At 37.7% G+C, this 288,358-nt stretch overlaps 15 protein-coding genes across 21 annotated transcripts; 8 read left to right on the forward strand and 7 right to left on the reverse strand.

Annotated features, from left to right (window-relative positions):
* Positions 1–3,606: 3,606 nt before the first annotated feature.
* Positions 3,607–8,121, reverse strand: tapbp.1 (TAP binding protein (tapasin), tandem duplicate 1). Its single transcript, XM_079258235.1, has 8 exons — positions 7,790–8,121; positions 6,558–6,746; positions 5,975–6,223; positions 5,518–5,877; positions 5,074–5,397; positions 4,616–4,717; positions 4,380–4,408; positions 3,607–4,251 (listed from the first exon to the last, which is right to left on the reverse strand). The coding sequence occupies exons 1-8, from the start codon at positions 7,848–7,850 to the stop codon at positions 4,240–4,242; spliced, it is 1,326 nt and encodes a 441-aa protein (XP_079114361.1). The 5' UTR covers positions 7,851–8,121; the 3' UTR covers positions 3,607–4,239.
* A 2,959-nt stretch (positions 8,122–11,080) lies between these two features.
* Positions 11,081–27,065, forward strand: LOC306769883 (major histocompatibility complex class I-related gene protein-like). 2 transcript variants are annotated; one of them, XM_079258639.1, is made up of 8 exons: positions 19,600–19,858; positions 22,471–22,731; positions 23,558–23,836; positions 24,156–24,449; positions 25,179–25,265; positions 25,436–25,453; positions 25,557–25,621; positions 26,100–27,065. In XM_079258639.1, exons 1-8 carry the CDS (start codon positions 19,807–19,809, stop codon positions 26,127–26,129), a joined length of 1,086 nt encoding a protein of 361 aa, XP_079114765.1. In that variant the 5' UTR covers positions 19,600–19,806; the 3' UTR covers positions 26,130–27,065. The 2 variants fall into 2 exon arrangements, with proteins under 2 accessions (XP_079114766.1, XP_079114765.1); XM_079258640.1 differs by lacking the exons at positions 19,600–19,858; positions 22,471–22,731; positions 23,558–23,836 and adding exons at positions 11,081–11,334; positions 11,481–11,759.
* LOC306770407 (major histocompatibility complex class I-related gene protein-like) lies at positions 26,150–40,284 on the forward strand (the record flags this gene model as incomplete). The annotated part of the gene is made up of 7 exons (XM_079259267.1): positions 26,150–26,240; positions 31,380–31,640; positions 32,972–33,241; positions 38,016–38,306; positions 39,561–39,656; positions 40,045–40,079; positions 40,258–40,284. The coding sequence occupies 7 exons, from the start codon at positions 26,150–26,152 to the stop codon at positions 40,282–40,284; spliced, it is 1,071 nt and encodes a 356-aa protein (XP_079115393.1).
* Positions 40,285–48,000: 7,716 nt separating this feature from the next.
* On the reverse strand, positions 48,001–52,072 carry LOC306770408 (DLA class I histocompatibility antigen, A9/A9 alpha chain-like; the record flags this gene model as incomplete). The annotated part of the gene is given in 7 exon segments (XM_079259268.1): positions 48,001–48,245; positions 48,248–48,319; positions 48,654–48,790; positions 48,792–48,927; positions 49,034–49,142; positions 49,147–49,295; positions 52,024–52,072. Coding segments are annotated over 7 exon segments (897 nt in total).
* Positions 52,073–53,618: 1,546 nt separating this feature from the next.
* Positions 53,619–68,958, forward strand: LOC306769881 (major histocompatibility complex class I-related gene protein-like). Its single transcript, XM_079258635.1, has 8 exons — positions 53,619–53,759; positions 53,858–54,118; positions 62,277–62,555; positions 62,789–63,073; positions 66,430–66,528; positions 66,772–66,789; positions 66,927–66,973; positions 67,162–68,958. The coding sequence occupies exons 1-8, from the start codon at positions 53,702–53,704 to the stop codon at positions 67,198–67,200; spliced, it is 1,086 nt and encodes a 361-aa protein (XP_079114761.1). The 5' UTR covers positions 53,619–53,701; the 3' UTR covers positions 67,201–68,958.
* A 1,787-nt stretch (positions 68,959–70,745) lies between these two features.
* Positions 70,746–74,706, reverse strand: psmb8a (proteasome 20S subunit beta 8A). Its single transcript, XM_079258641.1, has 6 exons — positions 74,460–74,706; positions 74,072–74,213; positions 72,910–73,021; positions 71,967–72,096; positions 71,177–71,381; positions 70,746–71,013 (listed from the first exon to the last, which is right to left on the reverse strand). The coding sequence occupies exons 1-6, from the start codon at positions 74,607–74,609 to the stop codon at positions 70,925–70,927; spliced, it is 828 nt and encodes a 275-aa protein (XP_079114767.1). The 5' UTR covers positions 74,610–74,706; the 3' UTR covers positions 70,746–70,924.
* Positions 74,707–75,497: 791 nt separating this feature from the next.
* LOC306769888 (proteasome subunit beta type-7-like) lies at positions 75,498–78,998 on the reverse strand (the record flags this gene model as incomplete). Its single annotated transcript, XM_079258645.1, has 8 exons — positions 75,498–75,655; positions 76,491–76,642; positions 76,872–76,930; positions 77,140–77,255; positions 77,361–77,501; positions 77,930–78,027; positions 78,575–78,662; positions 78,937–78,998. The coding sequence occupies 8 exons, from the start codon at positions 78,996–78,998 to the stop codon at positions 75,544–75,546; spliced, it is 828 nt and encodes a 275-aa protein (XP_079114771.1). The 3' UTR covers positions 75,498–75,543.
* Positions 78,999–79,096: 98 nt separating this feature from the next.
* Positions 79,097–83,614, forward strand: psmb12 (proteasome 20S subunit beta 12). Its single transcript, XM_079258643.1, has 6 exons — positions 79,097–79,151; positions 79,546–79,616; positions 82,261–82,392; positions 82,603–82,732; positions 82,825–82,969; positions 83,462–83,614. The coding sequence occupies exons 1-6, from the start codon at positions 79,104–79,106 to the stop codon at positions 83,587–83,589; spliced, it is 654 nt and encodes a 217-aa protein (XP_079114769.1). The 5' UTR covers positions 79,097–79,103; the 3' UTR covers positions 83,590–83,614.
* A 968-nt stretch (positions 83,615–84,582) lies between these two features.
* On the forward strand, positions 84,583–92,384 carry psmb9a (proteasome 20S subunit beta 9a). The gene is made up of 6 exons (XM_079258644.1): positions 84,583–84,831; positions 84,974–85,041; positions 85,234–85,365; positions 87,583–87,712; positions 87,854–87,995; positions 92,177–92,384. The coding sequence occupies exons 1-6, from the start codon at positions 84,781–84,783 to the stop codon at positions 92,302–92,304; spliced, it is 651 nt and encodes a 216-aa protein (XP_079114770.1). The 5' UTR covers positions 84,583–84,780; the 3' UTR covers positions 92,305–92,384.
* Positions 92,385–93,312: 928 nt separating this feature from the next.
* Positions 93,313–98,782, forward strand: tap2a (transporter associated with antigen processing, subunit type a; the record flags this gene model as incomplete). Its single annotated transcript, XM_079259269.1, has 11 exons — positions 93,313–93,817; positions 94,014–94,128; positions 94,216–94,346; positions 94,441–94,646; positions 95,449–95,646; positions 95,765–95,893; positions 96,035–96,223; positions 96,364–96,537; positions 96,845–97,004; positions 97,282–97,418; positions 98,579–98,782. The coding sequence occupies 11 exons, from the start codon at positions 93,313–93,315 to the stop codon at positions 98,780–98,782; spliced, it is 2,148 nt and encodes a 715-aa protein (XP_079115395.1).
* Positions 98,783–114,761: 15,979 nt separating this feature from the next.
* brd2a (bromodomain containing 2a) lies at positions 114,762–124,428 on the forward strand. Of its 2 annotated transcripts, none has more exons than XM_079258628.1 (12): positions 114,762–116,816; positions 119,138–119,435; positions 119,589–119,726; positions 119,850–120,000; positions 120,103–120,302; positions 120,392–120,904; positions 121,005–121,133; positions 121,245–121,433; positions 121,522–121,784; positions 121,881–122,200; positions 122,396–122,524; positions 122,656–124,428. In XM_079258628.1, the coding sequence occupies exons 1-12, from the start codon at positions 116,785–116,787 to the stop codon at positions 122,781–122,783; spliced, it is 2,490 nt and encodes an 829-aa protein (XP_079114754.1). In that variant the 5' UTR covers positions 114,762–116,784; the 3' UTR covers positions 122,784–124,428. The 2 variants fall into 2 exon arrangements, with proteins under 2 accessions (XP_079114754.1, XP_079114755.1); XM_079258629.1 differs by having other exon boundaries at positions 121,881–122,188.
* Positions 124,429–125,492: 1,064 nt separating this feature from the next.
* hsd17b8 (hydroxysteroid (17-beta) dehydrogenase 8) lies at positions 125,493–129,612 on the forward strand. Its single transcript, XM_079258642.1, has 9 exons — positions 125,493–125,550; positions 126,394–126,596; positions 126,688–126,804; positions 127,072–127,167; positions 127,526–127,611; positions 127,699–127,783; positions 128,678–128,720; positions 128,852–128,926; positions 129,041–129,612. Exons 1-9 carry the CDS (start codon positions 125,505–125,507, stop codon positions 129,058–129,060), a joined length of 771 nt encoding a protein of 256 aa, XP_079114768.1. The 5' UTR covers positions 125,493–125,504; the 3' UTR covers positions 129,061–129,612.
* Positions 129,613–134,664: 5,052 nt separating this feature from the next.
* On the reverse strand, positions 134,665–158,026 carry col11a2 (collagen, type XI, alpha 2; the record flags this gene model as incomplete). The annotated part of the gene is made up of 60 exons (XM_079258627.1): positions 157,986–158,026; positions 156,531–156,650; positions 154,950–155,165; positions 153,892–153,945; positions 153,021–153,062; positions 152,654–152,716; positions 152,433–152,507; positions 152,124–152,210; positions 151,681–151,737; positions 151,466–151,519; positions 151,269–151,322; positions 150,897–150,950; positions 150,614–150,667; positions 150,427–150,480; positions 150,304–150,348; positions 150,138–150,191; positions 149,484–149,528; positions 149,316–149,369; positions 148,270–148,314; positions 145,720–145,773; positions 145,560–145,604; positions 145,299–145,352; positions 145,127–145,171; positions 144,933–144,986; positions 144,690–144,797; positions 144,176–144,229; positions 143,991–144,044; positions 143,861–143,905; positions 143,541–143,594; positions 143,066–143,110; positions 142,901–142,954; positions 142,650–142,703; positions 141,700–141,753; positions 141,319–141,516; positions 140,630–140,683; positions 140,411–140,518; positions 140,189–140,296; positions 139,927–139,980; positions 139,771–139,824; positions 139,529–139,636; positions 139,316–139,369; positions 139,171–139,224; positions 138,922–138,975; positions 138,753–138,806; positions 138,525–138,632; positions 138,399–138,452; positions 138,101–138,154; positions 137,971–138,024; positions 137,719–137,772; positions 137,302–137,409; positions 137,130–137,183; positions 136,851–137,012; positions 136,718–136,771; positions 136,575–136,610; positions 136,422–136,475; positions 136,040–136,325; positions 135,687–135,796; positions 135,334–135,402; positions 134,911–135,147; positions 134,665–134,811 (listed from the first exon to the last, which is right to left on the reverse strand). The coding sequence occupies exons 2-60, from the start codon at positions 156,582–156,584 to the stop codon at positions 134,665–134,667; spliced, it is 4,476 nt and encodes a 1,491-aa protein (XP_079114753.1). The 5' UTR covers positions 156,585–156,650; positions 157,986–158,026.
* Positions 158,027–201,028: 43,002 nt separating this feature from the next.
* Positions 201,029–227,431, reverse strand: rxrba (retinoid x receptor, beta a; the record flags this gene model as incomplete). 5 transcript variants are annotated; one of them, XM_079258630.1, is made up of 13 exons in its annotated part: positions 227,361–227,431; positions 226,440–226,588; positions 223,935–224,167; positions 223,454–223,601; positions 223,127–223,306; positions 220,004–220,024; positions 218,262–218,422; positions 217,385–217,514; positions 215,241–215,373; positions 211,981–212,016; positions 209,080–209,171; positions 208,802–208,907; positions 201,029–206,805 (listed from the first exon to the last, which is right to left on the reverse strand). In XM_079258630.1, the coding sequence occupies exons 2-13, from the start codon at positions 226,453–226,455 to the stop codon at positions 206,658–206,660; spliced, it is 1,404 nt and encodes a 467-aa protein (XP_079114756.1). In that variant the 5' UTR covers positions 226,456–226,588; positions 227,361–227,431. The 5 variants fall into 5 exon arrangements, with proteins under 5 accessions (XP_079114756.1, XP_079114757.1, XP_079114758.1 ...); XM_079258631.1 differs by lacking the exon at positions 220,004–220,024; XM_079258632.1 differs by lacking the exon at positions 211,981–212,016.
* On the reverse strand, positions 226,513–287,439 carry LOC306770412 (major histocompatibility complex class I-related gene protein-like; the record flags this gene model as incomplete). The annotated part of the gene is made up of 11 exons (XM_079259272.1): positions 226,513–226,588; positions 233,292–233,404; positions 267,666–267,769; positions 268,183–268,284; positions 268,737–268,780; positions 270,013–270,133; positions 282,057–282,359; positions 282,426–282,704; positions 283,837–284,103; positions 287,250–287,301; positions 287,431–287,439. The coding sequence occupies 11 exons, from the start codon at positions 287,437–287,439 to the stop codon at positions 226,513–226,515; spliced, it is 1,470 nt and encodes a 489-aa protein (XP_079115398.1).
* Positions 287,440–288,358: the final 919 nt, after the last annotated feature.

The following is a 288,358-nucleotide window of genomic DNA, read 5'->3' on the forward strand; positions in this document are numbered from 1 at the left end:
GAAATATTAGTTTATGAGTGATGTAATATGTAATAAATGATCTTATTTGTTTGCTTTTTAAAAAAATATTTCCCATTGAACCACAATTAGAAAATAATGTAATGATTTTCATTCACTTTCAATTTATTATTACTTTAGACAATTTCAGCTTATTTCACAGGCAGCTGTTTTTTTCCTTCTTTAATGAAAGCGTATGAACAATATGAGCACAACTGTGTTTCAATAAATGTAAGTGTTCATTCATAAACTGAATTTACATTTAGATTTACACCAATTCATTTCTCCCAAAATCCTACATTCCGACGTGAACCCCACACGTAACAAGACAAATCACATCCGTCAGTCACTGTTGCCTTGACAACGCACACAACGGAGTCCTGGTTGAAGCGTAGTAGAGATGTGCAAAACAGTTGCATTTTTTTTTGTTTTGCATGGTTAAAGTTTAACAAAACAAACACAAATGAAAATGTGCTTTATTTAATGTTTTTTCTTATATTTATATGTATATTTATATTTTTTATACTTATATGTATTTTTCTCCAAAAATACTTAGCATAAATTAGGGGGTACTTGGCTGAAAAAACATTTTTACAAGGGGTACTGTGTTGAAAAAAGGTTGAGCACCGCTTACCTAACTGACCCTACAAATATCTTTACCTCATGCAGGCTTTGTACAGGTCTATTACTTCTCTTCTCTGGGTGTTAATTATTTCAATGTTTTTTTCAACATATACAGGAACAGTCATTGGACATTTTATTCTATTTGATTGCACAAACAGTTAATCAGATGATCCCTTGTTGGTAAATGTTGATGAACTACCAGTAACATTTGACAGTAGCAGTACTGTTCGTTAACTGTCTGACAGGATGTTAACTGTCAGAATGAGGAGCATAAGAGAGACCTCTGTTCTATGTACAATGAAGCTGTAGCTGCCCTGTTTGATAGTGGTAAACATTTTTACACACATAAGTGTAACAGGAAACACAACATTAGACCTGGTTGAAACGAGCATGCTTTGTATCATGCTTAAGCACATGAAGCTTATTGACTCTGGGCCTTGGCTGGAAGACAGATATTAGACCCAGAGCTTGAGCATAAAAAACTTACCAATGGCAGATTTAAGTATGCTGTTCGATTTATATCCAAACATCAACACTGGATTTTGGAAAAAGATGAAGGCCCTTAACTGTAGTCGACCCTGTAGTCGATGACAGCATTATGGCTCCCTGTTTAACTGTATAAAAAGGGATCCATATGTGGAAGAGTGTTTGAACGATGAATGAATATGCACAAAGACACATGAGGTACATGATGCTATACAGAAACTGCCTAACAGCAAGGCCTGTGGTATGGATTTAATTACTGCTGAGCATTTAAAATATGTTTGTTTCAGACTCGCACCTTGTTTTATTGTTTTTTTACTCATGGTGTATTACCAGACTCAATAATGTCCATTTTGATTGTCTCAGTTATAAAGGACAAAACTGGAAAAGTTAGTTTCCTGGATAATTACAGGCCCATAGCATGAGCTAGCGTCTTAGCTAAGGTTATTGAACGAATCCTGCTTGATAAAGTGAGTGGGTATATTACTTCCCTTGATAATCAGTCTGGGTTTAAACCAAAGCATGGCACTGATATGTGTATATGCTCTAAAAGAAAGAATTAATCAATACAATGTTAAAAACTCATCTATACTCTTGTGTTTTATTGTTGCTTCTAAAGCATTTGATTGAGTAAATCATAGAAAGGTGTTTATAAGGTTAAAACAACAGGGGGTGCCTAGGTATATATGAAGGTTCTTGCTTGCTGCTTTGCCCACCAGAAAATGTATGGGAGATGGGGGGTAGTATTTCTGCCCCATTTAGAGTGTCCAACGGCGTTAGGCAGGGTGGAATCTTGTCCCTCCCCCCCCCCGTTATTTAACTCGTACATGAATGAGCTTTCTATGCGACTAACGGCATGTAACACTGGCTGTTTGATGGTGAACCATCTTCTGTATGCGGATGACCTTGTTGCATTCAGTCCCAGTAGTGCTGGACTGCAGCAGCTCCTTAATACATGTGCTGAATATGGTGTTGAATATGATATAAAGTATAATGCCAGTCAGAGTGCTGTGTTAATATGTAGAACCAAGCAGGGCAAATGGCTTAAGTTCCCAGTGTTTAAACTTGTTGATACACAACTTGAGGTCTGCCAAAAGGTTAAATACCTTGGGCATTTTACAAGAGTGATGACAATGATATGTATAGGCAAGGTTATAAATCATATTTATTTCCTTCATTTAACCAGAAAAGTCCCACTGAGATTAAAAACCTTTTTCATGGGAGTCCAAGCCAAGAGGCAGCAAAAAGTATCCATCCATTACAGCTAAGTCACAATTATAATTACTTACATATTAAGGACAGCATTTACAGGTTAAGGAGGCTGTCTCTCAATCTGGATTTAAAGTCATTAATATATATGCACAAGCAAACACCACCGCACATAAATTTGGTTTTTGATTGACTAAAGTTAAAGTTAGCTTGTTTAAAGCTTATTGCACTCCACTTTATACAGCTCATTTGTGGTCTTCTTATAAAAAAATCAGCCATGCAAAAGTTACAAGTTGCATATAAAGATGATATAAGAATAATTTTGAGAGTTAAAAGGAAGAAAACCTCCAGCAGAACCCGGCTCAGGGAGGGCAGCCACCTGCCTCGACTGGTTGGGGTGGAGACGACAGGAAACAACATGTACAACTGCACTTATTCAGGAAGACCTGCGGAAAAAAGGAGAAATAAGTTAGAGATGGCAATGTTGTCATATATTTATATATTAGAGAAATGGAGCAAAGTACATCAGGAGACGTCCCCATTGCTACATAAGTAAAGGTTGGCTAGACTACCCATAACTATAAGAGCAAAGAGCATAACCTGGACAGTTGGGTCCCGTACATGCAGACTCCAACTCAGGAGATGCTCATATCCTAACTATAACAATCATGGAAAAGGAAGGTTTTCAGCTTGATCTTAAAGGTGTGGAGGGAGTCTGCCTCCTGAAAACACATTGGGAGTGGGACTTAATCTAGTTCCATGCAGGAGAATGACACCTATTCAAAGTGAGCAATAAAACAGCCATTTTAGATACGCTACTTCTGTCACATTTATTGTTTCCCCATAAATTATTTTAGCATAAATTCAAGTGACATTTTCAGGTTATTCTATCTAATGTTAGAGTATTATTTTAAAATATGTTGTAAAGCTTCAAATAATGTCTAAAAACAAACTAACCCCTGAGAATTTTCTGAAAACTTTTGGAGAAATAAAAAAAATACACTTCAGATGAAACCATCAGCTTATTATTGTAAATTATTGACTTGTTTATCAATACATAAACAAACAATTGTTTGTGTGTCAAATAATAATGGAAAAAGAAACCAGTGCATGTTTTGCATCTGATCTAAGCAATCTGCATGATTAACCAACTTTTTAAAGTGGTTTTGATAAGAAAGAGGCAGTTGTTCCAAGAAATGTTTTTATTCTGCTTAACATAAAGAACACAGTGAATTCTGATGCAGCTTTTGAAAACTTCCCTGCACCCCAACAATATGCTCTGCTTGTACCATTTCCTTCACATTAATTTATTTCAGTACAATGCTGTTAATGCAGACTGACACACTGTAGACAAACACAGTTATGAACAATGTGAACAGTCCAAGCTGTATCCATCAGGCCATCTGTATTTACAAAAAGTGAAATTAGTTCATGAGTTTTGACAGTTTAGTATAACCAACTCTACTGTCCTCATTAAAACAATGTTTTCTTCTAAATTCAAACAGATTTCTCTCTGATTCATTGAGAAGTAAAAGTTATGTTGATACTTTCTACCACCTGAAGCTGATATTTCAACATATTATTTCAAATTTCCTCTACATTTCTGGCACTTTCCCAGTGTTTCTGACTAAACAGATTAATAAAGAGGGAACCACTTTACAGATATACAAATCAAAACATGTTTTTACCTAATTCCATCTGAAGCGCAGCACATCTAAATGACAAAACAGTAAAAACACTAACTGACTCAGAATTTAGCAACTTCAGAGAAAAAACTGGTTGCTTATCCAGAAACACCAGCCATAAGAAGAAATATAAATATCAGCATGAAAAGATGGAAAACAGCTGCTGGAATTCCATCGAAGACATCAAATGGTCAGTGGTTTGATAGAAAAAACTCTCCAATCATCCGGCTTTTATTCATCTTTACTTGTCTTTCTGTGAGAAGGACAAAAAGGAGAAAAATACCAGAGTAAATACAAAGTAGCATCTTAGAAGTAAACAAAAAGTAGACATAGATTTTGTAAATGCAATGTGTCCGTCATGTGAAAGGAGAATGAAATTACCTTATCTTGTTTACCAGCCTCATCTGAGCCTAAATGAATGAAAACGAAAACACAAACATGCAAAAATTTGCATTAATTTTTCTTTCTTCATTTATTTTTTTTCTTAAAATCTAAAAACAGATGAAACTTTCTTTTCTTGGACTAATTAAACATCTGCACAACATAATTAATCTAAATGATCATTGTCATCTATAGAAAGAAAATTGTAATTTTTCTTATTTAATTGTATTTTCTACCTGAGCCAGTAAAGATCAATGAGACAAACTTGATGAGTCCATAGAGCACCAACGCCACGCCGACCATCGCCATTGAATCCTCGATGGAGGGACCACTAAATCCTGTAAAGAGAAAACAAAACAAAATTCAAAGTTTTATTTACTGTAATTTAATAATTTTGCATTTTTATATGTTGTCTCATACCACAGAATATCCAGCAATAACCACAAACCCTAAAAAGTATAGGATGATATTTTGTCAGAGGAAAGCGATGATTTTATCTAAAATTTAACAGTCTGCAGGTAGAAATCTACGTGTCACTGAAACTTTGCCGTGTAATCATTAAATTATGTCTTTAAACTCTAAAACTGACATGTGACAGCGAGTCCTAATAACCGAAAACTAAGTTTGTGTCTCTTTATTGATTAAATTCAGTCATAATTCATCCAGATGCTGAGTTAAGGTTTTTCTTTGTTACCGATAATGTTGAGGTTCACGCTGGCTCGCCGTGTGCCTCCGGGATGGACCGCCACGCAGGTGACCTCGCCTCCTCTTCCCAGGTCCAGTCTAGACGTGTCCAGCTCCAGCCGAGCGCTCTGGCTGTAGGTGCCGTCCCAGGCCTGCCTGTGGCCAGACATGCTACCTGTTCCCAGAGACCGGGACTTCCCATCAGCACCTTTAAACTCCCAGCTCAGCTCCAGAGAGAGGGGGGCGAAGCCGGATGCTTCACACTGGATGGTCAAAGTCTGACCTGGAACAGCGAGGGGGAGAGGGGAGGGGTGGATGGAGAGGGATGGGGGTTCTGGGGGAAGAAGAGAAAAAACGGTCAATGATGGTACGATGAATATTACAGACCTTAAAACATTTATTTTAATAACACAAATATCTGAGAAATGCTGCAAAATGTGGATGTTTTTCTCACCTACAATCTCCAGCTCCATCACCACCTGAGCCAGCATGTAAGGCAGATACACCGTGCAGATATACATCCCAGTATGATGCACTTTGGCCTCCTGCAGAGTCAGGGATGCATTTCCTCTCTCATGCAAACCCTCAAAGTCCATCGTGGCTCCCTCTTCTTGTGTGTCAGCCAAACGGTCTGCCTTGCCATCGTAAGCCAGGATAAGTCGTCCATTACCTCTGAACTGGTAGCGCCACTCAACCGCAAAGCCGGATGTGGACAGAGGCGAGGAGGGGTCGGCCCAGAAGCTACAGTCCAGTGTCACCGGTACTCCGAGTCTGGACTTGACAGACATGGTTTTACTGGTCACGCTCAGGATCACTGAGGAAACAGTCAGACAGTCACATATGATTCAGATAAAAGAAACCTTTTCAACTAACAAACAGCAATTTAACTACAACTGTCTGTAAATGAATACCATTGTGCTCCTTGGTTCCTGTGGGAGCTCTTGTTATGGTTGAAATGCCCAGCTGATCATCCAGGCCCTGAAAGGAAGCTGAAAACCATTCAGCTTGCAGGTAAATGGGGCTGAGAGCGGATTCTGTCAGCGAAGCGACCCATTTGAGAGTTGAGGGGTGCGGGAGGAAAGGGTTGATCTCACACTGGGGCTTCTTCACTGACCCTCTGGGAGGGTTGAGTGCTTGCTGGCACAGAGAGGCAGATGCATCTGAGGACAGAGTAGATGTCAAGTTAACCTGGTCATGCCTTGATCTTTGATCTTGTTTTGCTTTTAAGTTAAACATATAAAAATATGCAAATAAAATGGCTTGATCCTTAGGAAGTGATACAGAGATCAATACTTTGCCTGCAGAAGAAATAGAGGTAAATTAGGAAAGTAAGATAAGAACAGGGGGAACTGTGGGAAAAGGAATATAGTAAAAATGTATAAAATGAGAATAAATTAGCAAATTTGTCACACTATCTGTATAAATTCACACAGAAGAACCATACAGACGCATGCATATTGCTTCATGCATCCTGTTTGGTCATGTTAAACTCACCTGTAAGAGAGTAAACTCTATCAGGGTTTATGTCAGATGGAGCCTTCAGGGACTCTCCAGAACTTTCCCTTTCTTTTCTGATGTAAAGCAGGGATTTTTCCTGTGTTGTAGCTCCAGTTAAACCTCCACCTCGACCTGCCTTCTCCTGCACGAACCAGCACTCCAACACTGGACAGCTGCAGCTGCAAGCTTCAAGCCAAGGATTCAACAAGACACTGAGAATGAGTAAAGGACACTGCAAAACAGCAGAACAGGACTGTTCAAAGCAGTCACGGTCTTGCAGGTTTGCACTGTTTTCCTGCTCTAACACACCTGACTCTAATGAGTTGTTGTGCAGAACTTTATAGGCTGTTGGATTCATTTACTTTGAGTCAGGTCTGTTGGAGCAGCGACACATTGAAAAACCTACAGGACTCTGACCCTTATAGAGGAGAGTTGAATAACCCTGCAATAGAATAATAATATGATTACATTATATTACAATGCATTGTAATCCATACTATTACATTTGTGTCCCTCTGATACTTAAAAAAAGACGACTCTACTTGTTTGTATTGTTTTCTTCTAAAACTTTGAAGTATTAAGCTCATACTACAACACTGAATTGGGGCGATTCAAGAAATAAGTTAACATGGACAAATAAAGTATCTTTTATTAATCCATAATCTATCACTGGCTGTAACAAACAACATCAAGCTGACAGCAATAAACACTGATCCTAAAAATGAAAAGTAAAAGTGCATCTCTACATACAATCAATAAAATTTTAACCTTTATATGCGGTTTTCAGATTAGGTCGGCCTGGTTTCAAATTATGAATAATTTATACTTTTATTAATTTAATATTTTTTCAGTTATTTGACAAAATTTCTTACACTCACGTGAACGCATCACCATATGGGAACAGTTGGATATGATAATGACGCAACTGAACGCTTCCCACCAAACTCCGTTTAAACATTTAGTAATTTAAGAACAACCACATTATAACTGAATACACATAGACTTAAAACATATTTAACAACAATTTACTTTGTTCTACAACCTTATGCTAAATTCGGCACATACGTAGATCTAAAAACAGTTATTGAAATAGTTTAATAGCTATATTTTACACAGTTTATCTTACTATAAACATATTTACTATTACTGTACGTGTACAGTAATAGTACATAGTAGTACATGTACTATTGTGTCAAGGCAGCAAAGCTGGAATTAGCATATTAGCTTACCTTGGATGAAGAAGGTAACAGCAACCAGGGACAGTTTATAAATTGTAGAAAAGTTCGTCATTGTTGTTGGATGTATTTTCTCTGCTCTGAAGTCGCCTCTTTACTATCAACACACGCACTGAAGTGTGTTTGAATGGCTGGTTTTCCCCTGCAAAAATCCTGCTGCATTTTAGTTTCACTTTCTCCTGCACTAAACCACAGAAAACAAGGGAAACATGTCAGGGCACGATTTCAAGATTAAATGATAATAAATAACCATTTTTAAAATATTTATTTTGCACATAAAATATAAAGTTAACAATAAACTAGCACATTTTTTTTTTTCAAATCAAAACCAGCAACAGTATCTTATGCATAAACACATAATCAGATTCCACCACTAGATGGCGCCATGTGACAAACTAGTGCAGCAGCACGAGCTCAGGACACGTTCCTGATCTATTTCTGTGTCCTTTATGTGCTTTCTAGAGCTGCTTTTCGACTAAAAATGCCCTGAAACGGGAATTTATACTACATAGAGTTGGTTATAGTGTGTAGATGACATGTATTTTCATTAAAGCACTCTTCATCGTGAAAAGAGAGAATAAATTTATGAGGAAGTGGACATGAAGGTTGCAAGGTGTCAAGAATAGAAAGCTGCCTGTGAGCACAGAGGTGAAATGAGGACAAGAGAAATCAAAAGAAGAAAAAAAAGAAGTGTATTACAGTAACCCAGGTTACAGCTTTTGTTTTTATGGTCTAAACACAGCTATTATATTCATATACAAATATGTTTAAGTGTCATATAGATGCGTTTTTCTTGATCAATTAGTGTAAATCCAGCACTTTCTATCAAATGGGAACCTTTACCTCTTTTATATGAGGTTGTTTTAAAAGATCTAAAATCATCTTACCTTTAAGATATTAGTTGTTTGTTTGCTTGTTTGTTTTTTTTTTTTTATCTTAAATGGATAAGGTTTGACTCATGCTTTGAAAAATTCTTTCTTATTTTTCTTATCACCAAACACGTTAAAACTAGGAGGACAAGAGTCTTGTGTGTCATGGTAAAGAGAAATAAAATAACAGCCATCATTTGTCTGTGTTCCTGGTTTGTTTGCCAAAATTTGCATGTCATGCCAGACCTGGGTGCCATATACACAAAGACGAAACTTAACTCACCATCACGTGATTTCTCAGAAAGGAGCTCAGAGGGAAGAGCTGTTTCAGCCCAGTGGTGGAGCTCTAACTCTGTTTCTGGCTAATAGCAAACTTGTCAGTACTACTGGGGTGGATCTCCATGACTGTATTTACCTCAAGTTTAGTTAGAGATCATTCTATTACATCCAGACATGTGTAGAAGCAGGAAAGACTTTGTCCTGTCAAATTGAGCTCCAACATATTTTAAAAAAAAGTCTTGATATAACAAACTATTTATCAATTATAATTCATATTAATGTCAAACTCAAGGCCGTTGGAGAGGCAGGGCATCAAAGTTGAAAAGGGGCACAAATCTGAAACAACAACAACTGCAATTCAACAACTTGCAGTGGTTGAATTGCAGCAACCATATTCATAAACGTGTAGCATGAAATGACAACAGGCTAAATCATTGTCCACACCTCATATTTTTGTCAGAGGGCAGTGCAATGTGAAACCTCACGCAGGTCCTTTTGCTTTAGTTTTAACCTTCTCTTCTTGTGAGTAAGCTCTGCTGAATGCTATATGATTAATAAACTAGACTCTGATGCACATAACACACACACACATAACGCAGGTAAGGTACACACCTAAAAAAGTTGGTCATCTCCCATCTATCTAGAGATTCTATATTTGTCGATAGATAGATAGATAGATAGATAGATAAATAGATAGATAGATATTTTCTTAGCTCCTGATATCTGGAAGAAACTACCAGAACAGAATTTAGACTGAAAAATGCAAAAATATGCAAATATGCATGTAATTTTTCCATAGTTTAAATGAAATAACTAAGACAAACCTTATTGCCCCCAGAAACAGAAAACAACATGGCAATTCACTCTAAAATGATGCATCAAAACTGTACTTTGGGCATCAAGGAGCAAAGGGGCTGAAGCTCCAGCACTTTATTCGCATTTATCGATAAATTAGTTAGTTATGACACTACTGTATCGTTTGTTTATTGCAAAATAGAAAACATCTGAATGTCCTTAACTCTACATGCTCATGTTTCGGTAAAGAAGCCACTTCTGCTTTCAGAGTTAACCTAGATCTTAATGATGGTTGTTTCTGTCTAAATTTGTATTGGCTCTCAGTCAGGAAAACGTTTCATTTCATGTCGACTTTTACCAGGATAACAGAACTGAATACTTAAATGTAAATTCAAGTTTTACACTTGTATTTACATTTAAGTTTTTTTTTTATACTCATATAAAGCTTGTATTTATTTAAATCTACACATTTACACATATAAGCAGTTTATCAAAGAGACAGATCTATTAAGAAAAAATTAATTTTTTTTTGTCCTGCATGTTCTCGTTGCAGTTCACAAGGCGGCGGTTGGTGAGTTAAAGTTTCAGGAAGTTATTTTTTATGTGCAACAACAAAAACAGACAATTGTCTGTAGGTCTTTTGTGTTTATCAAATGTTTCCTTTGTTGATAAAAGTTAAATACTGAAAACGGTCCTATCTTGCAATGAGAAAGAAACCTTCACAACATTCCTGAATCTAGATGGTGATCCGGATCATTGCCAAAATCTAATCGAACTAAAGGTTCCAAAAACAGAAACGATGTGTTAATGAGTCAAAACGCTGTGCAGAATAATTTAGTGTAGATTTGAAGAGTTTAACTGTTGATGGTTTTTAACAACTTGAGACAGCAGTGGAATCACCCTTTATAGAATCATTTGTAAATCTTAAAACAAATAGGTATTTTTATTTTATTATAACTAGAAAGAATATCTAGAATATCTATTCATATTATAATTTAAAATCTGTGATTTTTTGCCAAATCTTATGTTAATTTTAGTGTTTTGTACATATAAAGTTACATTTGTTTGGAATACAAGGGTGGTTCAATATTTTTTCCATAACTGTAGTTTGTGTATGGTGTATGGCATTGCAATTTAAATAGGACTTACTAATAAATAGATATTTCAGCAGCAAATAAATCATGACATCACTTTAACAAAGTCACTTTGTAATATCTGTGTTGTACTTTACCTGATTGTGTTACTGGAACCAAAGTGAATTATGTTATGACATGTTGCTGAATCCCTCAAATTAAACTATTATTAAAAATGATAACTGTGTTTTCTTTTCCACAGAGACACATTCGCTGCATTACTTCTACACAGCATCATCAGGAATAAAAGGTTTTCCAGAGTTTGTGACTGTGGGGATGGTTGACGAGCAGCCATTTTATTACTACGACAGTGTCTTGAAAAAAGCAACTCCCAGACAGGACTGGGTGGCCAGGAATGAAGGTCCAGAGTACTGGCAGAGAGAGACTCAGACATCCATTGGTACTGAGCAGAGTTTCAAAGCTAACATTGAAATAGCCAAGCAGCGCTTCAACCAGACTGGAGGTGGGTGAAAAACAGAAACACGTTTTATTTTGAAACTTTTAAACATCAAATTGCTCGATAATCCTGAACTCTTACTAAAAAGTTACAGAATATGGACAGTTTTTGTGTTTTGATCCATGATTCACAGAAGACTGTGTTTTTCTCAGGTGTTCATGTTTTCCAGAGAATGTATGGCTGTGAATGGGATGACGAGACTGGTGTAACTAAAGGTTATAATCAGTATGGTTATGATGGAGAAGATTTCCTTGCACTGGACCTGAAGACAGAATCATGGATTGCTTCAAAACAACAAGCAGTTTTAACCAAATACAAGTGGGAACGCGACAGAGTTTATATGGAAAAAATGAAATACTACTTCTCTCAGGAGTGTCCTGAGTGGCTGAAGAAGTATCTGAACTATAGGAAGAATTCTCTGATGAGAACAGGTAGAGTCATATAAACTGATTCAGTGGCATAAAGTCTTTTCATGTGTCAATATATGCTCTGAAATTATTATGAACATCCTTCTCCATCTCATTTTATTGTTTATCCGCCTTCTTTTCACAACAGTGTCTCCTTGTTGCCTTGTTTTTTTTGTCTATTCTTCTCTTACATATTTATCAATCTGTCACCATGTCTTCTGCCCAGTTTGAACATGCATCGGTTTTTATTTTACTTGTTTTCCTCACATAATTGCATCATATTCTTACATAACAAATGTAACAAAAACATACAAACTATATTACACCATGTCGGAATTGTGTTGTATTGATATTTTTGATAATGAAATGATAAACTATTATTCCCAGACCTTCCCACAGTGTCTTTCCTCCAGAAGACTCCTTCTTCTCCAGTCACCTGCCACGCTACAGGTTTCTACCCTGACAGAGCGGTTCTCTTCTGGAGGAAAAATGGAGAGGAGGTTTATGATGGTGTGGATGAAGGAGAAATCCTGCCCAACAATGATGGAACCTTTCAGATGAGTGTCGACATAGATCTTTCATCTGTTGGAATTGAAGACTGGACAGAGTATGAATGTCTGTTTCAGCTTTTCGGGAAACAAGACATCGTCCGCCGACTGGAGAAACCAAAAACCAATACCAAATACCGTAAGTCACAAGTTAAAAAGTCCAAAAACAGCTCCATTTTGTACAATAAACCTTCAGTTTATGTACTTTTACATAAACTGAAGGTTTATTTTTATATTTTTTCCTTCAACATGTATGTCCATAGTGATATATACATTCTACACAAAAATTTGTTTGTCATGATTTAAAGCTGAAACTTTATAGAATCTAAAGCAGGTATTGCTGTCCTGCTATAATTTAATGCTGCTACTTATTTACCTTTGATTTAATATCAACATTATCAGTTTTTTTTTCTGTTTAATTGTTTTAGTCTGAGTTTCTTTCAGACTGTGACCACAGCTAAACATTTGCAGCTGCAGTGGAAATTGTTACAAAATGACTGGAGGGAATTTAAAGTAAACTGATCAATTTGTTTGTAGCATTTTCTAAAACAGAATCATGTTTATTGGTCAACTATGCAGACAGAGAGAATAAAATTGCAGCTTTCATTGTGCTTATTTTCAACAAAAATATTTTCATCTCAGCTAAAAAAAAAATCCCAAATTCAAACAAACTCAAATTTACATGGACAGAAATAAAAACTAGCGACATAAAAAAATACATAAATACTAATCAGATTGTGATTTACTGTGTTTAATTTAATTTGTGTTTCAGCAAATTCAAACATATTCATCCGCATCATTGTAACGGTGGTGGTTCTCGTCGTTAGTGCTGTGACTGGATTCATTCTTTACAAAAAGAAGAACGGTGAGAGACTCATTGATTTTTATCATTTTTTTGGTATTTTGTTTGAAAATTTTTCTTGAATAACAATAAAAAAGAAAGAAATGAATTTCCTAGAACAATAAAACCCAACAAAAATGTGAATGTTGGGTGATGATGTAGGAAGAAGGGTTAGGGGATTGTTTTTCAAACATAAGATGTTTAATGTTGTTTTACTTTTTCATTTCAGCCATGCGCCTTCCATCACGTAAGTAATACACTACTTTTCTTAACTGCAGAATATGTTTGTGTTATGTATTAAAGAACATTTTGAGAGTTATATCTCATAGATGTTTGCTTGAGCTACATTTCAGAGCAGGATGTCATCTTGCGGTGTTTCTGATGTTACAGCTGATGACAATGCAGAAGTCAGTGAGCAAATGATCCTACAAGCCTGAACGACAAACAATCCTACACAGTGAGTGGCTTTATTTGTAAAGCAAATCCATTAAAATTAATATCTTTAATTAATTGCAATACCACTTTGATTAACTGTAACAGTAAAACAGAAATGAGCCTAAGTTTTAATATTACAGATTTTAAACAAACTGATAAAAAGTGAGATTATATAGAAAAATGAACAAATGCTTTGGGAAATATTTATATTTGCTGGTCACACTGACTGTAATATTATCCTTCAGAAACAAATTAAAACATTTTTGCATAAATTTTTTTTTGGCAAATAAATCAAATGTAAATTCTAAAACATAAATAGAATACTTTTTATTTTGTGTAATGTTTTATCTTTCTGTCTTCTCAGGTTGATGGATAAAGTTTTCTAAAAAAAAAAAAAAAAAAAAAAAAAAATTAAAAAAAAAAGCATCTTATATGATCAAATGAATTATTGTAATGTGTAAATTTTAGATTTTCAGATATCAGTCCATGTAACTGGTTAAGCTGTGTTATATCTGGGGATAAATTGGGTGATGGGCTGGATTTTTAATTTAAAATTTTTTTTTAATAATGACGAGTTTTGTCTCTCAGTTATGACTATTTTGATTTGTCAGTAAATACAAGAGAATAGGCCCTATATAACTTCCCAGTTAATGTTGTATCTAAAGTCAGATTATTTTACCAGTTTGTACATTTTATGCTTTCATATTTCTGTTTCTGGTGATGATCAATATTTAGTTTTAAGCTTTTTTCTCCCTGATGTAATAATTTAGTAATTCTTAACCTTTTCATGCAGTCTCTAGAACCCTATTTACAAGGCGTGTTCTAGTATATTAAGAAAACACACACACATATACATATATATTTACAATCCCTTAAAAATTGGCTTTGTAAAATACTTCTCTTCAGCTATTGCCACACTTTACAAAACAGTAATGACTATTTAATTGGCTGGTGGCTCCTTTATTTAGATTTAGTTTATCAAGAGGCATTGGGCAAGGCTGTCCTGCCTCTCCATAACTTTTCCTGTTAGTTGCTCAACTCTTATCAGATCAAATTCAATCTCAACTTGGCAGAGAATTAATTACACATTTATTAATTCCTGATGACACTTTTTTTGATTACTTTTTTTTTTACAAAATGAAAGTCAAATCCCTGTTGCTTTTGATGTTATCAGTATTTTTTCAAAGGCGTCCGACCTTTGCCTGAATATAAATAAATGTGAGCTTATGGCAAACAATGTACTACTTCTGTATTGTAAGACATTCCTGTCAAAACTGAGGTGCAATATTTAGGTATGTTATGGTCCAAAGACCAACATTTAGGATGTTCCCATTGTTTTGTTCCCCTTATAGACAAAAAAATAAACAAAACAAAAAAACCCCAATCAGTGGTTCATGAGGGACAGGAAGAACCCTACTCACTAAGGCAGTGGACATCTATTATTTTTGCCTTGCATGTAGACGATAAATTACTGAAGGAGATTGATGAAATGCTTTATTTTATCTGGAAAAACAGAACACATGAAAGAAAATTGTTATGAACTCCTTTGAAAAATGGTCTTAATTTCCTTGACTTCTATTCTTTGAACAATACAGTCAAGATAAATGGCTGAAATCTCTTTAAAATCCCAACTCAATCTGGAATACCATTCCTCTGCACATTTGATCACAATTTGGTGGCGTTAGCTTTCTTTATGTGTAATTATGTGCATAAGATCCCCATCAAACTGTCAGATTTTTATCTCCAAGCCTTCTTGTCATGGACACTTACACAACTTTTCACCTCACACATATCTGGAATAATAAAGACATTTAATATAAACACAAATCACTTGATAGAAAAAAATGGTTTCATAACATTATACTTGTAACCAGCTGTTCAACAGCGACCTTCTCTTAACATACAGGAATATTAAATTTAAGAAATTTGGGATTACACCTGTGGATTATGCCAAAGTGTTTGGAGCTATCCCCTCTGGAGTATGTATGCTCTTTCAATTCAGCTTTATTCCTATAGTGCCACTTCAAAACAATGCTGTCTCAGAACACTTTACAGGCACATTTCAAGCAAACTCATAAATAGCTTAATAGAAACCAACTGATTGCACTGAATCTTGACTTCAATCCAATTCCCCCATTTTGAGCATGGGCAAGACAGCAGGAAGAAACCAGAACCTGGCTGAAGGAGGGCAGCCATCTGCCTGGGGTGGAGAGGACAGGAAAGACAGAACATGTACAACTGCACTTATTCAGGAAGACCTGCAGGGGAAAAAAAAAAAAAAAAAAAAAAAGGGGGGGGGGGGATATGTTTAAGATGGCAATATTGTTACGGTTTAGTAAGCCAGAACTCAAAGTTCAGCCAACAAGGAAGTTTAAACAGATTAATTGAAATAATGATGGTGTTGAAGGTGGTCTCACTTAGTCTGATCGTCAGGAACACAAAAACAGAGGTGAACCAAAAACAGGGGTGAGATAATACTGAAGAGGCAAGAAATGAATGGGGAAATAGTCAGCCTCAGAGTAGTCCTCCAGAGCAGGGAAAACAATCTCCACAATCCAGAATCATAAGGTCCAAAGTCAGTCCAGGATCCACACCAAAAGACACAAGTAGAAGAAATCCAAGGAGCAAGCAACAAGCAGGGTCTGAATCAGGCAGAGTTCAGCAACAGATCAGTTCATACCAATAAGGGCGTGGCGAAGACGGCGGTCAGGGACTGGCAGGGTCAAAGCAGGTTTTCTCTCAGAGTCAGGTACAAGAACAAGGCTTGACAGCTGTGGAAAGGACAGACAATCTCACACTGAGCTGGTGTTTAAGCAGAGGGCAGAACAGGTGAGGATAATCAGTAATCAGGCCAGGGAAGAGTGCAGCTCATTAAGGGCAGAGCAGAAACCATGACACATATATTTATACATTCGAAAAAAGAAGCAAGGTACTAAGTGCATCAGGTGACGTCCCCATTGCTGCATAAGTAATGGATGGATAGGCTACCCTACATGCAGACTCCAACTCAGGAGAAGCTCATATCCTAACTATAAAATTCATTAAAAAAGAAGTTTTCATCTTCATCTTGAAGGTAGAGAGGGAGTCTCCCTCCTGAACCCACAGTAGGAGCTGGTTCCATAAGAGAGGAGCCTGTCTTTAAACATCAACAGAGGATTGGCATCCAGAATACACCTCTGCAGGTAAACCCTACAACCTTTCTTAATACCCCTGTTGGGAAAGTCTGTCTGTCCAGTTATTCCAGAAACAATAATAGATCTATCAGAGCTTTATTTCTAATGGATATTGTATCACAACCGTGTGCTATTCCTCGCTGGAACATGTTTGTAGATGTCCCATGGAAAAGGGTGTGGCTACTCCCAAATATATTTCTGATCACTAATAAAATGAAAGAAATCTCCTTTAGGCTTCTCCAAAGAGTTTACTCAGCTAAAGTGTGCATTCATAACAGATTTAAATTAAATATTAATACTTTCTGTAGTTTCTGTATGAGGGATGTACTGGTCTCATAGCGAATGATTCTCATAACAATTCAATGTGTCTAATGTGTCTGATAAATCCCGTTGTTATCATGGCTTAATCTCATATCCAGAACTGTAAATTCACAGATAAAAACATGTTTCTTTGCTTTTGTGGGTGAGTTCAAACTGTACATCACCTCTATCCTTCATTCTAAAAAGCATAAGAGCAGTTAAAACTGTTTCTGTCTGTAATATGTTTGAGCTGTACAAAAGCGTATTGCATTCACTTAAAAAAAAAGCTCTATTTTTCTTAATTAATGAGAAGTTTTACAAAAACAAACAAACAAACAAAAACCTTTTTTTTTTATGAACAAACATAATTTAATATGCATCAGCTTATATCCATGGAGCATACCGTATCTAACCTATGGCATCTAACTAACTCTGTTTTTCTCACTTCCGGTCCTCAGCCCCCCCTGCCTTGCATGTTTTAGACATGATCCTCCTCCAGATCACCTGAGTCAGAGTATTGAGTGTGTTTGAATGGCTGGTTTTCCCCTGCAAAAATCCTGCTGCATTTTAGTTTCACTTTCTCCTGCACTGAACCACAGAAAACAAGGGAAACGTGTAAGGGCACAGTTCCAGGATTAAATTATAATAAATAACCTCTTTTAAATATTTATTTTTAACCAAAACCAGCAACAGTGATCTTATGATTGAACACGTAATCAGATTCCACCACTAGATGGCGCCACGTGCAGCAGCACGAGCTCAGGACACGTTCCTGATCTATTTCTGTGTGTCCTTCATGTGCTTTATAGAGCTGCTTTTCGACTAAATATGCCATGAAACGGGAATTAATACTGCCTAGAGTTGGTTATAGTGTGCAGATGGCATGTAGTTTCATTAAAACACTCTTAATCCTGAAAAGAAAGAATAAATTTATAAGGAAGTGGACATGAAGGTTGCAAGGTGTCAAGAATATCTTTACTATCTACCGTTAAGATAATAGTTTTTATTTTTTATTTTTTTTATCTTAAATGGATAAGGTTTGACTCATGCTTTGAAAAATTCTTTCTTATTTTTCTTATCACCAAACATGTTGTAAAACTAGGAGGACAAGAGTCTTGTGTGTCATGGTAAAGAGAAATAAAATAACAGCCATCATTTGTCTGTGTTCCTGGTTTGTTTGCCAAAATTTGCATGTCATGCCAGACCTGGGTGCCATATACACAAAGACGAAACTTAACTCACCATCACGTGATTTCTCAGAAAGGAGCTCAGAGGGAAGAGCTGTTTCAGCCCAGTGGTGGAGCTCTAACTCTGTTTCTGGCTAATAGCAAACTTGTCAGTACTACTGGGGTGGATCTCCATGACTGTATTTACCTCAAGTTTAGTTAGAGATCATTCTATTACATCCAGACATGTGTAGAAGCAGGAAAGACTTTGTCCTGTCAAATTGAGCTCCAACATATTTTTTAAAAAAGTCTTGATATAACAAACTATTTATCAATCATACTTCATATTAATGTCAAAGTCAAGGCCGTTGGAGAGGCAGGGCATCAAAGTTGAAAAGGGGCACAAATTTGAAACAACAAATAGACACTGAACTTGCAGTGGTTGAATTGCAGCAACCATATTCATAAACGTGTAACATGAAATGACAACAGGTTAAATCATTGTCCACACCTCATATTTTTGTCAGAGGGCAGTGCAATGTGAAACCTCACGCAGGTCCTTTTGCTTTAATTTTAACCTCCTCTACTTGTGAGGAAGCTCTGCTGAATGATATATGATTAATAAACTAGACTCTGATGCACATAACACACACACACATAACGCAGGTAAGGTACACACCTAAAAAAGGTCATCTCCCATCTATATAGAGATTCTATATTTGTCGATAGATAGATAGATAGATAGATTTTTTCTTAGCTCCTGATATCTGTAAGAAACTACCAGAACAGAATTTAGACTGAAAAATGCAAAAATATAGACTGAAATATGCAAAAAAGATAGATAGATAGATAGATAGATTATAATACATGTTATAGTATTTAGATTGAAAAGTGCAAAAATATGCATGTAATTTTTCCATAGTTTAAATGAAATAACTAGGACAAACCTTATTGCCCCCAGAAACAGAAATCAACACGGCAATTCACTGTAAAATGATGCATCAAAACTGTATTTTGGGCATCAAGGAGCAGAGAGGCTGAAGCGCCAGCACTTTATTCGCCTTTATCTATAAATTTTAGTTATGACACTACTGTATAGTTTAGTTATTGCAAAATAGAAAACCACTGAATGTCCTGAACTTTACATGCTCATGTTTTATATTTGATCTCGTTTACTTTCAGTTTCCTTGATAACCTATGAAGACAGAGTTAACCTAGATTTTAGTGACGTTTCTTTCTGTCTAAATTCCTATTGGCTCTGAGTCAGGAAACCGTCTGAACAAAGTGAGTTCATTTCATTTCGACTCTCGACAGGAAAACTACACAGCTGAGCGCTTAAATGCAAATACAAGTTTTATTCTAGTATAATGTATATAAATGTAAAACTTGTATAATGTAAATACAAGTTAAATGTAAATACAAGTTTTATACTAGTATAATGTATATAAATGTAAAACTTGTATAATATAAATACAAGTTAAATGTAAATACAAGTTTTATACTAGTATAAAACTTGTATTAACTATCTAGATTTAAGTTTTATACTAGTATAAAACTCGTATTTACATTTAAAAGCAGTTTATCAAAGGGATTGACGATCAAGACAAAATGACCGTATTTGTTCTTCTCTTGATTCTGGGAATAAACAGCGCTTCGGCTGGTGAGTTGAACTTTTAGGACATTTTTTATGAATAAGAACAAAACAGGTTATTATCTGAAGGGCTGTTTGTGTTTGTCGAAGGTTTTCTACGTTGATAAAGGCTGAATGAGTCTGGAGATGTAACTATCTTTTATAGAACTAATTATTATTCGGCGCGTTTATCATCGTCAGTAGACTCAAATCGTGGGAACAAATGGCAGCAAGTAGTTGCGCACTAGTTGCCACTGGCAAAACAACAGACATACAAAGTTATCTCCATAGAATAAAAATATTTAATCACGTTTAGAGGTGATGCTGGATATAGAACTCCCTCATCCTCCTCCCATAACTTATTTGACACATTTTATTCATTATTACATTTTTTTTATCATAAACACAGCAAGTCTGTGTTTATGAAATGAACAACATTATGTAACATCTACTTTACATCTACTTCCCTAAACTCCCTGTTAAATCTGTGTCCAACAGCAGCTGCTGCTGAAACGTAAACATCTGATTAGTTAAAGAAATTTATAAGAAACAATATTTCCACAAATTATGTTAACATTAATAAACATTTTAGGTTTAAAACATAACTTTGTCGGTGCAAAACAATCTAAATTTAAATCTTAAAAGTACAGCACATTTTACATTTTCTTCTTCCCACTTTTATTTTCCTCTGTTTTCTACCTGCTCTATTTTCATCTCCCTCCTTCTCTGTGTTGTCAGCCAACAGTGAAACATACAAACTAGTACATTTATAATATCAGATTATAAATTGATCTGGATGTAAGCTATATCATAAATTTAACTAAATATAAGGTTGTTTAGGTCAATTTAACACCACTATTTTACACCTGAAATGATCAGTTTACTTTGGAAAACCAGCATAATAGAAGTTGACTGGTCAGATTTCACCCATCTTTAGTTGTTTTTGAAGAAAAGTAGGAACATAGGGTGTTGTTGGTAATGTGTTGGAAAAATTGTGTTGGAATTTACCTTCCAGTAAATATTTGTAGAGTTATGATTTGTATTGAACCTCCTGACTTACTGTGAACTTCTACTTTGTCTCCTATAACATGCAGGCTGAGCATCTTTCTAATAGTGGTACTTCCTGAGAACATTTTTTATTTATTTATATTTTTACTTCCTTTGCATTTGGGTCAGTTTGACCAGTTGTTAATCAATGAACCCCTGTTGCTATGTTAAACCTGATAACAGAACTAATTTTTCAGAGGGTAACGCATGTGGGTGTGTGAGTGGGTGTTTTAAAATCCACATCCCCCATGTGAGGATGTCTCAACTGGGTTAAAAGGTGTATTGAACTAATGAGAATGGCAAAGACATCCTTTGTTTGCATATGATTGTGAGATGGACTTGGTTCGGTAATGCAGCTGAGGCATCACTGATATCTTGTAAAACCTGTTGGGAACTTCTCCTGGATTTTCTCATGTGGAGTTTTATGCAGATATATGGAAAATGAGAAAGAATCCTTAATAAAAATTCCTGGATTCACGTGGTCATCTGGATAATTTACAAAGTTTAAAATTTAATTGGATATCAGTTCGACCAAGACCATTCTCAGAAAAATAAAATCACAAAAATACACCCAGTAGATTTTGCGTGAAGTTGCTGACAGACAGACAACACAAACACATGAATCCTTTTGATTATTGCTCTGTAAATAGGCTGCATTCAGTTCAGAGAACCTGTGCAGCAGTGAACTAAACCATTTTGCACCCTTTTCAAGGTGTGAGGGGTGCTTCAGACAACATCCATAATTATTGTTAATGGAAAATTCAGAAATGTAGACTGGAATTAACTGGACTGCACTACTTTTTGTTGACTGTTCACATTAGTCTAGTTTCTGTTAACAAAATATAAACTTTTTTCATGGATTTATATTTTCTGTGAAATAATTTGGTCCAGGACCTGGTAAAAAAAAACAACTGCATAAATTAAAGTTATTTTCCTTTAAACAAATAGAACAAGACCTGATCTAATGTGATCAATGTCTCCAACATAGCAGTGGAATTGACGTTTATGGATTCATTTGCAAATCTTAAAATGAAAATACCTTTTTATTTCTGTCATTACAACTTGTGAGTTCTTGCAATAAAAATTTGCTGTAGGAGGAATGGCACATTGCCTGGAGCGCTTTTGTTTGGGTTCTTAAAATTAATTTTATCAGTACAGTTGTGGAGAAAAAAGATTAGACCATCCTTGTTTAACAAAATTTCATGTTACTTTTTAGAGTTGCAATTTAAATATATTTAGTTGATAAATAGATATTGCAGCAGTAGGACGACTACTACCATGATACTTGGCTCCTCACAGTGCTTGTTACATGTCGTTGTGTTGTACGAGAGGGTGGGAAGTAAAAACAGCTACATAGCCAAATATACAATACACAAAAATACACAGGTATTTGTGGCCTGTATTGGAAGTGGAATTTTATTTTCTGAAACTATATTCATCATGACATCACTTTAACAAAGTTACTTTGTAATTTCTGTGTTGTACTTTAACTGATTGCATTACTATAAAGCAAGTACATTATGTTATAATGTTTTGCTAAATCCTTCATTATAAAGTATAATTATGAATTAGTATTGTGTTTTCTTGTTCCACAGTGACACATTCTCTGCATTACTTTTACACGGCGTCTTCCGGAATAAAAGGTTTCCCAGAGTTTGTGACTGTGGGGATGGTTGATGGGCAGACATTTTATTACTACGACAGTGTCTTGAAGAAAGCAGTTCCCAAACAGGACTGGATGGCCAGGAATGAAGGTCCAGAGTACTGGGAGAGAGAGACTCTCACATCCCTTGGTACTGAGCAGACCTTCAAAGCTAACATTGAAATAGCCAAGCAGCGCTTCAACCAAACTGGAGGTGAGTGATAAATAGTTTGTCAGAAACATTTTTTATTTTGAAACTTTAAAACATCAAATTGCTTGATATTCCTGAACTCTTTCAGTTTCTTTCTAAAAAGTAGCATCTGCCACACTCCTGTTCTGTTTTGCTGCTGTTTCAATTTTTTCCAGAAATGATGTCACGTAATCCCCATGTGGTGTATGCATGCACAGAAACAGACACTACAAAAATAATTGGAATGAGTGGTCATTTTATCTCATATCATTTATATATTTTATATATCATTATATCTATATTATATATTTTGTAAATATAATGTATAGTTAACAAATAGCTATATGATATATATATATATATATATATATATATATATATATATATATATATATATATATATATATATATATATATATATATATATATATATATATATATATATATTAAACATCTTTTATATATATAATATATATATATATATAATATATATATATATATATATATATATATATATATATATATATAATGTGTGTATATATATATATATATATATATATATATATAAAAATAATAATAAAAATATAATTAATTCATAATTACAATTATATAATCAGAATTTATAATATATTCTGATTGGAGGTTTGATCGGATTAAAAATGCTCCATGTAAATGCCACCACAAAGTCTCCGGAGTTTTAAGCTTTCTAATTTTAACACTCACTCAGGTCACTGAGAGCAGAATATTGACAGTTTTTGTGTGAAGGTCTGTGGATTGATGTATTTATGTTAATATGATGTATAGTTACTGTGTTTGATCCATGATTCACAGAAGACTGTGTTTTTCTCAGGTGTTCATGTTTTCCAGAGAATGTATGGCTGTGAATGGGATGACGAGATAGGTGTAACTAAAGCTTATTATCAGCATGGTTATGATGGAGAAGACTTCCTAGTACTGGACCTGAAAACAGAATCATGGATTGCCCCAAAACAACAAGCGTTTCCAACCAAACTCAAGTGGGACCGCGACAGAGATTATAAGACAGTTGAAAAAAACTACTTCTATCAGGAGTGTCCTGAGTGGCTGAAGAAGTATCTGGACTATGGGAGGAATTCTCTGATGAGAACAGGTAGAGTCATATAAACTGATTGAGTGGAATAAAGTTCTTTCACTTATTAATGTCACATTATAAAGATTGACCTACTCAATCTCATTTTATTGTTTATTCACCTTCTTTTCACAACAGTGTTTCTCTGTATTTACCACTCATTTACCGTGTCTTCTGCCTAGTTTGAACATGCATCGGTTTTTACTTGTTTTAAGTTTCTCACATTATTGCATCATATTCTTACATCTCTTCAAATTAGATTCTTTTTACCAAAACATGTAGGAACTTTATCGATAGTTGATATTTTTAATACTAAACAAAAAACAACTTTTATTCCCAGAGCTTCCCTCAGTGTCTTTCCTCCAGAAGACTCCTTCCTCTCCAGTCACCTGCCACGCTACAGGTTTCTATCCTGACAGAGCTGAAATCTTCTGGAGGAAAGATGGAGTGGAGATTCATGAGGATGTGGACAAAGGAGAAATCCTCCCCAACAATGATGGAACCTTCCAGATGAGTGTCAACATAAGTCTTCCATCTACTGAAGACTGGACACAGTATGAATGTGTGTTTCAGCTTTCTGGAGAACAAGACGTCGTCCACCAACTGGAGAAAAGAAATATCCTGACCAATAACCGTAAGTCAGAAGTTAAAAAGTCTAGAAACAGCTCCGTTTTGTACAATAAACCTTCAGTTTATTTACTTTTAGAAGTTGAATGCAAAATTGTATTTTCATTTATTTATGCCATATTTTCTTCGATCTGTAAGTAAAATGATATGTAAATTTACACAAATATTTGTTTTGTAATGTTTTAAAGCTGAAACTTTATAGAGCCTTAAGCAACTATTACCATTCTGCTATATTTTTATTCTGCATATTATTTACCTTTGATTTAATATCAACAATATGATTACTTATTTTACTTACATAAATTACATTTTTTATGTTTAATGGCTTTAGGAGGCAAAATTATAAGTTTCTTTTAGACTGTGATCCTGTTGTAACCACAGTTAAATGTTTACAGACACGGCAGAAAGCTCTATAGGTTTGTGTCACTTCATCAAACAGCCTCTTGTTTATTGATCTGCTACACAGAGTATTTAAATGTAAAACAGAAGCTCCTGTTGTGCTTATATTCAGTGTAAAAATGTATTTTAGAGACAGAAACTTGAACTAAAACAGCTCAGACAAAAAAAAAAAAAAACGCCCCAACAAACAACCAAACAAACATATTTACAGGGACAGAAATATAAATTAATAACATAATAAATACAGTCTTTTATGACTTGTTATCGAGTCAAAGTGCAAATGTTTGTTGACTGGTCAGATTGTGATTTACAGTGTTTACTTTAATTTGTGTTACAGCAAATTCAAACATCGTGATCATCCCCATCATTGTAGCAGTGGTTGTTCTCGCTGCTATTGGATTCATTCTTTACAAAAATAAAAATGGTGAGAGACTCATTTGTTTTTATCTTTTTTTCATTTTATACTTTTTGCAGAATTGAAAATAAAAAAATTTTATTGTAAGGATGTGAATGTTGGGTGAAGATGTAAGAGGCTTAAATTAATTGTTTTTTTAACTGTAAGACGTTTCATGTTGTTTTTATTTTTTATTTCAGCCAAGCGCCCTCCGTCACGTAAGTAATACACGACTTTTCTTATTTGTGGGTTTTGTTCGTGTTTTATGTTAAAGGACATTTTGAGAATTAGGATGTAAACTTGCTGTTTCTGATGTTACAGCTGTTGATAATGCTGAAGTCCAAGAGCAAATGATCTCAAACCTGAATTACAAACAATCCTGCAAAGTGAGTTACTTTACATGTATGTGCCTTTATTAGTAAATCTGTTTGGAAACTATTAATAGAATAATTGTGTGAAAGTCTTTTAATTAATTGTAACACATCTGTCATACTTTGTAAATGTAAAACACATATAAGAGGAAGTCTAAATTTTCAAAAGCAGATTTTAAACAAACTGAAAAATTGAGATCATTTTAAAAAATGTATAAATGCTTTGGGAAATATTGACGCCTGCAGGTTACATTGACTAAGATTATCCATCAGAAAAAAATTAAAACAAATATTTTTGCTTCAAAACATTCTTGGCAAATACATCTCTGATAAGATTTTTTCAGGTTTAAACACCATAAATAAGTTGTTGCACTAAATGGAACTCCTCAAGCAGTACTGTAATTCTTTATATTCTCTGTATTATCATATGTTTTCACCCAATTCTGATTGATGATTCAATAATGTTGTTTCCTTTCGGCTTGTCCCTCTGAAGGGGTACTACAGCAAATCATCACTCGGGTGAATTGGCCCGTTTTACGCCGGATGCCCTTCCTGACGCAACCATCTACATTTATCCGGGACCGGCCTTCAGAAAACAATCCTCCTCGAGGTAGCAGCAGCGTAGAGGAGTCAAGTCAGAAGACAAGCAGCTCTTCCTGAGCCACTGTCACCCATGGTGTATTCATTATACATAGATAAAGAAATACATAGATGCAAAAACACATGCATTGGTCTTGTCAAAAATAATAATTTAATCATCTGATATTGTCGGAATCATTAAGATCTTAAAGAATGATGTTTAAAGTTTAGACTTTCAGAAATCATTTATTGTAACTGTTAAACTTTGTTATATCTGGGGATAAACTGGGTGATGGGCTGGACTTTTATTATCTGCATGTTCCAGTGGAATAATGTGGAATTTTGTCTCATGATATGACTATCTTGATTAATTAGTAGGGAATATATAACTGCCTGGTTAATGTTGCATCTAAAGTCAGATTATTTTACCAGTTTGCACATTTTATGCTGTCATATTTCTGTTTCTGTTCAGTTTTGAGCTTGTTTTTTCCTGCTGTAATGATAATTTAGTAAGTCTTAACCTTTTCACGCAGTCTGGTTTTCATGAAGGTTTTCAGGAAACATTACATACTAAAAAAATAACATAAAAAAGCCAATAAATTGAAATAAATTGAAGTTTGATCAACTTTGATTTTATTGAGGGACGTGCGTCAGCTAGAATGCGTTATTTATGTTAACAAGTAGCAAATGAAAACATAAAGCCAAACATGGATGATTTTAGGGCAGCATCCAGTCTCTACTTAAAGTTGTTTGTATATTCCAGTACATTAAGGTGTAAATATGTATGTGTGTGTTTTTTTTTTTTTTATTAATGATTCAGTCTTTTCTGTCAAATGGTTACCTTTACGTCTTTAACACACACATGTACTTTCTCAGATGTGTACACTGCATACCAGTGGATGGATAAATGAGTTGTAATGGTTACCTTTTGTATCTCTTTTGTATACCTTTTTTATTTGTTTACATGAACCAGGATTTCTGGAGCCTGTAAACACTAACGTCTGAAATCCCAAAAGTGAATAAATGAGGATCATCAAAATATGATCCACAGCAATACTTTCATACATTACATACTAAAAAATAACATAAAAAAGCCAATAAATTGAAATAAATTGAAATTTGATAAACTTTTTATTTTATTGAGGGCCGTGCGTCAGCTAGAATGCGTCATTTATGTTAACAAGCAGCAAATGAAAACATAAAGCCAAACATTGACGATTTTAGGGCAGCATCCAGCTAGTTTTTTGCGTAGATGTCAGTGTAAACTTACTATGCACTTAAACATAGTGCTAGAAGTAAAGTTAGTGCGCTAATTGAGACACACCCCATGGCTTTTTGATAATTACATGAAGGCTCACCAAGAAAAATCGGTTGGAAACAACTGCTTTAAATGACATTACCCTCATCAACATGCTTGTTATCATCAGGCATCTGGATGGATGATTATTTAAGAAGCAACATCAGCTTCTTCTGTAGAACCATCATTTAATTAGATATTTGTATGATGATTTCATAAAAGCTTCTAAAAATGGTCTTATAAGTTCTTGTAAACTGAAATTCACATTAAATATGTTTAAAATACATAATTATGACTATCTGCATTTGCTAGTACTTAATAGAATATTAAACAGCCACTGTCGATCTCCATTGCATCTAAATTCAGATGATTTTTTTCTGATTTCATGATAATTTAGCAAGTCTTGACTCTTTAATGTAGTGCAGGGTTGTCAGAATCCAGTCCTCGAGGGCCAGAATCCGGCAGGTCTTTGTTGTTTGTTTGTTTATTTACCTCCACCAATACAGCTGATTCAAACCAAATGGATCCAGCAGCTTCTTGTCAGCCTGTTTGAGTGTCGGTCAGGTGTGTGTTGGAGCATGAAGACAACAAAAACCTGCAGGATACTGGCCCTCCAGGACTGCAGTTTGACACCCCTGATGTAGTGTCTACTGTGTCTCTATTCATAGAGAAATAGAAACATTTATTTGAAGTAACACATTGTGACTCACTGCTTTTGCCTGTTACAGATTATTTTGAGCATTGTAGCAGCTTCATACAACAGTTATTCAAATAAATTAGAAATTTCTATAAAAAAGTTAATTTTACAAAATCTTTTTTTTTTTTGGACAGAAAATTTGCATTTATTTTGTAAAAACATTGTGAAGCTAAAAAAAGTAGAAGATTACAGGCTGGACTACAACACAACATAAAATTTGAACACTACAATTTACATAGATAGACTAAGATTAAAAAAAAAAAAATCAATGAACACATTTCATTCTGTTTAATGTGTGCTCATTCTTATGTGCATGCTTGTAAAGTCATTTTGTGTAGGTTTAATCCCAACAGCAATAGTTGTTCATGGTGTTGGTATCCATGTTTTTCTTAGTCTTACTTGATATTGGTGCTCCTTATGTTTGCCTACTTTCGTTTTCATCCGGTTGTCAAGGGTCACAGTCCTGCAGTGTTTCACTGCTGCAGCACACCTGACACACATCAGACTTTATTAGTAGACTTCTGGACAGCTTGACATTAAACTCTGAATAATAAAAAAAATAGAAACAAGAGCACAACTGAATGTCCTCAACTCTATATGATCACATTTTCTAAATGACCCATTTGATCACATCTACCTTCAGTTTCATTCATAGCCTGTGTGGACAGATTTAACCTAGATGTTAATGATGTTTGCCTCTGCCTAAATTCCTGTCAGCAAGTCTGAGACAATACATTTCCGTCTCAACTAGTGCCATTTGATAAGAGAGTCACGACACTCCTTTACTCTTTCCAAACACGCCAGCTGTGGAAGATGACATTCAGTTTGTCGTGCTTAAAGAAGCACAGGATGGAAAAGACTGGAAAACTGCAGCAGCTCCACCAGGCAGAGGAATCCTGTTCCTACACCAATGGAGTGTCACCAGGCACTGACATCAGCTGAAAAATATTAAATAGTTATTCATTTTTTAAAATCAAATCTTTTGATCCTCCTCTTTCTTTCTAAAAACTAATAACTCCCACATTTATCCAGCAGGACCAGGCTGTCTTTCCATTAATGCTGCTGCTACTGAGTCTTTGTCTCTTCCGGCATCTATAAATCCAACTAGATTAACTTATCAGTCTTAAAAAAAAGGCTAAATATGTAGTAATATTATCATGTATAGTTTACAACAATAAAGTAAAACCAGGCTTATAAATACAGCTATCACTCTACTAATCACTACAATCAGTACATGAGAACAAAAACTGCTAATAATTACAATAAATAAATGCAGTCTTACTGGCATTGTCTACAGAGACTGGAGTCTGGCTCCTGTTAGCTAACCACGGTTTAAACTACCACTAGCTTGTTAATTACACAACTAATTAACTAAAACTGGGTGAATGAAATAATACAGTTCACTTTATTTGTTGCAGAATATCCAGCTAATGACTAACAACGTCAACAAATGTCGTCATTTCAGCCACTTATCAAAGAAAATGCTTCCAAAGCACCGAGAATGAACAATGTGTGAACATTTGGATCCATCGACGGCTCCATGAACCACGTGACTTCCGAAAGTAGTGTCACCACTCTCATTATAGCACTCTGGTCTCAGCTCTCCACACGATATAGACGCAGCTACCAGAAAACCTAAATGAAACAACCGTTTATACCCTTTAACACTTATATTTACATTTTAAAAGCAGTTTAAAGTAGATAAATTTGGACTAAATGAAGTTCTGTTTTGTTCTGCTTGTGGTTCTTGCCAGAATCCACAGCGCAGCTGCTGGTGAGTTGAACTTCCACATTATTTTCTCTTTTAAAAACGAAACAGATTATTATCTGTCGGTCTATTTGTGTTTTATCAAAGGTTTACTTTGTTGATGAAGAAATAATGAATTTGAAGATGTAACTATCTTTTATAAAGCCAAGTATTATTCCACGGATTACTTTGCAACCGAGCAACGGGGTTATCTAACTTAATAGTGTGAAACTAAATGTTGGACCTGACTCTCTTATAACATCAAGCCTGAACAATTTTTAACAAACCTTCCTTTGGTTCGACTTCTGGTTAAAAAAAAAAGTTTCTTAAAAAGACATAAAATGAAACCAGAACATTTCTGTCAGACTGTAACACGTGTGTGTGTGAGAGGGGGTGTTTTTTAAATCCGAGGGGTAGCAGGTGTATCTTACTAATGAGAATAGTAAAGATCACTCATGTTTGAATATGATCATATGACAGCCCACAACCTAACATTACAGAGGCACCAGGACAGCACAAGGGTAGAATTAAGTAATTATTTGGCTAATTCTTAAAAGCTAGACCTTTTTCAAGATCATATAGTACTTATAAAGACAAATCATCCCAAATGCATCAACAGTAATCATGATAATCAGACTTTGTCTTATTTATAATTCATTATGGCCTCCAAGATGAATTATTCTCCTCTTTTTTTTTATTTTTATTTTTATTTTTTTATTAGAATAACTATTTTTCTTTGCAACATGAAGGTAGCTCATTTTGCTATCAGGTCCATGTTGCGATCACCATTTTTTTCAAAAGTAGAGTCTAAATGTGTTGTTAATGTGTTTCATTTTACTAAAGCCTCAATATTAGCCCCAAGAAGTAAAATTAAAAAAAAAAAAGAAAAAGAAAAACAACCAAAAGATAAATACTTGTCACTCTTCAAAACTGAAATCGCATGTAATTTGTTTCGGTGAAAAAAAAAGAAAAAAGGGAATCACATTAAAACTGAAAAATAAACTTCATTGGAACAGTGTTAGGAAAAACATGTTGCCCTTCAGAGATGTAAATAACTTAAAAGGAGACAACTCAAACTAGACAGAGGAAGCAAATAATAGACCTTATTGAAGGAATAGTCGCTCATTTATTGAACTCAGAAAGTTTACCTTTCCTGTGTAGACAAAGGGTGTCAGTTGTCAAAGAAAGTTGGTAAGAAAAGGCTTATCAGAAATATTTTACCCATTTAATATCCAACTTTATACTGGACACACATTCTAGACATAATTGTTGGAAATATTCAAGAATTTCATGAACATAGGTTTTTTTAATACAAGAATTTGTCTTTATTTTAGTTTAGAATACAGAAGATATGATCGTGATCAATTCATTTCTGCTGTTGTTTAACAATAATGCAATAAGAATTATGAAATTCTGAACACAGAAATCACACATCTATCTATTTGTTTTACAGTGACTCACTCTCTGAAGTATTTTGAGACTGCATCCTCACAAGTTTCAAACTTCCCAGAGTTTGTGGTTGTTGGGCTGGTTGATGATGTTCAGATGATTCATTATGACAGCAACACCAGGAAAACGGTGCCAAAACAGGACTGGGTGAATGAGGTAGCAGATCCACAGTACTGGGAGAGAAACACTGGATACTTTCTGAGTAACCAGCAGACCTTCAAAGCTGACATTGAAATTCTAAAGCAACTCTTCAATCAAACTGAAGGTTTGTTTCCGTTTCACTGTTTATTGGCAATGTTTGTTTTGTACAATAGTTTGTTACAAAGTGCGACATATCCCCCATCACACAGGCACACACACAAATATATCACATTACAATAAAGTTGTTTAGTTGTTTTACCGGTGAAGATTATTTTACTAGTTAAAACACAATCTGACTCTGCCCATAATTTACTGCACGGTTATAATGTTTTGTAGTTTTCAGCAACTAACATTATTAATAATAAATAATATATATTTATATATATATATATGTATGTATGTATGTATGTATGTATGTATGTATGTATGTATGTATGTATGTATATATGCCTGCCCCAAGGCCAGTCAAGGAGCCAGATTCAGATAACAGCTTTGTTTTGGGTCAAGCTAAGCTCCATTTGGCTCAGCTTTGAGTCCTGAATGGTCTCAGTCAGACTGCGAAATAGCCAAAATGGGGAGTGAATTTCCACCAAACCAAGCATCAGCTTCTCCCACCCACAGAAGAGCTCCAGAACCTCAACCAGCCTGCCAGTTCGGGCCAGACTGTCACCCAGTTCACGGTCCAGCTCTGTCACCGTATGAGTTTGAGTGCTGCTAGTTGCTCAGCATAGTCCATCACAGATATTCCAGAATTTGCAACACACCAGGAAACCACACAAACCAAACAGCAGAAACCCAGTTATCATAAATTAAATTGTGTAGAAATCCTCCACAGAAAGAAGCAGCAGACACATGACCTTCTTCACGTGTCCAGTCGCGTGGACTCCGTCAGGACCCGCGGGCTCCACTTCCCCTGTTATTCAGGAAAAAGCGATTTGATAAATATCCTTGAGAGACCAGCTGACCAGATCCATGACTTAAATTCGGAAAGAAATGGAGAAAGAGGCTCAGATAGATAGATTGACAAAATAAAGAAACAGCAGGGCAGAGTGGGAACTGGAGGGAGAGAAAAAGCCCACTGTGGATCAGTGGTCCGTTAACTCCAGCTGCTGCTATGAGTCACATCATGATAACATGAAATAATTTGAGAAGCTTACTATTTCTGTCATGGTTCTGTGTGTGTGCGCGCGTGTGTGCATGTTACTGAAGCTCACATAAAGATTATGTCCCCTTTAGTTGTTTAATAAACTGTATTTATGTAGCTACAGTGTTTCTGTGATGAAGGACTGTCAGGTTATTGTTTACATTTGGCTTTGAACTTTACCTAAACTTCCTGGAATATGAGCTCTTTTTATCTTAATCACACCTTCCTTTTGGAAAAATAAGAAAACAAATACATAACTAAGCTCGATATTAAAATGGTTTTCTGAAGTGCCCTCTATTTTTCTCTCTCAGGTGTTCACATTCTTCAGCGGATGGTTGGCTGTGAGTGGGATGATGAGACAGGAGAAGTTAAAGGATTATTTCAGCATGGTTATGATGGTGAAGACTTCATAACCTTTAACTGGCAGACACAGACATGGATTATACCAAAAAAACAAGGCGTCCATACCAAACACAAGTTGGACAGAAACATTGACTTCTGGGTAAATTACCATGCTGAGATTTGTCCTGTCTGGCTGAAGAAGTATGTGAACTATGGGAAGAGCTCTCTACTCCGAACAGGTAAAATCACGTAATCTGTTTCAGTTTAATGGACTCAGTGTTCATGTGTCTCTTCAATAAACCATACTCAGCCTGTTAGCGACGCTCCACTCTCCTCTGCTAAACTTTCTCTTTCCTTTTCTGTTCACTTTAACTACACTTGGAGTGATGTTGTATCTAATAACATTTAACCACAGAGCAAAGGTTCATAGTAAAAAAAAATATATGAAACTAAAATCGTGCTTTTATTAACGTGACGGCAACATTTTACATATCAGCAAGTAATGTAAAATTACTGAAGTATAATGCAAAAAAAACTGAAGATATCACTGAAGTTAGTGAAAAAACTGGTCATTTTTATGTGGCAAAAACTTGGATGAATTTTTCATGGATAAGTGAGAGGCGTGATGTGAGTTTTAGGGTGATCTGGTGGCGATTTAAAGGAACACTTTAGATTTTATGTACTGCTCAGTACTGTGCAGCTTATTGAAATGATGTAGAACTTTGGTTTTATTATTATATGACAGTTATGGTGAGTGGATGGCACACCATAATTTTATGAACACCGCCATTGTGTGGTGAATAAAGCACCAAAGTGTCTCTGAATGTGTCTCTTTCCGACAGAGAACACAGCAGCAGCACGTTCAAGCAGCTAGCAGACGTGCAGCGTTCTTTCCAGGCTGAAAAAGTGTGAAGGAAATCCAAAGAAAAAATGTTAAAATGGTGAAAACTGTGCAGAGAGAATTCTTTAAAGTTTATAAAGAAGCAGTAAAGTGTATTGCACAAATTTATTAGGTTTAACTCTAAACCCATATCCTTCTGAGCCACAGTCCTGCGTTGTAACCACGAGGCCGACTCCTCTTACACATGTGTTTGAGTGGAAGGAAATACAGAAAACTCTTCCATTGAGAAGTTGATGCATTTTACAATCTGTATGGCTACATGATGTTTTTTAATTCTTAATTAAATTATTCCTAATAACAGCATTCTACTGTGCCTTCACATAGAAATGATAATTTTGAATTGAAGTTTACATGAAAACACATTCTTACTTAATTCTGGTTTAGATTGGTGGATTGGGAAGGGTTCAGATTGGACAGGTGGACGTGATGTATTGAAATCTACCGGAAATAAACAAAGTTCACTTCCTGCTTCTCGTCTTTTTGGTCGTAACATGCAAAATTACGTAACAAGCAACAGTTTTGCCGCTATTTTGGTTATAATTTTGAAGTCGCAGCTCGATACTACCGTATTTTCATGACCATAAGGCGCACCGTACTAAAAGGCGCAGTCTCAGTTATGTGCTGCCTTTCTGTATTTAACACATACATAAGGCGCACCTGACCATAGGGCGCAGGTTTTATATACCGGCACAATCCACACTTCCCCCTTTAACATTCTCAATGCACACAAGCATACAAGTATGCCTTTTTAAAAATAGAGCGGGAGCAAAACCGAGTTTGGTTGTGCTTTATGTAAGTATTGATTACAAAGTACTAACATTTTTTAATCATCAATCAATCATCAATAGGCGCGGGCATGGTAAAACACACGGATAAAACGAGCACACAAGTGTGCGTATTTAAAAATAGACCGGGACCAAAACTGAGCTTGGTACTCACATTTTTCTTTACCGGTGATCGTCATCAGTCAAACCCATCAAAGTCCTCATCCTCTGTTTCTGAATTGGAACAGCTGCGCTAAATCTCCAGCAAACATGCGAGGTTCACTTTTTTCACTGTCAGACTCAGTTTCCGTGCCGTGCGGCTCCTCTGAAATGATGCCGGCTTTTGCGAAAGCGCGGACAACAGTGCCAGCAGACACGTTAGCCCAAGCGTCTGTCCTCCAACTCGGGCCACCTTGCCTTATGTCCACGGAAACTCAGCTGCGTCTTCTTTACCTGTCGGAGCTCGTTTTCTATCTTCCTCCACTTGCGAACCATCGATTCATTAATCTGAAATTCTCTCTCAGCTGCTCGATTTCCACGTTGCTTGGCGTAGTTGATGGCCTTCAGTTTAAACTGTGCTTCATAAGTGTGTCTTTTTGCCATTTTCAAGGTTGTTAGAAAAAGGTGTTCTGCATGACGCACATACCTGTTCTTTTATATGCGAGCAACGCCCACACTTCACCCTTTAACGTTCTCATGGTGTTCTTTACTACGTCCGATTACAACAACAACAACAACACGCACACAAAGGGCGCGCCACACATTTTTAAGAAAATCTAAGACTTTTATGTGCGCCTTATGGTCGTGAAAATACGGTACTTCACTTTTCATCCAACAGCTGAGGAGGAGAGGGAAGGTAGATTACTGAAGATGGTGGCAAAATAACGCAAGAAATATGTGCGTCATCGGTACGGTACAAGGTAACGAGCATGCGCAGAACGAGAGGAATTAACTTAGAGCGGAATTAACATTTACATGACAGAGGAATGAATCACTTTGGATTTAAAATGTTAATAAAGGAGCCACTTGCTTTGGAATTAAGTTTCATTCTGAATTGTCTTTTTAATTCAGAATTAGGTGTTTACATGGCCATTTTTCATCAGTTTAAAGCAGATTTAGCTTTTTATATGTTAATGTTAATCACTAGCCCCAGTACGTAACATCGCTTGTCTTACAGTACGTACGACTGACTCCCTTACACGCTCCGTCCTTGAGAATCGCAGTAGCTCACAGTACGTACGAATCGCTGTGTTAGCTGACAGTCTGTAGCTTGGCTCGACTCACCGTGGCTCTCTCTGCAGTCACTCCAGCTTTCTGACCGCTGGGAGAGCCGCTTCCTCACCTGAACTGCTGTTTTTTGTTGTTTTACTGGTTTGAACTAAGTTCTGTTGGTTTCGTTCGGCAGTCTGAGTGACGCCACTGGAAATGAAACAGTCTGCAGGGTGTTTGTCTTGAAAATAAAAAAAAAAATGATTCAGTTTCTCCGCAGTTTATTCTGAAGACAAACTACTACTTTAGTTACTTTCTGAGTGGAAGTTAATACAAACTAGTCAGAATCACATTAATAATTGAGATTATAAAATTTGTTTTATATATTTTTGCCTTATTGGGGAATAAATCTCAATGTCAAAAAATGAAAACTGTTGTTTTTTCTATTGCCAGAACTCAACTTTTATGTTTAATGTAACAATGTTACATTTAAAGTTGCATTTATCTTATATTTTATGTGTGAGCTAATGAGAAAAAAAGGATCAATTTTACCCCTTTGATATCTGACATGTTACGCTTTGATCTGTCGTCCTTTATTTTATCATGGATTATGTTCTTGCATCCATTTAAACTGGATTAATCAGTCAAAAATGGGAGCAGGTGAAGCTTGTTTGTGTGTATTTAGATTTTTGTGCACAATTTGTGTAACTGACTCACTGACTCAAATGAGTTAAAAGCTCAATTCACCTTGTTGAGTGACACCACTGTGTTTAGGAGGACCAGCATGGGCACATGCAGGCTATGAGACAACTCCCACAGTGATCCAGAGTGATGGTTGGTAGTATTAGTCGGACACTGCATACTGGTGCAGCCAGGTAAAGCAGTTTGGAGCTCAAGTCATTTTGCATAATGAGCTCAATACTGTTGGTGTTTTGCACAAACAACTCTTAATTTATTTTACATTGTGATGAACTTTAGGTATTACTTACATTTAGAAGGCAACTAAGTGAGGTGTTCTGTTCACAAAGTTCTGCAAAGTTCTAGCAGTCTCACTCATGGTTCAAAAGAATCAGCAATGCAACAACAGAATCAGCAATGCATGCTGGGTAGCTCCATCCACCAGTGCCAACAGACTACAATACATTAGTAAGTTTATATGCAATTTTGTCAATAATTTATTAATTGCATTGCAATAAATATGTTGTGTATAGTTCTAATGAAAATAAACAAATGATTGAAAGGTGCCCTAAGCTGCTTGTTTAAAATGGCAAAATAGAGGTACTGAGTTGCCTTGATTAACTAACGTTTGCAGATTGCAGTTATTTAATCGCTACTTTTTAGCACATTATTTTGAAGTCCTACGTATTTTATGTATTTCTATTATTGTTGCTCTTATTTCTTCTTACTGTTTCTTCAAGTTATCTAACTTCTGTTTTTTAAACTCCAGTGTTTTCCTTATGAGGATCCTGCACGCTGGGGGTCCTGCCTGTTTGGTCTGGGGGCTGTTGCCATGGCGACTGCTCATGTTTGGGTGGCCTGGGGTCCAGCACTGCAGCTTTACGGCTGTGGGTCTGGGCCCTTGGCTGCCTGGGAGTTGGGCAGTTGCTGTGGCGGTGCCCCTTATGATCATGCAGGGACTGGCTCCTGGTGTGGATGGATCCCTAGGTATCATTTCCTCACATCAGCATCAAGTCAGACGTTTATCACTTAATTTAATGTTTTATCTGTTTTATTACTTATACCTGTGTTCAGTTAAAGAGACAGTATTCAGGGAATGATGTTATTTGGCGAATGTGGGGGTGTGGGGTGTGGTTGCTGTCTGTCTTTGTGTGTGTATGAGTGTGTGGAAAGAGCTTGTGTCTTTATTGTTTTTAAATGTCTTAATATTTACTGTTTGTTTTAATCCTTTTGACTTGGTTTTATCTTGTAAAGCACTTTGTGTTGCCTGAGGCATGAAAAGTCCTCAAGAAATAAAGTTTAATTTGATTTTATTTGATTTAAAGAGGAGTTAAGTGCTGAAATTTGGCGGAATAATAAAAACAAAGAAGAAAGAGAAACAGGAACGCAGTGATGAATCACATTCACACTGAATATAGTTCATTATGATAAATAACTAAAAGGATTATTTTTATTCTTCAGAGCTTCCTTCAGTATGTGTCCTGCAGAAACCTTCCTCCTCTGTGATCAGATGTCACGCTACAGGTTTCTACCCCAACAGAGCTGAAATATTCTGGAGGAAAGATGGAGTGGAGATTCATGAGGGGGTGGACAAAGGAGAGATCCTCCCCAACAATGATGGAACCTTCCAGATGAGTGTTGATGTGGATCTTTCATCAGAGACACCTGAAGACTGGACGAGGTACGAGTGTGTGTTTCAGCTCTCTGGAGTCAAAGAAGATCTCATCACCAACCTGGTGAAGCCGAGTGATGGTAAGAATACAGGATAATGAAGTAAAACTATAAAATGTAAAAACCTTTTTTACTCTCTTCATTTATTTAGTATTTTGCTGTTACATGTTATTTTTTCTATGTTGTTACTTTAGTTTGGGTGTTTTCTGATTAAAGCTGGGGCAGAAAATGTGGAGTTAGCAAGGTTTAAAAGTGGTGCCCTATCTTAATTCCCCCCCCCCGGCTTTGCTCCTTGCTTACCTCTGCCAAGGAAGTTAGATGTTTGTCTTTAGATAACTCAAAAAGTTATGGATGGATTTTAATTAAATTTTCAGGAGTTGTTTGAAATATGAAAATGAAGAACTGATTTAATTTTGGTGGTGATCCAGATCACTGTTTGGATCCAAGAACTTTTTAAAGGCCTTGGAGGAGGTTTGCGCTCTCCAAGTGCTTTTCTAGTTCGCAGCTTTTTCCACCAACGATTTTCTCTTTCTCGGCTGTTTAGCAGGAGGAGGGAAATAAACCGAGCCAGAAATCCTTCCTGCATTTTCTCAGCCATGTTTGCCTTCTGAGTTTCTTCTTCACTACTTTGTATTTTCATCCTAACACGCTATTTATATTCAGGGTGTGGCTATCAGGTATGCACTGCTGGAGGGGGAGGAGGGGAGCCGCGAGAAGAAGCTTACGAAATATAAGAAATGGATAACTTCAATTCGGTCTGAACGTTTGGATTGGTCAGAGTTTTTACAGATTTACAGTAAACTGAGGCGTCTAACTATATTTCTTATTGTTCATGATTACAAACTGTACAGACTGCTATCAGGACGAGGAACCACTTCACCCAGAGTAAAATGTCTCTGAGCAAGGTTACCTACCCCAGCTTTAGCTGCCTCTGTGTTTGTTGTAATTTAAACCAGTGTGATCTTGAGCTGATCTTGGATTTGAAATTTATATTTATACCTTTACATAAGAATATAAAACAGCATAATCTGTTTTTCCTCCATACAGACTGTAATAAACTTCCCAACAGACAGTAATAATGTACATTATTATAACTGTCTTCAGAAAAACAGTAGTTATAATGTTTATGTCAAACAGTGATGTTTCACTATGTTTCTGTTAAAGTTAAGATTTTAAATTTATTATTAATCGAAAGTTTTCTCAGCATCTTCCTTATTTTTATCTTATGCCTGAAATTTTTTCTCAAACACTCAGATGTCTAGAATGGCATTGATAAACATGATTTAATCATGCAGAGATTTAACAGAGTGAATACTTTTGTTTCTGATTCTCCAGGTTTCCCCACTGGTCCTGTCATCGGAGGTGTTTTGGTTCTGCTTGTCCTGGTTGTCGGTGTTGTTGGAGTTCTGTACTGGAGGAGAAAAAATAATGGTGAGAAACAAAATTATTGTTGTTTTTTTTTTTTTTTTCCAGAAAACTTGTTTTACTTGTATATAACGTCCTATTGGAGAAAATGCTGTTATGATTTATTCAATAAGTGGTGCTTTTGATAATTCACAGTCAATAGAATATTTATAGTTCTATGGACATTATTCTGTTGACAAACAATATTTTGCAAATAGTTCTAAAAGTTTTCCAGGATTTGAAAAAGCGCAACATGAATATTTTGACAATTTAAATAGTCAGTTTTTATCTGTTCTTGTGACATTTATGTTATTTCAAGTTTTTAGTATCGTTTTATCTAAATAAGACATGAAAATGGTTAGAAATAAAGACGTTATTACCCTTTTTTTAACATGAAAGGTTTTTTTGTTTGCAGCTTTCGACCCTTCTTCCACTTCTGATGATTCAGATGTGAGTACATTATTACATTATAATCTACCAAAACTGTTCATGTTGTTTCAGGGGAATTTACATGTAGTCATGTTGTTATCTGATGTTTTAGATTGAAAAAGTTATTTTCTTGAGGAAGAATGAAGTGAATCTCAGAAAATAACTGTTCAAATATTTCTGTTTTCAATTTTCTCAACAGGGGACCAACACACAGCTGATGAACTAGAACAGTGGGGGGCAACTCCGGTCCTGGAGGGACCAATCCTTAAAGTGTTCGGAGTTTTTCTTCTGCAACACACCCGACACGCATCAGACTTAATAAGCATGCACATGTCTGCTAATTACCCATTGACATGAATCAGGTGTGTTGCAGCAGGAAAACTGAACACTTGCAGCAGGACTACAAATGACTCAGACTGCAACTCATCAAGCACTGGAGTTGGTCATACCTGCTGCTCCCTACGAAGGAGTGAAAGTACCGTAGTTGTTTGTGATGGTTTAGCCTTGTGATGGCCACTCAAAATGTTTTTCTAAAACACAATATAAGCTTTATGACTAGCGATCTGTCCATAGTGTACCTGTCTCTGGCCTGATGATCGCTGGGACAAACTCCAGCCCCCCAAACTTTTTAAATGCCAATTTGCCTCATTGATAAATGGAAAAAGACAATGAACCAGCTTTAAGCAGCACGGTACTTCTCTGTAGAGATGCAGGCGTTTGTGAAGAATGTATGTGAACAAAATGTGACACTTTGTCATTCATGTATCAGAGGGTTTAAGCTGGAATATAATTATGATTTTTTTTCTGAACTTGAGAGAAAAAAGTTGGAAAATTGTAGAAGAGAGTTAAACTTGGAGACATGATGGAACTTCATGTTAGGTAGTTTCAGGATTCCTTCCATTCCAGCTTACCTGTAAGAATAAAGAAGACAGAATTTTTAATCTTAAAGTTTTACTCATTCTTTACTCAAATTTAAAAAAATAAAATTTGTCATGTATAGCCTACTGGCCAAATTCTTAAAAACTAGGAAGATAAAGAGTCTTTGGTGTCATCATGTGGAGAAACAACCATGTTGTTTTTTTTCTTCCTGGTCTGTTTGCCAAAATGTGCAAGTCATGTCAGAGCTGGATGCCAAATACACAAAGAAGAAACTTAACTCACCATCACGTGATTTTCTCAGAAATGAGCTCAGAGGGAGGAGCTGTTTCAGCCCAGTGGTGGAGCTCTAACTCTGCTTCTGACTGAATAGAAACTGTACGTTCGCTCTGCTGAACTGTTGTTACCTCGTGTTTATTCAGTTCCATTGCAAACCAGAAAAGCAGCTTCTGGGTTAGACAGAGAAACAGAAAATGTTATTCATTTAAAGTTAACACAGTGTGAATCACTACTTCTGCGTGTTCCAGGTCATTTTCAGGATTGTAGCAGCATCATAGATTAATAATCTGAAAGATTACATTGGTATATTTATTCCTCTTTAGATAATCTGCCTGGATGGTGTCTGTTGTCCGTAGTGAGCCACCATACCAGGGCGTAACAACACTGTTGGCAGATTATTATGGGATGTCATTGTCCTCCTGGCCAGCATGTTTTCCTGTTAAAAGGAGTTTACAGCTGCAGCTCAACCTGTTGTCGTCCTCCTTCCTTACCATGACAAAGTACCTATACTCTCCATTCTGAAACATTTTCTACCATATCCATTTGTCACCTTTTACCTCTATCGTTTATTCTGATGAGTTAAACAAACCTAACTATACTAATAATAAATCTCAATATAATAGACTATTTATCACTCGTACTTCATATTAATATGTAAAAATACTACAATGTCAGTGTTCTAGAAAATCTTTGACAATATAAAGATGAAACAGATCTATAACTGATATTCCATATAAAAAATAACCACACTGGAAATGCTCTAATCTAAATTAAACTGGAATGTCGAAATGTTTAAAGAATGTGCATTCTTGTACTGTCACTGTATTGAAGGTTTGACCCTTTAGAGCCCAAGCTAAATAAAAAGTGGGCAGAAAAGTCTCTTTTCCTTTTTCTTTTTTTTTTTTTTTTTTAAATCTGAATTTCTTATTTGACTGTTAAACAAAAAGTTATTGCATATTTATGATATTTACCTTTTATTACCAGATAATAAGTAATTATTTTTTTTAGATATTCTTCTGCTGCCTGGTATCCATTAAGGACAGAAGACAAGTATCAGTATGTATCAGTTGTACACAAGTATTGTGTACAAGAAGGTTTTTATTATAAAGTGATGCCAAATGTCTCAGAAACCGTTTTATCAGTTATGATACATTTGGTATTGTATGGTTAATAACTGCAGTTTTGTTTTTTGTTATTTATGTTGTTGCTATTTGTGTGTTTCTTAGTTTTTCTTCCGATGTTTGTTTGCTTTTTTCTTTCTAACAGAGGCGTAAAATGCCTGTACAGGTACAAGCTGGTCTTTCTATTGTACTGATTTGTCTTTTTTCTTTTTAATCTTGTCCTGTATAAATTTAATTTAATTTTATTTTTTGTTTATTTCAATCTCTTCTTTGTGCCTTGCTGCAATAATTTTCTTTTTTTCCTCTGAGGCACTTTTAATGATCTTGCACATAAAAAGTTCCCTACTTTGTTTTTATTATTGGCTCCAGCAAATAAACTGCTGACACTGCATGTGAATCATTTTGTTGTTTTTCTTTGACTCAGTATTATATCATCTGTACATGTGATAAGATTATAAACACTCTTTCACAATGTATTTTTATTCCATCTTCACTTGTTAGATTTTGTCAAGGTTATCAAAAGCTCAACTGGCTATAATTTAAGCAGATAAGACTTAAACAGCAAATTTGCAGTTAGAAACATCTCAGTGGCTCAAAAAGGGATTTACTCCTCCCAACATTTTACTCTTTTATTTACAATATGAATAATATTTAATCTATACTCTCAATAATCTTTACAGAGGATTCCATGTAAAAAATATGAATGAAAAGAACCTCAAATTGATTAATTGAAATGGAAAAACAAAAAATAATAAATTATCAAAGATTAAAAGTTGTTAAACTGTTCCCCAAACCAAGAGAGGCCCTGATTAAGAAACCTGGATCTAAAATCCATGACAAGACATCAGGATTGTTAACAAATGATATAAGAGTAAATGTCATCCCAGATCTTCCTTCCATCTGTTTCACTGCCCTCAAAGCCACTATTATATTTATTGTTACTGAGTTGATGGAATAACTCTTTAAATGACATGGTCTAGAAAAAGAAAAAACAGAAGCACATTTAAGAGAAGTCATCCAGACACTTCTGAAAATGTGTAAGAATTTGTCATGAGATGAAGTTGTTCTGTTGTCTTTTTAGTTCCAGTTTCCTTCTGTATTTAGTAGTTTTCCATGTTTAGCTCACTCATGTCTTGTTTCCTGTTTTGTCCAACGTTCATTAGTTCACCTGGTTTCAATAGTCCATTCAATACACCTGTGTCTTGTTCTGTTTCTGTCTGTATTTATACCACTTGGTTTCTGTTGTCAGTGTTGGTTCATTGTCTGTAGTTGTCCTGTCTTCTGTTCAGTTTCTTTTGAGGATTAAATCTTGTTCCTGCCTCTCTGTCCTGCGATTATGTCCCCACACCTCCACATACTATGATAAGTAACTCTGTTTTTCATACTTTCAGATGCCATTCTCTGTTGCAGGGATCACCAATCCTGGTCCTCGAGGTCTGGTGTCCTGCAGGTTTTCCAAGTGTCCCTGCTGGAACACACCTGATTCAAATCAATGTGTATTGATCAGACATGTGCAGAGCTTGTATGAGTCTTGAGACTTTCCAGCAGGATTGCTTGAATTCAAAGTGGCAAAGTAACATTTTATTGAGTATCACATTTCAGTTGTGAACGCTAAATTTCATTTTCTCCTCTTTTTTCTGCTTGTATCTGGGTGAGACAAAGGCTAAACAAAACACCTTCAAGTACTGGAACATAAATGTAACACACATGTAAGGGTTACCTAATGTGTCCCAAAAACTCAGAACAATGTGGTCCAGTCGACAAGTGGAGGATCTACGAGCAGATTTCTTGGTTTTTTGGGGAAGGCAGATGCATGTCTTGTACTGACCCATACACAGCTGTTTCAGGACCATAATTCAAGAATTTGCTGCTCTTCTGGGGGCAGAGTTGGATATTATTTTACAACAGTTTTGCATGAAAAATTACCCACCAAACATTATCCTGTAAACGTGCCACAGCATGAAGGACTCGGCGTGGTACAGCTTGTTTTGAAGCGTTGCTGCTTCGTATTGCTGCTTAATTATTGCAAAGATCAGCTGTTTCTGTGAAACGCCACATTTTAATTTTAAAATGTTTATTTCCTCACAGCTTTTAGGGTTTCTGACTTCCTGTAATAGTGAGGGAGGAGTGACTTGAACCTTGGTGTGACCAGCCTCACTTTTAAATGCAAACATGGAAACATGGCTGTGACAACTTCAGCTGGTCTTTAGGTAAACATGCAAGTCTTTCTGTCAGTACTGGGGAAGTCTCCTCACCTCTCCCATGTTTTTTATATTCATGCAGCAAATTGTGTGTTAAGCTCAGTTTCCAATCATTTCTCCACAAACTAAAATGGTTTTAGCTGCATTTCTGTACAGGAATAAAGTATGTTTATTAAATGTGTCAAATTAACTGATTTTTAAGGCAACAATGTTCCTGAGATCAATATCCTGCTTCTAGACATGGGAAAGATGGCGCATGATATTCCTTCAGGGGTTAATAATTCATTTAATTTAAATGAATTATTTTTGTTATCAAATAACTGCCTTGTCTTTATGGTAAGTCTTTTTTTCCTGTGTTTGTTACCTGCATGCTTCACTGTTTTTCCCTGTAAATATTAAGTAGTGTGAAATGCTGCTATGTGTATGTAGCCTTAACCCTTTATATTTTTCTAAAGTTGTGGATTTTTATTAAAGTTGACATTTTTTCATCTTTGCCAGAGACAAGTTTTTCTTTTTTATTATTATTTAATGTTTTTTTTTTTTTAAATGTCATTGTTTACTGTTTGTTAATTAGTTCATCACTCACTGTGGAATAATTGTTGTGATGCAGGTTTGCAGGAATTTACACATAAAGAAAAAAATAAGGGATATTTGTCTCTGACTACTAAAGCATCAAAACACGATATTTACATTTATTAGAAAAATAAAAATGCAAGCAGATTTACAAACTGGGAGAATATTATGAAATATTTCTATTTTGCCTCCATTATGCAACACATTTGCTCTGGTGGAAAGATGTATGAATGACTTAATCTAAACAGATTCTCTGAAAATGACCCAAAGTTATCATTTTCCTGTTCAATACTGAAACGCAACATACAAAGATTTGGTTTGATCTATATTTATACAAGAAAACAGAAACAAAAAGATAAGTGTGATGGATTTATTATATACAAACATATAAACATCAAATTGCTTTCAAATGTTTATATAGTTTTGAAATGTTTTTATTGCAGTGAATATCACTTCAATAACGCCTGGGAACGCCTCGGGATCCCCCCAGCAGAGCAGGCAAATGGGACTGGGGAGAGGAAAGTCTGGGCTTCCCTGCTTAGACTGCTGCCTCCACAACCCGACCCATCGGTAGAGAATGGATGAATATCACTTCAGCATGTTTACGTCTCTTCAGGGAGGAAAAGTGTTGCTTCTTTTGTTAACTAACATTTAAACATCTCAGCAGGAAATTCTACTAATATCAGATAAAAATGTTTGTTAATCTCCCTTTTCCCCTGCATGAATAACAATTTATTAATATTCCAGATTATATGAAAAAAATGACACAATTTCCAGATTAATTCATGCGGTGTGACGGCGATGATGTTGCTTCTTGTTTCACAGCAAACTTCATCCATCAAGCTGAGGAGACAACGGCAGCACGGTGGCGTAGTGGTTAGCACTTCGGCCTCGCTGGTTTGAGCCTCAGCTGGGGTGGCCTTGCTGAGTGGAGTACTCTGACAAGTCCTGCACGTTAGGTTAACTGATCACTTGTCACATGTAAGTTGCTTTGGAGAAAAGTGTCTGCCATATGACTGTAAAATAGAATAGACCAACATAGATACAAATTAGACAAAACAGAAAATAATCATATAAATGTTTGAGGAGTTCCTTTCAGCAAAGCAGCTTACTGATTATGTCATATTAAAAGCTAAAAAATAAGTGTTAGTCAAGAACTGTCCAAACGTATTAGTGCATTTATCCAGTTAATATCATTTAATATAGTTGGCACATCATGTGATAATGTATACTCTGATCTATGTAGCGGTTACAATATGTCACAGAGGTATTACAGTTATTTAGAAATTCTTTAAGAGTTTTTTAAAACCTGATTAGCTTAACAAATAAACAACTTACTCAGTGTAGTTGTATTTCCATCTCACTCTCAGCGCAGTCAACAGCTATAAAATCACAGACATTGTTCATTTACTTTCTGCTCTGAACTTTATCTTAAACAAACATCTACTAAAAATCAGTGTACAAATGTTAATATATTCATTTCAAAGCTATCCAGAATACATGCTAGTCTTCTGCAATTCATTCAAGATCAGTGGACACAGAAATTACTTACGAGACGGGACGAGACGCCTGGCTGAAAAAAGAAAAAAAACATTATTTAGGTTGTCACAGTTCAAATACTTTTAATTTTGATCTTATATTACCATCACATCACTTGTCAGTATAGCATGATGGGTATTAAATTTCCTTTATTTTCCTTTATTTGTTTTTATTTTTGCCAGTTACAGAACATCTCTAATCAAAATACTGAAAAAGGAAAAAAAAAAAAAGTTTTCATTAATTTTCTCCACAATTAGTCAAATTAATTTGTTGTGGGGGGCTGGAGTTAATCCCAGCAGTAATCAGGCGAGAAGCAGGGTACAGCATGGACAGGTCGCCAGTCCATCACAAGCCCAACACAGAGAGACAAGCAACCATTCACACTCACATTCATACCTGGGGAGAACTTAGAGTATTAATCAACTTAATATGCATGTCTTTGGACAAGGAGAACATGCAAACCCCACACAGAAAGACCACTGTTCAAACCTCCCCCTTCGGCCGAGCATCGAAGCAGCAACCTTCTTGCTGTGAGGCCAAAAACAGAAGTACTCTCACCTTTCTTCTTTTTGTAAATAATGCATCCAATCACAGCGCTGACGACGAGGACCAGTGCAGCAATGATGACGATGAATATGAAGCTATAATGTGCTGTTAAAATAAATCAAATACATGAAACACAATCTGATCACAAATCAATCATCACTGTATCAACCAGACAATAATCATGATCAATTATACCGAAACTTATTTAAAAATCACATAATTTTAATGCTGTTCATTCTTATCCATGTAAATATGAGCTTGTGAAGCTTTGCTTTATTTTTTTCTTCGTTGAAATGTTTGTGCTGGTTTCTATCCAAAATTGATCATCACATTGAACATGAGCACAATGGGAACTTCTGATCATCACATTTACATCATCTGTCAGCATATCCATAAAAGTTTATTTGGTTACAAATGAAGGTCGTATACTCTTCAGAAAGGCCACAACTTTGTCCCTAAAAGATGTTAAATTAATTTTAAAATGTCAAGACGTAATTGATAAATATCTATTATATAATTGATGTCAACTGAAGGTAAATAAGCAACAACCTTACTGACTGCAATAAAGTTCTGTCAAGCTTTTGCTTCAGTTTATAACTAAATGCTGGACGTATGGAAGAAAGAAGTGACAGAAAACCAGATATGTCTCGGTGTGTTTGTTTAGGTTGTGGTTCAGGTAGTGGCAGCGGGGGAAAAACACACCTGAACCTCATCGATACATGTTAATACCTCAGTATGTTTATGTTTAAAATTTTACATTCAACACCTATAAGTACATAAATTGAAGGACGAGTTCATAATCTTGTTTTACAACATCTTAACTTCTGACTTACGGTTATTGGTTCTGATTGTTGCTTTCTCCAGTCGGTGGACGACGTCTTGTACTCCAGAAAGCTGAAACACACATTCATACCCTCTCCAGTCTTCAGTAAATAAAAGATCCATGCTGACACTCATCTGGAAGGTTCCATCATTGTTGGGCAGGATTTCTCCTTTGTCCACACCCTCATGGATCTCCACTCCATCTTTCCTCCAGAAGATTTCAGCTCTGTTGGGAAGAAACCTGTAGCGTGGCAGGTGACTGGAGAGGAAGGAGTCTTCTGGAGGAGAGACACTGAGGGAAGCTCTGGGAAAAAATAGTTTAGTTTCTTTATTAATAATATTAACTACATATTAAATTAATTCTGTGTGATATAATAGAATTTGAACGCCACTGCTCCGTGTTGGAGAGCAAAGAGGAAAAAGAGAGATGGTCCAGAGTTAAAACAGGCAGAATAAAAACTGGTATGTGTAGAAGTGGAGCAGAGAAGAAAAATGTATGATTAATATATAAGGATTAATCGACAAAACAATGGAAGAGGAAACGGGGAGGGATTGTGGTAAAACAGAGAAGTAAAATGAGATGAAGAATGTGGTTACGTGAACACACCAACACACTGAATGAGTTCATGTGATTCCACCTCTTCTCATCAGAGAGTCCCTCCCGTAGTTCAGGTACTTCTTCAGCCACTCAGGACAAATCAGGTTCAGGTAATTCTTCTTCTGGGCCGTCAAAGCTTTGTTCATGTCCAGCTTGTGTTTGGTGATGACAGAATCATGGAGCGATCGATGATTCTGTCTTCAGGTCTAGAGCTACGAAGTCTTCTCCATCATAACCGTGCTGATCGTAACCTTTAACCTGGTTAGTGTCATCATCCCAGTCACAGCCATACATCCACTGGTAAATGTGGATTCCTGAGAGAGACAGAGTTAGGCTGCTGTCAATGACAACATGTCAGCACAGAGACATATGACTCAACCTGAACACATTGAGAGGGTTGTTGAACATGGATGAACAAACCTCCTGTTCGGTTGAAGCGTTTCTTTGCAGTTTCAATGTTGGCGATGAAAAGTTTATGCGCACCAATTAAACTATCAGTTTCACTTGCTAAATACTGTGGATCATCTTCTGTAACTCATCCAGTCCAGTTTGAGCTTCACTCTCCCAGTGCGGCTGTCAAAATGAATCACCTGAATATCGTCGACAAACCCCACGGCCACAAACTTCGGGAAGTTTGGGACTTGACAGGACGCAGTGTAGAAATACTTTAGAGAGTGAATCACTGTTAAAATATATAACAATAATGACAATATATTTTTTTTAATATATGCATAAAATCACGTTGTCTTTTATATTGAACTAGAAAAAAACTGCAGGCACATTAAACATCTCTTTAGCGTCGAAGGAAAAACAAAAATATTTAGTCTCTGCTTTAATTTGAATAATTTTACTTTCAACAAAGTTCATAAAATTTGAATCTTTAAATTATCCAAACTCCATAATCTGATCCTTGTCCTCTGCCACTTACAGAAAAGCAGAAGATTACACAGAATTTTGACATGTCCCATGGTAATGATGGAAAATATCCCGAAATAATTTAGTAACAGGGACAATGTAAAACTTCACATTTTAAAAATGGGAATTTTCTTACCACTTTTTCATGGGTTAATTCAAATACTTTTAACCTATTTGGGCATTTATGTAGTAGTGTAGTTAGTAAACAGCATTAAATATATTTGTAAGACGCTTATACAGCTTCTTTTGGAGACTAGTTTAACAAAACTGTAAAATATAACATTATTAACCTTCAGCTGTACATAAGTTAAAAAAAAAAATGCAATAGCTTAAGGCCTGTTTTTGATTTACAAAGTTATAAAACTTTAACTTCAGCCTACATTAAGTGAGATTTTCTGTGTATGATGTCAGAGGGCTGATAACAAAGCATTCACATGACATGATGCAGGTGTTTTTTTGTTTTTTTAAAAATATATTTTCATGTTTTGCCCTTTTGTGGGAACAAAAGGACAAGACACCCAATGTTTTTACATAAACCACAAGCCATGATTCAAGTTTGCAATAGACTTATAGCCCAAAGTCCAATTTGAGATGGATAAAGCTTTATTTTTCTTTTGTATACCCATTTTTTTGTTTAAGTTTCTCTGTTTGAGTTTCATGGTGTTTATTTGGAAAAGTGCCTTTTTGGTGGACACACTAGGCCACATTAGAGCCTAATGATACTGAACAGTTTGATAGAAGAGAAAAGAAGCCTAACAGGCTGATAGGGTGACCTTTAAATATGATCTAAATGAATAATTTATTTATATAATTCAGGACTTGTTTCTTTATTTTAGCATGTATATGCAGTGTTGGACTGGAAGTAATAGATCGTATTCAGCGTTAATTAAAAGATAAAATCATGCAATTGTATGTAATGCATATGACAAAGATACGATGATATTTTAATATATACCTTCCTGCGCGTTGTGTATTCCCAGAAGAACAAAAAACAACAAACTCTTCGTTAGAATCGTGATTGTTCAGTAGATAAAAGATATTAAACCAGAAAGAAAAGATTCTCCCCTTCAGAGACAGACCAGGCAGGATTAGGCTTTAAAAAACCAACAACTTTAACTAGTATCATTATGCCTTAAAGCAGAGAAAGAATTTTTAGAATAATGTGTAGGTGCCTTCAAAAGATTTGCAAAAAAAAATTAAATTGGTCTTCGGCACCGATAGAATAATTTCCTCATACGAATCCAAAAGTGAAAGAGTTTTTACAAATTATAGTTTATTTTTAAACAACGTAAAATGGTTAATTAACATAAAACATAGCTATTTATTATACATATATCCAATTCAAATATTTTGAAATGAAAGTTTTAAAATAAAATTTAAAAAAAAAAAAAATCGTGAATTTAAATACCTATCTTTGCTTTGAATATGTATCCAGGTCTCCTAAACCAATAGAAAAGCCAAACAACTTGGTCATCATCAGTCTCCAAGCAAAACGTCAAAAACAAGTTTCAAAAACTCTCAGGAGTTTTGTTTTTTTTTTTTTTTTAAACAGTTTACATGATCTGCAGACAAAAGATATCAATGGCATCATGTGAAGGTGCAGCAGAGTAGCCAATATAAGTACACCTATAGTTTTCTGTACAGGTGTATGAATAAACATCTGACAGTGAAGATGTAGAAGCATGAAGAGAAGTGAGATAACATGAGTTACAGAAATGTAAAATCAGTATCACAGTCGGATATATTCAACGTCACAAAAGTATATAACGAAAGGGTCATATTCTGGGATAACAATGACATTACATTTCACTACCACGTTACATTATGAGATGTCCGTGGCTGCAAAAAACACCACATAAAACAGCACTGCAGCCCCGTCTATTGGTCAGAAAGTGCTATTACAGTTCCTACTTCATTACATCCCTCCCCTCCTAAAGACAGTACATCAGACACTGAAAAAAACAAAAATTTATTTTAAAATATTTAAACAATCTTGTAGCCTTCACTCATTTTCATTCATTTATTCATTAATTTTTATATCAATTAGTCCAATTCAGTCTAATTCAGGGTCACAGGGGGCTTGAGTCTTTCCCATTCATTTCTTTCTTGCACCGACTTTATAAAGTAAATGAGACAGAACATAGTAGATGTATTATATTATAATGATCTTGTTTTAACAATTACAAAGATGTCTTGAATGTGCCAAACCCAAGTAGAATATCTTTTACCAGTTAAGTATTGTTCAGATTTTTTTAAGGCTGCCACAAAAAGTCTTTCCTATTGGTACTCTCCTGTTTTTTTATACTGACCCCACTCATTCAATCAGATGCACAAATCTCTGTATTCTGTCACCAAAGGTGTAAAGTTGTCATCCTGTTGCTCAGCATGTTACCTGAGACCCTGTCCAGGTCATTGGTGGAGACATATTTTACCCCTTATCCATGATATCAGGTAGATTTTGTTCCCGTTGGCTGATCAGTTCATCCTTTCGTTGCCTGACAACTTTTCCTTTTTCCTGACAGCAGTTGAAACGATCCCCGTCATCGCTTGTATTAGTCCTGGTATCTCTTTATATCTGCACTCACAGCTTCTAATGACATGATATCTGACAACAAAGTTGCACTCTTCAGCATGTGTTGCATTTGGTTGTCTTGTTTTAACCTCACCCTGTTTTGAATTAGGATGTATAAGATCAAGTATCTCAGTTTTCAGCCCATCAGCTAAGTTGGAGATTTTCCAGTTGCTGATTCTGGTGAAATGCAAAAGCAAAACAAAGCCCTGTTAAACTTTGTCTCCTGTATCCCTGTATTATATTTAATTCCACTAACATCTTTTTCCAACCAATGTTGGACTGGATGTGTTTCCATTTTGTGTAATAAAGTCTTTGTTTTGTTGTAATTTTTACTGACGAAACACTGCATGAGCATAGTCACATAAAACCATTTCATGGATTGCTATATGTACTCAAAGAGTCTCAGGCAATTTATTCTGGTTGCAGTCTTCCCTAGAGTTACATATATAATCCTTTTTAAAGAGCATTGATAATCCTCATCAATAAGCTTGTTTCATTTAATCTGCAAGCTTTGATTTACAATTGATCTGCACTACATAGAAGTTGCAGCGTCATATTGTTTCCAAATGTTTCCAAACTCTTGTTTCTGCATGTTTGTTTTTTTGGTCTTTTGAACTGTTTTTGCTCCTCATTTCCTTCTTTATTGCAGATATATTTGCTTTTTTCTGACTACCTTCCCATTTAGTCTAAAATTTCTCCAAGATTTAGACACAGCTGACTGGGAACAACAATCTTTTATCACTCAGAGAAATTATTTCTAGGTGGAGTTTCATAACAGTTTGTTTCCACTGACAGCTCTCATGTTGAGACCACGTTTCTATTCAGCAGACGTAACAGCTCATTTTGGATTATAAGGATATATATATATATATATATATATATATATATATATATATATATATATATATATATATATATATATATATATATATATATATATATATTTATATATATTTAAGGATGGAGCAAATCTTTCACTTTGTTATGAGTTAAATCAACTTGTTTTGTGTTCAATATTAATTTTCACACTTGATCTTGATATATTTTTCTTTTATATATATATATATATATATTTTATATATATATATATATATATATATATATATATATATATATATATATATATATATATATATATATATATATATATATATATATATATATATTATTCTATTCTATTAATTTTCGTTATTTCTTTGTTTTATAATCTCTTTCTTTCTTTATGCTATAAATGAAGGCACAAGAACAACTAAGTTAATAGAGGTTATTTTAAAAACACCACACTCCAATAATGAGTATCATAGATGCTTAATCTTTGCTATCTCAAGGCAGGTTACAAAAACAGCTTAGTTAATCTTTTTTACTTTCAGTTTCATTAATAACCTTTGTGGACAGAAATAACCTGGATTCTAGTGACGCTTCGCCCTTTTTAAATTCCCATTGGCTCACAGGAGGCTGACGTCAGACGCTCCGCGGACTTTTCTCTCAGTCAGACATCAGTCTGATGTCAGTGGGAAGGTAGTGTTTGTCTAGAGAACATCTTCGATATTGTATTTCCATTTCTCAGCGGTTGATCGAAGGTATAGATCTGTGAAAACAGAATGAAGATCCTTTTTGCTCTGGGTGTGATTCTCCTCGCGGTTCACGGCGTGGCGGCTGGTGAGTTAACATATTTTTTTTCTTTCAACAAAAGTCTAAAACTAAGGAATGAAAATGTTATTTAAAATGACGATAATGGTGTTTTTCTTGTTCCACAGTGACACATTCTCTGCAATACTTTTACACGGCGTCTTCAGGAGTAAAAGGTTTCCCAGAGTTTGTAACTGTGGGGATGGTTGATGGACAGCCGTTCTCTTACTACGACAGTGTCTTGAAGAAAGAGATTCCCAAACAGGACTGGATCGCCAGGAATGAAGGTCCAGAGTACTGGGAGGGACAGACTCAGAAATCCATTGGTGCTGAGCAGACCTTCAAAGGTAACATCGAGATTGCCAAGCAGCGCTTCAACCAGACTGGAGGTGAGTATTGACTTTGTCACAAATATTGTCGACATTGAACGTCAAACTACACACACACGCGCGCGCGCGCACACCAACGTACACACTCCACTTTAAACTATTAAGTCTTTTGCTTAACATGCCAGCTGTTTAATTAACCATAGTTTAAAGTAAAAATGAAAATAAATTCTCGTAAATAAATTTTTTATTTGTGTGCGTTTAGCGACCGTTTTATATAAAGATTAGAAACTTAAATAATGAATTAAAATAGAAAAGTAATTAAAAAGAAGCTGAATTAATCTATCTTATGTAAAACTAGATATTATCTTTAGTAGATATTTTCTTTAAGATGAGTTACATTTTTTATTTTTTTCTTTAGCCTAAATTTTAAACATAGTGATTTAATTTCATTTAATGATAAAACAGGTCTTTTTATTCTGTTATATCATTCTCGTGTTATCAGTAGAGATCATTCACACTTTTTATGGATCCTATAATTCAGCTGAAGTGTACATTGTCTGTCCACAGTATATCATGTCAACATGTACATCACAACAATTATTTCAATTCTTGGGGATTGTTGTTCTCTGCCTCTTTCCTATTGGTCAGATCACCTCCTGTAGGCCGCTCTGCGAAGTGACCACAAACCTCTGATGCTCTGCTGACATTAGAGAACATCAGAAAATGTTTCTGTTCCTTAAGGACTTCATCATATTCAACCAGCTAAATCTGAAAACAGTTTAATTATTTAATGCTGATGAGGTGAAAATCTCCAATCAAGTTTAAACAGTTTATCAGTGAAAAAAATCCGTAATTTATGTTTCTTTTTCGTCATAAACATAAAAACTGTAGATAAAACCAACATGTGAAAGTTTTATAGAGCCTGATCTTCATTTTTCCTCTGCTCTCCATCATCACATAGACTGTGTTAATACTCACACTTCCTGTTTATCTGCTCTAATTTAGTTATTTTACTAATTTCAATGAAGCTCTCACATCTTTAGAAGAAAGAAAATCATTATTTATGTCCTGTTATTTTGAATTAAACATATTTTCCTCCCCAGTCTATTCAGTGACAGACAAACCGAGACACGTAAATGAGTTTTAGTTTCTACTGATGTAAATTTCAGTAGATTTTTACAGGATAGTTTCACTGCTGCTGTAGGACCAGCAGGAGGCGTAAGACATGAAGCGATGAGGACACAATCCTTCTCTTTGTTATAGAAGACACAGCTAGAAGGGAAAAAACCATCCATTGGCTGCAAATAACGAGTTTATAACAAGTTTAAACTCTTATCTACACTAAAGCAACATTTCTGTTGTAGGATAAAGACTTGACATGATCGTCCTCTAACTGTGAGCAAAAATATTAAGAAAAAAAGGAAAGATACATATATCTGGTAGCTACAAAAGAGTCAAATAGCTGTGAAGCTTAGCAATTAATTGAATCCAAAAAAATCTACTCAAAAAACACATTTTTAAAAAATTTGAAATCAGTTTTTCCTTCAGATTCTCCAGGTTTAGCTGAATAAATGTAGAAACCACATCACCATCAGACAGGGTTCAGTTTCTGTGCTGCAGCTTCTCTTCAAGCCTCTCTGTGATCAAACCTCACAGCTGTTGTTATTAAGCTCCATTTCTGTAGATTTTCTCCTTCATGATCATAAACCAGTGATTTAACAAACATCCCAGCACCTCAGTCCAGCATTCCCAGTTTGTCTGGTCAGCTGGGAACGTTTCAGTCACATTTCTGCTCATTCAGTCGTCCGACAGCAGGAAGAGAAAACGGTGAAACGAGAGCAGCTGAACTGTGTGTGTTTATTAAAACACGGAGACGTTCCAGGTGATGAAGGAGAGAAGAAGAGGACTGATCGCAGCTTGAAGCAGCTCACACTGAAGAACTGCTCTGCAGCAGTTTGTTGTTGTCTGAACTGAAGAGGAAAAGAAAATATTTCACCAGTTTTTCCTCTGATCAGGTGTGTCGGCGTGGCTGAAAATCTTTACCAACAGCATGAAAACACATCATGTTCAGCGTTTTACACTCAGCTGGTTTATAGAGAACGGAGAACGCCGTCACAGCGCTTTGCATTCTGGGTAGCCGTCGACGTCTTTGTTCACCTGTATAAAGTCTTTACAGCAGCGATGAGCTTTTAGAAAATAGGAATTTAAATAGAAATATTATTTCAGCATCAGTTTTGCGACACGTGTAACAATCAGACGGCAGGTTTGATGTTAAAAAGGAAAAAAAAAAAAAAATCCAAACTCATCCTGCTGCAACTTTTTCAGCTGCGTGACACAAACAGGAACCTCAAGCTGTTCTCATTTACAGCGACCGATCTACAAGAGACGTCTGCCTGCTAAAAACATCATTTACTCCGTTTTCAGGCCGTTTAGATGAAATCTGGAATTTTTTATTTTAAACTTTATTTAGCAAACATGAAGTTAGTTGCTGCTGAGCGACGTGCAGCGTCTGCGTGCACGGCGGCGTGAGCGACAAGCAGCAGGCGGACGCTGGAAAGGAAAATGCGCTCGCAGAAAGAGACGCAGCTGACTGGAGAGGCGAGGCCGTTTATCCGTACGAGCGACCGCGCAGACGTGCGTTAGATCGGACTCGTTTCTGTCGGGCTGAGAGGAGCCGAGCTGTCAGCCGACTTCCTGAGCAGAACACAGACGACGTGAGGAAGAGCTGCAGAAGCTTCAGCTGTTAACGTGTTCATGTCGACGCTGCTGAGAGAGGAGCGTTGTCAGATCCTCTCTGTGAGGAGGAAGCAGCGATGAAGGTCCTTCAGTAAGAGGCGCAGAGGAGCTTCATCTCAGCTGGTTGTCACCTCGAAACTCACTTTATAGAGTTAAAGTTTAAGTAAGAAGATTATTTTTATTTTAACGCAGATGGATTCTCCTATAAAATGACTCCAATCACTGTAGAATAATTATTTCCAATTAAAGCCGTTTACTTAATGTTGAGAAAATTCCTTCATTTTTTTTTTTTTAAATATTGCCGTATAAATGTGAAAAACTGAGAATATTTCAGCTTTTTCCGTTTTAGTCTCTGAAATGAAGACACAAGCAGAAAGATGCTTCCAGGCTGGAAGAAGACGTCAGTTTTCCTCTCGTCCCGTTCTGTAACTCCCGCTGTGGATCGGTGGTCCGTTAACTCCAGCTGCTGCTGTGAGTGACAGTCGTCATGGTAACGTGCAACACAAGCAGTTTCTGGAGCTCACATCTGCTCCTGCTGCGGGTCGTCGCGTCTCTGCAGGGGGTTTAGTCGCCTCTGGACATCTACAGGTGTGATGTGGAAGAGACGCGCTGATAGAGGAGTCCGCTCGGTTCTCTACGTCCGCGCTTCGTCTCCGTTAACGTGATGCTCGATCCGGTTTAGCAGAAGTTGAAGCCGTGACGGTTAACGGAGAAGAGGGACGATTTGACTTTGTTCAGCCTGTCTGGAGCTGATGGGAAGCTAACTGAAGCTAGCCTGATATCAGACTAATATCAAGGAATAATCCTAAATAAATGATGGTGAAAACCTCGTCGGCGGTTCAGTTTTTTTAATTCGTTCATCTCAGACGAAGAGATTGTTTTTTCTTTTTAATGTGTTTTTTAACTTGTTAACAGAAACACCAGCATGATGTTGGTCTCAGAGTAAAACTTTAGTATCAGACACATTCTGCTGAAATATGACAGAGGATGGCAGAGTTCAGACAGAAATAATGATTTATTGATTAGTTGGTGAATTTAAACATTTATTTGTCATTTTGCTGACAGATGATTACATTTAAAATGTTAATATTCTCCCCGGTCTTCCTCTGTTAGTATTACTACTTAATGTACTGTAACGCTGCTGTGTGTAAAACCAACAGTGTTGTGAGTTTTGGGTTTATCTGACGTCAGGATGCCATTCTCTACAGCGAAGAGCCTCCATGTCGACATGAAAACTGGTTTCAAGCAGCACTGACACACAACATGGTAAAGAGTCGACTAAGTGGGGAAGTTTAAGTCTTATAAACATTGCATGGATGGATAAAAGTACATTTTAGTGAGTATTGTATGATTTTACTAATGCAGAGAAGTGGGATGATAAGTAATCATCTACATTTAGATGTATCCAGATTACATTTTGGTCACATATGTGAGCTTTTATAAGAGGTTTTAGTGTCAGATCTCACAGTGCTGCTGAGACAGACGGCCTTGAACAAAGTTCATTTTCTCCTGATTGGCTGGTTTGGAAAATACCAGTTTAGTGTTAAAATGTTCAGAGGATGTTCGGCTTGTTTGAAATGAGTCCAGTATTTCCTTCAGACACTGAAGTGGAAGAATTGATCAGAATCTGTGATCAGGTTCACGTCTTCTGTTTGGATCATTAAACTCAGGACCTGCTGCTGGTTTCCTGAAGGGGAGGGGGGGGGGGGTCAGTCAGGAAAACCACATGACAGAAACAGGAAACATCTTCAGTGGAGCGTCTTGTTTCTGAACAGTCTGGCTGCGTTTGGATTGTTTTCTTGTTTACTCACCAGTATGTAGAAGACTCAGTAGTGAACAGGAGCAAACAGCAGCTGGTTCTTTTTATTCAACCTGAAAGCAGCGTTACTTCATGATTTAAGGCTGAATATTCATACTTATATCACAGAAACTCCAGCAGGATGAATACAGGCTAAATCTGAGGTGATGCAGAGAACAAGTTGCTTTGTTAAGACAATGTCATGAAATCTCTCCACAACACAGACATAAACTTACTGACACACATCTGTGTGAATCTGAACCTTTTTCAGTCCCACCTTCACAGACATGCGCTGCAGCTGTGTTTATATGGTGATATTCAGGAAACTACTTGTGAATTCATATTAATAATATTAATAATATGCTGAAAACAAATTAAATATGTCAGAACAGTTTTTACAGACATATTTGCTTTTGTGTAAAGATTTCAGAGTGAAACTGCATTAAAATGTTTCTCCTTCATGTTCGCTGATCAGACTGAACCAGGCAGGTTTGTTTGTATAGAACATTTCATGTTAAAGACAATTCAGAGTGTTTAACATAAAACCAGATCAAAGTTTGGTTCTGGTGAACGTTTTATGGATCATGATAAAATCCTGAAGTTCAGGCAGAGAAAGAGACGAGTCACGTCATGCTTGAGACGTCTGAGGAGTGTCGTTATGCTCATCAGGAATCTAAAAATAAATAAATAAATAAAGATAAGAGAACTTTTGGTGCATCATCTGTTGAGTTTGTGATAAACTACAGAAAGGATGGAGAATTACCGTTGAGTTCTCATCATTAGCAAACAGCTGACTTGTTTAATAGTGGATGATGCAGAGAAAGGATGCAGCTAACAGTGGAGCTAGTTATTGTTTGTCCACAGAAAACCTGGTTTAAATCCAAACCTGCACATAAGAGAATTGGACCAGTTTATTAACAATGTGAAGGAAATCTGAAAAGATCTGCAGTTAAAAACTTAACATTGTAGATGCAGCAGAGGTTGATGCTCTTAGTTCACTGGCAGCAGAGTGTACATCAGAGCTGAACACCCCCACACAGAAAACAGAGGGGAAATGAGAGGCGGTCTGGAAATAATATAAATGACACCAGAGTGGAAGTTTTTTACAAGGACCAAGTATAAATCTACTTTATAGGAAAGGAAGCTTTAAATAACTTGACTTTCTCTGTGTGTGGGGGTGGGGGACTATCAACATATACATTTTAATTTATGTCAACAGTTTAGATTTGGACTGCTGTTGTTGTAGGAGGTTAAAGACTTGACATGATCATCCTCTTACTGTGAGTAAACATTTAAAAAAAAAAGAAAAATACATCTGGAAGCTACAAAAGAGTAAAACAAAACACCAAGTGTGTGTTAACTGTGAAGCTCAGCAATTAAAACCAACTAGATCCACACAGATAACGCAATACCACTTTCTTTTTTTTAATTTTACAGCTGAAATCTGAGTTTTTCCTTCAGATTCTCCAGATTTAACTAAATAAATGTAGAAACCACATCACCATCAGACAGGGTTCAGTTTCTGTGCTGCAGCTTCTCTTCAACCCTCTCTGTGATCAAAACTCACAACTGTTGTTATTAAGCTCCATTTCTGTAGATTTTCTCCTTCATGATCATAAACCAGTGATTAACAAATATCCCAGCACTTCAGTCCAGAATTCCCAGTTTGTCTGGTCAGCTGGGAACATTTCTGAGTCACAATCACATTTTTAAGCCAATGTTATGAAATCTCTCCACAACACAGACATAAAATTTACTGACACACATCTTTGCAAATCTGAACCTTTTCCAGTCGAACGGTCCACCTTCACAGACATGCTCTGTAGCTGTGTTTATATGTTGATATTCAGGAAACTACATGTGAAATTATTAATAATATCAATAATATGATGAAATAAAATTAATTAATTTTCCTTACCGCTTAATCCAATTCAGGGTCACGGGGAAGCTGGAACCTATCCCAGAAGTTTTTTGGGCAAAAGGCACGTTACACCCTGGACAGCTTTCCAGTCCATCACATGGCCACAAAGAGACAAACAACCACTCACACTCCCTCCTAGGGGCAATTTAGAGTACCTAATTAACCTAACATGCATGTCTTTGGACAGTGGGAGGAAACCGGAGTACCCGGAGAGAACCCATGCATACACGGGGAGAACATGCAAACTCCACACAGAAAGACCACTGACCAAACCTTGCCCCAAGGATCGAACCAGCGACCTTGACCACAGTGCTAACCACCATGCCACCGTGCAGCCTGAAATAAAATAGAATATGTCAAAGTTTTTACAGACATATTTGCTTCATATTTCTCTCTGTGGCTAAAACTAGAAAAATCAGAATTGTTTTCATCTTTTTATTGCAATTACAAGACTCAGGATCTGTTGTTGGACTCTTTAAATAGGGGACCAGGAACACTATACGATACAGATAAAGCAAACAGATCTTCAGTAAGGTGTCTTATCCGGCTGTGTTTGGATTGTTTTGTTATTTACTCACAATTGTATAAAAGACTTAGGTTGTGAAAGCTAGTGGTGCTTTTTAAACTAACTAGAAGCCGTGTTGCTTTATAATTAAAAGCTGAATATTGCTATTTACCAGCACAGAAACTCCAGAAGGATTAATACACACCAAACAATGTTGTTATGAAATAACTCTCAACAATATTAACATAAAACTTAAACAAGTTGACACAATAGGAAACACAAATCTGTGCACACCTTAATCTTTTTTTAGTTGAACTATCCACTTATTTAGACGTGGACTGTAGCTGCAACTATATGACAATATTCAGGACACTGGTGAATTTATTTTAACCCTAAAAAAAAGAAATATGTCAAAATAAAGACACTTTTAGAGACATACTGTATTTGTTGTGTAAATAATTCAGAGATCAGTTGCATTCAAGTGTTTCTCTAACATGTTCACTGATTAAATGGAACAAGTTAAAAGTTCGGTTCTGGTGAATGTTTTAATGATAATGATTAAATCTTGTTCCTCAGACAGAAAAAAAACAAGTTACTTTGCGGTTAAGGTGTCAAAGGGGTGTTGCACTCTCTGGAATCTAAAAAGAATATTACAAACAAAAACCCTGCATTTGGTGTATTGTGTGATTTTGTGTCTTGAGTTTGTGATGCATTATATAGAGGATGAAACTTAATTGAGCTTTCATCACTACCAAAAAGCTCACAGTGGACATTACACCACAAGGGTGCAGCTAACAATCACACTGAAAAGGTAGTTAGGGTTTGGTCACGTCAAGTCCAGTTTGGTTCTTAGCCCACACACTCCCACTCTGTGATGAACTGTGAATGTGAGTGGATTCACACAGCAGAGTGGTGGAAATGTATGGCAAGCTCTGGAAAACTATCTTTTGACAGAAACAAAAACTTTTGGTCATCGTTTAGAAGGTGGATGTTAAATCTGGGATCAGGGTTTCGTTTGTGTCAGGTGATATCTTCAGTCATGTTAATGAACTCTTCTTTTCTCTGTGGCTGCAGTGTTTTTGTGGTAAAGGACTATCAGGTTGTTGATTGTATGCATGACTTCCATAAGAACTTTCTGGCACTTTTTAGTCTCAATTACACAGTCCTTGCTGAAAAAAAAAAAGAGTAAGTGACTGTTTGATATTAAACTGGTTTTCTGAATTCTCTGACTGTCTTTCTATCTCTTTCTCTCTCTCAGGTGTCCACATTTTTCAGTACATGTATGGCTGTGAGTGGGATGATGAAACTGGAGCAGTTAGCGGATATCGTCAGTATGGTTATGATGGTGAAGACTTCATATCTATGGACCTGAAGACAAAAACATGGATTGCGTCGAAACAACAAGCTGTTATTACCAAACAGAAGTGGGACAAAGATAGAGCTGATCTTGACTACAGGATTAATTACCTTGCTGAGATTTGTCCGGAGTGGCTGAAGAAGTATGTGGACTATGGGAAGAGCTCTCTACGTCGAACAGGTAAAATCACATCACCTGTTTTGGTATAATGTACTTTCTCTGTATCTCTTATACAAACTCTCAGTCACTATCATCACTGCTCATCAGTCCTTTTCCATATCTCTTTACCTTAATTAAACTTGATCGTGTGGCAAATATAAAATATGCAACAAAGACATAAAAAACATGAAACATGAGTTATATTGAAACAAAGTTGATCACAATAAAGCACTTAAACAGTCTCTATTTTTCAGAGCTTCCTTCAGTATCCATCTTCAAGAAACCTTCTTCCTCCATGGTCAGATGTCACGCTACAGGTTTCTACCCCAACAAAGCTGAAATGTTCTGGAGGAAAGATGGAGATGAGATTCATGAGGGGGTGGAAAAAGGAGAGATCCTCCCCAACAATGATGGAAGCTTCCAGATGAGTGCTAACCTGAAACTTTCATCGGAGACACCTGAAGACTGGATGAAATACGAATGTGTGTTTCAGCTCTCTGGTGTCAAAGAAGATCTCATCACCAAACCGGAGAAGAAAGGTAAGAATATAGATCATAAAATTAAAATATAAAATGTAATCTGTCAAATTCTAATCATATTCACTTGGCATGTATGAACCTCATTCCCTCTCATTTAATTTGTATTTTGCTGTAACATGGTATTTTCTCTGTATTTCCCCTACTTGACTTTGGATGTGTTTTCAGGTCAATTGCCTCTGTGTTGTAATATAAGCCAACAACACGTGATGTTGAGCTAATCTTTGCTGATTTGATGTTGATCTTTATATGTTTACATGAGAAGGTAACACATTTCTACAGTAGCTTAAACTACTTTGACAGATTGTTTTTAGGTTTTCCCTCCATACAGACTAGGGCTGTAAATTAATCAGATTTTGATCGTGGTCACAATTTTGGTGGCCACAATGAAATAAACCTGATTGTCAACGATATTTACATTCAAAACGCGAGCTCTTCTGCATGCGTCTTTGATCACACAATTCTCTGTCTGCTAACCACTAGGGGGTGAACACATGGTTAAGGCTTCATTAAGCTGCCTAAATACTAGAGATCAATCGGGCCGATTATCGGGGCCGATATTTGAAAATTTGACGTATATCGGCATCTGCCTTTTTTTAATCCGACCGGCCGATATGAAGAAATCTATTTAAAACTGGGTAATTTCGGCTCAGATGCAGCCATGCCTCTCTCTCCTGCCTGCTGTCTCCTGCACCATTCACCCAGTCCTCTGATTGGTTAAGCGGCAGATCCTCCGAAGTAGAAGCTGTCCACACACACACTGGAGAGTGAGAGGAAAAGTTTTCTTGTGTTAGGAGCTCTGGACAGAAAACACGTGTCAAAGGTAAATGCAGAAAGCTCTTCCGAAACTGTGATACACATCCCAGTACTCTGCATCTCACAACTACTACTAACGTTACAGTGAGCAGCAGAATAACGTAAGAGCAGAGTAAACCTTAGCGGCAGCTCTGCTAACTCGCAATACGTCCCAACATGTCTGGGAATTATTTAAAAGAAGCCTGCTGATAATATGGATATGGAAACAGTCTATGACAGCAAAGCATGTGTGTGTGATTAAGAGAGTGCATAAAAAACTCAGTTCACTTGTTTTAGGGAGCGCTAAGGTGGAGGCAGCTTAGCTTTTACCATAAAATTAGTCTGTGGATCTGGCTCTAAATGCTCTGCCGACTATGTATTGGCAATGGGGAAAATACATTGTACTTTCCAGACAGTAAGCCGTTACTTTTTCTCTCGCCTCGAACCCTACAGCTTATACAACAATGTGGCTAATGTATAGATTTCTATGGGCCAGCGTCATGCCATCAATAAATACGTTTATCCTCGTCAGAATGAAATTACTGAACCGGTCACAGTGGACCAATGAAAATGTTCGAATTAAATCAAACGCACTCGCACTAAATTCTTCAGATCAGTCATTTTGCTCTCCATGCACACACCCTCATCATGGAAAACACACGAAGGAATGCACATGATTTAGCTTTTAAGTTAAAAGCAATCGATCTGTCGGTCAAAGAAGTAAACAGAGCTACTGCATGTGTAGTTGTGCTCATATGTATTCATCTCCTTTCATTAAAGAAAAGGCTGAATTTACAACAGTCACTCAAATAACTGGAGACTTAAAAAGAAGGGACAATAACTCAAAATTTGCAAAAAATATAGTTTAGTAATGTAAGACACTGTTTTTTCATTTAAATGTGTTGAAGAAAGAAAAAAAAAGAAACAAACTGGACAAATTAGAGATTTTTCTGTTGAACAGTGGTACAAAATACCTGTCAACAGGTGCAGAAGTCTGACTGAGAGGAACAGAAAATACCTGACTGTAGAGGAAACATTAAAGGATTGTTCAAAAAATATTACTTTATGACTGATGGAATATGTAATAAATTATCTTATTTGTTTGCTTTTTTTTAAATATATTTCTATTAAACAGAATTAGAAAATGTAATGATTTTCATAAAATTGTTATTTATTATTACTTTATTCAATTTCAGCTTTTTTTTTTTTACAGGCAGCTGTTTCCTGTTTCCTTCTTTAATGAAAGGATATGAATAAATATGAGCAAAACTATTTCTTTTGAGATCCAAATATTTGGATCCTTATATTCTAGTGCGCTCAATAGTCCGGAAACCCCGGTATGTAATGTTGAGAATGGATACTGTATTTTCTGTGGAAAAATTTCAGAGAGCTATTTATTTTACCTTTTATTCAACTTTACAAGAGATGTTTCTGAGTCTAGAAAATTCAGGCACTTCTGGAGCTATTATTTTCTATTTGTGTGATTCATTAAACATGCTTTAGGTATTTCAATGAAGTTCAGTGTTTGCATTATTCAATTTTTTATGCCAATTTTTACACTTTTACTGCAAATGAATATCGGCTCCAAATATCGGTTGTCAGCCTCCTCTAACTACGAATAATCTGTATCGGTATCAGTCCTGAAAAACCCATATCGGTCTATCTCTACTAAATGCCAAGCGTGCACACCTTTTACCAGCAGCCAGTTAAATATCGTTTGATTGGTTGGACATTTGAGGTCCACATTTTTCCTGTTGCAGGTAAAATGGATTTTGATTAAACAGCTGATTGAAGTGGTAATAAATACAAAAACTTTTACAGCGCGTGCCATGAAGATGCACAAACCCTGCCATATACACAACCTGCCCTGCCGCGGACGAAGTTGGTTGTGAAATATGAAATAAGCAGCTTCATTGCACAAAAAGCAGACATCGCCGCCCGCATTGATCCTTTCCGGCTTCAGACGAAGCTTCTCGTGGAGGATGTAACAAGCTTTAGAGTGATGAGAGCAAGTCATGTTGAGAATGGAAAATACAGCTGCATCAAAACACTGGATAAGAAATATGAGATCCCTTTATATAACTATTTTTCCAAAGGGGTGTTGCCTGCGCTGTATGAAAAATGTTGAGGAAACAATGAGGGAGGGCTATATTTTATTAAGTGGTGCATTAAAAATGACATGTTTTTCCAGACACAATGAATGATCGTGATTAATAATTGTGATTACAATATTGCTCAAAATAATCATGATTATTATTTTGGTCATAATCATGCAGCCCTAATACAGACTATAGTAAATTTACCACCAGACAGTAGTAATATACCCTATTAAAGCAGTTTTCAGAAGGACAGTAGTTATAAAAGTCAAACAGTGATGCTTCACTATGTTTCTGTTCAATTTAACTCTTTACATTTACTATTAAAGTTCTCGAAGCATCTTCCTTTCTATTTTATTCCTGTCATTTTTCCTGTCAAATACTCAGATGTCTAAAATATTATTGATACACATGATCTAATCATCCAGAGATTTAACAGTGTGAATACTTTTGTTTTCGATTATCCAGATTTCCCCATTGGTCCTGTTATTGGAGGTGTTTTTGGGGTTCTGCTTCTCCTGGTTCTCGGTGTTGTTGGAGTTCTGTACTGGAGAAGAAGAGGAGATGGTGAGAAACAAAACATAATTTTGAATCATAAACCTGTTTTTATTTATATATAACATGTCCTCTAGTTGTTTTGAATGCAGATATAATATTTTTCGTGTCTGGGGCTTTAACAGTACACAATGAACAGACTTTTAACCACTACAAATGGTTAAAATGTTTTAATACTGATGCATAAATCAGATTTTTTTCTGTATCCTTTGATCCTTTTGAATGTAAAATAATTTTGTTTTCTTTCTATTTCAGGATTTGAAAAAGCAAACTGTGAGTATTTTAATTATGTACATGTTCTTTTCTAATGTTATGTTATTTTAAGTTTTTTATAAATCAGACATATCTGTGAAAATTGTTTATAATATAATTTTGTTCCCCTTTTTAACATGACCTTGCTTTGTCTGTAGCTTCTGACACTTCATCCAATCCGTCTGAGGATCCAGACCCAAACAAAGTGAGTAAATCATTAGGTTACTAATCTACCAGAACTGTAAATGTTGTTTCAAGTAAATTCATATTCATGCATTTGTCATCCAATGTCTGAATTTGTAAATGTTTTTTTTTTTTTTAAAGAATTACCTGATCTTCAGAAGTTGTATGAAAATTAATGGATTTAATATTTCTGTTAAACTTTCTCACCAGGGGATCGATGAAAAGAAGAAAATGATGGATGCTCCCTGATGAATGTACCAACAAAAAGAAATTCTGTTCATTCTGATTTGAAAACAAAGAAAAAAATTCTGAATGAAAATCCAATGTTTAAATGTGCATGAATTTTGCCTTCATGGACAGTTTCTTGTTATTTTCTCTTTAATAATCATTTATACATTTTATTTGAATTAATTCTTTATTGTGGTGTATAGGTGGGTTTCTGTGCAACATCAGATCAGGTGTGTGTGTCAACAACCAAGGGGCAAAAAGCAGCAATTACCTAGGTTTGTTTTGCAGAAACAAGCTCAAAAAAGAGGAACTAACTTTAACAAGCACCTAAAAATATTCGTGAAATTTATTCAGTTCTCGGGGCATCCCACCCATTTGTTAAGAGTGAAAGATGATTGTGGATCCAAACCATCAAATACTGGGCTGAGGTTCAGTGAGTCCCAACAGCAGCATTGTTCACTTGGTGTTTTAAAATGTGATGAATTTTTATCTGAGAACAAAAACATATGCATACAAGATCTTCCACCACCCAGATTTGCCTTTTCTGAAAACCTTCTGTAACCTACACATTGGTGTAAATTGGGGCAGTACAGCTAGTCAGAAATGTGACAGCAGCTCAGTCTGGGACAGAAGATGGAACTGATTTCTGTTAGGCTGGACTACTTTGTTTATATAGATAAATCCATCATCAAGGATTGGTTAGAATCCCATGATTCAAGTAATGGTGAAAATATAGAGATAATAAACTAAATATGCATAGAATTTGCCAGGTCCCAACACTGTTACTGACCGTGAATGGTTTAAAGTTTAATTTCTATCAAATGTGACATGTTCCAAACCTTTGTCATCCAAACCATTTTATTTACTGAGCTCAGTGAATCTGTTAAGAAAGAACAGCAGCTATCCAATGTTTTTTTTTATTTTTTTTTAAAAAAGGATAATTTAAAACATTGTAAATTACCACTATTCACAAATATGTATCAAAACTTGTTATCAAGTAGCATTTTAAAAGGAAATTATTTATTCTATAATGAAGATAGATACATGGAAATTGTATGTTTATTAAGGACGTTGATTTCAGTCTATAACTCCCAGCTGCGTTTTCACTTACTGGTTACATCCACCACACCAAGTAATTTTAGTAAGTAATAAAGAACTTCAGTTCACTGACTCCTGTTAAGATTTTTTTGTTTGTTTTTCTTGATTGTGTAAAAGTTTGAGCTGTAAGAAGTTTGGAAAGATTGTAGTAGGTCTTGGAAGGAGTTATCAAAGGCAAAAGATGAGAAAACAAAGAAAAAGCATAAAGTTCCCACATGTTTGGTTGTAATGAAACATTGAGCTGGAATTAAAACCAGAAACAACATTCTCATTTTAACTGATGCGGATTAAAAATAAAGAAAATTTACTTGCCTTTAGTTGACCATGGTACATATCAGATACCAAATTTATCAGAAGTAAATAATCGCAACTGTTATTGATATTTTTTATTATAATTCTAAAGGAGTTTTCTCTTTCATTTTGAAATTCAGTTAATCAAGGGTTCAGATCAACCTTGACATATAATATTAGATGTAGATTATAATCTGTATGGTTTAATTAGAACAGGTTTGTTTCTTTGAAATTGTTTAATATTCTGCAGTTGTTTTTTTTCCTGTTGTATTTTTTGGTTGTAGTTTGTATATGGGATTGTTGGTGATATGTAAGCACTCCAAATTTAGACTAATTGTAAAGGTGAAGGTTTTTTTTCTTAAATCAATAAAGTGCTTCTGAAAAAACATATATACTTTGTTCTTTGGGGTTTATTCAATGCTTAAATCGTTGTCATAATTAGTCAGTTATAAATATTTTGTTTAAATATCTTAACACAAGTGTCAGCTATAGGTTCTGTCTGTTAGAGACACTTAATCTCATTGTTGGCATAAAAGCAGAATTTCCTTATATTCTGGCCGTGATGTCTTCTAAGCTAATGTAGATTGATTGCATTGATGTCCGTAAAATCTTAAAATACAACTTAGGCAATTATTCGGCTTTGTTAATGTACTTCAGAACTAGAAAAGCGCAGACCTCAGCTAAACAGTTCATTTCCAGCCTGTTCTGGTCCTAAATTAATTTTATATGGATCCACTATCAGATTTTAGATATATTGATAATGAATCCACCATGTCTCGACTATAATGGGGTTGGCTGCATGTTTACATCTTAATTTGGTCTCTTGAATTGATGGAAATTCCAAAGATCCCCCATTTTTTTCCGTTTTTCCTATAGTGTCGGGGAGGTTTCTGACCACTAAAGACTGTAGGGTGTTGGACGTATTTATCTCTTCTCTCAACCTGGTGTGTCAGCCAGAACATATAGTTATAATTTTAACTATAAACAAACTGAACTGCTTGAGGCCAGGGCGTTTCTGTACCAAAGTGGACGTTGGCAAAGATGAAGAGCTGGCAAAACTAAAAGAATTAGGCAGAATGGTTGGTTTGAATGGTTTGTATTTCTGGTTTGTCAGAAGATGGGTACACCGGGGATACAGGAGTTGTGGTTTTCTAAATAAACAAACACAAATGAGTACAATCACACATTCTCTCCTACTATCCCACATAATGACAATTGAACATATTCCACCTTAACTAAGCAGTATTAACCATGATCTTAAGTCCACACAGAGGCAGCTGGAACAAAGACAATAAACGTATGTAGACTGCAGTAAACCTTCACCCTGTTTACTCGCTAGCATAAATTAGCGCTTAGCTTATAGCTTAGTTGGAGTTACAAATGAACTATAAAACTTTTCTTCCTCCATAGTAACCTTAACCAGCATGCAGAATCAGCAGCCTTACTTTTCATTGACGCACAACTTGTATCAGGCTGTCGCTGAATTAAACGGTCTTTATGTGGGTCTACAGCCCGTCGTAAACCCTTCTTTTCCGTGCATAAGCTGCGCCGTGCCGACTGGCGAGCATGTACGGTGACGTCATCAGCACCGCAGCTGAGGGCTCACGCTGACAGCAGAACTTGTGCTGGAGCAGAACTTGCGTTTCCACACCGAACGCTTACATTAACAACTAAATAAAAATAAGGTCTTTTGTACATATAGTATCCAGAATGTTGCCCCAGGATCCAGATCTATCGTTGATATCTTGTTAAACCTGTTGGGAACTTCAGGATTTTCTGACAATTTATTGTGGATTTAATGTGCATATATACTGAAATTGGTCCTTTCTTCCAATGGTAATCCTTCAAAAAAAAAAAAAAAAAAAAAAAAAAAGAAAACCCCGGATCCATATGATCCGAGAATTGAAATCCAAAGGACCCGTTCTCAGAAAAAAACATGAATATCCATCCAGTATTTTTTGAGTAAAGTTTTTAACAGAGACAAAAATAAAAAAAACAATCTCCACCACCTCATTGGCAAAAAGTGTCTTTTTTAAAAATGAAATAATATTCTGTTGGAGCAACATGCAACAACACTGTATAGGAGTTTGTATTAGACACTATAACACAACCTGATGAATAATTTATGTTTATCATCACAGGACACAAAAGTTCAACAACAGTCTTTATTGGGGTGATTGACTTGTTAACAGAGAGCCTACACAGTTCCTTTTAAGCTTACAGAAAGTAAAGTTTTATCTATAGTATGAAAAAGTTCATACGATAGAAAGTTCCATTTCTGTTGTAAAAAATCAATAATTTTAATTAGACACAGAGGTCAACATTTGAGTGTTAAGGTTGAGTTCAGGAGTAAAACTCAGAACATTCCCTTCCTGTAACGGTGGATCAACTCCGACACGTCTTCTTTACACACCTTTATCCAGCCGTCTTCCTGCATGTGGTACACTACACAAACACAAAACAAAAAGCACAGATAAACATGCATTTCCATCTTTGCCAAGTTGACCACTGACATGCCAATTTGGTGATATGAAAATTATATCAGACATGAATGTCTGTGGAAATCCACCAGTAGTTGCCAGAGCCTTGAATGAATGTGAATGCTTACTGTTTACCACTCCTCCAGAGTAGGCATCCCTATGTGTTGCATGAGCAATGCCCCGACGGCCGAGCTCATACGCCTCCTCTACTGTCATGTCTTCTCTGTATCCGCTATCCACCACACCATAGGCGTAGCCATTACCGCAGCCGGTAGAGAACATGCGACCAGACAGACGAGTCCCATTTTCATCCACATAGTAAAGACCAGGACCCTGAAGAAAACCATCATCAATTTTTTTATAAGAATTGCAAGATTATCTTGACCAAGTTCGGTTTTTAAAAATTGCTAACAGTGGCTACTTCCTTCTTATTTTATTCAGTCTTGTTGTATTTATATATTTTGGCTTATGCTGACTAATTAATTAAATAAATAGGAGTTTGTACATGCAACTCTGTTAAGAAACTATAAAGTGGCACACATGCAATAAGTACTTTTTAAAAAAAAAAAAACCTTTTTGTTTTTCCTTTGTATCTAACAAAAGAATAAATACAAAACAGGTTGTTTCATCCATTTTTATAAATCATTGGTAACATGCTAGTACAGAGTAAATGACATAAAGCACTATTATTATGAAAATAAACCTCACTATTCACAGCTGTTAGAATGAATTGCTTTGGATGAACTGAACCCTGACAGAAAATGAAGACACAGGTATAAAAGTAATCACAGTTAAAGTTTTAACAGGGTGTACCTTCAGTTTTGTAAAGGAAGTGTGACAGTGACTCAAAAAGCTCTCAAGTGTGAGGAATGAAACCCGGTAAAATAAAGAAATCCCCATACAAACACTGCACCTTACCTGTTTGTCCCATCCACAGATCATGCTCCCTATGGAAAGGCCCATGCCTTTGTAACCCAGCATCATGTTAGACAGCAGCTTAGAGGCAGCAGACACAGAGATACGTTCGTTGTTCCTCAGCTTGTACAACCTGGATTAAATAAAACAAAGATACCAATGTGTTTAAAAGCAAGAGTCTTGTAAGTAGATCTAGAAGTTAATTTTAAAAAATAGAAATAAAATTAAATAATGACAGAAAATTTCTCTTGACACCATAAACTTTTTTCAAATTCTGTATAGTTATATACTCTCATAAAATTATTTGTGATAAAATCATACAGTACTATGAATCTATATCCATTCAGGATGGTTGATACTTAATCTTCAAATGATAAATTCTGCTACATAAGGAATGCAGATTAAAAACTGATGACTGCTGCAATGCCACAGACCTTATTACCAAAACAGCTTGTAGAACAAAAAAATTAGACAACTTTATTCAGTTTTTCTGTTTTTCTAAAAAAAACAAAACAAAAAAACAAAGACAAAAGTTTTACACATCATCTGTACCAATCCTAAATATCGCCAGGAGTTACATTATGTGTTTCAAAATGTTATTCACCACATGAGCATATACAGAAGGTCACTAGACTTAAGTAAAGGGTCCATGCACACAAATATAAAACTTTAAGTCACAAAAATTAGCATAACTTTAAGCTTGTTGTTATGTTTTGTCTCCATGTGAGAATCTAACCTTACCAAATGTTCCAGAAAAGGACTCTTTAATGTATTTTTCTGGACGTCTAACAAAGACATTTATGTTGACAAATTCTGCATGTATATAGTCTATCCAGAAGTCATACAATCTACTCAAAACCCAGTTGATTTGATGTTTACAAGAAGCAGAGACTGGAAACTGAGTCAATTTTTTTTGCATGAATATGAAAAACAATGCTGGACAGACCTGCATTCTTTGGCGAGGAGTCTCTCCCAGTACAGACAGTCTGCAGCGCTGCCCGACATGGTGCCCAGCAGGTATGGGTTGATCTCTATCACCTTGTTGACATCATTAGATGCTGCAGAGACAAAACACATTTGGGTAAATAAATGGATAAATACATCCTAAAAAAGAAAAGAAAAAAAAGGTAAGTACTACAGATTGTAGTAATGTCATGGAGAGCACAGTGGTGTAGTGGTTTGCACTGTAACCTCAAGAAGGTCACTGATTTGAGCTTTGGCTGGGGGAGGTTTGAAGAGTGCCCTTTCTGTGTGGAGTTCTCTCCGGGTACTCCGGCTTCATCCCACCCACAGCACATGCATGTTAGGTTAACTGCTATGGTAAATAGATGACTGATCACATGTAAGTGGGTTGGGATAAATTTGTCTACCAAATAACTGAATTTGTCAAAACATGATAACACTTGTTTTTTTAGGTTATAAGTCTTTTTCAAACTCATGCATATTGATTGTAAGTACATAATGACTGCTCTCCATTCCAGCCTCAAGTTCCTCAAATTTGGAAGAAAGAACAGTACCAGAAGGGTGGCCTGAGGGGTCATGAGTCAGCTTAAAATCTACCTGGCCCTCAGGTGTTGCCCAGACAACAGATACTCAAATTCTATGAAATTTCAGCATAAACTGACCTTTACCTGGTTTCCTTCAGACGCTCAAATGCAGGTAAATGCAACATGTAATGTAGTACTTTATATGATAAACATCAAAATCAAAATGTTACTGATTATAGCCAAGCTGTTATCCAACATAAATTCTGTGTGAGTGATTATCTTTGTCTGTTCAAACTATTTACATTAAATAAAGAAAATATAAAAGTTATAAAACCACCAGATGTGACTGCAAAGTAAAACTGCCAACAATGTTCATGTAATCAATGACCTAGATGCAATGGAGGATCATAATAATTAGTTATTTGCTTCATAAAATCTAAACGCCTAACCCTAACCCTGATCATTAAAAAAGAAGAAAAAAAGATGATGAATTCATACTGCCAGCCTTTCCCAGTCTGTGCCACACCTGGTCTCATAAAAAAACATTAATGCTCCTGTTTTGAGGTTTTCTCCTCTAAACCTGTAAAAGGCTTAAAGTCCCCAGGCCCCAGGCATGTTTACCCAAATAACGTCCAGCTGAAGCTCTGGAGTCCACGGCCACGATGACTCCATGCTTGAACTTGAAGGCCAGGGTGGTCGTTCCGTGGTTCAGGTCAATACTCACCCCTCCCTCCCTGTTACAGGACTTCAGAAACCCTGAAGGCTGCAATGAAACAAAAAGCAAAGCTTTCCAAATGCATTTAGCAGACTTAAACCGTGGCAGTGTTTTACAGAAGGGGATCTCTGTAATATTAGAAGTTTGCAGCGCTTCTCACAAAGATGTTGACGCATTTTGAAGTGACGCGTAAAATAAGCTGATGCGCATCGAGTCCTTCATGCCGTGGCAGGTTCACAGAAAAACGTTCAGTCTGTAGTTTTTCATGCCAAACTGTTGTAAAATAACACTTACCTCTACACCCAGAGGAACAGCAAATTCTTGCGTTTTGGTCCCGAAACTATAGTGGCTGGGTCGGTCCAGGAGATGCGTCTGTCTGGCTCTAAACATCTGCCCGCCGAACTCAGAGTAAGGATTAAAGCCACTAACTTCTGCAAGCGCCATTATGTCTTACAGCAGAGAAAATCGTATCCTAATATTTATTATATAGTGTTAAAATTTCCAAAAAAAGACGAGGGTGGTTGCCTGCACCGACAACAATTTCCTCCTACGTGCCCAAGAATCCGAAAGTGAAAGTTTGATCACTTACTTTATTGTGTTATACACTCAAACAAAGGTAAAAACTGTCATTAACAAAAGATTCGTCTATTAACAATATATAACAAATTAAACATTTTAAAACGAATGTGTTTAAATAAAGAAATTGACTATTAATTGTAAATCTGGAATAAAACAAAGTGTCGCAATTTCTTAAACCAATAGCAGAGCGATGAGACGTTTCATCATCTGTCTCCAAGCGGAAACACTAAAATCAGGTTTCAGGAACTCAGTAAAGGACAGTGTACATGCTATTACATACATGATGTATTATTGATGTAAAGTCACATTAATTTGCAGATGTTTTGAGATCTTTGTTTTAATGAGGTGTTGCTATTATAAACTTGTGGTTGTGCTTCTCTCTTGGTCAGATCACTTTTGAAAAGAAGATCTCTAATGTTTTTTTTTTTCTTTATCTGGCAGAATAAAGATAAAAATGTGCAGCAAAGCAGCCCGTTTTAGTACACTGACATATAAAAAGATTCTGAACAGGTGCTGTTTGGAATTAACTTGTGGACATGGGCATGTTAACGTGAAAGAGATGGATCATATAGTGTAAAAATGTTTTTTATTGTTTTTAATCCCCTTTCAAAATGATAAACCTTGCAGCATCACAGTGTTTGAATTATACATCACAGAAAACAGAAACCACAAAAATGTTTACAAACATTTGAGATGTTTTATTTTTATATGTAAATTTGTAAAAACAGTTTTATGAAATTAAGAGATGCCAGTTAACTGCTATATGTTGTGTTAAAGTGTTGTGGTTGTGTGTCACAGCTCAGACTGTGTCCATCTGTTGCACAGTCTCCTGAACAACCTCCACCTTGAATGGGACTACTGTCTCTGTGAGAACTGCCGTCGTGCCTGGATGATACTTGTACTTCATTTTCCTGCAGACAGACAAATAGATAAGTTAGATCTTAATTGTATATTAAGGTAATTAAAACACTAATTAACTGAGGCAGCATTTAAATCTTTCTACTGCAGTTTTTAGTCATTCAAAGGAAGAAACTCAATATTGTTAAAGTGTGTTGTTGGCATAGTCTTTAAGTTAGTATTCAATGTTCTCAGATAATTTGCTGCCAAAACAAATGACGGAACAAGAGCGCCTGTAAGAACACCTTAACATTGTACAGCCTTGTGGTCAGGCAGTCAAATTAATGCATTTTAATGTGTAATAAAGTGTGAGCAAGTTAACTTTTTAAATGAATATAACAGTATCTTGGTCCTTTCTGTTGCTGAGGTTGTTGAAAGGCCTGATTTGAAAGTAAATTGACTGATGCAGGAAGTGCCAATTTTGGTCACCTGTTACAACTCCATAGCCTTATACGCAGAATTTAACCAAATAATTGCACATTTGCAATTTACAGTTAGCATTTAACCGCAGAGGTGACTGATTGATTAAAAGTTAAAGGTGGGCAATCAATAAGAGGAGGCATCTAAGCTTAGAAAATATGGTTTGTGTCAAATACCAACTGCTTCCAACTTAAGAGCAACAAACGAGTGACACACATTGATTTGCTTTTCAATAAAATGATAAATTGTTTAAAAATTCACAAGTTACACAGCCAGAAACAAGGTTTGAATAAAACATTAAGTATTCATGGTGGCAGAAACAGGTTTATTTAGAGGGAAATTAGATTACAGAGACAGTTCAACATAAAAGTCACCAAAAATCTCTACTTCAGGAGTCTGTCCAGACTGAACATCCACATAAAAACCTACCTCTTATCTTTGTACTGGGACTCCTGGTAGGGTCTGATGTAGTCCACTCCTTCTTTGGTGATGACACAGATGTCGATGTTGTTGCCGGAGCCGAGGTCACTCATGATGCCAGCATGGATGGCATCTCGCACCAGCTCCTTTGCCTTTCCCAGCTGCAACAGATAGGAAGACTCTGATTAAATTAAAAGTGTTTTATCAATCCCAGAAGGAAATTGCATTGTTGTAGTAGACTGATAAAGGTTACATGACAGATGAAAAGACAAAAACGGGTGGTATAATAAAATCCAATCACTTTTTATATGTTTCTTTGTGAAAATTTAGTTCAAGCTTAAATGATCAACTACATGTCTTGCACGCTAAAATATTTCTCAAGTCTTTTACCTCTAGGTTATGTTTGAACCCATCCTCTAAAATCCCCAGAGCGGCCAGATCTCCAGATCCTTTAAACACACACAAAAAGAAGTGTAATCCAAAGCACTTCATAACAAATTAAATTTACATCTGTAATAGATTTAAATATATTTTTAAAGAGAAGCAGGATCATGAGTTTTGATGTACTTGACAGATGAACCAATGATGAGAACATCGCAAGAACTCCATCAACAAAGACTTGTCATTTATTGCTCTGTTAATAAGTTAAGTCACATACCCATTGCAACGTAAGGCACGTTATTTACACTCCCGTACGGCCCCACTGTGTACAGGTGATTCCCAGTGCAGTCCACTCCCCCCAGTATGAGACTGGCACCAATCTGACCATGATATCTAGGGACAAGAAAGTTAAAAAAGAGAAGCATTACTTTAAAATCTTCACTCCTATTTGAATTGTTTCACACCTCTTGACACATGTACATGTGTGCATACACCAACCTGTACAGCATGTCCTGCAGGATGTTCACAGCCATGACAACACGAGGGTTCCTGCCACTGTTCATTGAGAAGATGGTGAGGTTGGAAGACAGAAGATCTGTGGTTTTCTCTGTGTCTGCTGCTGTTCCTGCCCCACAACAGCTATGATACATAAAATAAATAAGAATTGAGAACAAATGATGACTGGAATTAATAAAAAAAAGAAAAGATGAAGGATTTAGTTAAACAGAGCAGATATGGTTAAATGAAAGACAAAGGAAAAAACTTAACTATGACTTCAATAGATTCACTAGTATGCTCAAACAGTGATCAAAATCTACATCGATCAACTATGATTTTGTCCTACAGCAGCTGCCAACAGCCCAGAATGTGTTGCAAGTAACCATCTGATTCTTTCCAGTTTAAACGAAGATCAAACTCTTATCCCTCCCCAGTCACTATTCTCAGCTAAAGTTTAGATAAAAGTAAAGTTAAAGGTAAAAGCAAATGAAGCAAATGAAAAGACTTAGAAATGGTTAATATCACATTTGTTTTAAGGTTTTTTTCACATGTGGTTTTGTGAAACTTACTACATATTTGGAGAAATGTAATGAATCTTGGCACACATCTTGTCGGCCACCACTTCACTGGAAGTGGCTCTTGTGTCCGCTCCCAACACCACCCCATCCTGAAGCAACGTGGACAAGTAAGGATATTACCAGCACCCTTTACCACTCAGATTACATTTCTATGCCTCATAATCATCAAAATAACACCTGTATAAAGTGAAAGCTTCATTCTTGAACATTTGCCCTTTGACTTCCCCTGCAACAGCTGCTATAGTCTCTCTAAATCCACTGGAGCTGCAGGACTGTAGTGGACATAGGCTGCTTCTCTGTGAATATTTGCAACTCTATAATTAAGCCTGACGTGTTTATTTGATTTGATACATGAAACATAGTGGATTCACAACACTGCTGCTGTCTTCCTACGCTATTAACTTCAAAAGGATGACTAAATAAGATTTATGCATGTTGAATTATCTTTGACAGGTGTTCCGTAAAAGTCTGTGTCCACTGCTGAAGCACTGTGCAGGATTTAAAACTGATTCAAGGAAGAAATCATGCAGTTTAATGTGTAAACAAACACAGTATGTTAGTTATCCAACGAGCCATAAGGAAGTCAACATATTTGTTATTAAATTTCTTCATTTGTGTAGTTTAAGTTCTACTTGCCTTGAATATGACTCCTGCTATTGTGGTGCCTGTTTTCATGGGTTTTGGTGTTTTTGCTCCCTCAAAAAGACCCTCTAGCGCAGCATTTCTGGAAAGAGGGGGATGGAGAGGAGTCAGAGGGGAGGGGTAGCAGGTGGGCATAGTGTTAAAATAAAAAAGAATTTAAACACAATTTATCATAATAAGATATCTTATAAACACACTTCACCGTAAAGTCCTTAAAATGAATTTAAGCGATAAACAGGAAAAAGTTACTTTCGCTTTTGATCCCAATGAAAACTGCGCTGAAGCGACAGTTTCACTTTATTTCCGTCTTTACTGATACATTTTCATGATCATATGGCATACATAGAAGCTCATACCTTACTGCGTTGTCAAAATTAAACCCAGCTGCTGGAGTTTGGAGGACATTTGATAGCGCCATACCGGACAGTGGATGTGGCTGCTGCGTCTCTGCGCGTCCCGGTGCGCCTGAGGTCGCTGTTCTGAGCGTCAGAGCTCCTTCTTCCCTTTCGATTTTGGAGAGAAAATGGAGAGACACTACACGGACTCACACGTTAAAGGAGTCAGTACAGGGGTGAGTAAACACAGATGGGTTCCCTCAACGTTTATATTTCGCTGCCTGCAACAAAAAAGCTCCACAAAATGTTAAATGCTCGATCACTGATTATGCGTAAACAGGTGATGCTGTAAGTCAGAGTGACCTGAAACAAGGTGGAGTGGCTTCTTCCACGTTGTTCAATATAAGTTCTTATTAAACTTTTAAGCTCTGGGAGGTTTATTCGTCACATTTCTACAAAGAATGATTTTGGCTACGCTTTCATTTTCAGCTGATTTCTGCATGTATAAAGTCTCTCAAAACTCTAAAGCCCAGAATTCATAGCGTTGCTTTGTCGTCATGAACGAACAGGAAGTGTGATGCTCTGAGATTCAGGACAAAAACTTGGTAATAATTCATTTCTCCTCCTCAGACCACCATCCTGGCTGCCATCTTTGATGGAGGGGTTGTGATTGGGTCAGATTCCAGAGCTTCGATTGGAGGGTGAGGATGTTGCTGCAGTTAAGGTCAAAATTACAGCGACACACTCATACAAAAGAGACTATCAGACAAAAGAGAATATGCGCAATCACAAGCACAATGATGGTCAGTTTAGAGTAATTAAGAGGCTTAGTCTCAGTTATTTCTGTCATTTTTCTCAAAAATATTTTAAAGTAAAATGTTCATGCTTTTAGATCATTACAATCCTTTATACGTTGTTTACTGTTGTTCAGCCCAAATATTTAAACCACTAACAGGTGAAGAGAATATAATTGATAATCTTGTTATAATGCAAATGTTCAACTCAAAACCGCATAGTCTTTGCATTCATTCAGAAATGATCAACTAAAATCATATTACAGGCCATGTGTGGTTATAAATTGTCATTTTTTTATGCAGAAAAGTGAAAATGTACAATTGCTGAAGAATATATTGATATGTGGATCAGGTAAACTTGATGTCAAACATGATCATGATCATGTTTCCTGCAGAGCAACAACCACCACATTGTGTGAAACATGTTGGTTTTCAAATGGCATTTAACTCCCAACTTATTACATATCTTCCACCTCTTAATAAACTATTCAATTAAAAATATGTGATCACAACTTGTGATTAACGCCAGTAAATCCACTAGTTGAGCATTTCTCTCTGACAATGTTCTGTACTGAAGTCAGAGTTGCTAGCCAAGAGCTAAACCTTAAATACAAAAATATCTCCATGTGGTAAAGCTATACCAGTAACTTTCCATATCAGTTGTATGCTGACACTGTCCAGCTGGATGTCTGATGTTCCTGTGCAACTTCTGATACCGATTTGAGGTTGCACATATAAATACCCTCCATCCTATTTGCAAGCACACATGACTTGTTTGTGTTTTCCTTTTTCCTTAGTTTTCCTTTTTCTGTCCCAGAGGCAGCGCTCATCTGTTCTTCCAAATGAATAGTTAGTAGAATAACAGTTACTGTGTAGTGTAAGTCTGGCTACAGGAAATTAGCCTATTGGTATCAGACGTTTCGTGGGCGGGACATGACAAATAAATAAATGTTTTACTCAGTCTCCCCTTAAAGTACCTACGTGACACCACTGGAAGGCTATTTTTCAGATCATAATGATGTAAACCATTCTAGGCTACAAATATCAATGTAGATGTAGTACATACTTATTTCTGACCAGTCACAAATGGAATTGTGAAAGGAGGTACCACTCTTTATGTTTCTTTTGGGTTTTGCTCCTTTGTCTGATGAACTGTATTGACAACTGTTTAGATCCACACTTCACCCTGCTTGCCACCTGCCTTTGTTACTTCAATATATATGTATATATTTTTTTGCATGGTCATGTCATGGCACAATTATCGGCCCCGCATCAGTGCATCTGCAAGATCTGGATGCAGGATTGACAAGTCTTTTCTGCTGCACCAGTGCCATAACCTCTAACTTTCAGTACTTACTGGAAAATATGACTCATATAACTTAAATAAAAATCATATTTCAATAGCTTGTAATAGATTTAGTGAACCCCAGGAATTACACATCAAGCTGTAACCAGGGCTGGACTGGCAAGATGAATCTTGTCCAGTCTCACTTTCTAAAACTCATTTACTGCTTGGCAAAGCCATGTATCACAGACATATCAGGTAATATTAGCCTGTAGTAACTGTACTGAACAGTGTTGCTGCTCTTTCAGAAGCATCGGTAACATTGTCAATCACAACACTTATAACACGGATATTAAGCTCCTCTATAATCAGTTTTCCAACAACTCACTGTGGGTAATTTTCTGAAATTTGCCAGATTTTTAAACAACTATAAACATGTTCAAATGAGATTAATCTGGCAATAATCAGAAACGTCCAAATAAAACAATCACAATAATAAAAGTGAGTTTAACTCTTGGTTACAATCTTTTTTAATTGTATTTATACTTAAATTTTTATATTTATTTGAACTATATTTACATCCTATTTATATTTTGATAATTTGTTCAGGAAATCCAAGATCCTTAATAATATACAGCATTATCAAATGAGTAAATAACAATAAAATCTGTAAAACTAATAAATTCTTAACATTATTAATAGAAAAGCAACACATTGGACATCCAAAAATCAGGGGATTCTTTTTTTTTTTTTAAGTAATGCATACTATCATTGAAATTAGTTAGCAGAAAATACAACACAGATACAATTGAATCTATGACACTGTATTACTGAATATTTAATAAACTTTTGAAATAATTTAAATGAATAAATAAATAATTGGCCATCAGATAAATCAAATAAAGTACAATATGTTCTCTGTAATTTTATGGAGTAAAAGTATAAAGAATAGAAAATTAATTGAAAATACTAAACTGAAATACAACTGTCCCAGAGTAGTACTGATGTTATGTTGAGTAAAAATAATTTAATTGCATTCCATTATTTGACACTTAGCTGAACTGAGCTGATGTTTCATGTTAGAGAAGATAAAATTGTTCAGCAACCACTGAGACCTGCAGGAGGAAACTGAAATGGTAAACTCTTGTCTCATAATATAGTTAATAACTTCATTTTTACATGTATGTTCTGTGATCACATACAAACAAAAATGAAATGTCCTTTCACAATAAGTTACCTCGAGTTTTCTGTTTTGGTTTTCTTCAGGGAGTATGTTTCTTCTAAAACCATCAACAAGGTGATTCAGGTTCACGACCGGATCTTCTGCTGCATGGCTGGTTCGCTTGCAGATGCTCAGGCCGTCACCAAGGCAGCAAAATTTCACCTGTCCTTCCACAGGTATGCACACATGATATGTGCACATGCATGTAGACATCATAATTTCTCTTCACACTTCATATTGGTCCTTTAAGTGATTTTTTATCCTGTTTTTTTAAAGTTAACTTTTGAATAAACTTTACAAGATAATCACAAGATACATTATTGTGATGCTTACAGAATAAAGTAAATAAAGCATATCTGTCTTTACTGTTTCTTGGTCTCCTGTAGCGTCCAGATGGAGAGTCCTCCTCTAGTCATCGCAGCAGCATCTATACTGAAGGAACTGTGTTATAAAAACAAAGAGGAGCTGCAGGCTGGCTTCCTCACTGCTGGCTGGGACAAGAAGAAAGGACCACAGGTAGGTTGCAGGGGATAACAAGTCCATCATGATGCAAATAGCAGGATGCATGCAATATACCTGCACTAATGATGTTCTCCATATTCTTCCAGGTGTACGTTGTGTCTCTGGGAGGGATGTTAATCAGTCAGCCTGTTACCATCGGCGGCTCAGGCAGCACTTACATCTACGGCTACGTTGACGCTAAATACAAACCCAACATGACCAGAGAGGAATGTCTAGAGTTTGCCACCAACGGTATTGTTAAATTTACTGATAAATTTATCTAAATACTAACAAAAATGGACTTCAGAATTTTCATATCAATACTTGAAAATGGTTTTGTAGATTTAGAAAAAATAATATACATGATGAATTTATAAATGTGAATTAAGAACTGGTCTTTGTAGAAAATCAGGATAGGTGTAATTGAAGATGTAATCAATGTTTGGCATAAATATCTTGCTGAAAATATCTCAGCAGTCTTTATCTGCTTAAAGAGTGTCTCAGCTGTCATGGAGATGATTGTTTTGTCATCATGTGGCTTTAGTGAAAGCTTAGCCTAATATACAGCGTGTGTTAAAGGTTTCAGAAGCCTCCAGTTTGTATTTATGAGAAAAATATGAATACACATCTAGTTGTACAATAAATAATTATGTATTGCTGACATTATTTGTAGCTGCTTAAGTTGAACTTTATTCATATAATCCTTTGCTTGACCTAACTTTCTCTCTCTCTTCCTTCTCACAGCTCTGGCTCTGGCTATGGGGAGGGATAACGTCAGTGGGGGCGTTGCTCACCTGGTGGTGATCACGGAAACAGGGGTGGAGCACGTGGTTGTACCTGGTGACAAGCTGCCAAGGTTCCATGATGAGTGATTCTCCCTCCTGGCTTCAAACTACTGACACCTTTATGGAGTTAATACTTACAATACATTCCTGATCCATGATTTAATCATTAATTATCTCTGTTCTGGTCAGGTTCCCTGCAGATTTCACTCGCAGCTAAAATCAGACACACAAAAAGACAAGATAGGAATTGTTTCCTGCCAACAAAAATTTTTTTTTAATTTTTTTTTTTTTTTTTATGTGTGTGTGTATGTGAATACCAATAAAACTGATGACTGCTGGAATAAACTGATGTGAAAGAAAATGACTCAATCTTTTTGTCTGTCCAGATAACATACTGCACACCTTTTGCACCTTTTTTTTTTATCATGTGTTGTATGGGATATTAAAATAATGCAAGTTATATATATATATATATATATATATATATATATATATATATATATATATATATATATACATATATATATATATATATATATATATATATATATATATATATATATATATATATATATATATATATATATACATATATATATATATATATATATATATATATATATACATATATATATATATATATATATACATATATATATATATATATATATACATATATATATATATATATATATATATATATATATATATATATATATATATATATACATATATATATATATATATATATATATATATATATATATATACATATATATATATATATATATATAATATATATATATATATATATCTTCCTTTCCGTTTTGTTTAATTGTCTATAGCCTATTCAAATAAACTGATGTATCCTATATGTTCTTACTGAATAACTATTTAGTGTAATAAAAATTCAGGTTTCTGATAACCTGTGACTTTGTAAAGTCATTTGTTTTTTTCAGTCACCCAGAGTTAAACTTGCAGCATAAAGTTGCTGTTTGAAGCACAAGCTCTTTCTTTAACAGCTCTGCAGAGGAGGAACAAATCAACTTTCACTTTCGATCAAATTAACAAAAAAAAAAAACATGGAGTCAGTCTGATGTTTTAGGGTAGACCTGCTTCCGTGACCCAAATCTGAATCTTTCTAAGGGTTGTGTTTAAAGGTTTATCCTGTGTTCTGAAAGCAACTTTAAAACCGGAGAAGCTCGACTGTCCTGTTCGGCTTGGTGCCATTTTGGATCAACTTTACGCAGTCGGGTCGTTGCTGGGATCATCTGCATCATGCTGGGAGAAATGGAGCCGCAGTGGTTGTCAGAGGAGGTGAAAACAGGAGTAAGTAGATGTTTTTAACATCTTTAAGACGTTTTCTGGTCTGTTAACGTGTCCAGCTCTGCTTTGTATGAATGCTTTCGTTTTTGGCAACATATTAGTTACAAACAAGAGCGAATGTCTGAATATTGTTTCTGTTTCTCAGACCACCATAATCGCCATTGAGTTTAACGGAGGGGTCGTGCTGGGGTCTGACTCCAGAGTGTCTGCAGGGTAAGTTAGTGCACGTGTGCTTTCTTGCATGCACCTAACTTCCTGTTTGTATTATCCTTAATGTGGCAAAAAATATTGTTTAGATTCCTGCAGTTAAAACACTACCTTCAGTCTCAAATATCTAATTATATATGTTTATTTTTGTGCACCACTTCAACATCTGCACTCTTCCCTCCTCATCCCTCCATCCAGGGAGTCGGTGGTGAACAGGGTGATGAATAAACTGTCTCCCCTCCATGACAAGATCTACTGTGCTCTGTCAGGATCTGCAGCAGATGCTCAGACCATCGCTGAGGCAGTCAACTACCAGCTGGATGTCCACAGGTAAAAACCTGGTAAAATCAGGCTGATCAGGAATTTATCCATCACAATCTTCATTTTACAAGAAGAAGTTATTACACTAACTAATGGTGGATGTTTTATTTACATATAATGATACATTTGTGCTATTATTCCTTTGACCCTCCTCGTTTCACAATTCACTACTGTCTATACTGCTTTTAAGGCTGCATCTAAAACACAAATTGTCCCTGTTAATGACAAGAAAGGTTGCAAGGAGACATATTTAAGAGACACCTGATATAACTATAAATAAAATGGAAGTGAATTCATTCATTCATTACCCTAACCGCTTAATCCAAACTGGAGCCAATCCCAGCAGTCTTTGGGTAAAAGGCAGGGTACACCCTGGACAGCTCACCAGTCTATCGCAGTATTTATGTTATTATGTTATTCTAACTTTTGGGATTGACTTGCAGTTTTTCTGAGATGTAACCGCTTCTTGCCTGGCAGCATCTCGGATAGGCTCCCGTGTTTGATTAAGCGGGTAATAGAAAGTGGACCACAGTTATTTACCGTCTTTAAATAAGAAAAAAGAGAGAAGTACACCCCTTTCCTCACTTGTTGTGTTAGAGACTTCACAGTTACACAAAAAATGCTGTTAAAATAGTGTGGGAAGAATATCGCTGACAAAGAGCGTTAAATGCTTCAGAAAACACATTGTGACTAATTATTTTGCCATATAATTCATCTGAAATATAAGCAATTGAATGAAATAAGACACTACACTACATTTGCATTTTTTAGGGGCACCTGTTGAAAGTTTTTTTGACAAATAGTTATTCAGAAAATCACAGAGCATCTACTCGTTCAGTCATTTAGAAAGTTTGAACTAAACATCAGAATAGGGAAGACAGGATTTAAGTGACTTTGAACATGGCATGGTTGTTGGTCTGAGTATTTACTGGGATTTTCAGACATAACCATGTCTTGTGTGTACAGAGAAGGTCTTAAAAAGCAAAAATATCCAGCGAGCAGCAGTTGTCTGGACCAAAATGCCTTGTTGATGTCAGGAGAATGGACAGACTGGCTGGAGATGATAGCTTGGTTAGCTCTTAGCTACAGGCAGGTCGGTGTTTGATAGATGTCAATCATTCACCACTTTCAGCCCCATCTCTTTGCCCATGTTTGTATTTCCTGGCAGCGATGGCATGCATGACGTTGCCAAGATGGTGATAGTGAGAAACCACCCAATAAGCTTCATTTCAACTTTTCAGAAAACTACAAGTAATGTCATGGAGGCTCAGTTGATCTTTTATATACAGTCTAAATATATAAATCTATTTTTATAGAAATAGATATACCATTGTAAAATAAAAATTTTACTTGCTTTGAATACGAGTCCTGCTATTGTTGTGGTACATATATATATATATATATATATATATATATATATATATATATATATATATATATATATATATATATATATATATATATATATAGATAGATAGATAGATAGATAGATAGATAGATATCTATATATATATAGATATAGATAGATATATATATATATAGATATAGATAGATAGATAGATATAATCTGTGTTTTTAAATAAAATATATTAAATCAGTTACTTTTAAGTCACCATTAAGTGCCAATAATGTCCATTTTATCTATTTTAATTTATTTTGTAGAATATTTACTTATTTATTTAAATATTTTTTTAATTATGAATAAAACGGGTCTCCATACATTTCAAACAGCAAGGTGACATAATACAGTGGCTGGTGAGTGTATATTGATGTTCAAACACATTACAAGAAATATTAAAGATAGCCCTTCTTTGTCTCTATACATATCAGACCCACATTTCACTTACATGTTATTATTATCATAAATATGAAGTAAGGTGTGATAACCTATTAGACTAATAAACACCAGGTCAGTATAAAGTAGCTTTACAAATGTAAAACACTTTATACTCTGCATATGGTCCGGTGCATGAACTGAATTGAAAGTAGTGAAAAGCTGTCAATGTCCAATGAAGAACGGAGTGCTTTAAATATTACATTATAGTCTGGCTGTTTGGAAGTGAGATACAAAGAGATGAGGGGAAGATCAGGTTTGTATGGTACTGTATTACAAAACAAAGGACTTCCTGCTTTAGACCAAATGTGTTTCCAGGAATTAAACATGTCAAACGTAAAAAGCAATGATAACATATTTTATTGAACCTTTGGTATTTTGTCTTCTGTCAGTACTGAGATTGGCGATGACCCGCAGGTTCGCTCAGCTGCCACTCTGGTGAGAAACATCTCCTACAAATACAAGGAGGAGATGTCAGCACATCTTATTGTAGCAGGCTGGGACAGAAGAAACGGAGGACAGGTTGGTCAGCTCAAGTTTTAACTGAGAAAATTATTTGGTAAAATGTTTTGTTTTTACAGAATAAACACACTCAATGATGTCAGTACAGAATGATTTTGCGATCAGCTTTTTTCATCTGTTCTCCTGAATTTTGACCTCTAGGTATTTGCAACCCTGAATGGTCTCCTGACCAGGCAGCCGTTTGCTATTGGAGGCTCTGGCAGTTTTTACGTTTATGGGTTTGTTGATGCTGAGTATCGCAAAGGAATGAGCAAGGAAGAGTGCCAGCAGTTTGTGGTCAACAGTAAGTTTTTTTTCTACATTGCTTTTTATGAGAAGAAAAAATGAGATGCAGAAAAATCTGTTTGAATCATGTTGTATTAGATCATTATGGAGGCCATTGCTAAAACCTTTAAGGCACACATATTACTATCACTTCACGTTTATTCTGCAACATTATAATTATTCTGTATCTGCCTTTGCCAGTGCCCCCATAAAAGTTATATCAAAGCATGTGACTCAATTGAGAATGGTATGCTATGACTTTTTCTGTACAAGTCTAATGGTGTCTACATAATTTGCAAAAAAAAGAAGAAAAGTGTTTGTTTTTGTTCAATTAAAATAAATTGGATTTGCCAAAATGAGTCAGAAGCCTGGCCCTCTTTAGACATGTACAGCTCAGGCATACTTTTACCTAGAAACATCATTGGAAGTTTAAATGTGTCACAAAACATAAAAATTTTACTCAATGTGGATATTTTCATGCATTTTGTGATTGTAATACAATCAAAGGTTATGTTTCAGGAAAAATGAGAAAATTGCCAAAAATCCCTCTCCACTCTAATGTATAATTCATAGACGAAAAGATGGATGGAGCCTCCGTGACGTCAGCTGAGAGATTTTTTAAAAGCTGAATTTAAGCTTGGCAGGCAGTTGTCCCCGTCACTCTCCCAAAAAATACAAACGTGGACAAATAGATGGAGCTTAGAGGGGAGCTGTGAGCATGGATGATTGACATCTATCAAACTCCAAAGCCTTAGCCTGAAGCTAACAAGAGCTAACCACCTAATGATGGTTGGTGGGTTAAAGCTAACTCACACTCCTAGCCAGCTTAAAACCACAGTTGTGCTACATTCTGTGTTCTTGCTGCCAGATATTAGATAAAGCGAAAACTGGTCAACAAAAAATTACGGCTACCCAGCTGCTTCTTCCAAACATTTCCCCAGTTGAAGGTGAACCTTTTAAAAACTTTGCACCATCCACACGCACTCACACCTGACTGCGCCAACACACCCTCACATAAACACAGTGCTCCAGTGTCTTCTATAGGATGAGTTCACTCCTCCCACAGTTGTCATGAAGGTAAATTTGACACCTTAAAGCTAAAATGGTTTTTTTTGAGCCAGGCTCTAAACATGTTTATTTCTGTTGTGAAGATGGCCTTTTTAACATGGTATTCTATGGGGAATTTCTGTTGTGGAGCTCCTAATGGTTAACAGAGGAAGTGGTCATTTTTGCCCATCCGCTTCGCTTTTGACCGTCAGAGGTTGCTGCTTGGTATTACATCACACGCTGTAAATCTGGTCAAAAAATCATTCTGAAAATCTCTCAAACAAATGTGTCTTACCCCCAGAATTTTCCCTGCACCACTGAAATTATGCATTAAAATGGAGAAAATCAAATTGGCTTCAAATAAACTTAAAAAATGAACTTGCACTACGATCCTCCAAGCATCAGAAAGTCCTACCATTAACCCCTGATTCTAAGACATTAACTTAATTCTCATGTGTTTTTAACTCGACACTGTTTAAATTCTATTCACATTAGTGAAAAATAATTGACATCTGTTCAATTCTCCTACCCTTCTGATGCTCACAGTTCAAGAATTCTTTGATACGACTATTTGTTTGCGAACAGACCTTGGTTGTTTGAGGGGTTCTTTCAGCCTTCACTCATCTCTGAGCTCCAACTCTGTGTCTGTTACAGATGGCCTTTTTCCATTAGTATCAGCTTGTCTCAACTTAACTTGCCTCGGCTCGGTTTGTAGGGTTTTCGTTTCGGGTTTTGTGCCCGTTTACCTGTACTTTTTTTGTAACTCCTTAGCCCAGGTTCTAAGCAAGCTGAGTCAGGTTGTGTGTGACGTTGCCAGACTGCATGCCGCTATTGGTCAGGGGCGCGGCCAATCAGAGGTCAGGGACTGATATCACTGGAAGAGCGACTCCAACTTGCAAGTTGTTTACATCACATGACAAGCAATGGCACAACAAAAATCTGTTCCGTGGTCCAACACTGAGGTGGAGACATTTCTTTGCTTGGTTGCTGAGGAAAAGATTCAGAGGGAACTAGATGGAGCGACACGAAATGAAAATATATCTATCAAGAGCTTTTCGACTCAATGGCTACGGCTAGCAACGGAGTTTTCAGCAGTGTCGAGAGAAGCTGAAAAAGCTCAAAAGTGACTATCGGCTGGTCAAGGACCACAATGGTCGGAGTGGATCAAACAGACGAGACTGGAAGTGGTTCCAACTCATGGATACAATTCATGGTCAGCGACCGGCGAGCCGTAGACCAAGTACCAGATTACCTCTAGGTCCTGTGTTGTTATAGAGCTTGTCGTGCACAACACTGATGTCACTACGATTTCCCTCAATCCCCGCCCCTTTTAGACCTCTAAATTGTAATGGAAAAGAAACAGGACCAAGCTGAGGCAAGTTAAGTTGAGACAAGCTGATACTAATTGGAAAAGAGGCAAGAATGACTCGGCACTACACAGTTACAAAATTTTGCTGTTGTCATAGCAACACTAAAAATGCATGGGGCAGTTGGGTGTGTAGTAGTGGCGGTAAAAAAATTAAGCTTATGCAGAAGTGCATAAAACTGCAGTTCCCCCTCATCCACTAGGGGCTCCAAAACAGAGCAAATCCCCATAGACATCCATGGTAAAAAGACCAACTTCACAGCAGAAATAAACATGTTTACTGCCTGGTTCAAAAAATCCATTTTAGTTTTAATAGGTCAGGTTTACCTTTATGACAACTGTGGGGGGAGTGAATTTTTTCTAACTCCCCCGTTTAAAAGTAATTTAAACTCAAAATTCTGCATATTTAGGGGCCTGTCATTTTGACTGACAGGTATCCAATCTCCCACTTCAAGTGAGAAGAATGTAGAACAACCACGGTTTTTAGCAGGTTAACAACGTGACTTTAACCTGCTTGCCTTCGTTAGCTGGTTAACGCCTGTTGGCTCCGGGTTAGCTCGGTTAGCTCTTAGCTACAGGCAAGTTGTAGTTTGCTCGATGTTATTCTGGCAGCAACTGGCAGGCTGCCTGAATTCTGCAACGGAATGTGCCAGTCGAGCAATGCACAAACTCTTGCGTTGACCGGACTCAACTATAGGCAAGATGCCAGCCTGGCCCAAACTGGCACTCTTGTCTCGTTTCTGGAGTAGATACACAGAATTGATTCCAACTTGGAGCAGATGTCTGCTAGGATCGGTGGAAATTGACCCCCCCCTCCCCCCATTCGGCTGTTTGCCAGAGAGGCCAGTCATGGACTCAAGGCTGAGGGCAAAACATTTTCCTTGCCTGAAACCCAAACAATCATATCTGGATTTGGCTTCCCATGGGCTTTGGGCCGGTTCAACCCCCCCTGAGAATGGAAGAGATGCTCATAGACGCTCTAAGTATGTATAAGGTGTTCTTTTTTGTCTCTCCAGACGGCGCCACCTAGAGGCACTGTCTGGACATACCTGTTTTTTTTCCCCTCGACCCTTATGATTATAATGTACCTCTGTTCTTGTAAGACGGCGCCAGAAAACCTGGCTGTGTGGCCTAAGCTCATTTAGGACCCATTTATCTGTCATAAATGTTAAATGTCTGTCTGTGAAATCTTGGACGAGTTGTCCTGAACTTTAAATTTCCCCTTGGGGATGAATAAAGTATCTTAGATTTGATTTTGATTTGATGTCAATCATCCACCTCCAGGCTCACAGCCCCCTCTCAGCCCATTTCATATTTTCAATGATGACATGCGTGACGCTGCCAAGATGTTGATGGTGGGAACGGCCCACTGAACTTCAATTTAGCTCTTTAGAAACCTAGGGTTGACGTCAGGAAGGATCCATCCATCTGTTATCTACAGTCTATGCTCGGCATTCGTCGGGAGTTACAAAATGTCCTTGTTGTTGTACCAGCGCTAACAGCTAGACAGGGATAGTTGTATGGAAATCAGTAATGAACATCAGGAATTCATTACTGTCATTTGGTGTCTATATATACACGTTTGTGTTAGCACACCTCTTCTCTCATTGTCTCAAAGCTCCTCTCTCACATTGATTAGGACCTTTGCTGACACCACAGGTACTCCATCTTTGTAAAATGGATGCCACACTTGGAACCCATTAAAATTTCTTCAAAAATGTTGTAGTTTGCCATGATACATAGGCTACTTAATGTCTACATCTTTCTTCTTCTTCTTTTTGTTGCAGCACTTGCTTTGGCAATGAGCCGCGATGGCTCCAGTGGCGGCGTGGCCTACATGGTGACCATTGATGAACACAACACAGAAGAAAAAGTCATTTTAGGAAAAGACTTACCCACCTTCTTTGATCAGTGACGTGTTTGTTTTCTTCAAAGTGGCCTTTTTTTGGAACAGCTACCATAAAATTCAGTTTCTGAACTGTAAACACTGGATAAAAGCACATCTAACATTAATTTCAATAAAAAAATCAAAAAAGTATTCTTGCATTTCTTTTGATTGCTAAAATTGTTTAAAGTTGATCACAAAAACTTTTCCTTTACGTCTCAAGTTTCTCATCTTTTTTTTTGTCTTTTCATCGTCAGCCACCTTCTCTTAAACTCGATATAATTTAATCAAAATATACATTTTACATGATATTATCTTTAAAATACAGCCCATCAGTTGTGTGTGATGTGTGTAGACTAAGAAATAGATTAAATACCTGAAAGCGGTATTGCACCACCACAGGATTATCTTAACTTTCAACTTCTCAGCCAGAATTATTTAGAGCTTCTTATAACAATCACATTCCAAATCTTGCTTTATTTTATTTTATTCATGTGTATGTGTGTGTTTTAAGGCAACTCTTTAATAGATTATATTGAAAATTCCAAAAATCTGGAACTGTGGGGTATGGTTGATGGCGATTTGGCAGAATGGGGGGATTTACAATCACCAAATATTTAAAATAATAAATAAACAAATATAATTATGAAAAATAGAATAAAAATAATACAATCAAACAAAAATAGTAAAAAAAAAAAAAAAAAAAAATCACATACAAATGATTGTAAAATAAAATAGAAATATTGACATTGAATAAATAAACATGATTATTGATAAATTTAGGTCCTCAAAAAGGCATTGTGAACCTTTAATATGTTCTTAAACCACCAGACCTTTGCCAGGCACGTTTGGATTTTTAATGGTGGTAAACTGGGATGATAGTGGTAGCCTATTTATATAGAAATACACTCCTGCTCCAGCCAGTCTGGATTTAAGGGAAACCCCTGATCTTGCCTGAAAATGAAACTGAAAGTAAGTGCAGGCTAAAACGCTGGTCTGGCATCACAACAGGTAATACGAGGACAGATGCAGCAGAAAATGACTGAAACTGTAACTCAGAAAGTCGTTGCCCTGATCCTCGCGGTTTGCATCGACTTTTCCTTCTTTTACGCATCAGGACTTGGATTCATTCACAGCGTGTTGGGACCCATTTTACGTTTGTGGATCTCTGCAGCCCTGCGATGGTCGGCTATCACTTTTATATGTCTCCTCATACTTGGGGACCTCAAACCGTCGCTGATTCGTTTCATAACGACGCACAGTTTGCTCCCGGTGGTGTATGAGACCGGGTCCGGCTTGTTGTACGGCGAGGAGAGCCAGTGCAGCCACGCGACCGATGCGCGCTGCTGGCTGATGTGCGCCGGAGCGGCGCTGGCTGCTGCGCTGTTCTGGGAGCTCACCATCCCGGACACCGAGGAAGAGGCAGCAAGTCAAAAGAAAAAGCAGAAATCCAGAGTCCTCTTCATGAGAGTCCTGCGGCTGTACAAACCAGACTACCCCCTGCTGTTAGGGGGGCTCGTGTTCCTGTCTCTGGCAGTCATTTGTAAGTATGATTATTCTGTAATTAAAGGTTAAATATGATGGTAACGTCATGTAAAGGAAGTTGTGTAAACATACAGTAACAATGCAAATATTCATGTGGATTCTCACTAAGAGTTGTTGCTGTGGGGATACTGTAGGCTACTGTTGCTGCTGATGCTAAAATCTAATATTATCTGCATGTGCTTGTGTCTTCACAGTTGAGATGTTCATCCCATTCTACACAGGGAGAGTCATTGACATCCTTGGCAGTAATTACAAACAAAGTGAATTCTTCTCTGCACTCCTCTTCATGGGCCTGTTCTCTGTGGGAAGGTATATGAAGCAAATCTTCCCCACCTGTCCCCACATCAGTCCCACCTCTGCGTTATCTAACTCACTTTCTCTTTGCTTATTGATCAGCTCTGTGAGTGCCGGCTGCAGAGGGGGTCTGTTACTTTGTGCCATCAGTTCCTACACTTGCAGAATCAAAGTGAAGCTGTTTGGGGCTTTGACCAAACAGGAAGTTGGATTCTTTGAGTCCATAAAGACGGGTAAGGCTGCCATGCACCGATGCAATATGGAATAACATAACTGTAAGAGAATCAAATGGCAGGATGAGATAACGTATATAAATTTTTTGTTCAGGTGAGATTACATCTAGATTGTCTAAAGACACCACCCTGATGGGAAGAACGGTGTGTCTGAATGTGAACGTGCTGCTGAGGACATTCATTAAGACAATGGGTATGATCTCCCTGATGATGAATCTGTCATGGAAACTCACATTCCTTGTATTGATGGAGACGCCCATCACTGGAGTCATACAGAAAGTCTATGACACACACTATCAGGTATAAGCATGATTTAAGAGGTGGTGAAGTGATATTGATTATATGTATTGTTTATGTTAACCATCTTTAAATTATGGCCTGACCACACTAGAGTTCAGGAGGGTGTGGGATGCACTAATAATATATATTAACCCAACACTCACTGTCGTTTCACGGACTATGATGTGAGGTGGATTGCCATCTTTATAATTGGTGGACTGACTCCAGCATGCAATTTTATAAAGTGTAAATTGTTTTAACCCTTTCATGCATGAATTAATAAAAAAAAACCAATACATTTTATTTAAATACAGTATTTTACAGGCATATGCAATGATACTTTTTTTGTTTATCAGTGATATTTAGAATGTATCATGATATATGATTAATTTCAATGTATTCTATAAAATATTTATAAGTAATATATAATCATAATTATGTAAATCTTGTATAAAATATAGCTGTATCATTTTCTTTTCCTATTTATCCCAAAGGTAAACTTGCGTAATTACATATGTTCAATTATATCATATATTTATTTATTCTCCAGTGAGTGGAAACGTATTGGATGACTCATTAACATCCACTGAAGTTGTTTATTTCCAAAAATACCATTCTCATTCATTAATATGCAAGAAAAAAAAAACATGTAAATAGGTGTCCACTATAAGACCACTATGCATGAAAGGGTTAATGAATGCCGTAAGTCAGGGCTGTCATTTACAGTAATTTTAGATAAAACATTAATTTAAGTGTATAAAATATGTAAAATATATGTGAGTTTTACTGTAAATCAGTGTTTCCTTCTTTACTTATCCATCAGAGGCTGTACCAGGCAATGCAGGACTCAATGGCTCGTGCAAATGAAGCTGCCAATGAGGTGGTGTTTGGCATTCGTGTGGTACGGAGTTTCAACACTGAAAATTATGAGGCCCATCGTTACAACAAATGCTTAATGGAAACACACACCCTCAAGACCCACAGGGACACTGTAAGGGCTGTTTACCTGCTTGCAAGGAGGGTGAGGAGCTTTTGTTGTCATTGTTTTTTTTTTTTTTTTTTTTAATATTTCAACAGTTTTGAGGATATAATACTATATCACATTATGAAAAGATGTTGTTTTGTGTGCGTGTCTGTAGTTAACAGGATTAGCCATGCAGGTCTTCATATTATACTATGGCCGACTTTTCATCCAGAAAGGACAGATGACCACCGGAAACCTTGTGTCCTTCATCCTCTACCAGTCAAATCTCGGAGACAACATCAGGGTGGGTGTTCCATAATACTATGAGCTGATGTTTTTTATTGTGACACTCTGGCAGTTATGTGATTACAATTATAAACATAATTAATAGGAACTTGTCTTAAATTTCTCTAAACATAAAGTGTTTTTGATTGTCGTCACCCAGACGCTGACCTACATCTTTGGTGACATGCTGAACTCTGTAATGGCTGCTGGGAAAGTGTTTGAGTATCTGGATCGGAAACCTGAGGTCAGCACAGATGGAAAACTCAAACCGGATGATCTGAAAGGACACGTCAGCTACCGCTGTCTTAACTTTGCCTACCCTTCAAATCCCAATAAAACTGTGCTGCAGGTGAGTTTAGGCGGTAACACTGAGTTTAGGCAGTTCATGAAGGAAATGTGAAATTATCAAAGGGAGAAAGAAGAATAACTCATGAATGAACACATTCATTCACTTTTACTGTGTGTATTAACTTCTGCCTCTTGTCTCAGGACTTTTCTTTGGAGTTGGAACCAGGTAAGATGACGGCGCTTGTGGGCACTTCTGGAGGAGGAAAAAGCACCTGTGTGAGTCTGCTGGAGCGATTCTACGAGCCACAGAATGGAGAAATATGCTTAGATGATAAACCACTGACATCGTATGACCACCGTTTCTTCCACAAGAAGGTATTTATTTTGGTTATTTTGTAAGATTTGAATGTGTTCTTTGTTGATTTATTTCCCCTGTTTTCTATTGTTTTAATTCATAAAACAAACAATCTGGCAAAAATCTTATTTTTAAATCAGCAGAAAGCAACATGCAAAAAAAATCTTCATAATTTAACTCATTGTTTTTTCTTTAAATTATAAATAATAAATAAAAAGGCCATGTTAGGATTAAATGGATACTATAGCAAAGTTGAATAAATGTGTATTTATATACGTATAACAGTTTAAGTGCATGTTATTTATGCTGGGAAAACGTCTTTAACAGATTGCAGTGGTGAGCCAGGAACCCGTCCTCTTCTCTGGTTCTATCAAAGACAACATCGCCTACGGGCTTGATGAATGCTCAATGGAAGAGATCCAGGAAGCAGCACGAAAAGCCAACGCCCACGACTTTATTGAGCAACTGGAGAAAGGCTACAACACAGGTTAAAAAAAGAAACTTCCTTCATACTGGTTTATAAAAGTGCACACTTAATGACCTGATTTGTAAATTGATCTTGGATGACCGATGAGGGGAGGAAAGTGTCCCTTTTAAAATGAAGATGATTTGTAAAGAATGAATTTTGTTTTAATTTTCACTATTTGTAGGTTTGTCAGTACATAATAAGGGATATATGTAGACATACAGGATTTTGAAGTGTTACAGAAATCCATGACCTACAGTCTTTATTTCATGGTGGGGGTGTGTTTTTTTTTTTTCAGAGGTGGGTGAAAGCGGCAACCAGTTATCCAAGAGTGAGAGGCAGCGGATCGGCATTGCTCGAGCTCTGGTCAGACAGCCGAAGGTCCTCATCCTGGATGAAATCACCAGCTCTCTGGACACTGAGAACGAAAACAAGGTTTGTTGCAACTTTAACCTCCAGAAGCTTCATGTCCAGAAGCAAAACAAGAATAGTCACTTTATTGTGACAAATCAATCTGAATGTCAAACATCCTTCTCAAAACATTCCTACAAGTTAACTCTTTGAGGTTTGTACATATTTTAGATTTCAACTAGAAAATTACAGACCTATAATGAAATATTAAGTGAAGAATAATAAAATTAGTGCTGCTTTAATCCAGACGGTTTAGGCAAGATCTCAAAAATGCACATTTTTACACAGAATGGCCATCTGTTGTCGTCATCCCCGACCTTTGGGAAGGTTAAACAGCATCTAACAAATATGTTAAGAAAATATATTTTAATTGTGATCATTTATATGGATTTCTTGAAATTAGTTTTTTAGAATTAGAAGTTTTTTAGTTTCTAACAGCATATGTAGATTTACGTAAAGAGTAATCAAAACCCGACGCTGTGTGTCAGAACTCAAACCTCTGGAATAAAAGATCATCTTTGTGTTTATATGTTTGGACAGATTAAAGTTCTGTGTTTTTCCCTGAATAATTTTGAAACCATTTAACAATATGTTCAATTGGAAAGTGAAGTCTTACATCTTCATTAGTGGGAAATTGTGTCTCTAGATCGGTTTGTTATTGAGAATCTCTGTTGATAATAAAAAAAAAGAAAACATAAAATCTGAAAACGTTATATTAGTTTTGAAGAAAAGCTGCCGATCCATCAGTATCATAACTTAAAGTAACCTGTTTTAAACATTTTCTGTTCACTGGCTTTGTGAGTATATTTTCTCCTCTTTGTTACAGTAAAACATGTTTGAAGCTTATGAACTGCTGAGATTTTTACTTCTTGTAAAAAGCTTTTTTCTCATTATACATATTGAAACACAATGATTAAAATCAGGAGTGCCCAGATCTGGTCCTGGAAGACCACAATCCTTTAGGTTTAGCTCCAACACACCTGACTGAAATGAAGAAGTTATTGTGCAGAACTTTATAAGCTGCTGAATCCATTAAATGTGAGTCAGGTGTGTTGAAGCAGAGATGCATCAAAAACCTGCAGGATAGCAGCGCTCGAAGACCAACTTTGGACACCCCTGACTTAATGTTTCTCCAACGTCCTTTTAGAAGTTTTACTGACGTGTTTATGATTGACTCTGAACAGGTCCTTCAGACCCTGGCTAGCTGCCCCAACCAGACCCTCCTGGTGATCGCTCACAGGTTGAAGACCATTGAGAAGGCGGATCAGATCGTTGTGATTAATGGTGGAAAAGTTGTGGAGCAGGGGACTCATGAGCAGCTGATGGAGCTGAAGGGAAGCTACTACAAACTGAAAGAGCTCCTAACTGAGGGAAACTCGCCACAGTGATGAATAACTGATGTTTGACAGCATTTTGATGTGAGAAGAGTGTGTTGTATGACTGAAATGATGCAAATGTATGTAAATAAAAGATCATTTTGTGTGAGGAGTAAAAAGTATATTTTGGTAGCTTAAGGTTTTATTTATTGTACAGACTGTTGATCACATTCCTTTTGCTGCACTTTGGCTTGTCTTGTACATGAAAGATGCTATACAAATAAAACTTTGTCTTGCCTGTGAACGTTGTTTCTGAGAGGGCTCATCGCCATGTTCTAATTTTTCCATTTCATGTCCTGGTTTTGATAAAAACAAATAAATGTTTTACACAACGGATCCCTGTTGCTGCCATAAAACTTGTACTATCAGAGTTCAAAGGTTGCTGTCTGGGTGGCATGCTCCAAATAAAAGATTGATCAATGGCATCAAACGTTTATCTGAATGTGTTTCTGTGTATTTTTTTCACATCAGTCAGTCATTTTCCTAAATGCTCAGTCCAAATAAGGGTCGCAGGGAAGCTGAAGTCTGTCCCAGCAATCCCTGGCAGTGTATTTATAAAATAAACTTAAAAACATATTCAATGGTCTTTCTAATCACATCAATCTAAAACTGAATCATGATCAACGTGAGATCCGATTCGTTGCATAAAAGCTTGATGACATTGCTGTGATGACATCCAGAAATCCCCCAAATCGAAGCAGATCATTCAGCTGTACTGAGAAACATTTCCCTCAAATGTTAAACAGTAAAAACTAAACATGATTCCAGGATTACGAAGCAAGTTTCAAACAAATGTCTTCATTTGGTAATCGCAGCTTTAATCTTACGTTTTTATAATCACATCTCTGCTCATGTTGGGTTTATTTCTGGTTTTAAACCATCAAGATATTTTTTTATTCGCTGTACATGAAAGCGAAAGAATTTTGTTGCTGTGCATGTTGGGGGTGGGTTTTATTGTTTTAGCTGACTGGAAAGTCCCTGACGATCTGCATTATTGTTTTCTGGCAGTGAGGTGTTTTGGAGAGTTGCCTGATGTTGATCCAACTCCCTCTATCGGCAGAGATCTCATCTGGTTCGGTGATGCTCGCCGCCATCTTCTCACGTCTGTGGTGAATCCACAAAATGGAGACGGCGGTCACGTGTTGCATGTGCTTGTCACGGAATCCGAGTGCAAGATTTTTAAGTAATTCTTGAATAGACATTATAAATGTTTATTTTCCTAAACAACAGACCCAATAATACAGATTATCATATTAATTATGAGCAGATATGGATCTTAAATTGCCCAAACACGTACAGAAATATGTTGCACTAAAACAGCAGTTTGTTGTTTGCATACAGCTCAGACATGCCAGCTACTTTTAAATCCAACATTTCTTTCATTGTCAACATTTTGTCTCTATAGATTTTGCCAGACTTTTATGCTTATCTCAAAATAAAGACGTTACTAAAGGATTAAGTTCAATTGTGGTTTTCTATTTACCGTCTTTAATGTTGTAACATAAACTTTAAAATTGGTGATCATCCAGAGGAAAATAAAGCTGTTTCAGGGTTAAAAAATAACAAACTTTCATTTGGAGAGGTGTCCTGATGAGTCATGATTAAACTTGGCAGCTTCCCGTCATCAACCCTGTTTCGCTGCGGGTTATAAAGACATGACGGCATTAAGTTACAGTCGCCATCTTAAGCTCACGCTTTCAAACTACAAACACAAAATGGCCGACAGCTTCTCATTTATGGTGAATAATAGATTATATAATAGCCTCACGGCGCTCCTCTCATGAGAATACAACAGAGAAAAGTCTGATTTTAAGTCTCCATCTTGCACCTTAATGTATGATTGTCTCACATACTCAGACACAAGTGTGTGAGTTTTAACCTGTGTATGTGTGGCGAGGCTTCAGCCAAACCAGTTCTGCACCATGCTGCCACACACAGCCAGGCTGGAAAGTCCCGCACCTTCATTCTTTTGCTTTCTGTCTCTATTGTTTTTTATTCAGACAGGCTGCCAAACCGAGCCAAACCACAAACACACCCAACGTCTTGTGACTGAAACCATCATTTCTTCGTTTGTTTATCTCATTTTTATCATTTCTTGTTTCAGCCAGTCTTACAGAAACTCCCACAGACTTCTGGTGTTGGGTCGAATTAAAAGTTTTATTTGAACATAAAGACAAATTAAAAACATAAAAAGTATTAAAAAGGGAAAATTCTTTGATAACAACAGCAGCTCAGCTGGAAGAGAAGGATCCAGGATTAGAGCGACTTATTTTGATGCTTCAGATCAGCCCAGACCAAACTATCCATCTATTTGCCCCTTGTAAAAACACTGAGTGCTGCTTCTTCCTCAGTTAATATCTATATGTGAGCAGCAGCTTGCCTGGTCGACACTAAAGCAGCTTTTTAACGTCTTATTATAAGCCTCTAAATAGACTGAATCCACTTGACTGTAAATTCCACTTGACTGTAAAACAGTTTTAGTGGTAATTCATACTATTTTACATGATGTAAGGTCTCCATTTCTACATTTTGATTAATTCTAGTATTATTCAGAGGTTCTGTGCTGCTTTGCAGCCCACCACGATGCTTTGCAGAGACGCTTGTAGCAGGAAACGGTAATTTTGGCAATAATCAGCCCTTTCACAACACATCAGTGTGAAAAAAGCCTGCTGCATTTCCTCTCATCACAACCGTTTTTTATTCATAACTTACAAAACATGCAGAATTTAAACGTGACAACACAAGCGAAGTGACAAGTTTCCATCATTCCAAACTTTTGGTGTATTTAATTCAGTATTTTTAGGCTGCTTAAATGTTTTAATGGCTTAAAACAGCAAAACCAAGCTGAGACTCTGCTGAGTCATTCTCATGGTCGATTAGCTTTCCTGCAACAAAACACCTGCTTCCTTCATCCGTTTTATTTTAAATAAAAAGTAGTAAAGGAATTGATACAGCACAAGCACAACTGAAATGACACAAATGTAGCTCAATTTCTACACCTCAGCTTGTTTTGTTTGGCAGATGCTTGAAGCTTGAGTTTAAGCTGAAGAGGGCAAACACAGATAACACACTCAATAAAAATCATGAGTGATAGAATTGGTGGCCTACATGATTACGGTTACATAAACTGCATATTGCCACTGTCAAGTACTATATGTTTTTTTTTTTATTGACAGGTGAACTCCCACAGTCTTTTTGTAAATTCCCTAACTTCCCCAAGCGCTACATTTACTGCAGTAATTCAGTCAGATTGCAGTTGGTATGTGGTTTTATTAACTTAATAGAAAAGAACCAAACACACAAGGTTGGATCAACCGAGGGAAAGTTTATACACGAGGGTGTGGAGGGTATCTGGCCAAACAGAAAGTAATCCTCATCAGCTAAAAAAAAGAACAAAAGCACATCACCTCTCTGCTCTGAAAGTCAGAGTTACAGCACACCAGTTGGTTGTTGTTGGCATTTTTACCAAAAACCACGTGATTTCTTTGAAGCCTGGCAGCTTGGGAAGATTATGGGGATTCCTCAAAAGACTCTGCTTAAAGTGGAATCGTTGCTTCTTACTGACATCTAGTGAATGCAATAACACCGAGCTCTTAATGTGCAAACCACAACTAGAAGATTGGCATATAAAAGGGTTTTTCTCCCCTTTGAAGACAGTGGGTCTTGTGTTTTTTGGTGGTACAATATGAGCAGGTCTGCAGGAAACTGCAGTCATTCAACACACAGACATCACAGCAACATGTGACACCACAATACCACATGGCGGCTCACCAAAATCCGTTGAGACTGAAGGAGGGATGTTGACATAAGATCAGTTCTGCTGTTTAGAGAAACAATATTGTGATTTATGCATATTGTAAAAGAAAGTTTAAAATACCTCAAATTCATTGTATTGTTTTATATTATTAAAAAATGGAATAAAATTTCCAGGTTTAGGGGACTTAAGCAGGTGAATATCAGTTAGAGGATTATATCACCATATTATCTTATAAATCAACAAACATATGAAGACAAACAGCACTCCAAGTGCAGAGCATTGGTATTCTCTCTAAACCGGGTAGTCACGTGATTTCCGATAAATGCTCTGCCTGGTTTGTTGGGAACTGTGTTTCACTCTTGGTGAATGGTATAAAGGAGCTTGAGTGCCCCCAAGTGGACTTAGATTATAACTGAATGACCTGCTTTCAGACAAAGGTCAAGTCCTAATTCCAACTCAGGCCTGTCTGGTCTGTTTTGCAGATATGATGTAGCACTTTTCTTATCGGACTCAAGGACTGGGGTCCATCTAAAAGGCCTTTTATGCTGTAGTTTGAGGGTTAAATTACTACAACAAAATAAAGCTGTATGGTTAAGAACTATGATCAGTCTGTCATGGAGTCTGACATTCTTTATACTAGCAGAAATATCTCTGACTGGGCTCATACAGAACATCCATGACACACACTCGCTACAATCATGTTTTAAGATTTGTTGAAGTAACATTTGATCCACAGTCATATTTACTTTATAAGTTATTAATTTCTGTGAAATAGAAACTTGGCCAGGATTTTAGGGGGAAATAAAGACACAGTTATTAGTGGTAAAGACATATCTGTGCTCATATATAGATTTATTTTAGTTTATTATAAGTAAAAACAGTGCATGCTCTTTCAGCTAACAGAGGATTGATCAGTTTCTGTTTTGCCTGCAGTTTCCCGCCACACCTTTGTGGATGAACCTTTGTGCTTTTCCTTAGTTGATCCGACCTTGTGTATTTGATTGGATGTTTTTTTCATTACCACAAAGTTATTAAACCACAATCTGACTGACTTACTGCAGTAAATGTTGCAATTGGGGAATTTAGGGGATTTACAGAGACATTGTGGGAGTTTACCCTCATATAAAACTATACAACACCACATGGTGATAGTATGCAGTTCAAATTGTCACAGGCAAAATAATATATCTAAATTATCATCTTGTGACCTACAAATTCAACTAATCCTGATTTTTCTGTGCATTTAACAGGAATATGTTCACTATATTTGCTCTCTTTAGCTTAAATTTCAAACATTTACCAAACAAAACAAGCTGAGATGCAGAAATTATGCTGTGTTGGTTTCATTTCTGTTGCGCTTGTACTGCATCAGTTTCTTTATCGCTTTTTATTCCCAAAGCAGCAAAGAAGCAGCTATTCTGTTGCAGGGAAGCTAATCTGTCAAGTGGCTGTCAAACTATTCTGAGGATGACTCAGCAGGATTCAACAATCCTGAGTAAGGTTAAAGATGATTAAAGAAGCAACAACAGGGGGGTGGAGTTGTGGCGAGCGCCGTTGCCTCACAGCAGAAAGCTTTCCAGATTTGACCTCAGCTGTGGCTTTTTTGTGTTTTGTGGGTTTATACCAACGTCCAAAGATGTGCATGCTGAGTGAGGATGAAACTGTTAGGCGTAGTTGTCACAACATGGTTCAAATGAAGGCTACCTAATTTATTATTCTCTCTTTCTTTTTTATGAAAGGATGAGAGAAAAATATGTGGTCAGTATGGATCCATGTCTGCATGGGTAACATGTGTTTTTGCACATTACTAACAGCAAACTCATGTCTGAGATCTCCCAGTCAGAGAGTAAGGATAAAGATTAGATTATCTGAGCCTAATTTATAACCTGCTGCTGCTGAGTGCAACCTGCTCAGCTGTAATGCAATAAAACTTTATTTAAAACGCACTTTAAAAACAACAAAGTTGACCAAAGTGCCACAATGTGTAGATTTAAAACAATAAACAGAATAAATAACATATAAGAGGACATTCAAATGTAAAATACTAAAACTAGAAGGTGAACTTTCTTCTCAGACATGCTTTTAAATCCAAACACAGCTTCCTGGAAGAAAGAGAAACAACAAAACCAGCAGGAGAGAAGATAAAGGTTTAATCCTTGTCTGTCACTTTGTTGGCCGAGTGATGGACTGACCATCTGGGGATCTAGTTAAAATGTTTTGGATTTTTAAAAACACCTTTTTAAGAACTTTTTCTGTGTTTTAGTTTGATATTATTATTTATTTTATTTTTGAAAACTTTTGGATCAGGAAAAAATGCCCCATGATTTTACAGAAATGATAAACACTCTATTACCTTTTTATGGAAGCTTATAGTTGTTTTTTTTTCCACATTTGTCAAAGTTTGCACCGTTTAAATGTTTATATGTAGGTTTAATTGGACTTAATGGCTTGTTATCAGTGTTAAGGAAGCTATTTTAAAAGTATATCAGTGGAAGCCACAAGTTACCTTAAATTAGAGAAAAATTAACAGCAGCAAAACTTTTGGATAAAATCTAGTCTGAATACATTTAGATAGTTTAATCAATAATGATCCCTCTGTAAAGTCCTACTGTCTCTGTAGTTTATCTAAATGTACACCTTACAGAAACACCAGGGCATAAAGAAAACAACAGTAACAACCTCATCCTAAATAGAAAACTTAGATAAATTTTACATTTTTGTGTTTACAAAAATTATAAATGTATAAATGAGCAGACTTACAAGCAGTCTATCTGAAATATAATTAGAAATATTAGTTACCTTGGTTAGCTGTATTATTATTACCATTATGAGCTGAGTCATTGTGTCTTTCTATCTCTGCAGTGATTGGCTGCAGCGGCTCGCTGGGCTGGACATAGGGCCAAGAGGAATTGCTCAGGTGGAGGTCACTGCCAACCTCTGCACTTAGTCATTTTGGTTGTTTAACTTATGAGTCTCCTGCAGTCCAGCTTTCAGTTTTGTTTTTTAAGTTTTGATTTTCTGGTTTGGGGAGCTGCTGAGAGCCTACGACCCATTGAGTTGCTAGTTTGGGACTGCTCTCCTCTTTTATTTGTTTCCTCCTAGTCTCCCTTCTCCTTTGTTCCATTGTTTTATTAATAAACTCTTGTTAAACGTTGCTGTTTTGCAGTGGTCTCTCCAATATGTTATGGTTCCTTTCCCCGGGCTATTTTGTCCTTTTGTTTAGAAGCATAACAGACTGAATTTAGTCAAATTATGATTTTAGTTAATCCCTTCTCCCTACTACATATAGTGTTAAGAAAAGTGTCATGTAGTCGCAGGGTGTAGGAGAAGTACACAGTACAGTGTACACAGGAAAATACTTCTCTAGGAGGTGAAAGGAAGCTAAGTGAACCAATCAGACAACATCCTTCATAAGACGGAGCATCTAAAGATCACCTGCAGATGGCTGCAGCAGAAGCTGATGCCACTTTTTATGGAGGACTTCTCCTTACCAGTTCAGACATTTATGAAGAAAAGGATAGTAAATTAGTCAAAATCATAGTTTTATATTACATGTTTATGTTTTTTGTTATCACTGTTTTGTAAATACCAGCAATACTGATATAATGTTGGTCCATGTCTGAAATATTTGCTCCACTCACCTGAAAATGAATTGATTTTATATGCTGTAAATACAGAATTTCATTAAGTTAAGATTGTTTCTGACATAGGAGAATGACATAATATATACTTTCATTTCCAGTTATTTTAATATATTCATATTTGGTGCTATTGTATGTTTGATCCATGGGATCATTAAAAGGACTCGCGTTCCACTATTGTGACACTTAAACAGACAGATAGTTTTGTTAAACTTTCTGACTCCTCTCGTCTAATCTAAATACATCGATGCTTACTACATGATCAATGTCCACACACTGTCCCTAATTTAAGAAAAAAATCAAGTCTTTATGTTGTTTATTTCACTTTGGTTTTTTATCAAAGGATAGATCTCTGCCAGAATACATTATAGTGTTTCAGTATGGGGAGGGACACGGGGTCCATGGCTTTTCAAAAAGTGCATGAAGGAGGTCTTCAAGGAAAATAGTTTGGAAACCACTGTTTTACAGGACCTTTTTTGCTTTTTAATCCTTTTCTATTTACAATTAAAACTTTAGGATAGTTCACCAGGAAGGTAGCATAAACCTGCAACAATATTTTATTAGGAGCATCTCTCCAGTGTTCAGAAAAAGCGTCGCTGAGGCAGGTGGAAGAATTCAACACCTCAGATATCAGAAGGAAGCAGATGCTTGCCAGATGTTTGCCCTTCCATCTCAATCTAATTAAAGAGAGTACTTATTTATGGGGTTGTTTTTTATCTATTCTTGTGTATTTCTCAGTGTTAGATTGAGACACTTTTGCTAAAATAACTGACTGAAAACCTGAAGACAGTTTATCTGCATGACCAACAGCTGACCTTCTCATTAATATATTTTTTATTTTATAAGTAACAATATGTCCTCAAAGCAGAAGAACAGGCATGACTGTTATACCACAACATACCTGTTGCTTTTTACTAAATAGAGCTTAAACTAGCTTTGATATCCCCGAATTTCATTCATCACAGTAAAGGGGTGCAGGTGTCCTGTCGGTTTTAAACAGCAGGTGGCGCAGTTGTTCCATTTGTTAACAAAGAAAACCCACTTCAACTATAAAACACATATTAACAGCTATTTTTACATGATTAAACTTATCAGTAACATGCAATAAAATGATTATAATAAAAACGTTTTCAGACACATTGTGACGTTGATTTAAACTGTATGGTTGCCTACCTGAATACTTACCTAAATATTTCTGATGAGCTTTGATGACATGGTTATTAGTTGTGATAATTAAATAAATGAATCTCTCTCCATTTACTTTATAAGTACCTGAATTAAGTCATACTCTAGTTTATAAAATGAAACAATAAAAGCCTTTGTTCTGACATAGGTTGTCTAGTGTTTATGTATTCTGCTCGAAAGAAATTTAAAATTATACAAATGTTTGCAGATTTGATCATTTAGAGCTATTTAGTATGTTTACCGTAGTTTGAGAGGATGTTTATTGAAACACTTGCATAAAATAACATATCTATGTAGCTTAGGGATCTGCAAGCTGCTGCTATGGAACCACGAGTGCCAACCATCTCTTCTCTGTTCCTGATGACATCGGATTTCCTCAGACCACAGCTGGACTTCTCCTTTCCTGACTAACTCTACACCTGACTGCCCTCCATGCATCCTCCTCACTTCATTTTAGGAACTGCTCAGATCTCATCCACCCGTCGTCACATCTTCACCAAGTCTGCTGAAAATAAAACACCTAAGAATGTTACATGTGGCTCAAGCAGTTCCCTAAAACAATGACAGACACCAATATATTTCTATATATCTATTTTATAGACATATCTTAATAGGCTTCTTTGCTTTTTTTTTTTTTTTTTTAAAGAATTTTCCAAAAATAAGAACATCCCATAGAAGAAAATGTATCTAAACTCTTTTTGCACAAATTTATTTTTTATTTGAAAACCTAAAATAGAAATGAAATTGTGGTTGTAAATAAAACCATATTTCCTGTGGTATATATTTATCAAAGTTGTCTTTTTCAAAAGGTTATTTGTGGGTCTCAATGAAGTTTTGCTGGCCTGAGGTAAAAGAAAATGGCTCTTTGGATTGTAAAGGTTGCAGACCCCTGTTGTAGCTACTGAGCATAACTATGAACTGAATTAGGATAATTTTCTACTTTTGTAAAAAATTCAAACTTTTCAGTCAAAATAAAGTGACTGAGCTTTAAAGTTTGTGTTTTGCAGAGTCTGTAGTAAACAGAGGACTTGCTGGACAGTGATTCCAGCAAGTCGTAACACAACTGGGTGTCACAGAGATGGCCAGAAGAAAGGTCAGCGAGCAAAGCCACAGAGAAAAACCTTGAGGTGACTTTGAGTCAAAAGGGGATCATCTGTGGGTTCCTGTTGGGATGCGACCAGGGCTTGATCAACCTTTGGGTCACCTGGGTGACATCTGAAACACCCATTGAGCTCAGGACACATATAGTAGGTGAGGATGTGTCCCAGTCCACCTCAGAAATTATTAGTATAACTGCAGATATCTATCCTGTGAGTTGATAGTAATTTTCTACATTGTACTCCAAAATAAGAAGTCTGCTGTCACTGTAATATTATGAAAGGAGGTGTCCTGGTTTGGTCCCTGAGGGCCGCTGTACAACAGATTTTAGATGTTTTCTGCTGCAACACACCAGATAAACCAGATAAAGCTGATTAATTGGGTCAACGTTAACGGGTTTAAGCATCACTTGATAACAAACTGTTGAGGAGATTAATTTACATCTAAAGGACCACAGGTGGACATCACCGATTACTAAGATTTTTTTTACATGACCTTCTCTCATTGGTTTGCTTTTTATCTTCATTTGGAACAAACATGGTGAAGTACCTGGATTTTGGAATAAATTCTCTGTCATTCAGGTCATGCTAATCATAAGAAATATATTTTGTGGTTCTTGAAGGCATTACTTTTCATCCAGGAGCTTTTTTCTGTTCTATCCAGTCGGTGGGGAGTTCTAATAAGCTTTAAATGCTAATAAGTATTAAAGTAACATTCACACTGAGGTCACATGGTGTCACTGACTCAACTGACCGTCCTGTTGGTCATTCAAGTCGTCATTGTGTTTACCTTTGTGACAAAAACTATTTTGTGACAGGGTTGGTACGACAACAGGGTGTCGTCCATGTTATTATCCTGGGGGACAGGACTGCCATTGATCATCTCTCATATCTTCTTTTGATGATGTTGGTGGGAGTTTTTTTCATTTTTATCAGCTTCACAATTTTTTATCAGTCACTCAAAACAGCATTTTAGGTTAGGAAATTGGATAATTAATGACCTTTCACCTACACTTTCATACGATTTAAACTTGTGTATTTTCACAAATTCAGATGGTTTAATCTTGTTGGCCAGTAAAATACTGGTTGGGACATTATCAGTCAGATTAACCCTGGCTGGACTGGTGCGTGTTTGACCCAGCACATGGATAGCCAAATCAGGATTTCTGTAAGCCATTGGCTTGAAACAGGATGTACGCTCATTAAAAGTTTTTCACACTGTGCTGCAGCAGAGAAACAGCAACACAAATAAAAAAATTTTTTTTTAAAATTAATGTTAAATGTTTTGCTAAATTTCTTTATGCTGTTTTAATACCTAGAAATTTCAACCAATAATATGTCATATTTTCACCTAAACATAATATTCTTGTTCAAGTTTATTTAGAACTAATAAGACATTTCAACATAATGACTGCATAACATTTTTTTTTTACAGAGATTGTTAATGACAACACTTTTTTACTAACTAACTTCATCAAAAAAAAATCTAACAGAATAAAATTACTTAATATTTATCAATACGCTAAATAACTGAAAAACTAAAAGAAAAATTAAAATTACATTGAATATCATCAGTGAAAAAAACTGACTGTAAAATATATTTGAACATTCAACTTTTTGCCACAAGATGGCGACATAACACCATATAATTCAAAGCACCTGTAGGGACCCTGGTTGGCCACTAGATGGCACTTTTTAGCACTTCTGGAACCAGTTATCACGCATCTGACTGTTTATGTAAAGTAGCCTAAATACTGTTTTCTTTGTGTGTTCATGTGACAATTTACAATTTCCAAAGATTTACCTTCATATTCATCATTTGAGAAGTTGTTCTTCATTATACACATGGAAAGTAAGACTAATCCTCAGTCACAAGATCATCCTCAATTAAAAACAATCGTAATTCCAGGCAATGGTTTCACATGTCTTTTCCGGGAAGGAGTATTTATCACTGTCTCTGCAAAGGTGCTGATCCAATCAGTAGCTATGACAGTACAGATGCTCCCCCTGGTTCCTATTCTGACTTTTAGACTTAAATTGGCAAATGCATCATGGTTAGTCATTTTTCTACAGAAGAACATTCACAAATCTCCTCAAAATGACCAAAACTGCAGTGCATAAAATATGGATCAAATTTCAACTGAGTTTTATAGTCTTATTGTGTTTTTTGCTGTTGTTGTTGTTGTTGTTGTTGTTGTTGTGTTTTTTTGTTTTTTTTTTTGTTTTTAAATAGGTGATGCTTTTCTAACACATTGATGTTTGTTTATACCATAAAAAGGCTAAAAGTTTGAAAAAAAAAAAACCTACTCAGAGTGACCTGATAAATACAATGAATTTACATTTAGCCCATATTTAATTACATTTTAAGCTAGAAGTTTAAAATCCATTATGCAAGCATGTCTAGAAAAACATACACCATAGCGCAGTATACTATGACTGGAAAAACATCAACATTAAAGCTAATATTCTGACAAAGACATGGCTGAAGACAAGCTGGAAAGTAAATTACACATACAGGATTAGAAAGCATCTTAATGTTAATCTGATTTCTGGTTGGTGATAATCTTTCTTGAGTCCATCTGTGACTGCTCTCTGCACTTCATGTTGAGCAGCTGGTTTCAGAAATGCCGCACTGCCGTGTAGAGAAAATGTAAATCAAAGGGGAAATACAAGAAAATCAATGAATATACGTGACACTGCTGTCAGAACATTGTTCATTGTTATTGTTTAATCTTGTTAAGATAAGTGCATTGTCAATGAAATGGAAATTACTCCACTCCCAGTTCCTGTTCCATCTTTGCAGAGTGCAACGAAGACGCTCCACTTTGGTTCGTGCATTCACAGCTTTGTTTGTGTGGCTATATAATTATACAGCTTTTGTTTTCCTTGGAAAATTAAGAACTTTGGAGGTGTGATGTCCACGGCCTTTGTTTTCAAAAGGATCTCAGCTTGTTACTCTAAAAATAACTGAAAAAAGCATATTTGATTATGATGTGACAACAAAATATTCATAACAAAGCTCAATATTTATTTACCTTCTCTGGGGCCATGCTGTTTATTTTGTGAAATGAATAACTCAAATCCTAGTATAAAGGATATGATAGCTGTTTGACGCAGTTTAATTGCAGTTTATGCTTCTTGTTTGATACCAAACAGGCCATATTAAGCTGCAGAAATACCTGTTGCAACGTGGAAATGTCCACACAGTTTTAAGTATATCTTTGGATAAAAACTTTGTAAACCAAATAAAACAACAGAAAACACATAAAAGTTGCATGGAATTGAGATGTTTGCCTTCCACAACAGGATAATTTAATTAAATATCATGGAAGTAGCACAGCTGACATGAAATTTTAGAGATGATTTCACATTAAAGAGACACAAACATGACAGCATATTTTAAAAGGATGTGGTATCCTTCTGTACACACACTGCTTCACATAACAGTTGTCAAAGAAACCGCTGCTGCTGTGGATGACTTGTCATGAAGTTAATGCAAGAAACTAAGCAGACTGCATTCATATTATTAAATAAATAAATGTATATATGTATGTATTGCTCATAATATGTATATTTTGTCACAGTATAATTATAACAACAAACATACAGCATGAAGCAGTCTGTGATCCTGGAATCAGTAGTGAATAATTTCAGATTCAATTTGTGAATCTGTGACTCAGGACTGAGGTGTTGTGAAGGCAAGAGCTTCCTTGGCAACCGTTTCTGGGCTGACTGCTACCATGTGACGTGATGATGTAGCCAGACACTGAGAAAAACAGAGAGAGGGAGACAGCAGGGGAGACAGCGGGGGAGTGTGTTTGTGTATGAGAGAGAGAGAGAGAGAGGGGGGGGGGGGGGGGGTACAGAGAGCACTGCTGATGAGTCAGTGGAGGCTGATTCTGATGTAATCCAACAACCCCTCCCTCTCTACAGATCCACTGCCCACATGGCTGCTTCCAGATCTTCATATCATAGCCTGGTTCTCTGTAAAATATGGGAATCACTCGTCATTATGAGCACTAATAGCTGTCGTATGAATTTCATTTCAGATTTCTGTTTCTAGAATGATATTTGCTACTCATTGGAAAGGGAATTAAAATGTTCTACGTTTGCATGACAATACATCTTTATATTTGACTACACAAATAGGATTTAATACATCTTACTCAAAGCGCATGTAAATGTGTGTTACATGCTAGTATATTTAAATATGTCATAATGAACATATCAGATGTAAATTGAGTCACTTTTTTTTAAGCAAAAATTAAACTTACAGCCCCCACTTTAATGGCTTTGTAGGATTTTATCTAAATTAATATGTTGCAGTTTTTACATAATATAATCAGCTGTGGAACATCAAGGTTCCTCACAAACCTCAAAATCCATAAACACCACCGTGTATGTTAGATGGTCTGTTTTGTCCTCCTGTATTCGCAAGTGTTTGCATATTTATGGTCTGTTCCCAGTATATATATTGGCATTAAATAGTGTCTATCATGAAAGAACAACAAAAAAACATTTCCCTCCTTCTTCAGTATCAATGACCACTAATTCATAAAAAAATGTGTTGGAAGTTATTTACTTTATTCTTAATAAATTTTTCATTTTAGTGATCCTAAGGACTCGGATATGCTGGGAAAAAGGATTCCAGTTTGCTGGTCGGTCTGGTCAGAATCAGCTGCATTTACCTGAATCTTAAGGAGCCAGTTTGACTTAATGTATTAAGATCATTTTAAGCAGGTTTGATGCAGAATATATGGTTGTAACGTTTATGGGTTAGCATTCTGACCCATTTAATGAAGAATAAATGCAGTGATGCAAGATTGTTTCTTTTCTTAAAAAAGCTTTTGATCCATGAAATGGTCAAGTTTTAGCTTGACTTTGTGTGATATTTTGTGTACATTATTTTTAGGTGTAAATACTGTGTGTCTATGATATTACAGCTGATTTAAGCCACTCCCTAACTTGAGGGATTTTTCTATTAAAATAATAATTAAGCTAAATATTATCAATATTAATTTCATTTATCTTATTTTCCTTAAAAAACAAAAACAAAAAAACATAACTTTACTATTTTTGTGCAGTGTTATAGACTTTCACTTTCACATATCCTTTATTTTAATTTTCAGAATGAATATACTGAAAATCTGCAAGAATTATGTGGAAAAACAAAGAGCTTTCTTTTTTGACTTCCAGTTTTCATTTGGCTGTAATTCTGTTGGATCTTATTCACATGTAATTTAACCCTCTACAAAAGAAACTGAGTAAAATGCACCTTTAAATATGAAAAGTTATAAATAATGATACTGCAAGTAAAAATGTTCTAACTAGTCCTGTAACAAAGACATTGCAGAAATCCACAAACACATCCATATAGGGTGCTGTTTTAATGTAAAGTGTGTATTGTTAAATAAAATATTTACTTTTGTGTGAGGAATACAAAAGAAATCACTCAAATGACTGATTAAAGTGTGTTTGTTTTCATTTTTCAGAACAGAATGCAAAACTTTACTAACATGTTATTTTTACTTCCCTAGTGTTAAATAGTTTGTCCAAAGTAATTAGTTCTAGATTCTGTTTCATGGATCCACATGCCAATCCTGAAATAAAACTTTGCAAATAGTCAGAAAATCAAACTGCTTTGTGCTGAGTAAATATGAAAATCATCATTGCATATGCAGCTTTTTTTTTTTTTTTTTTTTTTTTTTTTAAACCCTCGTATCATATGATGACTTGAACATAATAGTACAAATGCATTGATTGCATGTATTTCGAGGGGTTTTAACACATTTTTAATAAAAAAAAACTACTATAAAAGAGTAAATAAGATGAATGAACTAATCAAGACCAATCTCTTCCTGATATTTAATATATTTTCATACAATACCTTAAATTATAAAGACGTTAAGGAATGAAAAACAATATTCATAGTGACTGGTCATTTAAGCCTACTTGCTGTGTTAGAACTTAAATCCAGCATAATATATCTGTTTCACTTAGATAGATAGATAGATAGATAGATAGATAGATAGATAGATAGATAGATAGATAGATAGATAGATAGATAGATAGATAGATAGATAGAAGGATAGATAATCAATCTACCCCTCTTCCTGTTTTATTCTGAAACTAATTGTCCTCAGTTCCCATGAAACTGAGTCCCACCGCCTTTCCAGAAAAACGCTGAAATGCAGAAATGTTCATCGTATGATAAATCTGCTCTTAGATCAGCCTCTTGTCCTCAAGGCATTGTTGGGAATGTGGCTTGGGTAAAAATGTGCGCATGCGCAGTTGTTCATGTTGCGAGACAGTTTCGACAGCTGTCGTCATCGGGAGAAAAGAGATATTCAGATGTTTTTGTTCAATTTGGGACAAACAAAGATACATAACCCAAGAGGGATTACCGCGATCACAAATGGATAGTAATCGAAGAAGTTCGGATAATGGCGCAATCAATATTACTGAAGTCTGTCACGTGGTTAGATCTGACCAATTGGAGTGAGCCAAGTCCAACGGGGAAAGTATGTTCTTTGTTCGGATTTTCTACCAACTTTTATTCTTAAATATGAGCCAAGGACTTTGAATAAAACTGGGGATATGTACACGGATGTGCTGTTTTCGAGAGAAAGGTGGATATATTTAATGGAAGTCCTTGCGGAATGCCACGTGTTCAGATGTGATGAACAGTATGTTCAGGCTTGTTTCATCACATGACTCCCCTCCCCCACCCGGCGTAGGGAATGGGGAAGAAGGCGGACATGTTTAAGGGAAATGTGTTGCTTAAAAAGTGTCGAGGTGGAAGACAAGAAGATTTTGGGAAGAACGGTTTCGCATTATTTTGGAATTTACAATTGGAGACTTGTTTTTATTTTAAATTCTATTCATGTAGAAAATTATTTTGTTTTAGGTAACTGATCAATTGGGATCATATTTGATTAATTGTAATTAACAGATTCAGTTTATAAAAACTAGTGATATTTAATATCGAATAGATTTAGAGGGTTACTTTCAATCGTTTATTGAGTGACATTGTAGAGAATTTGTAACCTTGGTGTGGGGGATGGGCGTAAGTGGTTAGGTAACCATGTTGTGTGGTTGTTGAAGTACTTTAGTCGAAATCAGATTAAAACGTTTTAGTTTACTAAATCTGTTTTATATTTGGTAAGTTTTATCATGTATATTTTCATTATTTTTAAATGTTAATGTAATTTCAAGTTTCAGTATTTTTAAGATTGAGTAAACATTATTTTAGTCGCTTCTAAGGGTGCTCTTTGCAATTTAGTTAAATCACGTTTGGTCTGGTTCACTTTAAATGGAGGCTGAGGTCAGTGAGGGGAAACTGCTGTGTCATTCAGTAGTTGGCTATAGCTCGTGTGACCCTGCCAGATTAGTCTTTTTTTGTTAATATAGATATGTATAATTGGTAATCTTTGATCCTAAACGTTGACCCTCCAATGAAACTTGTTTATCTAAATGATGAGCTTAAACTGTGTCCATTTGGAAGTTTTTGGATAGTAGGCCATTGAGGCCTTTTTGTTCTTAGCTGTTAAGGCATATTCTGTCTTCGCCACAGAGTATTCGTTCATACGTTTGTGTTTGTAAACTAAAAATAGTTTATTTTGTATATTTTTTCTCGTTTATATAGTTTTCTCTCCATTGATAAACGGTTGTAACACTCTTTATTCCAGTGCTCAAAGATGGCGACTGTGCGTTCTTTCTAGAAGAAAGAAATGCGGATGTTCTGTAAGAGGAGCTCGTGAGGGAGAGGCTCGCTTCAGGGGGTGCGCGTGACCGCCTGAATGGACCAATAGGATTCTTGGTATTTAGACCGAAAGCCCGCGTTACAGCTACTCTGACCAATCACGTTCGTCTCCTTGCACACGTTAACGTAATACAATATGATAAAGAGCAGGGCGGCAGTGTTTCCTTCGCTTTTTGTAAAGCTTAACAAGCGGGAGCCAGTTACAGTGACCGTATCAGTATCGGTCTATTCGAAGGACCAATTGTATTGTGCAATATAAGTGACTGGCAGCAAAAACATACGAATAGTTTGGCCTTAAAGGTTGTTTACGGAGCTTAAGCTTTGCGTAGGCATGGCTACCAAGACAGACATGGTGAACAGCGAATGAGATTTGAATGGGCGGAGACTCGTCGAGGTAGTCTAGCCAATAGGGCGGATCGTTGGTCTATAAATAAACGGGTGTCGCCGTTCAGTCGCCATTTCAACCTAGTAATAAGCAGAGACTTCGCTGTGGCGGGGAGCGGAGCAAACAGACGACCGGAGACGGATCCTGGTTTTGAGTCTTTCTAAAAACAGAATCCGGATCCATCCTGATGGATATGGCTGTTAACTCGCCGCTTGACAGGTATCTACCGGTAAAATTGACTCTGAACTATCCATCGAAGGGATTATTTTAAAATTCTCCTGTTTTTTTTTTCTTTAAATCGGTACTGTGTGTGTGTGTGGTGTGATGCACTTGGAAAATAAACTGGACACTGGAAATTAAGGGATGAGTTGGAGCCAGTAAAGCTGTTAAAGACTATACGCACTAAAAAAAATTAATGATAATATAGATTTCTTTATTTAATATTAATTGAGCGAGCGGTTGTTGATCGCTCTACCGGCGCCATCTTCGGGGCACCCCTGCAGTTGGCCGCTCTCTCAGATCGGTAGTCGGCGTTAGCACAGCTAGCATTAGCCACGCAGACCAACGTTTTTACATGACTGACACGTCCTTCAGTCAGCTTCAACTAGACTTAAATTTTAAGTTTTGACAATGTAAAAGTCGTATTTTTCGTTTAAAAAAAAAGTTAAGTACGAATCATTAACTTACCATAATGTAGCATTATCCATGTTGATTTGTAGATGTCTACAGTTATCCTTAAAGTGAAATGGACCATTGTAGCAATAATACGACAAAGGTTCATATCGTCTGCCGGTTTGTTGTGGTAGCCATGTGGCGGCTAGGGGTTGTTGTCATCAGCGGTGAGCAACATCCTGCACATCGGTAACTTCCGTCATCGATACCACCTTTCAGTCATTTTTTTATGGCTAGTACACAAATGTCGGACAACCTCATTAACTGCTGTTATCAGTCTTTGTTTTTACAGCAAACCCTGTGTTTATTGAGAGGTTAGTGTTGTGTGTTTCAGGGGTTGCCTGGTTACCGGTCACTCAAGTGGGACTACATAGGACCTTTTCATGATCATAAGTTCCTTTTATTATGCTTAAGCATTTACTAATGTGACTTTTTTTTTCAGTTTTATTGTTTTCATACTTTTTATTTATGTAAAATTGACTAATTTAATCATCCAGTCTGTTGAATTTTACTTCAAAGCTAACATTTATGTTTAGTGTTGTTTTTGTGTAAATGATTACTTTCCTTTTTAATAATAAAGTACACTAACTGTCAAATGAGTTTCCAAAAGTTGTATCATTCAAGATGACTTATCAAGATATTTGATATTTTAATATGCCTATAAATATTTTTTTTACTATGAAAATGTAAGTGAAATTTTAATTTTTAAGACCTTTAAAACCTGCCACTTAAATACCATTTGATATGGTTACACTTAATATTAGTTTTTATATGTACAATAAAATTCTATGTGAAAATAAATATTATGAGCAATGTATGTGTTGTTTTCCAGCAGACCCAAGTTGCTAAATTGGATATGGTAGGTTAAGCCTAGAAAGTGAGAGGGGAAAAGATCACTGTGCATGCCATGCTGACAATTTTCAATCCATAACTAGTAACGCTGAGTGGTTCTTTGCACTAGGTACCTTGGAGTGCATTTAAAATATGCTGAACAATAGTGGCATTACAGCAATCCTAAAGATGTAGGAACTGTCTGCTTAACACAAACAGTTCAATGTCAGTCAATTTTTACTTTTAGCGAAGCCACTGCAAAACTAAGAAAAGCCCTAATTAAAAGCACTCTGACTTTATTTTAATAGCTTATAATCCTTAATGAACTGTTATAAACAATAATAAACATTAATGAACTGTTATTCTGAATAGTACACATGAGAACGGTGCTCATGTTTTTGTTTTGGTAACTATTTCCAGGCCAGGTAATTTAGCCGGCTTTGTAATTCTCCTTCCAGTTTTAAATCTCACAGCAGGTGTCTACCCTGTCTGCACTGAGAAATAATTAATACTCTTAATCTTGTTCTGCAAATAATACGAGATAAAATCTCATTTAACACTGAATTACATTAAGTTGGTATAAATGTCTTAAGGGCATGCATCAGTTGTCGCATGGAAAAGTTGTACGTCATTACTGTACCACGGCAGCTGAATCGTTACCCACAATGCTTGGGTTTTTTCCACACAGAAGTAGGAGGTGTAGTTACAGCCAGTGTAGTTGTCTGGTGAGATAAAAGGCAGAGAGGAGGAAGTGGCAGTTATGCCTTGTGCTGATTTAGCAAACGTTCGCTTCAGTGGCTGCTGCGACATGTCTATGTAGCAGGGCACGCGTGAGCAGTGTGTGTTTGCCAGACATGGACCAGTTGTTAATAAAAGTATTTTTAAGTGAACTTATAGAAAAAATACTCAGTTTTGAGTTTAGTAATTTTGTTGTATCCAAGCAAAGAAAAAGTTTGGTCTTAATCAGGCGCAGCGTTCGTTGTGGGACGGACCTGTAACAAGTATAGTTTATTGTTTCTGAACTGTGCTCCCCACAGCTCTCATTCTGAGATCGGTCTTATGGGAGTCATGATGGACCACACATCTGGCATGGCAGGAAAGCGCATCCGAAAACCCTCACTGCTCTATGAAGACTTTGAGAGCCCTGGGATGCCTCCTCTAAGTCAGCTGGTCTATTCAGGACCCCCACAGCCCCTGGTGAAGGACCCCAGCCGACAAGGGAGAATGACCAACCAACTTCAGTTCCTACAGAAAGTTGTGCTCAAGGCTTTGTGGCGTCACCACTTTGCGTGGCCTTTCCATGAACCCGTGGACGCTGTCAAACTAAACTTGCCTGTGAGTATGAAAGCCAAGGTCCAGATTTTAAATGAAACCAAATGAATCGTATCATCTTACAAGCTGAGATATGTTATATTAGCTTCACAACAGCTTTTTATATTTTTTTATTTGTTTCTGAAATTAGTCCTGAAAGCATCTGTCTCTTTGCAGGACTATCATAAGATCATAAAAAATCCCATGGACATGGGCAGCATTAAGAAGAGATTAGAAAATAACTTCTACCGCAGTGCAAGCGAGTGCATGCAGGACTTCAACACCATGTTTACAAATTGCTACATTTATAACAAGGTAGGTAAACCTTTACTAGTGTAAAAATATAGTAATTTTTGACCTCTGGTCCTTCATGCTAGTTGTTACTGGCTACTAGGAATCTTCTTGCTGTAAAATGTAGTCTATGTTGCTATTTTTCAGCCAACAGATGACATAGTCCTCATGGCTCAGTCTCTGGAGAAGGCGTTCTTGCAGAAAGTGGCACAGATGCCCCAGGACGAGGTGGAACTGCCTCCTCCCCCTCCACGGAGCAAAACAGTAAAGTCTGGCAAAAAAAGCAGAAATAATGCAGGTATGCAGACAAGTCAAGGCTGCAGTCATGTGCATGAATCTGTACTTTCATGTGGATGTACTATTGAAATTTTCCTTTTTGCCTTTCTCTTCTCTTTGCCAGTCTCAGGAGGAGTGACAACAGCTCATCAAGTTCCCGCTGTCTCCCAGTCGGCGTACTCCCCTCCCACTCCGGAAACACCTGACTCCATACTTTCTACTCCCCCACAGACCATTTTAACCAAGAGTATTATGTCGACCCTTCCAACTGAACAGAGCATCCCAACCATTACAAGTCTGCCCCCCACACAGCCGACTGCTAAGGTAAGGCTAAAGGGGTTAAACTGATTAATATAAACCACAGATGCAGTTTGGTCTGACTGACACTTCCCGCTTCTTCTTTTCCATCACAGAAAAAAGGTGTGAAGCGGAAAGCAGACACAACCACACCAACTACAGTAGCTATGCCTATTATGAGCACTATGGGTGTCAGTGGTATAGGTTTGGGGATGGGGGGTGGGCATGACTCCCCTCTCACTCTTACCTCGCTGGGTTTGGACCACAGCAATGGTCTGGGAATGAACCAAGCCCTCAGCCTCAGTCAGGGCATGGGGATGGCCATGGGTATGGGAAGCGGAGCGATGATGATGAGCAATAAAGCATCAGCAGCGAGCAGGAGAGGCGTGAGTGGACGGCCCATCAAACCCCCTAAGAAAGACTTGCCAGATTCCATTCTGCCAACGCCGGTGCGCCGCAGCAAGCTGAGTCCTCAGCTGCGCTACTGCAGCGGGGTCCTGAAGGAGCTGCTGTCAAAGAAGCATGCAGCGTACGCCTGGCCGTTTTACAAGCCCGTTGACGCTGCATCGCTCGGCCTTCATGACTATCACGACATCATTAAACAGCCTATGGACCTCAGCACTATCAAGGTACTTGCATTATTGCATGTTGTCAGAACATGCTAGCATGTAATATTTTTCTGTCAAACTGAATAACATCAATCGTTTAACTCTTTCTTTTGGATTTCAGAGGAAGATGGACAGCAGAGAGTACCGCGACTCCCAGCAGTTCTCTGCTGATGTCAGACTGATGTTCTCCAACTGCTACAAGTACAACCCCCCTGACCATGATGTGGTTTCCATGGCCAGAAAACTCCAGGTAACCCACATATTCCACTTTCAGGATTTATTATTGTTGTGGCTTTTAGTTCCAGCTGCTAGTTTTTGTTTAACTCGCTGACTCAAACGTTCCTCCTGCTTCTACATCTAGGATGTGTTTGAGTTCTGCTTTGCTAAGATGCCAGATGAGCCTCCAGCACCACCAACCTCCTCTTCATCATCGTCCTCGTCTTCATCCTCATCTGACAGCGAGCTCAGTGAAAGCGAGGAGAGCGAGAGCAGCCCTAGCTCTGACTCTGAGGAGGAGAGGGCGAACCGGCTGGCAGAGCTGCAGGAACAGGTTTGTTCTTCACTGTTTTCCCACATCACGCAGTCTCACCTAAAGCCTGTAAGGTGCTAATGTTGCTTTCCTTTGTGTTTGTTCCCAGCTAAAAGCAGTACACGAGCAGCTCACTGCCCTTTCTCAGGGCCCTATAGTCAAACCCAAGAGAAAGAAAGAGAAAAAGGACAAGAAAAAGAAGAAAAAGGTGGAAAAAGAGAAACATCGGAGGATAGATGATGACCTGCCTTCAATCAAACCACCTAAAGCCCCCAAAATAACCAAGACTCCCAAACCCAAGAATAATAAAGCAATCGCGAGTCCTGTCATGCCGAGTAAAAAGTCTCAGAGCAAGAAAAACAACAAGAGCAAGTAAGTAGTGACACCTACTGGACGATGTAGGAGCTGCTTGTGTTGGTGCATATTCAGGTCATTCTAACAATCCTGTCTTTTCCTGTTTTCCTTCAGATCTAAAAAGGCCAGCATGATGTTCAGCATGCCCCAGACGATGCACGATCCCATCATGAGTCATTTTGACTCTGATGAAGAGGAGGACACCGCGCCCATGTCGTATGACGAGAAGCGTCAGCTCAGCCTGGACATCAACAAGCTGCCGGGTGAAAAGCTGGGCCGCGTTGTTTACATTATCCAGTCCCGAGAGCCATCGCTGCGAGACACCAACCCCGAGGAGATCGAGATTGACTTCGAGACGCTGAAGCCGTCGACGCTGAGGGAGCTGGAGAGATACGTCATGACGTGTCTGAGGAAGAAACCCCGTAAGCCATATGGTGAGGAGTTAATGAAATCTTAAAGTCTTGGGTCCATGATTGGACCGATGAGCTCTTTCAACCTTGGAAACGAAACAAAACACTTGAGCAAACAAGTAGCCTTTAAGTTTTCAACCCTCACACTTCTACTTTTTGTTCTTAAATCTCGTTAAGTATCTTGGCTGGTTAGTAATCTTACTTTCTGTTTATATGCAGCGAGTAAAAAGGACAGTGCTGGCAAATCACGAGAAGAGCTCGCACTGGAGAAACAGATGGAGCTTGAGAGGCGGCTGATGGACGTCAGCGGCCAGCTCAACTCTGGGAAGAAGCCTCCTAAAACCAAACGTAAGGCGTCTGTGCCCTTTTCTTTCAAACTAGTAAAATGTACTCATCATTTGCAGAACCTACTTGGTCTTAGTTTGACCTGAGATAATAAATGTGCATCACATGATCTTTATGATGTTTTGTTTTTGCAGCCGAGAAACCGGCATCAGAGACCCACACCCAGCCGTCACGTCTCAGTGCCAGCAGCTCTTCCTCAGACTCTTCTTCCTCAGACTCTTCATCATCATCTTCAGACACAAGTGAATCAGACTCTGGTTGAGAAACGGGCTGTTTCCTTATTTTTAAAAAAAAAAGGGTCATGTGACCCTGGGTTATCCTTTTCCTCCTTAAGCGGATTGAACTGTTGCAGAGCTACTGACGATGGAGCTGCCGGACGGGTCAGGAAAGACCAGCTGAACTGGTCCGACTGGTCTTTGCAAAGCCAGATAGAGAGAGATGGGGCTCTCCGAGCTCAGCTCGTTCATCCAGTCCTAGACAAAGCGGAGGATGGATGTGACAGGAAGCGGCTGATGGTATCGTCCAGCTGTTCTCGGGCGGAGCGAGGGGCTCTCCATCTCCTGCAAATAAAGACTGAAGCATACGTTGGAGGGATAAGGGTGCTACTGCCAGAATATGTTTCATTTCTGGAGATTATTTTTCCCTTCTTACCATGCTCCCTGTCTTTATGCTGTATATATGAAGTGTACAGTTATATAAATATCTTTCTTTTATAAAGAAGCATTTTATGAAGCTAATTTATTCCCTCATTGTGGGGAAGATTGAACTGGCGTGGGCAGATTGTGTGTGGTTTTTCTTTTCTTGTGTGATGGAGGGAAAAAGTTTGGATGAATGTGTCATGTATTTGTTTGCATGTGTGTGTGTGTGTGTGTATGCGCGCGTGTGTGAGATTCGGCACCACAAGTGCATCCTTGTGAAGTTCCTCATAGTTTTGACGCAGGCGCTGAAAACGGCTCTGCACGCAGAAGCACCTTGGTTCAGTAGAAAACAGAATGCATGCAATACAGAGGAGCTGGCGACTCGCGTCCACTTCACCGTGTCCTCAGTGTACAGAAATGTGTCATAGTTACAGTTTCTACGTAGATATTTCTGTTCCCATGTTGGCTGTTTTTTTTTTTTTTCTTTTTTCATCTATTAAAAGTTTTCTATAAACATGTTGCTATTTTTTTCTATTCTTTGTGACCAATCTGCTAATAAATTGTGAGGACGTGTCTTGTCCACTCACCTGTGCCCCAAATAACATCTCAGTTGTTTTGATTTCTTCAGTCATGAAATGTACAAGTTTAAAAGAAAAACTGATCCATAAGGATTTTATTTACAGAAATTTGAGTTTTGTTGTCACTAAATCTAAAGAATGAGGCCTTTAAGATCTTCGGCAGCTGAAAGTTTAGTTTTATGTTTACTTATTTGTGTGATTAACAGTAGTAATGGCGGGTTGGGAAGCTGTTACCTGGTTATTAATGGCAGGTCGACGGTCTTTATGTTGATGGAAACGTGGAAATGGCTTAACTTCTGGCATTGAGTAGACAGTAGATGGTTTAATGTTCTAATGATGCACTGTTGTTGGTACTACTAAATTTTTACTTTTTAAGTGTGGTTTTGTTTGCAGAATTCAGCTGTGGCTTGAGATCTGAATATTGTTTGTCTACAAGTTATTTATTTAGGAGGATTTTAAAGGAGATGCTTGTTTCATTGTATTGAAAGCGAAAGGTTTTTAGTCCTTCTGAAATATGCACAAATTAACTGTCACGATTGTAGAAGTGTACATATTTTACACTGTCTTTTGAGCATTTTGTTTCCCATGAAGAGCTAAGATTTCTTTTGATTCCTTTGCTTGCCTGTTTTAGGAATCAATACTCCAGATGTTGATCTTTCTCCTCTGAAGTTTGTTGGAAATCAAAATCTGTACTCCTTTCATCTGTACATAAATAAAATGTATGTTCTTCTTTTCACTGACCTGTGATATTTTATTTTAAGATTTTTTTAAATTTATTCACACAGCATGAAGGAAATGGGATTAGATGGGCAAAAATGTATGAAAATTTATTAGATCAAGTAGAATAAATCAATAAAATCCCCAGATTTTTTATTATATTTGTGAATTTAGGTAATTAAGTTTAGCTTTATTAATACTCAATAAATACACTATTCTTTGTTTTAAGGTTTTTAAATTATTAAAAGACTAATCATAATAATACAGCTTGCTGAAATTGCATCAAGGGACATGACTGCATACTGTTTGGATGTGATGCTGAAGCTGTCCAGCAACTAATGGGAGGTTTGTTGAGATAAAAAATATTAACCCACAAGAACTAACAATGTGACATATATGATACATACAGTTCCTGAGATATCACTTCATGGTTAATTTTGCTGAAATTCCTCTGGAAGACAAAGTGATTTTTGTCTTTTGCCCCTTAACACCACAAAGCAGAGGATTAAAACAATTTAGATTGACCATGTTTCATGGAATGAGTCTTTCTGGGTTAAAGGGGGTAAATAAGTGCAATGTGTGCTTTATAACTGACCCACTTATCCCCCAACTGAAATACTATGTAATTATATGAGTGTTGTATTACTTGAGAAGGACACTTTTTCTGCTCTCTGAAACGGATTAATCACACATTTAATTACGTGACAAGCTGAAATATATCTTTAGCTTACAATCTGGCATGTACACTTACTATGAGGGAATTCTTGGTCCGGGTCAATTAGATCTGGGTCATACTGTAAAAGTATAAAATATAAACAAACAATAAATTAGGCTAATTTAAAATAATCTTTTTTAATCGTGTGCTGACGCTACATTGCTTTCTAACGTAATCAAAAAGTCTCTTCTGACCAGACACGGTCTTTCCTAATTAAATATTAAATAAATGAATAAATAAATAGATGAATAAACAATAACAGAGGATTTATCATCTGTGATCTCTGCCGCCACCTGGTGGTCTAAACGGGAAACTACAATAACATAAAAACCAACATGGCGGCCGCAACACGGCTCATATCAAGGTTGACACTGGTCACCGGCAAGTTTGACTTATTTATTTATTTATTCTACCACTCAGCTTTATCGTTAATTAAACTAAACCTAATGTGTTTGGACATATGATTATTTATTTATTTTTTTACTTTATGATAACTGTTAGTCAAAAACCGCCGCGGTGCAACCTCAGTACAAAATAGTCCTGAACTCTGAACTCACCTTGTAGAAATTCAGTTAGAAAGTGTCTCTTCATTTACCTTCATTTAATATTTAACCAGGTTTTGTTTCAGCGTCAAGTCCTGGTCAAGATTCACGACAACCAAAGTGATTTCACTGTGTGACAGTTTACAGGTGTAGTTTTCATATATTTTAGCTTCTTTCAAACACTTGTGCTACATGTGCTACAGAGACATAACATTCCTGTGTTTTTTCCTCTCTCTGGCTAATATTAGTTGACTTTATAAGATGATTGATGAGGCTGAAGCACTTTTATTTATTTAGAGTTTTATCTGCAAAAATAAAAGCATAAAACACGGTGGTTAAAAGTGGGTCAACAAAGCTAAATGAAACAGCTTGGTGGTGGATCATAAAACTGTAAATGAAACTTTATTGCATAAATGTATATAAACTAAAAGAAAGAGATCAGTTTGAACATAGAGTATAACTGGGACCTTCATGTTGTATCACTGTTTCTAATACAGGATGTTTATTCCTCGCTTGTCACCAGCATTTTGGGTTTATTTGGTTTCTTTCAGTCACTTTTCCATATTCTTCCCTCTGACACCATTTAATTCTTTATAAACTTAGGAGACAGACTGCAGATGTTGGTCAACTTCCTCGCTTCTTTTCAGGTACCTCAGTGATTTTTCTGCTCCTCTGTACCCAGGTGGAGGCAGCGGAATTGGACGTACGGTGTGCCAGCGTTTAGCTTTGGAGGGTGCCTCTGTGGTCGTCGCAGACATCAGTGAGGATTCAGCGAATGAGACGCTGGGGAGTCTGCAAAGTGACCTCAGAGGGCAGGTTCACATGGTGGCGACAGCAGACGTGTCTTCAAAGGAGAGCGTTAAAAATCTGGTGACGAGTATACAGGTGTGGAAAACAGCTGGAATCCTGCTAGGAGTGTTGCACATATTCTTTTCAATTCCTTCTTCTGATTTAATGTCCTCGCATCTTTCTTCAGACTCGCTACTTCCAGCCTCCCTCGGTATGTGTTCATGCAGCAGGCATCACTCAGGATGACTTCCTGCTCAACATGGAGGAGGAACATTTTGACAAAGTCATCCAGGTTAACCTGAAGGTAGCCGCTCTGTCAGATCCTTCTCTAACGGATCCTCAAAGAATAAAAACATCAAGTCTGCAAATGGCGAGAGCAGCATCATTACACATAATGAAAAAATGTTTCCATTGTAAATCTTTAACACACTTAAAATAGGTTTAGAAATCAAGCATTCCTTCTACATTAGTGCTGTTAGATAAAAGCTTGCATATCTGCTGAAAATGAAGTTTTAATATGAAATAATAAATTAGGACGAGGAGATTTATTTAATCGTTTTTTTTCTTCCAGGGTTCATTCCTCGTGACTCAGGCCGTCGCTCAGGCTTTAGTGGCCTGTGGAGCTCCAAAAGGATCCATCATTACTGTGGGCAGCATTGTGGGAAAGGTAAGAATTTTCCCATTTGTTCTGCATTTTCAGTATTGAGCTGAGACTTGAAAGTTTTTGCTGAAAAAAAACACAAAAAAAACAACAGATTTTAAGATATTTCAGCCTGGATTGGCTTGTAGTTTCTTCGTCGTATAGTTTAAAGGGAACGCGTTGTACGAGTTTGAAATCCAGCTTCTGATCAGTCAGAGGGGTGAGGGAGCCGAATCAGATTCAGGAATGAAGTTTAAGGCTTTCTGATCAACCTGGAGGACATTGTTTTGCATCCTGAAGGCCACACATTCAACATTTGGTTTAAGCAGCAACACCACTTGATGTTCTTTGTCCCTGTGTGTGTTTGTGTGGATGATGTTTGTAGGTGGGAAACCTTGGACAGGCAAATTACGCCGCCTCTAAAGCTGGAGTTGAGGGTTTAACCAGAACTGCTGCCAAAGAGCTCAGCAGGTGAGAAAATGATGCAGCTTGAGAACAAAACACAAACAAATAAATAAAAATAGATAAAAGTAATTTCCTCTTCTTACTTTGAGCCAGGTTTGGGATTCGCTGTAACTGTGTGCTACCAGGTTTTATAGCAACTCCAATGACAGACAAAGTCCCAGAGAAGGTCATTAGCAAGGTACAGCACACAGACACTTTACATTGCATCTGTCAGGACGGAAATCCAAAGTGTTTCATGATTGTGCTTCAGTCCACGTTGTTCCACCTGCCTGAAGTTTCCCCTTTATAAAGTTCCTCTGTCAGCTGCTGCAGAAACTTCCTTCGTGTAATGCACCACTTGAATGTTCAGAATGTGGTAAAATATAGCAATAAGCCAGCTCTGCTTTCCAGAATATTCAAGGAGTCAAGGAACTTTATTGTCATATCAGCTCACATTCACATGTCAGAGATACAAAATTGGAACTGAGGTCTTGGGAGTAGCTGAGAGAAGGAAATATGAATATATACTAAAAACTATATAAAAGTATAAATAGAAATAATATAGTAATAAATAGCATAGTAATAATATTTCCACATAATCTGATCTAGAACAGCACAGACACTTGTGTGGTTAAATTGACTGCAGCTGTCATTTCCATGCAAAGTATTAGAAATAGTTTTAAAGAAAACTTACATAGTTTTATGAAAAGTCAGAGACCAGCAATGTGCAAATTTCAAAATGACCATTTTGACTCTTCTAGTATTAAAAAGCAAATCGTAAAGAGGATTTTGCAAACAGGTAAAGCCTTTACGTTTGTCAGTAAAGAACAGCAGCATTTACTTCCCAAATATTCATATTTAGCTACATTCTGTAGCCAAAATATTAAAAATACCAGAGAAAATCTGGTAGATTATGCAGGAATAAAACAGATCTACTCCACATCATCTGAAAGATGATTTTGTGTTTGATGGATTTTGTTAATGTGAGTGTTTCTATAATCTCACCAACTTAAAGGTTGACACACATAAAAACTTGTCTCTCAATCATCCTTGTCTATCTGACTTTCCTGTTGATTTTTTTTGTTTGTTTCAGATGAAGTCGCTGGTTCCTCTGGGAAGAATGGGCGAACCTGCAGGTATCTGCATGCCTTTGCTTAGAATATCAGGACATGTTGAGTTAAAAATCCAACATTTCCTCTTGCGATGTTAGTTGCAGTGTTGTGAGGAAGGTATCTGATGTGATTTGGTTTGTCTGACTTTCCTCCAGAGGTGGCTGATGTATGTGCCTTTCTAGCTTCAGATGACTCTCGATACATCACAGGAGCAAGTATCGAAGTGACAGGTGGGATTCTGTAAAAGCTTTTTAACATGATTTCTGTTACATATAAACTAATATAAACAAGTATACAGACGCACATCCCACTGAGATTATTTTACTTTTCTCTGCCTTTGTCAGGTGGGCTTTTCATTGGCTAAATGAAGCCTGAGCTGCACTGATGAACATCAACAGGTGATCAATGTTTTCATGATTAATTCGATTGCTAAACTTATGGAACTGTAGCTGCTTTTTGGTTGTGATTGTGTTCAATATTCTTGTATAAATCTGGGTGTGAACATGTGCTGTGCATTGTGGTTTTTGTAAGAGCACATGAATGTAATTTTTTAAGCAGAATGTTGAATTTGTAAAGATTTTATTTCATGCATTATGTGATTAAAAAAAAAAAAACAGCCTCCTTATTTCTTTTATGCAAATAAAACAGTTTTTAAACAAACTTGAAACATTTTTTCAGAGCCTGATGCTTGAAGTGTTGCAACAATGCAATCTAAAATTTTACATATGTCTTGTCCTGTGAGGGTCTCTGTGCAGTTTCATGGATGACTAGATGGAACTAAATGTCATTTGAAGCTTGGAAGCGATGATAATTTACTTTGTAATGATGCAGGTGTCAAATTAAATGTTTGCCTTATTTTCCCAAAAAGCCGTTCACGCTTTAATTTGTTATTTGTAAAATCAGACACATTTTCACACTCTGCTCTAACCAATTTGAAATTTTAGTAATAATCTGAACGAGATGTTGACGTTCAATCTCACATATATGTATGTATGTATAGATATATGTATGCATGAATGTATGTATGTGTGTATGAATATGTATATATGTACTCATGAACAGGTGTATGTGTAAACATATGCGTGTAGGTATGTGTTTATGTATAAAAATACATGTATTTGTAAGTGTTTGTAAGAACGTGTGTGTGTGTAAAAAATTATTTATTTAAAAACATGTATGTATGAATAAATACTTCATTCATTCATTTTCTGAACCGCTTATTCCAATTCAGGGTTGCGGGGAAGCTGGAGCCTATCCCAGCTGGCGTCGGGCGACAGGCAGGGTACACCCTGGACAGCTCGCCTGTCCATCGCAGAGCCACACAGAGAGACGAACAACCACTCACGCTCACACTCATTCCTGGGGGCAATTTAGAGTGACCAATTAACCTAACATGCATGTGTTTGGATGGTGGGAGGAAGCTGGAGTACCCGGAGAGAACCCACGGGGAGAACATGCACACCACACAGAAAGGCCACTGACCAAACCAAGGATTGAACCAGTGACCTTCTTGCTGTGAGGCCATGGTGCTAACCACCGCGCCACCGTGCAGCCCAAGATAAATACTTGTGTGAACATAAAAAAATTATATATTTAAAAACATGTATGTATATATGAATGTAAATGTGTATGAATACATGTATGTATGGATATATGTATGTATGTATGTATGTACGGTATGTATATTATATATAGTGGTTCGCCCTGTGGCCTCACAGGAAGAAGGTTGCTGGTTCGATCCTCAGTTGGGACAAGGTTTGGATGTGGCCTTTCTGTGTGTTTATATGTTCTCCCTGTGTATGTGTCGGTTCTCTCCAGGCACTCCAGCTTCCCCCAACTGTCCAGAGACATCCATGTTAGGTTGATTGGCTACTCTAAATCCCCCTTAGGTGTGAGTGTGAGCGTGAGTGGTTGTTTGTCTCTCTGTGTGGCCCTGCGATGGACTGGCGAGCTGTCCAGGGTGTACCCTGCCTTTCGCCCAAAGACTGCTGGGATAGGCTTCAGCTTCCCCGCGACCCTGAATAATGAATGTATGTAGGTATAATAAAAATATGTATGTATATAAAGATCTATGTACGTATGAATGATTATACATATGTATGCATAATTTTATGTATGTGTGTGTGTGTGTGTGCATGTACTTATGTATAAAAAATTATACATACATTATAAAATTATATATGTATGTACTAATGGACATTGTATGTATGTATGATGAAAATATATATGTATGAATGTATATAGATAAATGTAACACTGTATGTATGAACATGTATAAACGGATGTATGTATGATAATTATCTATGAACATTTATTTGTATGAATGTATATATGTATGTTCTTATGAACATGTGTATGTAATATGAAAATATGTATATGTCCTTTTTTAACATGTATATGTATGAAATTATGTATGTATGAAAATATCTATATATGTTCTTATATATGTATAAATTTGTGTTTGTGTGTGTATATATATATATATATATATATATATATATATATATATATATATATATATATATATATATATATATATATATATATATATATATATATATATATATATATATATATATGTATACATGTATATGTATATGTATATACACACACAAATTTATACATATATAGGTACATACATATGTTTTCCGAAAATATGTATGCATGTGTGAACATTTGTATATATATTGAAAATATGTATGTCTGTGTAGACATATTTGCACACAGAAATTTATGTTTGTTGTAAAGGTTATCTAAAACAATAAATAGATAGTTTTAAAGGAGACACAACCTGGTGTTTTCATGTGTCCACTGTCTTCAAAGTGTTTTTAAATTATTGTTTAAAAACTTATTAAACCAACAAACTTGTGCTTCTTTGCACTGAGGCACAGCAAAGGTTTAAACGTGTTAGACGGTACTGGGTTAATTTTGTTGGCAAACTATTGTTTAGAAAGCTTTAGAAAGATGGAAAGTTTACGTTATTACAGATATTTACAGCACTTTATTTATTTATTTTCTTTATTCAAGCATCTTCAAGAAAGCGACATGAAATCCTGAGTAGAATTTCCAACTCCCCACAAGAGGGCGCTGTTTCTCTGTTGTGACCATAGACTGTATGGTTGCTATCGGTAATCGGTAGCGTGTTTCCTTCAACAGGAATAACCTAACTAATAATAAAAACAACTTTATCACCATTGTGCGGTGACAACGATGGAAAAAGATTCTGGTGGATAATTATCACGCTGCCGACTAACTCGTGGCAGCGTGATAATTAAGTCGCTGATCAGCGTTTGTAATGGTTAAATCCCCTAAAGTATTTAGGCTGAGAACTGATGTGCTTAGTTTACAATGATACGTAATTATTTAATCTTTAAATACATCGTCACCAGATCTGAATTAAACTGGCTTTTGAATTCGTCATAGGATGTATTTCTACTAAACGAATAGGACCCCCAAATATATGTATGTATGTATGTGTGCATGAATGTATGCATGTAATATTTGGAGTTTTTTCCCTTTTATTTATGTCTTTCTACACCTACAAAAAAATATGAATGATTTGTTTTCCTCATATTTAGCTACATTGAAAACCTAATGAGAAGACTGGAAGAAAAACAGAGTCAAACAGCTCTTTTTAAAAAGATTATATATTACAGAAACAAGAATTTTTAAAAAAAAATTACTTACAGGCAATATAAAATAATACTTTTTTCTCTTTTCAGCACCATATTTGTATGTTGAAATTATTTCAACACAATAAAAACAAATAGTTGAGGTCATTTTCTCTGAAGAAAGACAGGTTTTTAATTTGTTTACTTATTCTTTTTGCTATCCCTCCCCTGTTTCCTGTTACTTTAAACAATAATAAAAAAAAGAACAAATATAAAACAAACCAATAAACCCAGAATCCTAGTATGAAATTACCCCAGACTTTTATTATTTACTTTTCACACCAACTCAGTTTATATTTGCCTCTTCCCTCTCACAACCGTTCTCTCACCCGCTGATAGAAAGTCAAAAGAAAAGAAGCTTGCACGTGAATATTGCTGCAGAGACCGACTCAATAAACTGTAGAGCTGTGATCCCATCGCGACAACCTGAGTCTGAAACGAACACAAGTCAAGTCAAACAGCAGCAACGAGGAGATGTGACAGAACTGGAGAGTCACCATTTAATCATTACAGTGGAAGCAAAATTTAACAGTACAGTACAGTTGATGAAAACACGATAAAAGGGATATTACAAGAAGACACGGCCACATATTCTTTGGTTGTATAAATGTTTTTTTTTTTTTGGACAGGGTTTGAATAAAATCACAACTCAAGCTGGCTGTGAGTCTAAACATCAAATCAGTTGCTTCAGTTGAGCTGCAGCAAATAAATACAACTGAAAAAACACCACATTTGACTGAAATGTTGGTTGATTCTTCTTGTTTTAATCTCAAAGCACCCTGTTTGTTTTAAATAAATACAATAGAATATCACTATCTCTGTACAAATGGAGTGTAATGCACATTTTCCCAGTAGAAAGCTTTGTGAAAATGTAAAGAGGCTAAAGACAATGGAAGATGATTGTATAATTAGCACCTTGCCACGCAGTTTCCTTCAGTAAGGCATGCATTTTATTCACTGCTGCAGGAAAAAGAAAAAAACAATGGGAGCTTTAAAGTACCCAGAAAGCGACTCCTTAAATACTGCAGTGGTGTATGGTGGCCACTCAGGAATCCTGATAAACGATTTAAAGAATCAACTTGTTAAAAAGGCACCAGACACATAAAAATGCCTCAGCATCCTGTTTCGCAAAAACAATGGCTTCAATTTGACCGATCTTCTCTCCTGCTTCCCTGCTTGCTGCAGCTTGTCCAATACAACAAAAGAAGAATTTAAAGATTTTGGGAAAGATTGTCAAGTGTAAAAAAGCACCACCAGAACAAGTTTTAGTCATCAGTTTGAGCTGGGAATCACATTTTCAGAGGAAAACTGTGTTGCAGGTGGTTAGGAGAACTTTGCAGAGTAGAAAATACCCAAGAAGAACAGAAGATGAAGCAGGACTCTGCCGGTATAATCTGGTCCGTTCCCTGTTTGTGTTCTCAGAGGAAACTGGTGATGTTGTTTCTTTTTGATGTGAACGTCACTCTTTAAGCAACATGACTGACAAATCACTGGATGTTCATCCCTCACACAGCCAGACAAACGACATTCTCTGCGGCTCAACGTTTAACCACCAGCTTGGCATTTACTGTTCAGGTTCATGACAAGAAACTTTGGTTGAAAAAAGTTGATTCAACTTTTTAAGTGGACTTCCAAAGAAATGAACGACCAACAAACACCAAAACTGTGAATCAAAACAGACGATTTACCAGTTCATGTTCCTTTCAGCGTGGGACGTGGGATTAAAGAAATGAGAATAATGTCCGAGTGTGACCCTTTTTTTTTATATAAAGAGGAGGGGGAGGTAGAGCAGGAAGAATGAGTGGAAAAAAGGAGTGTCAGCGGGGAGGAGAGAGGAGTGAGAGGGGGATCAGAGACGGGGGCTTCAGGCCTCATGCTGCCAGCTCGCTCTTCAGGCCGACCCGTTTCCCTGCTGGTGAAGAAAACACTGTTTCGTTCCGAGGAACGCTCTCCTGCTTTTTTTTCCTCCTTTCTCGTGGTTGTGCTTCCAGTCGATGTTCTCCTCTTCACAAGTTTTTTTTTTAACTTCTCTCCTCTTTACTTTTATCCGTTAGTTGCTGGGAGAGTGCTTCTTTCCCCAAGCACGTAAGTGTGTGTTTGTCTCACAACAGCATCTGCGTATGTGTGTGTGTGCGTCTGTGTGGGAATGTGTATGTTTTATTATCATTTACAAGTTAATTTACAAATTACTGGGCAGGTATGTTTATCATATATAAGTGTGTCTCTAAGTGCATGTGTGTGCATGTGAGTATTAGCATATGTTGCTCTCTGCATGGTGTGTGTGTATGTGTGTGTTTTTAGCCTTGGAAACAGACAGGTCCCACTTCAAAGCCAAACTGCTGGTTTTTCTCCCCAAAGTCCGACACCTTGATATCCAGCAGGGGAAGATGCTCCACCTGTGGCGTGTTGACCTCCAGGACTGTCCTGTCAAAGCCTTTACGATACTGTAGAAGAGACGCAGACACGCGTGTCAGTGACGTTTCTCCGGCTAAACACACACACTGACATTTAGCAGCAGAATAAATGTACGACTGAGGACTCACAGAGCAGCCGTCCACCAAGGCTTTGACGTAAGGACTGGTCTCGTAGCTCAGCTCGTCATCGTTGGCACCTCGGAGGTGCAGCGCCCTCTTGTGGTTGTTCTTGGCAGTCCGGTCAGCCCAGGCCACTGAGCGGTGGCAGTGGTAGGTGAGGTTCTGGCGGGCCTGGACGCTTAGGAGACGCAGGAAGCCAAGCTGGACTACACCCACTGGCTCGCCATTGGAGTCCACGTAGGAGAACTGGGAGGAGGAGGAGGTATAGTATGAAGAGAAGATGGGAGTTTGCATAAAGGTGAGGGAGGGAAAGGTGTGTGGAGCCACGGAGAGAAAGTAGGAAAGAGAAACATAGATGGTAATTAAGAAAAGTTCAGACTTTTGTGGTTAAACTGGTTAGAGCTAGTCTTCATGTCACTGGAGATAACTAACCTTACTTCCAGCTGCGAACTGACTGTACCACGACCCAGGAGTCTCTTTCTCCCAGGCGCTCATCTTTACCTGCCGTCAGAACAATCAGACAAGGAAATCAGGAAATCACACAAGTTTAGTTTGTCGTTACATGAAAAGTATGAAATTATACTATATTATTATTATATACAGAAACCTGGAGTCCATTTTTCTCCACCATAATTTCACTGCTTTTGTTTTACTTGAAAAGGTTTTAACGAGGAGAAATGTGGAAATGGTTTAAAGAAAATATGAAAAAACTCCACTTTAATGCTTCACAATGAAAACCACTGGCTGTGAGAGCGGCTGTGGAGCTGCTGATTTAGTGGACTGACCGTGTCGACGCCCGTGCTGGGGTACAGGCACGTCTCCCTGCTGGTGAAATTACAGAAGACCTTGAAGGAGTCTCTGGCGCAGCCCTGGTTTGGATCAATCCAGAACTCTCCTGGAATGAGAGAGAAAAAACACATAAAACTCCAGTTAAAGCATTTTATAACTTTTAAAGGACCATAAAATATCTTTGCTTCAATTTCCTTGTGATGAATGTAAAGATTTAAACGTTACTCATTCACACTGGGGTGAGAATAGGAACATTTTTTAATGCATAAAAAGGTGTAAAAGAGCTTGTTAAACATCACCCGTAACCAGTAACAAAAACATGATGAACGACTGGCAGCAGGTCCTGTACCGTCTTTCAGGTCCGGCTGGCTGAGCTGCAGGTCTTGGCAGGTGCGGGCCGGGCTGTCCTGCGTGCCCAGAGGGAAACGCATGGTCTCTATCTCTTGTCTGAGTGAGTTGAGAGAGCCGAAGATCTCCTCCATGCCCTCGCTGCCCATTGGGATCTCTTTGCCAGCGGCATCAGAAGCGGGCATGTCAGGGTCGAATTCGGGCAGCAGCTTGCTGGCGTCGATGGAGCGTTTGGACTTGGGGCTCCTCTGGATGGGCAGGGGCTGAATGACCTCGCCAGGTGGACCCTGGGATGCAATTTAGATTTTAATCTACCGACTGATGAAAAGCACAGTGATGTAATGAAAGAACGGAGAATTAAAATGATAAACTGATGTACTTACAGGAAGTCCAGGAGGTCCTTGTACACCTTTCTCTCCCTTTGGACCCGCTCCACCCTAAAAACAACAAGAGAAAAGATTCGAGAATCAAAGTTGATGCATGTTCGTTTGGTGCTCAAACTGTGTTACAAGCTGGTTAAAGCAGAGTTTACTCACAGTAGCACCTTTAGCTCCTTTGATACCTTGAGGACCCTGGAAAATAAATCACACTTTAGATTTATGATTTTACTTCAATGGATCGAAAGGGAAAATAGAGAAATATGGGACATTTTCTGGATAAAAGAAGAAAGTTAACTTACAGGCAGACCAGGTGGACCTGAAGGGCCCAGAGGTCCGGTTCCTCCAGGCATTCCCTACAATAACATACATGAGAAAAGTTATTTTAAGATGAGCAGATTTAAGATGAGCTGCCATCTCAGAAGTCAAACTTACGGTCTCTCCTTTGGATCCAGTGGACCCCTGAGGCCCAGGCAGACCTCGGTCTCCTTTCTCTCCCTGCTCTCCGGGGGGTCCAATCAGACCGATAAGACCTGGGTGTCCCTTCTCTCCCTTGGCACCAGGATCTCCACGTAGACCAGGCAAACCAGGAGGCCCCTGCAGGACGAGAAGAAAGGAAAGATGACGATGAAGTGATGATGGAAGGGAGGAACCGTTTGTGTTCACTACGTACTGGACGAAGTAAAACATAATAAAAGGGTGTGATTGTCTTACGATAGGTCCAGGTGGTCCTTTCTGACCAGCAGGTCCTGGAGATCCTTGTTCACCCTGAAACACAGAGAAACACCTTCATCATGTTGCCTAAAACTCACAACATACAGATGCTGCTCAGACTGTACAGCTGCTTCATTAATAAATAAGAGAATTACTGAAAAAATGAACTCACCACTGATCCTGGGAGTCCTCTGAGGCCCTCTGTTCCTGGTTTTCCTGGTTGACCCTGAGGGCCAACAGGGCCAGTCTTTCCTGGAGGCCCAACAGCACCTGGATCTCCCTGTGAATGGTGAAGAAAATCATTAATGATAAAAAAAAACAGTAAAAAATTAATGTAAAACAGACGTTACAATGAGAAACAGATTATTTCTTGTAAATAACACTAATTTTTGAAGGTTTCCTAGTTTGGCATGTTCAGGTTGAAGAAGCTGTGTGATAGATAGTACTGTAACTAAAGTATATGTAATATCTGATGTGCTTCATTCTGTTGCAGCAAAACACACACATCTGATACGGACTGATAACATTTATATGACTGATTTAATTGCTTGAAGGACTTAGACAATTGCACAACAAGATGAAGACTCACTTTGGTTCCTTTCTCTCCTTGCCGTCCCTCTGGTCCTCTTGTTCCAGCAGGACCCTGAAAAATAAAGTATCAGGTAGTTTCAGGTGTCATAAGATTGTAAGCAGACTGAGTCATTAAACAGACTAATCATCTAATAAGATGCATTGAAACAAAGAGTGCAGATTAAAGACATTATGGAACAATAACAACTTCATATCTGCTGTTGCCGTGGAAATGCTCTTCAGTGGGTCATTTTGTTAGACGTGAACTTACTCTCTTTCCTGGAGGACCAGGTGGACCGTTCTCACCAGGAGGTCCCGGGGAGCCCTGCAAAAAGAGACAATCCAATCACATCTGCAGCATATTCAAATGAACATCTTCATTGTTGCATCTGTTTACTTACAGACTCGCCGGGTTCACCGTCCTCTCCTCTCTCTCCCTTGGCACCATCTTGACCCTGAAAGTGGATCAGGATTCGTGTCTTTTTTGTTCACTTTGGTAATAAACTAAAAAAAGTGACTGATAAAGCAGCGCTGCACAGCTGGGAACTGCACAGCTGGGAGCTGCACAGCTGGAAGCTGAACAGCTGGAAGCTGAACAGCTGGAAGCTGAACAGCTGGAAGCTGAACAGCTGAACAGCCAGACAGAAAAGAGGTTTGACATCTAACAAATATTTAAGCATTTTTGGAAAAGAAACTTACTCTGGGTCCAACCTCCCCAGGGGGGCCAGGATCACCAGGGAAACCAACAGGACCCTGAAATCACCATGTTTAAAGTCATTTATCTGTGTATTTGTGTTTAGAAAGGTTTTACTGGACGTGTCATACCGGGTTTCCTTTGGGTCCATCATCTCCAGGTTTTCCTCGTCCTCCAGGAGGTCCACCAGTTCCAGGTTGTCCAGCCTCGCCCTTCTCTCCACGTTCTCCACGAGGACCCTGTCAACAGCGGCGCACAGCTCTTTGTTGACCCATAAATGCTAAAAACCGTCCAGTGAAGGAACGGTGAATTTATGTGTCGCATCACGGAGTGTTTGGGTTCGCCACTTGTGTACTCACTTTCTTTCCAGGCTCTCCGACAATTCCAGGGGGTCCGGCTTCACCCGGCTCTCCCTGGAGAATAAATAAATAAATAAATAGACATAATTAAAATATTTTAAGTCAGTTTTTCTTTCTTTCAGAACAGAAAAAAATGAACTCATGCAGACATATTTCTCCAGTTTTGCACCTTTTCTCCAATTGGTCCAGGGTTACCCAAACCACCAGGAGGGCCTTGAGGACCCTGAAAAACACAAACAAACACACAAAAACAACCAAAAATTGTATTAAAACACTATTTAAATATTTTACATGAAAATGATCAGCACTGACAAGAAAACTTTAAAGATAATATCTTTTCTTTAAACAGTTTGGAGTCATTTATTAATTAGTGGATAAATTTTGCTTTGTGTTGAAAAGAAAAGACCTGAACACTCACATCAGCTCCATTGGGTCCAGCGGGGCCACGGGGTCCTGGAGGACCAGGGGGACCCTGGAAAAATTAACAGACATTAATTTTCATCTTTATTTTGGATTTTATTTCAATAAAAAAAAGTCACATCATCAGTTTATTTGTAGCTCACCAGGGGTCCAACATCTCCTGTCTCTCCCTTCTCACCAGGTGGTCCCGGCAATCCCTGCAGAGCAAAGCAGGAAGTTATAAACTGTTTTTTCTTTATCTGCAGCTAAAATCAACAACTTAGCACAAAAGTTTGGATCCAAAATGAGTAAAAATAAGAACAGATTCGAGTGAATCTGCCTCTAAAACAAGCATTGTGACCTTTGGAGGTTTTTACCTGAAGACCGATGGGTCCTGGGGCTCCAGGGAATCCTCGAGATCCTTCATCACCTTTAGCTCCAAACGGCCCCTGCTGCCCCCTCGGGCCGAGCTCGCCATCGGCACCCTGCACCACAGAAGAAGAAAAATCAAGACCAGCAGATAAAAACATGTGAATGAACTCAACCAGCATCAAACTCTGATGTCGTACAACCGGGATTAAGTAAAACTAACGTAGTGCATCAAAGCGTTTCTACTTACAGCAGCACCCGGTTGACCGACGGGACCCATTGGTCCAGGTGGGCCGGGAGGACCCTATGAACAGATAAACAAACCATGAGTTATTGCTATAATCAGTACATTATATTCTGACCAATAGCATCTGTAATTAATAATAATGATTGATTAGTTTCTCACATGTTCTCCTTTTGCTCCCTTGGCTCCCTTCTGACCGTGCTCTCCAACTTCACCCTGAATCAACATTGACACGTCGTTTTATTATAAAAGTTATGTGAATTAATTAATTTATTTATTTTTCTGTTAAATTCTGCATCAACTTGTGACTTTATAATAACAAATGAACCTAAAAATGATGATTTGCTTTTATTTATTCTGTCCAGAATCCGCAAAGCAATTACAGAGAGTTAAAATGTCAGGAGAGTCATTTGCAGTTACTGGCCTTATCTCCATCCTCTCCAGGTACTCCAGGTGATCCAGCAGGGCCAGGCAGACCCACAGGACCCTGCACTCCATCCCGACCTGCCGGGCCAATCGGACCTTTTTCACCCTAAACAGGAAAAAGACAAAAGAAAAAAACTGGAATTGCTGCTTTTATTTCTTAACCTGATGTTATTTAATGTCAAACGCTGCCTGTTATGTTAAAAACTTCCAGAACACTCACTGGGACTCCCTTCTCTCCAGCTGGTCCAGGTGGACCCTGAGGTCCTGGTCTGCCAGGAGGTCCAACAGGTCCACCAGTTCCAGCTGCGCCCCTCTCACCAGGAGAACCCTACAACAGTACATATTAAAGTAGATAATCATTCAGTTCAAGATTTATATGTTGGATGAATTTCTGTTTTGGATTTATAAAAATGAACTTTGAGGAAGGTTCGAAACGTACAGCAGGTCCAGGAGGTCCAGGGGGTCCTTCACTTCCCTTCAGTCCTCCACCACCCTGGAAATGAACATCAGCAGGAACACATCACATTTCCATCTCGCCTCAGTTTTGAACTTTCTTCCAATGGAAACACTTTAATATTAAACTTAGAAAAATGGAAAAAGTAAATAAATCATGTATTGATCAAGGTATTTGGTGTTACTTTACAGTTTTACTAGATTTAATATTCATGGTGTAAATATGTAAATATCAGTATACCATTCATGTGCAGCTCTAACAAACCCGACAACCCGGTGAAGCTTTGACTAAAACTGTTAAACTCCTCCATGCTGCACAACAGCAAGTTGTAATAACACCAACATAACTCAGTTAAATGTTTAAAAATAAAATTAAAGAATCAATGTAAAATAAAACACAATCTTCAACAACTGGATAAACCAGAAAAATTAATTTTATGTATCACATTTACAGCTTCATGAAGGGGGTCTCTAACAGTAACAGATGAACACACCCTTCACTTTGACGATGTTATCAAACACATGAAGATGTAATATTGATCTTAGATGGACCACACCCTGCAGCTGCAGAATGAGACTCGGAGTTTGCAAATGATCAGTCTGAATTAGATCTACAGTGGAAACGGTCCACTGGACATCTGGTGATGTATTCTGTATTTCTCTAGTCAGACTCACAGGGGTTCCAGGTAGTCCTCTCTCTCCAGGGAAGCCTCTCAGTCCAGGGGGGCCATCCTTTCCTGGACCTCCTGGGGGTCCAGGATCTCCCTTAGTGCCCTCCTTCCCAGAGGGACCAGGAAGCCCCTGCTCTCCAGGTGGACCTGGGGGTCCGGGATGGCCACGCTCGCCCATGGGGCCAGTCTCTCCTGATGGACCCTGAGAAGACGAACATGAGAAGGCAGCAGGAAGAAAACGTTGAAGGAGGAAGAATCAATAAAGTGCAAAAGAAAATGTGGAGAAAATCAAATAAAATTGATTGAAAAGGAAAATGATTCAGGTTGATCAGATTTACTGTAACAGTGATGAGAAAAACATCAGCTCCATGTTGAAAGAACTCACCTGAGGTCCAACAACTCCAGGAGGTCCAGGTGGACCCATTTTACCTTGGAAACCCTGTGAAATAAAAACAAACAGTATAAATTATAAACCTCCTCTCTGCTGCTCAGATGCAACATGAAGCATGAAATCCATCAAGTTTGCTGATCAAACTGGAATAAAACAACTGGTTTAAATGGAAAAGTGTTTTGCCCCAGTGATCCATCTATTCAATAAATAGCAGGAAAACATCAATCCAAAGCATGTTATATAACATTCTGGGTAACAGAAATATAGATTTGAGGTTTCTTTTTCTGTCTCTCCTTCCACTTGAATACTAACTGAGCATAATACACACATATGTCCTGCTTGTTTGCGTTATATTTGTGTCTTATTGTCTGTCTGTGTAGTTTTTCATGTGTCTTCTGTTAATGTTCATGTTACCGCATTAAAAAACACAAGAAAAAAAGACCCTTTATTCATCCCCAAAGAGAAATGATTCATTTGTATTTTGTTTTAATTTCAGTGGATTTAAAGTTTGCAGTAACTGTGGAGTTCTTGGATATATCATTTAGCTTGACTGAGATTAAACTGGCTGCAGCCGATGCCACATGGAGTCCATCACCAACATATTTTTAAAGGTTGTCTCCAGAAAATTTGTATAAAATCACAACATTTTCTGATATATCTGATCATTTATGTTAAACATTGTATAAAGTCCTGAACTAATCCTGAGTGACAGCATCTTGTAACACAATCTACAAATAAATTCTCCTGCTGGTAAACTTGAATGTATCTGGAGCAGGTGCACAAAGCGGTACACTGTTCATTCTACTACGTAAGATGTGCATCTGACCAATAAAAGCAATTTGAATTTGAAATTACATGTAATCATGAGCCTAATTTGTTCAACCATCATTAATTTTTACTTAAACTGATGCCCTTAAAAAGGAAACGAACAAACAAAAACGTACGACTTCTCCTCTCTGTCCAGGATGTCCGGGCAGTCCATCTTTTCCTGGAGGCCCCTGCAATGAGACAATCAAATTAAATTAAATAAAAACAATGTCTAACATAACATTCTCCTGAGTAATGAAGAAGGGACATTAAACCAAACATATGGATAAAGGACAGAACAAATATCTTCGTAAAAGTTGAGTAAAACCTTGAAATTATACAGTGGTTACACAAGTCAATAAGAAACCGAATCAAAATATTTACTTACAGGAGGTCCCTTCGGTCCGGGGAAACCATTGGCTCCTTGAGGTCCGGGCAATCCCTGGTGAGACCACAACATAGAGAACATGTAAGAAAATCATGTAAAATGATAAATACAATAATAAACTAAAAAGGATTAATATGCACTTCACAGAGACAAACATGTACACACCCTCTCTCCAGGAGGACCAGGCGGACCATCGCTTCCAGATGTTCCCTGAAATAACACAACATAGGTAATAACACAAATATACTTTAAATCAGAAAATATTTGTTCTTGAATATATATGTAGCATTTTATGTTGGATGAGTACAGGTTTTATGTCAGGTTATTTTCAGACATTTATCTACAGAAATGTCTGAATTTGTAAAAAGAAAAGCCATCTTTCAGAAGAAGTGTTGAAGAATTTATGTCCAAAGGTATAATGTTTGCTGAAATATAAAACTGTAAAACTGTAAATATCAATAACAACTGAAGAAAAATTCTACTTCAGAAATAATTTTATTATATAAAATGTGACAATAATAACAGCATTGATGCTAATCAGGACTAACATAAACAACAGATATAACAAAAAAGCAAAAAATAACTTAAAGTGGACAAAGTTTCTTTAAACAAATTGTATATATTTACTGCATAAACAAACCTTTGCTCCTGGTTTCCCTGTTGACCCCCTCGGTCCCCTCTGTCCTCTGGGGCCCTGATAAGAACAAGAACAAGAGTTATTAATATTAAACTGCCTTCAAAATCCCATAAATCTGATGAATAATTAATGAAATCATAATAAATCAATGTTAAAAGAATAACTCAACACCCCTGTAAATCTAGTCTGTTGCATCATCCTTCAGTGATTCTGCTTTGGCCTTGAAATTCTGCTTTTACCTGCTTTTCAGTCACTCTTTAACACCATGAACAGACAACAAAACAGAGTGGGGTATGAATGAGTTAATGAATGAGAGGCTGTACCGTTGGTCCTCTTTGCCCTCTTGGTCCTGCTTTTCCAGTAAGACCCTGATGTAAGAAAAAAAAAAGAAGTCAGATAAAATTAGAAAGTGTGGTTCATCTCTGTGGTTCAGTGAAACAACTAACTTCTTACCCTCGTTCCTTTCTCGCCATTTGAACCAGGGAATCCAGGGAATCCAAGAGATCCCTAAAAAAAACCAAATGAAAATCTCAACATCAGCACTGCTTCTCAGCCTGAAGAAGCCTTGTGACCACTAGTATAAAAACATAAATCAATATTAATGTGAAGGACAAATGGTGTTTATGTGTTTGTCTTACCTTGGGTCCTTGTCTTCCAGGATATCCAGGAAGTCCAGGAACACCAAGTTTACCCTGGAAGAACACAGTGAGGACATTGCAGATGCTGCATTAAATAATCTGTTGCACAACAGATCATATAACTAAGTTACTGGTGACAGGAGACAAATTAGGAGTATACATTATTGTATCTCATTATATAATAAAAGGTAATATAACTCTTTTAGCAACTGGCAGCAACTACAGCAAACAGTCTTATTAAAATGAAATGGTTAGACATTATTCAGATGCAATAGATGCCTAAACAGAAAATAAATATACTGTGATGTGCACATATGACCACAAGAGGGCGCCACCGTTAATTTCTCTTAGCTAATTTATGACCAGTTTCATAAGATTTGGAAATATCTGGTAATATCTGGATTTTTATAGCAAACAGCTGTCATCCAGTTTCAGCACAATGTATTATCAAATTGATAACAAACCAGGAAGAGATGATCTAAAATAAAGAGATAGTGATGTTATCTTGTCATACCTTCTCTCCAACAAGTCCAAGTGGTCCAAGTTCACCAGGGGGTCCAACACGACCCTTTGGTCCCTCTGGACCGTCCTCTCCTCTGGGTCCTGTCACTCCTACCTCACCCTGTCAGCAAGATAAAGGTCTCAATATTCAGAAAAATTGCATCAGTGAAAATTTAAAGTAAAAAAAATGTGGCAAACATGAAACAATTTCAGGCTGATCAATCCCTGGTTTCAACCGGTTACTATTTTATCTTACCCTCTCTCCTTTGGCACCAAAATCTCCCTTAATTCCAGGAAAACCATCTTCACCCTTTAAACAAAAACACAGATGTGTTATTTATTTATCTATTTTTTACAGATTGACACTGTTTACCGGCCAGGAATGAACAGACCCTCATCACGCAACAGTGATGTAATTTGAAATTCATTAAACTGTCATTATTTATTTACCTTCTCTCCTTTGTGGCCCTTCAGTCCCCGGATTCCTTGAGCTCCCTGCAATCAAATAACATTAATCATCATCACTCCTTGTGATAATGATTAAGGGGAGGCTCTGTGCCAAAAAAAAAATAACAAAAAAACCATTGAACAGATTGATAAATTATCACTAAAGTGTACTGACCTTGATGCCACGAGGGCCAGGATAGCCGATAGCTCCCTGAGGACCATTGGGACCCTGGACATGGTCAAATAAAGAAGGATGAGCTCACAGTGTAATACAAACCTGCTAGATTTTTCCATTCTCTGCTGGCTATAATGAATATTTTTTTCCATTAATACTTTATGATGTAAAACACCTCTTTTTATGAATGAAAATAAATGATGATAGTTTTTTTTCTTGATAGAATGGATGTAGTGTGTAGGGTTAGTACAGAACATCTACCTGGTTTCCTTTGGTGCCAGGAGGCCCCTCCTTTCCTGGGTGACCCTGAAAAAAGAAGATAAAGCACTTCAGTTGTAAGAAGGCTCATGTAGCCCTAAAGGTAAATTAATAAAGTTATAAATAATCCAAATAATCAAATCCAAATAATTTTAAAACGTACAGGAGGGCCGTCAGCTCCGGGCATTCCTGGCAAACCTGGTTTTCCGGTAGGACCCTGGAAAGGAAAAAAAAATGATTGCATGTTTAATAAAACACTGAATCTAAAATTTAAAATGAATGTAAAAAACTTCTTACATCTAGAATCCATCAGCATGAAATTAGGAAATAAAATCAAAGTAGAATGTAGATTTAGTTTAGACTCTATTGATTTAACAGATCCTAAATCTGCTTCTTCCAAGTAGATTTTATCCAAGTCAAGAGGGTTGTGGCATCTGAGCTGAAAAGTTTAAATCTTTTAGTTTCTAATAGGAATTTTCAACATTAAAACCTCCAGAGGTCAGATTTCATAGAACAAGTCAGAAACTTACCAACAATGACATAAAAAAAAAACAACCTTGAGTGTAAAAGTGGTTAAAACTGCACTATAATACTCTGCATTAGTACTTGTGTCGATTTCGTGTCTTATGAAATCAATCACACATAAGTGGTGTCAAATCTCTATTCTTAGTTATATTTACATGTTGTTTGATACACCTGCTTATAGCTTTACTATAGTAGTCTTTATTTTCCTAAAATTCTCATTTACTCCTGTAAGTGTTTAAGAAGTTTTTGTCCAAAATAATGTGGCCCATTGTGTGTTTACAGTTTTTTCTTCTGTAAATACATTACCACCCACCAGCAGATGACAACTCCCCATCTCCTCTACCCAACCCGCCAGCTCTAACACTGGAGTAATTCAGTTGTTCTCGTATGAACCAGAGGAGTAAACTGGACTGTACAAGGTCACATGTAAGTTGCAGTACTAAAATGGTGTTGTATTTACTCCCAAGTGTTTTCAATAGTTAAAGAAATGCATTTCGTGTCAGGTGACAGACTCACAAACCACCAATAGGCAACAGCTGTGGTTCCTTGCAAGGCACATTTAAGTGATCAGATAAACAGTTAACTAATATGGTCTTCAGAGAGAAAATTGCAAGGTTAGGGTTAAACTCAGTGTGACAGAAAAAAGGAGGTTTAACTCAACTAAAGTCTTGCTGTAGTTAATCTGCCATTGTTCCAGAGGCAAAACTTGTGGTGAATTACTGATCCTCATAGTTGCTAATTAGTTTTTAATGTAATTGTGAACATAACCAGGGTGGTTGTTTTTTGCGTTTCAACAATGACTAAATGAACCACATGAAACCTGATGGTGTATGTGAACCTTATCACCCAGTGCGAGACAATAGCTGCAGCTTATTGTAAACTTTTTAAAGAATATGTCAACTTATGACAGCATGAAAACACAGATAAAATGAAGAATAACAATAGTTAAGCTCTGTTTTAGTGCCACAGTAAACCTAAACAACACCCAGTGCAGCAGCAGGACAGCACATAGACTGGTATAAGAGAAGTATGAAGTTGTGAAAGTGAAAAGGGAACCTAAAGCATTTCCTAGCAACTAGCAGGCAAGAGGCAGGGTGCACCCTGACTGGTTGCCAGTCCATCACAGGACCACACAGAGAGAAAAACAACCACTCACACTCACTCCTAGGGAGAATTTAGAGCAGAGGTGTCCAGCTCCGGTCCTCTAGGGCCAGAATCCTGCAGGTTTTCTATGTATCCCTGCTCAGACACACCTGATTCAAATTAATTAGTAGTAGAGCTTAATCAGTTGTGCACGTTATTGACTGTTTGATCCATTTAGTGGAAGCTAGATGTGTTGGAACAGGAATACATGGGAAACCTGCAGGACAGCAGCCCTCGAGGACCGACTTTGGACACCCCTGATTTAGAGCAACCAGTTAACCTAAGATGTATCTCTTCAGACAGTAGGAGGAAGCTGGAGTTCTGAGAGTAAATCCATGTATACACGGGAAGAACATGCAAACACGCAAACTGAAGTATAATCTTGTAAATAAGACTGAACTAAAACTGTATCTGCTCATTACCTACTGAATAAAAATATCTGCAAACTTGAGGAATAAAACCTGCAGCAACACAATTACATTCAAATGTGGCATTATCTACATCTTTCCATTATGAATAAAGACGATAACGAGTAAAATCAGTGAGTTTTTTGGGGGTCAGTCTTTTATATGAACAGGTTTCCCAGGAAACACTAACCTCTGGTATGACACTGTAATTTTATGCGATAGCAATATAAGTCTTGGCTGAGGTAGACTTTCAGTGTAATTTGATTGTCTTCTTGTTAGGAAGAACAATGAAAAGCATCAATCAAACATCACTTCAACCATGTTTTCGTGACACTTGTTTGGGAGTTTAAGGAAAAGCAAAGGAAAAAAAAAATCATTCAATTGGTTGCAGATCGCCCTGCGATGGACTGGCGAGCTGTCCAGGGTGTACCCTGCCTGTCGCCTAAAAGCCAGCTGGGATAGGCTCCAGCTTCCCCGCGACCCTGAATTGGATTAAGCGGTTTAGAAAATGAATGAATGAATGGTTGCAGATCTTGAGAACTTTATAAAACAAAATGTGAGGTAAAACATTGGCCTTGGCATAGATTGCCCCACATGAGGTAGCTCTCCAGTATATCCAGTATTGTTATATTTCTTACTTTCTCTCCTGGGGGTCCAATGGCTCCCTGAGGTCCTGGCATTCCCTGCAAAAACAAAACACATGTGACCTTGGCTTAGTGATAGATACTTGATTCTTGATTTTAAGATGCATCTCAAAACAGACACAGATGATTCTGCAGTAACAGGTAGGAAACAATCATTATTGGATTATCTTTAAAGGTAAGCAGAATACTAAAGTTGTTTAGTTATATCATTACATTACATTTAATGTATGTTGAATGCATAAGAATAAATAGTAGCTATATTACACTGAATCAACACTTGCTTATGTTGGTGATGGTGACACGGCAAAGGAACAAAAAGCTCATCAGCAAGACATTAAAAATGAGTGTGTTAAAAGCTTACATGATACTTCAGATGTTATTCAAGTACAAGAAGGTAAGAGGTGGATAAGATGCATTTTGTATGCATGATATAACTTGCAAAAATGACAAAAATCTAAATTGCAATCCAAGCAAGAAGCCAAACCATATGTTCATAACTTAACCAAACATCTGTAGCTTCAAGGTACAAAGCCAGCCTGAGTAATCAGTCAAAACCTAAGGTGCTGAGAAGTGTGCTGTTATACTCAGGGAGAGAGAAAATAATCGTTAAATCTTTATTGGTTTTAGGATCATTAGACTTATTTAGTGGAAAACAGTCATCTCTTTTACCAGCTGTAAGACTGGAAAGTATAGAAGTGGGCTGCTCAGATGGAGATAATAAAAAAACAAACAAACAAACAAACAAAACAAAACAAACAAAAAAAACCCTCAAACATTTTATGGAAAAAGATTTCTCTGATATGTGAAAGCACTAAATGAATAAGATAGGATAATTACTTTGATATATGGTATCGTTTAATTAAATGTGGTTTTATACTTCTAAATTAAATACCAGCAAGAAAATGAAATGAATGTAATGTTAACTGGTGAATCACAGTCAAATCAAGGTGTAACACCAGGAAAACATGTTTAACACAAAGCTTTACAACACAGCACATTGTTACTTGGTCTGATTTCACAGGTATGTGAAACTGTCTCACCTGAGTTCCTGGTGTTCCTTGCTGACCAGGGGGGCCTGGCTCTCCTTGAGGGCCCTTAGAGGTATAAAAAAAAAACATGTTAAGTGTGGAAAAATGTGAAGAATAAAAACTATATTTTAAAATAAAAACTAAGACACATGCTGCTTAAATGATGACATGATCACTGACCAAATTTCCCTTGGGACCATGGGGTCCGTCATTTCCTCGTACACCCTAAGAAAAGAGGTTAAAGATAAGATTCACAGAATATAAGCACAATTGCACATGCTTTACTAATAGTTCATTTACTCAATTGTCAGCTTCTATCCACCTTTTTTTTGCAGGTTAGAACAAAAACCATCTTCCCCTCTGGATAAATAAAGACTTTGATGATGACACTAATGTGTGTATTTAGATTTGTGGAAATCAGCAGGTACTGGAGTGATGGGGAAGTCAGTGAATTGTAAAAAATGAATTCCCATTTATGGATGGTGTGAACAAATGGTTTTGATAATGAAGGAAGTGTCTGAAATGACAAATAAGATACCTCTCTCTCTGCTGCATCAGTTTTGAACCGTGAAAACACACACACATATACAAAAGGGAGTGCAGATATATATTAGTTGAGCACATTAAGAAGGGCAAATCCCAACCTTTTTAGCCATCAGCACCATTACATGTAGAGTTTATGTATGGATGTAAAATTGTTGTTTATCCAGGATCAAGCATGAGGCTACAGTGAGTTATTTAAAGAGAATTCGTGGGTGTTTTGTGGTTGGTTAGCTATAATTAATGCAGCTAAAATAAAAAAAACTTGTGTGGTTTGAAATATTTTTTACTCACAGGAGGACCAGGGATTCCAGGTGGACCTTTGGGTCCAAGCAAACCGCGAGGTCCCTAAAGTCAGACACAAGCAGTGACATATAAGACACAAACACATCTGAATTAACAGCAGTCAGAATGAAAATGAAGGTGACAGGACTCGCTTGGTTGTCATGGAAACACTCACGGGTTCACCTGGGAGACCCCTGGGTCCAACGTCTCCATCATCTCCCTATAAATATGCAGAAACAATTAGTCAAGGATGAAAAAAAACTAAGAGATTTCAGAATCATGTCTTTAATGCACATACTCTCTCCCCATCCTCTCCTATGGATCCTTGTGGCCCCATTGGTCCCGGGTCACCCTGACAAGGTAAAAGAGTGGAATGGTGAGGGCTCATAATATTTTTTAACAACTGTGAGAAGTTCAGAAGTAGGAAATAATATCACATGACTAATTAACAACTGATTAATTACTTCTAGTGGAGTCTGACTTACCCTGTGTCCTTTGTCACCAGGCAAACCAGGAAGACCATCGAAACCACGGTCACCCTAATGAAGATGTAAGGTCATGTGAGGTAGGATGTAGAAATGCATAACCAGTGGAAATAAGAAATAACTGCTGATAATTAAACTTGGATACATGTATAGTATAAGACCTGAGAAAGCTAAGGAGGCTAATATGTTAGCAGATCTGATCAGGTGAAAGAAACAAAAAAGACTGAGGAGAAGAAATCACAAAACATTTTGATATTATTCCAATATAGAGATATTATCATACCTTCGTTCCAGGCTCTCCTGGCATTCCTCTTGCACCGTCAGCACCAGCACGACCCTGTTAGGAGCAGAGTGAGGACATGTTTGGAAGTGATACTGTAAATATGCTTCAGTGTCCACTTTCAAAGTAATTCATATTATCTGTGTTAGGACACGTTTGGAAAACAAACAAATAAACAAAAACTTCACTTCAAGAGTAACTATGCTGATAAAAAAACAATCTATCCATGACTTCTTAAGATGGAAACAGGATGTGCAAAAGCTCTGTATCTTTTGATACTCCACCAGAATAAAGATCATCATCTTTGAACTAAAGCTTTTCTACAACATGTGAAATTTGTGGTAAAAAAAAAAAATACAGACACTTTATACTCACTCTTCTTCCTGACTTGCCGGGAGGTCCCATCAAACCCTGTGGTCCCCTGGGACCCTGACAAAATACAATGTTTATGATCTCATTGTTTTTAGTGGAAATGGTTTAATTACAACATGATGAAATAATGACATGACAGTTTCATTTTTCTTTGACTGTAATTGACTCAGAGGTCAAGATGTGCAAAGTAACTGTTTTACCTGAGGACCAGGATCTCCACCCTCTCCTTTCAAACCAGAACTACCTGGACTTCCCTGAAACAGACAAAGTTCTCATGACAAAAGCAGTTTTCTTTTAGGAACTTTGTGATGATATGATTTAATGTGAGAAAAAAAACAGAAAAGAAAAACATGATTTGAACATACAGTAGACCTGTAATATAAACCAGTGACGTTGCAAATGATAGGTAACATACCAAGGGTCCAGGGCGTCCAGTGAATCCCATTGGCCCAGGAGGTCCTTTCAGAGCCATCTAGAAACAGTAAAGAAAAGAATAATTGTGACAGAGACACATAGCAGCTTGTGATGGCAGACATCCTTTATTCACAGCATTAAAATAGAAATATGCTATCATAAGTTTCATTGCTTAAAATCACCCTATAATATCACCCTATGTTTTATATATTTATTTTATATCAAGGAATGACTTGTTTTTGTGCTGCTTGTTGATAAACATTAAGAATCCACACCAACTTGAAAGTTATCTTAGATTTTGTAGCTTATATGCTGAACAGTTAAGTTACTTAGGCATGTTTGGATGATTCATAGGGCTGGAAAAACATTAACTCGGCCAACTGGAAGGTGTAAAGATTTAATTTAAAAACTTATTGTAAATATGAGATAAAAGCAATAACTGACCCTGGCCTGGGACAAGATGGCTGCTGCCTGGGCCTCCTGTGCAGAGACGACTGGACCTTTATCTCCTCCACTCTGACCGAAGCGGAACTGCAAGAAGAAAAGAAAACATTGAAAAAAGATTATGAGAACAAAATTAATGATACTGACAAAGTTTAATAATGGACAAAAATTATGGACATTAACGTATTAAACCTAACCTCATAAATGTTGCATCCTAAGGTGTTATGAACTATGTGTGCATAAAGCAAACATTACTCATATTTATATACTTTCCTTTTCTAAGTAAGGACTGAAAGATAAGCAACTCACAGGCAGCATCACTGAGGTTCCAGGAGGTCCAGGAACTCCATCAGCCCCAGGCAGACCTGCTTTACCAGGAGGGCCCTGCAGGATGGAGAGAAGGAACGGTAAACTGAGGTCTGAGCAAAGACGGGAAATAAATTGTGATCCTTTGCAAACATCAACAGTTGTGTGATAAACATATTCAGTACAAAGCTGTGGTTTTTCAGATGAATAGAAAAAAAACTCACCCTCTCTCCAGGGTCACCCACAGAGCCAGGAGGTCCAGAGGAGCCAGGAGGTCCAGTAGGGCCCTGAAAAAGGGAAGACAAACGATTGTTTCAGCCAAAAGGAATCAAGCTATATGACAAAATATTAATGTCACCTAAATGTACTGATTAGGACACTGCCTAACACTAGCAAATTAGCATATTGTACTACTGGGACAGATAGAAAACTTTAATAATCCCACTTTATTATTAATTATAAAACAAAAAACATAAAATAGTTCTGGATTAAAGATGTCGACTTCAGGTCGATTTCAGGAGCAAATATACATTCAAGGAGGAAAACAAACAAAAATGTTTTCAGAAAAACAGGAAAAAAAATTTTACTCACAGCAGGTCCCTCAGGTCCTGGAGGTCCTTCAATCAGCATTCCCTGGAACAGTTAAGATAGAGTTAAAAATGCTCCGAATGAGATCAAAACGTAAAAAAGGATTCATACTATATTAATTAAACTTCTTTCATTTTGCATTATAACATTTTTCTTAAAGTACCATATCTGTTTAACATGTCCTAAACTAATAACTTTCAGAGGTTCAGACATAATTATAAAGCAATATGGGACTAAAATATGCACAGCTTCTGATGTAACTACTTGTCTTAAAAAAAGTCTTCTCACTAGTGCTGTGCCTCGAAAGGCTTTTTTGTTAGTGCCTTGTAAATAATATGTTTGCACAAATACAAAAATATATATATAATATTAGATTTTAGAGTATATGTAAATGGTTATTTTGTCTATTTAATTAAATGACATTAAAATAAGTTTTATAATTCTGACAACAAAGAAATAATTAATTTGTTATTAATTAACTGCTTGTGTCAGAAGTGAGATTTCTTTTTAACACACTCATAAGGCAAAAAAAAAATAAAAAAAATAAATCAATAAAACTAGAAATAATCATTCAGACTCTGTTACCAACTTGGCTCATGTTAGTATTAACTAAAGACTTTTCCACACATTGAAATAATACTCATGAACAACACCAGTAAAAAAAACAAATGTCACTGTTCATTCTCTCCTCAACCTCAAATGTAAGTGGCAAATCTGTCTTGGATTACTGAGAAAACAAGAGCAACAGGTTTTAATTTGGATAGAAATGCAAGAATGTGATCATAAGGTCTTCATGTTTTAAAGGTTACAAGTGGAAGTGATGTTAACTAATCTATATAAACCTGTTAAAGTAAAACTATAATTAATAACTTACAGGTTCCAAGACAGCAGGCTCTCCTTTCTCTCCTTTTTGGCCTCTAACGGCAGCCTGAGGAAAACACACATGTAACCAACAATACAGCACAGTCATTACAGACGTAGTTACACATAAACCAAAAGTAAAAAGTATATTAAGGCAGTCACTTAAAGATATTTTGACTGCATGCATTATCACAAAAAACCTTCATATCATTTTGTAGTGTTGAAAACAGAAAAATAAACAACCTGTTTTGTTCTAACAGGTGCATGAACTTTTCTCCAAATACCACTGACTATGTGGGTCTTCACACTGATGATCCATTACTTGTAGCCTCTTATTGCATAGATGGAGAATCATCTTGGCTTAGCAGTACTAAACAAAGCCATATACAGAGATAATGACATTGAAGACTGAAGTGCGTTCAAATGCCTCTTTATTCAGTGTATATGGCAGTTCAAGTTACGGTTTAGGCTTGTTAGGATCCCCATCAACTTCTGCTGCGCTGGCAGTAGCTACAGTTCTCTGACTGGGGTCCTAAGTTTCTCACTATAAAATAAAACCAATTTCAACCACTGGTTTGACTTGTAAGTCTTGAAAAGCATTCAGATATATAAAACTGAAATTATTTGATGAATTTAATTACCAAGTCAGAGAAAAAAAAACAAAAAAAAAAAAAACAGATGTTAAATATTAATATATAAAATCACTATAAGGAAAGCTGGCTGAAATAAAAGTGTGTTATAGTAAAATTAAGAAGTGCTCATGGGCATTAAAACCATGGTAAATTGAAGGTACTTTTGGTTACATCTCATCTTCAGCCTTTATCTAGAATTTCCTAACATATGTGCCCATATTAGATGGATAATTTTGACAAAAAGGTCAGCTGGTAAGAGTAGTAAAGATAAAAAATAAACAAAACAAAATGGTGTCTTTTAAAACTGGCAAACTCAAACAAGTGTTTGAGATGAGACTGAATACAGTTTGACCAAAAGACTAGGATTCACAGCTGGTTGAAATTGATTTATATTTATCTATGTTTTTTTTTTTTTTGCCTTTGAAGCAAAATTACTTACGCCACCCTCGTCTGTCACTGCGGACAAAGCGGGGCCCATGCCAGTATCAACCTCTCCAGTCTCTGGTAATGGGTCATTGTAGTCTTTGTAGGAATAGTCATATTCCTTAAGGCCCAAATCCCCAGTCTCATACTCTTCTGTGAAGACCTCTTCGCCGGCACCGCCTGCCTTGGTGGCATCTACCTCCTCTCCCACCATTGTTGTTTCCACCTGGGGCTGCGTTGGGTTCATTAAAGCCGCAACAGGATTGACAGAAAGGCATAAAAAAAGAACCAAGCAAGGGGAATTAAAGGTAAAAGTGGAGGAACAGTAAGGTATGCAGGAGGTGAAAGTTTTAAGAAGTATAGAGTTGGAAAAACAAGAGGGTTTGCAAGAAGATACAAAAGAAGTGAATCTTACCTTTTTAAAATAAACTGTGACACAGGGACAGAAACAAAAACATCTGGCAGAATGTAAAGACTCCTTTAAGTCCAGTTAGGTGTTTTCAGGTGAATTATGGTAGCAGTTTATCATGCTACCCTAACACTTCTACAGATTGTCTACAGTCTAGCTTATAGCCGTAGGTTTTCATCAAAGCATCATCATCAGTTTATGTGTGAGAACCAGTAAACCCATTTGTAAGAATCCAATAATTAAAGGAAATGAGACAAAGAACAGTCATGGAACACACACAACTGATTATGACAAACTTTGTGAAAACAAGCTTCTGCTATGTGCTGTACTAGGCAAAGACAGTGTACTTACCATGAATTATACAAATAAATATCAATTCAGTTGTATTATACTGTTTAAATATATCCCTTTCACAGGTACTTGGGATAAAACATACCATAAGCCTTATAACAACCAACTGTATGTGCAACTTTTGCCTTAATATTTCTTACCATGCTACTTTTTTTTTTACAGTAAGGGAAAACACTTAACAATATTGTAAAAAAAAAAAGAAAGAAAATGATCAAACAGTTGTAACTGAACAGATCAAAACTTTGAGAAACTTGTCTTTAAATTCTGACAATACAGGCTGTAAATTAGCCCACAGTATCTACTGTACTCAAATGGAGTTAGACATCTCTTTCAAACAAGAATGCATTATATTCATCGCTCCTTGTAGCTGTGGTTAAAACTGCATATCAGATATTCCCATATGAATCTGCTTTTCACAAGATTTTTGTTCTTATATCAAGATGAGCACCAGATCATTAAAAGATCTTGAGATGAGAACAAAATCAGAATCTTGCTGTTAGGGAAAAGGAGAATCACATAAAAATATTTGATGACAAGAGACGATGAATGTGGTGCATTCTTTTTGGAAGAAGTTTTCACTTCCAGAAACACGGTGATACGGGTGGTAAGAAAGGTGTAGAGGAGTACAGAGCTCTAACTACTTTTGTTAAACTACAAAGACTGGGCTCACCATCATACAGGGATAATGACATTTTTATTTGTTGGTGAAAATATTTTTACTTAAATTTCTAAGTTCTTGAATTTTACTAAGCAAATTAGACTAAATTGAATAGAAATTAAACATGGAAGTTTGTTTTTTCTGTTGGTCTTGTCATGACTTGATGTGTGTCATTTTACCTGTACAGTAATCTCTTCTTGTCCAATCACCTCACCCTCTGGATGTGGGACCATCTCCTCATAGTAATAATCAGTCTCTGTAGGGGTGTGGCCAGCCTCAGAATATTCAGTGTCTACATCCTGATTGGTCAGGTTGACAGGAAGTGGGGTACAGGAAGGAAGCAAGCAGATTTGATTGGGAGAGCAGGGTTAGTTCAAAGTCTGCTTCTGGGATGATGATGAGTTAAAAGAAGAAAATGGAATGCATCATAAAGTTGTGGTTGCTTGAGGTGTTTTTATTCCTGGCAACTCACATTTTCAAACTTGTAAAGATCCATTTAAAAAGAAATTTCAGGTAGCATTGGAAAATCAATGACTTAATTTTGCCAGGTGCAAGATTTAGAAAGTCATTGAGGCTACTTGAGATTTCTTTTCATTTGTTGTGAAAACCATTTATGCTTTTAAAGCTCATAAGCCAAGACTCATGAATGAAAACGGCAAAGTTTGCTCTTACTGGAAATTGGACTGAGCATATCTAGCCATCCATACAATGGAAACATCAGAGCTTGATGGTTCAGGATGTCTAGCTTTACCCAAGACCAGAAAACAAAGAGACAACCCCAATCAACAGCCTCACAGAACATGATAATATATCAGCCAGTTCCCATTAAAAAAGATCCCAGAAACCATTTATGAACAATAACATCAGATCGTCCTCTTTTGAGGCATGTAATCTCAAATTTGATGAAAACATTGATTAAAGCAAGTACAAAACTTGCCTCTAGTTTCTGTGAAGCTGTTTAATTCATATTTGGTATAAAATATGGAGACAGACACAGAGATAGATGACAGAAAGAAAACACAGGTAATGTAAAAAAAAAAAAAAAAAAGATAATAAAGTGACAGTTTTGCTGTGTTGCACATGTGTAAAGTGTGACAATGTATGTGCTTTCTCAGTTTTAGTTTCTGTACCACAGCAATCCATGCTCAGTCGACTAGTAGATTAATGGTTTCCCATATGAAAGAGGCAGAGCCCTGGAGTTTATTCAGGTTCTGAGATCCAGTTTCTGCGGCCTAAGGGTAGCAGTGTGAAGTTAAGTAAAGAACAATGAAACTGTACATGTAGCCATGCTTCAGTGTGCACTGCTGTATCATATCATATGGAGAGATTGGGAAGATCATGAGGATCATATGATATATGAAAAGAGGAGAAGGCGATCTGGTTGCTGCGAACCAACTTCCATTCTGAAGACCAGCTTGCAACATCAAGGATTTGCATCAAAATCTGCAATGCCAGCCACCTAATGCAAGTTCAAACTATTCATAAAGGTGACCAATAAACATGTCAACGTTAGAAACTGTAAACAAACATGTTGTTGCAGACCCTAGATGATGGCAAGAGCTGGTAAAGAGATTGGAAAGATGGGACATAAAACTGTGGACATTCTGGCCCAAACATGAGCCCTCATGTTGTACCTGTTGATAACCGCTGGTAACTCTCTTCGATGGGACGGCAGTTCCACTCAGCATAGTCTTGCCAAACGGTGGGAAAGTTCTGTGCTGGGATTTGACATTTAAGTCCAAAGTCATCTTGGATTTTGTGGGTCTGGGAGGAGTGGGCCGGGCAGGAGTGGGTGTTGGAGCCACTTTTGTAGGGAAAGGAACCTTTTTTACAACATTCTTCACTGATTTGGTCACCGTGGGTCTGTTTAGAGGGACTTTGGTGATCACGGTTTTGACTTTAGTTATCTCTTTGACCTCTGCCTTCCCTTGAACTTTGGCTGTTGGAGCTTTGGTGGCAGCTTTCAATGCTTTACTGTTTTCTGGTTTTGATGCTTTTGTTGGTTTAGGTGCCTTTGTAGCTTCTACTTTGGATTTAGTTGCACTAGCCACAGTCTTCTCTATTTTAACAACTTTGACACTTTTTGCTTTGGTAGTGGTTTCACTCTTTGCAGCCCCATTGCTAACAGCTTTCTTTTCAAACACAGCAGAAAGTTTGTTCTTGCCATTAGATTTAGCTGCACCATTGACTTTATTCTCAGCTTTGCCATTGGCTTTGCCTTTGACTTCAACAGAAATTTTGCCATTTCCATTTGCTTTCTTCTCTAGTGTAGCTTTACTGCCATTGTTCCCGTTTGCCTTAGACACCACAGTGGCTTTTCCATTTCCACTGGCTTTCTTTTCTGCTGAAGATTTTCCATTTCCATTGATTTTCTTTTCAGCTACAACCTTGCCATTGCCATTTCCATTCACTTTGACCTGGGCTGTTGGCCTGGCCTCAGCTTTGCCATTGCCATTAGATTTTTCAGCAGATGTTTTGCCATTTCCATTGCCATTGGTTTTAGCTGCACCATTTGCTTTTTTCTGAACAGCTGATTTACCATTGCCATTCTTCGCTGGAGCAGCTGTGGGCTTAGATTTAGCTGCCTCCAATCGGGAAGTCGCAGACGAGAAGATCTTTAGGTCAGTGAGTTTGCCTTTGGGTGACTTGGTTGTGGAAGACTTCGAAGCTTTGGTGGGCATAGGTGGCTTGACTATAAGTTTGGATGGTCCAGCCTTTGCTGGCTTAGCTGGAGTGGGTTTAGCTTTAATGGTGGATTTAGTGGGAGCTGCTTTGAGTGCCTTCTTCTAATATATGCCATTATTGTTTGGTTGACATGTTTCGTATGTTGAAGTGCATTTTGACATAGAAAGAGAAAGAGGGTAGAGAGGATGACAAAGATACATGGAGGGGTTGGGAGGGGGGTGAGAAGCACAAACAAGGGATTGACAGAAAGAGAGAAAAAGACAAGAGTGGATGTTTTGAGAAACAATGACATAAAGATGGCTAAGGCTCGGATGATTTACTGAGACTGTGCAGGCATTACTGGATACAGCTAATGACGAATTTTTAAGGATACCAAGGATCTGAAATATACCAAACACTTTAAATAAATTAACACTGAATTTAATAATTTATTTTTGATATATGGATGGTCTTTTTGCTGTTTTCTCCAGTAATGCCATTCCCAATATTTAACAAAAAAGCAGCATCTTTGTGCTTAGAACTGGAGACTGTGGTTTAGCAGAGGCACTGAGGGTGTAACTGGTCAGATAAAGCTGGCTGCTTAACACGCACACATACACACATACCTTTGATAAATTCACACAAAACATAAACTGATGCACTAAACTGTTGAGCTATAAAGCCCTGAACAGTCCGACTGTAAGACAGGGAAGGTAGCTGCTGTTTAGCCATGCGAAGGAAACAGCACAGATGTGAAGGTGCATGCATATGCATGTTAGTCAGAAAAAAATTACCAAATGAAAAGTGCCAAACATGACTAATTCTGCAATAAATGACATGCAAATATTGTCGGAAAAGCAGACCACTATGGTTTTTCCTCAGACATGCTATTTAGTACATCAATAAAACTTAAGACAGACTGTAACATACATGTTTGTCGTGTATGCCACGCAAAAGTTAGCTGTACAACCTTAAATGTATTTGCCAACACAAAAACATCTGTGCTTATAATTTCATATTCTGGTATGTTGAAGGAAAAGTACAACAGGTGCATGCGGTATCATCTTCCAAATCAATGATGGAATCATGCAAATAATAACAGGATCATTTAGGAGGCCTGTTTGAAACAAGTGCAAATGCTTTTGTGATAAACTGAGAACCTCAGTGGGTTTTTCTTGGAAGGTCATGCAAGAAGTGTGAGTGAATTTAAGCAAACACCAGGAAGAAAATATATTAACCTACATCTGACATAACTGTAGAGGCTATTCTGGCCAGAGCTTTCCCTATTTTAATGAATGTTCATTTAGCCAACATTTCACGTGTGTGATCTTCCTAGTTACCCTCCATTTGTACAAGTAGTGAATGGATTTACGACAAACTAGAGGCATCTGCAGCTGAAAGAGAAACTGGCAGTAACACCTGACATTATAAAGACAATCCTTTACATGTTTGGAACAACAGACAGCACTCTGAGCATCACTTGAGATTTCTTGGCAATTAATGCTCCTTGAACATGAATGAAGGAATTTTAAATGGTAACAAAAAGATATGATAGAAATATGATTGCTTTACAAACTCCACAGCCTTTAAAAATATATAAAACCATAAAATTATGTTGGTATTGTTACGTGCTGGCAAGTACTCTGAAGTCAGACAAATAACGACTCACGTGATCAATTTTGTTGGTACCATACTGTCATTAGACCAATAAACAAAACTAGAGAAAAATGTTAAGTAAATTAAGTCTGCATATGCTTCTGTATATAATGTAAGTTGCTTTTTTCTGTAACTTTCTTTTATTTTTTTTCAAAATCTATCAAATTATTTTGAGTAATTTGCACTAATTAAATTCTTCGGTTACAGTAAAGGAAGACAAGACAGACAAATGAAATAGATGACAATGTGATGATATAATTAAGAAGATAGTGGAGAATGATGGAAAAAAATGCATGTATGTATGACAACACAGCTGTATGTACACTCCCCCAGTGCCCCCACTTGACCACATGTTAACATACACATATATGACATGAGGACACATAAATCACAAGGAACAAAGGTTATCCAGTGGGATTAAAGGTGGTGCAAACTAAATTGATGTGTAAGACGTTGATCTGGACTAAAAGGAAAATGAAATGTAAATTAAAAAAAGGGAGTTATGGAGTGATGAGAGATGAGAGGCATTTGGTTTGTTAATAGTTATATTTAATATAATAGTTATATTTTAATTCAAAAACAAAACAATTTAGCTGCATAATGTGTCATAAATTATGTCTGTTATTGTTCTAATACCTCTCTCTCTCTCATTTCCCTTCCCTTCCACAAACCCAGCTTGTGTTTTCCCTCTCTCTTGCTCCCACTTTACCTGTTGGTTGGGGTCCCCAGGTTGGGGAGAGGGGGATGCAGAGGAAGAGGGAATGCCTGTTGTTTCCTCATAATAATAGGGGTATTCATGGTCATCCTGCTCCTCATCAAAGTACTGAGAGAAATAGAGGGATGGAAGGATTGAAAAATGGGAAGGAAGAAAAGAGGGATGGGTTGCCAGGAGGCAGGTATGTGCGTGAAAGCAAGGTGAATGCGTAAAGAGGGGAAGAACAGATCGCCATGGGGTGGGAAGGAAGGGTTGCAGAGGCCACAGAGAAATAATAAAAGTACAAGAGCAAAAAAAGACATGTTGACAGACTGCAAGAAACAGCAAAAGGGATAATGACCAAATGCAAAGCTTTAATTTCTCAATTCATCAGAGTCTGTGTGCAATGTTAAAAGATAGATATTTCAATAAATGTCTTGACAGGTAACCCTGATGAATGAGAAACACTTCAAAAACATAAAGCAATGACAAAGACCAATGAATAAAATCATACTGATTTATATTCATTAAAGAGGCAGTCATCTCAACAGCATCAACATGACAGGGTTTGGGACACAAAGTGTAGGAGCTCTGTGCAGTAACGGACAAATTATACTGACTTAGATCAGGCATGCAGACTCAAAAAAAAAAAAAAAAGAGTATGTACTTTGGATGGATGAATGCAGATGAAAATTATTTGCTTTAATGACTGTGATGCAATTGGCAAGAGGAGAAGTTCAGATCTGAACTACATATATATATCAGTGTGTGTTTGGGAGAAAAAAAGAGTGAATGACAGCTTTCAAAGCCTATGATGCATGTATTGTGCACAAACAGTCTCAGTAAGTAAAGAGGCTCCAGCCTAAGCCATCTTCATGCCAAATTCTTATATGTTATAATTTAACCAGAAAACCAATCAGAATTTCCATGTTTTATGCATATCCAACAAATCCTCTTTCTTTCAATTCATAAAAAATAAAATAAATAAGAAAAAAACACTGATATTTGCTTGTATCATCCTCTTTCCCTTGCCTATCTGTGTTCCATTGCAGGACAAAACCGTGAAAGCTCGTCCACTGCTGCAACAGTTTCAGTGCACAGCATGATAAAAATTTGTCCATGTTTAAAGGAGTAGTGTGAAATGGGAGGGTATGATATGTCGATGCCTCTGCTTTTCTTTAGACACCTCGGGGACACACAGACAGTGGAGGTGAGGGGGAAAGTGGATGGATACAAACTGTTGGTGATGACAAAGATGCGTGAGGATGACAGAAAGGAAGAGCAGCACTTTGATGACATTATCAGATGACCCAAACTGAACCTGAGGACTTCATTTTCAGGGGACTGATCTCTCTGTTCTCTTGTTTATTTATTATATGACCATATTTTTAAATATAATGTATTTATTGATCAAATTTTAAATCAAGAGTTAATTTTAAAGCTCCAAGAGAAGAAAATACACCTAAGGAAAAGTGAATTTGAAGAAACTTCTTTTCAAAAGGCAACAATGCTTACTGGGAAACAGTGTCACCTCAGTGACACAATAAAAACCACAGTTAATGCATGCTAAGCAATGGCCATGAGAAAGGTTAGATAGATTCTATTATTTTGGTGACCTTCCTAATATCTCTCACTGCTATCATTACCTGATCTAAATGTAAAATCCAAGACAGTTTAGTTTATTGTAAAAACAATTAGAAAAATAAACCTTGACTATACAAACCTGGTTACTTGTTTTCTTCTTCTAATACAGAGGTGTCCAGCTCCGGTCCTCTAGGGCCAGAATCCTGCAGGTTTTCTATGTATCCCTGCTCAGACACACCTGATTCAAATTAATTAGTAGTAGAGCTTAATCAGTTGTGCACGTCATTGGCTGTTTGATCCATTTAGTGGAAGCTAGATGTGTTGGAACAGGAATACATGGGAAACCTGCAGGACAGCGGCCCTCGAGGACCGACTTTGGACACCCCTGTTCTAATAGATCGAATTTAAAAGCATCCATTAAGGAAAACAAAGTCCACAGATTCTGAATGGGTCAGCTATATTGGAGTTACAGATGAGCCTATAACTTGAAAAAGAAGTGTGAGTACATAGTAGTGACTGTCTGAGAATATTCCCTATGTAACTGATGCCCATAAAGCAGAATCCTGCTAATTTTACATATAATATCTGTGTGGTTTGTTAAGTTATTTTGAACTGATTATTTTATGAAGAAGGTATGTTGAATAAATGTGAACGTGTGGTGCGGTGTTACTCACGTATGTGTTGGGGTCCTGAGCCTGGGTCTTGGGCAGAGGGGAGTCACAATCAGGGCTGTAGTGTTCACAGAAGTCATAGGCAGCCTGGGGGTTGGAGGCGATGAGCAGCTGCTGGATGTCTCCCTGGGAAGAATAACAGACATAGCTACAACTTACATAAAACATCACAAAAGTAATTTCAATTCATATGATTTTCTTGTTGAAACTTTGTTGGAAAAAGTTGCAACAGCAACAGAAAGTAACAATTAGTTACTTGGAAACCAACTGCATAGTTTTAAGGATTGCTGTTTTTAAAATCCTTACCTGGAAAACCTCCTCATCAAGCAAGCGAGCTCCAAACACTGTGATGCCGTTGGTGTCAACCTCGGCATTATTGCCACGGGGTAGAGGACGGGTCATCTTCTTCTTGCAGTCCAGCAGCAGTGTCACATTCTTCTTGGAAACAGAGAAGGCAATGCGGTGCCACCTGTAGGCAGAAAATGGGGAGCTCAGCCAAACTCATATTTAATGTGGCTACACCACCACGTAAAAAGATACTAACTCATCACCTAAATCATACTTATTTTCCAACTAACATGCACAAAAATGCTATTGCCACACATCCACATGCCCCCAATCATGTAATCCAAACCAGTTACAAACTGGTTGTTGCTGGTTACTGACTTGCCATCAGCCAGATTGACACCTCTGAAGAGTGGGTAGTCCTCGGGGGCTGGCTTGCCATTCTGGTCCTCATACAGGAAAACAGGTGAGCGTCCAAGTTCAATACCCAGCTGCTGGATGCCCTGCTCACTGTAGATGGATAGGAGGAAGGCCTGAAGGCCAGCATGGGCCTTGACCAGAGCCATGATAGAGAAGTTCTCTGGGAAACGGCCTGCAGATAACAGAGGAAAAAGATGACAGGAAAGGCAAGGGAAATAAAAAGAGAAATAAGAACTTTATCAACAGGTGTCACACATGCAGCTGGAGATCAGTGCATGATGATTGTTGATAATAACAGGTATACACAGCTTAACTAAAAAGCTGAACAGAAAATGAGTTGAAAACTCAGCTTTGAATTTTGAGGATTTCTCCCTAACCACATAAGTACTACTCTCTCTGTGTGTGCTTGTTTTTTCTTCACGCTGTGGAGGTAGAAAATATTCTTAGTTAATGTGTTGTGGTTCTTGTTGCAGAACACAAAATTAAATATTGAGCAATATTGCAGGGGGCACAACAGCTTCAACTGAATCCAGGAAGCTTAGTTTTAAATACGTTTAAGCTTAAATAAGTAAGGTGTAATTATAACAACACGTTTCATGCTGAAATTCCACGCAAATATTAAATAGAGATGTTAACACCAACTGAATGACCTCTTTCTAGAGCAGTTTTATCGTTAACCTGAAAGTATTTTCTGCCATCAACACTTTATAAACCATAAACAAGTTATATTCATAATACGAAAGAGTTTAGCAACTTATTAAGATTAAAAAAAAAACAAACAAAAACAAAAGAAACCAAAAGGTAAATTATAGTGACGTTAGCTAAAGTTAGTTACTGCTAGCTAGCTACAACGGGTCCTTAAAAATGTTTATATTCAATAATACATTCATATTAATTATGTTAGTAACATAAATACTCACTGTATTTTTGCCATTTACCATGTTACTACCTACCATAGTCAATAATAATGGAAATGATGTATTTTAAAAGAAAAGGAGTGTATAATTTAGCTTAACCATAAGCTAAACTTGTGTCTTTCAGTTAGCCTAGCTGGCTGCAGTTGCCATGGAAACTGCTGCACACTTGCTTAATGGGTAAAAGCTGGGATGATGAACGACTCCTGGAGACGAGTGTCAAGCGTTTTATACAGTAATAAGTTAGGTTATAATACTTTCAGTTAACTTATTACTTTGAATAATTGTAATACAATTAAAAAGAGTACAATTACATAAATTTGGAAAAGGATACTTAGACTATAGAATACATCTTGCATCATTACCAACATCTGGAGTACTCAACAACTTTGTTTCAAATAACACAACACTAATCAGGTTTAATTAAAATTTACATATCAAAAACTACCATTGCGATGGGACAACCTATGCAACAGGCAGCCAGACAGAAATTTGGCTAAATTATTTCTTTAGCGTATTTTATGCTATTTTCCAAAAGACAAATTCCTCAAAAAAAGCTTTTAAAACAATTTTAAATAGCAATTTATTCATAAAATGAGCCTCAAATATTGCCATTGTACAGAATCCTTTATTCTACATACTTTCGGCTAGTCTTTACAAATTAACTATAGAAAACCACTGCTTTATATATTTTAATAAATGGCTTGGCTTTAGTTGGTATGGCCTGTCTTTTTTATCCTCTTTGGCATTGTATTTGTACTAACAATTACAATAGTTTTTTTTTTTGTTTGTTTGTTTGTTTTTTAGATAAAAATGTGCTTTATTCTGCTGTTTTGAAATGATAGACCTTGTATTGAAATGCAAGCCAGAATAAAAGTTTCTTGTACACTATGTGTATGCTGTACTTAAATAAGATTAATCTATAATCCACATTAGAGCTACTTAGCCAGCAAACAACTACATATAATGGTCATGATGCTTAAGATGACCTTTTCTTTCTAAGAACAAAACCAACAGGCTAAAAATTACATAACAAATAATTGGAATAGTTCTTTGTACAAACCATGAAAATTAAATTTACATTTGGCCAATTTACAGTTTGAGTAGTTAAACAACTTTCTGATATTTCACAGTGCAGTTGCTCCAAACACAAACCTGAGAAGAGTTGCTTTGTGGGAGCAGAGACCTGGGCCTTCTTGGAGAAGCGATAAGCATGATCGGGACTGCCGGAGCGACGGGACGTGCAGAAGCCGGGGACTTTCTTCACACCCTCAGGCAGAGAGGGAACCTGTAGAGCACGCAGCACATCCACTGGGTCTGATGGTAGAAAAAAGGAGACAAAAGAGAAGAATGTTTTTATTTTATTTTCTAACAAACAACATGATAAAAAAAAAAAAGAAAAGTGCTGTTGCATTTGATTTTAGACAGAAATTACACATCTGCTTTTTTTTTTTTTTTTTAAACATATACATCATTATGACTCTATATCTGCAGCTAAAGACCTGCATTGCTCTGAAATGTTATCAACTAAAGTATGGGCCAGCTTTTTCTTTCATTCTGGCAATTCTTTGCAGATAGAGTAACTTTAAGACAAGTTGATCTTGAGAGTTATCTTAAATATTCTTCACTAACGCAGATCAGGTTCAAGGGAGGTCAACAGTCGCTACCACTGTACATTTAAGTATTTTGTAAGAAAGAGACCACTGTGTCAGAGCAGATGGGCAACAGTCCAAGCCACATATAAGGACCAGTACAGTAATGCTCAGTTTACATCAGAATGGAGACAGTGGGGTCTATTCTACTCTCATTTATCAGCAACTGAAACGAGTATCTGTTGACATGAAACTGCTGAGTCAAATTAATATTTATTCAACAGACATAATCATTTCACAGTTTTGCCTGACATGTACAAATCCCTAAAACCTCCCAGTATGGAGCAACTTCACATAAAATACATGCACACAGAAGCAGTGGCTGACCAGTTTGACATCCTGTCCCCACTTTCACACACTGAAGTCAAAGAGTCTGTTTCTCCACCTGCTGGTTGAACTGTGGTTTAACTTGTTCGCTTTCTAGCTGATGACTTTCAGATTTGAGAAACAAAACACTGCAATAAATACCAGACTGTAAAATTATTGTTTGCAAACCCAAAAAGCTCTTCTCTTAATTTGTTTTGTTAGTTTTACCATTTATAACATAATTTATTAGGTGTCAGATGCCATTGAATGTACAAGACACATGTTTATTCTATTTTAGTCTCATGAACTATTCTAACATATAACAAAAATTTGATAGTTTAGCATTTCCAAATCACAATCATGTTGATAATAGATCATACAAAAAAAATTAAAGTAGTGATATTCAGTTTTCACCCCCAAGATCCAGAGCCGCTGTGGCCTCTGTTGTCTAACCAAGGCAGAATGATAAAGACGCACAATAACAAAGCCGTTCTCACACATGCTCTAAGAATATTTTTAAGCCTGAGAAACTGAACAAAATATAATTATCTTGTTGAGACTCTGTCATAGAAAGGCTCTATAAAGGGAGGAAGCAATAAACTTAAAACAGCAACCAGTGTTCACATTTTCCTGAACTCAGTTATAATCCCTCAGTACTGGCTAGCCTTTCTGTGTTTGAGGTGCACCAGAGAGCCAGATTTGTTGTTAACAGTCAATTAAATTCATTTACAGCCAGTTGTGCTTTGGCACTTGCCATAATAAACTTAGAGTTTCAGTGATGCAATGGCCCAAAAGACTATAACCAAGCCCATCAATGACACAGCCAAAGAAAAAACTGAGCTGGTTTTCATGTTTCATTCCACAATCACAAAAATAAGCATTCAGTTATATATATGGTGAACTCTTGTAATTATGCCCCCGTCAGTATGTTTGAAAAGCACAGCCAAGCATGTAACAGCCTGGCACTAGCTCTGATAATACAACAGATCATTTTTTACCACTTTGGGCACTGCTGCAAGGTATGTCGAGCATGTCAAACAAGCCACCAAATTAAACCATGCAAAACCTACTTTTAAAAATTATTGACCAGGTTTGACTTAATATAATGTATTTTAAGGAATCTCTACTAGAGTTAAAGTTTCAAATCCAAGCACAAAACAAAAACACTCAAAATCAACATTCAGATGAAGATGCTTTGTCCCAGATTGACATGTAGTCTGCAGATGTTGTCATCAGCTTCAGAGGCACAAACGCTCACCGGAAATAACCTAAAATCAACATCTACTTCTTTATTCTTTCCAATAAAGATAAATATAAATATAAATCCAATTAAATGTTTACATCAGTTTCAAAAACACAGCCTGGGACAAAAACATATATCATAAATATGACAATGCTGAAATCACTGTCATGTTTTATATTGACATCTAATGGGACATTTCCTTGTTTTTACTCTAACATTCACTGCTCCCATCAGAGGTGCTTGTGTTTAGGTGACACCCAGTGTCTCAGAGGTAACAGTTAGTCAAATAAGCCCACAGATGGTAATATTTACTCAGACAGGACAAACGGTGCGTTAATGTTGCTTCCGGATGTCTAGACCGCAGCCTATTAATGTCACTTTACACCAGAGAGAAAAGGGAAAAGGCCAGAAAGAGAAGGTGGAGAAATGTGTATGTAAGGTGGAGAAAGACTAAGTGTTATACGCAATGATGGTGTGATGGTATCCTGCACAGATAATTCCTTCAAAAAGCTACATGAAGTAATTAAACCAGTTAGTTGATGAAAGTGAAACTGAGAGACTCAAACATAATCAGGAAATGAGTGATTATTTTAAAAATAAAAGGGGAGAAAAAATCATTTTAAATCTTATCAATACCATCTGCAAGGGATCAATATCTCAACTGCACTAAGTTTGCACAGCAATATCTGATAGGTATCCATTCTTGTCCGAATTTTATGTGAATATTTAGTCTTTAGACTCTAAAGACTGCTGGTACATTAAATTTTTGAACAAATCTCAGGAGTATCTGGACAAGCATGCTGCAAATAAAATATGCAGGTATTAAAGGAGCGAAAGCAGCGAGAGGAAGGAGCTAGGAGGGAGAGGTTCAGGCAAAGGTGGAGAGTTTGTGTGTTTTGTGGGGGGGGGGTCGGGTAGTGACAGTAGACAGCGTGGTTCTGTGATGGCAGGATACTGGATCAGATTGCAGTCTGAGCTCCCCCAGTATGTCCAGTACAATGTGCTGCTCTGTTCCCCGCTCCCTGCCCAGCTCACATCTGCAGCCGAGGCCCTTCCTGCCTGGAGGACCACAATCATGACAAAAACACACCCACAAAAAATAACACACGTAGCCCAGGCAGGGAGAAATGCACCTATGTGCCTCGGAGGATGAGGAGTGGCAAATATGAAAGTGGACAAGGTAGGAAATCAGACAGCCGAGAGGCACAAATTCACTTTCTTTCCTTTCTTTTTTCTTCCTCTTCCTGCTCCCTTGGCCTCTCTTGCCGTAAGTGCTCACAGATGGCTGCAGACTTTTGATGCAAGTGTGGGCCAATTACATCAATGTCATTAAGACAGGAAACAGGCTCCCAGGCACGTGAGACCAGTTACTACCAGGGCTGTAAGAAGAGATTACCGTGGCCTGAACCAGTAAAAGGATGATGGTTTGACCAGAAAAGGTCCAATGAAAAACTTAATTTTCTCAGAAAACTGCTTCAATGAATGAAACTTTTCTATCTTATGATAGTAATTATACTTTCTCTTTATTCTCCTGTAGACCTTCTTTATGTTTTTAAGCAAATATATTTTAATACATTGCAGAAAAATATGACACCAGTGAAACTATTTAATAATTATGAAAATAATAACATCCACTTTGGTGATAATGGAGCTCTGTAGTATAGGGAAATTGTTTTTTCTGCAGATGCCTCCGGCTGAAACAATCCAAACACTGTTAAAATCTTACCCCCTCTGTCCCACAGAACCAAAACTGACCAGACACGCAGGCTACCAGCTCATTACAACCTGATATAAAACATGTGTGATATACCAGGAGAGCAGCCACACTGTAAAATGAGGTGAGCTGCTTTAACTGTAGTGCAGTAAACTACTGTGCTGATTAACTTGCTGCAGTTCCCCACAGCTGCCACTAGATGGCGCTGAAACAGGTTTAATTTTCCTGGTGACACGCTGCAGTGTTAACAGAGCAGTCAAAATCTGCTGCAGGTCTGAAACCGCATAATGTCTCACACACACACACACACACACACACACACACACACACACACACACACACACACACACACACACAGAAGTATTTACATCTACACTCACTTTACAAACAAGCATAGTCACAGGAGCACTTAAAGCATCGTGCCAGGAATGTATTGAGCAGATTCTGTTCACTCTGTCAGAATACACACAATTCTTTTGAACATAAACCAGCCAGACACAAAGATTTGACCCCGTATGTACATAATGTCAGACAGAGGATGACTTGTGAAGAAAGTTTGGAGAGAGAAGCAATTCAGTTTGCTCCCCTGAAGGCAACATGAGACCCTAAACATGCTCAAAAAGATCTGTAACAGGAGTAAAAAAAAAAAAACCCAAACTGCTTACTCTTTATTAGTTCATGGAAGTCAAATTGAGCAGAACTATAGAAGAGTGCAGACAGAAACAAAAATTCATGGTGATACATTTTGGCTAAATACTATGCAATCTATGTGTTTTGTGCAGTTGAGGTCTGAGTCTCAAAATCAATGTAGACTTGCGTGACAGTTCACATCAGTAGAAAGATACGTATTTCATCTGCTGGGCTTTTTGTCTGGGATGCTCCACCTCCCAATGTCTCTGTGAGAATTATGTATTTGCATGTATGTATATGTATGAGCGTATGCGTTTGTGCACATGCACCCTTTCCTTTTCTGGCACAGCTGTGCCAAATACCAGACACTCACGTCAGCTGACATGTTGACCCCTCACCTCTCACCTTTACACAGCAGCCGCATTGTTAGACACACAGAGCGAGATGGACGTGTTATATTGACCACAGATTAACACACTAACACACAGAAGCCAAAGCAGAGAAATTCATCTGTACACTTGTTCTCTGTCCCAGTTCTTCAGTCTCCTGCTCTTTCTAAGTGTAAACTGGTAAACTGGTGCTTCAATCGGCTACCAAATAATTCCACATCTCTAAAAAGACACAACATATCATCAAAAATCCAACATAGAACAAATTTCTAAGTTGCTCCTCAGCTGTTTCTCCATCCAGACAACCACAATGGTAAAAAATATGACTAGAGCTTCAGCTGCAGGTTATAATTTCCAAACCAGGAACTCTGTAGTTATGATTTATTTATATTGTGCATACAGACAGAAAATTCATCATGGGCATCCAATCTGTACAAATAGGAATTTATATCATGTATAAGGTTCAAACCAAAGGTTTGGTTTGTCAGTGTGGGTGTAATGATCATATGAAAGTGTGTTGCAAGCATCTTTAAAAGAGTTATAACAAGGAAAGTAAATCTACTCTGAATGTACTTAATTTACCCTAAATTCGAGCCTAAAGCACAACAGTTAAGTTACATTACAACCATTGAAATCTGCATTGCAACAAACTGTGCTGCACAACATGCAGACAGCAGCCTTATAATATGATTATATTCTGAGGAAACAAGACTTTACCAATTTAATTTCAACATTTGTCTTTGTCAGACACCCCAAAAAGCAACCACGAGTTTAACTTTCTGACCTTGATCATTGCTCTGTGCTTGTGCAACGTTGTTTAAAGTGCAATCACAGAGATGTAACTTGTGTTTTTTTTCTCCCTGATATGAATAAATCCTTCACTTAAGTTCTTTATTCTCTAATTTTATCTTTTATACCTCATTCTACGGCACACCTGTAATAAGCTGATACGTAAGTCTGCATGCCAGGGCTACTCAGTTCGCTCCTATGAAGACCGCAGTCCTGCAGGTTTTCAGTGTGCCCCTGCTCCAGTACAATAAAAACCTGCAGCTCTGCAGAACTTGTGAGTAGTCCTTCTCAGTACAGTCAAATCTGCTCCTACTTTTACTGTACTGTACTGTAGCTTCCTGCATGCCATTATGTGGTCTGTGCCAGCCTGCCTGTGCTCCTCTGATGATGCCAGCGTGTATCATGGTGGAGTCTTGTGTGGTTTCAGGGATGAAGGCTGCAGGCTCAGTTTAGATTTGAGGGTGGATTCTGACACCACACGGCCTACATGAGACCAGTGGAGTGAATCAGTAATTCCCTAAGACATACTTTATTGCGGAATAGTGAGTTTTTTAGGGCACAAATTAGATACTAGACTCCAAACTGCTGAATGATAAGATTTAGACACCCTAGTGACCGCCCGAATCCTAACAGTTCATATGACACTGGTTCCCAAACCTCAAAAATCAAAAATGGCTTTTTATTTTTTGTGGGATTCACTAATTTGAAATTCTCTTTTTAATTATCAATAAAAAATTTTACTTTTCTTATGGATATTCAGGGTTTTAAAATGTCTGCTTTGACTGAAAAAACAGGCTGTGCTAATTAGATAAAGATTAGTTTTGTTATGATCCCCAGACAACAGGAGGGTGAAGTCTGAGGAGCAAAAGGTTTTGTTACAAGTTTTCTTTAGATGAGGACCAAATGACTCCTTTAATCTCCATTTCATCAATGTATTGCTCTATTCTAAAGAGATAAAAGACTCAGACATGAAACTGTGCAGCTGATGGAAGCATACATCAAACAATTAGCTACAATCAAACCAAAAATGTGGCAAGTCAGACCTACATGAAAGAGACCTATAGGAGAAGAGAGGCAGCACTCTATGATAACTATGATCACAGTGAGACATTTCAGTCTGGAAATTCCCACATCAGATATACACCTTACATTCAGGAGTTTTATAGGTGCAATTTAACTGCAACAAGTGTGCAGAGAAGGTTGGTAAAAAAGCACCGCAGGGGGAGTGCAGGAGGAGACTGACTAGTCGTGACGTGTTTTGTTGTGGTTCATTCTAAATAATTTGTCTGAGCTGCTGTTCCTTCATGACTGCACATTTCATGATAATATAATCCATACAGACTCTCAGAAAATGAGACATCATAAAAAACTTGTAAAAACAATGTTTGTTAAGCTGAAAAGCACAAGTATGGATTGCAAGCTATCAGTTACTGCTCTTGCATCAATATGAATTCAACAGTGCCTGTCTGTGGTTGGTAGAGCTGTTTCCTGCACACTGTATGTGCAGATCAACAAGGATGGCCCAGTTTCAAACTTAGCATTGTTAGAAGATGCTTCTTTTTTAATTTTTTTTATTTAAAGAAGATTAGAAACTCATGTTTTAAATGGTGCTTTCTAAGTGATGCATCTACCTCAAGATGTTTCCCTGTTCTCCATTTAATGCATTATGTTGTCCCACTTCTAATATGATTAGATAGAAGCTTTTGCATGAGGACATTTAGGTCCTAAATATCTTTCAAGAGCTCTGTGATCCCTCAGCTTCTAGTTCTTTCCTGTGAAGTTAAAGCCAACGCTATTTTCAAATGGATAGACTGTAATGATATCTGGAAAAGCGATGTACATGAACATTATATGTAAAAACACACAGCTGGTCTCCACGCCCTCCTACATCGACTTCCTAGAAGAAGCAAAATAACAGTGACTAGGAATAGCATCATATACAGACAGCCTGTCATTATAAAGTTGGCACACGTGCCTGTCATCCTCGTGCATCTTCTGCTAAAACAGAACGTCTCTGAGGAATGACTATCCACTCATACAAACCGCCAAATCATTACCTATAAAACCAAGGAAAAGGGAACAACCATCTTTGCATTTTGTTCCCTAAAGTCTACATTGCTACAGTGGTTTCGTCTGAGGGAGGCTGCCAAGCGTTAACAGTTTGAGGGGATGTCATGGTTTAGAGCTGAGGCCTGAGAGGTGTTAAATCAGATCTCAGCTGTGTCTTCTTGTTTTACAAGAACAGTCTGGGCCATATCTGTCCATGCAAATTATGCAATTTTGCATCCATGGCGAAGGTTAAAAGGTTAAGAGCTGAGGATATAGCTCAGCAGAGATCAGGAGATTCCTAAGCAGTCCTTAGAAATGGCTCTAGATTTATAGGATTTAACGAACTGGATGGGTAGATACGGAGAGAGACGAGACGAGATGAGGAGGTAGAGTCCATATTCAGTTATAGCTGAACATTTACTTGCAATTTTCAGCTTTAATTTTATAAAAAGGTGCTTCCACTAACTAACAACCAAAAGAGATATTTTGTTTTTGCTAAAGACTATTCTGTTGGGCCTGTTTTTCTAGATTTTTCCCACAATCCCTTGTTATTCTAACATGGATCATTTAGGCGGGGCTACATGGTGGCATTTCATCAGTCCAGCCAGATAAAAAGACGCTGCTTACTTCAAAGGTTTTTTCAAACTATTTTTTTTTTTTTTTTTTTTTACGATTAACTCCTTTTTTTCTGATCTTAATAATCATGTGTTCTAATAGTCACCACTTTTAAATGATTGTTATGTAAATACAGACAAGACATCTGAGTCCAGTCTTAATTTTAGTCCTGCGTATGCCTTCCCTTATGCTTGCAGTCTGCTGAGTATGATGCGTCATTTCTCCAGGAATCAGAGGGTAAAAGTATTGTCCAGTCCTTGCAAAGGTCATTTGGATAGCCAGATAACTACCACTCTTTTGATTCTTAAAGAAAAAGAGCAACCTGAAAGGCCAAGATAAAAAAGGAGGGGTAGTGCCAAGTGGTACAAGGCCAAAGGGAAGAATTTAGATTTGGCACCGAGCTTCTAAAATTGTATCTGTGACTGAAGATGGGTGTGAATCACTTAACCCACTGGGAGTTGTGGTAAAATGATGAGGCACTGGAAACTGAAGGGGACAAGGTTAAAGACCCCAGCCTGAGTCACATGCCACCTACAGAACCCTGAAATACCACACTTTCATACAGTTACAGAAATGCTCTGCAACATAGTAGCTCCATTCAGCAGACTGGGAGAAAGAGGGAGAACATGGGTATGTTGTGTTTAGTCAGACTAAGACAGACTGGCCTTTGAGGGGCGCTCTGCTTTGAAATGAGCTTCAGGAACATCAATGTCAAGAAAATATTGCCGTGTGCTTTTCTCTCTTTCGAACAAAACCCGGCTTTCATGTGTTTCTGGCCCCGCTGGTAACGGCGTGATGCCCGGGCCTCATCACTCCCTCCTCCTTTCTTTTCCCTGGGAACAATGAATAAACGTGAGATTCTGACCGCTTCTTCTCTAAATCTGGCTTTCACTGCCTGGGTGGGGTGCTCTGACAATTTACTCCCACATCTGCAGCTGGACTGGACTGCGCGCGCACTCAGACGCACGACGTATACGGATCTCAGCAGCGCGCTGTGTGCGCAAGGGACAGAGATAAGACGCGCTTACAGGTGGACTGGAGGGTTTCACATGCGTCACTCTGACTTTATCACATGGTCAACTGATTTAAATATTTTTTTCTACAAGCAAACTAAACGCCACCTCCATCACCGTCCCTTCAGATGGGAAACATAACCCTCCCGACGCGATGCCCTGCACAGAGGCACATTCACACAGATGAGGCATAGATTTCCACACCCTCATCAGGGAGAAAATATCCATACCTTACAGGCGCTTATACACCACCAGAACTGTACAAAGCGCACATACACATGGAGACACTAAAAGCTTTCACTCCCAAACCCCTGCGAGCTACGTGCTCAGCCAAATAACAACCTATTCATGAAAAGTAAAAATGTCTCAGGCTTCCGCCTCCAAAACACACACAGGACACGACGGGAAGGTGCAATCTTACAATCTGAAATTGGAAACGTGGCCAACGAATACACAGGAGGGAGATTCGCAAGAAGGAAGGCTACCTGAAGGGAAAACACAAATAAACTCATGTACCTGCAGTTTCTAGAGAATTAAAAAAAAAGTTTATCTAAACTAAATCTGCTTTGCTGTTCTTCATTAAAATGCGCATATTGCGTCAGTCAGAGGTCCCTTGCACGTAAAACAACCCATCAGTAAACATAAAAGATCAACACATGTGAAGTCAAAATAATGAAGTTTATGTGCTATCCAAAGCTGATCTGGTCTGAAGTGAATCAATGACTTCTCTGTGTCAAAAATAACCTAAAGAAGACTAGTGGTGCGTCAGGGAACTGCTCCACATACAGATCATTCCAATGCCAATTAATCTATAGAGCACGGATCACCCTCTCCAGGCCCCGTGTCCTGCAGGTATTAGATGTTTTCCTGCAGAACACACCTGAATCAAATGAACTGGTTGTTAACAGACTTGTTCAGAACTTGACAACAAGCTGTTGGAGATCCATTTTATTACAGTGGGAACACATTCAATACCTGTGGGACACCGTCTCTGGGGGACGTGGGTTGGTTTTTCCTGCTACAGAGCAATTCTGTAGAGGAAGAGGCAAGAAGGGACTCAAAACCCGAAAAGTAAAGTAAAATCTTGATTTACAATAAGTAAATCATATTTTTTCTGCAGCGTCAATAAGGAAGCATAAGACTTAAATAGACCTAAAACACAGTCTGATGGATAAAATGAAGATAGAGTTAATCATATTCTTCAGAAATCCTCCCTCCTCAAAAGGCAGTGATGGGTGGACTGGTGCTCAGGCTGAGCTGGTAAACAAGAAGCCAACCTTACAGTGTCCAGCTGGCAGCTTATCCACTGCCCAGAAAACACACACTGCAGCCTTCTGTGAAAAACATGAGCTACAAATTTTATAACTGGGATGTTCAGGGGGGCAAGACTGCCTCAAAGGCAACTAAACAGGTGTTTTCACCGTTCTACCCCATGCCCCCCTCTGGATACGGAGGGGCACGGATGTGCGTTAGATGAGCGCCGTCCTGTCAAGACTAGAAGCATTCCTAAAAGTCCAAGAAAGTAAATATAAAGGTAAAATACCATAAAAACGGATAAAAGCAACTTGATGAAGAGTTTAGAGTAAAGCGTTTGGAGGGATGACACCTGTCAGCAACTGTCTGCTTACACGCTCAGATAGAGAGAAACATCTAAGAAACTATCAAGTTAAGCGGGAATTTCTCAGAGAAAAAAAACAAGATAAACGGGTTGCATATTCATCTACACATCTTTCAGTAAAAACATCAACAATAGCTTTTAAAACATGCGCAACATCCAAGTTTCTTATGGTTCCAAATAGAGTTACGAAAGCAACTTTATGGTAAACTGAAAAATAGCTTTGCTTTAGTTCTTGTTTGTTTTTGAGGGGATGGATAGATAGAAAATATTCCTAAAATCTCTTATTTGAATGAATATCCATTGTCGGAGACCCTAAAAGTTTATTAACCCAGTTTAAATGACTAAAATGGGCGACATAATGGTTCAAATACAATGTATAGTGAAAAAAGTTCAGTCATCCAGCGATATTTTGGGAATCTGATTAAAATGCATAAAGCATAAACTTCAAGGCCTTAACATACCGGTTTCTATACAACAAATACTAATTAGATTTACGTATTTGGGTACCAGAGGCCCATAGCTGACGTGCAACTGATGACCACTTTCTTTGTGGAATATGTACAGAAGCCTGTCAAGTTTGCTCCTGTCCGATAATGGATGCGGCACACATTTATTACGCACAAAGCTATCGAAATGGATAAGAGCGGCATCATGGACACGTTTGGGAGAGAAAGCATCACACATTACTATGGATAAGTCTGCATCTCAGGCTGCAATAATGACATACAATTAAAATCATAGAGAGTAACTGTTTTACCTGCTTGAACCATGGTAGTTTGGCACAATGCGAGCGCCACAGTAACCAAGACGAAGGATGAGAAGTCCATGCGCCATGGTCTCCGTTTCTTCCTCAAGGGACAGTCTCCAATATCCATAGTGTTGCAGTAGTTTGCCGGCCTGGTTGAGCTGTAAATGTAGGATTTAGGTGATGTTATCCTCTCACAGAAAGCCAGCCGACGAGGGGAGTCCGACTGAACCTTCTGCGAGGCAGCAGACAAAAAGGCACGCCTCTGGAGACGTCTTTACCTCTCTCCCGGAGACTTTGCTTGATGAGTTACCTGCGTATGTTTTAATGCATAAAATCTAAACACTAAAAGGGGTATGGGGTGAATAAATATCCTTTTATTTTAACGTTTAACCCCTTAGTGCTAAAGCCCCATTGAGTCAGATTGGGTACGAGGACCCAAAGTGGAGAGAGCAGCAGAGAGAGACCTGGAATCACGCTCTCTCTCCCTTCTCTCTCTCCTCCTCTCCCCTTCTTTACTTTCTCCTGCGGAGAGTGAGAGCGTGTGTGTGCGTGAAGTGAGAGAGGGCGACTGGCAAAGAGGGAAAAGAGAGGGAAAGAGGGCGTGCGCGTGCGTAATTGCCCGCTTGGCGCGTGTAGATTTACGTGTGAGTCTGCGCGTGAGAAATGAACGTGTTAATGATAGGCATATACAAATATTGCAGCTGACACACACAACAGTGGCGTCTTTCTTTGGGATGAGAGTTTGTGGTTTGATGTTGGTCACCGGAGGCAGAGCAGAGAACCAAAACCTTTTTTCTGCTCGTTTCCGATTCTCTTAAAAATATCATTTACTGACACGTGCTTCCAGAGTTTTCTCTTTATCTTCTTACCTCCGACCCTCTCTGACATGCAGCAGCTGCCTGTAAAGCAGAACTTTTCAGGGAAACTGTACAGAAGACAGCTGGACCGCGCGCCGAGCTGTGCTGCAGGGTTGAGTGAAAGCTGAGCTGACCAATCACACTTCTGTCCGCGCAACTTACCACGCCCCTTTTCTCAAAGCCTTGGAGTTCTCCTCTCACTTTGATTGGTTAATCCCACGTGACCTTGTTTTGCAGCATCAGCTCAGGTGTAAGGACAGTAAGAGAGAGAGAGAGAGAGAGAGAGAGAGAGAGAGAGAGAGAGAGAGAGAGAAGGGTCCAAGACAGAAAAAAATATCACATAAATCCGACATGACTTCGATAGAAATAAAGATTTTCATGTTATTCATATGTCAAAGGTTTTATGATGGTGATGTTATATTTAGACGAAACATTTTAGGGATCACTTGAATCACAAACGATAGATTGCAGGTTCCACAATCCTCACACCCTGCACGACTTCATACACAATGCATGGATAGAATATTACTAAACCTGTTCAAGGAAGGAAAACATTTTATTTCTTGCTGAAAGACTTGACAAATCTTCATGAAGAATTGTTAGCTCATCTTGCACCATATTTACCTGATATTTCTTGCATCTTTCAGGTGATTAGTTTCTGCATTATCCATACCTAAAATGCAAGCCAAGAAACACGCATTCTTCTGCAGCCTATCACAGCTGAGAAATACATAGAAATAGACAGAGGAAAAAAAAAACAAAAAAAAAAAACAACCATTCACACACAGACTTCACTATTAATGGTGTTCCTTAGCTGACTTGCATGTCAGGTTAATCGGCATTTTGGAGAATTTAACCTAACATACACCTGGAAAGAACCCATGAACTGCAGGACATACAAATACACAGAGAGTAAAGTAATTAAATTTGATTTGCAAAGCCTTTTTCATAAGCAACACAGTCATAAAGTACTATGTTAAAAAATAATAAAGGAAAGAAAATTAATAGCTTTAACAGCTAATAAAGAGTCAAATAAAACACAGTGTAATAAGCATGTTTTTCAGACATAATTTAAATAAAAATCAATAAAATTCTCACAAAACGACTCTTTAAATAGGGAACATTTTAACTTCTTAATGATTCCTTAGTAAACAGAGTTGTAGTGGAAACTGTTCTGCTGCCAGATGAGGTTCGAGCCAGGAGTCTTCTCGCTGCAACGATGGTGTTGACCGCTGCATCAGTGCTTCACAGTTAACTTAACATAAGTCAGAAATATCACATCAGAAATGTTGTATTGCTACTGGAAGAAAAAAGGTTATCAGGTTTAGGTCCGACCAAACATATCAGTTTGATCAGTTTGGTTGTTTTGTGATCTACTTATGGGCAATAAAGAAATAAATAAAGATATGGTGTCTTACAAGATAATTACCTTAAGTATCAGTCTAGTATAACTAAAGCTCTGTCAACAACGATGATCATTATAGCTTCAGAAAAACGACTGTAAAGCTTTGTATTGGAGTGCTTTAAGCTGCATTTATGATAATCCACCCTCACATGTGTAAAGTTGTGTGTGTGCTTTTTAAATCTCATCATAAAAAGGGGGGCAATGTGTGAAAATGACACTTTCAAATCATTAACTATATTTGTGAGGGATAGATGTCAAACCACTGGCCTGAAAACTTAAACCAGTATCAAAAGCAGCCTTAAAGACTAATTTCTTTCATATTTTCAAAGTGGCTTTATACCCATACCTGCTGTAAAAACTTAAAAGAATCTCCAGTGCCTCCCTCAAAGCTCCGCATGCCCATCTGTCTGCCTTTTAAATGTTTCTGCCTTCATGCAGCCCGTGGTTACTCACTTTCTTTGAATGCAGACTTCACATGCAGAAAGCAGTAATTTAGTGTAATTATCCCCTGATGCTCTATACCATTCACCCCTTCTCACTACATCTCATTCTTCCCCCGTTTGTGTGTGATTCTCTGAGGGGTGTGTTTGAAGTTGGTATTTTTCTCCCCTCACCGTCATTCTGTCTAAAAAGCTTAGCAGCAACAGAAAAAAATGAAAGAAAATCAGAAAGAGACCCTTTCATCACTGTAAAGAGAAAAAGTACTGTAACTTTGGTACAATTATTTAACTGGGATACTGTAAGTTTATTTGTTCTTTGATATCTTATCTAAATTTGTCTATAAAATACTTTAGTCAATTTCCACTATGAATCAAAATCAAATTAAAATACTAAATCCTATTCATACCATCTTAAATTAGGTACACATGCAAGTCAAACCTCTTCCTGTCCAGTCAGTTGCAGACTGGAAAATATGATGCTGTCAATTTTTCTCACTGAAGCACAGATTTTATTATGGTCCAAACCCAGACTTATTAAACCCTGAATTACAGAGCAGATAAGAGGAAGATTATGGAAGCAGCATCAACATGAATATGCAAAAACATTACATTAAAGTGGCTCTATCACGCACATTTCAGTCGAATTTATTTTGATATGCAAGTCCAGAAGGGCAAGAAATAATCAAGCATTTTTTTACAAACCCTCTTCATTCATTTTGTATTGATCCTCTCAGATCAGCCTCTGCCAGAAACAAGTGAACAGAGAAAGCTCTGCCCCATGTCCTGCCTGCAGGCTGCATCTGATTGGTCAACTCCTAGGATTACTCATAGCAGAGTACTTAGAGTACTTACTTAAGAATATTTATAGCAGTGAAGGAAGGTGTGGCTTTCTTCTCGTGAACGTGCACAACCCAAAGAAGATGACCAATCACTGAGCCCCTCCCCCAGGACGTCACTAAAATTTAAAAGTAGAAAAAACTCTCTAAAACCAATCATTTCCATCGCCATGGAAACCGAACATAGAGAGTGCTGGAAAACTCAAACATGTGTTTAGGTGATAAAAAACAGAGCCGCTCATATGTCTGATGAGTAATAAACACTATAAGACTGTAGGAAGCTCAGAAAACTAGAAATAGCATCATAGAGCAGCTTTAAAAACTGCACGTCTGCCCCAGTGCGTTAAACCACGTCGTTTCTAAACGTGCCAGTGAATGTGACACTGACTTTTTTTTTTTTTAACACTACAAACTATTATTGGTGTAAAAGGATGCAGATGTAGAGCTGGATAGAGCAGGTCTCAAATAGAGGAGGGACCATGCAGGAGCTCAGACCAGGAAAAAGGTAAACATGCAAATCAGTCCAGATTTCAGAAACAATTAATTGATTAATACAACTTAAGTTCTAAAATTTTTTCTTTTACGAATGTAAAAAGTAAAATGAGATTTGTAAAGGCAAACTGCATGTACACTTCTGATCACTGTTGCACCAACAGTTATTGATAATGAACTTGTTTTGAACCAAATCACAAAGTTTTATCAGCTTTCTGTTCAACTTTCATCACATCCGGTGGTTTTATGACTTTCACATCCTCGTCATGACATGTAAACAGTTTGGACTGATAAATATGATCACCCACATGGGCAGTTGGAAGATGATGAGAAATAAATGCTGCATTGTGACTGTGATGTAGAACATAATATAGAAGTAAATTACATGCTGCATTCACCTACACTTAGGCATCTGAAGTTTATCCATAGTTAACCTGAATATTCAGTGTGAATATAAATGAGCAGATCTTAGCACCCCAACCAACCCTTTGGCCCCGTACTTGTAGATGGATCCTGGTTACACTTCCAAATGAGACCAAAAAAACATGAACAGTGGAGGGCGAGTAGAGTAGAGTAGTTTGATATTTCTTGTTTTACAGTGAACACAAGTGAAAATATTGCATATCTTATTACTTTCAACAATCTCCATAAAGGTTTCACAGATGAACTAAAGGGTCACTTGTGTTTAGTAAAGATATCTATTATGAAAGGCTTTAAGCTGTCCAAATTCCAAAAGTGAATTATTTTCTGGACCAAGTATAGTCCAGTATAGTCCAGTATAGTCCAAGCATAGTGTACAGCAGGATATTTCAACTCGGTCCTACAAGGGCCGCAGTCTTGCAGGTTTTCAGCATATTTCTGCAGCTACACGCCTGACTCAATAATAAGTCAATGTGCTGAACTTCATTGGCTGTTGGATCCATTTATTTTGGGTCATGTGTGTTCAAGCATTGATACATTGAAAACCTGTAGGGATGGGACCGAGTTGAGTATATGGACTGGAGACCCCTACATTACAAGAGGAAACACCTCCCAACATGGAGGAGAGTGAACGGGCTAAGATCCTGTTGGACTTCCAGATTCAGACCAACAAAATGGTGGTAGTGATCATGGATAAGCAGCAAAGGAAAGCCGAAGCAACATGTGATGGAAATATCAGGAAAATGGAACATGAGAAGCTGGAGAAGTACCAAGTCCTCAAGGAAGAACTGGAGAAGGCCTGTAAGACGATTGTAACGGTAGTATCTGTAGTCATTGGAGCACTGGGAGCTGTGTCCCTCTATACTGGGAATGTGGTTCCAACAGATACCTGAACAGCACAGTCATATAGGAACAGCCAAGATACTGAAGAGGATCCTCAACCTCCCAGGACCCTGGTAGAGGACCTGAACATGAGATCCCACCCTGCCAGTAGAGAAGGAAGGTTAAGTGAGGGAAGAGTTTTTTATATCCATGTTGATGTTTTAGCTTGTATTCAGTGGTAATGAGCTGTCTATGGGTTTACATACAAAACTGCCAAATGAAAAAAAATATGATGGCCACTCATCGGAAACAACAGTGGTGAGCTTTGATGTATAAACAGAACGAGAAGGAGCGGCTGCTTTTGTAAAACCATCATCATGGATATAAAAGAAAACCGGATTGACCCGTTTTACATGCATGTATAATATTATCGAGAAGAAAAAGAGAAAAATTATATGATTTCATGTTTCAAATGTAGAAGAAAACCCATAAAGACTTTCTTTATTTGTAAGAATTAAATCCTTGATAGAAGAGGTCAACAGAGCAACTGGAGTACTGCAAAGATCATAAACAACTTTTAACCAGATATTAGTATGTTCATTTAACAAAATATCAATATCTATAAACAAAAACCAGCCTGAATTATCCATTTACCTGAAAAATGATTTGTGCAGAGTGTATCTTTACTGAGATGATATTTACTCAGCATCAGTATTTGCACTAAATCAGAAAGTCCAGGAAAGGCTCCCTCAGTGTGGTAGCGCTGGGTTTTTATTTTGGCTTTCTGGACACAGGACTGAGTGTTTCTTTTTGAGGACAGACTGTTTGGTTCTGGCCTCCTTGTGCTCTGAAAGAGGATGCCACAGGCTGTAAAAAGAGACACCCCGAGAGACATCCGTGGTTTAAGTTTGTGCTGGACTTTGCATAGAAGTGTATGTGCTGTTTTCATTGACTTTGCCTCGAGCGCTCAGGAACTTTTGGTGTATTCATATTTAAGACAAAGCATGAAAACAACCCTGTTGTTTCCATCATTATATATAAAATTATCTGCTTTTTGATTCACAAAGTTACAGTGAATATCTGACAGAAGTGTTCTGATGATCTAGGTTTAGTTTTAGTTGGGTTTGGCTAACTTTTGCAAACCTATTGGTCAAATAATGTTATGATTTATGTTTATAAATATACAAAGAGAGGTAACTAAGCACAAATGCATGCAGAGTAAAAGTAATGTTCACAAGAACCAATATAATAATTACATAAACACCTAAATTTGGATCCTGCAACAACCTGATTCTGCAGCTTTAATAATGGATCAATAAAAATGATTAAAAATAAGTTGGATATGATTTTGACATTCAGCTACTATATATGTTAAAAACAAATAAAGAATAAGTTCTCCAACATTTCTCTTTCCTCCTACATCTAATAGCAGTAGTAACATCTTTAACTAAGAGCTGAGCATGAGCAGGTGATTGTTTTAGTTTTGTTTTTCTTTAATTTATTGTGATCTAATAATTCAGGTTCAACATTTTGACTTGAAGGACAAACCTTGGAATAAAAATGGGAGACTGTAATCCTCCTGTTAGCTTTCCAGATGAGCAGCATAGTTTCATACCAGAATGTGAAATAATTATGTAGTACCACTGTTTATAAAAAAAAAAAAAAAGTAGTTTTAAAGACTCAAAACTGTAAAATGAATACATTTTCTGGGCTACAAGATTATTTAAATGCCTATAAATCCTTTCAAAGTTGCAGTGTTTTTGTATTGTGAGACTATCTGCCATGGTCAAGAGATTAAACAATGTTTTCCCTGTAATCTATAAAGTGTTTTAATCTTTTTTAAGTAAAGATGTCATATTAAGTGTTAAAGGTGGAGTATGTAAGACTTTTAATATTTAAAAAAAAAATTAACTAAAAAATAACTACAATCATAATTAGATAGTTTTTTTTTAAAAACATGTAGGTTCCAGTCTGTCCATATTTGATGTGTTATTAAATTACAAGTTTAATTAAAGACCCTTCTTAAATGTTTGCCTATCAGTAAAAAAAAAGTGCTTTTTGTCATTTGTCATTAATTAAACTTGTAATTTAATAACATCTAATTATGATTGTAGTTATTTTATTAGTTGATTTTTTTTTAAAATATTGAAAATCTTACATACTCCACCTTTAACAAATGCACCACCAACACTAACCGTCAATTTCAAGGACACAATCCAAGCCCAAATATCTTAAAATGAAAGCAACAAACCATTTGTTTTGTTTCTGAGGCCGGACTTTCTGGAATAATCTGCATCTGTTTGTGAGAAGCCACCTTTAAAACTAGCTGAATAAATTTTTGTTTATTAACTTCTTGTTTAATCTGTTTTCCCCTTATACACAGTGCCTGCACAATCAGCCTTCACATCTGTAAACGAGAAAAAAAGTCGATTATCACAACTTGTTGAGCATAAAGTGGGAAAATAATGAACTTTAGTCACAGACATTCAGCCAACACTGTGGTTGTGTCATAATGCAGAGCAGATTTCATACAAAAGAAGACAATAACTTTATAAACATGTGCTACCAAAGGATCCAAACACCATTTAATTTTATAAGGCAACCATAATATTTGATCCAATAAAATGTCAAATGGAAGAATTTAGGTTTAAAATCATGTCCACAACAGTTTTATACTTCAGTCCAGTGATCCCACACACTTTGCTGTGCAACATAAAGCAGCCTTTCTTCTGGCATTGTACAAATCGGCTGAGCATCCACATAAGGGAATTACCAAAAATTCCAAAGGAAAAGCTGCACGTATGCACAGCCTCACATCTGCATGACTTCATCATCTAGAAACAGACTTATGGTATTTCTGAGAGGCGAAGCTGCTAAAATATCCTGACAACTAAAAGTAGGTGATTCCACTTGTCAAGCCCAGAACGAGCAGGTTAGGAAGAGCTTCAATTATAGAATTAAGCTTCAACCACAGTTAAATATGAATTAATAAAGTCTTGTAATTAGCCAGGCTGATATTTAAGGGCTAGAAGGAGCCAAAGACCACAAGGTTTCCTTGAAGGCAACCTCCATCAGATGTGACCACCCATCGAATTAAATTCTCACAGCCCATCCAATCAGATGCTTTTCTGGCTGTAATATCAAAGGGTGAGCGTTATACAGCTGACTTGGCTGACTGATGTGGCAACATCTGGGTCAACATGAGTTTGGGAGACTGGATGGATGGCTGAGACATGGGTGTCTGCAGGGAGATATGGCATCAGCTCAGCGAGATGGACCCAGCAAGTCCCTGTGGGCAGCTCTTTCTGTGTGCTATTTCCAAAAGGAGAACCTTGTAATTACAATAAAGCGGCCATATTATACTGCTGACTTCCTTGAAAAGTCTGTATTTTACAGGGCAGGGCCACAAACGCACACACACCCTGCTAGCCACAACACACCAAAATAGATCAGAGCAGGGGCTCGCCTGGGAGGAAACGGAGAAAGGGAGTGGACTGATACACTCGGCATTAACAGTGGGGTCAAAGAGTGTGTGATGAATACACACTGGGGTCAGATCGGTGAAGCTGCAGGAGGTAAGCTCAGCCAGGTAAAAAAAAAAAAGCAGGGAATTCAGACAGAGAATGGGTCAGTGATCTTGAATCTGGGCAGCTAACACACCCAGTTAACCACATACCTCGAAATAGGCAGGAGGGGAGGGGGAGGAGGTGGAGGAGGGAGGACAAGGGGTGACGGCTGGGCAGAGTAAGGAGGAGGAGGGGCATACAAGTGGGCGAGCTTTTTCTGTGTGGGGTGAGGGTTCATGAGCTGATGTATAACTGAGTGTATGTGTGTGAGATGAAGTGTATATATGAGCACAGCACATACTTTGCTAAAATAAACGACTTTGATGATGACACAATGTGTGTGTTCTCTCCTCTTCTTCATTTCTGTTCTGTGCATCTGTATAATCTCTGGTATTTAATAAAAGCCACTTCATTTTAGGGGAGTGTGAAGGCCTCTTTCTTAGTTTTATATATATAGCAGAAGGTGAACTCCGAGATTTGCTCAATTTAGCACAATTACTCAGTGTTAGAAGGTAATTTTCCCAGATGTTGTATAATAGTTAGACTAATAAAAGGCAGTTAGAGGGACCAAATATGCTGTTCTGAGCCTAAAGGTAAATTATTTCAGCGTATTTAGTGGATCAGGTTTCATATGAGGTACAATAATTTGTCAGAAACATAAATTCACCTTACTAAAAGCCACATTGTCCGACACGGAGGCGGCGGCAAGAAAAGATCAATATCTAACAACATGGAACTGACAGAAATATGCCCACATGTAATGCAATCCACTTTTTTCCCCTTATAAATGCACAAATATTGCCTAAGCTTTGGAAAACCACATCTAGATCAGCATCTAAATACCCAAATCCCTGGAATGAAACAGAGCCAGAGATGGAGGAGGGCGATAGGACTCACATGAGGAAACTAGTGCCAGGGAGGGGACGTTAGGGCCGTGGAAAGGTACAGTCAGGAAAAATCACAGGAATGAATAGAGAAGGGGGGGGTGGGCAGAGGGTTGGTGGTGGTGGGGTGGGGAGGGCACACAGGCATGCAGAGGGTGAGCGGGAATGAATGAGGGCCATTGATGAAGATGGAGAGTCCGGATAGGGGTAAGGAGAGGGGAGAGAGCAAAAGCAAGAGGGGAGGGATCAAAAGGTATTTACACATGGAGATTCCAGAATAAAACAGAGGTGTGGAGGGAGAAGGAGGATGGATGGATGGATGGATGGATCCCTCGCTGACCTACTGACTACAACGCTGGGTGGAACCATGGGGACTTTGACACAACAGCATTTTTGTCCCAAGTCAAAGGTTTTTCCCAGTGAAGTCACCTCTGCAGCTGTTAGCCAGCAGACAGAAGCTGGTCATTAAAATGTAAAGCTCCTCAGTTCAAAAGGTGAATTTCCTGTATATAAAAACACACTCGTTGTCACATGACACATGAAGCAGTATTTTTTTTTAAACTCTGGAACAAAGAGAAAGGAATTTCGCTTACTGGAAAAAAAAACAACAAATAAGCAAGCATCCGAGGAGTGTGTGTTGTAGTTATGTGGTATTCACACCAACACTTAGATTACCAAAAGTCTCCAAAAGTCCATCTTTATTTTTTTCATTTCCTCAAAAAAATACCAACAAGTTCTCCAACCAAAGCATCAATTTGGGCTGCATGTCTGCACCCACAGTTAGAATCCAAATAAGTATTTCTGACACCAGAACATGACTGTTTATATTTATTTTTAAAAAGGCACAAAGTCTGGCAGGGAAATTTGGAGGGTTTGTTGTAAAATAACTTCCAGGGTTTACAAGCTGAAACCTTTCTAGCCTAAAGTTCCTCTTTTTATTTGTTAGAAACTAAAGTGTAACTACAAACTATTATGCTTTGGGCTAAAGCACTTTCATAAACCTGATGACCAAGTCTGCTTTTACAGGTCGCCAAGCTTCTGATAGTCCACTCAACTTGCAAAAAAATAACCAAAAAAAACTAAAAAAAAATATCTATTTAATTCAACAGATGAAACATTTAAATAGTTCTGGAGTTTAAAAGTTGTTTATTTGTTTTGGTGGTGTGGTTGCTAGACATCCACCCTCAGCTCATGATGTATGCAGTGCTTATATGCACCAGCAAAGACTTGTTTCCAGTACAGAACCAGTTCTTTGCTGATGGAACCTGAGCTTTGGCAGTCAAAACAAAAGCCTCTGGTTATGAACGAGTACTGGAACCAGTTTGTTGTAAACACCTTCTCTAAGTTTTTATGTGCAATTTAACAATAAACGTCAGTTCTGTTCTAGGATGACAGTCAAGCTCACCTCACATATTAAGTATGTATATTACGGAGCTCATAACTGCATGATAGGGTGGAAGTTATTGTTCACTTACAGCAGGACTTTAGTTTGAGCCTCAGTTGGGACCTTTCTCTATGGACTTTTGCATGTTCTCCCTGTGCATGTGTTACATGTTTGGTAAATTGGGGAAACTGACCATTTCTCTGTTTTGGCCTGTGATGGACTGATGGCTTACAGGAATACCTTGCCTCCTGCTTAGTGGCTGCTGGAACTGGCTCCAGCTGTATTTACCCTGAACAGGATAAAGCAGATATAGAACATACACTGACCTGAGCTCAACAGCTTCCCTGATCAGCTGTTTCTCATCTTTATTCAGTTAGAGATGGTTTGACATGTCATGTTGCAGTTAATGTCCTTTGCAAGTTAAATTACAACCCAGTTCCCCCTTTTCACTATGAGAGTCCTGCAGAGTAAATATCCATTTCTGAATGAGTTTACACTTTCACAAAAATTCTACAAATCTGTGTAATCAGGCTGGAAAGTCTCCCATAGATGCTGATCTATGTTAATTAAGCTGTTAATTAAATGTACATCTTCTGTGCAAGCATATAAGCGTGCACTACCAACATATAATCTAAGAATATCTAAGAAATTCTGATTATGCATCTGGATCTTGCTAACATTTAATAAGCAGAATATGGTGATAAAAGTTGAGGAAACTAAAGTAATCCTGAGTTTGAGGTTAAAAAAAAGTAGCTTTCTTCTTCACTTTTTTCTTTATATGAGCCTGACCAGAGTTATAAAGACCCCAGAACCTATAGAGTCTACACATCTCTGTCTTTATCCAAATCTCCTAACAATCATGTGAATGAGTCACACTCTAATGTCCATTAAAGTAGAATCCCTTTTAGATGCATTGGAGTTCCAACTCACATCTGACCGACAAGACATCTGACTACATGACTAAAACCTGGAATAATAAAAATGCTGTCTTTCAGCAGAAATGAAAGACTAAAAGTCAAATTTCTCTCTCTCTCTCTCTCTCTCTCTCTCTCTCTCTCTCTCTCTCTCTCTCTCTCTCTCTCTCTCTCTCTCTCTCTCTCTCTCTCTCTCTCTCTCTCTCTCTCTCTCTCTCTCTCTCTCTCTCTCTATATATATATATATATATATGAGGCCAATCTTAATAAACATGTCATCTGAACTGCTCGTTTTTTGCTAAATCAGAGCTCAAAAGAAAACTCAGATCATGAAACAGACATTAAAAACAACAAGCAGACTTTCCTAATCCTGGAAACTCTCAATATTCTACTGGAGAAATCAATAAAACACAAAAGGAAGTTAATCTGGAGGGACATGACCAGAATCACAACACAGAGGTCTGATTGATCTGCTGCTAGACTCTGCAGTTCCCTGTTAAATAACTTGTCTGAGTAAAGAAAGACTCCATCAACTCTACTTGGACAGGGCAGCATTTTTAGAAGATGATTAGGAATGAAGGACAAGCTTACGTTGTGATTTTCTTCATTGTAAAGAATGAAAGAGGAGAAGCACCAAGAATGTGAAGCATCACAAGCATTCGGTTGGTTGACTGATGAAGGGACAGAGGGCAGCGAAGCCCAGACTCATCAGTGGACTCTGCGAGGTCGAGAGGAAGGTCGAGCGGGTCAGTTTGCTGTTGGAGTGACACCTCCCTGTACCTGGTTGTTACAAAGATCTGTGGAGGAGTCAGATATGAGCAACAGAAGGAAAGATGAAGGTCTTTTTCACACCAGCATCTGAGCTCAGCACCTCCAGGCTGTGAAGATGCACCTGTCAGACAACTCATGCAGAATTATGGTATGCATCATGGAAATGGAAAAGGACGCAACAACAATGACCACTAGAAAACTTAAATAACAAAGTCATGCTTTAAGACACAAACTTTAATACTACAATCATTATCCTAAGAAACTTTTAGATTTTGAAAATTTTTCTATAAAGTGACGCTGTGCATCTAAACTTTTAATATCGCTTGGAGTAACATAGAAGATGCATCGTATAGATTAAATAAGCAACTAGGGGGAGTAGGATGAGTTAAGGCATTTTTTACATTTTCCATCAACTAGTTATGATAAAAAGGATGCAATAATTAAAAACCAATCAGAAATTATGGGGTAAACACATAAAATGTCAAGACTGAATGTGGTATATTGAAATAAATACAAAATTTTTTAATTTATTAAGTAAAAACTTGAATAAAATAAGTTTAGTTTGTTACAGTGAACTTGAATCTAAAACGCAGCTCGGTTTTGTTTACTGAAGTGGAAACCACTTCAATCCTGTCATGGAAAGAATGGTAATAGTGGTGCACGTAATGGGCTGCATGTCTGCACCATCACTGCTGAACAACAGATTCAAATTCTGGAGAAAATTTATTATTCATCATTAATATTGGCATCCAGAAATATCTATTTTTCAGGTAAAATCTTGCTTATTTCAACAAGATAAATGCCATTATGAAATGACAAAACTGGACAAAAAGGCCCAAAACTGTTTCCCAGAGGAAATTCTTTATCAATAAAGGATCTAAAACCTTTTATTCTGAATGATTTTGCCTCTCTCGTTAGAAGAATAGATGCAGCACACCTTTAAGACATGCTGCTGGCAGAAAAGTCTAAATAAATACATTCAGTATATTATAAAAAGAAATTATTCAGCATTCACTTCATATGTATTCCTGTCACTAATTTATATTCAAATGTCTCGTAAATCAATTTTGTCTATTTTTAGTTGTTATTTAAACATGAACCAGACGTAGCCTTTACAGTTGTGTGGCAGGTTCAATCACTGCAGGTCAGAAATAAGTAAGTAATAAACGTCATAGTTAGATAAGCTTTTATCACAAGGGTTGTTTCAAAAATACATGTGATGCAGACATAAAACTGTAAGCCTGTTTGTTGTGTTTTTACTAAACTAGAATGACTTGTTTCTGATTTAATGTCTTAACTTTAACATATCCAACTGATTGAATTTTTATTGATAAGTTAAAGTTATAAGATAACCCCCACACTCATTTATTTCATTTGAACCTTTTCAGCCTATGTTCACAGATGATGTGACTGGGAATTGATGAAACTGACATTAATGTACCGAACTGTCGGTTTTATTTTTCCAAAAATAGCTGTAAAACATCTATAAGTTGGTTTTAGTATGAAAATCTCGCTTATTATTCCATGATCCTTTGGAAATCAACTGATTTGTGTTGCATGTTATGAAATCCTGTGCTGTTTTATGATCAAATTAATTTCAGTTGAATAATTTTTTTTTTTTTTTTTTCCCACATACTTTGTTGCATAACTATTGATTTCTAGAAAGTCAGTTATACAACATACAAGTTTTAGCTGACTGTCCTCTGTCACGTCTGAACATTTTTGGCCACAAACTTGAACAAAATGTTTTAATATCAGCATTTTATCTGCATGTGGTCCTCTTCGTCCTGCTGCATTTTAAGTACTCCACTCATGTAGAGCGACGCTGCTGATGGGTCGGACCTGAAAAGAAATCCTAACAAGTGCTTCCACAGTTCAGAGAAGGCTCAGTTCCACTCTCACAGAGCCCGCTGACAGAGGGACTCCTCAGCCGGCCGAGGTCAATAAGGAATGCACCAGGGGAGAGGGAGGGAATGTACCACAGGGGTGTTGAGGAAGGGGGTGGGGTGGCAGCAAAGGAAACACAGAGGGGGGAAACAGAGGGGTCTTTTGTGAGACAGGAAGCTGCTGAGACCAGGGCCCTCTCTCTGGGTACAGTAGTAGAGAGGAGAGAAACCCGGGATAGGAGAGAGATGGTGGGGAAGAAGGATGGGATGGAGGGGTGGAAGAGCGCTGAGGAAGGAGGAGAAGCTCCACAGGATGGAGGCAGAACAAAAGGCAACATGGAAGATGGGAACAGAGATAGATTCAGTGTGCAGAAGCTAATCTGCTATTTTCCCCCCCATCAGTGTTATTGATACCTGACTGGACTTTTAGACAAAGAATTTACTGGACTCTCGCTAAACAACTGCAGTTCCATCACTAAACAGCTACAATTTACAGTCAACAGATTTGAACTAGTTTGGTTTCAGAATTAAACTAAATATGGATCATTTCAGCAACTACGTGCAGAAAAAATAAAATGGCAGAAGTTCAGGAAAGCTGGACTAACTTACAGCCCTTTTCCACGAGCACCCAGTTAGTTTGGTTTGACCATACTGGGATTTTAGTGTTTTCCATTAGGTAAGAGTTAATCAGGACCCTGAGATGGACTGGCAAGCTGTCCAGGGTGTACCCCGCCTTTCGCCCAAAGCCAGCTGGGAGAGGCTCCAGCTTCACCGTGACCCTTCATCGGACGAGGCAGTTAGGATAATGAATGAATGAATGAATGAATGAATGAATGAATAACAGCTAATCAGCTGGTCTGCAATCAAGCTGAGTTGAGCTGAAAATGTGACGTCTACAGACCGCAGGACACTGATTGGCCAGAGGCTGACATGACAGGATGGAGGGATTAATTCACAAGAACCTCGTCAAACTCTCCTGGACTTTTCCAGAGCGTCTCGTCTTGCCGTCTGTTTCTCTTCTCTTACTTGAATCTGACAAAAAGGCAAAGATGTTCTCCACTGTTATGTCGTGATGTTACGGGACCTTAAAGGTCGCTCTTCCATGATAACTCCACCCACATAATGGCGGCACTCCATTGTAATGTAAAATGTGCTCAACCAAGCTGAGCTGAGCCAAGCAGGCTTCATTAAATCAAAGTAAAGTAAAAAAAACCTTTAACTTAAAACCTTTTAGTTAAAGCATAGTTGGCAGAGAGAGTTGGCAGGTTAATTCCCAAACCTTTTCCTGTTCCCATTGTATATAGACTAACTCTTTAGTGAATTATGATCACTACAGTGGACAGCAGGCTGTTTTCTAGTATATTTATAAGTATATTTGAAATTTTGACACATTAGTGGACATTAAGAGTGTCACCCAGGTCACTGCCACTCACTGAAGTATAAACAGTGTAGGATAAAGACATTACTTATTACTAAGTTTATTGCTGATAAACAGGATAATACTAGCCCATTTTTATAGAATATTTCTATTATGTAAATGACAATATATTATTTTATACATATTTCTGTAGAGTAGATCAAATATAAATAAACTAAATAAAAAGTCAAATAACGTTAAGGACAAAGAAAAGTGTTTCTATACATGTCTGCAGGAGTAAAATATTGTATGGGAAAAAATGTTATTTTGTAAAAAATAATGTATATTCACTTTTACTGTGCTGCAGCTTTATATTCCTTGTGCCATAAAGTGTTCTTTACCGTACAAAGCTGACTCTTAAACTCTAATGCAGGGAAAATTTAGGTTGAAAAAGGGAAAAAGTAACTTGCCTATAATTACAGACTTTATCAGAGTGTCTCTGATTTCCACCTTTAACCCCCCCCCCCCCCCCCCCCCCCCACCTTTGGAGCTGCTTCCAATAGATTCATTCAAACTGTAAAAATTAAAGAAAAAATCCTGACACTTGAAAAACCACATGTAAAAACTGAACTCAATCTGAAACAAACAAGATGAATGAAACAGATAAAAGTGGAAGGAGTGAAGAGGAGGATGAGAACCATATCTGGACCCTGTGTGGTTGGAAGCACAAGAGATCAAAAAAAGAAAAACAAAATGACTAATTTCCAAAACAAGTGGCTGAACATAGACATGCAGTATTTGTACACAGGCGCTGCAGCCACTTAATGAGGTCAGGGAAAACCAGCAATAAAAACAATCTAACTGTTATGGTCATGAGCTCATTCCAGTCTGTCAGTCCTCTGAAAAGCATCAAAGCGCTTTTCATCTCTGCCTTCAGCTCAGTCCCATCCGGGCCTTTACTGTGCGAACAAAACATCACATGCCAAGGCGGCAGCATAAATAACCGTGAGGCTGAAGAATGAAAATACTACCCTCCCTTTTCCTTTTTCTGTCTTCCCATCTTCATCACCGTCTTCCTGTCTGTATGCAGATTTCCCTCGATGACACACTCCGGCCCTCTAATGTTCAGTCCTGGCAAGCACGAGCTCATTAACTTTCCCACGCACACGACCGACTGTCTCGTTACGAAGAAGTGGCTTCACTTTATGTTGTTCAGGTGCAAAATATGTTATTATTACTTCTGTCATGTCTGCAGAGAAGTTGGTTTGTCTGTCTGTCAGCAATGTAACTCACAGAGGGACGGACGGATTTTGATTAATTTCTCAGAAATATTAGAAATACAACAAAAAAAACCCCAAGTGATTATATGTTCAAGCATCCGGATCACCGCATGGATCTTTTAAAGGACTCTTCCTATGGGGAGACTGGGATTATTTTGCCATTAAAGCTTCTAACTTGCAAATAATGCCAACAATCATTGCCAAAAACATTACAATGTCTTGGCGGATGACTGTGCTCTCTGAGTGCTTCTTAATAACTGGCATGATTAAATTCAATGCATCAGGGGTGTCCAAAGTCGATCCTCGAGGGCCGCTGTCCTGCAGGTTTTCCATGTATCCCTGTTCCAACACACCTGGCTTTCACTAAATGGATCCAACAGCCAATGATGTTCTGCAAAAGCCAGCTGTGTTGGAACAGGGATACATGGAAAACCGGCAGGACAGTGACCACTGAGGTGTCCCACGTGTCCAAAACTTTAGACACCCCTGATGTAGAGCAGGGTGCCCAGTTCTGGTCCTTGAGGGCCACAATTTTGCAGGTTTTTCATGTTTCTTTGTTCCAACAAACCTGGCTAAAATAAAATGAACCCAGCAAGCAAAGAAGGTTCTGCACAATGACTGATTAATTTGAGTTAGGTGTGTTGGAACATGAAAAACCTGCAGGATTGTGGCCCTCAAGAACCAGACGTGGGCACGCCTGCTCTACATCAGGGGTGTCCAAAGTCAGCCCTCGATGCCCGCTGTCCTGCAGGTTTTCCACGTATCTCTGTTCCAACACACCAGGTAAAAATCAAATGTTATGCAACAAGCTATGAGGTTCTGCACAATGACTGATTGAATTAAGCCAGGTGTGTTGGAACAGAGATGCATGGAAAACATGTGGGATTGTGACCTCTAGGACCGGAGCTGGACTCCCCTGCTCTTCTAATTCATGTTTATTAAAGACATTTTAGCTGAAGACATTTTGGAAATCTCGCCTCATTATTTGAGATTCACTTTACTGTCATTTCACCTAAACTCATGTACATGTGGCAATTACATGTTTTTCACGTGTCATTACAGCAACCTATTACACATACTCATGTAAAAGAAATAAAACATTTTTAAAACTTACATTAATAAAAGTTATATAAATTAAGAGGCATGCAATTAGGACCGTCATGTCTGCTCCTCCTCCTCCTCCTCCTGCTCCTCCTTTAGGCTCAGCTTCACTGGCCTACTGATCACCGGCCCATACTACATTTCCCAGGATTCTCCTGCCCTTATGGAGCTGCTGAGGTGTTGCACCTCTGTTTATCTGTATTTAATAGGGAAGGGAAATCAAATAAAAAATTGAATATTGGGATTTTTTGCTTCACACTTTGCTTTTCTTCACAAAATATTTTTTTTGTTGAAAAAAAAACCAACCTTTTTTTCCCTCCAAAAAATAATCCGTTATAAAACTTTTGTCATTTTTATTGATCTTTTTACTTGTTTTCTTGAGCATTATAGCAGCACAATAGTCTGGCTACTGTGTTGTTTGTTCCTCATTGAAATGAAGAAAAATGACTAGCAAAAAGTTTAGCACATTTTCTTTTGCTTTTATTCTACAAAAATCAGCAATTTTGGAGAATTGTGAGAATTGCAATTTAAATCGAATCGGCACCCGTAAAATCGGAATTGAATCGAATCAGGACGAAAGCGTATAGTCACAGCCTTAGTGTTCATTCCCTGTATTTGGTCAGCTTCCCTGCATAGTCTTGTTTCTTTGGAAGGACTTTGCCTGTGTACGTATATATCTGTTCCCTGATACACTGCTGCTATTTATCAAAATCGTTCCTGCATTTGTGTCCACCATCTCCAAGCTCGGTCTGACATGGATGTACTCATTTAAAGAAGAAAACAAGAAACATGTTGCTTGTAATCAAGTCAGTGTAGATTCTGCATAGTCGGGACAGTTGTCTACAAAAGGTGGCTGACTGTCCAAAATGGGAGCGAGCTTTGGGGTGAGTGTTGGGAGGGGGCACAGGCCAACGAGCAGCCTGACAGTTGGAGAAGCTGTTCAGATTCCTGCTTGTTATACAGCCATATCTTCTCTCTGCAATCAGTAAGGAGAAGATGGAGAGAATGTTTTATGATGCGGTGCTGCTGTTGTATCATCAGACGACTAACTAAAGCTGTACCCTAGTTTGATTATATGAAGTCAAACGGTGCGACAGATCAACTTTATGTTGACCATCATCACAGAGAATCTGTTTTACAACAAGCTCATCTTAAATTTCCCACCTCAGTCATCTTTACGGCAACAGTGTTACCATAGCGACTCTGGAAATCTTCACATTTTTCCAACACATTTAACCTCTGCTTCACTAGATATCCTGCAACTGGGTCTATCATTTGATATAAAAACATGCAACTAATTCAGGTTTCATGTTTCCATCATTACTGATGGCATGTCAACAATTAAGAGGCTTCTGAATATTAACATGTCAACAATTTCTCCGATTTCTCAAATCCAGGGTGTCAATTTACATTTTAGTCCAGGCGCCACTTTCAGCACAATTTGATATTTGATCTCCGGTGACCTGGGACAGTAAAATAACTCCATAATTATCTATAAATATTAAAAACTCCACATATTTCTCTTTGTTTTTAGTGTGAAGAAGTAAAAGTACATTATCATGATGTTTACATAGTTATCTGGTACTAAAAAAATCCAGCATTTCACATAATTATTAGAGAAACTTTACATGATCTAGAGGTTATTTTAATGCACATACATGCATATTTCTACATGTGTGTTGTAATCCCAAACACCTGCACTGACTTACATTATAACGCAAACTGAAGTCAGATTTGTTAAGAAATATTCACAATATATAATAAGTCATCCCCATGGAGTGTCTTCAAGTACCCCAGGTGTACATGTACCCCCGTATGGGAAACAGCGTTATAGAGCATAATCAGCTATCCGAAAACAAGCAGAGAAAACGTAATATTGTGCTTAAAGCTGCAGGACTGCTTGTGACTTTAGATCATGATAAACCAGCCATGTTAACATCTGGAGTTAACATCTTATAAGTTCAACTCTTTCCAGGTTTCACATGAAGTTTTTAACATTTCCCTTGTGACTCAGCATCCCCAGTTACAAGTGGAATAAACACACAGTCTACCTCTGATTCTTCGTCTGCACCTCTCAGTCTGACATCGTCTGTCTGCCGTGTTGCCCTGATTACAAAGACCAACTGTCTTCAGAGGCACAATTATACATTCTGTGTTTCACCCGCATTTAGCTTTGCTCAGAAGGACCTCTCAATCATTTAAATGAAGCCTGGCTCAGATTTGGTCTGTGTATACCCAAAAACCCAGCATATGATTACAGCTGAGAGAACATGGGGACAGTGGCTGACCAGTAATTTGGCTTTCCTAAAGGTTGTCACCAGTCATTCCAACGTTTCTTCCCATCCTGAAACTCTGGACCTTCGCAGTGCAACAAGCTGAAAAAGTCCCTAAATGTTTTCTCTTGTTTGGCATAAAAACAGGTAAATAATGTAAATATCAGGCTGTAGTGTTACCCAGCAGACATGAACTTGTTTTTAAACTAAACAGGTTACTCAATTCAAGCATGTGAACAGATCTACATCTTCAACATGTGCCACACATTTTTTAAACTTCTTACCATTTTTAATTACTTTTATATTTTTTGAGTGAATTTTTTTTTTATAAAAGTTATCACTGTTAGAAACCATGATTCATGCACTAGCCTTTTTTTTTTTTTTTTTTAAACTACTTCAATAATACAGATGTGGCATAAAAATGCATAAAACAGAAAGCAAATTATGCAGCAAATGTGTAACAGCTTGACCTGAAGTGTTGAGAGGTGGTTTATAGTATTTATTAGACTGTGTGTGAAATGAAACCAGACTGAAAATAACAGTCAGCAGAAAACACACCTGATATCTCATCTGGTCTGAAGAATACACAGCATCAACTAAGCTCTGTCTCATGCAGGTGTGTGTGGACTTAGTGTGCATTTGAGTGCAATGTGTGGGGTACCTCTACCACACAGGATCCACCAAACCACTGCTGGCAAGTGACTTCAAGCACGACTCGTTTATTCAGCGGACAGCAATAACATTCACCTGGTGAAAAGAGACATTTCTGAAAAAGAAATTAAGAGGAATTTGACCTCTGGTATAAAGGTGTCTTTCTGCAGGGCTCAGCCCCACATACCACAGTGGAGGGGAGGGAATACAGGGAGGAAAGGAGAGGAAGACTTATAACCAGAAGGCGACTGAAGAGAGAGAGAGAGGGGAGGGTAGGAAAGGTGGTGAACAAGGTCAAAATTTGACAAAATTTTAAACTTTTCTTCAGTGTCAAATGATGACAAAGAAGATAGAAAGTGAAGGTGAAGAGGATTTTAAAAAAGAAAGATGTGATTGGAAGAAGTAAAGCGAGGAAAGGGAGAGAAAGAGAGTAGATGGCAAACTTGGAAGATGCCAAAGGTCATGTGAAAGGTTAAGAGGCCAGACAAAACATTGTGAGAGGTACTAACACAACTGAGAGTTGGGGACACAAAGTGCCCAAATGCAATAACTCATTTTAACTAGAAAACACTAAAGATGTTGTAGAATTCAGTGATACTCTTATATGAAGAAAAACTTCCAAGAGGACACAATTTCTTTCACCTGACGGAAATCTTGGTTTGGAATATTACGCTTTCAAACATCTGAACATGAAACAATGAGCTTTCTGATTAAAAAAACGAGTAACCTACTAGGTTGAGAGGTTTATATGTTCTTCTCTAAATATGATGCTGCTGCTGACTTGGCTTTATAAGCCTGCAGGTCAACAGAGAGCTCATTGTGCCTGCTCCCTCTGCTGGCAGCTGCTGGTACTACAGACATTTCTAACAAAGTAATACCTCGCTACTCTCCCTCTGGTACTTTTAGGACATTTAGATTAGTTGTGCCTGAGAACAAGTACATCTGGTAAGCTTTCTCAGCACAATTTAAAAAACAAAATCCAGGAGGCCTGTGAAGATGGTTTATAACAAGCACCGCGATCATTTAAGAGAAACACAACCAGGAAAGTTTTAATGTCAAGGAGGACGAAACGTCTTAGGATTCAATGCCAGTTATGAGGGAGGAGACAAAGAGGTGGGAGGAGACATGCAGAAAGAGCTTATCCAAAGCACAAGGATAAAATATCACACCCTCATCTCCAAACACACAACTTAGATATGCAGAAGAGGCGACAAAGCCACAATTTCAGAGTGAAATCTATCTGGAAGACAAGCTCTGATCTCAGATCTGTTGCTTCTTATTGGCCAAGGTGTGTTTAACAGGTGAGGTAGCAAGACTGAGCAGCTTCACCACCCAGCAGCTCTGACCAGTGGAGGAGGTGGAGCAACAGAGGACTGTGGTTGGCAAAACTTCTACGGGACAAAAGGTCAGTGCTCCCTCTAGAGGTTCGAAGACGGGAATGCAGTGTCAGTGGTCAGCTGGTGCCCTGGGGTCCTGCTGGACTGAGGAGCCGATCACTTCACGACACCGTGGGAGCTACACCTTAAAAAAGTACACTCTGGTTTGGTTCTGTGTGACATTACAGGAGACATTTCTGTTCATCTGTAAATGTTTGCAACTTTCTGCTGAAGAAATAAAAACTTTGCGGTGCTGACAACGTGTCGATGTTTCTTTTTAATAAATGAGAAACACTCCAGATGCAGTATTAAAACTTTTACTCAGACATGATACAACAAACAGAAACAAGATTCTGAATTAATGACTGAAAAAAATTCATATTTTTTTCTTTCAATCCCGAAAGCACACAAAAGTCAATCAGCTCCACGTGTACAATGGAGTAGAATACAAACAGGACGAAGGACATACACAAGAGAAAGAGACAAATTAAACAGAAAAGTGACAGATTCCATTCTGATTTCCTTGCATTTGTTTAATACTTTGTAATAAAGAAAAGGTGAATAGCATCGTCAGAAACGGAGACAGGAAACAAGACAGTGTGTGAAAGTTTTTAAAGTGAAGAGTAAACAATTTAGGAAGATCCTAGGTCTACTGGAAAATAGTATTTTCTGTTTATACTCTCAATCAACAACTGAACACCTGACCCAAGTTCTTTAAGCCCGAACCCTTCATTTCCCCGCTTCTTGACCTGCCCTTCCAACATTAAACGCCAGCGCCTCTTAAAAGAGAGCAGTCACATTCAGCTCATTCCTTCTGGTTCAGACCAGGGCTGTAAGATCTAGTGGCCTTTGGATGTCTCTCCACAGTCAGAAACACAGCGTTTCCCTCATCATCAAAGACTCTGAAGGATTTTTCAAGCTACAACAACAACAAAAAGCTCAAACCAAATCCTCAAATCAAACCTCTTTAGAAGAGCAGGTCCAGGACGAGGCTAGTCTTGTCAAATCATTCTTTAGCTGCATTTCACTCAAGAATGTATGTCGTCAGGTTCTGGGACCCCATAAAAAAGCACCAATGCACAGCTAGAGCACCCAGAGGGGTCCAGACACTGGTCTGCTCCGCTCTCCAGTGACCAGGTCAGCCCTCTCTACACGAGCCGTCACTCCAATCCTGTTAGGGCCCCTGTTCTGAATGCGTCACACAGGCCAAGGTTAGCGCACTCCGTTTTAGTGTGCTGCACAATAATCACAACATACGCAACAGACGAGCGCTGGGAACTGAGTGGCCCTGCATTTAAGATGGCTGCAAACAGCTTGGCAGTGATTAAAAAAAGGAAAAACACAAAGAACAGTGAGGGTTGGTGGTTTGAAGACTGCATAGCACACACTGAACCTCCTCGATTAGAACAGGATGGGCCTTAGCTCCAGAAGACGTGTAACAACGCCGCCCTCGTGTCTAATCTACACACGTCGATCAAGTCTTCAGTCGTAGCTTGCTATCCATTTTCAATAAAAAGCATTTCAGCGTCTTTATTTTCAAAACGCGACAAGTTTCATAATGTAACAAAGATGGCGACAACAATACTGCTACACAGTCAAAAGGTCACAGCATGCGTCTGCCTTGAGTGCACACTGTTGCATGACAAAACAATTTGTGGGCGGTGCGATTCAGCGGTCTCCCCTGGCGACCGCAGATCGTCGTAGCTCTGCCGTCAAGTAAAGTAAGCAAAGAGGGACACGCGGCACTGAATCCCTTCTCTACAGTTCTCCAACGCTTGTCCCGTGAAAAGCTTCACATCCTCACAGTCCAAGAATCAAAGGTTTATTTTACAAGTCCATTCCAATGCAAAGCCCGGTCATTTCCAGCTTGCGTGGGCAAGTGAATGAGCTGTTACGTAAAGCAATGGAGACGGGGCAAAACAATGAAAGATGGGGGCCAGGTTGTGTTGATAAAGCATCAGGTCAACACACCAATGGCTACCCCCTCCTTTATCTGCACCCTTTCATGATCTCACTCAACCAATTTAATCAAAAGCGCTCAGCAAGTCACAGCCAAAGTTACAGTTTCTGCCAGTAAAGAGGCATAGCTGCAGATTCCATACACATGTGCATAAAAACATACACGTGGCCAAAAGTACTAAATGCTAAAAAAACCACTAAAATCTCCAACCACCAGCTCCTGCTAAAAAAAAGTCTGTCTGCTCAGCAAAGCTAGATGTGGTTTAGCTCACTCTGTAGCTTTTATTTCTTTAAATGCTAGTCTTGTAGTGAAATGTAAAGAAAAACAGGAGCAGCTAAATGTGAATACATCGCTACTGTACAGAAGGATGGGAACTGTAGATGATGCCACTGCCAATTATCATCATGTAACAGACTAAGATCCATTTTGCAACTGCAGGAAACATAAATAACCTTAAAAAGCAACATTTTAACCACTTTTCTTCATCAAGAAATGAATTAAAAAGATGAGCATTTAAAACAAAAATTGAAGCCTTGACAGAGATCGGTATCTGCGCAGTCATCTCTGTGTAACTAGCACATAAAGTTAGCTGCTTTATGCTAATTCCCATCCCTAGTTTGAAAACTAGAAGCAGCACCAAAACTAAAATCGTGCAGAGAAAGTTTCTGAGATGCCAACCAACCAGAGGAGGAGATCATCCATGCATGCACGCCTTTCCGACATCAGCTTGACCTCTCACACTTCATCTACAGCCCCACCGTTTCGGGCAGCAGAATTCTAATAATCTAGATCTAAAAGCTCATTGGCCACACATTCACACTCAAGTCTCAACTCTTTTAGCTCTTCTGTACCAACTCAAGTCGCTAAAGCACTGAGACGATACTAAAGCCTATACAGTAAAACAACGCTGGCAGATGTTGGTGCTTCTCATCTAAGATGACCGCCATCTTGCTTTACTTTACCAACAAACAACAAAATGAGTCAACAATGTTGCATAAGGGGCTGACTTTTATGCAGACAGCATTGCTGAGTTGGCTGAATAAACGCAAAGATGGAATATAGCTTAAAACAGCACCAAACTCTAAGGTTAAACCAACTTTTTGTTAAAAAAAAAAAACAAAAACAAAAAAAAAAAACTAAACACCTGTCTTACAGGTCAACTGCCAGCCTCTGTGTCCACATCACATGGGGGGGGGCCGATTATTCTCTCTGAGAAGTATTTGGACTATCTGCTGGGCAGGATGCTCATCGCTCCCGGTCAGAGGAGAAGCTGGACCCCAACATCCAACAGCTGCTTTCATCATTTTCACCAGCAACATCTTTCTAAAATATAAAAAAGGTTGGCTCTGCCTGATAGGGTACAAAGTCTCATCAGCGCAGTCAAAATTCACAAGAACTTAGCTGGTAATTATTTTTCTGGGAGATGACAAATGCAGAGGGAACTATAATAAAAATATTTTTCCAAGAGGGTACTCTACACTGTAAGCAAGTATGGAGAATGGCTGATTTGTCTGTACTTGCATACTGTATTTGCATTGATGTAAATGTGCAAGTCTTCCGCTAAGAGACCACATAAACGATTTAGCACCTGGTAAGAGGACTGCCGTACCTCCTCCCTGTAGAATGACAGCAACATGTTCTCTAATTTCTAGTAAATGTGGTGTGAAATTCTCCAGAATGTCAAGACGTCCTTTAATATCTGACTAACAGAAATGGAAGTAAATATATGTTTTTTTTCCTGCTCACCTCTGAGCATGTGTACAGTTAAATTAATAGTTTGCTATTTTCCTGATCACGTGGTAGCTGCATTTGACGTGTCGCTGCAATGCTCAGATTCAGTTGCTCACAAATTTCTCAATCACAGTAAATGTCAAGTGCCACTGGCGACACGATCCAGCCAATCATTTACGAGAACAACAGGAAACATTGGCAGAAATTGGTGCAAAAGCTGCAGTGAGGTGTGGTTTGGCCCCAGGCTCAAGCACAGTTTTCATGGTGGGAGATGACTCCATTGTTAATTTAACAGCACAAAAGAGAAATCTGTTTGTTTGTTTTTTGGTATTATTTACATCTACTGTACAAAAGCGTCAAGTTTGAGCCAAAGGTTTCCAAAGCTGCAAGTATTAGGTGTAGGATTTCCTTTATACTGTATATCATGACAGGATTTCCTTCTTGCATCACAGCAACAATTCACACAAGATGTTCTTTATAATTAAAACAGTTTACAAATCTACATCCACAACCAGTAAAACCATCCATGATCTGTGGGCTGCAAAATGATTGCAAATACTGCAAATCTACCAAATTAAATGATGTTTTTCTGTTAACAATTCCCACCTCTGCTGCTTATTTTTAAGCAGCGTTTCCCACTTTTGTTTTATAAAGAGGACAGCGGATCCTCAGACATCTCAGGCATACAGCCTGAAGACACTTCAACGACAACTGGGTGAAGAAGCCACATGTCGGATACATTTACTTAACAGACTCGCTGACCAGTCGGTGAAACAACTCGGACACAAGCTGTCCAGTTCCAGACAGGATTGTTCAGAGAGCACAGATGATTATTTTCCTCATTAAATGCCAACAAACAGCTGATAGAAACTGTAGGGCTGATATAACTGCTGCCAGTCACAATACTTAAACACAACACTTATAGTTTCTATTAAATCCCCACTTGGTTATGAACTGCAAGGGAAAAAAACCAATTATTTACCAATTTTACCAAAAAGCCTTCAAATTTAAAAATGTAACAATAATGAGAAAACCCTACACTTAGTACCTTCAAGTTCATCTTGGGCTTCTGAGAAAAGATGGTCATTTCTAGGAAACAGAAAGATTTACACAATTACAACTCACAAAAAGTGCATTAATGACCACCAGAAGAGGGAGAATTCAGGGGAGCAGGACATAAAAGTGAAACAAACACTTTTTTCCTTGCATGAAGCTTTTCTTCCTGTTAGCCTCATGCTGCTTAAAATGCCAAACATCTGCCAAAGTAAAGGATAAAATCTAAGAAAAAAAAAATTCAAGTCATTCTTCTTGTCTTACAAAGCCCGCTGTGCGCATCAGGGTGGGAGAGACCAAGTTTGTCGGTTTAACAAAGTGCTCCCAGCCCGCTTTTCCCGGATTTCATTGCCTAAGAAAAAGCTCTCATTTCATGAGTACAGTACTTCAAAAATAGAAACTCAAACAAGTTTCAGCATGAATATATATATATATATATATATATATATATATATATTATATATGTAAAAGAAACATAAAATATTTAACTGTTTACCAGATTTGATGAAACAATGAGGAGGGTGTATTTGCATCTTTATATGACATCTCTTTGTTAATGAGATGTGAATTTGTTTGATGGTGGACAGTTGACTCAAATGCTTCGCACCTGATTTCAAGCTAAAATTCATAGACGAGAAAAACTAACCAGCTAGTAATGGATATAATATACGAGGTGCAGCTAGCAGTAACTGTACGAAACTCAAATTAAAAACAAGAAAAAATACCAGTAATGCAGAAGCAAACCCCCTCCTGTGAGATGAAGGTGTAAAATCTGAAGCCTGACATAAAATTAAGACTTTCTCTGTATATGTGGGATAAAAGGGAATATATTTCTTGAGGAATTATCCCCGTTTTAGAACTGAGTGGGGGGGGGGGGGATGATGGTGAATATTCATGCGAGTGTTAAGTTATAATCACATTATTTCCTCCAAGCAATTTTTCCCGTTTTTTAGTAAACTTCATCAATTAAAAGATGCAATTTTAGAGAGTTTGTGTATGCATGTGTGTGAGGAGACAAGTGACCACGGTAACAGGGATAAGGTGTGTTTTTATGTGTGAAAACTGGTTTGTTAAAACCAGCAGGTGCTGCAGTTAAGCGAGGCTCGGCGAGAGGAGCCAACGACCAAACACAAGAGGCCGTGATGATGATCCCGATGTGCATCAGATCCTGATGGGACCGAACGCGGCTCCTTCTAGGTGAGCTGGTGAGGCGCCTCGAGCATCTCCATCAGGAAGGTGTCAATGGGCGTGTCGCCAATCAGTTTAAAGAAGAACAAATGCTCCAGGCACTTCAGACCAATGGAGCGCAGTGCTGGGAGTCGCAGCAGGAGCTTTGCAAACCTGGATGATGAAGATGAGAGGAAGACAAATTAACAAAACACTGAATAATTCTGCAGTTATTGCAGAGGACAACAGAAAAAACAGCCCATTATGGTAGCGTTAATACTGCAGATTGGTTTCTGCTTAGTTAATGGTCAAGTTTTTTCCCACAACGTTATCACTTCTAAGTATTAATATTCATTTAAATTCTATACAACCCCATCTGCAACTGTAAAACTACATAAAGGACTTCACTTTTGATACCTAATCATGGTGCCTCAGGTCCTTCCTGCTTCATGAACATCCTAGACCAGCACCGGATAAGACCCCATATATTGCATTACCATTATTGTGATCATTTAATGTATATAAATATATTTAAAAGCACCTAGAAAAAATTTTTTTAAACAAACTTTCAATGCTTCCTGTGCAAAATTATGTCATTAGAGCTGTTCCATCTACTTAAAGCACAGAAAGGAGACCCTGTATCAGTGCATTAGCAACAAGATACACACCTAAGTCTACTTTCACCACAATCTGCTCAGTACTGAACTACATGACAGCAGACGGGCACTGTGTTGTTGCAACATAAACACAATGAAGTTAACATACTGTATGGTACTGTTAAAACCAAACCCTTCCTATTTGAGAAAGCACACGATACCGCCATCATGCCATACCTCATTCTGTGGGAAACAGTGGTTGTTAGTCTCAAAAGTTTCAATTGATTAAGAATGTCACATTGAATGGACCATTTTAATCCGTGAGTAAATCTGGCCAGAAGAGGGTTTTCTACATGACTGACCTGTCAGATCAATTGCTCAGTCGCATTTTGTGTCAGCCTTTCATGCAGGCTTTATACATTTTAACAAGCATGCAACGGCTGTGTCTATGCCTGCTAACAGAACCTGAAAAAACATGTCTTAAGCACTGAACGACCAACAACTAATCTCTAAAAGCATGTTGAGCCAACTGGTGGTGTTCAATAGTCAAATACTAAACTATACTAAAATGTAGTATCTAGTTAGACATTAATTAACATGGGTATCAATACTTAAATGCCACTTTTGCATATGCAAGTTTATAGACAGGACCAGTCGCCTCTAACCATTTTGAACAGGCACTGCAGCGGGCAGCTTCTCCTCCTATAGCAGCTATTGATGGACCCTTTATTTTAGACTGGGGATGCATTTCCAACATATACAGAGTATTGAGAAACACCACATGAATAAAATTTCTGTTTTCCAGCATGACTGGAAACATGTTTACTATGTGGCTGACACATTTGTATTCTCCACCTCTGTGCTGAGCAAAACGAGGAGTGTTTATTCATTTATTTTTTGGCTTAAAAACATTAAATTCACATTTAAAGTTGGGCCTACCATTCATAGTTAAGTAATATCGGCAAACTGCCTGACTTACAAAACTTGTAAGTATCTGACTATCGTTACGTGTCTTCTAGTCTCCAGCTGAGACGAAGGGGACCTACAGCCAGACCTAAACAAGCACAGATGCAACCCCACCTGCCAGCAACAATGGAAAACACCAGATACACAAAAGCTGAACAGGATTGTTGCCGAGCAACCAGGTTCCTGTCCGATATATTTTCCACAGACTTCTTCAAAATATGAAAACAGTTTTAATAAAATGCTGATCATTTTAACTATCTTTTGTTTTGTTTACTTGATCTGTGCTCAAGTATTGTGAGGAAAGGGACACTTTAGTTCTCAAGTACACAAACTACTAGTTTGAGTTTCTTTCAGTTTTGTATTTTTTTTCACTAAAGTGAAAAGTTTGACTTTAGCTGAGTTAATAAAGCTCCAAAACGATGCATTTATTCCGCAATGTTAATGTCTTTTCTTGTTTCCTCCACTGTGTAGTATTGAAAATACTGTCGAAAGCCATCCTTAGTATCAGTATTAAGTTTGAAACGTGTCAAATCTTTCAGGTCAGGACAGTACGCATCAAAACCACTGACCTAACCTCTTACAGGCTAACCCGTGTGTGTACACCTTACCTGCCCTGCTGATCGGGGTATTTCTGTTTGCAGTAAGCTTCAAGAGATGCATACACCCTCTCTCTCAGAAGCTCCACCTCACTGGAGTTGGACAAACCCTTGGCATCTTCAGGCAAAAACAGACAAAATTTACATTCTCTCTAAAAGGGACTGAAACAAACTTTGCATGCTTCCAATTTCAACATTCTTTTGCTTTTCCAGACATTCATTTGTCAGTCTTAGATTCATGTGCCGATTATGTTTTGACATGCATTTCAGCATCCCACCAGACAGCATACCTGGGTTGAAGAGGATGATTGCACGAAGGCAGCCCAGCTCTGTCTTGTCCATCTGCATGTCTCTCATTTTGCTTACAAGCTCCGTCAAAACCCTGGAGAGAAAAGAGAAGAGATGTGCAGCAGGAAAAACGCCAGATTAAGGAAGAAAAAAGAAGCACAGGAGAGAGTGCAAGACACAGACAAGTAGAACAAGATAAGAAAGTAAAGATAGGAAATCAATAAAAAAGCAGAAAGATAAGGGAAAGAAGAGTAAAACAATCATCACATTTAGCACCAGTCAAGAATAACCCTGCAAGGCTTTAGCACATAACCAGTAAAGGCACTCAGCAGTGTTTTTTTTCCTCCCTACCTATTAAAAGTTTCATTGGCTTTGCTGTAATTATAACTACATACATGAAAAGTTGTGTTTAAAGTTGCTAAAATGGCTGCAAAATGCTGAAGTCAACCATGGCTGGAGAGACATATTGCTGTAGCACGACACTCGGTGTTCAGGACATGAACTTTTTACTGGATTGGTTTAAAACAGCAACTGGCAGGTCAGAAAAATTCCAGCGAGGTAAAAAAAACTGCTTTTACTGTTACATATTCATGTTGTGCGAAAAACACCAGAATCTCGAAACCTGTTGAGTGAAACCGTATTTGCTTCTTTAAAAAAAGATAAATTAATAAATAAAATACAGCTACTTTAACCTCTTCTTTATAAAAGCACAATAAAATACATGCGAAACAGAAGATATTTGCACATCACGATTAACATGCAACATATCAGAATCTGTTCGAACAAAAGCACAGTCAACTTTCCAGCTTCTGTTCATTTCTCCACTTTATGCAAACACAACCAACAAGGCCACAAATGAGACTACTGATTACAAAAAAGAAGCATTCTCATCACTGTGAAACAAAAACTAGCAGCAAAATCATAAATCATTTCTGACTTTCCCTGGTTTGCTTTAAAAAAAAAAAAAAAAAAAAAAAAAGACTGTCTTCCTTTGAAATGATTCATAAAGATCCTGCTAGTATCCATGAAGATGAAGGGAGTTTAGTAAAGTATTTACAGTCAGTCTTTTGGTTAATCTCTTTCTGAATCCACATGGTGTTTTAATGTTTTGGAACATTACAATATATATGTTGCGCTACCATCATCTCTAAAATATTTAGATTATAGTATTAAAAGTTAAATGTTGTTTACAGGATATATATAGAAGTTGTGGGAGTTCCTGACAGGAGTGTGACTTGAGAGAAAGAAGTAAAACAGGTCAGAGAGTGTTGAGAATTGCAGAATTCTTCCTTACTGGTCTGCTTTTCATAATCAGAGAAGCAAACGTGATTTTAATAATGTGGATTTTCACAGAAACCACAAAAGCATACAGCATAGAGTACCACTATGTCAAGGTTTTTATACACACCAGCACAGTGTACGACCGTTCTTTGGCTTTAATTGTGAAAGTGGGGAAAAGTTTAGGAAAGTTTTAGTATAGATCCCAAGCACATGTTAATGAACCTGGTATTTCCCATCATGGAGGCGGTTTAGTAATAAATGCCAACAAGGCTTCCAGAGGTGCAGTAGTCAATCAAGGGACTTAAACCTGAGCATTGGGGAATATATTGATTAGATACACAACCACATATCTTACCATGAAATTTGTGTCCTGGAAAAGCACAAAGTCATGTTTTATCTGCTCTTTATGGTTAAACAATCATTCAGTCATTGACAAATCTCTGCAGGAAGCCATACTGCCCCCAGTTTCCACCTGATGAGTGTGCGCTGTGTTCTGGCTACGCCATGGATTTATTTAGACCTCCGCGGTGCACCGATGTACACCAGGAGTGTGTCAGACGCAGAGCACCCTTGGTTGCAATCTGCACAACTGCATAAGCAAAATCACACGCTCTGTCCATAGGTTTATCACTTAATGACAGCTTTCAGACATATTACCTAATTGAATGAGTAGTATGCATAGAAAAGACCATATTATATGTTATAAACTATGCTAAACTCACTATCCACTCCTCAAACTGCTAATATCTCAGTGCACCCATCTCCTTTCTGCTGCTGTCCTTTGTGGTGGTGTAAAAATCACGTGATTTTCCTCTTTTATGATCAACATCTTGTTGGCCATCATTAAAACAAACAAACAAAAAAGCACTTTGAGCCCCCTGACTGACTGACTTCTTGTCTGGTGTCATCTGTAATCATGTAACATAATGTAACTGCAGTTACTGGATGTTTTACACTGATCCCGTGTCTGATTTCCTGTCTGGTTGTATCTGAACTGCTGACACTGACGGCCTCTGGAAGCGTGCTCCATCAAAAACAGATCTGGTGCATAGATTTAATAAAAAGGCCGCAATGAGGTGCATCTGGCATGCAGTGTGGCACACCGGTGTGAACCACACCACTGACTATAATGGGCGTGATTACGCCGGAAGCCATGCCGCAGCAGAACGCGTCGCAAACACACATGGTGGAAAGTGGTCTTTATGCACTTCGATGCAGTTAAAGTCATAAACAAAAAAAAAAAAAAAAAAAGAAGAAATCACATACCTATAATTCAATATTTGTTGTAAATTCTGTAGCGATGTCAGATCTTACTGACCTCCAGAAAAGCCATAAGGCAAGAGGTGTCCAAATTCAGTCCTAAAGAGCTGCAGTCCTGCAGGTTTTAAAGGTTTCCCTGCTCCAAATCATAAATGAAAATGGATCCACCAGCCTATGGCTATCTGCACAATAACTCAATAATTTGAGTCCAGTTAAAAAACCGACAAGATTGCAGCCCTAAAAGACAGAAGCTGGACACACATCCCCTAAAGCATCAACCTGTGAGCTTTAGCTCTGTTTATTTTCGTACTGCCTGAAAGAGGAGGGGTTTGTGAACAGTGTTTGTGTCGTGGCGTAATTACCTGTCAAATATGGCCCCAACCTCAGCATTGTGCGCCCTGTGTATTCAATCACAATGTATTATTACAATGTCATTACACAGTTACATTGCTGTTAAAGTATTCTGAACCGCTTCTTTACATCATAAACTGTGATTTTATGTATGACATCCCTGTTTCACATGTTTATACGGAGGCAGAGACAAGTTTATAATAGAATGTTTTAAAGCCAAATGCATAACAGCAGGAAACCGGTGTTAAACATGAAAAAGTGAATCAAGTAAATGTGATGAAAGGTTAATAAAAAGTGTGTAATTAGCTCAAAGATATTATAGTGACCTATGGCAAAAGAGCTGCATAAAAGATATAAGATCAAGTGCAAAGAACAACACACAAGGAAACAACTTTATGTTGCAAAGAGAAAGCACTCAACGTTTCAGAAAAACTGGAAAATGGAGGTTTCTACTATCTTTGTCATTCTTGTCATTAATAAAAGCGTTGTCTTTTCCTCTGAGGTCCTACCAGGAGCTGTTAACATGTGGGAGGCGTTGAGGTTCAAATATGAAGTAAAAACTAACATCACCAAACATCAGCTCCTCAAATGACCATGTGATAACAGAAATGAATATGTTTAAAGACTCGAATAAAAAATGTCTCGATTGGAAATTTGCTACCTTGTAGCCATTTTAAAGGGGGGCAATTCAGGAATAGACACCTCCTGTAACATTTAGCTTTCTGGGTCACAGTTTGGAAGATGTCAGTAAGAAGAGATGAAATCAGATCAATAAGTGGAACCCGTTGAATGACAAAAGCAGTAGACATCTCCTTGCTCCAGTTTAAATGTTGTCTTTTTGTAAGGTTGTTGTTTTTTGCACTTAAAGACCTGAATACAATTTGTTTTAATGTACATCCATCATAAAATAAAGTTTGACAGAATTGAATAGATGCTATTGGCAAGCTGAAACAGATGCCTGCTGCTGGAGGAGAGCCGAGGAAATTATTAGAAGGGGGGAAAAAAAAAATCATTGATCAATAAACCATCAGCCATGTTAGCCTGTTGTAACTGTGTAATAATTAACAGTGAATTAACACATTACGGTGTGATTGGTGTTTTAAATTTCTTGACATTTGAAGTACTTTTTACTCCTGGAAAGTGAGAATAAAACTGCAACCTTGAACACATAAAATATGTGAAAAATGACTAAATAAAGGGCTTCTAGTTTAATCATATGATGTGATTTTTTTTTTTTTTTTAATAATAATAATATTGGATGTTTTACAAAAATATTTGGTGCATTAAAGTAGAAGGCTGGAGAGACCATGACTGTTATTATGTTTTTGATTTTGAAAAAAGTAAAAAAATAAAATCTCTACCTGAAAAGAAAACTGGCTAAATGTGCTACATCTGGACTGACAGGGAAGCTGTGGTCACCCATAATAGATCATTTTTTTAACAGGCACTACAGTCCTCCTATTTCCCAGATGTTCTGCAGAGATGACGTGAACACACATGAAAAACTCTAAACCAGCTATCTGGCCATTAAAAAAAAAAACAAAACAACCCTAAAATAAGAAAAAAAAGTTTAAAAAACTACATGTTGCAGTAATCTTGTGAGATAATTCCTGTGAGGCCATGCCGGTGAAAGTTTCTGCTTCATAGTCCTCTTCTGACCTGCATGTTGCTTTTTTCACAATACTTATAAAATCTATATTTCTAATACTTAAACCAAACACACCTCACTATACTGTAAACAAAACACACTCATTTCCACATGGAAGCTTTTGCATCACACCCTGGCTGCTGTGCTGACATTTCCCTTCACTTGGACTAAAACATGTGTGGTTTCTCCTAAATAATCTTTGGTCAAAGAGGCAGTACAGCAGTTTTAAATAGTTTTATGAAATAATTATTGCATTTATGACCCCAGATTAAACATAAAGATAGGGATGCACCGACATCGATATCTGTATTGGTATCAGCTCAATACTAGGCTTGTGTACTCGTACTTGGTATTAATCAAAGTGTACTGATACTACAACCGATACCCAATACCACACTATTCAAGCCAGTGCAGATGTGTGTGATGACATGCTTCGAACATGTTTTAAAAGAAATAAACGCCTTGAATGTTAAAACGTGAAATTTTTTGTTCCACTAAAAACAAGATCTGTGTTTCAAAACCACACATTTATAGTTGTATTTAGGTAAAATGTGCCAAATCACAATAAAACTTGTTGAAATTGTTAGATATATTTGTATTGGTGAAGTAAGTTCAGAAAGGATGGGTCATTTATTAAAACCTAATGAAATCTTACACAGTTATAACAGCAATAATAACCATAGTTACAATAATGTTCACATAAACAGATTTGGTATCAGCAAATATCGGTATCGGATCTGAGCACCCAAAAAGTGGATCGGTGCATCCCTACATAAGGACATGCATGGCTTTCCTTCATGATATAAAAGAATAATGATCATTAACAACTTGTAAATTTAGATCTAATAAATATTAAATTGTTTTGATCACAAGAATAAATATTAATTCAAGGTGATAAAAACAACACAAGAAATTTAACAACATACATGCATGGCCTCTACAACATTCACAACAATAGGATGTACACTTATGCATGAAAATAATCTTAAGTATTTTATGGGATTTTTTTTTTTTTTTTATCATATAAAGAAATATAAATTAATAATTATACCAGCCAGTATCACAACACGAAACACTACAAGTTTTTGCTATGTTGAAGACTGAGTGTGGGTATGCATGCAAGTTTACGGGTAAGCATTAATCACCAGCCTCCCTGGCATGCGCCGACATCTTATAGGCAGTACGACAGAAGCAAAGTCTCTCAGCCAATTACAGCCAAGGCAGAAAACAGCAGTTGCAGCCAATCTAAAGATGAAAGAGGCACCACCCTAACTCTCAGCCCAGTCACTAATCAAGCTAAACCTGAAGAATATGTCAGTTTGGATTACTGTATGAAAACACAGTGAGCATGAAAACATCAGACACAGAGAAATTCATGTAGCTACGACACTTTTTTTTCTTCTTGTGTTAATTTACCATGAAAAGATTGGTAGTTTTATCCATGTATCCTACTAAATATATAAAGGACTAACAGGAGGTTTTCCTTATACTGGGTCCAAGCAGATCCTTTGTAGGTTTGATCTTAAAATGAAGCATAAGGGCCTCCAAAATTGGTTTTAAAGTATTGTGTATTAAAGAAGAGGGAGAAATCCGTTATTTTGTATGCAGGTATCTCTGCATTACCTGTCAAATATGGCTCCAACACCTGCACTGTGGGCACTGTTCCTGTGGACATGGAGGCCAGTGGCCAGTAAAATCCCGTCCTTCACGGAGATGGAGCGATGGGAGAATGACGCAATCAGCAGCTCGTTCCAGCCTGTAAAGAAAAACCATCTCAGTGTCTGAAATCAACCTAAACGTCTACATGTTGCAAGATTTGGCTGTTTTCTATTTTATTAATGTTAAAGCTCTAATTCAGCTTATTAAAAAGATTCGATAGCTCACCATTTGTGACACATCTGTGTTTTCAGCTTTCTAAAGCTAACCTGTGAGGTCGTGCAAGCATGGCACCAACTTTTTGTGCTGAATACAAGGCTTTTATCAGTTAAAACAGAATGAACTGGTTCAGAGCTCACTAGAGCTACAGCAGCACCAACGTTTCGCTGCTACCCAGCAGCATCCCGAGGTGGACAAACCGCACTATACAACTTTTACATCCAGGACATGACGTGACGTTGCAGCAGTTTTGCTTTGTGTATAACAAGGAACTGGCTTTTTTGAACATACAATGTCACTGATTAAGCAAAGAAACACAAGGAGATTAAAAAAGAGAAAGAGACAAAACAAGAATCACTGTAAGATTGTCTTTTGCTGGCTGGAGAGAGCTACCAGGTCAGGTAGGATGCAAGATGGATGCGGAATTAGCCGTTGATAGGGGGTGTGTGTCGGGGAAAATGGTTAAAGTTCAGTAGTGTGTCTTTAAAGGCCAATTCATGCTCAACCCAGAAAAAATACGCAGACGGACGGCGAGTTTTGTCCATCTTCTGTGTCAATTAAGCACGTAATTTGGTGCGTTTTCAGGGTTGTTGTGAAGCCGTCACAATAAATCGTGAAATAGGAATTTTGGGGGAGATTTGAGTTGCATAACCCACAGGCAATCGATGAACAGAAAAAAAAAACCAAAGAAAAAGAAGCGAAACTGGAAGAAGATGACAGAGAAGTCACCGCATAAAAAGTGCCAGAAAAAGACAGAAGAAACGGAGAACAGCAAAAAATTTTATGGTTCTACTTGTTCTGGTATTTCTAGATAATTGTAAATGATTAAATCACCATGAATCACCACTCCTAACCAGCGTTAAAGGTGGAGTATGTAAGATTTTCAATATTTTCAAAATAAATTAACTAAAAAAATAACTACAATCATAATTAGCTTAGTTTTTTAAGCATGTAGGTTCCAGTCTGTCCATTTGTGATGCGTTATTAAATTACAAGTTTAATTAATGACAAAGACCCTTCTTAAATGTTTGCCTACCAGTAAAAAAAAAAAAAAAAAAAAAGAAGTGCTTTTTGTCATTTGTCATTAATTAAACTTGTAATTTAATAACGCATCAAATATGGACAGACTGGAACCTACATGTTTAAAAAAAAACTAATTATGATTGTAATTATTTTATTAGTTAATTTATTTTGAAAATATTGAAAATCTTACATACTCCACCTTTAAAACAAGGAAGTGAACTCTGTCAGTACTGTCCTCTGGTGGATGAACATTATGGCAACATAAAAGATTCATGGAAGTACGAGGGCCGCGACGTATAAAAACATTTGAAAAGGATGCCCCCGTTTACATACATAAGGGACATAAATAGGCTCAAAGTTTCAAGTTTTCCTTTCTGGATCACGTGTATCAGCATTCTGCTTGCACAAATGTTTATAAGCCCAGTCAATATTGGGAATAACATTAGCATAGCAAAGTACATTTTAACACCAACCACTTTCAGGAACAGTGTTTATAAAGACAAACCGGTGCATAAAGATATTGTAGGGAGAAGAAGACAACATTGATACGTAATGACAGGGATCTGGATGTAGTTGAAGAGCCTTTACTCTGTAATGTTATTTTGTGAAGCAATTTGTGCTGCAATTCTACAAACAGTACAAAACTTTTTGTTTTGTGCTGAGAAACCATAAATTTGCTTTTTAAAAATTTAATACATAATAAAAAAATAAAAAAAACAGTTTAAAAAGCATAATTTGGTTCTTGCATAATAACACAGCAAAATGTTAAGATGAGGCCAAACTCATAATTATGACATAAAAACAGGAAAATAAAACATGACAGCAAAATCACCTGTAATTTAAAACATTTTCAAGTCAGATAGACGCACCTGCACGCAACAAAATGACTTGATCATCCAGAGGCAGCTCAGAGAAGTGAGGGATCCTCTTGGCCCACTCCACCAGAGTGAAGAGCTGCTTGTCTGCTGCCTGACAGATGTTTGTGACGGGATCGTTGGGCTGAAATAGACAGAGATGGATGGTTGTAAGTGATAATTTTATAATAACTGTATTAGCAACGATGAGGGAAGAAAGCATCAAATTTTATTCAGACATATTGTTTAACACTAACAATAACTCATTAGCTGCCAAAGATATCTTTTGACGTCCTTTCAAATCCAAATTTCTTTTGAGGTTTTGTATTTTCTGTACATGAAAAGCTAAAGTGGCCAAAAATGTGCATCGAAACACATAAAAAATGTGCACTGCAAGCACGCACCTGGCCAGTTTGGCCCTCCATATCTGTAGTCCCAGAACATGCTGGTCCTGAAAGACGAGCTAAAATGCTGTAAAACGCCGGCAGTATGAGACTCTCTGCCATAACGATGACTGGCAGCTACTTAGTAAACAAAAAGGCAAACTTTTTTGAGCCACATTTAAGTCCTTAACTCTTTAAGTCTTGGCCCATTACAAAAAATGTTTAGAAAAGTCCAATTTCTTTGTAAGATGAGGCCATTATTTGGCCCTATAACAAAGAAAATGCACATTTTTGGGGGATATATTTACCAAAACTACATAATGTAAGCATCTACTTCCCGTTGCCAATAAGGGAGAAGACAAATATCAGATTGTGAATTTGAGGAAAGTTTTTACCATAATTTAATACAAAATGGCTGCGAAACTGTACGTATCCAACATGTCTATAGACTTAGTTTGTAACAGTATCCAAAGTTAAATACTGCACCTGAATGGACAGAGACTACTCACAGAGCTGCCTCCTGAACTTCCATCTGAGTGAAGCTCAGTCTTCTGCTCTACAGCCATCTCTGCTTCCAAAATCTTCTCCACTGGCATCTCCTCGTTCACTGCACTGGTAGACTCCACCTCGCCCTCTCGTTCCTTGTTCCTCTGTCGCTCCTCCTGGACAGCTGCAGGATGGGGGATAAAAGAAGGGAAAGGAGGAACACAGGATAAACAATAAAGGAAGAGAAAAGGGTGGATTTGAGAAGGAGATGGAAGAGTAAAATGGAAGCAATGAGGAGGGTCAATTAAGTCATTGTGTAAGAGTGCAGAAGTAGGAGAAGCACAATAAATTTAATGGAACGTAAAGGTTGGCATGCAGTGGTGAAGGACAGAATGACAAACAGGATGAAAGGAAAGAAAGCGTAGTATAATTTAAGATGGCAGTATTTATGAAGAAATGATGAGGAAAAATAAGAGCAATATATCAGGACAAGAAAGATAAGCAGGGAAGCGTGACGTGTTGAACGGAAAATAAGCTAAAGCTAGAGGAAAGTGTACATTTCTCACACTAATTTCAAGCCAATGAGGAAAAAAAGCAATGCACAACACAAATAATTCATATAAACCATTTTACAAGGAACATATAGAAAAAAAAATACAATAAAATGTAATATTGGCATTATAAGAGAGGAATGCAAACATTAGGATTTCATCTATGGACAGTAACAAGATCAGAATCCAGTTACTGCTGAAAGGAAATGTCACACTAAGTATTTTCTATTTTGATTTTTTGATTCACAGTTACCTACTTAAATAAACAAAATAAATTGGAACAACCAAATAAAAATGTTTAAAGTTAATTTAAGGTAAAACCAAAACTGTGCTACACATTATTTGCAGTCCTGAAAGCTTTTCTCAAATATTTACTTCCAGGAAACATCTGACACAAACTGAGAAGAGGCGACAGTCAAGGAAACGATACTAATTGGGCTTAAACTTTGTTTGATCTTTTTAAAATCAAATTGACTTGATCTACTTACCAAAAATCAAAGGCATGGATTTAATATGAGATCACCAACCAGCCAAACTGACTTAATAATTTACTAGGAAAATGCTACATTCAAATAACTATCATCTTATCAAATATACCTCCATGCAAATTATTCTACTTTAAATAATCAGTTTGAATGAATTAAACAGTGAAAGATAACAAAAAGCAGCAACATTCAAGCAAAGCATGTTCTTTGAAAGACAACTCATGTTAACAATCTACATAGATTGCTGTATGCACTTGATGTGTGAGTGTGAGTGTGAGTGTGTGTGTGTGTGTGTGTGTGTGTGTGTGTGTGAGACCACAAAATTTGAAAAGTTAACTTTAAAGGCCACAAATGGCTTGAAAAATCTGTGAGCATCTAAAATTAAATCTTAACCCTGAACACGTGTGGGGCTGCTCTATGTTGGTAAATGTAAACTGCCAAACTTTGGCAGCACCCAGATGGAAGTAAACTATAATTTACATTTTAAGGATAAAAATGTCCTGATTAAAAGAGGTGTGAATGTTGATCAACTTTCTTCTTATCCACAAAGATAAAAAACAAACAAATAAACAAAAAAGACATGATCAGTTCCATGCCTGAGCATTGGCAAGAAACAATGGAAAATATTTAAATGAGCTCCTTCTGAGTGATAGGAAATGTTATATCTTTGTACGTCTTGATCGCTCAGACAGACACTGTCACACACCCCTCCCTCCCTCTTCTCCTTACATCTGTCGTTCATCTTGGCCACTACAGAAGGAGGGAGGGGGGGAGAGAGAGAACGAGAGGAAACAAAAAAAAGAGGAAGAGAGGGGGCAAGGGGTTAGTGTTTATAAGACTCACCCACCCCCCACTTCCCTCTCTACCACTCTTTACTCGTTCTTTCTATCCTCTACTGTACAAACATTAAGCCTCTTCCAGACATGGAATATCTAAGACTACTGCTGATAAAGCTGCTGAAGTGTCAGATCATTTAGACAAGAAAAACTGGACTTCTAAGGCAGCATATATGTGCAACTTAGGCGCTGCCTACAGAAATCTATACAGCAGATTAAGTTACACATTATGAGTCCTCTGGGATTTCTAACAGCAACACTGTCTCATTAGAAGCGAAAGCAACTCTTTAGTCTCAGAAGTAGATCAATCAGTACTTTAGAGGAATAAACATTGCCTTTGCAGGAAACATGCAGCTGTGAAGCTTAAAAACACATTGTGGCTTTCTATTAATCACTTCTTATGCAGTCATTATAACATGTAAATCTACATTATATATAAAACTTGCTTCATCATAAATGCATAACAGGGTAAATAAATCAAATGTTGCAGAAATGCAGAAAGCAAGTAATGGCCTTGCTACTTTTATTTAAGCACTAATAACCAAAATAGTTGTATTGTGTTTTATTTGAATTTAAAATATTTTGCTTCTTGTTAATAATTTAAACACAAAATGGTGAAAAACAAATACATTAAACTTCCTTTAAATTGCGACTAAACTGAAGGGTTTGTGCATTAAAGATAATTTTCGGATATTTTCCTGATAAAAATCTCAATAATTCACATGCAAATTCATTTTATTAATCATCTATTTGTTACAGTGAATTATTTAAAATAATGCTTAATATTTACAACATGAAGCTTCCTTAATTAAAAGCAGCAATTGGATATCTCCTAAAATTTATTTAGTCAGTCTATAAAAAAAAATCTGAACGTGTTCTTGACAAGACCAGAAAAAGTTTTGCATCAATCTGATTAATTCTTACATTTGGTAGCTGATCATTGCAGTGTGGCGGCACTTGGAAAACACCCGTCTCTACACATTTGGACTCATGTTTGCCCCCAAAAATACATGAATGAAAGTGGGTGTATAATTTGCTTAACACAATCTAGATCAATAACAAATCAAAAGGAAGAAAAACAATTAAATATGATTTTCTATAGCTGTGAACAAGGCCAAACAGGAGAATTGATTGCCCTGATGCTTTTGCATTGATCCAACATATTGGATGCATTTAAAAGTGGCTGATGTTGACAAAGACAGAAAATTGATGAATATGATGTGGTGGTGAGATGTGTACAGGCAACGATAACAAAGCTGCAGCAAAAACACTATTAGGACAACTGAAGGTTCCCCTGCAGGACTTTTTCTGGGTTTACTGATGTAAAACACCCAATCACATTAGATAGAACAAAAGTTTGGTTTTCATGAATAGCAACAACATTTCCAAGTAAAGCAACCACACTTTGACTACTGAGAAAACTTCTGGTATACAAAGGATTTTAGCATAGTGCTGTGTGAACAAAGAGTCCACAATCATATTTTTATTTAAGGCTAAACATGGATCTAACAGCCTGTGCAAAGAGAGGCCATTAAAATACTGCAGCCCATTAACTCAGAGGTAAGCACGGTTTGAGGTGTTAAGTTTGGTCCATACTCCACGAGAAGCAAGAACGGAGTTCTTGCTCTCGAGGTTGCAAGAACAAGAAAAAATGTATTTTTTGTCAGGTCCATACATACTCCACGAGAAGCACGTCTGCAGTGGGGAGGGATCTCTGCGGGGGGGCGATGTCTTCTTTTATGTGCAATGAACCCGGTTGTTAACTCCGCAGAGGAGGTTATGTTTTTCCCGTCGTCTTTATGCCTAAGATAACTCAAAAGGTTACGGATGGATTATAAGAAAAATTGCAAGAGTTGTTGGAAATGTGAAAATGAAGAACTGATTAAAATTTGGTGGTGATCAGGATCACCGTTTGGATCCAGGAATGTTTTAAAAGGATTCTTTAACATTGTGCTTGGCGGAGGTTTCCACTCTCCGAGTGCTTTTCTAGTTTCATATTTAACGAGCAACTTCGTCCGCGGCGGGGCGCTGCAGGGTGGGTTGTGCACGCAGCAGGGTCCGAGCATGTAACGCCACATGTAAAAATGTTCGTACTTTCTCACCATCTCGATCAGCTGTTTTATCAAAACAATACATTTTACCTGCAACAGTAAAAACACGGAAGCAGCAACTCCGCTTCATGCTTTCTCCGTGTTAACCACGCCGACCTCAAATGCCCGACCAATCACATGATACTTCTCGGAGCCCCGCAAGAAAAAAGTTCTGCCAGCCCGATGTGTCGAGAACTGTCTTCAAACGCGTCTGTGAGAACAAAATGACGTCATTTTCTTCTTGGAGTCTTGAGAACAAGAAAGAAGTTCTCGCTTCTCGTAGAGGATGTAAAAAGCTTTACATCAGGAGTCATCAGCTCTGGTCCTCGATGGCTACCATCCTGCAGGTTTAAGAAGTTTTCCCACTCCAATCCATGGCACGCCTGACTCAAATCCTGCAGGTTTTAGATGTTACCCTGCTGCAACACACTTGATTCAAATAAATGGCTCAATAACAGCTTGATGCAGTTGTTGAAAACAAGTTGTTGGGGGCATTTGGATCAGGTGTGTTGCAGCAAAGAAACATCTAAATCCTGCAGGATGGTAGCCCTGAAGGACTAAAGGTGGTGACCATTGTGTTAGATGAGGGGTGCTCGAGTTAATTACTTGAGATCTACCATCCTGCAACTTTTAGTTGCCTCCGTTGTCTAACACGCCAAGATCAAATGAAAGGCTTGTTACAAGGTCTCTGCCGAGCTGGAGGACATGCAGAAGAGAGAATTCAGGTGTGTTGGAGAAGGGATGCATCTAAAAATTGCAGGATTGGACCAGACTTGGCCGCATCTGTGTTAGATAAAGCTTTTAAAACTAGCTAAACTGGCAAAATCAGTCATTCTCAACTAATCACTTCAGTCAAACAAACTTTTATCCAAAAATAAATATTTGAGTGGAAATCAAACCAACAAAATGCCCCCTCATTAACTCACCTTCTCTTTTCATGCCCATGGCCAGACACTTCTGATAGCGGCAGTACTGGCAGCGGTTCCTCTGTCTCTTATCCACTATACAGTCTTTATTGTCCCGACAGGTGTAGGTCAGGTCTTTCCGCACTGTTCGCTTGAAGAAGCCTTTACAGCCCTCACAGCTGTAGACACCATAATGCTTACCTGAAATGTGTGAAAGCAGGAATATTTAATATAAATGATGTCAAAATCACCCCCCCCGTTCCCTCCATCTTTCTTTAATTATATTACAATATGGCGTTAACTCAAAACTAATAACTGGAAACAGTTTTGTGGAAGGTGTCTACTCACCAGAGGATCTATCTCCACAGATAGAACAAAGGCGTTTCTGGGAGAGCATCGGGCCTGTGCCCGACAGCTGCTTCAAGCCCAGTGGGGGTTTCACATCATCAGAGCTGCTCACTGCATGAAGCCCTGACATGGACACTGTTGAGTTGATCTGAAAGAATAACAGAAAAGATGATGCACACAAGGATAACAAGGATGTTTTTTATATGTACTTGAGAATTTTAATTCAAGTAATTCAATCTAAACATCTTTACTTTAACTTTAATCTTTAATTTTATAAGCAGAATAACCCAAAGTTAAAGGAAAACACAAAGATATTCAAGGAAAAACATCCTAAATCTATTGGTAGTCGGAGACAGTATATGTTCTATATCTGAAGGTTTTAATTAACAAGAATGTTCTTTTTTAATCATTGTAAACACACACTTTATATTGCCACAACCATGCTATAACACTGACAACCAATCCAACATTGCTTCCTTACCTGAGGGCTGCTAATCGGGCCATAACCAACTGACGGAGTGCCAGGCAGGCATGGTGAGCCCAGTGACGAGCTTATAACGGAAAAAGGGGAGCCGATGCTACTGACGGGGCTGTTGACTCCAGCGGAGGTGATGGGTGGCAGGGAAGTCATGGAAGCTGCAGAGGGAACCAGTGGAGGTGACCGCTGGCCCGAGGGAGGGGAAGACACAGACGAGCTGTCTGGACTGCGAGAATCTGAACAGAGAAATTATTCAAATGGAAAAATGTAAGTGTGTCGTGTTGCCATGAATTGTAGTAGCATAAAAGGCCTAAAAGTGCTTTAAATTTGTATGTATCCTCTGTTAGAGTAGGGAATTTCTAACACTTCAAGCTCTCTCATGCCTGGTTTTCAAATACTTCCTGCAACCTGTGTAGAAGTGAAAGCATTTTAATTTTCTGTTATAACTTTGACAGCGTAACAGCAAAACAAATGTGCTGGAATAAATATTAACCTGATACCAGTTTTAGAAGTGAAGAGAAAGACTTTTTCCTTCAGCCTAGATTTATGTCTGTGGAATGAATCAACACTGTTTTTGTTTTGTTGTTGTTTTTTTAAGCTTTGCATAAGTCCAAGACATTAAATATAGTGGAATAAATACATTATTTTTCCCAGTAAAATTTAGTTTGGTTTTAATATTGAGTTTTCTGTACATTAAAAAAAAACACGTTTTCTAGTTGTCACATTTTCATACAGTATCTAGGCTTAGGATAACTTTGTTTTGTCTGCGTGGAGTTTAAAAAAAGGAGAAGAAATCAAATAAAATATTTACTTCCATGATATAAATGCTGTTTTTATTTATTTTTTGTTCTTATGAGTTCAGATTCGCTAGTTTCTTCTGAAGCTCGGTGCTTGAGGCTGTGCACTTGATTTTGGCTTGATTTCCTACATTTTTTTTGCAAAAAATGGGAAGGCAAAACAAAGATGAGCTGATTATATTCACTGACAAATCACGTACTGAAGTTCAGCTTACAATACTGATTGATTCAACAGCCGGAAGGAAATGTAGTTATAATTTCTGAGGACATTTCTTTGCACTATATTCAACGTAATAAACGTCCTCCTCAAATCACTCAATTTTTTCTAAATAACAACTGTTTATTGCACCGATACTGACATAATTATTCATGGCCCCCCATGAACAAACCCTAAAATTAAGAAACAAAGTCTTTTGAAAAAGATTAAGAAACAAAGAAATAAAGACTTTAGTCCAGGGATCACCAAATCTTGACATCTTGGACCAGTGTCTTGCAGGTTTCCAATGTGTCCATGCTCCAATGAAGTCTATGAAGTTCTGCACAATGACTCATCAAGTTAAGTCAGGTATGTTGCAGCAGGGACACAGTGAAACCCTGTAGGACACTCGGCCCAAGTATTCTGTTTTTCGGTGATTCCTGCTATAGCCTATAACAGTGTTTCTCATTGCGCGGTTCGCGAGTCGCATGTGGCTCACTGACTCTTGACTTGCGGCTCGTGAAGCAGCCACTGGCTTTCTGAAAATGCCATCTAAGCAAGTCATAATGATCCTCAATGGTGCAGTTCTCTCCACAAATGAGAGCTGCAGGCTGTTGCAAAAACTTTGCTGTCGTAACAGCCTTAACTGACCCTGTCAGAGTTGCCAGTTTTGGCTAATTTCAGCTGCACCAAAATCCGCCAAAGAGCTGCTCCGTCGGTAGCTCTGTATGTATATATTGAAAAAGAAACACCCACATTCTGGAGGCATTGTTGTATTTTCACCATATACTGTTGCATAAGAATGCCATTACTCCATGCAATATTTAGGATAACCATTCCTCGCTAAAAAGCTGAATGTTACTGATTTGGCAACGTCGCAGGATACGTAGCGTGGGAACGCTTTTTTTGGGGGTGGCAGCTCTCCTCTTGTCTTAGTTTATTGAGTGCAGCTCTTGTTGAATTACCAGTGAAGATCACTGGCCTATAATTTCATTAAAGCATCGCAACATCTTGGAAGACATTTTTACGAAAGTCAAACAATATAATGAAGATGTGAAATCAAACACATTTGATTCATGTACACACTAATGATGGCAATGTAAATTGCATGACATTAAAATATGATTCATGCTGAAATAAAATAATGCTCTAGGAAATCATTTTACAATACAACCCACTGCTTTCTTTGGAACAATATTGGGATGACCCGGACTGTTAATTCTGACCGACACAATACAAATAATACCATCTGGAGGGCTGTAAGTAGTGTAAATGCCTTTTAAATAAAAAAAAAAACAAAAACAAAAACAAAAAAAAAACCCTAAAATTGCACAGGTATGTTCTAAATATTAACTCAGTATCTGTAAGCCTTGATTTATTAACAGGTCATATATCAGGATAAAATAAATCTCATAAAGCTGCATTAGTCTAGAATACAGATGCAGTCATTTTGATTAACATCATGATACTGTTTTGACAACAAAAAATGTAGGTTTTTTTTCTTTTCCTTCTCACCTCTGCTGTCTCCCATGATGGTGATTGGGGCACAGGGACTCGCTGGCAGTGTCAAGCCGACGTGCTTCCGTCTCTACCAGCCCGCTATCAAACTCGAGACCGCGGACTGAGGCCCGGGCCGGAGCTGGTTTGGGAAACCAAAAACGGGTCTGAAATTCCAACACAAGGGAAAATAAGATCATTTAAGTGACAGCGAGGGTCCACTATGTCATAAAATACCAAACAAAACAGTCATATTCCAATTCTTTGCCAGTTTTTTTAAGTTTAAATCTGCTTGTCAACAGAATTATATTTAAGTATTTAATGCAGTTTTTGGCATTTTGTGTTGCGTTACAGTACGAGTTTGCAGAGCAGCCAAGTGCTCATCTGATGCCAAGTTTGTCTTGTCATGGTATATTTCATTACTCAAACACAAGCTGATTAAAAAAAACAAAAAAAAACAATCAAATTCTAAGTTTATTTCACAAAACATATCGTCAGGTAGCAAAATATCACTGAGGAAGACCTGACAGATGGCAACAAACCAATGCTACTCTTAGCGTTAGCAATTACACAACTCCTAAGCTAAGCAAGCTAACCTTACTAGCTAACTTAAAATGTCAGCGCTTCTCGTAAAGCATAAAGGTTTGCTCTGTGGCTTTTAAATTGTGAATAAACCTCTTGTCACAGCCTTAACTAGCTAAGGGTTTATGTAACGCACCGAGCCATATCTTGTTAAATCGACAAAACAAGCTTTAGCTTACTCCGTTTAGCCACCTTAACCCAGTTAGCAAGCTAGATAGCATGAACGCATCAGCAGAGAGATGAAAAACCCAGAACAAACCAGCTTATTACTGGCTGTTCTTTCATTGTCTCGGTCTCTTGCGTACACACCATCTAAGTAATGCAAATGTATATTTCGTGCAAATAAAAATTACTGACTGTTTATCTGCGCAGCTTCTTCTCATGAAACGATGTGGCGACTAGGCCCCGTGTGTGTCTGCCTTTCTCCCCCCCCCCGCTTTGCCTCGTAGTCAGCCCTCCCTCCCCCTGCCACGATGAAAACATGATGGTGGTGGAAGATTTGGCTTGGTGCTCTCTTACAGTTGTCGACTTTCCCCTGAATTCACTGCAACACACCGCAGAGTGGTTGCTTTAGGCAGGAGAGGGGTTGCATGGTCATAGTGGCTCACATGTCTGAATGAGGGAGACACATCCAGTGCAGGAGGTCAGGAGGTCAAGATGAGTTCAGCTTAGTATGTCAGTGGCTGAAAAGGTTATTGGCAGACACTGGTAGACTCCTGAGCTGAGATTTTAATTAAATTCGGGACCAAGTTCTATGAACCACGTCATTTCTTAAAATTATTAGCATTTTGAAGACATCTTTTGTTTATTTTGTGCTTCAGTGATGGTGAAAATCCCGGCCGATTAATATGATTCAGTTAATATTCTGTCTGACTTCCATTCCCCCCTCCCTGTTTGTGCCTTTCGTTTCAGAAAATAACATCTTAAACTAATCATATATCCATTCGTTTAAATTTACATACAAACTGGTTGACTTAACTTTTGTGTTTTTAAATGATTTTTTTTTTTACTCAAAATGAGTCAAAATCCTGAATTTAGAACACAAATGTTTGTTTTTGCAGTGATTCTTCACTGTGTTATGGCTGCTTTTTTAAGAAAACATGTTGATCTAATTAAAATAATCAGTCAGAAAATTAGCACACTTGCAGATTATACTCTTAACAGTCTTCATGAAGCTCACTGAGATACGTGTTTTGGTGAAAACAGGCAGAGTATACTTTATTTTTAACCTACATGTGCAGACAAAGTCTGAAATTCTCATGTTTTGTAAATAAAGCAGAGTAATTTAATGGCATTTTATGGCACGTCTCCTTTTAAAAACAGTTTTCTAGTGGAAAACAGCACATCAGTTATCACCAGGGTGATCTTATTTGCAATTTAGGGTCAAAAGCTACATGTTATTGTAATTTATATGATCTTAATGAAAATTGATGACAAGAATAATAATAATGTGTCACTGAATTTTCAGAAAAAGCTATGGAAATGAATAAAAGCAAAAAATGCAAAGTGCAATTTAAAAAAAACAAAAGAAATGCTTTTATAGACAAAGAACGACTGAAAAAATACAATTAAAACAAAACAAAAACAAAAAAAAAACACAAGTTCAAAGCCATATGATAAAAACATGTTTTAGAAGCGCTGTGCTTATTAATGTTAAAAGTTTCCACACTACTTTCATATCTTTCTGAAAACAGATTTGTGTTTTTGTTCATCATTAATAATAAAACTGATCATTATATCATTTAATATGAGAATTCATTTGGCTTAATTTCTTATTATATGTGCCCCAATCTATCACAAATGCCAGTCTAGACAACAACACAGAACACTTCATTTACTGTGCTTCTGATCAGCCATTCTGAAATTATCTCTACAATTCTTTTAAAAAAACAGAAAATAGAAAATATATTTGTACTGCTGAGCTGACGTGTTAAAATATAATCAATAATATGTTTTCCATTTGTTCTTCTCATTACAATGTGAACATAAAGTTTACACAGTCAGCAATGAGAAGACTTAGCATTTTTTTTTTTTTTAAATTTCTATTTCTAGTTGCAAGTTGGGAGTTTCTAACAGGGTTTTTGATGCTTTATCTCCCTCAGGGGGACTAAAATGGCATTACACAAAACGCCTAATTTTGTCCACAATTACCCTGAATACAATTTTAAAGGATTGAAAATAAATATTTGTATCCATGTACACTGAATTATGGGACAATGTTTGAATTTTATTCCACTACTGCAAAAAAAAATGATGAATTAACCTACAATTATTAAGGTTAAGCTATTTTAAGATTTTTTTTAAATATAAAAAGATGTAATCTATCTCCAAAATGTATTCTTTTTTTGTTTTATCTGTTAGATTTTATCTTTGAAAGAAAGGTGACATTATCAATTTTTAAAAAAAGGTTAAAAAGCTAATTAAATACATATTAAACAGTCCTAATTATTTCATACTGTTTTCAAGTCATCAAATTATACTGAAAATTTTGATTAAAAAAAAAAAACTGTCCCTTTTAACAAAACATGCAGTTTTTTTTTTTGTGTACTGTTTCCTGTTAAAAAAGAAAAAAACAGATTTCAGGGTTTTGTATGTTTTTTTTTTTTTTTTTTTTTCTTTTACCACCAAAACAGAAACACAGGATAACGAAATCATATTTCTAAATATTTCTTTTATTAATTGTAGTCTGGATACATCTGAATCAACATAAGAGCAACATATGATCAGAAAAAAGCTCCCAAATTACTTAAGATGTTAAAAGGAAACTCATGGAAACAAAAGTACAAAGAAAACAAAAAATCAAAAACACTGATATTATCCTTTCAAATAACTTCAAACACTGAACAAAATGTTTGTGTGCAGTTTATTTTTGTATTTAGATAATTTGGGCTCCGAGCTCTTCACCTTTGATTAGAGAAAAATAGCTTTTTGCCTCCTTATCAAACTCAAACGTGCATTAAATCACAATATATCACAATATATCAATATGTCATATTTGAAGCTTTCAACGTGGTATATATCATATAATGTTTTCTTTTATACTCATAAAAGCAGTTTAAACAAATACATTTTTCATGTCTGGTCTGAATGATTATCCATTAAGCATTCTGTGTGTAAAGGATATGAAATCTGGTCATAAACACCTAAGAAAATGAATCCAAAAAGCAGATTTTCACCTCAGACTTGATGCAAACCTGTGCAGGAGATTAATCAATGCAAAACATGCCACTGTTTAAATATTTCAACCTGTGCTGATTGTGCATGTGTGTGACTACATGTGTGTGAGTGCTGCATGAGGGATTAGCCCCAGTGTGTGTCCACTAGTGATTAGCCTGGTCAGTGGGCCTGTTGTGCATTCACTTGACACATTAGCATATTAATGCAGCTTCGCTCTTGATCTCCCTCCCGCCCTCTCACTCTCCCGCTCTGTCCCTCTCTCGCTCTTTCTCTTTCTCTATACATATTTCCCAGACTAAGTTGTTGCATCCTGCGGCTTCAATCTATAAATCTCACCAATTTAGGCCACTCTTGCTGTGAAGCAGTGGACAATCTGGTCACACAAACCTCAAGGTGCCTGGTCTTCTTTTCCCTCCAAAAATGTCCCCTTGTCTTGCTCCTCTGTCTCCCTGTCAGATCTTTGCCTTCTCTTTCAACCAGCTCGCCATCTCTCTCCCTGTCCCTCCACCTCATTCAAATCCTTCGCTTGCTCTCATTTTCCCTTTTCTTTCTCCAAGTCTGGCCCCTGAACTTTGTCAAACACAGGAAAACACACACAGAAGCGAATTCGCAGGGGCAAACACAAAGTGGGTGAGTATGCACACACAGAATCCCACCCCTCCTTCATTATCCTTTTCTGTCACTCACCCCATCCAGTGCAAATTCAGCAAGACCCTCTAGGCTCTGCTGAGGTGTGAACCGGACACATTTAACTATTCAGCCTTTTCTGCACTGTAGACAAACTTTAACCTTATTTCCAAAATGGGGCACTTCTGATCTGCAGAGCCATAAGTACCTGTATGTGGGTGGGGGGAGGGGACCAAAAAACAGAAAAATGATTTAAGGTAAATAAAACCTTTGTCCAAGTGAGACCTGCTGAAACTTGTGTGTTCATTTAAGAAAAAAAAAAATTCTATTGAGGCTAAATTAAGCTGATTATTTCCATTTCCAAACTGACCGGTTGGAAAGCTTTCTGTGAAATCTTGTTATTTTGCAAAAGTAAAAACCCTAAAATTAAAAGCGTTTATAGGCCCAGTGATTCCAAAAAGTTGAACTTGTGTCCACCGATGTCAAGAGAGCTTCTTAGAGGCGTTACATTTACATAAACACACACTCTCCCTCATTCAATATCACTCTCCCTCCCTCTGTTTGTCCTTCTGTGTGTTCCGCTCATCCACCCACAGAGCCGTTGAGTTTGATCCCGTCCATGGTGGTCTGTCCCTCGCTGATCTTTCAGAGGTCAGGGGCGTGATGTCCATCCACAACTCCTGGTTTCACAAAGGCAGACGCAAGAATTGCGTTTGGACAATCAGCTCCGGACCTCCATCCGTCTCTCGGTCATTAGTAGGTTTGCTGACTTGGACAGTCAGGTGCACAACCTGGTTGTCCACCAGGTCATTTAAAGCTGCCCAAATAAATTCAGTTTCAAGTCACCCAAAGCAGAAATCAGATGTTATGAGTCCCTCCAGCTATTTTTGCTCCCCTGGATGAAGCAAAGTTTGGAAAGTGTTTAGCTGCACCTCCTCAGGTCAACATATATGGACATATGGAGAGATGGACCGACTTGAACAGAAGGAAAAGCGGGAGCAAAGAAAGGAGAAACGATAGAGGGAAAAAGCTCTAACTCATGCATGTCTTCTGTGCCGGTGTCACCATGATGAACGAAGGGGTCACCACCCGGGGGCAGGCCCAACCTAAAGGAGCCAGCACTGTGACCTTGTACAAAAGAAGAAGTGGGTCCCCCAACGGTCACACGGATCAAAGAGGACAAAAGCTTGAGATGATAACTCAGCACAGCAGTGGAGCGCATTATTATCAGACACATAAGCAACAGCGGTAGTAAATTTTACTGAGTTAGAGGAAGGAGGGAGGATTTAGGAGGAGGGCTTAAAAATTAAAAAGTAAAGCTGTGACTCGCTCTAATCTGATTTGCTGAACGCAACATTTTCTCTTTATCTGATTCGCTCTGTGAGGCGTTCTCTCTTTCTGTGGGACCCGGTCTTTATCCAAACGATGTGGTCTTTAGTGAGGCCTGGCCTATTCATAGGAAGCCCATGTGCTGTGTGCCCACCATTGAGGTGCAGAGTAGCACGGTCACAAAGGATGGCAGCATTTCAGAGTCCATTCCTCACAGTTTAAGTCTGTTAACAGCAAAGTTTGTGGTTAAATTGTAAAGCCAGAAAATACCAAATAGATTAAAAACAAGAGTTTAAAAAGTTTAAATGCTATCAGAAGCACAAGTGTTTGTGCTGAAACAGTTGATAAACTGGAAAATAATTTACTTGCATGTTTAAAATGATCATGCAAGTAAGTTCTGTTATCTGAATGTCAAGACAACCTGATAGCTGAAACTTTTTCCAGTGCCGATTTCCAGTAAAGCTGATTAGCTCATCCAATGCATTGTAAATATTAGCATTTTACAGTGTTGATTTCAAACAAACAAACAAAAAGCTTAATTTTTCTGAGAACAACTGCAGAACAGAACATTCAGAACAGAACCAAGTAATCATGCTGCAACTAAAAGAGGCCTCAATCCCTGAACTTTTCCGGTTTACACTTGTCTAACCTCACACAGAGCTGCTGGAATTAAAAGTGATGAAAAAAGATGTAATATCTAAATATAAAAAAAAAAAAAAGACAGAGCAAAAAGGCAACAGTCCAGTAGTGCCTGGTTTTAAAACCCTTTGGGGCCTAAAATCTGGATCAAGAATTACTGCAAAAAGCACGAGATAAAGTCCCTCTCAACCTCAGAGAATTCATCCTTACATGTGCGACAGACATCCTCGCCTCTCATCCATCCTCCCTCCGTTCTGGGCCGAGTTTTAGCCGCATCGCTGTCGACGTCTGACCGCACTTGTCCTACTTCTCCATCTTTCACTCTCTGAGCCTCTACCTCTTCTGATTCTGCATCCTTCTGCCTCTCCTTCTTCAACCCTTTCTGTCAGGCCCACCCTCTGCCTTTACATTTCCTCTCAATTTCCCCGCCCTCTCCCTCTCCCTCTCTCTCTCCTTTCACTCATTCCTTGTCTCTCGCTCTCTCCCTATCCTCATTTCATGCAGCGCTGGGGTTACCTAAGAGACTGGGCCTCAATGGAGAAAATCTCCTTTGGTACAATGAACTGGGCGAGAGGCAGAGGGGAGGGGAAGGGGAGAAATAGGGGGGAGCAGGGCAGAATGAGGGGGTGCTGGACACAGGAAGGGAGGTGGGGTGAAAGTAGAAGGAAAGATAGTGGGATGCAGATGCATGCAGCGATTGAAGGGGGATTCGAAAAAATTGAATAAGTGGCTTCGCTTGTGTGATTTTGCTTCAGTGGTCAGTCTTTTGATGGTTGCTTGTGATGCTCCCCCACATCTCCCACCCCCACCTGCTCACCGTTAAAACTAGTAGCTCTCGCTAATTAAGAATTCACTCAGTTGAAGCATTTTAACTAAATATTTAAAAAAATTTCTAATAACTTCTCTTAAAACCTCACCAAAGCTGCTTTTGTTTTATTTTGCAAAACTGCCAAAGACAAAGTTGAAGACCTTCATGTCAGTTGTTGCCATTTTGTTTGTTTACTTGTTTGTTTGCAGTCAGCAGGGAGCGCAAGATGACAGGCCAGGATCAGAGCTCTCGTTCCAAAGATTAGTGTGTTTCAACAGCATAAAACCTCTCCATTCAGCTCAAGTAATTCCGCTATTCTCTTTCAATCTATTCACTGTCTCTGCTTGAGAGATGTCCCCCCCCCCCCCAAAAAAAAGGAGACAAGACACACACAACCTTGTTTAGAGGTTAGTTACTGATTAGCACAAAACTTGCAGTTCATTTTCCTGCTGCACCTTATTGAGCTCTTCAGCCATTCCATTAAGTTCGTCGTTTGTCTCCGAGTTGGCAAACAGATCCCCTGCTGCTCAGCTCTGTGTCTTTACAACTCTTCCCCAAGCCCCCTCATCTCATCTGAGGATGTGAGAAAACAACAGGGCTAATAATGAAAGAAGCAGGGAGATAATTACAGCACGGCACAAGGAGTTACCCCACGCCCTTGACTGCGTGGAGCAGAAGTATAAAATGGGACATGGAGGTTGACTTTGGGGTGTCTTGTAATGCACTTTTCTTTGCTAGCAATAGCAACTTATTCTTATTCCCATGTATGTCATGTGTAAGTGCCAGGGTGAATCTGGGATCTCTGTGTTAATGACTCTATCAGGGCCTGATACCCAGAGGCCCCTGCTGAGAAAATGGATCCAAGGGGATTGGGGTGTTAGAATGTAGCACAGGAGGTGTCAAAGTTGGGTTTGGGGCGCTCTATGAGTGTGTGTGGGTGTGTGTGTGTGTGTGTGTGTGTGTGTGTGTGTTTGAGACTAGGGAGTGGAGGAGGGGGGCATTAGGGCAGATTGTCCATGGTTCTCTCCCCTTCACTGAATGAAGTTATTTCCAGGCCCCTGTCCATCTGTTACCGTGGCAGCAGCGGTGACCAAGGTGTTGCCATGGCGAGGTGGACACAAAAAGGCGTGGCGTGGGAACGGGTCCAGGGGTCAGGAGTGAGGGTCAGGGGGTTAGGGGTCACAGCCAGCTGGACAGCACACAAGAGGAGGCCAGGGTGAGAAAAGAAGGAGGGAAAGTTTGATTTTCTTTCTTTTTTTCCCCCTTTCTTCTCCAGGTTTTCTGCTCTGGAGGGAGACGTCCGAAGAGTGGACATCACTGGACATTAACATTGAACTGGGGTGGTGAGGTGAAAGAAAGGGGGCTGAGGAGGGTGGAGGGAGTGAGAGGGACTTGGGCTTCACAAAGTGCCCCCGCTAACGTCCAAGCTCCCTTGTATTAGACCTCAAACCTTACTGATGTCTAATCGCACACAGCATTTGACAGGCAATTGACTCTGGTCAATGTACACGCAAATGTGACTATTGAGAGGATGTGGATGGCTGTGCGTCTGTCTGTGTGGCCACAGTGTGCACTTTACCCAGACAGCGATACCCAGGGAAAACAAAAGACCATTTGACCACATTTCATTCTGCTTGTTTTGAGCTTAAACCCTTTTTGAGACAAAGAGACAAACAGAGGGTGAGAATGAATTTAAAGTATTGCTCAGTGTGGGAGAAAATATGCACACACATCACGGTCTTGCAGAACTTAAATCTATTTCTCCTCATAGGAAAACTAAATTCCCAGGAAATGTCATGAACTGGGAACTGGACTGATTATCAGCTATATCAGGTGATTAAACGTCTGCATTTCAAACTAGAAGTGTTTTCATATTTTACTTTAAAAAATGTTGGTTTCAGGTTTTTCAACTTTCAGTTTGGGACTCCTTCAGGTTTCACTTTGACGTTGAGAAGATGCATCATGTTTTTTTTTTTCATCTTCTGCAGCATGTACACATCTGTTAATGTGGACTTTTACACCTTTCATTGTTACTTTATTACTTGCACTTTAAATCCAGATATATTACAATGCACTGAAAGTTGTAATCCAGCTGCAAACGGTGCAGCCATGTTTTATTTGACCAATTAACCAATCAAATTTCCTCAATACCTACACTTCATCATACCATACTACCACAAATTGATGCAGAAATTTTCTTTATTAACAAAAATCAAAGAGAATTTGACTTTTTTCTTGATTTATTTATGTCATTCAGTGTAATTAATCATCCTACCAGTTTTTGCAAAGTTAGAAGTTTAATTGATCTTACATAAAATTGTAAAAGGGAAGTTTTAAGTGATAATAATGTCTTTACAGATGAACAACGACGGGGTTTTCTTTTTGCTTTCAGTTTCTAGATGTTGAAGGCAAATTGGAATAAGCTTTTTTCCACAACACTACCCGTAATTCTCTAATTACAGAGATGATTACATGGACAGGCATGCAAAGTTGTTGTTTAATATGCTTGATAAATATAAAGAAATATGAAACATATTCACAATGTAAGTTTGTCTTCTACCTTCAATCGTTCGACTTATCCCTATAAAGCCAAACGTATCATATTTGGTACACTTTCTGAGACATTCTAAATAATTTTGTAGGAAAAAAAACTTTTCTCAAAATAGTGTTGAACACAATCTGATACTTGTCCTCTGCCCCCTAATTATACAAGGAAGCAAAGGATACTGCAGCAAAAGTTTTGACCTACCAATATACGGTGATATAAATCTGCAAAAAAAAAATTCAAATTTTTCTTACATTTTGTTAAATGACCAAAAAAAGACCTCAAATAAAATTAAAACCTGGAGATTTCTTATAATTTTTAAAGGGATTGGGCCTTAAAGACTTAGAGCCACGACAAAATCAAATACACTGACTTTATACATCTTGATTTGTTAAAATGCTGCATAAATTTAACAGTCTCACAAGGAAAAAAGACACAGCTGCAGATCCACTTCTTACTTTTTTACATTTTACATAAAGGAGGCGTCAGATAAAGCTGGCTGCTCGGACCTGTGATCTGTGTCAAAATGTTCAATGTCTGTTAAATCTTGGACGAGTTGTTCTTGAACCTTGAATTTCCCCCTTGGGGATGAATAAAGTATTCTTGCATCTTGTCTGTAGCATGATATGATATAAAAACTACTCCTCTGACAAACACTGACTCACCATATTTTGTGAAATGATTAAAAATGTCGTTGCATCACATTTAAGATGCTTCAAAATCCACAACTGGAGGAGTGAACCAACTACTGTCGCATTGAGAAAGGAAGTTTGTCTCCCATCTAACCTGTTTATGCTTTAAAGCAACTTTTAGCTTCCAGTCATTAAATCTTTTCACATTTACCTTCATATTAAGATTAATTTGCCGTCATTAAAACATCATGTTGTATAAGAGTGCAGAGGTGATGCTTCTGCGAGAGAAGTAGTACCAGATAGGAAATGGGCTCACATCATGTGTGTTTACATAAATTAATCCAGCATCATGGGACCCTCCAATAAAACTAATATTGCTGTTATTATAAACCACTGTTTAGTGTGAGTTAATTACAAGGACAAGCAGCATTAGTAAAAAGAAAACAAAAAACTACTGAGCAGGGCTGATTCATTAAAACATCAGGACACTGCTGAGGAGCAACAGGTCCAGAAATGAGCATTCACACACACATTAACACACAGGATCATGGAGTAAATTCCACCAGTTTATTCTTATATGATGGGAGGAATTAAAGATGGATGATTTTGTTTGACATAACCGAATACAACAAAATACAACAGCAGATCAAGTTAAATGTCTGCATGAACAAATGAAAAGTAAATGAATGCAGGTATCCCACATTATAAATGGATCCATTCAAATGAGTTCAGCAAACATTGGCTATACACACGATATCAAACATATCATGAACACCATGAAAAAATCCAAAAAAGGAAAATAAAGATTAAAGAGACCATGTCTGAATTTACAGACGTTTCCTTTGTTCAGGAGGTTTTGGAGGGAAAAGGCCCACATAGGAATGGTCCTCTGACACGCAAAACTCCAAGCATGCACCGTAGATCATGACGTAACAAACCACTGTGCTGCAGCTCGATTTGCCCATGTGACCGCTGATGTTTGAACCTGATTGGTTAAACTTCTTAAGCTGATCATTTCACATAGTAGTTCTTTTTTGTTTGAACTTCATAGGAAAAAACAAATGCATCATGGGGAGGATATCTCGATTAAGTGGTGTTCATGCACCAGTCGTATGTAAAAATCACATCAGTCTGTGTTTCTGCAGCACATTTTAAATGTTTTAGAACAGAAACTAAACGTAAAGTCTATACGGAGGAACGGTGAGATAAACCAAAAAAGGTTGCTGTAACATCCAAATTGCTGGAAGTTGATGTAGGAGAACATGTCCTGATTGCACTTAATGTTGTTGCTTCATAGATGTCCAACTCCAGTGTTATCACTCTGAAGACTTGAAGAATGAGCTGGGTTTTTTTTGTTTTTTTTTTTAAGTCAAGCATCAAAACTTAAACAAAGTGTCAGTCGAGCATCACTAGCTGCATCACAACCTGCAGGGTTGGATAGCTTCCTGCGTGTGTCAGTGAGGTAACAGGGAATGCCAGGTGAGATGGTGGAAAGCAACTTGTGATTTATAGACACAACTTTTGCAGATTTTCTCTGTGACTAAAGTCTAATTCAGCCTCCATCTTGCATCCTACCTGTACTGTCAGCTCTCTCCAGCCACTGCAAAACAATGTTATCAAAGGAAGACATGAAAATGAAGAGGAAAATGGACAGAGGAAGGGGAAAAACACAAGTCAAGATGAGACTTGTCTTTCCCCCTCCTCTGTCCATTTTCCCCTTCTTTTTCATGTCTTCCTTTGATAACATTGTTTTGCATTTCCTTACCAAATTAGCCACAATGTGAAACATTTATGTTGATCTTTTAGCTAGCATGTAGCGTAACTCTGCTGCAAGTTCCAGCACCACAAAAGAAAAAGTTTTGTGTGGTTTTTCAGACATAGGATGCTGCTGGGAGGCATATATGAGCATGATAAATGTCATTGTGCCATCCAGTGAGTCAGGACTGCAGAGTTTCAAGACTGAAAAGTTATATAGTGCATCTTTAACAACAGGGTTAATATGGAAACGTTTTTTTCTTGCAGGGGAGTCAAACTCCAGTCCTGGAGGTTTTTGTTGTTTCCTTCTACCAACACAGCTGATTCAAATCAAATGGATCCAGCAGCATCTTGTCAACATATTTATGAATTTCAGTCAGGTGTGTTGGAGAATGGAGACAACAAAAACCTGCAGGATACCGGCCCTTTAGGACTGGAGTTTGACACCTGTAGGGTGCAACTAACATGTGAAAAGTGCTTCTGCTTTGCCACTATTGTATATTTATTACAAACTACCTTGCTTTTGGGTGGGAATATGCCTTATGACATATGGTTAAGGTTAGGCACAAAAAACTGGTAAGATTAGGGAAACATCACGGCTTGTGTTAAAACACTCAGTTCATCCCACATGGGTAAAATAGAAGATCACAGACATTGTCCTGAAGTACTTCTGCTAATTAACATCAAGCCACACTTTTCTGTCTGTCACATTTTCCCAGGTGACCAGGTTCAGGCATTTGAGGGGTTGTGGTGGAAGGTATGGTTGAAAAACTAAATGAGAATTAAAAAATCTTCTCACAGATATGACAGATATTGTCCACTTCTTGGTTGAAATACATTTTCAGTCTTATAGGATTCAGTTACAACGAGGAAGCAGTGTTATAAGCAAATAAATAATTACCTCCTATAAGACAACCCTACTATAAACACTTATTTTTCATTTCCAGCTTTTTATGCATCTCCAACTTTAAAGATCTGAAGTGAAGCTTCAGCAGAAGAGTAAAGCACACAGACTTGTGTTGAACTATGGCAGCAGTGAAGGGCAAGAAATTAAAATGTCCATCTGCTCCGTGGCAAAATGAAGAGACAGCGAACCCTGATCCGCATCAGTGGATAACACATTATGACAACGTGGATAAGAAGGCGCTTACAATGCAATTACACCCACAAGAACACACACACACACACACACACACAGACATGCACGCTCATGCACAGAGTAAACATATAGGTCCCTGCTTATATGTGAATAGATTGTGGGATGAAAGGAGTGAAGGATCCATACCCCTCTACAGCCCATATTAATGGGATTAGGAGCAGGCTCAGGAGGACATGGCAGGCCAAGTCCAACGCTCCGTTTGACACCTTTTGTCCACAAGCCCTGAGACGCAGCTCGCAGCAATAGGATGAGGGACAAAAGCTTTTGAACATTGTGTTGTAGCTACAAATATATCACGATGGGGGAACGTTGAGGCTTAAGTTCCACTGCAGATAAAGAGGACAGCCAGCCGTTTTGACAACTCAATCAGTTTTTCTTTACAAGATAAATCACCTGGATCTCTTCTCAGGTTCATAACATGCCATCGCTACCAGCAGCCAAATTCTGATCAGGTGTTTGTTTTTAGGATTTATTGAAAAGATTAAACTTGTCTTGCATTGGTGGTTTTTTGCTGGTACCTCTGAGATGTGTAGCATTGGTTTAATATTTATGGTGCATTTAATGGTAAAATAGGAAATGACTTTTTGAAAGATGTTGTTCTAAATTAAACTGGAGCCAAGTTGGACATGAAGCCTTTCACTGAAATATTTTCCAAGACAGAAGAGTAGTAAATACATATATTTGTATTAATAAAAAGGCAGCTGTTGCAATTTAAGTCAACTTGTATTGATCTTTAGGTCCTCCTCTTGCACTGGGAACAGGCAGCAGCTCCTCGGTTTGAGCGATTATTGACATTCTCAGTGATCTCCTCACATCCCGTGCCATCCCAAGGTAACACAGAGATTCTCTGTCCTCTCCTCCATCACGGCACTCTGGGAGAGCGACCAAAAGCAGTTTTACGACCAAGAGCTGCTGACACTCACTTCCTGCCAAAAGACGAGGTTCAAAGTCATCAGAGGCAGACATATCATCAGATAAACTAAGGAGCACATGAGAAAACCCTACACACGTGTTTTACGGTTTAGTTTTGTCTGCAATCACACAGAATCAATGTTAAATCTAGATATTCTTGTCATCTATCAAACCCACCTTCATTATGGTGTTTGGAGAAATCTAAATAATCGTGTCAATAAGCAGCTCATTGTGAAAGAGCTTTAATACACAAACCAAGCTATTACATCTGTAAATGAACACTTGTTGGAACTAATTTGCTTGCTGTCAAAGCCAGAGAAGGATGAGAGCAGAATTCAGGGTCTTTATGAGACAAACATTCAAAACAAATGTACTGACATTGCTTTAAATGTGTTTTCATCTTGTGATGCATTAAGATCTCAGATAGTTGGAAGCTACTGGCAGTGCATGTCTGGACCTTGGTCAGGGTATTTGAGATGCTACGTGAAGTCACTGATATCGGTCTCTGTTTTCCAAAAAGCTTCATTATGTGAGACTTGTTTTCTATATCTGCACACATAAAGGCCTTATGATTACAACTGACCTGTTCTGAATGTAAAAGTTATAAAATATATAGTTGCAAAGTTGGATGGAAAGCCTTTCTCTATCAGAAAATTCTCATATAATCTGAACATTAAGCTTCAGCTGTCTGTCACATTGATATTTCATCCAAGCGGAATAAACAGTGAAATGTTTACAAGTTTACCAAACATACACAAGTCGTACATTTACTTAAATTGCCAGAGTTTTCTTTGAGTGTTTCTTTATAAGCGTTTGGCTGCAGTTGTGGCCAAAAATCGTTTTGGAAACAAATTGTCCTTTCTGAGCTCGAACCAGAGATGCTCTACAGGTTTCAGACCAAACTCTGATGTGATCATTTAAGATTTCTAACAGTTTTCTTAAAACCCACGCTTGTATTTTCTTGTTCATATGCGTCACCTCGGCTTTGTTTAGTTGAAAATAAAAGCTTCTAAGCATCTCATTGTGAGATCTTAATCATCCTGATGAAGCTTTCACACCTTTTCCATATTTTTACATATCTGTGAATCTATTTTTGGCTGTAAGAATCTATAAAAGAAGCGATGCTAATTGCCTGGTTTTTTCCACATTCTGCTTTAGCTTATTTCGCTTAACTCCTAATGGGCTGTAAATGTCTTTAAGCAAGGATTTGTCATGACTCAGCACAGATGGGGGACTCAAAAGCTCATCCAAGGCAAAAAACGGTTTATTAAAACAGCGAACAAAAGAAACAGCAAAGCCCAATCAACAAAGGCAGGAGTGGGCTCAATACCACAGAGAGAGTCGTAGTTAATGGGCCGAGCGAGAGTAGCTGCAGCAACCGGGTTTTAAGCCGGAGAGTGTGATGAGGTGACAAGGGTCAGGTGTTCAGTCTGCAGCAGCAGGCAGAGAGGAAGAAGAAGCGGAGCAGGAACAGGAAGTTGCAGGCCATGACAGATCTGGCTTCAGTCGGGTTTCTTTGGGTGTTTCTCAATTCAGGTTCTGCACACTTCGAACTGCGGATTTGTGGGCTGTATACGTTATAGTGGCGCCAAGTGCTGTCCCAATTCAAAGGCTCCTTCGAGTCCACCCTTCAAATGCACACTTTGTTTGGCTCCAGATTAGCTTAAAACGAAGGATACAAGAGATGTATCCTTTGCACCTTCTCCCATCCCAGAATTCATTGCGCTTCTGATAGAAAAGAATGAGCAGCAGAGCGCTGTAGGTACCAAACCAGCCAGATTGTTTATTTAGTTATTTTTATGTATAAACACACATATTTGTGTCCAATAACCACAAAGGAATTTCATTCCAGTTGTCCTCAGATGTCTTCGTCCCCTTTCATTGAAGAAAAGGATGAATTTATTACAGTCACTCAGATAACTGGAGACTGAAATAATGATATCAGACACTGACAAAAAACACCTGACTGGGCAGCAGTTTTCTCCTTCTTTAATGGGAGGGTATGAATACATATGAGGATGACTGTATATGTGTCTAACAAGGATTATTTTCCACAGAAGTTAATGTCAGGTTGACAGGATGAGCTGTCAGCCAGAGGAGAGCTGCTTCATGTTGGTCATTTAGACACAAAGGACAATGACAATAAATCAAAGTTAAATTAGTGGCACCATTTTCTGTCATTTAAAAAAATATTTTTGTGTCTTTTTGTGGAAGAATGGGATCAGTAATTAGATAAACTTGGCATAAGTGGTTGCCAGGCAACGGAGGACTGGAGCACTATGGGTAATTCTCGTACACTAGATAGGCCGTCTCATTTCACTGGCAGTAAGCGCAGTTCGATGTGTGCAGACGACGTAGAACACTTCGTTGCCTTCGCAGTCTGTGCACTTGGAGGTGTGCAGACCCTGAATTGAGAAACACCCTTTATCATACATAATAATGTGACCAGTGCACATGCATGCTTCAGCTATGAATGTCTGCTTGTAAAGTGCTCCTATCCACACCCAAACGTCTCACTGATAACTTGTAGAAAGAGAGCTTTGCTCTCAGACTCTCTCTGCTTTATAATATAGAAAGTTGCAGTCCTGCTTTAAGGCATTTAAAATGCTACAAATGTTTTCTTCTAGCCTTCATCTGATCTGTTCAGTTGCATCCATTATATTCTTTCTGGTGGATTTCTGGACAATTTAATTATCTTTACTTTTCAGTCTGACAGACAGCAGTTTTGTACCCTGTCCACTCCACACTGGTGATTTAAAATGAAGCATTAAAAACAATTTAAGGATGACTGATTGAAGTTGGATGGACCAGAATCTGCAGAGATTGAACTCCATCATCTTTTATTTTTGATTAATAAAAGTAAAAAATAAGATACAATTTGTTAACGTGGTTAAAAAGATAGGATTTTTTTTAATTGAATGAAAATAGATTAAAATGTCTGAAAATATTTTAAGACAAGAACAGTAAAAACATGATCTCTGAACCCTGTGGGATGAATAAATTTAAGTGCAACTGGTGTTTTTAACCAAACTTAACATGATTTCAGTTTAATTTCTATCAGCATCTTTTGTAATGAAACTTCTCACCAGTGACCCTGTTCTCAGCTCAGTTAAACATCACATTTCTCACTGCAAAAACAGTCAAGGTTACGGACAGAATCTGGCAAATAAACACTAGCTTCATTCTTCTTGTGAACTAAATGAGAAAGGGCAAATTACCAGTTGTTTTTTGAGGTCTCAAAGAAGCATTTTCACTAAATTACTGCATTGCATGGGATTTTAGTGAGCAGACTAACATGTAAGACACATTGAGATCAGGGATCCTTTTCTGTTGAGGCTGGTTGTTATTTCGAGCCAGTGAAAAGGTTTTCCTACAAACCAGCAGCGATGGTTGCTGGGAGATTCGTGATGCACCTGCAAAACCTTGACTCTCTCAAGCAGGTTAAATAAAATTCTTCTAATTGTGTCAAGTTCCACCTTCAGCGTGCATTCCAAGCTTTATGTATGAAGCTTCAGAGCTCTGCAACTCATCCAGACCAGCAGTGTGGAAACAACATGGTTTGGAAGTACCTACTTCTGCATAAACACAGCGCAGCTTTCCTTCTGATTTAATAAGCCAAGTCAATTTTACTTATAAAGCACTTTCCGACAGCTACTTCTGAACAAAGTGCTAAACATAAAATAATTAACATATTAAAACATAAAACAATAAAATATAAAACCATAACATATAAAACAATGAAACAAATAAAAACAATAAAGGCAAACTCATTCTGGATAAGAAGCGAGTGAAAATAGGTGAGTCTAAGAAGGGATTTAAATCTGGAGAGTGATGAAGCTTGTCTGACCTGCAGTGGTGTGAATAAGTCAAAACAAATCAAAGACTAAAACTTGCACTGCTAAACCTTACTTTCCTAACATTAAACATATTCTTTTAAACTTCTTGACTTGCTCACGTTCTCTTCCGTGCTCCAGAAGGAAACCTGATGAATAAATCAGAGCATTAAAAAAGAGAGGGAAACGGTCTTAGTGGGAAAAATGTGTTCCAGAAAAAAGGAAAACTTTCATTTTCAAGGCAGGTCATTAAGACATGCCCTCTTTAAAAAACTGTTGATGTAAAATAAAAGAAGAAGAAACTGTTTGTGTGGCTGCTTGTATAGAAGACTTTTGGAAAAAAAAAAGAGCGGTGCATATGATTACCGGACAAGGGCCGGACAGGGGCCAGGCTGGGCAGACGGACGCAGAGAAAGAGACATTTACCTTGAACTCCACTCGTCTCGTCTCTGGGGCGGGGTCAGGTATTGTAGCGGGGCCTGACAGGGTCAGGAGGGGACGAGAAGGGGAGACAAGGGGATGTGGGTGGGGAGCAGGGTCAGGGGGTGCCCCCGGGGTCGTGGGGTGCTTACCCCACTGGGAGTCGGTGGGGGATGGAGGGCAGATATTGGCAGATTTTGTGGGGTGCAGATGCTCAATATGCAGATGTCTAATCGAATTGTGCGGCGATGAATTGGTTCCCCTCCTGATTTGCATCAGGACAATCCAGCGCAGTGGCTCAGGGGTCAGTGGAGTTCCCCTGGACAAAATGAGCAGCCGGCTGCAGACGCCCCTGAGAACGTGTGAACTTGAAGTAGACTTTACTCAATGACAAGGATATTGATTGATTCAAATGTCTGTCTGTCTGTCTGGGAGTCCAGCTGACATCTGTCTTTCCTGAGAGGATGTTGTGTTTCTTTAAAAGCATAAAAAAACAAACATTACTTTTTGCTTTTCTGACTGTGTTTCGTTTTAATCTGAAACTCTTCCATGGCGAAAGGACAACCATCAGTTTTTCGTCTGACAGGAGCTCTGAACTACATGATTAATATGTCCGCTGTAAAATAATTCATCCTCTTGTCTGAGAAGTCGTTAGAGCACTTTTACCCAAACAAAAGTTTAACACAACGGATTTTTGTGCTCAGTTAAATGCATTTAAAACCATTAATTCATTAAAAACCTATACTGGCTTTAACAACAGCTGGTACGACCATAAATCTGGCTTCTAGTACTACAGAGAGGTGCCTTGGAGTTATTCTTGACCTGGATTTGTCCTTCAGTTCGTATTTAAAACAGGTTTCTTCAAACTGCCTTCTTACACCTAAATATTGAAAATTAGAGTGATGCAGAAAAACTAGTCCATGCTTTTGTTACTTCAGGATTGAACTACTGCAAGTCCTTATTCATGGGTTGTCCCAAATATTCCCTGAAAAGGCTCCAACTGATCCAAAATGCTACAGCGAGGGTTCTGATGAGGACTAGCGGCAGAGATCATACCTCACCAGTTTTAGCCTCGCTACACTGGTTCCCTGTTAAATCCAGGATAGAGTTTAAAATTCTTCTCACATATAAAGCTCTCCATGGCCAAGCTCCATTGCACATAAAAGATCTCATAATTCCATATTTTCCAGCAGAGCACTTTGGTCCCAGACTGCAGGTCTACTCGTGGTTCCCAGTTCCTAAGGGTACGATGGGAGGAAGAGCCTTCGGCTATCAGGCTTCTCTCTAATAGAACCAGCTCCTAGTTTGGGAGACAGACATCCGCTCACCTTTAAGATCAAGCTTAAGTCCTTCCTTCTGATAAATCTTCTAGTTAGGGGGGTCTACTCATCTCTTAGCTATGCTCAGACTACTGAGGAACGTCCCATGATGCAATGAGCTCTTCCTTTTCATCTATCTGCTCCCTATCTTCTGTGTCGAAATGTATGACAGTATTGGTCTTATGAACATATTTCTCTTATTTCTGCAGGTATTCCTGGAGAAAGGTTTCAGTGCATGCTGGTTTCTCTTTCCTGTCCTCTCCCCCCAACCAGTCCAGGCAGATATTTGCCCTCCTTAAACCGGGTTCTGCCAGAGGTTTTGCCTTCCTGTTAAAAGGGAGTTTTTTCCTTCCCACTGTCGCCTTACGCATGCCCAGGTTGAGGGATTGGATCTAAGTTAAGATTCAATGGAATCTGTTGGTTTCTTTATCTAGGCTGTTTATAATGAATTGGCTTGAATTGATGAGTTTGTAAATGGCCCTGAGATGATGGTGTTGTGAAGTGACGCTATAGAAATAAAGCTGACTTCAATTGAATAAAATAACTCATAATCTATAAATCTACATATATGCTCACATTTAAGTTTGAATAATAAAGCTGCAAAGGCTCCATTACATGTGTTCAATTAGATTTTGCAGCCAAAACAACATGGTTTGGTTCCTTTTCTTCTTCCTAAACTGGTTCCTCCAAAAAGCCACGTCAGGAAGGAGTCTCTACAGACATCTTCCCAAAAGTTAACCTGCCAGTTTGATGGAGGCAAAAACCCTTAAGTGAAGCCAAGAGACACATTTTTACACACTTAATCAGCTAAAACATTCAAATAAAAGCTTGATTTGACACTTTTATTTGAAAACTGGTGGAAACGACTTGAAATACAACAGTTAGTTTTAGCTATAAGGAGCAGCTCCAGAATCTCAAAGGAGAAGAGTCGGATTCCTCTGTGGACTGCCATCACGTTTTGTAGATACATGATGTACTTTTCAGGGGTGAAAATGAAGATTTGTAAAAAGAGTGTGAACTCTTCAGGTCTGACAAGCAGAGACGTGAAACTACTTCACACTATCAACGTGCTCATAAGGTCGAGTCTGTGCAGACTGACTGTGAGATTTGATTTCAGCAGCATGAGGAGGAGAGATGGCCTTTTTGGCCATCCATTATATACAACTACTGATCTGATGACATACTTGACAAAAAAAACTCTGTTTTTGGTTGTGGATTTAATGACAGGCTAAAAACTGTCGACCAGCTCAACTAAATTAGGTATTTATTGTGTTTAATTGCCTTATTTATCATGATGATTAAATCACGCTGGTAAACAAAACAACAAAAAAGAAGTAAATTTGCCAAAGCTAAGAAAAAAATGAATGTTCAAAATGTAATCCATAACTAAATATTACTTTTATTTAATGGTGTTTATAAATAATGTCACAAGCCTTTGTGTATTTTACATATTTGCAAAACTAACTTTTTGACCAAAAGGCAAATTTCAGTCAAATCTAATAACAAATCAAATGCGTGTAACATTAAAAGTCTTACAATTTAAATGTTCATGTTGATTATTTAAAAACTAGTTGTCATTAATTTGATTCAACAGAAAAACTCTTCAAGTTGCATTTCCTCTGAAAGAGAAGCAACGAATGTTTTCAGTCTAAATGAGATAAAAGATTAATCTGATCAGCTGCCAAAATAGGCTGTTTGACCAATTAATAGAAACGGAAACGTCATCAAAAAGAGACACCTGAACCTGGAGGTGCGAAAATACTCTCAGCAGATAAACCTGAACTGTGTCTCTCCCTAGTGGTGAAATAAAAAGACACATCCTATCCAGAGTCAGTGGCTCCCAGAGCAGAAACCTCATCTTGTAATAGCATGTCCAGTATTTGTGATTGTTTTCTTATTCTCATAAACATCTAACAGTGAATGACTGGTTAAATATGCACATATGTTCATTTTAGCTGCTGAAAGAAAGAAAGAAAATGTTTGTTAATAATGAAACTACATCACATCATTATGCATGATCCTTTCCTTATCCCCACAATTCTTTCATTGTATTACCACAATCTCAAAACCACATATTTTATTCTGTATTTGAATGAAAAAGATTGATAATATATATATTAAAAAAAAAAAAATTCAACTAAACTAAACTATTTTCGGAGTTTTAATTTTAGCCCCAGAAAAACTTTGTGTGTTTGTATTTCAATATGCATTGAAACTTTACTGAATCAGTATTGTACTGATCCATATTTTTGGTAAACTCTCTTTTTGACATTACTACTGTTATATAAATTACACCAACCATAAAAAGCCACAACAGTCTTGCACAACTAACCCAGCGCAGGCAGTTGTAGAATAAAAAGAGGTGATCAGAGCTTCATACATCCTTGGTGATGGTGAAATTACATGTGTAGCCACAGCTGCCCTGGGGCACAATTCACGCCACCTCCTGAGCCACTGTATATGTAAACATAAGCTGATAAGCTGGGAAAACTCCTTTGCGAATTGTATGACATATGTTATTCATCAAATGATCAAAGTTTTTGTTCCAGGTTTCTATGTTTTTCTTAATAACACTAATATTTTTCATCAGGTCATGAAGATTTTGATGCCTCACTTTTAAGCAATGTGTGTGAACTTCAGAGCTTTGTTTTCATCTTCATGGCATTTCCCACATGTTCCATTTAAATAGCTCGCAGTGCTTCATCTCGGCTTCATCTCAGCTTCTCTTGGCATTCTTTTCCAAAAAAAAAAACCTGCTTCTAGATCTAATAAACTCTTCTCTTCATAGGACAGAGAACAAAATAAATTTTAAATGTTCAAAATATGTCTGTGGGGGTTCGAACATTTTTTAAAAATAGAAAATCATTACTGACTTTAGTAAGAACTTAGTCTTGATACCTTAGCTTTCAGTTTTAGTTTACAACACGACATAAGTGGAAGCAGACACAAGAATCAGGCAACGGAGAAAAACAAAACATTTTAAGAGACCTGGTGCAAAAGAAAAAAAGTCCAGAAAAAAATCCAAGTAAAAAAAATCAACTAAAAGTACAAAACATTTATGATACAAACTCTGTGTAAAGAAAACATGAAAGAATGTGTTTCATGAGTTCTACAAGTAAATACAATGTGCATGTGTTTTGACAGATGTTGGATACAACATACATTACTGGTTCACTCAAACTCAGAAGAGATAAAACAAAAACAAAACAGTAAAATATTACAACATTCAGCGTCTTTTCTTTGTGAGGTCATCTTGTTGGAGGTTAAAATCAAGGTTTATGAGGTCTTGTTGACTTTGGAAGGAAACTTCCTACTGAAACCTGGAATTTCCAAATTCCCAGCTCTACTGGAACGCACCATTTTATAATGATGTAACAATGCATTTCATTCCAGTAGAAAAACGCAGGAAAGTGAATTTCTGAAAATTACAATATGATTGACGCGAAGTCAAAAGATTGATTTTTCAAAAAGAAATGAACAAACATAATCTTAAAGTGCTAAATATAAGCCAAAAAACCTCTTTAAAGTGGTACACTCACTTTGTGCCGCATCCGGTGATCTGAGTTTTTATTTATTACATACTGATTTATATCTCGTTAACTTAGATTCATCAGCCCAACAGATAAGGTGTCTAATTTTTCTATGTTCAGGACGTCTGAGTAAATTCAAATGATTGAAAGAGACATAAATTTTCTGACTTCAGAAGGAAGTTTTTCTTGTAGCCAAAGCTGTTTGCCTGTTAAAGTAGTTGTTGAACAGCTGAGAACATTGAACAATTCATTGTGCCTATAAAAAAAAGGTTTTATTCATGTTATTTAATATGTTTTATAAGTACAAAAACTTGAGTTGCTAGCAAAACATTCATTTGAATAATTTATGATGCTTTGTGTTTGTTTGCGATGTTAGAAACTGTCAGTCTGTGATTGTTGTTTTCCTTTTGGCTTTTCCCCCCTGAAAGGGCGCCACAGCAAATCATCGATTCCAACTACCCAGCCAGGAATCCATATTTGCACGGTTCACTTTGGCATAACCTTACGCAAGCTTCTGCATATATCCGTGCTCCATAATAATTGTCACTATGGCATCTAAAGATGTGCACCTTATCTGGTGCACATCTGGTACAAATGCACCTGGCCATTCATCTTCTTTTAACTGTTATAGGGCAAATAGGGCATGGGTGAGGGTGGTTGTGGGTGGGCGAAAGGGGATGTGTATGTGTGTTAGTGTTTTATCTATTTTGATGTAAATTGTTTTATAATGTAAAGCACTTTGTATTGTTTTTAAGCACGAAAAGTGCTATACAAATAAAGTTTGATTTGATTTGATCTAAAATAAGACAAATACTCCAAAAAAAAAAAAAAAAAAAAAAAAAGGTCAGAATTTGTGTCAGGAAATACTTTTGTTTGTAAAAGTAGCATCAAGCAACAGGTGAAATTCAGAGTCCAGCTCAGTGTCATGCATCATCACACCACTGGATGTCTCCTGGTCTCTGCAGTCGGTTTCTCAAGAGCTCTGAGCTGCTTTCAGGACTGGAACACCTTTACAGCTTTAATCCTCCAGCAATAAATTTGAGGTAAAACAAAATATATAATTTAAAAAAACCAAAACATATTAATAACCAGAAAATTGAACATTTCAGTTAAAAATTAAACAAGTTTTTTAGATGAAAAAAAAAAAACCTTTTTGCATACATTACTACAGTAATCACAATGTCATGACTTACCGGTCATAATTTTGTAGTCAGCAAGATGGCATTGTGTCAAAGTACCAAACACAAGTCTTATAATCTAATCAATGAAGATCTGAAGACCTGATGGTAAAAAGAAGGGAGAGAATGTAATCACTGATATTGCTATGAATTCTTTTGTGTTCTGAGTGCCAAATTCTGAAAAATTTGTGCAATTCTTAAATTATTCAGTTTTTTTTTAAATTATTCTTTGATAAATAAAACATGCACACTTAGTGCATTAATGTAGGACTACCTGTTCTGTTTGGAAAAGAGTTCAGAATATAGTGGCTCTTAAATCAAGATTTATCAGGAGTCATTTGTCTTTGCAGACTTCTCCAGCAGTCTGATAAGAATTTCAAAATTATTTTAAGTTATTGAAAAGTTATTCAGATGCAAACAACATAATCTAACGTTGAGTGGATTTAAATTTTTTTTCTCATAAACTCATTACCGTATTTTCCAGTTTTTCTTGTAGCATCAATGTAAAGATTAATTTTAGAATTCAGTATCATCGTTTTTAGGAGGTTTTCAAGTAAAATACAAAAGTGAATCAGTGCATCTGTACCTTCATGTTGTTTGAAGCTCTGCATCACACTATTCAGCACAACTTTGAAAATGGTGGGCAGCTTTTTAAAACATTTATGGCGTAACACCTTCACAATGTAACGATTTTCACTTAGTAGTTGTCATCCAGTCCTGTGATGGTTCCAGGATGCTTTTACTGGTGTTCTAGTAAGCCACCTCCGTTTCATCCATCTCCACAGCGATGAAAAACTCCGGGAAAGTTTGGTACTCCAGAAACAGCAGTAAAAAAATCAGAGTGCTCCACTGCTGAATTACAAGGATATGTTTATTCACAACCTATTTTACTTGAGAACCCCCTCAATGCAACTACCAAAAAGCCATGGATCCCCTTCCCCACCCTGTGCTGAAACCATACATGGTTTGATGTTTTCATCAGCTGCTTCTCACCACAAATGATGCATTCAGCTTTAGTTCTCGACATTTGATCAAACCAAAATGATAAAAAACTGAAGCTGATGCACCTTACCTTGTCTTTATGTGGACATGGTCTTTATTTTCATCCCACTGGCTCTGAAGAATAAAAAAAATCTGGGACCCCCTGTCCTCTTTGGGGAATCTCTTGGGGGTCAGGTCCCCAGGTTGGGAATCACTGCTCTAAAGAAACTTCCACATAATGTATTTGTAAGCCGTGATGTTAGTTTATACATGTGAGACTTTGCTTTTGAGAGAACAAAACATTTTGATACACGTAGTCTAGATGAAATATTATGTTTTTTTTCTTGAATGTCTTGAAATTGAGGAAGCTAAAAACAAAATTCAGACTTTTTGCAGATTTCTAATGTTAAAAGCTAACTTGGTATCCATCCTACCTATCTGTGAGCTGAAGAGAGGGGCAGAGCTGTCAACGGACCACCACCTGGTGGTGAGTTGGCTCAGATGGTGGGGGAGGAAGCCGGTCAGGCCTGGCAAGCCCAAATGTGTTGGGAGGGTCTGTTGGGAACGTCTGGCTGAGTCCACCATCAGAGCAGGCTTCAACTCCCACCTTCAGGAGAACTTCAACCATGTTCCGAGTGAGGCGGGGGACATTGAGTCCAAGTGAACTGTGTTCCGTGCCTCTATTGTTGAGGCGGCCAGCCGGAGCTGTGGCTGTAAGGTCGTTAGTGCCTGTCGTGGCGGTAATCCCAGAACTCGTTGGTGGACACCTGCAGTGAGGGAAGCTGGAGAAGGAGTCCTATTGGGCCGTCTTGGTCTGTGGGACTCTGGAGGCAGCTGATGGGTACCGACAGCCTGAGCAGCATGTGGCTTCGGCTGTTGCCGAGGCAAAAACTTGGCCGTAGGAGGAGTTTGGCGAGGCCATGGAGAAAGACTTCCGGACGGCTTCGAGGCGATTCTGGTCCACCATCCAGCAGCTCAGGAGGGGGAAGCAGTGCTCTGTCAATACTGTGTACAGTGGAGATGGGAAGCTGCTGACCTCAACTCGGGACGTTGTGGGCTGCAAGGCCCCGGAGGTGGATGAGATCCGCTCGGAGTTCCTTAAGGATGCTGTGGGGCTGTCCTGGCTGACACGCCTCTGCAGCATCGCGTGGACATCGGGGACAGCGCCGCTGGACTGGCAGACTGGGGTGGTGGTCCCCCTTCTTAAAATGGGGGGTGTGTTCCAATTACAGGGGAATCACTGATTCCGTTCAAAACTTTTATGGACAGAATTTCTAAGCACAACCGAGGTTTTGAGGGGATCCGGCTTGGTGGCCTCAGGATTGGGTCTCTGCTTTTTACAGATGACGTGGTCCTGTTGGATTCATTTGGTCACGGTCTCCAGCTCTCACTTGAACGATTTGCAGTCGAGTGTGAAGCGGCTGGGATGAGAATCAACACCTCCAAATCTGAGACCATGGTCCTCAGCCGGAACAGGGTGGATTGCCCTCTCTGGGTCGGATGTCAGGTCCTGCCTCAAGTGGAGGAGTTTAAATATCTCGGGGTCTTGTTCACGAGTGATGGAAGGATGGAGCGTGAGATCGACAGACGGATCGGTGCGGCGTCTGCAGTAATGCGGACTCTGCGCCGGTCGGTCATGGTGAAGAAGGAGCTGAGCCAGAAGGTGAAGCTCTCGATTTACCAGTTGATCTATGTTCCTACCCTCACCTATGGTCATGAGCTGTGGGTCACAGCTGAAAGAGCGAGATCTCGTATACAGGCGGCTGAAATAGGTTTCCTCTGCAGGGTGGCCGGGCTCACCCTTAGAGATAGGGTGAGGAGCGCAGTCATCCGGGAGGGGCTCAGAGTAGAGCCGCTGCTCCTCCGCATCGAGAGGAACCATTTGAGGTGGCTCGGGCATCTGGTCAGGATGCCTCCTGGACCTCCCTGGTGAGGTGTTCCGTGGATGTCCCTCTGGGAGGAGACCCCGGGATCCCCTCCGCAGAGTTGGCAAATGTGGCTGGGGAGAGGGAAGTCTGGGTTTCCCTGCTTAAGCTGCTGCCCCCGTGACCCGACCCCGGATAAAGCGGCAGAAAATGGATGGATGGATGGATCTCGGTGAGGTCTCTCAAAGACTCTCTTTGGCTTCCTCTCCTGCTCCAATGATGTCTTCTTGTTTTCCTTTGTTGAATCAGCCACAGAGTGCATTCAAAACTGGCAGCAACAGCGTAATAGAAGTCGGTGGGCCATCAACTGAGTCTGGAACGAGTAGTTCCAACTCTACTGAGCCAAACGTATCACATTTGATGACACCGTTTCTAAGCTCTTTTGTATCACTTTATGGTAGAAACTTTGCTAAAAACACTGTTGCACACAATCAGATACTTGTCTCCTGCTTACTAATGGATCCCAGGAAGCAGAAGACCACACTGAAAAAACTTAACCCTATCACATGGTAATAGTTAAATAAATAAATAAACCTGCCAGTTCTGCAGACTGCAGTACTCGCTGCCTGAATGCTGGACAGAAAACAACCCTATCATGCAGTCATAATTTGCAAAAACAAGTAAATTAATCAATTTTTAAAATTTTGTTTTACTAATATTTTGAAAACACACTAACTACTGTATAAATGTTAATGCTTTAATGAGGAATATGGACAAAAACTGAGGAAAAATCAATACTTTTCTGAAGATCATTAAAAAGTGAAGTAAACAATTCACTTTTAAAAAATTGTTGGAAATGTACAGCATTGATTGACAGCAATAACAGTTATAAAGATATAAATGGCATTAAAATAAGTTACAGGTAATATAAACAAAGAACAATTCCTGAATTAAAGTGCCTGGAATTGCTTTAAGTTGCTTTGTGCTTCTGTGTTGGGGAGTGTGCAGCAGTCCGACAGCAGCTGAATAAACTGCATGTCACTGCTGTACCTTCTGGCTGAAGGGAGGACAGAAATCAGCCCATAGTGAGGAGGAATATTACTGTAAAGGCATAATGTCCTGGAGAAAGCTTGTTGCAGAATACATAATCTAGTTTTAGATTTATTGTACATTTATATCTAGTATTTTTTCTTATATGTTTGGCTTTTTTAAAAAAAAAATGAAGTGAGCATAAAGCCTGTCCAGCTGGTTTTACAAGTTTGCTCAATTGAAAGATGTTTCCTGGATCAAATGTTTTCAGCTGTGGTAACCTCACTTGAACCAATAAAGACACATTTTGTTTTTACGGTTATATTACTTTTTCCCCACAATATGGTCATTTGTTTTGCTGTATAGTTTCAATAATAATTTCATCCTGAACATATGATTGCATTGTTAACTAGTTAAAAGAATTAACATTTTCTTATAATTTTATTTATATCACATGTCACCAGGCTTGTAAGCGATGGTTTTTTCGATTGAAAATGGTTTACCTCATATGTGTTACTGGTGAATTGGTGCTTTAAAGGTGTTAAACTTATCTAACTTAACAGTTCCTGAAAAAAAGCACAAAGCAGCTGACATGCACAGTGGATAATTTATCAAAGAAAAACTAGAGGAAGAGAGGAAACTAAAAGGATCTTACTTTGGATCTTATCTTGGATCTTACTCTTTTCTTATCGAGTAAGAGATAAGAAAAGAGTCAACATCAAAAATGGTTTATTTGCTAGAAAGCTCAGATAGGAGGTGAGATGGATGCCAAATTTGCCATCATGCAGGAGGTGGAGGGTGGAGACAAGTTCCATAGTCGTCCTTTAACAGCTTCTTTCATTTATTTGACAAAACAACAAATACAAAAAATCATGTTAGTTTGTATCAGTAAACAAGAGTCAATATTTCTGAGTTTGAGTTCTTCATAGACAAACGTCAGACCAAACATGACTGATTACAACAAGTGAGAAATATCTGAAAAGAATCAAGCCATAGACATAAAAAAAATCTAGCTTCTTGCTGGTTTCTTTCACTTTCTTAGGACTCAAATGAACTTGAGGTAAATCCGGTTTTAACTACTCTTAGTTAAAGTTTTTTTTTTTTTTTTATTTACAAGGGAGGTTTTGGCACCGAGGCGAAGCTCATAAGATTGGATTCATTTCTTGTACAACATGTTTTTGATCATGACTTGAATGTCCCGCATTCCACTGCAGCTACCGGGGAAATGTGTTGGGAAAGTACCTACAAAAGAAAAAAACCCCCTCAAAATGTTCTACTGCTAAAACATTTTTAAAAGGATGTTCACTAAGACTTTTAGACAAATTGCTTCTCCATCAAGGTCCCTCACCACCTTTTAATATTTGTTTTAAAACTCATCTATACTTTTTTACCTACCAACAGCTTAGATGTCAATGTGTTATCAACCAAGTCTAGAACGTGGAGTTTTAACCCTATTAAGCCAAACGTACTATATTACATTTTACACACATCATTCATAAGACCCTTTGTATCACTTTATAGTAGAAACCTTGCTCAAAATACAGTTGTATTCAATCAGATACCTGTCTCCTGCCTACTCTTGGACACCAGGGATCAGAAGACCACATTAAAATAATTTGGACCTATAATATGGTAATAAATAAATAAAATAAACCTTCCAATTCTGCATGTCGGACTGTAGTACTTTGTGCCTGAAGGCAGGACAGAAAACAGCTCTATCACACGGTAATAAATTGTAAAAATAAATATTCTTTTACCTGTGGTTATACAGGTACATCTCATTGCACAGCGTCTAATGTCTAACGTGCACCATATTTCTGTACTCTAATGATAATTACACTCTTTCACTTCTATTTGTATTGTTATTGCACATAATTTACAGTCTAGGGGGAAGAACAGCGTTGCGATGATTGTTGTGATGTACAGTTGCTTCTAGAGACAGTTTGTAAAGGTTCCCGTTCAAAAGTCAGTCAGAGATTTGACAAGTGAGAGTGATAGGGACATGGGTGAAAAGTGACAGAGTAAGAAAAGCTGGGTTGCACTTTTACAAAGATCCACATGATTTGGTGCGTCAGACAAGTAAAGGTAAATAGCTTCAGGAACAAAGTCAAACTACATAGTGAAAGCAGAAATCAAGTATATAATAAATATGAAAAAAAAGGGAAGTACCAATAATAGGATTTTTTAAAATGATGTTTCAGTTTTCAGCCTTATTTACCTGTTGTGTGTCATTTAATGTTGAACACGCCTCAAATATTTTAGAATGTGAACAAAACCAGGAAACTTCTTTAGACAGAGCAACAAAGAAAACAACACTCCAGCTCTCAGCTTCTTTACTGCAACAGCCTGAGCAAAATGAATTTGTTGTTAATGCTGCTCCTCTTCTGCCACACTACATATGCTGGTAAGATCACGAGACACGTCTCGTGATATTTCTCTTATTTTCTTAAAAATACCTTATTTATAAGATACGTGCAGATACTTATGTTCAGTGATGTCCAAAAGGTCGTGGATAAAAAGGTGCAAGTTTTATGTCAACTAAAATAACGACACAGTCAAGCAACAGCTAATTTCTGTAACTACATATGATACAAATTTGGCTTATTGTGCATAGAATAGACCATTTAATGCACTGTACACTAGTTGATTAATACTGTACATTATAATATAATGTACAGTAAATCAAAAAATGTTATATACAACAGAGGCAAGTACACTGAGGTGGATTTATCATATTAACTGAGGTTTTTTTTTATTATAAATGTTTTGTCATGACAGCAATCAGACAGTGTAGTACAGCATGAAAACTTTGATACCAATATGTAGAGTTAAATAACTGTAGACAAATATTTTGTCACATGTTCAATGGATACAAAGAAGGAGTATACTTCTCTTACTCAACCTCCATAATCAAGTTAGCATTCCTACTAAAACATGAACTGATCATATTTCTGATTATATTAATCAGTTTCTATTTGTTGATCCACTAACTGCACACTTTGATTGCCCAACAGGGAAACACTCTGAACATTTTATTTACTGGATCTGCTGGACCTACAAACCTCTCAGATTTATTTATATCTGAGGTGTTTGATGAAAAACAGGTGGCTTACTGCAACACCAATGGACGTTTTGAACTGAGCCTGGAATGGATGGAAAATTTATTTCATCGCAATCCTCAACACCTTCAAGAGCTGGTTTTCAGCTGTTTTCAGTCAATGCCTGATTTCTTCAGATCTGTGATTGCCTCTTTGAAGCAGCACTTTAATCAAACTGAAGGTAAAGAATATTTTTTTATGAGTAACCTTAAATATGTGATTCACATTGAACCTGTCATAATTTTAACCCTCCAACTGTCAACCATGACTCGGCAAAAATTCAGACTTACATTGCTGGGCTTATTTTACAAAGACTGACAACACAAATGAAAATTTTATATTTCATTATCTCTCGGCCAATAAAATGTCTTTACAGTTAAGTTTGCCATTAAAGCAACACTTTTGAGCTTAAAACTCTCGAGGCTTTAAAACTGCACTGCATGATGTGACGTGCTGCGTCACCATCCCAAAGACAGTGGACTGATAGGAAGTTAGCTCTTGTTTGGTGCGCTTACATGCAAAAGTCTGACAAAGTTCAAAAGTGCTGCTTTGTAATTATCATCATTTATATAAATAACATAGCTTAGTGTCATTTGTGAAACTTAATTGACCTATTGATTGTACAAAATATATGTAAGAATATTTAATGAAAAAAAATACTACAGCAAATACTGTGTTTTTATACCACAAATTCAATATAAAAATATTTACTGTATTAGATTAACTTCAGTTCATATCCTTTTCCTTGCAAATGGACACAAATACATGGTGATAGTGTTTTTGCTGTGGTCATGTTAAAACATTGAAACGTAGGTTTGTACACCATGACAGTCACTCATAACATGTACTGCAGGGGAAGGCAACTCCAGTCCTCCAATGCCACAGTACTGCAAATGTTAGGAGTTTCCCTGCTGCAACATACCTGATCAAATCAGTGGCTAATTAGCAGACTTGTGCAGAGTTTGATGTCAAGCTCTGCACAAGTCTGCCAATAAGGTCTGATGTGTGCCAGGTGTGTTACAGCAGAGAAACTCCTAACATTTGCAGTACTGTGGCTGATCTACTGTATTATGTTACTTATTTGGTAGATAAAAATTGTTCCTACTTTGATCCAAAGAACTTATAACTGTTCCATGACATCACAAAAATCCTATTTCTAGCTTGGGTAAATAAAAATGTGCATCCAGTGAATGCTTATTTGCTGAAAAAGAATCAAACCTATTTTTTAGTGGGGTAATCATGTTGACTAAATTTATCTCTGCTTTTAAATTATATGTGAGATATTTATCTTTTATAATTGTTTATCTGCATTCAGTGTAATCTAACTTTTCTCCTTCTCATTTTCCGTCTCAGGTATCCAAATTTTCCAGCAAATACTTGGCTGTGAATGGGATAGTGAAAGTGGAAAGACTGCTGGTTTAGTAAAGTTTGGCTACAATGGAGAAGACTTTATTCCTGCTGATCTGATGACACCGTCTTCGGCTGATCTGCAACAAGAGGATGTCCTTCTGATAAGTGGATTGTACAACATAACTGAAGACTCATTTAAATACTTTGTTAATCAATTCTGCGTTCTGTGGCTGGAGGATTATTTTTTCTTTGGGAAGGACTATCTGCTGAAAACAGGTAGAATCACATGACCTGATAAATTTATATTATTGCATTTTTCTCGGATTCTGCTCTAGTCTCTCTTGGTGAAGTAGGAGCTGAGCCAGAAGGCGAAACTCTAGATTTACTGATCAATCTATGCTCCTGGTCTCTAGCTGGTAGTGTCCTAAAGAACAAGACAGCAAATACAAGGGGTTGAAATGAATTTCCTCCACAGCGTGGTCAGGTTCTCTCTCAAATAGGATAAGAAGCTCAGTCATCCTGGAGGAGCTCAAAGTAGAGCCGATGCTCTTCCACATTGAGATTAGCTAATTGAGGTGGCTCAGGTATCTGTTATGATGCTTCCTGGATGCCTCCCTGGTGAGGTGTTCCAGGCACGTCCCTCTGGGGAAGACACAGGGCACGGTGGAGGGATTATATCTCTAAGCTAGCCTAAGAACACCTCTGGAATTCTCATAAAACTTTGGATGAGATTTTACGAGTATAAGTATAAAACATCATTGCAACCTGGTGTTTTTGGGTGTTTTTGGTCTTTCAACATCATTTTATCTTTCCCACATTCTCTCCTTTCAGATCTTCCATCAGTGTCTCTCCTGCAGAAAAATCCCTCCTCTCCAGTCAGCTGCCACGCTACAGGTTTCTACCCCATCAGTGCTTTCATTTTCTGGAGAAAAGATGGAGAAGAGATTCATGAACATGTGACCCATGGTGAAATCCTCCCCAACAATAATGGAACCTTCCAGATAGTTGTTGATCTGGACGTTTCATCATTCTCACAAGAAGACTGGGGAAGGTACGACTGTGTGTTCCAGTTTTCTGATGTGGACGACAAAATCATCACCAAACTGAACAAAACTGCAATCAGAAGCAGCTGGAAAGAAGGTAAAGATTTTATTTGGTTTTATTTTTGGGGGATGAGGTGGCGGGGAGGGTGAAGGAGGGGGGTATTTAGCAATAATACTAATTTTAGACATCTGGCACTGTTTGATCACGTCTGTATAATTGCTTTTGAGATGTAAGCAGTATCTTTACAGAAAACCTATCTAGCATAAATACAAAAATAGTCTAATTCTTGGACTGATCTTGAAATATTGTAATCATTCTAATCTTGCTAATCTGTGATTACCTTTGTGATCAGTTCCAAAACATTGTGTGAAATGTTATGCATGCAATGTGATGCAACAGTGTCTGTTTATTCTGAATGAATTTGTGGCTAAAATATGTAAACTGATGTGTACAGATGAATGAAAGAAGCTCAACATGACAAACAGTATTTATGATGGAGGCCTAATCCAATAATCTGCAATCAGGTCTGAGACAGGAGGGTTCTTAAGGGTTGGGTAGAGTATGTTATGATGCTGAAAATAAAATTTAAAAAAAGGATTGAAAGAAAATGTGATGTAGGTTCATGGAAAAAGGTTAAGGGATGTGAGCTTCAGGAATGCAGGGAGATAAAAACAACAACAACAACAAAAAAAAAAAAAAACGGTGAAACACAACAAGCAGAGAAGATAAGAGATAAGAGACATTGAAAGGCAGCTTGGATAAAACTTCCTTCAATCCGTACCATAAAGGTCATGATGTAAACATGTCAGGGTGTCATGTTGTGGTCTAAGATACTTTAAATACTTATATCTGTTTCTTAAACAGAACGTCTGAATGAGGTCAGGATTGCAACAATTGCAACAGTGGCTGTTGTAATTGTCATCATCATCATCGCGCTGGGATTGACTGCATTCAAAAAGAAAAGTAGTGAGTTTGCAAAAAACTGAAAGTACATTTTTGAAAACAGAAAGAACAGACATTAGGTTTATTTATCACTTCTTGAATTAAAACAGAAATGATGATTTCTCTTTTTCAGCGAGACGCCCAGAAAGAACTTCTTCACCTCGTAAGTAGAACTCATATTTCTCTCTTTTTTACCATCTGACAGTGATTGTAAATATACTACATCCAAGATTAACATAATGTTTTGGACATTTACAGCTTCTGACACCATCTCTCTCTGAAAGATGTCAACAAACATCCAATCCTGTTTTTAAATACAACCATCTGGGTGTCCTGTTCAACAAACAAAGCAAAGAGAATTTAAATACAAGTTGGAAGATCTAGGACAGAATCTTATAAAATCAGGAAATAAGAAAAGTGTAAACTTTTAAATTCTATGATTTTGTTACCAGCAACATTTTGTCCTTTAGCTTTTCTGTTACAGTTATTATGTCTTTAAATTTTCTTTGCAATTTACTTTGAATTACACATCATTTTTACTGTACTGTCATTCTTATTTTTTAGATATTTGTAATCAGATATCATTACTTCATGTTTATTTTCATGGTTAAACCACAGTCTCAAACTACTTTGTAAAATACCAGGGATACAAAGAAGAGTATATCACAGAAGCAAAGCTTTACTCAGTTACTCTCAGCAGGTTTCTATTGAGGACACATTGACAGCTTTTTAAATGTAAATATATTGTTCTTTGTCTGGTTATTCTCATGTTTATTTACAGGTATTATGAATTATGTGTCCTTAATTGTGTGTACTTCAATAAATCTCTACTTGCTTTGTGTTTATTTAATTTGCTTTATTGATCTGAATGATAGTCCCTTTACAACAGAAGGCTTTTTGATGAATACATGTCCCATAATGCATTTTGATTGGTCACAAGACACTATGAACCAATTAGCATTCACAGCTTACATGACCTGAATTCAGGTACAATACAATGCATATATTTCAATTAAAAAATTGCCTTGCTTTCTTTGTCAAGATTGCCGGCTTAGTGGTTATAAATCAATAGTCTGAAGTAGGACAAGGGGCTCATAAGGTCTAAAAATTGCACCCTTTCCAGTGAATATTTTCATCCTGGCAATCACTGCAGCAACGTGCACTTCACTTTCTTATATTTACAAGGTACTTAAACATGTTATCTTATAACATAAATCTAATGAAAGTTCATTAAATTGTTATTTAAACAGGTTAGCTGTTTTTGGTAACTTTATTTGGTGTGTATTTAGTTCTGAGCGTGGAGGATCATACCTTCTCTTTGAGCTTTTTTTTTTTTTTTCCATTTAGAACTACAACATCAAGAATTTCAAAATTATCCAGGATAATTCTTTATTTTAGCCTGAAATATTTTCATACTGGATTTGTAGCGTTTCACTTGCTTATTATTGTTATAAACTCTCTCATGCAGCAAATCCCTGACCAGCAGAGTGCGAAGGAGCACAAATAAGAACACATGTATGTTTATATTGCAAAGGTATTCCCCTAAAAGTAAGGAACCATTGTTTAATATTTTCTATGGTGTTGTTACCAACTTGTCTCACAGTGGTAACAAAAGAGGAGTCACACATTAGAAAAGATTGGTGACCATTATACTTTATTGAAAGGAACTAAACCAATATACTAAAGTGAGGTAAGAACATCTTAAATATCAGTAGTGAAAATGCTGTGAATGGGTGGGTGACAATGTATGCAATTTTGTGGAAAGATGCAAACTGAAACTTAATGAAACACAGTTACCGTGATGGGGACATTGGATCCCAGGTTAATGATAATACGCTACACAGATTACAACCCTTTTTGTTCATATTCTATTCTACAGTGATTTAGCAAATGCTCTTACATACACACTTCATAGCCCGATAGGCATTGAGGGGCAACTTAGGTTCTGTGTCTTGCCCTAGGACACTTCGGCACAGTCAGGGGAAGCCTGGAATCAAACTCCCAACTTTCCAGTTGCAAGCCGACTGCTCTTCCTCCTGAGGCAAGCATCTCCTGAGCTACAGCTGCCTAGAAGAAATACAACTATCTGACACAATTTATCAAGATCCAGCAGCTGGAATTGAACCCTTCTGAATAAAAGGCAATTCATTTTACCACTACGCTGCAACAGCTCATATTACTCCCATCATGATTGGCCTTAATTTTGTAGTTGCATTGACTCAAAGTACAGAACATGTTTTTTAAGCAGATAATTCTTACAATTTCTCGTTCTCCTCTTTCTTCTTTTTGGAAGCCACATTTCCTGCAACAGTCATGAAGACAAGTGGATGGAAAACCACTGCAATAATTATGGGGTAACTCTTGTGGCTCTACTCCTCCATTAAACAAAAATAAAATAAGAAAATGGGTTGTGTATTGCAAAATTGAAGAGAATCATTTATTTATCCACTTTTTCAGACAATAACTTTTCATGTAGACAGGTTGATCCACCTGATCTTCACTTTACATAAAAGTATATAGTGAAAATCTAAGATATTAAATATGAAAAGCGCATATAATCTGTACGTTGCACAATGAGATCTGCTTTTCTACACACTCCACTTAAGCCTGCATACTTATGCCCTAACATAAGACTCACTTTGATTTAAGTTGATACTATATCAGCTCTTTTGTTTAACAGGGCATTTTTCAATGACTTGCATGACCAGCTATCTTGGTTTAACAAATAAATTATGCATTTCTTAAACATTTAAACATGAACAAGCAGATTTTGAGCACTAAAGCTAAAAATCAAGGAAACCTTAAACATTTTCATTCTGATTTCCATGTTATTCCTGTTGGTTTCATTCCAGATGTGTGTTGATTATGACATGTCATCATTCAAACCTGAAGACTGGAGGAGATACATGACATCACTACCAATCTGGAAAGAAGTGAAGTGAGAAAAGGCAAAGATCCAGGAAAATATTGATTAATGAAAGCATAGTATGAATGAGCTCAGGGCTGGCCTGAGCCTTTGTGGGGCACAAAGCAGAAATTGATTTGGGAATCCACCAACCACCTTAGCACTACCTGTGCTGAAGTACTGCTGGTGCTTTATCATTTCATACACTGTAAATTTAAGGCAAAGTAAGTTTACTTGTACAGCACATCATGTACAAAACAAGTGACATCAAACATTAAACGCATTATGGACATTGTTAAGAAGCATAAAAGGCAGCAATAAAAAGGCAAAACTGCATTAAAATCATAAACTGAAATAATTAAAAGCAAGATCAGTTAAAAGTTACCATTGAGAATAAGAAATGTTTTTAACCTGGATTTAAAAGTCTCTACATATGGTGTGAGTTTTATCTCCACTGACAGTTCGTTCCACGTGTTTGCACCATAACAGCTGAATGCTGCTTCTCCATGTTTAGTCTGCTCTCTGGTCTGGACTAGCTGACCTGAGTCTTTATATGGTTTATGTTCTCTGAACATATCTTACATGTATTCTGGGTCAAAACTATTCTGGGATTTGTAAACAAATCGATGGGTTATTATAATCTATTGTGTCTCTTAGTCCTAGTCAAAGCTCGAGCAGCAGCATCTGGATGGGCTGCTGATGTTTAAAGGTCTTTAGGGAGTCCTGTTCAAAGACCATTCCAGTAGTCAAGTCTACTGGAGATGAATGCATGTAACAGTCAAACATTTCTATTCATCTTTGGCTTCCGTAATACTGCTATCACAGGGACTCTGAATTTTAACTTACTCAAGTACAAAGTTCAGAAAGTTTTCCTTTTTGTTTTAAAAAATGAAACATACACATTTTGTACAAGTATCAAAACATGGGAGTCTACAGATTTTCTTTTTAGACATTTTGGCAAATGGCAACAACCCACTTAGCCACTTTGGGCAACTCAGCATGTAGATATTCTTATTCTCCTTGATATAATCTTCATCAGCATCCCATATCTGTTTAATAATGACAGTCTGTGTCAGTTCTGTGATGGACAAGGAACAGCTTCAGTATCCTCATGACCCTGCATTTGAGTAATCAATCATCTTGAGAACACAAAGTTTGTTTTTTCTGGGTTAAGGAAAAAGATGTGATCAAGGCCGCTCTCAGCTTACGTATGTTGCAGACGTCTTTCTGAAAATAAACTTGACCATCTGGTTTTTAGTTTTGCTTCCTTGTAAGATACAAACCTAAAAAAAACATGTCAATCTTGGTTTTATAAATAGGACCACATTTATCATTTCCCTCTTTTGTTTTGGCCGTTGAGATAAAAATGGGAAGCTACTCAATGCATCAACTAGGGTTTAATAACTTGCCAGCTAAAACATAATCATGCAGAAACTATCCAATAGGAGACTCCCATCGGTTTTCTTAGCTAAACTTAGGAACTTCCTTTTAGGCAGGCAGTACATATGAATATCAGAACCTAGACCAGGGGTGTCCAGCGCCGGTCCTCAAGGTCCACAATCCTGCAGGTTTTCCTTGTATCCCTGCTCCAAAACACTTGACTTAAATGAATCCATCATTGTGCGGAACTTCATTGGAGATTTGATCGATTTAATGGGAGCCAGGTCCATTGGAACAGGGATAAGTTAAAAAAAAAAAAACCTGCAGGACATCGCCCCCTGAAGACCAAAGTTGGACACCCCTGACCCGAGTCCTAGATTCTAACCCCAATTTAACCCAGAAGAGTTCCCACTTTCAGCAAAGCAAGTCCTTAATAAAGTAAGACTTATCAAATACTGGAGGTTTAACAAGGTCTCACGTTGAAGTAAATTTGTGTATCCAAAGTTTATAAATGTATCATTTAGCAGGTCTATGCTCTTCACAAAACAGTTTCAGTTTCAACACGGATCAGAACTCACCTTTTCCATGGCGGAGGAAGTGTTTTTGATACATTCTGTGTGTCTTTAGGCACAAAGTCCCCCAAGTACCTTTTATGAAAGGATGAGTCAGGAACCTTCCAAGTAAATCAGGCTTTGTGAGTGAGATAATTTATTAAAAAGTAAGAAAAACAGATAAAACCAACACTTGGTGGCACAAATATGGCAGCTGCCTACATGTAGACCAGGGCTGGCCAACTCCGGTCCTTGAGAGCTGCAGTCCAGCATGTGTTAGTTTCCGTGCTGCTGCATGCCTGACTCAAATCAATGGGTAATTAAACTTGTGCAGTGTTTGATTTCAGGCTCTGCACAAATCTGCTAATTAAGTCTGATGTGCACCAGCTGTTTTGCAGCAGAGATACTCCCAACACATGCAGTACTGTGACTCTTAAATGCCAGATTTGGCTACCTCTGATGTAGATGGTCAACATTAGACCCACAACAAGTAGATGTTAATGGCTCATTCTGAGAGCATAAAAACAACTTTTCTTTAAGCAATTAGATACCAACAGAAACAGCATGTAAAAAATGTCTCTCTCTGTGCTTTATATTAAACCTTTCATTGGAAAATATTCAGAAGTAGTTGACCCTTATTTCCAAAGGTTAAGCATAATTTCTTATTGCTTAAAATAAAGAGACATACTGAGTGGTGGCAATTTTATATACACTTTAAATCAGTATTTCTCAATCCAGATCCCAGGACCACTGCACTACATGTCTTAGATGTGTTCATACTTCAACACGCCTGATTCAGATGAATAAACTCTCTCAATAAGTTCTTTGCCAGTTTGTTAACAAGCCATATTTTCATTCAGGTATGTTTAAGTAGGGTTACATCTAAAGTATGAAGGCCTATGGGTCTTGAGGATCAGGACTTAGAAACATTGCTGTAAAAGATTACATAACTTTACTGATATGTTCTGCACATTATGCACATTAATAGTTCTACAATAGAGTGGTTTGAGAAGTTAGAGGTACAGAGTTCATTACACTACACAATTCATCACTGCTCAGGTCTGGGAGTTACGACGTGTTTGGGACACTGATATCCTCTGACTGAAGTTAAACAAATCTACATGAAAAACATTTTAAATGGAGTTTTTTCTTCTGTATACCATGAGTATACCATGATGTCTTTCATCCACCACAGAGTCTGGCCATTTTCGTTGCTTTGTAACTTAAATTTCTAACTGGATCTAGAAGAAAAAGTGGTAAAACAATTCCAGAAGGTGTGAATAAGAATGAAATCTTCTGCTCCTAACCGAAGACATGAGTTTGCCATTTCACTGTGTGCAGGATGTGTATGTTGATTTGGTCTCTGGATTCAGTTGCTCATACAACTACAGCAGCTGTGAATGGAAAAATATTTTGTTAGACAAATAATCATTGAGAGATTGTAAGTTAAGGATAATGCCCGATGAGGTGACCATTATTAGAAATGAACGGACGATAGAGCACTCTTCTCCACATCTTCCATTCATTTCTGATAATGGACACGTCGAAGGGAATTAACCCCCTTGTATCATGGTCACTTACAAAAGAAATACTAAATTATTTTTATGTTAATGTTGGTATTTACTGCCCATTTTGTGGTTTTCTTTGTGTTTACCTCATCCTTGTCTTTTAAGTTGTTCAATTCATCCAGCTTTACCCCCTTGAGTCTCATGTCCTCCTTAAATTCTCCTCTCTCTTTCTCTTCTGCTGTATCACAGTCTGCAAAATGGTCGAATTCAGCAATTAGGTTAAAGGAAACTATAAAATCACAAAAATGTTTTGTCTACCGTCTTGCTGCTGTTATAAACTGAAATAATGTATGTTCTGAGTTTCTGTTGCTATGGTTACCTTCTAGCATTTAAGTCAGTGCAATAATTTAGGGTAATCAGGCTATTTGACCTGAAATTTTTATACAAGCGTCCTACAAAAATTTTAACAGACACCCTGCAGCCCATCAGAAGCAAGTATTCACCCAGACAACGGTATAAGTAGAACTACATGCAAATGCATATATCTTCTTTAGTGTATTAATCAATAAAATCAAAGCCAAATCAGTGGGCAAAGAAAAAAATCAAGTTATATTTATCATTTTTTAAAACTTTATTTAGTTGATCTTTCTTAAAGTTTCTTACTTTTCTTGATTTTATGAACAGAAAATCCAGCAGCACCAAGGATGATAAAAACCAAAACAACCACTGCAGCAATGATGGAGGCTTTCATGTTGGACGGTTCTGCTGCATAAAAACAAGATAAAGGTCAATGGTTAAGTGTTTGAAGCATGCAGGCGAGAGTAGTTTAAAACGACCTCATATGTCTTCAAAACATTAACTGATTGAATTTCGGAAGGGAAAAAACTCATTTAAAAGGCCCTTCTTACAATGAGGAAGTTTCATACCTTACCTTTGTTATTTTTATTTTGAGGTTTTCCCCAGTTGCTTCTAATCTCTGCTTGATCTAGTTGAATGATGATGTCATATTTGACACCAGAGAGCTGAAACACACAGTCAAACCTCCACCAGTCTTCAGGTGTGACAGATGAAACATTCAGATCAACAGTCATCTGATAGGATCCGTCGTGGTTCTGGAGGCTCTCTCCATGTTCCACACCTTCATGAAACTCCTCTCCATTCCTTCTCCAGAACATCATGGCTTTGTCAGGGTAGAAACCTGTTGCATGGCAACTCACTGGAGAGGATGGACTCCTCTGGAGGAGAGACACTGTGGGAAGATCTGGAAAGACAGGGTACATGTGGTTACATTAAAGCAATGACTGTACATAAAAAGATGGACGTCTCTGTGACGTCACCCGGAGGTTTCTGAAGAGCTGAATTGAAGCTCGGTGGGCGGTTCCTACAGTCGTCATGTTGGCAGCGTCTCGCCCGGAAAATACAAATATGGGCAAAGAGGTGGAGCTGAGAGGGGAGCTGTGAGCGTCATGGTGGATGATTGACATCGAGCGAACTCCGAGCTTTCTGTAGCTAAGAGCTAACCGAGCTAACCCGGAGATAATAGGAGCTAACCAGCTAACGGAGGTAACCGGGCTAAATCTAAGTCACGTTATTAACCGGCTAAAAACCATGGTTGTTCTACGTTCTTCTGACTTGAAGACAGAAATCAGTGCCTGTCAATCAAAAGGACACGCCCCTAAATATGCCGAACTCGGACATTTAAATTACTTTTAAACGGGTGAGTTAGAAAAAAATTCACTCCCCCCACAGTTGTCATGAAGGTAAACTTGACCTATAAACTGAAAATGGATTTTTGAACCAGGCTGTAAACATGTTTATTTCTGCCGTGAATTTGGCCTTATTAACATGGGAGTCTATGGGGATTTGCTCTGTTTTGCGGCCACCCTACTGGATGAAGGGGGAACTGGAGTTTTATGCACTTCCGCATAGGCTTCACTTTTAACCGCCGGAGGTTGCCGCTTGCATTAGAGTAGTGACAATGTCGCATGGTCAACTAGCAACCAATGAAATCCACAAACTCAAAGACTTTGCACTTTTAAAAAAACTTGATTTAGGCTGAAGTATCAAGCCATGCACATTAATTCAAACCCCTCATCATATATCTTTAACACCTAATCCTTGCTATTTGAAAGTGAAAGAGAAATGGAGCAAGGTGCAGTGGAGAGAAGGACACAGCAGAAAAGGGAAAAGATGATAAATAATATTTGTAACAAAAAAAAAAACTACAGGAGTGAAATTCGGTTTAAAAATCTGCATCTTAATGTAATTTACCCAGTAATAGTGAGGTTATGTCATTTAAAAAGAGAAGTGGTAAAAGCATAATCTCATTTGAGCTTACCTCTTCTGTGCAATGAGCTTTTCCCATAGTTTAAATAAGTCTTCAACCATAAAGGACAAACCATGACAAGAAAATTCTTCCAGAATCTGCAGTTGTCTTTATTTTTGTTCCACTCCTGCCTGGAGATTTCAGCTTGTGGGTTTGAAGTGACCCACATCTCTGTATCCATATTGAGGGCAAGGAAGTCCTCTCCGTTGTAGCCATACTGTTTAAACCCACCAGGTTCTTCAGTTACATCATCCCATTCACAGCCCATGAGCTGCTGGATGATGACACCTGAGAGAGAAAAGTGAGATAGTGGGTAGCCTTGAATGTATACAGGGGGATTGCAAATTTCGTTTTGATTTAACCGGGAATGTTGCTAAAACAGTGTAACATAAAAACTACTTTCAACTAGCAACACTTAACTTTCTGACCTTAAAAATGTGTGTTTAACCTGTTTTGATGGTAAAGGAAGATTTATTCTATTCATTTCTGGGGCTGTTGTTGCCCAGCAACGTCACAGATCTCACAAATTTTCTTTCAAGTGATGTTGCAGCATTTTACAGCAGTATTTTGCTTTACGGTACCATGTCACATGCTAGTCGCTGGATATCAACGCCGTGACTGTTTTGAACCTGCACCAGACTGATCTTAAGAGGACATGAATGAAAAAAGCGAACAAAAGAAAGCAAGAAAGGGACAGTGTAAGAGATACAGCAAGACTTAACATTGAACTGACTTCTACTGGCTAAAGGATCTCAGAGAAGAGATGGGATGCAGATGAATGCTGAAGTAACCTCGTTAGGAGGCGTCTCACTGAGACCATTATGTAGTATGGCTTCAACACATTGCCATTGCATTTTTACGCATATGATTATCAGAATCATATTACAAGTATAAAAGATACACAAGATATTTTAACATGCTCACTTATCACCAACTACTTTCTAGTGAAGCTAAGGGTGGTAAAATGATTAATTTACTCATCCTGATGCTTGTTCTTCTATGGTTTTTAAGACCTTAGTTGAAATTCTGCAGACACATTACAGCTTAGGATAGGCAGTGTATTTTGTTTAATTAGGATTTAGATCTAAAAGGTGTTTTTTGTTCTTTTTGTCTCAAAAACAGCTAAAAAAGGAAAATTAGAAGGTCAACCAAGAAACGAGGAATCACCCCCAACTGAAACAATACATTAATTACAGAGAAGAAAGCAAACAAAACTGGATAGATAGATAGATAAAATATGAACCCCGGATGTCTGAACATGAATGGATAGATGGATGGATGGATGGATGGATGTCCGTATCATACCTTCAGTTCGATTTGAGCGATGAATGAAATTTGATGATTCGGCTCTGAAGATCTGCTCATATTGTTTGCAGTACTGCACCTGCATTTCCCACATTTCTGGATCATTTTTGGTAACTTTTCTCACCCAATCTTCTTTTGGTACTGCTGTTTCCATGCTGCTGTCATAGTATCCCATTAGGACTCCATCAATGGCTTCCATTGCCACATAACTCGGGACTTTTGGGACTCCAGACGATATCATCACGTAAAACTTCAGACTGTGTTTCTCTGTAATTTACAAGCAACTGCTGTCATTTAAATGCACTTCATTTGACTTTCCACATACCAAATAGAATATATACAATGTTATAAAGATATTAAACACATAATCATAATAATCCTTACTATTGTACTAGTGAACTGTGAACTAAGTAGTACACACCCAGCTATTTTCATGCATGTCATTATTTTTCTTGAAATCAAAACTATGAATAACCTCAAAATTTTCCCATTATTTGGAACAACGTATGGATTCAAATAAAGCTCTCTTTTTTCTTGAGTTTATATTACAATCTTACCTGTAGATGCAGTGTGACAGAGGATAAGAAGAAGGATCATCAGCCTCATGTTGTCTGGACAGCTTGACGAAAATAGACTCAGGTGAAGTTTGTTATTTTACACGTTTCCTCCTTTTGTTTACATTTTTTAAATATTTGAGGTGTGTCCAGCTTGTACTGACATACCATACTATTTTTACAACTATTTTTCCACTAAAATTAAAGGTTTATTACTTGAGCTTCTTCAGTGAGTTTTCCCACATGGACTGAGCACTTTTTTTTTTTTTTACCGTGTAAGCGGTGTTATTTGCACCTTTCTCTTTCTGTCTTGGTATTTTAAAAAAAAAGGAGCTGGCTTTTGCATGTCTACTGCTAAAGTCTAAAATACACCAGTTCATATAACACAATCTGTCACGTAAAAAAAAAAAAAAAAAAAAAAAAAAAAAAGATTTTATTTATCACTTGAAGAACTAAAAACTATTTACAAAGTGGAAGTATTATAGCTAGCATTTCAAACAATTGTGTGTGTGTGTGTTTGTGTGTGTGGTGGGGTTGGGAGGAGTGGCTCTGCACCCTGCATCTGCAAAAAGGCATGATTGGAGGTAATAAATTGCCACCAATATTAAGCGTAAGCTAAACTTCACTTAGGTAAACTTCAGATGTCACAAATGTCAGTGAAGGCAGCGTTCACTAAGTTGTTCTACATCAGGGCTATTTAACATACCATGCAGGATGAAATCCTGCAGGTTTTCAATGTATCCCTGCTTCAACACACATATTACCGGCTTCAAGTTAAAGGGGGACCAGCCTGATGGAGGTCTGGACAGAGTTAATGAGCTGAACATATTCTTCAACAGGTTCAGTTCACCCCCTACACACCACACACCCGCCATAAGCCCACTGCTTTCCTGTCACGCCTCCAATCTGTCACCCTGCAGCTCAGTCATGGACCAGAACACAGCTTCATCTCTCTCCACATCAGGACATCCTGAGACCTCCACCTTGTTTGTCTCCTGCAATCAGGTTATGAAGCAACTTGAGAAACTGAACCAAACAAGGCTGCAGGTCCAGATGGGGTCAGTCCCAGAGTTCTCAAGACCTGCTCAAAACAACTATGTCCGATTCTCCAGCACCTTTTCAACACCAGTCTGAGACTGAGTCCCAGTGCTGTGGAAAACCTCCTGCCTTGTTCCAGTGCCTAAAAAAACACAACCAGCTGAACCAAGTGACTACAGACCAGTTGTCCTGACATCTCACATCATGAAAGTCCTGGAGAGACTCTTACTGGCTCACCTCAACAAGCAAGTAAACACCTTTCAGGACCCATTACAGTTTGCATATCGTAATGGACTTGGGGTTGAAGATGCCATCATATACCTGCTCCAGAGAGCACACTCTCATCTGGACCATTCAGGCAGCACTCTGAGGGTCATGTTCTTTCATTTCTCAAGTGCTTTTAATACCATTCAGCCTGCTTTGTTATGAGAAGCTCCATAAATTCCAGGTATACCTCCACAACCACCTGGATCTATGACTACCTCACAAACAGACCACAGTTTGTGAGACTGAAAGGTTGTGTGTCTGAGATGGAGGTCAGCAGCACTGGTGCACCACAAGGAACTGTACTCTGGCCATTCCTCTTCACTCTGTACACCTCAGACTTCCAGTACAACTCTGAGTTCTGTCATCTGCAGAGATACTCTGATGACTCTGCTTCTTGTCCATCCCTGATACACCCCACAACTGCAGAGTACAGAGAACTGGTCAGTCAGTTTGTTAAATGGTGCGGTGACAATAATCTTATATTAAATGCCAGCAAAACAAATTGTTGACTTTTGATTGTTGACTTCAGGAGGAACAAGAATAAACAAAGCACTCTTTCCATCCTGGGAGAGGAGGTGGAGGTGGAGGAGGAATACAAGTATCTTGGAGTTCAGCTGGACAACAAACTGGACTGGAAATGCAACACTGACTACATCTACAAGAAAGGTCAGAGCAGACTATACTTCTTAAGGAAGCTGAGATGGTTTAACGTCTGCACCAAGATGTTGCATATCTTCTATAAGTCTGTTGTGGAGAGTGCAGTCAGCTTTGCAGCATCTGCTGGGGTAGTAGCATCAGAACCAGAGACTTGAAGAGAATCAACAAACTGATCAAGAAAGCTGCTTCTGTGCTTGGAGTAACTCTGGAGCCGCTGGAGCTGATTGTCCAAAGAAGAATGCTGCACAAGCTGATGAAGATGATGGAGGATTCTTCACACCCTCTCCACAACACCGTGATGAAACAACAAAGTGTGTTCAGTGAGAGGCTTCTTCAGGTCCGATGCAAGACTGAAAGATACAGAAGATCATTCCTGCCAGCAGCCTCCAGAACAAGACCTCCTCAAATTAATTATTATATACTACAATATTGAATTTACCTTTGGGGATTAATAAAGTATTTTTTATTTAATTTCATTTCATATCCAAAATCTGCACAGCACCAATGTTTTAGAGAAGACACCCCCTTGTCTGAAACTGATCCATTTGGCTACATTACCATCAGCAGATTTTATAACTCACCAGTGAACCTCAGCTAAGGGTGAAAATAATATAAACATAAACAAAGGCTATGTAACTGAAAGAGGCTAATATTTTGCTTGTTTCCTCCTCAGCACGAGCTGAAAGATAAAGAAGACAGGAAAGCTGATCAGCTGATCATTGACAGCCGTAGTGATTTAAGGATTTCTTAAAGCCTTCCTTGATATGATCCCCCCCGAAAAAACCCCAAAACAGGAAAACTTGCCCTGAAACTACTGTGTTTACATCACAAGAAGACGCTTCCAGTGAATGGTAATATTGGCGACAAGATAAACTTTTTCCTTTCATTCTTTTGGAGGTCAGTAGATTTCAGAATCAAATTCATATGATACAAATCTAGTTTGAACTTTGTCAACTTATAAATTGTTTCACATCTGGGTTTTTATTACTTATTGCCACACATACAGCTTATTTATCCTTATTTATATATGTGAATACTTAGTTGTGTACATGATCAGATTCACAAATTTTCCCAATCTTTGTTGGCTGTTGGCCTCTATGACAAGTGTCTAACATCTTTTTATGGACTGTCTACCAGCAGTTTGTCTCCTGTTGGTTTTTGAGTAACTTAATTAAAGACTTAATTCTCCGTCTCTGAAGTCTTGCCTGAATGTGGGTCTGCAGGATATTTCCATAAACACATTACCGACAAGGTTTAAGAATTTACTTGTTTACATAGGTGTCAAAGTGGCTGATAACCGGACTAAGACAAAACTAGGAAATTACACAGCTGACAAATTGAACCCATACGGTTTGTGTAAATGAAGGGAAATGTGATGGAGCTCAGAGACAAAGACAGGTCAAATGGAAAAAAAAAATGAAATAAGACTTCCAAAACAACACTGAATATGAACCAGTATTTTTTTTTTTTTTTTTTTTTAAATCCTCTAACGTACAAAGATTTTTTCCAAAGATATCAAATTCATCCATTTAAATGGAGTCAGTAAATCACTTCAAAATAATTACTCCAGTGGATTTTAGTAAGTTTATGGTTGATTAAAGAAGCTAAGAAAATAATTCATGTTTATATAGAAATAATCATTCTGCAAACATTAGCTGCTGCACTGCAATATAAGAAGTCCTAGTAAGTTTTATATAAGAATAGAAACAAATATATAATATTAAATTTCCTCTACTAAATACTCCACTCTCAACTGTCAGCAGTATTTGATCAAAGCTGAAGATGTTGAAAACAGCGAGGCGCTAAGCTCTGCAACAGACAGCATGGTGGTTGGGTTTCCATGACTGATCTCCTGCATCTGAGCCAATCATCAAGACCAATGCAAAGCGTCGGATGCAGTGGTGAGAAACACGCCACCACTGGACTCTAGAGGAAACATGTTCTCTGGATTGACAAATCACACTTCTCCATCTGGCACTCTGACAGGTGAGTCTGGCTTTTGGCAGTTGCCAGGACAACGGGACCTGTTTGACTGCATTGTGCAAAGTGTGAAGTTTGATCATGGGATTATGCTGTCATAGTATTCTTCATGACCTGGGCTTGGCCTCTTATTTCCAGTGAAAGGAACTCTGAATGCGTCAGTATACTAAAGAGATTTTGGACAGTTCCATGTTCCTGACTTTATGGGAACAGTTTGGGGAGGCTTTCTTTCTGTTGCAACATGACAGCAAACCAGGACACAAAACAAGGTCCAGGAAGACATGGATGAGCCAGTTTGGTTTGGAAGAACTTGACTAGACTGCACAAAGTCCTGACATCAACTGGTGTGAATTAGAGTGGAGACTATAAGCCAGGTCTTCTTCAAAAATGTCTGACTTCATCAACGTGCTTCTGGAAGAACAGTCACAAATTCCCATAAACACCCCTAAACCTTGTGGAAAGTTTTCCAAGAAAACTTGAAGCTATAATAACTTCAATGAGTTGGGGGGGGGGGGGGGACGACGACGACGACATCTTATTAAGCCCTGTGGTTTAAGAATGTGAAACTAGTGGGTGCTGTATGAATCTGACCCGCTGCAGGGTGGTCCAAAGGACCGAACCAGATATCTTCTAAGATTTATTAAAAGGTGCTCAGATTCAAGGTTTTGGACCTGTGTGCGTGGTTGTTTTATGTACACGCCCACCACACCGAAACACCCTGAGAGTCTGAGATAAGAAAAAAAAAAACCCAAAAAACTGAAAACGTAATATAACTTATTACTGTCTCTCCATTCATCCTGTATCTCTCCTCTCACATAAACAGAGGCACATCCAGGCAGCATGGGGCTGAAGCTGAATTCTGCATAACAGTCATCAGTCGCTAGGCAGAAGTAGCAGAGTGGCAGGGTCTTTTCTACACCTTCAGTTAAACATGTAATATGGCACATAGCCTTTGGTTTGGTTTAAACGATGCTTCAAGACATTGATGTTGGCCTGAAAGACACGCTGATTACCAAGACACTTTTGCGAATACCACGTCAGATGTTGGGGGCAATCGCTGAACAGTTTCTGAATCCACTCCTGTTTGGGTTCAGCTGTCTTGATGCTGCTGTTGCAGTAACACACCTGAACACTTACTGTTGCAGCTCCCACAAACTCTGGAAAATCAGGGATTCTAAAAGTGGCAGTCGGGATATTTCAGGGAGTGTTTCACTGCGGGGGAAAGAAGAATTCAGCTTTTATATTTTGTGTATTTCGGGGTTGATTAGAATCAACCAATGAATCAATTCATCTTAAACTGTGCCATTAAATTGCACGTCTTCAGAAGCATATGTAACAAAGATGCATGTTATAATGCTGTGTCCATGACTTTTAGTCTAACTTTATACATTTTATATCAATGTAAAATCTTTCCATTTACAAAAGACCTGATCTACTGACTTTAAGATGTTATCGTGGTGAGATTTCACTCAGCCATCAGATCTCCTTATCCAGATGCAAAAGGGAGCGTTTACGCACACTGTCGTTCAGTGACAATGGCAGTTTAATTTTTGTAGGACATTTATTTATATTATACATACACATCTGTGGACGTGTGTGTGTGTGTGTGTGTATATATATATATATATATATATATATATATATATATACACATACATACATACACACAGTTAACAGCAAATTCTTGTGCTTAACGTGGAAAGATGGGACATGACAAATGATGTAGAAACTCACATGTAGAATTTGTATTCTGGTACATATGCTCACACACACACACATATATATAGACATATACATATATACACACACACACATATATATAGACATATACATATATGCTCACACACACACACACACACACATATATATAGACATATACATATATGCTCACACACACACACACACACATATATATAGACATATACACACACACACACACACACATATATACATACACATATATACACACACACACACACATATATACATACACATATATACACATACACACATACACATATATACACATACACACACACACATATACACACATACACACACACACATATACACACATATACACACATATACACATATACACATATACACACACATATACACACACATATACACACACATACACACACATACACATACACACACATACACATATATACATATATACATATATACACATATATATACATATATACACATATATATACATATATACACATATATATACATATATACACATATATACATATATACACATATATATACATATATACACATATATATACATATATACACATATATATACATATATACACATATATATACATATATACACATATATATACATATACACATATATATACATATACACATATATATACATATACACATATATATACATATACACATATATACATATACATACATATACATATACATACATATACATATATATACATATACACATATATACACATATATATATATATATGCATGTATATATTTTATAGTGAGCAAGACTGTAAGACACTGCAGTGCAAGTGCCCCTCCCTCAGATGAATGTATGAAAATACACAATACAGAGCAGATCTAGTTAAGTTTACCTTTTATATATTCTTTTTAAGTCAAATATCCAAGAACATTTCAAGATTTCTCTCTTGCTCACTCTGTTGCAAAGACAAATGTCACAACTACAAAAGTCTGTCTTAAATGTGAAAATATTTTGCCATTCAGTAATGAAAATAAAACTTGTTGCTGTACTGAACATAAAAAACAAGACATCATTTAATGCTCTTACCTGAAGAAACAATGTGACGAGAAAGAAGCATCACAAATGAAAATTTCATTTTAGTAAAATATTTTAGCTGAATTTTAGCTGAAGCAGGGCCAACTGACTTTTATAAGAGTCAGCTGATCAGAACCTTGTTAGAGGTAACAGCATCATCTCCGCTTCGTATGCTCATGGCGCCACCTGTTGATCCTAGCAGGTTATAACGCTCGTGCACTGTGCAGAGTGTTTCATTTCACAACGGTGACAGCACATGTGCAGACCCCGAGAAAGACGCATCTTCTGCAGTTTGTATCTGAACAAACCATAACATGATCACAAGAAATGTATTTTAGTAGTAATTATCTGGCTGATTTTTTTTTTTTTTTTTTTTTAAAACTTCAGCTACTTGTTAGTCACATCATTCATGTTGTGATCCCAACCGATACATATACTGTTGATTAATTACATTAAATGTGAAACACTATTAGTGCCAGAGGGAAATTCAAGAGATTATGAGACTTTAATCTTACTTCAGGTTCACATCTGAACTTGTAAAATAAAATATAAAAAAAAAAAAAAAAAAAACCTTCAGCCATTATTACCATTTACAGTTTCAAAATGACAGCTTGTTACAAAATACTGCGTAACAAATACACTGAGCCATTTCTATTTAGCTATATCATGATAAAACCGATCTAATTATAGATGCTTTATTACAAATTTGACTTCTACCAAGTCAAGTCCTCAAGCTCTATCCTGCAACTTTTAGATGCAACCCTTCTACAGCACACCTGAATCTAGTGAATGGCTGTTACCAGGCCCCTGAAGTTTTATAAAATGTTACAATTTCTCGATAAAATATATCATGAAAATATCAATCTAAAACTAGAAAATGCAAATTTATCAAATAAAATTAAATAAATGTGCAACTAAGACAAACTGTTGCTGAAACTGCACTAACAAATGACAAGTTGTTTACTAGTTTTGTCCACAAGGATAGTTCATTAAAACCAACAACCTGCTGACTGGCAGACAACTGCGCTTCCTGTTCAGTTACAACCAGCATTACAAAAGTGTTAATGAATAGAAGAAAAACAATCTAAATTTACATTTAAACCACTTATTTTCTCAACTCTTGACTGATCTATTTACTGAAATCTTTGGTAACCTGCAAAGCCTTCATCCATGTGTAATCCTTGTTTAACAGTTATTTTTGCTCACCACTGACATCTCCGTGTTGCATTCAAACAGCAGAACAAAGATGTTCCATTTAGCACTCAAGATCATGACTGTGCAAGTGTGTCTTAAAGAAGAAATTTTATCACATTAGCTCTTATAAGTATTTAATTCATGGAGGTGTGAAGTTAAAATGTCTTAAATCGTGTTTAAATTAATTCCATCCCTTTACCAGTAAAAGGGTCTGAGATGTTCAGATTCCTGTTTTAAACCTTTTTACCCATATTGTATTTGGATTGAGAAGGAGTCACTTTTTTTTTTTTTGCCAAAATGAGTAATGATCAGCCTAAAGATGAAGTAAAGTTGTTGAAAGTAATTTCCCTGTAACATGTAGGTCACGTTTTATCACCAAAGTTAACTGCAAGCTAAAGTCTCGTTTCATTTTTTAATTATTATGCAGTTCTTCTGAACTGCAGTATGAATCTTTCAGGCTTCAAGGTGGATACAAAGTTACCTTAAGGTTCTGTTCTGAGGTCTGGTGGCTACAAAAGTCTGGATTATATAGAAATAACTCCCCTTCTTTGATCATTTACAGTGTTTAAAAAATTCCATCAGCATAATTTGTGATTCTGCATATTATGTCTGATACTGGGTGAAAAGATATTTGTGAATCATGTCAAATAAACAAGTTTATCTATTTTCTGAAATGCTCAACCGCAAGAGCTCCAGGAAATGATATCTGGAAGCTGCTAATGTTTTGTTCTGTACTTTTACAAACAATAAAGATGACACTGGATTGAGGAAAATCTCAAAAAATTTCCTTCAGGTCATTTTTAAACCATACATTTAAGTTCATACGCAATTTCTCACCGGGGTCATATTTGACCTTCTAGTTACAGAATAATTAAATGTGCCATGAATGTCTACATTTATTAAATTGTTTACATTGTACACAAATCAATACTATAAAATAAATACCCATTATCTTCGTGTTTCAGATGTCCTTTAAACTTTGTGGAATCTTTTAGCCTTTTTCATTGTCAATCTGTTTATCATTAAAATGTGCAGGAAAATTCTTATGAAATATCCTCTTTCATATTAAAAATAAAATCTGTTAAATGTTACAACATTTGGCTTCGCTGCAGGACAGGAAAATGGAGCAACATTGGAAAGAGTGAAATAGAATTTTGTGAATTGTGATCAATCCCAAAAAATCTGTTTGGTGCTCATTTTCCAGTCAAGCAAAATCCATCTGGTGTGAACAGAATTTTTTTATTTTACGAAAAGACTACAAAAAGATAAATATACACACCTTATTTACTGAAAGATACAGTAGATACATTATTAAGTAGCAACAGATAGTCAGGTTTGTAAACATATTTGCCCACACAAGCAGAGATCTTCATCACCATGCCGACGGATCAGAGTGACAGATTTCCAGTCTGTTTGCAGGATGGGATATAACCCCCCCCAAACAGGCTATTTGCCTTTTGTATTCATGTGCACCGTTTACCTTTACTCGAGTCTATATCTCATTTACCAGCATTAACTCTCATTTGGAGACAACTGTGTTTGGAACAACGTGGATTTCTGACTTTCACTCATCTTCTAATCTTCACCTGTCAAGACCAAACTGTCATGTCAATTCTGGTATGATGAAGACATCTGTCAGTTGTTTCACAAATGATTTCATGAATATAAAGAATACTTACCGTTTCACAAGTCTGAATCCTGAATCTCAGATTATTGATACTGTAAAGATAAAATATTTATGCAAGCTTACATACAACTATCAGAATTTATTTCAGTTTGTGTCAGAAATGCGTTTTCTCACCATTTCTCTTTAAAAAGAGTGCAACAGCAACTACCAGGAGCAGAATAAGACATACAACCACACCAACAACTGGAACAACTGGAAACGTTGAAGGTGGAACTGAAAAGGTCCAAAAAAGAAAAAGGAAAAAAAAACATTGAGTCACAAACAAAATAAAATAAAAGGTTTGAACATTGCTTTTGGGTGAAATGTATACATTTTCTAATTTTCTCTATTCACAGACACTGAACTCATTAAATCCAGGAGGAGACAACTTGGCCTAATAAACAACGGGGGGGACAGGAGGTTTATTCTCATCAATCTGCTCATGATTCTTTGTTTTTGTTCCTGTTGCAGCCAATTTTCTCTGAACATTTACCTGCAAATAAAGAACCAACCGCTAAGAAAGATTTAGTCAGTGGATTTATGCTTTTTAATTAATGCCCACATGTTCTGGTAATAAAGCATGCTTGATCTGTTGGCTGTATGCATCTAAAAACCTCCATGGTGGTAAAAGATGATGGTCTAAAGTCCAGAAATACAGGTTGAATGAATAAATCGTTTTGCTTAAAAAAAATAAATAAATAAAAAAAAAACCCAACATCACATGTTATATTTCTGATCCCGTCTCACCGTAGTTTGTCCTGATCACCTTTCCTTCCAGCTGGGTAATGATGTCATCTTTCACACCAGACAGCTGAAACACGCAGTCATACCTCCTCCACTCTTCAGGTGAGATTGATGAAACATTAAGATCTACAGTCATCTGGAAGGTTCCATCGTGGTTGGGGAGGACTTCTCCTTTCTCCACGCCTTCATGAAACTCGTATCCATCTCGTCTCCAGTACAAGTCGGCTCCATCCGGGTAGAAACCTGTGGCGTGGCAGCTGACTACAGACAAGGGAGTCTTCTGGAGGATAGACACCGAGGGATGCTCTGCAAAGACAACGATGATGACCAGTTGTGTCCGTAAGCAACTCTAAACAGAGTTTGTTGATCTACCTGTTCTCTGCAGAAAGCTCTCCCCATAGCGCACATACTTCTTCAGCCACTCAGGACACAGCTGGATATAATAATGTTTATTGTAATCTAATCTGGTTTTCTCAGTGTCCCATTTCAGCTTAGTGATGACGGCCTGCGAGACAGGAGCGATCCACGACAGCGTCTGCAGGTCCAAAGCTATGAAGTCTTCCCCGTCGTAGCCGTACTGATTAAACCCTTTGATTTCTCCCGTCTCAGTGTCCCACGAGCAGCCGTTCATCCTCTGTAAGATGTGGGGACCTGCGAGGGAGCCGGATGGAAGCAAACAAGTGTGATGGTGTAGCAGCTGATTAAATAGAAAAATTACATCTCCACAAAAGATTATAGTCAGTTTAGGGTTGGTGAAAAAGACTTAAAACGATTTAGGATTATAAAGAATTGATAAATATAAATACATCGTGCTGCAGACATTAGCTGCAGGACTCCAACTATTTTTTTTTTTTTTTTTAATATACATGAAGTACAGAAACAAATGCATTATAAAACATTAGGACATATAATGAGACAAAATTGTCCCATTACAGAGATTCATTAAAAGATCACAAAAAAAAGCTTGTTTTTTTAGTCTGGGAGCTGATGTTAGCAGCTTGGAACCAGAAACTTTAGCTTTCAGTTCACTTGATATGAGGATTATGTTCCCATTTGAAGTGGCAGAAACAGCATTTGTTGTATTTTCCAAACTTTCAGGACACAAACTTACTGGTCATCTTCCTGCAGATATGATTTTATTGTTATCTCGCATTAAAATGATCAAACCATTGAAGATGTCTGAATGTTCCTGGTAGTTTTTTCCCCCCCCTTAATTTTATCCAACACTAACCAGGAAAAAAGAGCTTAGGAAGGAAATTTAACAAGTGAAATTCTCAGGAAGTATCTAACTAGTAACCAGGATTAAGTTGGACAATTTATTACTATTAAAAGGAGCTTCAATTTCTCCCAATGGTATCCTTTTAATTAGACAGTGAATTATTTAAAAAAAAAAAAAAAAAGTCATTCAGTTCTGCCATTTCTTGTAGCAACCACTGTTAAATCTGTCAGCCTTACTATAACAGTTATTTTTGGGGTTTATAAAGCTAAACAGGAAAATTGGAGGGAATGTGAGCAGCCATACATCCAAGGTTCTTCAGTATTATGGTGACATCCTTTGAATACAGAGCAGATGTGTTTGAATGCAAATCTCACACATACATCCATCTCCCAGCTTCCCCCCAGCAAGAACATCTGAGATTGTGGACAGCTGAGCTTGTTTTGAGGCTATTTGAGCAAACAATTACAAAACTGTCATTTTCCCTTCAAATATTCTTTATTACTTAATATTGCATGTGCTCAGTTCATCTGAAGTCTCAGTTAAACATGTAATATGAGACATTACCTTTGGTTTGGTTTAAACGTCGCTTCAAGTCATCGATGTTGGTTTTGAAGACCCGCTGATTTCCCAGACACTTTTGTGAATACCACGTCAGATGTTGAGGGTCATCCTTAACCAGTTTCTGCATCCAGTCCTGTTTGGGTTCAGCTGTCTTGATGCTGCTGTCGCAGTAACCCACCTGAACATCATTTACTGTTGCAGCTCCCACAAACTCTGGAAAGTCGGGGATTCCAGAAGTGGCAGTAAGGAAATATTTCAGGGAGTATTTCACTGCAGGGGACAGAATTAATCCAGCTTTTATATTTGTTGTATTTCAGGATTGATTATTGATTCAAATCTAATAAAAACAATATGAAATTGTGCTGTTTAATTTAACTATGTTATAAAGCTGCATCCATTACTTTTGGTCTGATTTTGTACATTTACATGAATGTTAAGTCTTTACAATAATACGGATGTCCCTGCCATGGTGACAGTTCACTCAGCCGTCGGATCTCATCCAGATGCAAAAGCGAGCATTTACTTTATGCACACGGCTGTTCAGTGACAATGGCAGTTCAATTTTTATTGGAAATAATTACATCATAAGCTAAGTCCATGTGAAACAAAAACGCTCTGTAGAATTTAATTTTACATGTAGCAACACATCTGCATACATATGCTCACACAAGCATCTACATCCATGCATATAAAAGCAAACCTACACGCATGTAAATATTTGATAGTGAAGGTCTCAGTGTGCAAACACAGCAGTGAAAGTGAAACGGTTTTAGACAAATGTATATATAAAACAGTTCCTGCTTTACATACAATTCTTTTTATGCAATACTGAGCAGATCTGGTTCGTGTTTACAGCGTGATTTGTTAAAATAGTTCAATAAAAATCCAAGAAAGTTTCAAGATTTCTCTCTTGCTTTCTCTGGTTCAAAGATAAAAAGGTGACACACCAGGCAATTATTCAGTTTACAGAAGAGGTGAAAGAACTAATGCTTGTGGAACCAAAGTTTTTTTTTCCACTTTTAAAAAAGTACCTTCCAATGCATTATTGCATCATTGTATTACTTGCAACATTTTGTTCATATTTGACTTCTCAAACATGTACAGCGACGCTTTAATTTTATTTAGCTTATTTTTATGTATTCTGTCAAATATCTTCTTGATAATGTAATACATATATGCTATATAGATAGATGCTATATTGTTTTACATGTTTATCACTGAAGCAAACTTGGGGAAAAAAATTATACACACTATATACACACACACATACATATATATACACACACACACACACACACACACATACATATATATATACACACACACACACATATACACACACACACATATATATACATACATACACACACACACCTTTTAAATGAGTTCATTCCTTGTTTAGTGCCACTGTATTGAATGACTTCCTAAATGTACAATAAATCTTTACACAGGTATCTTTTAAAAGCAGGTGTTGACAGTGCACGCAAGGGTTAAAACCATGAAAGCCATGATCAACAGAGACAGCAGGAAGATCAAGCAGGACTAAAACTGGTTAGTTGATCAGCTGTGTTTCATTGCAAAACATTGTTCTGCTTAGAAGTCATGACTAACTTATTTTCCATTCTTCCTCACGGTTGCTTTTCTGATTTAGCAAATACCATCAACAAATGTTTATACACAACAACTTTAAGATAAAGATCTGGGTAATTTATTATTTTTTTCTTAAACATATCACTACATTTCTCAAGATCTTCTCAGTACAATGTTGTCAAAAACAAGTCTGTTATGATACCATGTTTTCACTTTTTATTTCTATAAGTTTTAAAAACTTAAGCATATAAACTTTTTACTTTGTTGTTGCAAGAACTCAGTTTCTTTTCTTGTGAACTTTGTTCAAGTATCTTATATTAAAAACAATGGTGGAGAGAATATACATTCTTTTCCAGAAAGAGAAATGTAAAATACCACCGTCATTAAAGTCACCATCGCGTCGCTTAGCAACAATCTCACGATCATGACGTAACCAGTTCCGTAAGGTTATAGCTGCAGAAATATTACAGCCACTGGCAACTAAAAAATATTTTGTGATGCCATGGCCGGTAAGTGATAGAAAATACTAAAAACTGTTGCCTAATAATTATAAAAAGTTTGTCTTAAATGTGAAAATATCTGTCGAGTAAAACACTGACTTTCAGTAATGAAAATGAAACTGTCGCCGCTGCTGACCATGAAAAAACAAAACAAAAGAAACAAAAAATCTGCTGTTAATCTGCTGTTCTTACCTGAACAAACAACGTGGCAGGAAAGCAGTAATACAAATAAAAACTTCATTTTGTTTCAGTACAGATGAGCTGGAGCAGAGCAGACTGGCGTTGATGAGAGTCAGCTGATCAGAACCGTTAAAAGAAAACAGTAAATACGTCACAGGCGCAGCTTTGGTGCACGCGCTTCATTCACGCCGCCTATTGGTTATAACTCTCGCGCACAGAGCAGGGTGTTCATTTCACCAACAGTAGCAGCAGCAGATCCTGAGTTAGGTCACAGCATTAAGACTGAACAGAAAAACTGTTCTGCAGTTTGGAACTGAACAAACCAGAACAATCACTAGAAATGTATTTTTATAGTAAGAATGCACCAGTATAAAAACTTTGGCTTTGTTGGTTATATTTATGTTGTGATCCCATCCATACTGCTGATTAATTAAATTAAATGTAAAATACTTTATTAGTGCCATGGGAAATTTCAATTGAGACTTTAATCTCACTTCAGACAGCATCTGAACCGTAAAACTTCAGCTATTATCAAACATTTACAGTTTTAAAATGACAGCTTGTTTCAAAACACTGTGATAAAATACACCTAGCCATTTCGATAAATAGATCTACAGATGCTTTCTTCCACTAATCTGGCTTCTAAGTCCAGTACTTGAGATCTATCCTGCAACCTTTAGCTGCAACCCTCCAACACACCTGAACCTGATGAATGGCTGCTACCAGGCCTCAGAAGAGCTGAATGGCACGTGCTCCCATTTAATTCAGGTGTGTTGGATATGGGTTGCAGGATAGTAGCCTCGTTCTAAAGGACTGGACTTTTGCACCCGTGGTTTATATTAAGTTAGCATTTATTGCCTCTAGAAACTGAAAACACTGCAACTCACTGGACAGTAAAATGCTGTCAGGAGGAGCCCAGGGCTATAAGTGGAATTGATCGTCAGTTTCCAGAACTGCATGTTTACAGGACTGTCTTGCTTTTGGGTTTAACAACAGAGGATCCAAACCAAACCAAAACCATTTCTCTGAAACAAAACCTTTCAAGGAAAAAGTTGGAAAGTTGCTGGACAAACATGTTTACCCATCAGGACTCCTAATACGAGCATCATGACTGACAAAAGAGGGACGTGGCCAATTTTTACTCACGAAGATCTTCATACAGAGACTTAACATACTTTTCCCTCTCAGCAAGCTGAGACTACAACGTATAAAAGGTGTTTCCAGAGTAAGACGCACGCGCATACAAGAGATGTGCATTTGAATTTGCTATTCATCTTGCAAGCATACACCGTGCACAAGCAAATGCAGCTCCAAACACAATACTCACCGGTGCCATCAGCTGTTTACTTCCTCTCCAGCCTCGTTTTCATTCATCCATCTTTAACCTGCTTCGCTGCAGGCGGGCACGTCGGTGCGCGTCCATGTGGATCGGGTGTTCTACCGAAGAGAAATCTAAATAATTCTCATTTTGTTTGTTATTTTCCCACAACACTACGATGGCCCCTGCACCACGCTGAATGTTTGCAGGTGTTGTGTAATCAGTGGCACGAGCCACACCTGGGCCCGGTTTGCTCGTGCCTGAAGTCAGTGCGTCCCAGTATTGGGGGGGGTGGGAGATCATCTCAGGCGGAGCTCTTTGTGTTTTGTCATAGTTTGATTTAGATTGCTTTGGGTACACACTCTGCATCACTCACATCAGTTTACCTATATAATCTTTCACGTGTTTTACGTATGACTTATTAAAACTTATTTTTATATGGAACCACTTTGTGCCTGCCTCCTTGCAGGTATTAAGCTGGGTTACACCAACACACACGCAAATAAAAAGTGGGTTAAAATGGCACTTTGGGCTCGCTCGTGCCAGGTAGCTATAATCAATTTGCCTACTTTTATCAACAGGCTGAACGTCCTAAAAGGCAGAGGTCCAACTCTTCTCATTTTAGCAGTGACCAGTAACACTCCCAAAAAGTTACTGCCGTACGTGCAAAGATCGTCTATAGAGACAGACATCTCACTCTAACAAAGACATCAGTGCTGAATTGGTTGGACTGTATTTACCACTTAATTCTCAAAATCAAAACCCTTCTAAAAATACATAATCTACATTTAAAATCCTAATAACTAATGCTGGCAAAGTTTTGCTTTATTAGTAAGAAATGCATTGACTGAACACAAAGCCAGTGATTTGCATTGGTGTGTTTAAAGGTGAGGAATGGCTGAATCAGGAAAGTCATTGCCAATGACACAAGGCAGGG

Source organism: Telmatherina bonti, assembly GCF_933228915.1.
Source record: "Telmatherina bonti genome assembly, chromosome: 19".
NCBI lineage: Eukaryota > Metazoa > Chordata > Actinopteri > Atheriniformes > Telmatherinidae > Telmatherina > Telmatherina bonti.

Bases quoted from the DNA above. Each gene is read 5' to 3' on its own strand.
- tapbp.1 (XM_079258235.1), bottom strand. From the start codon at position 7,850: ATGACGAACTTTTCTACAATTTATAAACTGTCCCTGGTTGCTGTTACC. The intron at 6,224-6,557 runs GTGAGTTTAACA...CTCTGTCCTCAG, and splicing joins TAGAGTTTACTCTCTTACAG to ATGCATCTGCCTCTCTGTGC. The intron at 5,398-5,517 runs GTGAGAAAAACA...TTCTTCCCCCAG, and splicing joins GATGGAGCTGGAGATTGTAG to AACCCCCATCCCTCTCCATC.
- LOC306769883 (XM_079258639.1), top strand. From the start codon at position 19,807: ATGACCGTATTTGTTCTTCTCTTGATTCTGGGAATAAACAGCGCTTCG. The intron at 23,837-24,155 runs GTAGAGTCATAT...TTTTATTCCCAG, and splicing joins GAATTCTCTGATGAGAACAG to AGCTTCCCTCAGTGTCTTTC. The intron at 25,622-26,099 runs GTGAGTTACTTT...GTCCCTCTGAAG, and splicing joins ATTACAAACAATCCTGCAAA to GGGTACTACAGCAAATCATC.
- LOC306769881 (XM_079258635.1), top strand. From the start codon at position 53,702: ATGAAGATCCTTTTTGCTCTGGGTGTGATTCTCCTCGCGGTTCACGGC. The intron at 54,119-62,276 runs GTGAGTATTGAC...TCTCTCTCTCAG, and splicing joins GCGCTTCAACCAGACTGGAG to GTGTCCACATTTTTCAGTAC. The intron at 63,074-66,429 runs GTAAGAATATAG...TCGATTATCCAG, and splicing joins CACCAAACCGGAGAAGAAAG to ATTTCCCCATTGGTCCTGTT.
- psmb8a (XM_079258641.1), bottom strand. From the start codon at position 74,609: ATGGCGCTTGCAGAAGTTAGTGGCTTTAATCCTTACTCTGAGTTCGGC. The intron at 74,214-74,459 runs GTAAGTGTTATT...GTTTCATTGCAG, and splicing joins CTGTTCCTCTGGGTGTAGAG to CCTTCAGGGTTTCTGAAGTC. The intron at 71,382-71,966 runs GTAAGGTGCAGT...GGTTTTCTTCAG, and splicing joins TCTGTGGATGGGACAAACAG to GGTCCTGGTCTTTACTATGT.
- psmb12 (XM_079258643.1), top strand. From the start codon at position 79,104: ATGGAGAGACACTACACGGACTCACACGTTAAAGGAGTCAGTACAGGG. The intron at 82,393-82,602 runs GTATGCACACAT...GGTCTCCTGTAG, and splicing joins TTTCACCTGTCCTTCCACAG to CGTCCAGATGGAGAGTCCTC. The intron at 82,733-82,824 runs GTAGGTTGCAGG...ATATTCTTCCAG, and splicing joins ACAAGAAGAAAGGACCACAG to GTGTACGTTGTGTCTCTGGG.
- psmb9a (XM_079258644.1), top strand. From the start codon at position 84,781: ATGCTGGGAGAAATGGAGCCGCAGTGGTTGTCAGAGGAGGTGAAAACA. The intron at 85,042-85,233 runs GTAAGTTAGTGC...CCCTCCATCCAG, and splicing joins GACTCCAGAGTGTCTGCAGG to GGAGTCGGTGGTGAACAGGG. The intron at 85,366-87,582 runs GTAAAAACCTGG...GTCTTCTGTCAG, and splicing joins TACCAGCTGGATGTCCACAG to TACTGAGATTGGCGATGACC.
- brd2a (XM_079258628.1), top strand. From the start codon at position 116,785: ATGGATATGGCTGTTAACTCGCCGCTTGACAG. The intron at 119,436-119,588 runs GTGAGTATGAAA...GTCTCTTTGCAG, and splicing joins CTGTCAAACTAAACTTGCCT to GACTATCATAAGATCATAAA. The intron at 122,201-122,395 runs GTGAGGAGTTAA...GTTTATATGCAG, and splicing joins GAAACCCCGTAAGCCATATG to CGAGTAAAAAGGACAGTGCT.
- hsd17b8 (XM_079258642.1), top strand. From the start codon at position 125,505: ATGGCGGCCGCAACACGGCTCATATCAAGGTTGACACTGGTCACCG. The intron at 125,551-126,393 runs GCAAGTTTGACT...CTCTGTACCCAG, and splicing joins AAGGTTGACACTGGTCACCG to GTGGAGGCAGCGGAATTGGA. The intron at 128,927-129,040 runs GTGGGATTCTGT...TGCCTTTGTCAG, and splicing joins AGCAAGTATCGAAGTGACAG to GTGGGCTTTTCATTGGCTAA.